Source organism: Excalfactoria chinensis, chromosome 1 (genome assembly GCF_039878825.1).
Source record: "Excalfactoria chinensis isolate bCotChi1 chromosome 1, bCotChi1.hap2, whole genome shotgun sequence".
Taxonomy (NCBI): domain Eukaryota; kingdom Metazoa; phylum Chordata; class Aves; order Galliformes; family Phasianidae; genus Excalfactoria; species Excalfactoria chinensis.
Window position 1 is genome coordinate 71,895,797 of NC_092825.1, and position 253,230 is coordinate 72,149,026.

The 253,230-nt window shown below is 42.0% G+C and overlaps 7 protein-coding genes and 1 long non-coding RNA gene across 20 annotated transcripts; 5 read left to right on the forward strand and 3 right to left on the reverse strand.

Annotated features, from left to right (window-relative positions):
• Positions 1-9,214: 9,214 nt before the first annotated feature.
• On the forward strand, positions 9,215-19,234 carry NECAP1 (NECAP endocytosis associated 1). The gene is made up of 8 exons (XM_072332254.1): positions 9,215-10,567; positions 12,953-13,053; positions 13,205-13,309; positions 13,688-13,769; positions 14,487-14,595; positions 14,679-14,865; positions 15,903-15,996; positions 17,104-19,234. Exons 1-8 carry the CDS (start codon positions 10,470-10,472, stop codon positions 17,150-17,152), a joined length of 825 nt encoding a protein of 274 aa, XP_072188355.1. The 5' UTR covers positions 9,215-10,469; the 3' UTR covers positions 17,153-19,234.
• A 20,270-nt stretch (positions 19,235-39,504) lies between these two features.
• ITFG2 (integrin alpha FG-GAP repeat containing 2) lies at positions 39,505-56,076 on the reverse strand. 5 transcript variants are annotated; one of them, XM_072337939.1, is made up of 13 exons: positions 55,906-56,076; positions 54,849-54,944; positions 54,352-54,393; positions 51,836-52,004; positions 51,378-51,517; positions 50,852-51,000; positions 49,430-49,524; positions 46,507-46,560; positions 45,883-45,974; positions 44,925-45,042; positions 44,134-44,307; positions 43,771-43,930; positions 39,505-39,615 (listed from the first exon to the last, which is right to left on the reverse strand). In XM_072337939.1, exons 1-13 carry the CDS (start codon positions 55,999-56,001, stop codon positions 39,597-39,599), a joined length of 1,404 nt encoding a protein of 467 aa, XP_072194040.1. In that variant the 5' UTR covers positions 56,002-56,076; the 3' UTR covers positions 39,505-39,596. The 5 variants fall into 5 exon arrangements, 4 of the variants coding, with proteins under 4 accessions (XP_072194040.1, XP_072194049.1, XP_072194032.1 ...); XM_072337948.1 differs by lacking the exon at positions 39,505-39,615 and adding an exon at positions 40,352-41,345; XM_072337931.1 differs by lacking the exon at positions 39,505-39,615 and having other exon boundaries at positions 43,183-43,930.
• A 4,166-nt stretch (positions 56,077-60,242) lies between these two features.
• On the reverse strand, positions 60,243-75,391 carry FKBP4 (FKBP prolyl isomerase 4). Its single transcript, XM_072327179.1, has 10 exons — positions 75,121-75,391; positions 73,063-73,207; positions 71,682-71,824; positions 67,478-67,598; positions 66,782-66,938; positions 65,425-65,515; positions 65,023-65,106; positions 64,450-64,635; positions 63,828-64,067; positions 60,243-62,819 (listed from the first exon to the last, which is right to left on the reverse strand). Exons 1-10 carry the CDS (start codon positions 75,202-75,204, stop codon positions 62,745-62,747), a joined length of 1,326 nt encoding a protein of 441 aa, XP_072183280.1. The 5' UTR covers positions 75,205-75,391; the 3' UTR covers positions 60,243-62,744.
• Positions 75,392-75,400: 9 nt separating this feature from the next.
• LOC140247464 (uncharacterized) lies at positions 75,401-84,491 on the forward strand. Of its 2 annotated transcripts, none has more exons than XR_011902668.1 (3): positions 75,401-75,458; positions 80,129-80,302; positions 80,507-84,491. It is a non-coding gene; the product is annotated as an uncharacterized lncRNA (long non-coding RNA). The 2 variants fall into 2 exon arrangements; XR_011902667.1 differs by lacking the exon at positions 75,401-75,458 and adding an exon at positions 78,649-80,016.
• An 18,100-nt stretch (positions 84,492-102,591) lies between these two features.
• Positions 102,592-112,361, reverse strand: FOXM1 (forkhead box M1). Of its 3 annotated transcripts, none has more exons than XM_072339355.1 (9): positions 112,207-112,361; positions 109,440-110,033; positions 108,204-108,352; positions 107,793-108,002; positions 107,271-107,399; positions 106,696-106,737; positions 105,710-105,785; positions 105,064-105,245; positions 102,592-104,141 (listed from the first exon to the last, which is right to left on the reverse strand). In XM_072339355.1, exons 2-9 carry the CDS (start codon positions 109,984-109,986, stop codon positions 103,086-103,088), a joined length of 2,391 nt encoding a protein of 796 aa, XP_072195456.1. In that variant the 5' UTR covers positions 109,987-110,033; positions 112,207-112,361; the 3' UTR covers positions 102,592-103,085. The 3 variants fall into 3 exon arrangements, with proteins under 3 accessions (XP_072195456.1, XP_072195434.1, XP_072195445.1); XM_072339333.1 differs by having other exon boundaries at positions 105,710-105,788; XM_072339344.1 differs by lacking the exon at positions 112,207-112,361 and adding an exon at positions 110,496-110,589 and having other exon boundaries at positions 105,710-105,788.
• A 2-nt stretch (positions 112,362-112,363) lies between these two features.
• RHNO1 (RAD9-HUS1-RAD1 interacting nuclear orphan 1) lies at positions 112,364-117,025 on the forward strand. Of its 4 annotated transcripts, XM_072339372.1 has the most exons (4): positions 112,364-112,397; positions 112,470-112,687; positions 113,680-113,945; positions 116,280-117,025. In XM_072339372.1, the coding sequence occupies exons 3-4, from the start codon at positions 113,778-113,780 to the stop codon at positions 116,919-116,921; spliced, it is 810 nt and encodes a 269-aa protein (XP_072195473.1). In that variant the 5' UTR covers positions 112,364-112,397; positions 112,470-112,687; positions 113,680-113,777; the 3' UTR covers positions 116,922-117,025. The 4 variants fall into 4 exon arrangements, with proteins under 4 accessions (XP_072195473.1, XP_072195469.1, XP_072195489.1 ...); XM_072339368.1 differs by lacking the exon at positions 112,364-112,397 and having other exon boundaries at positions 112,428-112,687; XM_072339388.1 differs by lacking the exon at positions 112,364-112,397 and having other exon boundaries at positions 112,428-112,687; positions 113,680-113,897.
• A 135-nt stretch (positions 117,026-117,160) lies between these two features.
• Positions 117,161-153,859, forward strand: TULP3 (TUB like protein 3). The gene is made up of 11 exons (XM_072328873.1): positions 117,161-117,515; positions 125,295-125,346; positions 140,561-140,723; positions 143,489-143,665; positions 146,294-146,427; positions 148,308-148,505; positions 149,003-149,115; positions 149,526-149,640; positions 150,909-151,007; positions 153,044-153,215; positions 153,719-153,859. Exons 1-11 carry the CDS (start codon positions 117,475-117,477, stop codon positions 153,850-153,852), a joined length of 1,398 nt encoding a protein of 465 aa, XP_072184974.1. The 5' UTR covers positions 117,161-117,474; the 3' UTR covers positions 153,853-153,859.
• TEAD4 (TEA domain transcription factor 4) lies at positions 153,849-232,536 on the forward strand. 3 transcript variants are annotated; one of them, XM_072328886.1, is made up of 13 exons: positions 153,849-153,909; positions 179,955-180,209; positions 202,757-202,821; positions 203,654-203,716; positions 207,267-207,401; positions 208,154-208,197; positions 210,073-210,128; positions 210,890-211,020; positions 212,223-212,396; positions 226,183-226,323; positions 227,786-227,938; positions 230,033-231,830; positions 232,403-232,536. In XM_072328886.1, the coding sequence occupies exons 1-12, from the start codon at positions 153,849-153,851 to the stop codon at positions 230,144-230,146; spliced, it is 1,392 nt and encodes a 463-aa protein (XP_072184987.1). In that variant the 3' UTR covers positions 230,147-231,830; positions 232,403-232,536. The 3 variants fall into 3 exon arrangements, with proteins under 3 accessions (XP_072184987.1, XP_072184995.1, XP_072185003.1); XM_072328902.1 differs by lacking the exon at positions 153,849-153,909 and adding an exon at positions 160,370-160,730; XM_072328894.1 differs by lacking the exon at positions 207,267-207,401.
• Positions 232,537-253,230: the final 20,694 nt, after the last annotated feature.

A 253,230-nucleotide genomic window follows, 5' to 3' on the forward strand; every position in this document is an offset into this window, starting at 1 on the left:
TGTGGGACATGGGAGCTGAAACCCATGCTGACTAGGCCTGATCCCCTGGCTGACCTTTAATTGGTCCATGATGGTTCCTGAGATTATCTGTTCCATAACCTTCCCAGACACCAAGGTGAGACTGATAGGCCTGTAGCTACCAGGATCATCTTTCCAGCCCTTTTTTAAGATGGGCATCACATTTTTGAAGATGGGCATCATGCTTGAGGCATTCTGGAGGTAAGTAGTTGTTTTTTTTTTTTGTTTGTTTGTTTGTTTGTTTTTTTCCCCCCTTATTTCTGTTGTGTTTGAGTGAATCCTTGCTTGCTGTGGTCTGGGACCTTGTTGCTCTGCTGTGCTTTGGAAATTGTTTGGAAAGCATTGTTGTGCTTTCCATCATATTACAATAGTTAATATATATAAGTAACATAGCATTTTAATGTTAATATTTCTATTATGACGGTAAGAAAAAAAGGAGAGGAATAAAACCATAGAACTAAGGGGATTTTAGATTTTAAAGCACCAGACTGGTTTGATGGTAGTGACTTGCGGAATCAAACTCTATAATCCAGAGATTGGTTATAAAGCAGGTATGTTTATTCCAGCACTGCGCAGCACCGGGTGCAAGGGGGATAGCTCCTCCAAACTTGCACACCGACTTGTAAAATCGTGACACAGATATAGGTACATTTAATGCATAGTCAATGATTTCTTGGACTTCTAATACATAGTCAATGATTTCTCGGACTTCTAATACATAGTCAATAGTTCTCGGAATTCTGATACATATTCAATAGCTCTTTAGCATACAGACCCCCTCTTGTCTTTAGCATGCAGACCCCCTCTTGTCTTATCAGGGGGAATGCAGCTCCTCTTCTGGTATTTACTCCTCCTTGCCTGATGTTGTCTGTGAGGTCTCACTCCTTATCTGCATCCTCCCTGCTCTCCTAGGCCCCTTGTTTCTTTTACTTGTTACCTTTAAGTTTCCTTTACTTATTTCTATAAACTACCTTTAACTATCCCCCTTTAAGCCCCCCTTTATTCGGAATTCTAGTAGAGCACCTGTTTTCCTGCTTCACTGTTCAGTAGTGGTTGTAATTCTTTGTGAGGTCTCAGTGCCTAGAGTGTTTTTACAAAGTTTTCCTCATTTTGTTCTTCATTCTTGATAGTAGGATGTGTGTATACAAATGTGTGTACTACCAGAAGTGATGACATAAATAAGGCATGACTGTGAGGCAAAGGATATTTTTTTCTCTTAACAGTCTAGTGAAGAACAGTAATCAGATTTTTGAGTTGAATATCTGACTGTAACCCTATACATTCTATTTGAAAAACGTGTTTTATGTCAAATGGAGTTGCAAATAAATAAAAAAATTGATGACTTTATTTATTGTAATCTTGAAACCTATTCTCACATTCCTTTATTGAAACAGGAAGCGTGGCTGCATATTTTTTGCAATTCACAGAGCTCTATTTAGTAATGTATCAAAATGCAGGAAGTTATTTACCATAGCTTGAGTTGGTACTGTACTGCAGCCTTCTGGTGTTCTGGTTTCAGCTCAAACAGTGTTAATAGCAGGCTGATAGTTTAGTTTTTCTTGAGTGATGGGCATGGATGTGGAGCTGGGCTGCTCTGCAGGGCACAGTTAGGATGGATCTTGCCAGGCCACATGCAGCCTGAGGGTGGCAGGTTGGATGTACCTGATTTATCATGTATTTTTAACAGCTCTGGCTAGAAAACTTGCAATCATTTTGAACAGTGAAGCAGGAAAACAGGTGCTCTACTAGAATTCTGAATAAAAGGGGGCTTAAAGAGGGATAGTCAGATATTCAACTCAAAAACCTGATTACTGTTCTTCACTAGACTGTTAAGAGAAAAAAATATCCTTTGCCTTTGCAAGTTTGCAGGAGCTATCCCCCTTGCACCCGGCGCTGCGCAATGCTGGAATAAACATACCTGCTTTATAACCAATCTCTGGATTATAGAGTTTGATTACGCAAGTCACTTTGGCACCCCAGATGGGACTCTCTCTGTTCGGCTGCAGGACCGGCTGAGAGAGGGGACACCTTTGGCGCACCCCTAGATTTCTCGGAAGGACTCCCTTCCCTCATCCGATCACTGCGGGATCAGACAAGGACCCTCTATCGGCGGATAAGGTATGTTTAATGGGTACAGGGGAATCCATAAGTTGTGAGGAGACGTCCTACGTGGGAGTTGTGAGCTGTCAAGCTCTCCCCTTCGGTAAAGGGCCCGGGTTGTTGGTTGTGTAATCACGATCAGAGGCCGTGTAGATCGTGGGTTCGAGTCCCACTGAAGCGGTCTCTGAGCCGTTTCAATTGTGGGTTTAAGTCCCACTGAAGCGGTCTGAGCTGTTCTAATTGTGGGTTTGGGTCCCACTAAGGCAGTTTCAGCTGTGGGTTCGAGTCCCACCGGGATTACCGTACGTGCACGAGGAGAGCTATTTTGCTCCCCCTTAAGGGGTTGGTTGGTTGGTTGGTTGGTGACAAAGTATAGTGGATACTCTGTCAACACTAACTTGGGTTTTCCTAGCTGTATTAGCAGGAATTGTTGTGTATTTGGCCATTATTAACATCTCTTATTAGCGCTTGTTACTGTACATTTGAACTAAGTGTTGAAATTTTGTACCTTGAACTGTGTAAAGACCGGTCTTGTGCAGTCTGTGTGAGTGTGGTGTGAGTGAGACGCAGCACAGCTGCGGGGCGAGTGCGAAGTCCCGACCCGCGGTTCCGTCCTCCCGCGAGGGAAACGGCCGGGGACGGACGAAGCAAAAGTTTCTTTCATGTTCTATATGTTGCTATGTGTTTGTCTTATTAATTGTTGGTAGCGTTGTGGCAACTGTTAGCGAAGCGCATACGAAGTCGGGCAGTGGAAAAGGCCCTCAAAGGCGAACCACAATTATTACCGCGACCCTGTTGCTTTTGTTGTAGAGAATACCGCAGTTTAAGGGTGATAAAGGTTCAGATTAGAGAAACAATAGGGTTGTGTTACCTCCGCTTTAACGTGTTGGCTTTACGAGATTTGTTTTGAACCATCGCGGGACTTCGTTGTGTGTGTACGAATCAATAGAAAACAGAGTAATGGGGGGGAACATAAGGGAAAGAGATACCTAAGAAAAAAAATCAGGAAAAAGGACAGGGAAAAGTTGTTTAAATATTGTGTACAGATATGGTCTAGAGAGCCACTACAGGGAAAATCAATATTTGGCCAAAATATGGATCTGATGAAGTTTGGTTTTGTCAGATCTTGAATTTATATGTATATATATAAGAACAAAACCCCTTTTCGAAGGAGGAATCAGAATATGCTGCCTATTGGATACAAGAAATCAGCCTGTAAAAAGAAAAAGGCCGGGACCAGGAAGGAGAGGAATTAGGAAAAAAACAAAACAAACAAACAAACAAAAAAAAAACTAATCAATGGGACCCTCTAGAGAATCTCCCCCCCATGTGTTGGAAATATCCTCAATAATTTTTGATCAGGACGGTATCTCTGATAAAAGCAGTTTTTATTCGCGGTTGCAATGGCGGGCGCCCTGATAGCAGAAGCGCACCTACGGACACGATGTTACAGTTTTTATACCTTGTCTCCCATATGTCTTCCCCTCCCCTTTCCCCTTTGGTTGGGTATTCCAGGTTACAATTTTACCCGAGGTTTGCATTTGTTAATTACATTCTGAAATTTGTTAATTCACATGCTATCTTGTGCCAGTCGGTCTCCATCCTGCTGTTTTGTTTCCAAGATGTCTCGGTACTCTTATCGCATTGATATGTTGATTCCCTTCAAAGCTTCTTCCATTCTGTCCCAGAGGCCTTTGTTAAACAAAGAGTCCGGGGAGGGGGGTTGATTCCAGTCCTTCCCGATATCTCTTCAGGCACATCCTTAGGTATGTCACGACTTGCATACTTTTGCAATGCGTACAACAATACATTAAAACATACATTGTTGCTAGTTTATACAGGTATATTGTTAATGATTTTAACTTCTCCTCTTTGGATCCTTTATTACTCAGGTCTTATTTGTCCAGCACCAAAAATCAGTAGTTCTGTTTCAGACAGCTGGACAGGCAGGAGCTGCAGTTTTGTACCTATGACTTCTACCTAATAACTACAAATTGCTTCACTTATATAATGAGATCTTGAAATAAAATATTCTTATCTTATTCTAAATGCAGAAACAACATTTGATTCCCACACATGTAACCCCAATGTAGCACAAAGGGAGACAGGCACTGCCCCAGTAAGAGAAAATGGTAAAGCACATAGGGTCATTTCACAGAAAAGGGGGGCATGCTGGGCTCTGAAGATAATTAAAACAATGTGAAAGGGACGCTAGCTGTACCAACACCTCAGTGTACCCCTTATGGGAGGTCCCACTGTGACAAGGACAAATATGCTATGTAAACTCCCACTCACTAGTGGAGAAATTAGAAATTTTAAGAAGGAAATGAAATCTTTAATTGAGATTAAAAAAAATAATAATAATAAAAAAAATGAGTTAAATAAAGGTAAGAGTAGCAGAACAATGAGATCAACTTCTAGGGCTTTCAAAATTTTGGTCCCACCAGGAGCCCCATGTAAATATAAAAGTGGGACCTGAGGGTGAAGAAGTTGTGTTTTTAGTTGATACAGGGGCAGCTCATTCATTGCTGGCCCATAAGGTAGGGCAGCTCATTCATTGCTGGCCCATAAGGTATCAGGACTCAAATTAACAAATGAGGCCTTAAAGATAACAGGGGTAGAGAAAACCTGGATGACAGTACCAATTTTTGAGAATACTGAATTAAAACTAGGGGATAAAGATGAAATTGGGAATCAAGAAAAACATGAAATAAGGCCATAAAAATAAGGGTGGAACAGCCCAAGGTATTGAACGCTATGGATTGCTAAGGGTGTTTGTGGAAACTGAAAAACTGTATTGTTTGTTCTGTGGGTTCTGAAGGGAATGGGACAAACTGCTTTGATGGTATAAGAAAGTGTAATTGTTAATAATACAGAAGTATAACTGAGGGTATGTGGAAATGTAACTGAGGGTACAAATAGTGGAATAGTGTGCAAAGGAAAAAGAGTTAAAGAGAAAGTGAGTTATCTGTGCCTGTATGAGAGCAACCCCCTGCACTGTCCCACCTCGCCGCAAGAACTCTTGGAGAGAGAGAGAGCCAGCCAGCCAGCCAGAGACTGCTGCTGTAAACCACAAAGGGGGAGGTGGAGGGGACAGGGCACTGGAAGTGAGAACAGCCTTCATGTGCAGAGGTCTGGGAAACCTGAAATTCCAATATTAGCACTGGACACCTCCGGAGAGAAGGAGATGAAACTGAAATAGGATGTTAGTAGTTTATGTAACGATGAGAATTTGGAAAGTGAGAAAGTTTGGGACAGACACAGGCTGAAGAAGGCAAGGACTGGCAAGGTATATGAAAACAAAACAAAACTGATTGACTAACAGATAGTGAGGGAACTGGGAACAAGAACAGTTGTTACTGTTGTGGTGCTAGAATAGGGCCATAGAACCCAGAAATCCCCTCAGGGAGAGGTGAAGGGAGTGGGGGCTTGAAGAGCCCAGGGAAAGCTCCACCCCTGGAAGGAAAGCAGTGTGCAAACTGCAAAGGGAAATTGCATCTAGGGAAGCAGGATAAAGAGGTTTATTTTCTGGTGGATATGGGTGCTTCTTACTACACATAGATGGTTTTGTAACAGTAGTAGAAGCTACTGCTTAACAAGAAAAGGTTTACATTTTTGGATTAATTAAATAAAAGTAGGAATACAGTAATTCTTGTACCTGCCAGGTTACTCTGGCAAGAAATTTAATAAAACTGAAGCTAAGGGTCCAACAATATTGACTGAATAAAAGCTGTAAGTCTGGCTTTAACACAAATGGGGAAAAACAATGTTGTACCCCCAGGAATCACAACAATCTCAAATATGATGCACTTAGGGGCTGGGCATTAGGGCCAAACATGAAGCCCTAAAATAGAAGTTAAAAGCAAGAGATTGCCCAGTCAGGGTAAAATGGTGCCCTATAAGGGTATGTAACTGTAGAAGGATAGTAGTCTGATAGCAAGTGCAATAGTTTGGTACAAGACTTGAGGGCAAGTAATAGAATTGTTGAATGGATACACTCAGTGAAGGCAAATCCATGCACCTTATAAACCCAGTTAAGGAATGAATAGGTGGAGTTTACCTTCTGGATTTGAAGCATGTCTCTTCTGCCTGGCTTGGCCAATATGGGGAGAAGAGACTCAGTTAACCAGAACAGTGTTACCTAGGGTTGTGAGAACAGCTTAATGATTTTTGTGAACTGGTCAACTCGTGAGCCTGAGACCTGGGATCCTCCATCCCAGGGTGGAACTTTACTGCAGCACATGTATGCCACAGCAACAAAAGAGAACTGTGCAATGGTCTGTGAGTCTGCTGAGTTTCTTCATTTACAGAAAGCACAAATAACTCAACAGCAAGTGACATATTTAGGAGATTACAGGTGGACTTTGAACCTTAAGGAATGCCAGGAAAGAAGCCATCTGCAAAAACCCTGAGCTGCAAATTTCCAAGGAAACAAGTAAGGGATGGCCAGGGTGCCTGAGGGCAGTGGCTGCACTGGTGCTCAATATTCAAGAAGCTTGTAAATCTACATTGGGCCAAAGGATCCCGATTTTAATATCTCATCCAGTGTTTACTGTATTGGAGGCAAAAGGGGGACACTGGCTCTCACCCCAAAGATTCCTGAAATACCAGGCCCATCCTGATAGAGCAGAATGTTGTAGAAATAATTGTGACTAATATTGTCAACCCAGTATCTTTCCTTAGCGGAACACCTGGAGAACCAGTATCTCCTGACTACTTTGAAACAACTGAAGCTGCACATTTCAGACGTTCAATCAGACCTAAAGGACAAAACCCTAGAAGATGTAGAAGTTCCTGGTTTACTGACAGATGCAGTTTTGTGAAACAAGGAGATGGGGAAGGAGACAAAGCTGCAGCCTGACTGGGAAAGACCATTCCAAGTACTTCTAATGACTGAAACAGCTGTGAGGACAGCCGAGAAAGGATGGACTCACTACACACTGGTAAAGGCATCTACTAGCCCTGAGGCGTGGGAACTGTTGCCACAGAAAAACCTTTAAAAGATAAGAATTAGAAGGAAATAATGAAAAGTTTTTTTATATATGCATATTTTTTATTATCATTTTAACTAACCTTTAACTTCTCCTCAAATAGGTGAATAAATTGTATATGTAAGTGGGAGAGTATTATAACCTATATAGAACTAATGCTCACAAAAAGTTTTCCAAGTTGTAACAAGGAGTTTCTACTGCTGTACCCATTCGTTATCCTGATAATTATCTGGAAAATGTAAAATTTGACAATGATGCAAGGGAGGGACCAACTGATAGTTTTGATGTGAATAAGGGACTCTTGTAGTGTATGGAAAGATGTATGGTGGACAACTGCCTATTGAGGCTGGACATATACACTCCTTGAAAATACCTAGAACATCCAGGATAGGGAAGAGCTTAAAAAGGGGTAGAAAATCTTCCTAAAAACCCTGCAGTTAGAACAGTTAAGGAGATAAAAGATCTTAGGCAAACATTGGAAATTGAAACAAGATATGGGGACATTAATGCCTGGGTAGAATGGATTAAGTGTACTGTCCAGAGTCTCAACCATAGCAATTGCTATGCTTGTGCGTCGGGACAGCCCATAGCTCAGGTGGTGCCCTTTCTGCTGGGGTGAACCAAGGACCCCAAGAGAATGCAATGCACGATTGCCCTGTACCAAGACAAAACTGCCTGGGAAACAGAGACTGCAGATCTCTCTCTTGTTCCTCCAATGCCTGATACAGATGTCAAGATCCCTCCTGCAATCTCTACAGCAGTAGGTAATCACACAGCTTGCCTCTCATGGCAGGGTGTGAAGGCTACCAGGCCTATGGGAAACTTTTCCTTATGCAGTGAGGTCTTGAATGTTATGGAGGACTCAGCAGGAAATTATACAAGATTGGGAATCTCAAGGGCAAATCTCTGGTGATACTGTGGGGGAAAGATTTTATGGTCTGACTTAACCATCTAACTGGGGAGGCACCTGTGCACTTGTTCAATTAGTTATACCATTCACCCTGGCATTTGAAAAAGAAATGTATATAGATTCAGTCAGGGTACCTAGAGGTGTCCCTGGTAAATTTAAGGCAAAAAAATCAAAATGCTGCAGGATTTGAGTCACTGTTTTGGTGGGTGACAATCAACAAGAACATAGAAATTATAAGGGAATCTAGATGCTACACACTGGAAAGGAATGATCTAGCAGGAGAGAAATTAAAGAAAAGGGGGGAATGAACAGTGAAGCAGGAAAACAGGTGCTCTACTAGAATTCCAAATAAAAGGGGGCTAAAAGGGGGATAGTTAAAGGTAGTTTATAGAAATAAGTAAAGGAAACTTAAAGGTAACAAGTAAAAGAAACAAGGGGCCTAGGAGAGCAGGGAGGATGCAGATAAGGAGTGAGACCTCACAGACAACATCAGGCAAGGAGGAGTAAATACCAGAAGAGGAGTTGCATTCCCCCTGATAAGACAAGAGGGGGTCTATATGCTAAAGAGCTATTGAATATGTATCAGTATTCCGAGAACTATTGACTATGTATTAGAAGTCCAAGAAGTCATTGACTATGCATTAAATGTACCTATATCTGTGTCACGATTTTGCAAGTCGGTGTGCAAGTTTGGAGGAGCTATCCCCCTTGCACCCGGTGCTGCGCAGCGCTGGAATAAACATACCTGCTTTATAACCAATCTCTGGATTATAGAGTTTGATTCCACAAGTCAATTTGAACTTTAGTTTGCCTTTTTATCCAAGATCTCCTAGTCCCACAACTACAGAGCGTATGATCAACCATTCTCACTTGCAGCTCATGCTTTAATGTAACACTGCAGAGAAGAAAAAGGAACCAGAACTATCTCTCAGATCCCCCTAAGTATTTGTGTGGGAATCAAATGTTGTTTCTGCATTTAGAATAAGATAAGAATATTTTATTTCAAGATCTCATTATATAAGTGAAGCAATTTGTAGTTATTAGGTAGAAGTCATAGGTACAAAACTGCAGCTCCTGCCTGTCCAGCTGTCTGAAACAGAACTACTGATTTTTGGTGCTGGACAAATAAGACCTGATAATAAAGAATCCAAAGAGGAGAAGTTAAAATCATTAACAATATACCTGTATAAACTAGCAACAATGTATGTTTTAATGTATTGTTGTACACATTGCAAAAGTATACAAGTCGTGACATACCTAAGGATGTACCTGAAGAGATATCGGGAAGGACTGGAATCACCCCCCCGCCTCTTTTTTTAACAAAGGCCTCTGGGACAGAATGGAAGAAGCTTTGAAGGGAATCAACATATCAATACGATAAGAGTACCGAGACATCTTGGAAACAAAAACAGCAGGATGGAGACCGACTGGCACAAGATAGCATGTGAATTAACAAATTTCAGAATGTAATTAACAAATGCAAACCTCGGGTAAAATTGTAACCTGGACTACCCAACCAAAGGGGAAAGGGGAGGGAAAGACATATGGAAGACAAGGTATAAAAACTGCAACCTCGTGTCCAAAGGTGCGCTTCTGCTATCAGGGCGCCCGCCATTGCAACCGCGAATAAAAACTGCTTTTATCAGAGATACCGTCCTGACCAAAAATTATTGAGGATATTTCCAACATTTGTATGAAAACCCAATTCTGCTTCAGCATGACCCAAACTATGGCTTTTCAGCGGTCAGCACGGCATCATCGTCTCCTGCTTGGTGTCACGCTGGACTGAAGCCTACCTGGCGGTCCTTCCCTGCAACTAAGGCGGACGGAAGGACGGAAAGCTGCTTCCCGACCTTCCTCGCAGGCTGGGGCTTTCCCCGGCTCCCTGTGCGGGAAGCCCGTCCGCTCCTCCTGACGCTACCGTGGCCCCAGGGCAACCTCTGCTTCTGCAGCACTTCAGTCCCGGAGCCAACAGATTGCTCCTGCGGCAGTCCACAGCCCTTTACCAGCACCCACCACCGCTCCAGAGCCCTCCCCTCCTCTTCCCCTCTCGACAAGACTGCCTTCTGCGCCAGTCCGTAACGTGTGCTAATCGGAAGGCACTCGGTTTCCGCAGAGCGCCCGCAACACTCGATCAGCCCGCACCAAACATGGCCACGCCAAACTCTGCGGGAAGGGTGGGGGGAGTGACGGCACTGCCAAGACCCAAGATGGCGCCGGCTCCTATTGCATTTCAGAACCCATTCCAAGATGGCCGCCTCCTGCGGAGCGTTTTGCTGCCAGGATCCAAGATGCCTTCCCCACGCCTTCGACGTGGCCTGATTCCATTCAGGCTTCACCAGCGCCCTCCAGACGGTGTTTGACCTCATCAAAGATGGCTGTTGGAAGAGCTCCCTTTTATTAGACTCTTATCCCTCAGTCCTCACTAGAGTCTGAGGTTCGTCTCTGAGATGGCGGCGGCTGAGCTGGAGTACGAGTCTGTCCTCTGCGTGAAGCCTGATGTCAATGTGTACCGCATCCCGCCGCGAACCTCGAACCGCGGATACAGGTCAGAGGGTCCCGTGGTGCCGGGGGCCGGGCCGGGCCTAGCTGTGCACGGATTCCGTACCTCCGTGTCGCTTCAAGGGTAGCTCCGTGACTGCCCTTGCCTGGTCTGGCTCAGCCTTTGCTGCCCACTCTTTGGGCTGGGGAGAGAACGAGGAGGCATTCTTGCGGAGGGCCAGTGATCACAACGAGGTGGCAGCGTCTGTGCTGCAGGGTGCTGCTGCAGGCAGTGCCGCGGCCGGAGTGGGAGGAAAGGTGGGTGGTCAGGATGGAGCCCGGTGCTTGGTGCCCCGCTGGAAGCAGGGTGCAGTAGCCGTCTTTGCTGTTCGCCTCCTAAGCGAGATCGTGCTGCAGAATCAGGGATATCGGATTTTATAATCTGGGACAGAGAACTGGGGAAGCCATAAACAGATCTGTGGAGTAAAAAGCTACTTTCATGTGTGAGCTTGGGGTTGTACCATAATTGCTGTCCTGGTAATAGATTTGCATCCTTCCCCACCCCCTCCTCTTGTTGTCTCTGCAAAGTTGGCACAGCTAATGCAGCATGTGGCTCTGGTGTTCATATAAGCGATCAGCTGGCGTGATCCCTTCTGAGTGAATAAGCAGGGAATTGAAAAGCAGGTTCTTGTCAGTGTTAGTGCCTGCTGAGCTGCTCTCTAGTTGCAAGCAGATCAGAAGTACTTTCTGAGGTCATAGCACCTCTAGTTCTGCTGACTTCAGCTACAGATGATGTACTGAATAATACTGATAAATTTTAATTGCATCGTGTGCCTTAGCCCAGGAGCATTCCCTCCTATACTGTAGAGGAATGGGAACAGTCTAGCAAATCGTATGCAGGACATGAGAACGTGTTAGTGATTTGCTGTGCTTTTTCTAAGGGGAGTGAACTTGAGCTCTCAGTTTGAACTGTTCCCTGAAACATGAGTTAGATATAGTAGAATCATGGAATCCTTAGAGTTAGAAAGGATCTTTAAAGGTGTAGTTCAGCTCCCTTGCAATGAACAGGGCATGCACAGCTAAATCAGGTTGCCTAGGGCCTGATCTAGCCTTGCCTTGAAAGTCTGCAGGCACAGGGCATCTACCACGTCTCTAGACAGCATGTTACAGTGCTTCACCAGTCTCGCTGTAAAATACTTTTTCCTTATGTCCAGCCTAAATCTACCCTCTTTGAGCTTGAAGCCATTTCCCCTTGTGCTGTTACCACAGACCCTGCTAAAGGGTCTATCCCCTTTCCTGTAGCTCCACTTTAGACATTGAAAGGCTGCTATCAGGTCACCTCTGAGCCTTCTCCAGGCCGAACAGCCCCAGCTCTCTCAGCCTGTCCTCATAGGAGAGGTATTCCATCCCTTGGATCGTTTTTGTTGCTCTCCTCTGGACGGACTCCAGCAGGTCTTTGCCTCTCTTATACTGAGGACTCCAAGTCTGGATGCAGTATTCCAGGTGAGGCTTTCCCAGTGCAGGGTAGAGGGGGCAGGATCACCTTTCTTGACCTGTTGGCCATACTTCTTTTGATGCAGCCCAGGATACGGTTGGCTTTCTGAGCTGTGAGACTACATTGCTGGCTAATGTCCAGCTTGCCATCCACCAGTACCCCCAGGTTGTTTTGGCAGGGCTGTGCTCAATCCTATCATCCCCAGCTTTATATTGGTAGTGAGAGCTGCTTCACCTCAGGTGCAGGGTTCTCCTGGGCCAACTGCTCAGGCCTATCTGGGTCCCTCCAGATGACATTCTGCCCCTCTGGATGGGATAATCAAGTGTTGAACTTTACCTTTTGGCTCTGGCAGTATCAGGGAGGAAGCCAGGAGTCCATCATGATTCTTAAGAAAATGTATTTCTGATTGTAAACTCTTGTAGGTTGGCCAGTTTTGTGTGTTTTGTTGTTTTCTCCTTCTCTTTCCACAGCAGTCTATTTGATGGGCTAATCAAGATGGGTGCATGTATGATATTTTACCTAATATATATAACCTAGAAGCCTCTAGATTCAGAGTTACTTGATATTATTTTACAACAATGGGGTTGAATGATTGATTGGCTTTTATTTATGCTAGGTCTTCCTAGAAAGTACTCATAAACTGTTTTTAGTCCCTTTCGGATTTACTGTTTTAAGTGAGTTTTTGGGCTTCAGTCTTTTTTCTTATGCAGGCTCATAAAGGTAGAGATGAGCTGATGTTCTCTGCTTGTTGTCTGTTTCCCATTATATGGAGGAAGGACAGACCAATCTGAGTTATGTTTGTAGACTGGCAGCAGTAGAGAGGCGCTGAGATCGTGTGTGTTGTTTGAATAGTGAAGGCAGCCTCATGTGTTGAAGGTTTGGGAACAGAAGCTTTAGCTGAGCTGGTTGGGCTGAAGGGCTGAGATGCAGTCAGTGAACAGCTGCTTTTCTTTCCAGGGCATCTGACTGGAAATTGGACCATCCAGATTGGACAGGGAGACTTCGTGTCACCTCCAAAGGCAAAACTGCATATGTAAAACTAGAGGATAAGGTTTCAGGTAAGTGGAGTAATGTGGCTTGTTGAAATTGTGACAGTGGTTACTAATTATGAGCCTGTGCTCCTAAGCCTGCCCGTAGCTGTGTATGACAGTCCTGGACATGCTTTAGAAAAATGTTTGCTTTCCTCAGTACTTAATTCTTTGTTTGTAGGGGAGCTCTTTGCCCAGGCTCCCATAGACCAATATCCTGGCATTGCGGTGGAGACTGTGACAGATTCCAGCCGTTATTTTGTGATTCGGATTCAGGATGGGACTGGTGAGTTGAGTAATGTATGCTAAGTGCCAGGGGTGGAGGACACTCAACCCAATGAAGCTGTGTATATGTGTGGTGGATTGAAAGAGTGATGGGAGTAATGAAGAGGTTGGGTCAAATGCCTGAAAGGATGGGAAGGAAAGGTTGATGCAGAAGGGTTCTCTGTGTTGCAGAGTCCAGGGACTGGGGAGGAGCATTTGGTTTCTGAGAGTACCACATGGCAGGAGTGCATCCTGTAGGCTAGGAACAGTGAAATTCTGTGAGATGCTGATTTCAGCAGTAGATCAATCGGAAGGAGGTAGCACGGAGCGGTTGTTGGAGTGAATGAACACAGGCCCATTCACAGGGCATCTCCAATGACTCCTTCTGTCTCCTTGCTAGGACGAAGTGCTTTTATAGGCATTGGTTTCACAGATCGTGGTGATGCCTTTGACTTCAATGTGTCTTTGCAGGATCACTTCAAGTGAGTTATGCTTTTCTGGAATGCTATTTTTTCCTCTGGCCCCTGGAATGTGTTGGGTGGTGGTGCTCATTCACTTAGCAGAGATTTCCTTGGGAAGGTCCTGAAGCCCTACTCTAGCACCATTAGGGATGCTTGAATGTATTGCCAACTGTCACGTGAGCTGGGAGTCCTTCAGGGTCTAATCTGGAAGCCATAGGTTTGTTTGGGTTTGAAGAGACTTTTAAAACCATCTAGCTCCAACCCCCTTGCTGTAGGCAGGAACACTTCCACTAGACCAGGTTGCTTAAAGCTCTATCCAAGCTGGCCTTGAACAGCTCCAGGGAGGGAGCATCCTGGGCACCTCTCTGGGCAGCCTGTTCCAGTGTCTCACTGCACTCACAGTGAGGAATGTCTTCCTAAATCTAATCTGAAGCTACCCTTTTTTCCCATCCTGTTGCTATATGACCTTCTTTCCTACATACCCTCCTCAGCTTTCCTGCTGCCCCCTGAATCTTATTCTTAAATCCTATGACATTACAGACAGTCTCTTGGGTTTGTTGTTTTTTGAGCTTTTTGCTGTACTGCACTGGGAGTAGTGGGGTATCTGGTTTGAAAAGGCAAGATAGTTATTTGTCAGGTTGTGGAAAAGAATCGCATTTTTTTTTTTTTTTTTTTTTTTTTTTAAATCTCTGCTCCTGTTTGCCACAGTCTCTTATCTTTTTCCTGTCTTCTTTTTAGATGGGTGAAGCAGGAAACTGAGATCTCCAAGGAGACCCTGGATGCTGACACACGTCCTAAATTGGATTTAGGGTTCAAGGAAGGGCAGACCATCAAACTGAGCATTGGGGTAAGGAGCTCAGTCAACCATGTCTCTTTTTCTGGATATTCCAGTAGATAACCTTTCTCACTTGTCCTCTCATTTTTATATAGAACATGACAACAAAGAAAGGAGGAGCAGCCAAGCCTCGTGTGTCTGGATCAGGGGGCCTAAGTCTGCTGCCACCCCCACCAGGAGGCAAAACTGCAGTCCCTTCAGTCCCTCCTGCTTCTTCCACATCAATTGCCAACCATGTCACACCACCACCCATACTGAAATCCAGTAACGCGAGCAGTGCAGGTAAATGTTAGCATAGAGCAAACAACCTATCAAATTTTAGTAGGCACAAAGAGAGAGAGCAGAGGCCTGTGTCAGGGAAGTGATGTTCAAGTTCATTGTAATACCAATAGAGCAGTTAAAAAAAACACCCGTGAAACAGGAGGCACCCTGAGGTCTTTTCCCTCTTTGACCTGAGGATCTCTGTGTTTGTTTAATAATGCTAGCCCCGCAAATAGCATTGTAGCTGTTCTCCTTGCAAAAGGAGAAAACAAATGAAGTGGCCAAAGTGACCTGGACAGGTAGATATGGAATTTAAGTACTTGGATTCTTATGAACTTGTATGTGCTTTAGGGGCACTGGCAGAGCTGTATGGAGTGTTCAGAAAAGGAGTGCTCAGTTGCTTGCTTTTTGTAGGGAAATAGATAGCCCATGGTTGTTGAAAAGTGCCGGAAAAGTACTTCCTGAAAGGCTTTAAATAGGGAAGGAGGTAGCTTTTAGTATGAAGACTGGAAGGTACAAAATATAGTGAGATTGGGCTTTAACAAAGAGATTGCTGTGTATTCTGGATGCTGAATTAAATGCATGACCACAATATAGCACTGTTTCTGAATTCACAGATCCATAAAGACCTGAGTGAGAAGAAACCACAAGGTTCTGAATAGGGCTGGGCTGCAGTGTGTGATTTGTACTGATAGCAACTGTTATGATTGCTGTGCTTGTATTGAGTCTAAACCTTAGGTCTCCTTGGAGGAGATAATATGTTGTAAACCTGCCAGTTAATATGCTAGATGGAGGCCTAGTGGTTCTTGAAGACAAAATAACCCTATAGCAGGAGCTGGAGCCTCAGTGCATCTTTGACAAAAGGGGCTGCTGTTAAAACAGACTAGGCCCTTAAAAATTCTCTCTTCTTCTGAAGAGCTGGAGTTCATTCAAAGATTCTGTACTGCTGCATCCAGTAGTTTGTATAACGTGACAGTTTAAATGCCTGCAGTTTGCTTTTGTTTCTTTTTTTCTACTACCTTGACAGATTTCAGATTTTTCCTTTTCTTCTCTCTTAGGTATTCTACTAGACTTAGATGCTCCTGCATATGCATCCAAGACACCAACGTCAACTGCCACAGACATCTGGGGAGACTTCAACACTGCATCCAGGTAAACTGTGATGAAGGGGACTGTGCACAAGAAGGGTGACATTCTAATATGTGCTGAAGGAGTAGTGAGTTAACAGGCTTCCTTAGGGGTACACGTTTGATCTTCCCTTTCTTCCCTTTCTTCCCTTTCTTCCCTTTCTTCCCTTTCTTCCCTTTCTTCCCTTTCTTCCCTTTCTTCCCTTTCTTCCCTTTCTTCCCTTTCTTCCCTTTCTTCCCTTTCTTCCCTTTCTTCCCTTTCTTCCCTTCCCTTCCCTTTCTTCCCTTCCCTTCCCTTTCTTCCCTTCCCTTCCCTTTCTTCCCTTCCCTTCCCTTTCTTCCCTTCCCTTCCCTTTCTTCCCTTCCCTTCCCTTTCTTCCCTTCCCTTCCCTTTCTTCCCTTCCCTTCCCTTTCTTCCCTTCCCTTCCCTTTCTTCCCTTCCCTTCCCTTTCTTCCCTTCCCTTCCCTTTCTTCCCTTCCCTTCCCTTTCTTCCCTTCCCTTCCCTTTCTTCCCTTCCCTTCCCTTTCTTCCCTTCCCTTCCCTTTCTTCCCTTCCCTTCCCTTTCTTCCCTTCCCTTCCCTTTCTTCCCTTCCCTTCCCTTTCTTCCCTTCCCTTCCCTTTCTTCCCTTCCCTTCCCTTTCTTCCCTTCCCTTCCCTTTCTTCCCTTCCCTTCCCTTTCTTCCCTTCCCTTCCCTTTCTTCCCTTCCCTTCCCTTTCTTCCCTTCCCTTCCCTTTCTTCCCTTCCCTTCCCTTTCTTCCCTTCCCTTCCCTTTCTTCCCTTCCCTTCCCTTTCTTCCCTTCCCTTCCCTTTCTTCCCTTCCCTTCCCTTTCTTCCCTTCCCTTCCCTTTCTTCCCTTCCCTTCCCTTTCTTCCCTTCCCTTCCCTTTCTTCCCTTCCCTTCCCTTTCTTCCCTTCCCTTCCCTTTCTTCCCTTCCCTTCCCTTTCTTCCCTTCCCTTCCCTTTCTTCCCTTCCCTTCCCTTTCTTCCCTTCCCTTCCCTTTCTTCCCTTCCCTTCCCTTTCTTCCCTTCCCTTCCCTTTCTTCCCTTCCCTTCCCTTTCTTCCCTTCCCTTCCCTTTCTTCCCTTCCCTTCCCTTTCTTCCCTTCCCTTCCCTTTCTTCCCTTTCTTCCAGTGGTGTTCCTAATCAGGCTCCTCAGCAGTCCAACTGGGTCCAGTTCTGAATGGTGAAAGCAGTGGAATGGAATAAACTGAGGACCAAGAACCTAGAGGCACAAATGGAGTCACAGGGGGCACAAACCTCTCCAGTCTACAATCAAAAACAAGTCAGGACAATTTTTTTTTTTTTTTTTAAACCAGATCTTTATTTCAGTCAGAACTTGCTGTTTTTGATTCCTGCAGTGAAACCCACTCAACCTGAAGAGAATATCCTGACTCCTCACAAGGTGAGCAAAGGGAAGAGAGCCTCATCTCTTTTACTCACTTGGCTGTTGCATGGTACATCCTAGTTCTTCTCTATTTTTCCATATAAGGAAAGCAAGAATCCTAAGGAAAGTGCACACAGGAGGAGTCTGGGTAGATGTCTCTGGGTTCTTTGTTCTTGATATTTTTTGGTTACAGACTGCTTTCTGCATCCTCTTTCAATAGTGACTTGAGTTTCTGCAGTGCTGAAGGCTGTGAATTTAAACGGAAGCTGTAAGCTATCATGTTTCTCCTGAGTCTTAACACAAAATGCAACTTATGTCTGTAGTGAGGAGTGAATCTTGCCACGCATGCAATGCACTTCCTTTCACTGGTGCATTTCTTGGTAGTACTAGATGTTCCTTTGCTCCTATGGGAAGAATTGTGCAAGTCCTCAGTAGACTTGCTGCCCCTGTGATTTAGCTGCAGCTGGACACCCCATCACTAGGCTCTGTGCTTACCTTGCAGATTCACTGGAGGAATTTCTCACTTTCTTTTCTTCCTTTTTCCCCACTTCCTTCAGGAAAATAAAACCTCATTGTCAGTGAGCTGTTTAAATGGAAATAGCTTTGGAGGAAAAAAAAAAAAAAAAGCCTGGTTTTGTAATTAGGTAGTTACTTGTGCTAGATGTCAATCTAGTTATCCCCACTACTCAGCATTTCATGTTCCTGTGACACTCTACTGAGCCCTGACCTTTATTTGTCAAGTGATACTTGTAACACTGAGAAGTTAACAGCAAGTATTACATATTCAGGCCACAGTAAGGACCATGGTGGGACAGGGTGTTAATTTCTGGTGAAGAGACAGTCACTCTCCTGTTTTCAGCTCTTGTCATTTGGGCAAGAAATGTGTGGTAGGCCCAGTCTTGAACTGTGACAGCTAAGTTAACCCACCTAAGTTCCTTGTGGATTTTCTTTTTAGGAAAGTTTCTGAAGGTCCTCTGTACACTATTTCATTTTCAGCAGCTGTGGATGTGATCTGGGGTGCAAGTCTTCTGGTAAATTTGGGAAAGCCTGCCGGCAGGCTAAAACCTCCCAAGCCCCTCCATGCTAACTGCCAAGCCAGAACACTAGCCAGGATGATGGCCACAATGACTAGAATGCTAGAACTTCAGTGCTTCACTAGAAGGCTTCTTCCCATTTTCAACAACAAACCAGCTCAACATCAACACTTCTGTAACTGGGATATGCAAGTAAATAGTACCCTTTGGAATTAAGATTTCCTGGTGAGGATGTTAAAAGAGAGAGTAGTTAGTTGTTTGCACTTGTAAAGCTCTGAGGACTGTATTATCCTTTTACTACACTGAGGGCATTTTGGGGACTATGTTTCACTGAGACCATCACTCTTGGAAGTAAAACTGTTTTTGAAAATAGCTCTGCACTTGTGGTAGTGGGGACAAGACTGCTCTTAGATGTATTTTAAGCACTCATTCAGTCCTGTTAACCTGGCTCTCTTGGTGTTCCCTTGTTTTTTCCTTCCTTTCACCCTCCCCCCACCTTCCAAGTCACTTCTGCAGTCTTAGTATACTTAAGCTCCTTGCCTGCTCAGAATCTGTGGGTAGCTATAATATGCTAGCTAAGCAATGGACTCCACTGGTTGGCTTTCCCCCCTTCTCATAGCATTGACAGGTCCTGTCATTTCAACTACATATCAGTTCTCTAAACCAAGGATGTTCATAGCATCAGTTAAATCTAATTAGGAGCCTCTTCCATGTTGTCTTAGTATTCTGGAGATAATGTATGATGTATTTGAAAAAATAAAAAAGCAAAAATTAAAGTATGTATATAAAACATAAAATGTATTGGTGAAATGATAATTAAACATGTAATGTTGGGGAAAAGAGTATCACGAGTGTAAGTTGTCAGACTGTTGTTTTGGAGGTACTGTGGAGAGAAGATGTTTGTCTCCAACAACACTTGCTTACTTGTTCTTCTGCAAGCACATTACTACCTGCAAACTGGGAAAGAGCAGCTCTAGAAATGGATCAAGTTCAGCCTCTGGGCAAAGAAGCATGAGCATGGAAGAACATAACCATGATCTGTGACTCTTCCAAGTGGTGGGGGTAGGGGGGTAATTTGGGTGGGGGTAGGGGAGGTGGAGGGTGAGGAAACAATGTGGGAAATAGTCTTGACTAAAGGGATATTTATATTTCTTGATAAGAGTGTGGATAAAACTAGCAAGTGAGAGAACTTCTGATTGTCTTGCCAACTAATATTTCAGACATTAGAGACTTTACATCCTGCAGGTGTTTGTCAGAATTGATTCTTGTGGTGCTTGTGAATGGGAAGCAATCTTTGCAGAAATGGGCTGAGAAGGCAAAGACAGACTGCTCTAAAAGGAGAGCAAGCTGGGAGTTTAGTCAGCAATGTGGGCAGGGGCAGTGGCTTCTCCAAAAAAGGAAAGTCCTGTGATACCTAAACAGGAAGGTAGAGCAGGTCAGGGTTAGGATTCAGAACAGCAGGGTACACTGCCTGGCATAGTCACGGCTATACCGCGGGTGAGGTAGGGATCAAGGGTGAAAGACTTAGATACAGCTTATGGGCAAAGGAGTAGGGTGTTAGTATGGTAACTGTTGAGTCATGGCCTGAACCACTGATTGAGCACCTGGGGAAAGGACCCAGCCAGCCCTGGGAGCACAGGTGAAGGCAATTCTCTTGTATGATTGGAAGGGGTGGAGCCTGACTCCACCTCTCTTAGATGTCATTTAAGGGCCCTCTCTCCCTTGTGGAGTCTTTCCTCTGAGCCAAGATCGTCAGAGATGGCTGAGCACCTTTCCTTTCCCTTTGTAATACCATCCCAGTTTGTGTGGCCATACCCAGTATTGCCTCCTTAGTGGGTACACTGAGTAGGGAGACAAAAACCTATCACTGTGTTCTAGACTTAACAAATGCATTCTTCAGTATTCTAGTTGCTGATGAATCACAAGGCCAGTTTGCATTTACATTGGGGAGGCAGGTGGTAGACCTTTCAGGTCCTGCCACAGGGGTATGTGCATTTGCCAACATATTGCCATAACTTAGTGGCATGTGACCTGGCAAACTGGAAAAAATCTAATAATGTTAGCTGGCATCATTATATTGATGATCTCCTGTTGATATCTGACTCTCTAGAGGCAGTAGGGCAGGTGGTGGATTCACTGACTGCTTATCTGCAAGAAGGAGGATGGACTACGAATCCTCAGAAGATTCAAGTTCTGGACCTGTCCATGAAATTCCTGGGGGTAGTTTGGTCAGGAAAAAACAAAGTACTACCCAGTGCTGTAATAGGTAAAGTTCAGGCATTTCCAGTACCTACAACACCAAAGCAGCTGCAGGAGATTTTAGGTATACTGGGATACTGGTGTTCCCTTATGCTTCATTTAGCACAGCTGCTGAGGTTGTTATACAGTCTCAAGAGAAAGGGGCAATTGTGGGACTGGGGGAGAACAGAGCAGGACATTTCCCAACAGGCAAAAATGGTTGTTAAACCCAGGCATTAGGTGTATTTAACCCTACCCTCTCAGCTGAATTGGATGTTCATGCCACTCAGGGTGGGTTTGGCTGGGGCCTGTGGCAATGCCAGAATTCTGTTCGGACCCCCATTGGGTTCTGGTCTCAGATCTGGCATGGAGCAGAAGAAAGATACAGTATGATTGAAAAACAGTTATTGGCTGCCTACTCCACATTACAGGTGGTAGAGCTGACAACCCAAACAGCTGAAATCATAGTTAAGAACACTGTACCAATCTAGGGGTGGGTGAAAGATCTGACCCTCCTTCCTAAGATGGGGGTGACCCAAGCACAAATAGTGGCACGATGGCCACTGATAGTCTGTTTTCATCACTACTGAAAGAAGAGCTTCAAAAGTTCTTAGGCCCAGTGACATATCACAGTGATGTGCCGAAAGAAGCATTGGTTGTTCAACCAGAGAAGAGTTCCATTCAGGAGGGGAAATATCTCATTCCTGAAGATGCCTGGTACGTGGGTGGGTTCAGCTAGGGCAATCTGAGCAAATGGAGAGCAGTAGCATACCATCCCTCAACTGAAACATTCTGATTTGATGAGGGCAATGGTCAAAGTAGCCCATGGGCAGAACTGCAAGCCATGTGGATGGTTATAACCATGGAACTCGGTGATGGTATCCTGAGCATCTGCACAGATAGTTGGGCTGTGTACTGGGGGCTTGCTCTTTAGTTTGCACAGTGGCCCATCCAGGAATGGACTATCCATGCCTGACCAATATGGGGTAGAGAGATGTGGTTAGACATATGGAATAGGATCCTACATGTCCACCACCTTTCTGGTCACCAACCCCAGGGAAATGATGAAGCCAACATGCTGGCCTGAGTTTGATGGATTGAGAATTTGTTATCTGAGAACATTGCTCTCTGGTTACATCAGAAGATGCAGCATGCAGGACAAAAGACAATGTGGGCAGCTGCTAAATAATGGGGGTTGCCCATACAATTATCTGATATCGCCCAGGCATGCCAAGACTGTGATGCTTGGTCCTGGATAAGACCAAGATTTTTGCCTGAAACAACAGCCCATCTTGCTAGAGGACATGATCCTCTTCAGTGATGGCAGGTTGACTACATTGGGCCCCTTGCAGTGGGGGAGTGAGCGCCTTTCCCTTTGTAATACCATCCCATCTGTGATAGTCCTCTGTATCCCATCTGCTGTTATACTTCTGTATTGCCCTTCCAGTCTATTAATCTTTTCAATTGTAACAGGTGTTGCTGAGGTGTCTCCAAACTGGACATACACATGCTGGATTTCATTCCAGGCTGCCAGTTCCTCAGAAGATGTCATAAGTGCAAGGTGCTGCATCTTTGCTGGAGCAATCTCAGACATGAGCATAGACAGGGAGAACTCATTTAGAGCAGCTCTGTGGAAAAAGACACAGGGCTTCTGGTGGATAAAAACCTTGATGCAAGTCAACAGTGTATGCTTGCAACCTGGAAGGCTATTTGTATGCTGGGCTAGATCAAAAGTGTGGCCAGCAGGATTGTCACCATCTGCCCTCATGAAGCTGTATTTAGAGTACTGCACCCACATTTGGGGCCCCCAGCACCAGAAAGATGGAAGTTGTTGGAGCATGTTCAGAGGAGGGCCATGAAGATGATCAGAGGGCTAAACTACTGTGAAAACAGGATGAGGGAGCTGGGCCTCTTCAGCCTGGATTAGAGAAGGCTCTAGGAAAGCCCCATTGCAGCCTTTCAGTATCTAAAGTGAGCCTATAAACAAGAGAGACTGGCATTTTACACAGATAGTGATAAGAGAAGGGGGAGCAATTTTAAATCTCTACTGTTCTAGTTCAGGGTGGATGTTAAGAAGTTTGTTGCTTGAAGGGTGGTAAGGTACTGAAACAGATTGCCTAGAGAAGTTGTGGCTGCCCCATCCCTGGAAGCGTTCAAGGCCAGGTTGGATAGAGCTTTGGGCAGCCTGATCTAGAGGACAGCAACTCTGCCTGTGGCAGGGTGGTCTTAATTGGATGGTCATTACAGTCCCTTCACATCCTATGCATTTATGGGTCCAGGAATGTATGCTTGGGGCCCTGACATTTTTCTAGCTGTAGCATGGTCAAGATTACTCACAGCCATTTGTTTTTGCACAGCTGCATCTGCTCAGTGTTTGCCAGACAACAGAATTCTGCGTCTGTGATTTTGAAATTATCACAGAAGTCTTGTGGCCTGGGTAGACATGAGAAGTCTTACCTTAATCCAGGTGTTTAAATGCCACCAGTGCTTACTGATTTATTTGTCAGACATCTAGCATTTCTGGTGGCCTAGAAGAATGTTCATTCTTTCTTTATGTTGGGTATTGGGTAGGTGGTGCCTGCATGCACCAGGAATGGAGTCAGGGAGGTCACGAGTATCTGACAGGGGCAGTCACCTGTACCACTATATAGGGTTTGTTGCAAGGCATTAAACTTCTACTTTCGGCGTTATGCACTGTGTGTGAGTCCCGTCTGTTCCCCGTGTGCTGAGGCATGGTACTTATACACGGCAGCCTTAACTTGTTGCTGGATTGGGAGGCGACACTTTAGATCTAGTAGTGAAGTTGTTATTGTTTTTTGGTGAATACGGTGGATTTACTGGATAGGTCCTGGCAGGCAGAAAATGAAGGGTCGTGTCATGTCTTGTGGTAAAGCTTGACTAACTTTCTAGTAGTTACTTGAAGCAAAAAAAGTTAACCAGTATAAGAGGGCATTTCTTTGGATTAAGAGAAGCTTCAGGTGAGGTTTATCTATGGGAGGTGCTGGGTTGTATTCTTTCTTGTGTGGTATGGAAGCACAGATAACTGGAAAACAATTCATGAGGAAGAGACCTTTGTCTTCTCTTGGTCTCTTCATGTCCTCATGCCTTTCCTCCATGTGGTAGAGTATGCTACAGTGCAACAGCTTTACATTTAATGTAAATCCTCTCTTCCCTTCTGAGTTCACCAGGAACAGTTTTTCCCTCCCCCCGGGGCTACAGGATAGAAAAGCTGCCTGTAACTATCTAGAGAAAAGAACGGTGAGGGAACGCCTTACAGCTTAGAATTATCAGGGTTGGAAAAGGCCTCAGGATATCCAGTCTAACCATCCACCTGCCACCACTATTTTTCTGCTAAACCATATCGCTTAGTATAACCTAAATGTTTCTTGAACACCTCCTTGGGCATCTTGTTCCAATGCCTGATAACCCTTTCACAGAAGAAATTTTTCCTGATATCCACCCTGAACCTCCCATGGTTCAACTTGAGACTCTTCTCTCTATTTCTATTACCAGTTGTAATGGAGAAGAGGCTGACACCCACCCTGCCACAGTCTCCTTTCAGGTAGCTGTAGAGAGCTATAAGGTTTCCATGAGCCTCCTCCAGACTGAATAATCCCAGTTCTTTCAGCCACTCCTCAGAAGACTTGTGCTCCAGACCCTGTACCAGCTCCACTGCCTTTCTCTGGACATACTCCAAGGCCTTCAGTGGCTGGGTGGATGGGGAGAGAGCAATGGATGTAGTCTACCTTGATTTCAGCAAGGCATTTGATACTGTCTCCCACAACATCCTTATAACAAAGCTGAGGAGGTGTGGGATAGATGAGTGGACAGCAACGTAAGTTGAGAACCAGCTGACTGGCAGAGTTCAGAGGGTTGTGATCGGTAGCACAGAGTCCAGTTGTAGGCCTGTATTCTACAAGCAGAAGCTCCTGGAGCCTTCTCTTTTCCAAGCTAAAACAAGCCCAACCTTTCCTCCTAGGAGAGGTGCTCCAGCCCTCTGATCATCCTAGTGGCCCTCCTCTGGACCTGCTCCAAGAGCTACACATCTTTCCTGTACTGGGGGCTCAGGCTTGGACACAGTACTCCAGATGGGGTCTCACAAGAGCTGAGGAGGACAATCAGCTCCCTCTTCCTGCTAGCCACCCTTTTTTTAATGCAACCCAGGATATAATTGGCCTTCCAGTCTGCAAGCGCACATTGCTAGATCATGTCCAGCTTCTCATGAGCCGACAGTGTGCCTGGGTGGCCAAGAAGGCCAATGGCATCCTGGCTTGCATCAAAAACAGTGTTACTAGCAGGAATATCATAGTATCATCATAGTATCATAGTATCGTGTGAGTTGGAAGGGACCTTAGAGATCATCGAGTCCAACCCCCGAGATTTGAGCATTCTGTGTAGCAGTGCGGCACTTCTACCACTTGCGCTACAGGGGGGATTCGAACCCGGGCCTCCGGTGTTGCAAGCGGCAGTTCTTCCACCGTGCGCCACTGGAGGTAATTATCTCCCTGTACTCAGCATTGGTGCAGCTGCACCTCGAGTACTGTGTTCAGTTTTGGGCCCCTCACAGCAAGAAAGACATTGAGGCTCTGGAACATGTTCAGAGGAGGGCTACAAAGCTGGTGACAGGTCTGGAGCACAGGCCTTATGAGGAGTGGCTGAGGGAACTGGGATTATTCAGCCTGGAGAAGTCTCCTCTTGACTCAGGGGAGACCTTATTGCCCTATTTAACTTCCTGAAGGGAGGTTGTAGTGAGCTGGGCGTCGGCCTCTTCTCTCGTGTAATCAGTGATAGAACTAGAGGGAATGGTTTCAAGCTGTGGGAGGGGAGATTCAGGCTGGACATTAGGAAGTATTACTTCTCGGAAAGGGTAGTCAGGCACTGGAATGCACTGCCCAGGGATGTGGTGGAATCACCAACTATGGGGGTATTCAAGAAACATTTGGATGTTGTGTTGAGGGATATGATTTAGCAGGGAGGTATTGGTAATGGTTGGACTAGATGATCTTCTAGGTCTTTTCCAACCTTGATAATTCTCTGATTCTGTGATTCATCCACCAATTCTGCATTCTGTGATTTAAAGATCCCACTCACAGCAGTAACTATTCCTACTACAGCCACACTATGTATATTGCAAGCACAAACTTTCAAGCTGTAATAGAATTTTCTTTCTGTGTATAGACTCTTGAAGAAATGGAGATAAATCCATTAGAAGAAACAAAAGAAAACAACACACAAACACGTATACCAAACAAAATCTGTGTGATCTTTATTGATGGGCAACAAAATCTGAACCTGAAGTGATCCATCCTCTTAAAACAGCATAGAACTGCTGAGCTCTAGAAGAGTACTAACATGTTTTAACGAATCGTAGAATCACCATGGTTGGAAATGACCTCTGAGATCATCCAGTCTAACCATCCACCTACCACCAATTTTCCCACTAAACCATATTCCTTAGTACCGCATCTAAACATTTCTTGAATACCTCCACAGTGACTTAAGGTCTAAACAATATATTGGGTACTTGTTATGTTATCTGAACAATAGATTCTAAGTCTAGAGACTGTTTTAGATCACTTTCAAGGTGAGCAGCAACAGAAAGAGGTGATAGTGCCTTTTACTAGGATAAGGAGCACACTTGTAAAGGCATTCATCAAGATTTAGTTTAGAACATGATAGAGAAGGAAGTGGCTCACCCTTTCCAAAGGCTTGTGGAGTTTTGGGAAGGGCACAGTCTCCAAATAGACATGTCACTTCCTTAGCTGCTTACCCTTAAATGAAGGTGAGGAGGTGTGGACCTGGTCCACCCCTTCTGGTCACTGAGGTGTACTGCTTGCACCTGTACTCCCTTGGTTAGCCACATCTTCTCACCTGGCACTCAATCATTGGTTCAGACTGTGAACTAGCAATTCCCATACACAAGGTAATAGCTTTGTTTGTGCTAATAGTCAAGCAAATCACATTGCAGGATGTAGTAGTTACTGAAAGTTAGCTTAATTTTCCAATGCTATTATCTATAGCTGTGTGTCCATATCCAGACTTTAGCCCCTGAACATTCACTGAAGTTGCCTCTGAGCACAGGAAGATCAATCAGCAGTCTGTGACTGCAGTACTTGAGTACAGAGCTACGTTTGTCCATTTGTGACTGAGGTCAACTGTTTGCATCACTTGTGTTTGGGGCAGGCTAACAAAATAATGTGCAATAGCCTGCCTTTTCCAAGCATTATAGAATGGCAGCAGTAATGCATGACATGGTGGAGGCAACTGGCTTTCCTAGGAGACAGGATATTTAATCTTTGAAGCAGTCTGAAGAGACATTCATTGAAGGAATTAGTTGTTTGTGTCTTGAGGCCTTTTTAATTGAGCCTTGTGCTTTCAGAATGTGAATGCTGTGTTCCCTGTTTCTCCTATCCTGTCTGCAAGCATGTCTGGATTGTTAGCATGTGCCACTAGGGAATGTGTGCTCAGTTTATCCCACGACAACATGATACCACCTGGTGCAGAACCCCCTCACTGCAGGGCTTCTGGTAATCCTTGGTCTTATCCATCTTCTCCAGGGACCAGCTGGGCTCCAGGCAGTTGGGATGGGTGGAATATTGGCAAGCAGCTAAGATTTGGCTAGCAGTGAAGAAGCTCTCTCTGCAAGGAAATCATGGCTGGTATCTGTTATCAAGAATATGGTGACTCCTGGGTTGGCTGCCTGTGGTGATTTCCACTGGGCAAGGGATGCTGATGTCTGAAGGAGGCACGCCAGGGGGTGCCCCATGGCATGTGGCTAGAGATTTGGCATGTTAGACTACATGTCTGGCCCAGAGTTAGGGGCTGATGTCATTAATATCTAAAGCTGTAGTCAATACTATGCATACATCTGCAAAGTATGTTTTGAAACCACTGCTGCATACTTTTTATATAGAGAGAAGAACAGGAAAACTCCTTAAATAATGTATTCCATACAGAGTTTGTATACATAGTGAACCTGCCCTAAGTAGCCTTATCTAACATCAGAAGCAGACCTGCTTCAAGCAAGGGTAGAACAAGATACCTCTCACCTGAATGCTTTCACAGTACAGTTTTTGCACAGGGGTATGCTTATGTGGGGCCTGTGATAGACCAGCTGAGTCAGATGAGATGTCTGATACAGAGGTTTGATAGGCTGTGGGGTGTGTGAGAACTGACAGCAGTCTTTCAGCTCAGAAAGGGAACCAGACATACCTGTTGTGCAAGGGCCAGCATAGTGTGCTGGAGTTCCTTCCTGGTCTTAAAATGCTAAACACACAAAAAAATGCAATTTGGATACAGAGTCTAAAAGACATGAGCCACAGTGCTGGCAAGCCAACTTGAGTCAGCAAAGAGAACTTTGCCCTCTGCATCCGCCCCAGCCAGGAGCACCAGGGCCTGCAGGGATTCAAAATAAGAAGGGAAAGGCTTATTTCCCAAGTCCATGCTGGCTTCCATGCTGGTGGCTTGCATGTGGAGTGCTGTCTACATGTCATCCTATCAATGTGCCAATGCTGGCTTCATTGCCCTAGCATGTAATAAATAGGTGACGCAGTCGCCTGGAGGGAAAGAAAAAGTGCCTTTCCCCATCTGACTGTGTTGCTATCTGTTTCATGAGGAGGCTCTTGTACATGGCTGAACCCTAAAGCTACATTGCTGAGCGCTTAGCATTAAAAATTCTCTAGTGTCTTTCAGTGATTGGATGTCATAGAATCATAGAATGGCCTGGGTTGAAAAGGACCATAATGATCACCAAGTTTCAACTCCCCTGCCATGGGCAGTGTCACCAACCACTAGCCCAGGCTACCCAGAGCCACATCCAGCTGGTCTTGAATGTCTCCAGGGACATGGCATCCACAACCTTCTCAGGCAACCTGTTCCAGTGCTTCACCATTCTCTGTGTGAAAAACTTCCTCCTGATATCTAACCTAAACCCTGTCTCAGTTTAAAATCATTCCCCCTTGTCCTATCGCTATCCACCCTTGTAAACAGCCATTCCTCCTCCTGCTTATGTGCTCCCGTCAAGTAATGAAAGGCCACAATGAGGTCTCCCTGGAGCCTTTTCTTCACTAATCTAAACAAGCCCAGTTTCCTCAACCTTTATTCACAGAAGAGGTGCTTCAGCCCTCTGATCATATTAGTGGCCTTACTCTATGCTTGTTCCAAGAGCACCATGTCTTTCTTGTGCTGGGGGCTCCAGGCCTGCATGCAGTATTTCAGATGGGGCCTCACAAGAGCTGAGTAGAGGGGGACAATCACCTCCCTTTCCCTGCTGGCCACTCCTTTCAATGAAGCCCAGGATATAGTTGCCCTTTCAGGCTGCAAGCACACACTGCTGGCTCATGTCCAGCTTCTCATCTACCAGGACCCCCAAGTCCTTCTCTGCTAGGCTGCTCTCAAAGGGTTCTTCACCCAGACTATATAAACAACTGGGATTGCTGTGGCCTGAATGCAGCACCTTGCACTTAGCCTTTCTGAATGTCATCGGGTTCATGTGGGCCCACTTCTCCAGCCTGTCCAGGTCCCTCTGAATGGCTTCCCTTCTATCCAGTGTATCAACTGCACTGCTCAGCTTGGTGTCATCTGCAAACTTGCTGAGGGTGTACTGTCCAGCTGGAGTGGCTACACACTCAGTTCAGTTTTCTCAAGTTGTTTCCACAGGGAATTTTTGTTTCCCCATTCTGACTGGGTGTGTAAGGCAGTTGGTACCAAAGCTGCTAATGTCCACAGTCTATTCTGCAGTCCCCATTGCTGGCCTGCGGGAACATCATAGCATGCAATGCAATGGGTAAAAGAAATAGAAGCTCCAAATGGCTTGCATGGCCTTCTTGGCTGTGAGATGCTGCTAAGGTACACGGAAAGTGTCAGCACATTTATAATCTTAGCAATAAATCTTACCTTGAGGATAAACGAAGAGTAATGAGGCCATGCAATGCCAAGGCAAACGCTGAAGGGCCAGTGAGATTTGTTATAGTGCCACCTGGTGGGACAATCTAACCAATGCAACCCTTCCTCAGATCCCCCACTCTGAGAATGGTTTACTGCATTCCTCAAATGTGGATGAAGAGCGTGTGAGGATAAGGAGGAAAATGAGTTAAAATCAGAGTGGCCCTAAGTTTATAACAGGGGTATGGCTGGCCTTACCTGATTGTCCCCCTTACTTGCTTGGTGACTGTGATGGTTTTCCATTTTTCTACTTTTCTTTTTGTACTACACACCCTTCCTTTCAAAACAGGGAGATGAAGAGCATTCCATTTCACAGGTCAGAGATGTAGCCAAAGTGAATTCAAGGCTGTTGAGCTCTGTGTAATCAGCACTAACAATCATAGAATCATAGAATTACTCAGGTTGGAAAAGACCTTGAAGATCATCAAGTCCAACCGCAGCCTAACCAGTAGCCTATCTCTTAAAAAACAACCATGAAACAACGCCACAACAACAAACCTCTGCTAAATCATATCCCTGAGTACCACATCCAAACGGCTCTTAAACACATCCAGGGATGGCGATTCAACCACCTCCTTGGGGAGCCCATTCCAGTACCTAACCACCCTTTCTGTAAAGAAGTTCTTTCTAATATCCAACCTAAACTTGCCCTGGTGCAACTTGAGGCCATTTCCCCTCGTCCTGTCACATGTCGCTAGTGAGAAGAGACCTGCCCCACTCTCACTGTAAGAACCTTTCAGGTACTGGAAGACGGCAATAAGGTCTCCCCTCAGCCTCCTCTTCCTCAGTCTAAACAGCCCCAGCTTCCTTAGCCTCTCCTCATAGGGCTGATTCTCCAAGCCCTTAACGAGCCTCGTTGCCTCGTTACTCGTTGATTAAGAGCTGTTTCTGTGGGAATGTATTACATGGCAACTGCTTGTTCATGCATACACAGTGTGCTCACTCTAAGAGACTAAACTTCACAGCCTTATTTCTGAAAGAGGCCACAGTTTTGAACCAGATCTGTAGCTGTGGAAAGCAACTGCAGTATCTGGATCTGGTCTCCAGCAGCTTCTGTCTTCAAGACTTGTTCGATCCAAAAGAGAAGCAGGGTGAAGCTGCAGTTTTTCCAGTAAAGGCATAACATAAAGCTGTAAAATAACACATGCGCTTGCAATATCTGTTGGCTTCAGTTGGATAGCTTGTTAATTTATTTCCCAATGGTAAATAAATGAACTATATCCTTTCTTTTCTGAAAAGATAATCTTGGATTAACAATCTATGGAAAGAAGCATGTTGAAATTTCTTGTCTGTTTAAATGTTCGCTGGATACTGCTCTTCATGCTTTTATTCCAAAACTACCTATTCCTGTTGGATTTCAGAAGCCTGTCATCACAAGCGATGCATTTTCCTTTCCAGTACTGACTGAGTTTGAGCTTCCTCAGCTCAGATAGCTTTGAGACATACTTCAGTTCTGCTAGAAACCCTCCCTAAAACTTGGAAGGAACTGGGGTGAGTGCGCTGAGGAATGCACGAATCCTTTTGTGGAAAAATGTCACTTGCTCACATCTTTTTTTCTTTTCCTTCACTGTGACCTGCATGGTACTATAGCTGTAGTGCTTTGGAGAGCTCCCAGGCTAGAATACCACTTCAGGTGATTCCAGTATCCATTTTATCCTAATGTATTTCCTCTGTCTCAGACCTGACTGGTGATGTGCTACTACCTGCTAATGTGGACTTCCAATTCTACCTTTGTTTTATTCCTCCCACTCAGTACTGAAGTCTCCCTTTGTCACTCTCAATTCTTCATTCCTGTATGCTTGAATCTCCTTTTCTCCGAGTTCTCATAGCTTCATAACCTATTTCTAGGTCTCCTAGTGCCTCATTACTGTAGTGTGTTTTACCTTCTGCACCACAGTAATGCTTCCATTTGCAAGGAATTGTACTGACAGGAAAAGGCAAACCCAGCTGATCAACCCATGGCTCTAAGGCTGGTGTCACAGATACAATTTTGAGTTTCTTAGTCATGGTTTGCTGACACCTTAATGGGATGCACCCTTCCCAGAAGGAGGAAATAATTTTTATTTGGAGGTTGGTAAAGCTTTTAACTAGATTTGCAGGGATTAAAACACTTGCCAGTGGTAAGTTTACCACTGGCATGCCAAAATCTGAGAGACTTTATCCTAGTAAATTCATTCAGTCTGGTCCATGGGGACATCTTATTTCAGCTTTTAAGTGATGGTCAGAAAGCCTTAGAGCAGAGTGGACTACGTTAGGTAAATTCTAGTAACAAAAACTTGAATCTCTCAACCATACAGAAAAGAAGATTGGAAGTTAATGTAGTTGTGATAGTACCAATGTAACTGGTTGTCCCAGTTGCAATGGCACATGAAAATCTTAGTGAGCTGCACTGTGGACAGAGGGAAAAACACATCCTAGCACTAAAAGGGAAGAAATTTAAAAATATTTTTATATGTGGTCTGGAAGGTCATTATTTAGTAATTCTAGAAGAGAATACAAAGCCCTTGAGGACACATAAGGGGAACAAAGACAAAATGCTGCACAGAAATATTTGGAGAAGGTCCATATGTATTACTGGTGTGACAGAAGTGAGATAGGATGAACTTGAGAAAAATGCTAAGAAAGACAAAAACTGTAAGGAAGGGATATTGTATAACAAAGAAGGGCAAGATTATAAGTAGCTCAGAGGATGAAGAATGAATGGGAAACCTGAGGATTCTTTTTTGGTTCTGCATAGATTTAGAGACACTGAAGAGCTTAAGTCCAGGGGACTAGAATGGGGAGACTGTGTTTCTCTAGGACAGATAAATCAGAAGTGATAGATTTTAAAAAGGAGCTAAAGATAATAGTGAAGAAGAGTAAAAAGTCATCAGAGAATCATACAGAATCACAGAATTGTAGGGGTTGGAAGGGACCTACAGAGATCATCTACTTAAGTCAACACTCAGATCTTGAATATATCCAGAGAAGGAGACTCTGGGAAGCCTATTCCAGTGCTGTGTCACTCTGACAGTGAAGGTCTTCCTTGTATTAATATGGAACTTCCTGTGTTCCAGTTTCTGCCCATTGCCCCCTATTCTATTGTTGCTTACCACCAAAAAGAGCCTGCCCCATCAACTTGACTCCCACCCTTTAGATATTTATAAAAAGTTACAAGATCCCCTCTTAGCCTTCTCTTCTCTAGACTGAAGAGTACCAGGTCTCTCAGCCTTTCTTTGTATGGGTGGTGCTCCAGGCCCTCAATCTTCTTCATTGATCTTCCCTGGAATCTTTCTAGGAGGTCCCTGTCTTTTCTGAACTGGGGAGCCCAGTACTCCAGGGATGGCCTCACCAGGACAAAGCAGAGGGGTAGGATAAACTCCTTCAACCTGCTGGACACGTTTTTTTTTTTAATGCAGCCCCAGATTCTATTGATCTTCCAGGCCAGCAGTGCACACTGCTGGCTCATGGCTAACCTGTTGTCCACCAGGATACCCAGGTCTTTCTTTGTAAAGCTTCTCTCCAGCAAGTCAGTCCCTAACATGTACTGATGCATGTGGTTATCCCTCCCAGGTGCAAGACTCTACACTTCATCTCAAACCTCATCAGCTTCCTCTCAGTCCATCTCTCTAGTCTGTCCAAGTCTTGCTGAATAGCAGTACAGCCTTCAGGTGTGTCAGCCAATCCTCACAGCTTTGTAGCATCTGCAAACTTGCTGAGGGTAGACACTATCCACTCATCAAGGTCACTGATGAAGATGTTCAACAATATCGGACCCAGCACCAGCCCATGGGAAATACTGCTAGTTAAAGTCCTCCAATCAGTCTCTTCGTCACTGAACACAACACTGAGCTCTAACAGTCATCAAGTATTCAAGCCACCTCACTGTGCATTCATCTATCCCATGCTTACTAAGCTTCATTACAAGAATGCCATGGGAGATAGTGTCTAATACCTTTCTGAAGTCAAGGCACACAGCATTCACTGCTCTCTCTCCATCTACCCATTTAGAACTCAATGATGACAGCACAGGTTGGTCAGTCAAGATTTCCACTTGACGAATCCATGTCAGCTACTCCTGATAACCATCTTCTCTTCCAAGTGCTTGGAGATGGTATCCAGAACAGGCTGCTCTGTCACCTTTCTAGGGGCAGAGATGAGGCCGACTGACCTGTAGTTGCCTAGATAATCTTTCTTGCCCTTTCTGAAGACTGGAGTGACAAGTAGGTCCTTGAAGAGGACAGTTAGCTCTCCTGATCCAAGGAAGCAATCCTGCTTGTTGATTTGCTGGTTACAAGATTCTGACCTCCACCATCTCAAGACTGCTGCATCCTGAGCTGCCCCCAGTCTTCACATCCCCAACCAGCCCTTCCTTCTTGATAAGAACAATGTTCAGCACCATACCTCTCCTTCTCAGCTCCTCCACCACCTACATCAGAAAGTTACAGTTGCAGGAACCTCCTAGATCATGTGTATTTACCCATCCAAAAAACACCAGGATGATTGAAGTCCCCCCCCCCCCCCCCCCCATAAGAATTAGTACATGGGATTGCAGAGTTACTTCCAGCTGTTAGTAGAAGAAAGCCTCATCAGCTTCATTCTGATCAGGTGGCCTGTAGTGCACACCCCAAATGGTGTCACCTGTATTAGCTTGCACCTTAATTCCTAATTACAAGCTCTGCACTTGCTCAACATTTATCCCCACATGGAGCTTGATACATTCTTGTAGCTCTCTCTTATAAACAGCAACTCCACCAACCTGCCTCTCTGGCTGACCTATAAAAGATGTCGTCATCCATGACAGCCAGCCGCCACATGAGTTGCCCACTGTATCTTTGTGGTCACAATGAGATCATGGCCTTGCACACTGAGCTCTAGTTCTTCACGCTTATTTCCTATGCTGTGTGCATTGGTATACAGGCACATAAGGAAAGCAGAGGGTGCAGACAACCCTAGAGGGATACAAGAAGATTTCCTTCCTAGCCTGTCTCTTGTGAAGAGCTTATAGCCATCCAATGCAGCATACATACCAGTTGTGAGAGTGATCTCACCTTTTTTCAGTGATGGCAACTAAGCTGTACTTTGCCTATTGCACAATGGCTTCCAGCTCCTCCTGTCTGTTGCCCATGCTGCGTGTATTACTACAGATGCACTTCAGCTGAGATGTTGGCCTTAACCCCAGCCCAAGCATCATTGTCCCAGGCTCATCATGTGCAAGCCTTATTCTATCTCTTCCCTTTCATAACTAGTCTAAAGCCCCTGCCAGCTTCTGAGCGAGCATCCATTTCCCACTTGAGGCAGGTAGTACCTGTCTGCAGCTGTCAGGTCAGGCGCCAAGTGAACTGCCCCACCGTTGAAAATGCCAAAATTCTCGTGGCAGCACCAGCCTCTTAGCTCTGTATTTATTGGATGGGTTTTCCTCAGCTTTTCAATATTGCTTTCTACCAGCAAGGAGATAGAGAAAAACATCTGTACTCATGCTCCACCCACTAACCACTCCAGTCCTCTGAAGTTCATTTTGATAGTCCTTGGGCCTCTCTCAGTGACCTCATTGCAGCCAGCCTGAACTATCAGTAGGGATAATAATCAGAGGGGTAAACCAGAGTAGGAAGTTGTACAGTTACAACTGTACAGTTAAAAAAAATCAATGGATGAACAGAAGTTATGCACTAGAAAGAGAATTAATGACAAATGCTCACCAATGTTTAGGCTCACTGTAAAGACAGATGGTCACCAGTGTTGAGGCTCACTGTAAAACTCCACACAGGAGCAATCTCCAGAAAGAGATCCTGCCTTAGTGGTGGTCAGCCCTTAAATGAGATCTAGGAGAGGCCAAGCTCCACCCCTTCCAGGAGCACAGCTGAACTACCTTCACCTGTGCTCCCACAGCTGACTCATTGCTTGCCTCAGATGGTTAATCAGAGGCTCAGGCTGTGAACAAGTTTCCCACACAGATATCTCCTAATAATGTCCCTGACCTGGGTCCTATTGGTAGGATCTGGCCAACATATGGGACCCTCTGTTCTTCTCAGAAGGGAGCTGCCTGTGACAATCATCCTTTTTTCCTTCTTGGTGGAGGCAGCCCTAAGGTGGAGTTGACCGCCTCACCCTAGACAGCCTCCTGGGTGGATCTTCCACCACATCCTCTCTGTATGATGGCTCAGAATCACTGAGAAAAAAGTAAAAATGTAAAGAAAAACAACAACAAGAACCACTTTCTAGAACAGTTCCCTTCCATTTCTGCTTTCCAAGCCAGGGTTCAGAGATTTAGTCTTGTAAAACTTGGCTGTGTTAGGCTTAGTGCCACAGGAGAACAGAGCCCACATAAAAAAATCACACTGTAGTCTATCCCAGAATTTTGTCTGGAGGAACACTGCCAATACCAAGGAGGTTTGGGAGCTGGCAGGAGAATGGGTCACAGGGAAAGAGAATCACTTACTGGAAGGTGTTTTTAAGTTGCAATAAGTACACAAGCCCAGACAAGCAGAAAGGTAAGGAGACAGCAAAATTCACTACGGAACTCCGAATTTGATAGGCACTGATGGCAAGTAACTGAATGGGAGACACAGGAAGGTGAGTCCAGCAGGTAGCTGTGGGGCTGAATAGGGAAAAAAAGGCAGTTAATTCTACTCTCTGTGGAAGAATGGAGCCTAGTTAATATGTTACAGATCTGTGGAAAACATTGCTAAAATGTAACCTCCGCCCAGAAATTGTGTTTTGTTTCCTCGCATTCCCATCGCTGTCCTTCTCTTCCCTCTCACCCTGTGTTCCCCACCTCAGTAAACCCGGGTACTTCCACGATATCTGTGTTTTCTCAATCATGCTCTTCATCTAACCTCCTCCTCCCTCCCCCCAGCACTTCCAGACCCTCCAACAGTGCTATTTCTATCTATGTATGAACCAAAAGACTGCGCACCAAGGTTGTTTAAAACATCGAAACCCAAAATACTTTTTCACAATTTCTAATTGCAGAGTAAGCAGCTGACACACATTTCTCACCTGGGAGACGGAAATTGGCTGTGGAGTTTATCACACATTTGGTTCCATTTCTGTTGGTAATCTCAATTCTTTGCTATCTAAATTACACAAACCAGTTGTGTTTATGTTAAAATAGGGGCTCTCGTATTCACTAGACTTCAACAGTTGTGCTTAAGAACCAATGGGAATATCCTGGACTGCATCAGAAGTTTGGTCAGCAGGGTGAGGGAGATGATCCTGCCTATCTTGCATTGGGCAAGCCTCACCTGAAGTACTGCGTCCAGCTGTGAAGTCCTCAGCACAGGAGAGACACAGACCTGTTGGAGAACATCCAGAGGAGGCCCACGAAAATGATCCAAGGGATGGAACACCTCTCCTGTGAGGACAAGCTGGGAGAACTGGGGCTGTTCAGCCTGGAGAAGAGAAGGCTTCAGGGAGGCTTGATAGCACATTTTCAGCATCTAAAGAGGGGCTGTAACCTCTTTAGCAGGGTCTGTTGTGATGCGACAAGGGGAAATGGTTTCTAACTTGAAGAGGGTAGATTTAGGTTGAATGTAAGGAAGAAGTCTTTTACAGTGAGGTTGGTGAGGCACCGGCACAGGTTGCCCAGAGATGTGGTGGATGCCTCTTCCCTGGAAACTTTCAATGCCTGGCTGGAAGGGGCTCTGTGCAACCTGATTGAGCTCTGTACGTCCTTGTTCATTGCAGGGGAGTTGCACTACATGACTTTTAAAGGTTATTTCCAACTCTAAGGATTCTGTGATTCTATGCTTCTGTGATTCTATTTTCAGATTTCTTACATCCATACAGTGTTCATATATTTTTCTTCCAGAGGGATGCCGAGCTCTGCCCTAGTCTGTACTCTGATGCCAGCCCCAAGAAATAGCTGGGACAGTGACGGACCACAACCAGGGTCCCAGGGGAAGGCCTGAGTCACTCCACATCATCTCTGAGGAACTGGGAAAGCCTGGAGTCCTTCAAAATTCCCTCATGGGAAGCAGTCACCATCTTGCCCTTCCCATACTTTGAGACCGTTGTCCTGTAGCTTTGCGGACATCAGTTGTTCAGTGAGTGGGATTCTTTTATTTGCTTGTTTGGCTTTCTTATTGTACAGTTCACCAGTTAATCTGAAGTAACGAGTATATCAAGATGGTAGAGAAAGAGGAAGCAACTGTTTTAACAAATTCTGTTATGCATCATCGAAGAAAGCAAGGAAACAAAGACGAGCAACTTCCCACTAACAGTTTATTTGAAGAAGGAGAGTGCCAGAGACTCCAGGAAGTCTGCTAGGAACACGCCTGGTAGAGGTGGCCTGCTTGGAAGTTGCCAGAAAACAAAAAGACCTTGCCAGCACAGGATGTGGTATAATTAAACATGCATTTTACAGTTTTCTTTTTAATTAGATATGCACAGAAATACACACGTTCACTGCAGCTTCAGTTTCCAAAGTTGTACTGTTCTACCTCTGTTAAGGCACCAAAAGCAAGCAGTACCAGGTGATGTTGTGAGGAAGAACAACAGGGGACAGTTGGTCCCCTGGACCAACTACCAGTTCAAATCACATAGGACCTAAGGAAGTTGGTGCACGGGATACTCATGCCTTAGTTTTCTGCCTTAAGCTGCCAGGTGACATCAAGGAAATCATTTCTCTCCCCTGTAGCTTCATTTTCCCATCTATGAAGCGAGGAGAGTGGAACTCCCCCATCATGCCAAGGCCTCTGAGGTGACACGTGCTGTATTTAAGGCTCCCTCGGTTCAAAAGTTAGGCTTAGCTCTTCAGCAAAATCATCAGCTGCTGAGTTCCAGTTCCTAGTCCCACCCTTTTCCCATCATTCGTGATTCACATGACTGACTGGAGGACAAAACCAATGGCAAGAGAAGCGACAACACCGGGGCAGACCCAAACCTTTCCCTGCTGCTGTCCTCAGCCAGTACTGGCACAGTTCTCTGTGGCTCCCGCGTGTGCTTCGTGTTTGGCTGCCCTGAAAGCAGATCCACGTCATGCAGACACAGCAGTTGAAAAGTTCTGGAGAAGTCGAATCCTTAACACAGATTCATTTCTCACGAGCCCCAGGGAGCTCGCAAGCTGATCAAGCTGAGACACAGGGATATCGGCTTTCCTAGATTCCTGCAGATGAACGCTGTTCTCGCTTCCCCACCCCGCCCAACCCTCCCCCCAGCCCATTTGCAAGTAACACACTTTACAGCAGGAGTCTGCAGCCCCCGGCTCTCTCTCCAAGAGTTCCGTTTGCGAGCCATGGTTGGGGCGGCGGTGCAGGGGTGTTCTCGTGCCGGCACCACCTGCATCGACTGGTGCAGCTCACAATCCCTATGCCCACACTCTTGGACAACTGTCTCTCTTCAGATTGCTAGCTAACCCTTGCTCTCCATACACGTTACAGACGTCTCCCATGATTTACTGGAGGCAATAAAAAGGAATGGAATGCCTTACGGTGTTCCAGGGAACTCACAGCCAGACCCGACAGAGCTGGGGTTGGAGGGGAGCTTCCCGAGAACCACCTCTGTGTGCGTGTTGAACAGAGAAGGCACCTCTGGTGCCTTGGTCCACAAGATCACAGCCACAACATCCCATCTTGATCGCCAAAAATTGTCATCCGAAATCCAGGACAAAAACTCTCTTAATTCCAATGCAGACTTAGAAAGCGACATTTATTCCTCACCACACGTACCAGGAGCCTTGACAAGCAAGTACACTCTCTCAGTTTCTACACTGAAACAGTTAAGACATACATACGAAGTACATTGGCATACACATTCATTCTCTTCCAGGGACTCAAACATACACGCTAATGTCCCTTTGCTCAGTGGTATCTCAGGTGGTCGAGTGCCCACCTCCTTCTTCCCCACTTTTCACCATCAGCATCATCACTGAGGCCTTTGGCTCACTTTCATCCACTTTGGAGAATTTCCATTGCTTATTAGGCCGCAGTGAGCCACTCTTAAAAACAGTGTGTGTGGAACCCGATGAAAATGTCCTGGCATGTTTTGAGGCAAAAGATAAAAGTATCCTGTTGTGACTCCAGTACATCTCATATGATGGAGACTCTCTATGCCAGACAGCAGGACCTAATGAAGGAACCAAAGGATGATGCTGAAGATTCATGGTCCCCAGATGGAAGCAGTTTGAAAAGACATTATATGCAGAAATGAACATTAAGGAATGCCTTATAAAGACAAAATTGTGAAGTTGAAAAAAAATCAACCTGTTGTCCCAACAAAATCTTAAAAGAAAAATTTAAAACTCAAAGAGACTCCATTATAAAAGCCAGTTACGTGACAGCAAATCTGACAGCAAAAAAATCCAAACCATTTACTGAAGATGAGTTTATTAAGCAATGTATGGAAAGCATGGCACACACTGTATGTCTGTATGGGAGATTGGTAATCACAGCCTGAACCTCTGATTAATCAGCTGAGGCAAGTATGGGGTCAGCTGTGGGAGCACAGGTGAGAGTGATGTAGCTGTGCTCCCGGGAGGGGTGGAGCTTGACTCCATCCCCTCTGAGACCTCATTTAAGGGCTGACTCCCACTGGAGCAGTATCTCTTGGAGATCGCTCACCAGGGAGGACTGCCCCAGCTGCTTCAGTCAAGGCACCACCATTGGTGAGTTTTTCCTTTACTTATTCACTTATATACCTTCTGTACATTTTGTTTCCATCTGTAGATTAAAAACCAATACAATGTCCAAAGCAGATTTTTCTAAAATCAGTTTGTCTTGCCAGACTACAGCCAAGTGAGTAGAAGAAAAAGGAAAACCCATCAAAACAAATACAGAGAGTAAAGTCACTAATTCCATTTTTAAAAAATTATTTATTTATTTATTTATTTGCTTTAGTCATGAAGTATTGATGCTACACATGTGAACCTACTTGCCATTTTTCTAATACATATTGATAATGTCACTGAAGAAATGGCTTCTTTGGTGTCTTTAAAAGACACAACTAGCTCTCTTCATTTGTATGAAACAGTAAACAATACATTTGAGGAATTTTCTTTGACCTTTGACAACATATGTGGTAAAGCTACTGATGTCACCCTAATGAAGGCTGAAAAAAAAAAAAAAAAAAAAAGGACATATGAGATTAAGAGAAAACAATGCAGTTACCACCACAAAATCATACTTGATGAAACACTGTTCGTTGGGAAAATTTATGTGAGAAATCTTTAAAAACTGATAATGTAATTCAGAAACATCATCAAAGCATCACCATGCAAGAAGAAACATTGAAGATTACCAAATAAGCCTATGTCTGTTGGACAAACATTGGGAGTTGGTACAATAATGAATTTGGGATTGTAAATACCATGTAATACATGTGAAAATATGACCTGTTCACGAATTATCAACTAGTAGAGTATTCTTGGAGAGTTATCACAATGCTACCCCAGTGCTACCAGTAAATAATACCTTGCTTATGGTAACAAAAACTGTGCTATGAAGTTTCTATGCATTGATTTCTTCAAATCACAGTGTAGTTAAAAGTTCTGGCATTCTTGTAAGGAAATACAGTGTCTACAGAAAGAGTTGCCTTGAGTATATAAGTGAGAGCCTGTCGTGAGTTGGTTAAGACATGGGCTCATGATAAGACACTAACATGCTCAGACTTTGCAGACAATCAGGAACTTGGGTCACAGCCAGTGACTGCTCACATATGAACAACATTCAGAATGAAACGGTTAAGCTGGACCACTTAAGAATGGGTTCAGATTTATGCTAACTTGAAGATGGTAACAAAAACTCATAGGACCAAACTTTTCAGGTATGTCCCGCATGCTCTTCCACCACTTTCAGTACCTGCAAAAGAATGATCACCATCACACCACCAGTGGGGTAGGCTAAAGCAGTAAGCCACGCAATGCAAAGACCAAACAATGTGTAAGAAAGTTGGTAGGGAAAAAGTAATAAATCCAGGTTCAGTGGATTGAAAGCAAGAGAGAATACAACACTCATACTTCTGCAAGAACCCTTCTCAATAAATAAATAAATAAATACATAAATAAAAAATCAAAAAGCTCAGTACTGTGGCAACATCTAGTAGAGACGAAGCAATGACAGTCACCAAAGCAAGAAAGCTTGTGTCAGGAAAGACACAGAAAAAATATACAACAAAAAACTCTTCTAACGATACATAAGAAAAGTCAAAGAAACAAAGATAAGCAACTCAAAGGAAAACAGAGGTAGAGAAGAGTAGGCAAGGCTGTAAAATGAATAACTCCAAAAGTCAAATATGATACACAGTGTCCATACCTTCTGACCTCTGTTTTCCACAAAGAAGTGTTCTTGGGCTTGCACAGCACAAAGCAATGTTATCCAACCACAGAAAAGGCCTAAGTGGCACAAGCTGCAACATTTACATGTTTTGTCATATTTTTATATGGTTCCAAGAAAAATGTCATTCACCTACATCAATGCTTTTCTGTTTTGACTTAATTAAATCCACATTTCAAAGTGGATCAATTTGAAGCATCTGCTTATCATTCAACCTGTATGTGCTTGTGTTGCGAAGAAAGATTCCCATTTGGCATAAACCACCAGCACTGAGTTGTTCTCTATTAATGAGCGTAGACAATCTTTCGCTGTTATGGGTCGGGAAGTTTTAATGTAGTAGCACCGCAATAGCCTGTAAGACCCAGCTAACAGATTAGCTCAACCAGTGACAAATGAAATGATCCAGGCAAATTGCTGCAGGAACCTCCGAGATCCCAACACGGGATCAAGAAGAGTGGAAACTGCTTGTCTCACCAAAGCCAAACAAGAAGTTCAGTGGGGCCATGGCAGGCACGAGTTGTGGTACTGCTCCATTTTCATCAAAGCACATACAGCAAGATCACCTACACAGCTGTACACATGACAGGTTGTGCAAACCACGAGTGAGAGAACTCAGACACTGGTGTTATTTGTAATTATTCTGTTTATGTCCCCAGTGTATGAAGCAGACACCACAGAATTTTGGATGTGTGAGGAGGAAATACAGCTGGGCCACAGAAGAGAGAAGGGTAGCTGCTACTGCTTCACCTGAAATTCTGAGAGAGAAAAGTGAGAATTCTCACTTGTTCTGGCAATCAGAACAGCAGCTCTAGGTTGCTGGAAACAGAAACCTGAAATTAAGAGGGAAGCCAATTTACTATGACCTAATTGATAGCCCGTACAGGACTCATCAGCATCAGGAAAGCACAATGGGAATGATGAGAGTCCCAGTCACACTAACTGCCAGCAGCCAAGGCTATGCTCTGTATGGTCATTGCCCAGTGGGACAAGTGGCTGTATATCTCAGCATCACAAAAGCTGATGGAACTCCCTGAAGTTACAGCACAGAGCTGAGCAGCCCAAAAAGAACTCCTTATTTATCCCACTATTATGTGGTTCCTTCACTGTCAGATCTCCATAGATGATAAATTCAAGTCCTGCTGCTCACAACTTCCACTGGTTTGAGCAACACTGGTACCTAAGAATTACTGTGTTGTCAGCGCTCCTACCTCATTACTCCAGATATATACAAGCACTTAGTATTACATGGGAGCATGCAAAAATGCTGAGTGGTCAGCAAAATGGAGAAATACTTCCACTGTAGGTAAAGAGTAGTCAGAGATTAAAGAATGCTGTTCTGAGAAGCAATAGGAATTCTCACTGTCACTAAGCAGGCTGTATCATTTTATTGCCTTGTGCTTCAATTTTCACAGCCATCAGATACAGAGGACTGGTGCTGTCCTCTATAGGCATTTCATAAATTTATAAATGCAAATTGGAAACAACAACAACAACAAAAAGCTGCAGTATTATGTACAAAGTTCTGTCCTCCCACACAAGAGCAACAGATTTTTTGACCCAATGGCAAGACACCCTTTTCCTCCACAGAAAATTCGTTCACCCTGTTAGGACAGCTCTTGGATATTTTGCAGAGCGTAGCACAGCAAGCTTTCAAAATACAGCCCTGAAGATCTTTAAACGTTATCATTTGCTAACACAAAATCACCAAATAAATAATGCCAGCTCTCATAGCTTTCAGGCTGCTGTAATGGTGAAGGGACTGCTCCATCCATTGTGAATGTCCAATAAAACATACAAATGGGAGAAGATACAGATGTAATACAGCACGTGAGCCTATTACACCCAGCCAAATTCAGCTGAGATAGAAGAGACAAGCTGACAACACTATCATGCAGGGTGAATGCTCAGTTCCAGTCAGAAGAGAGTTTCCAATGGGATGGAAGATGCCCACCTCTGTGAGTCTTGTAAAGGATTATGGATGACAGTGTGGTGGGCAGAGGAGTCTGTTCCAGCAGGATTCTGATACTTCAGGGGGCTGTTAGGCTGTAGTTTCTCAGGAAAATACAGTGTTTTGTAAATTAGATCTTGGATTGCAGAAACATCACTTTTTTCTACAGGAAAAAAAAAAAAAAAAAAAAAAAAAAAAAAAAGAAAGAAAAGAATGAAAAAAAATAAAAGAGAGAGAGACAATTGGCAGGGATTCTCAACAGGTTAAGTAGCCCTTCTCCTCAAAAAGTACCTGGAACTCCAGTTGTCCAGCACCAGATGCTTTTCCTCTCTTTTTTCTTGTACATCCCTCACCCTGTGCACTCACCCACACCCAGCTCCTCCAGGAGACTGCCAAATTCTGGGTCACTCTCCAGGATTTTTAACAGGTTAGTGGACTCCATCCTCTCCAGCTGTACATCCCAGTAGATGTAGATCTTCTGATTGAAGCTGACATAAACCAGGCAGGGGCTGTTACTTCCTCGTTTGCATGCATATAGGCCTACAAAGACCAGAAGTATGGAAAATCTGGCTACTTCTCAAAATACAGAGAAGGCAAATAGGTAACTTCTCAGGATGAGGTAACAAAGACATTAGCAGAGAGCAGTAAGCACCTTCAAGGGAAGGACGGAAATGGACTTCGCTATGCTAAGCTCCTCTGAGACAATTCAGTTGTTTCTAAACAGCTATTAACGTATGTAGCTTGTGGGTTTGCATGCCGCTTTTTACAAGTCTGAGAGAGTAAATAGCAAAGTCAAGGCTCAGGCTGGCTACACAGAAGTCTGTATCTCAAGTGAGAACAGCTAAGAAGATTGCAAATTAAAAAGCAATGGAGAAGAAAACACTGTAGGACTCTCAGATTGGACAGGAAAAAAAAAAAAAAAGGAAAAAAACTAAACTAAACCAATCACAGACATACCCCAGCATCACCCCCACTCATTCTGCTTTTCCCAGATTCCACCAGAGGGAAGACTAGCCGTACCTCTTCCTGCACAACATACACCTCAGGAAAATTATTGCCCACTGCAAGCAGACAAGAGATCATAGGTTCCCCAGAGGAGAGCAGTAGCTTTTATGCAGAAATGTTGTGAGAACTGGCTTTGCAGTCAAAATCTTCACCTGCACAGAATGCGCTGACATTCTCATCTGCTTGAAATCTGGCAACTGTGCGATTGTGGTCAATGATGTATGTCTGGCCATCCCATGCACAGGCAATTACCTCCTCATGCCCGTTGCCCTGCAGGAATTAGCACAAGACATCAACTACTCCCAGAGGCAGTCAATAATCTTTCTGCTTATTCAGAGGCACAGCACTACTAAATGATCAAGATGACATCTTCATTAACTTGGAAACCAACTCTTCCTTTTCTGTTGCAATCCTTATGTATCCCTATGAGCCTGTAAACAACTGGAGTATTGACAACTTGCAAAACTTTTCAATTTTGCAATGATCAGTCGGGATGGAAAAATTCATAGCAAGGTGCTGTGCTCACTACATCAAACAGGCAGACACAACTCAGCCTCTTGGAGGACGGCAGACTGACATGAGTGCAGAATGTTATTGGCTCAGTTAGAGCTCTCAGTGTATCATCCTGCAATAATCCCTGCATTTTTTCAGCCAAGTCATACTCTGTGGGAATACAAGAAAGACTACTCAGAACAGCAGCTGTGGAGCAAGATAAACAGCATGAGAAAGCAACACTGGGAACCAAGGACATCTCCAGAAGAAGAGAAAAGCAAAGTCAAGTAAGCTGTGTGACTGCCTCGTGCCAATGACCCTGACCGGAGGAAGAGCACATGACTAGGAACGGCTCTGATTGGATAAGTGCCTGCGTGCAGTTTAGGAGTGTTTGTGGAATGTTTTGCTGACATGTAAAGGTGGTGGGGAAGTTAAAATTTGTGAATGTATATAAGGGATGTTAGAACCTGTAATAAACAGTTTGGATCATCCACATCTGAATCCGTGCCTCAGACGCTGCAATACTGTCTCTGCCCTTCCTAAATTTATACACAGAAAAGCTATGTTGAACTTTTGTCTTCACTCCTTCACTCTCAGACCTACTCAAATAGTACTCACAGTAACATCCAGCTTCTCCAGCGCAAAGAGCTGGTGATCAACCTGCACTGACCAGAGCAGCTTGTCTGCCCCTTCCATGAGTTTCAGCGTCCCTGAAGAGGAAAAAAAAAAGACTGTCTTGAAGATATTAAAAGGGAACACAGTGTCTGCTAACACTGGGCCTTCTGCACTCCTTCAGAAATCATGGGCTGTACATGGAGGGGGAAGCATAGCACAAGTTGTTTAATTACTGGGTAAGCATGCAACTTAGGAGTAAGCAGATGCTAATTCTGGTTTCAAGATTTCAGTTTTGGGCCAAGCTTCAACAGTTCTATCCCCATAGGCCATGGTGCCACATGAGTAATACATGTTTGTAAAATGCTTTGAAATCCACAGATGAAAGGATTGTAACAGCAAAAAGGCAGACCCTAAGACATAAAAAAAAAAAACAAACAAAAAAAAAAAAACATATCAGCAGAAGGAGCTAAAGACAAATTCTTTTGCCTGCATCAGGAAACATTTCTGAAACCCAGTTCCCTCTTCTCTCAAAATCAAAAGCACTGTGCACTTGTTCCCTACTTTTAATTAAGAACAAGCCTTGGGCTTTCTCACAGGTCCTTCTCCCAGGACAGTTGTAGGACTTACCATCAAGCGTACATAGGGCAAAGAGACCTGAGCCATTAGCCACACTGGAGCAGCCTGTAAATGCAGAAGAGAATTACAGTTGAAACCTATTTATAAGCATTGTTCCTTCCCTCTCCTGAAAAAAAAAGATTCAAAATAACATGCGGACCCATATTACCTCCTTTTTTGCCCAGTCTTGAAACTTTGCATTACAGGTATCTGCAGTCTTGCAACCAATCCTACCTCATGCCAACTTTTATTTATAGGGCACTACTGTCAGTATAAACCCAATAATCCAATATATCCAGTTTGCATTGATATGGGCATGTCTGGCTCTGCTGATTGCTTCCAGGAGTTTGTTTATGCCATATCTACGTAGGCCTTCTGCAATTCTGGTTGCAGTTAACATCATCATACCCTCTCTAGGCTCCACAAATGCACAAATACAGGCATTATAATCATAAAGGGACAATGTGGATAATAGCCTAAGCTAAATGAATATTAGAACTGTACCCTCACTGTTTCCTTTAGGGATAGGAACGTGGCCTTCAGTTGTACCAGAAACAAGAGGAAAAAACAGATCCCACAAGAAGGACTACATTTCAGTCAAAGCAGCACAAAAGCATCTTCATGACAGGTCCTGAAAAGTCTGTTGAGACCATGATACCAATATTATAATTTCTACTAGATGAAAACTGCACAGAAACTGTGGTTCCCACTCAGCAAACACTGCTCAGATAATACAGAGCTCTTGCTTTCAGAGTAGACTGATTAGATATCTGCCTCAATGTTCATGCACCCAGGCCTAGCCTTATTAGTTCCTACAGCTGTGAACTTCCCACAACAGTTGCTATCCAAAGCCTGTGTATCACACAATTGTGCACAGGACTAACTGAACCCATAGACAAGACTTTCCTGATCACCACTTCAGTAAACTCTCTACCTGTCCACCAGTCAGAAGAGATATGCAAGATAAAAGTTTTGGAAGTGATATCACACTTGGTGGCGGAAGGCAGGATATGTACTCAACTACAGCTGCTTTTCATGTTTGCAGTGACAGGGTTGAAAGAGGCACAGTCTCCCTGAGGTCTGCAGCAACCCAGGAAACCTGGAAGTCAGTGACAAGCCAGCAGAGCTGAAAGTAGTTTTATGCTTTTTCCAGACAGCTTCCCCAGAATGACACTGTACTGAATGCCTACCTCTGCCACCCATGCATAGCTCCAGCCTACAACACAGACTACCCTATTTCTGAAGGGCCATTAATAGCAGTGTCATGGAGTTCTCTCTGGAGCTCACTTCGTGACAGGGGAACAAACCCCGAGGGGTGGGGGTAGGGGGGTGGGGATGGGGGAACAGGAACAAAAGTACCTCCCTTCTCTAACAGCACGCTGCGGCGCAGCGCTGCCCGGCCACGTGCGCTCCGGGAGAGGGGAAGGGAAGGGAGACCACGAATGGGTCTAGGAGGAAAAAAATGAAGAAAGAAAGGATGATCTGAGAACGAACGGCAGTTTAATAAACCCAGTAACACTAAACAACAACGAGAGAGTTTCAACAAGGAGAAAACCAAATCCAAATCTCACCGACGGGCTGCGAGAGGCGGGAAGTTCCGACCACGCTGTCTCCTCGCAGGGCGCCGGGCCAGAAAACCCGTCCCCTTCCCGATCTCCCCTCCGGTGCCGCTCCCCACATGCCCATTTAAGGCAGTCCACAGAAAAAAAAACTTGTTCCCTTAATTACCATTATCCTACATGATGTTTTGATATGGTATACCAACACCAACCAAATTACAAAACCATAACAAGCAGTTAGCCGGGTGGGTGCTATACTGCCTGTAGCTGACATTCATCTAGACTCACTCTGTTCTAAATGATCTGCTGTGCTCTCTACAAACTGGTCAGCATGACACACTTTAGCTGTCTCCCTGCTGCTGCTCCAGCATCAAGGGGCTTTTTACAAACTTCTCATCCCTTATTCTGCAGGTTTTGTATGCAGCAAAATAACTGATTTCATGTTCCAGTGATCATGGTACTTGCAGCAGCTGAGATGCTGAAAATATGACAAGCTCAGCAACTGGGTAGGAACTGTACTCTGTGGAGCAGGGAAGAGGGTGGGGGAGGGTTTGATCAGTTGTCCTCCCTCAGCTCTAATTACACGGGACAGCCTATTTCCTCCTTAGATTGCACTGCAAATGATAATACAAATGCAGATTAATTCCAGCAAGTTGCAGACAAGGAGCAAAAATGACCCTTTGAATCTTTGAATCTTCTTCATTGCATTATGGAGCACATGGACAAAGGAGTGTGATTGTATTCTCTGTATGTACCAAAACAGCACTCAGCATATTCAGCCAGTTGCATGGGGGGAAACACTGACAGCATGTAAGAAATGCCTGGATACAAAAGCAGTAGGTTAGGGCTGAGAAAAGCAGGCAGCTATAGATAACAGTTGAACAGTATAAATCGAAAGGAGACAAACAACAGCAATACAAATGAAAAATGGAAGCAGCCCTGGTGGGATTGAGATCCACAGGTAAAGGAAGGGCAGGATATAGCTGCTAGAGGAATCAAGCACTCAGATGCAAGTAATTAAGAAGGCAGAAGCTGCAGTCATGCAAAAGCAAGGATCTAGTATATCTGCAGGAGCAGGGCTTCATAGACAGTCTATTCAAGCTGGATAAAAGCAAGCAAGTGCAGGATGCAGGGAAACTTGTGCTGGGTGAAGAATAACCAATGGAAGATCCAAAGTCTGTGAAGAGTTCAAAAACAAATGTTTAGCTTTTCTTTGGAGGCAGACCAACAGGAGATGAGATTCTTCTGTTCTAGCATCTAACTCCCAAAGTTTTAATTTTCAGCCACTGGAAATCTGATTTCGTACTGGACTGACAGATTGAAAAAAAATCAGAGACAACTGTTGAGGCAGAGACCCCAAACTTCTAACCTCTCACCTCGGCCAATGCTACCAATCAGATGAGTGGAAACATTCTTGTTGTGAATCCGGCCAGATGTCTGGTGGAGAATAACATCTCGAACAGGGGTTTCTCTAGGGAGAAAAGAGGCAGGCATCAGGAAAAGTTAGGTGATCATGCCTGGTCCTGTGTCTCAGAACAATCTGAAGAGCAGAGTACTCCAGAACTCTCCGAGTCTAGAGATGGATAGAATCTATGCAGGCTAACCCTTTAATGAAATACTCAGGAACAGTATGCTATCCCCAAAGCAAAAAATGACAGATTGCTCTAAGCAGGGGGCATTTCAGTCATCAGTGTAAGGATTACTTGCTGACAAAAAGCAATGAAAGCAATGAAAAGAATCCACACCACCTCAGGAATGACTGAATTTGCTAATGATTAAAAAACAAGACCAAGTGATTTGTAGCATCAGAATACCAGAAATAACTCAAGTAGATCAATAAGACATCTAAAAAAAGAGATTGGTGATTTTTATTTTTTTTAATTATTTTTTAAAATATTTTCTGTCACACATGCCTGAACGCTATTCATTCAGGAAAACTGTCTGTCTATAGTTGAACAAGTGAGTCAGAGATCATGTGTGGGCCTGGGTTCTGGCCAGGCAGGTACTTATATTTCACTAAGGTCTCTAAGACATCAAGACTTGCCCAGCTTCTATCCTGTGGGTTTTCTGGGTCTGCCTTAACGTCCCATAGAGCAGCACAGGAGTGCCTGAATTTCCCACAGTGGTCCCAGTTGGGACAGGGAAAATAACTTCACTGCTCATCCAGATTTATCTGCTTATAATTTACAGCACTGGCTGCCAGGTTCCCATTAGGAAATCCCACTCTACCTGGCATAAACCAGTAGTGTCTTCCTGGGGCTTCAGATTAATTGACCTTGGCTCAGACTTATAGATGCCACCCTTCCCATCATTAGACAGCTCCCATGACTACTCTTCTTTATTGAGATCTAGGCCACTCACTCCTTGGCCAACCTGAGAAGAAGAGAAGGACACAACGAAAGCAGTATTCTTATCTAGGACAGAGACCTGAATTCATGGGCACTTGGGTGCCAGCAAGCTTAAGTCTTAAACTCCCAGCAGGTAGTTCATCGCAGGTACTGGCTTCACTAGGATGCCCCTGGTGGTGCACGGTGTTAGAACCGCCGCTTGCAACACTGGAGGGCCTGGGTTCGAATCCCCCCTGTGGCGCAAGTGGTAGAACTGCCGCTCTGCTACACAGAGGGCTCGAATCCCAGGAGTTGGACTCGATGATCTCTAAGGTCCCTTCCAACTCGCACGATACTATGATATGATACTATGACAGCATTCCTCCTCAGAAAGGCAGTGGTGGTGGTGCCCTCTTGTGTCAGGCATCTACAGTAGAATCTCCACATCTACTCCACACAGTCACTATTCACCTGCTTGGGGAAGAGCTGTCACTCCCCTCCACCGTGGGTTGCTGCTCAGAATCCCAAGTGCACAGCAATATGGCATAACCGCATCCTGGCTGGGACACCATCATCTCTGGTAAGCCATCAGGGCCTGGGTTCACAGAAAGGCTATCCACCTGTACTGACACAGGATAAACAGAGAGAGTTGAACTGAGAAGCTTACATAACCTAGAAGTTTCCACTGTGCAACTCTGTACCTAAATCTGACTACAGAAGATTTTCTCATAAAAGCTGAGCATGAACTCAACAAAGCCAGCTACAGTCAAAATATCCAAGCAAAAGGCATCTTCACCTAGCAAAAGCCAGTTAAGAACACCCTTAGTGGAAAACATTCTCTAGTCATGTGAGAGAAGCTAATTGTTTCCCAGAACATGCCAGCTTTTCTGCATGCACAAGGCAACAGCTGGGCAAATCTTCTTTCAAGCCATCAAAATAACAATTACTTTGTTGATATCAATCCACTGAGATTTCATGCCTCTTCCTGTACCCTTACCTGACCTTCCAGCAACCATTTCTTCAGCAGGATCAGCTGCCCACAGATGTGGTCTGAATTCTCAGATGAGTCCTCCCAGCGGAAGGCACGCACCACTCTGTCAGTGTAACCTACCACCAGCTCACATTTCCCATCTCCATCTGCAGGGAAACAAGGAGACAGAAGAGCTCTCTTAGGCCTTCATAACTGCAAAACCCCAACATCCAGAAACCACAGCACTGGTTTCCATTAAGCGGGATCCTTGAGGATCCCAATCCAATTACAAGAACTCACACTTAAGAAATTTTTTAAAAATTCTTGTTCCTCTCCTCAGGGACTGGACAATGTTTGTTAAAGCAAATATTTCAGCTAGGTAGTCATTTTCTTCTGTGTGCTCCATACACTTTCTCTCTCCCCATCACCACTTCATACCCCAGAATTTCCTCACCCTGAACTCCCATTCTTACTGTCCCACTCACCTATGTCACTGATTAGCATGACTTTAGTGTTGGCAGGAATATGTTGCTTGAACACTGGCTTCTGCTCTTCTGCTAACTCATGGTGGCCTGAAGTATCTGGGTGCTTTGAAGGGGAAGTCAAATCAAAAAGATGAAACCAACCTTCTGCACTCACTGCCACTGCAAGATTCTAAGAGAGAAAGAGAACAGCCAATTTTTTCTATTAGAAATTGTAGCAGGGTAAGGGAAGATCAATGACTGCTACAAGAGAACGTGAGACTATTTCTGGCCAGTTGTCACGGAGTTACCTCTAGATCTAGGTCCATGATGGAGAGCACAGGCCCAAAGAAAAAAAAAAAAAAAAAAAAAAAAGAGGAGGGGAAAAAGAAAAGTGTTAATCGTTTACGGCCAGTCTGGTCCAGCCCTGTGACTAATGAGGGAGGGCACATGTGGGTCAGTGCCTCGGGAGAGAGAAAAGGAGGGGGGAGGTAGTAGATGGGTCTAAAAAAACCAACCAACACAGAGACAGCAGTGATCTGAGAAGGAACATTAAATTTACTAAATCCAACAAAATCAAACAAAATGAGAGTGTCCAAAAGGTCTTATTCCACTGCCCCATGAAACTGAATGAGTACAAGTCTATGGTGCAGAATGTCACACATCCCAGAGAACTGAAGGCTCTGGCTGAGGTGGTTGCCTAGCCACCCTCCATCATATCTGGAAAGTCATGGATGTCAGGTGAGGTCTTGGATGACTGGAGGACTCCCATTTATAAGAAAGGGAGCAAGGAAGATTCAGGAAACTACAGGACGGTGAGTCTCACCTCTGTGCCTGGGAAGATCATGGAACAGACCCTCCTGGATGACATGCCTGATCACATGAGGAATGAACATGTGAGACAGCCAGCATGGCTTCACCAAGGGAAAGTCATGCCTAAGCAATCTGGTGGCCTTCTATGATGGAGTGACAGCACTGGCAGACAAAGGGAAGGCAACCGATGTCATTTACCCGGACTTGTGTGCTCCGGTGGCGCAGCGGTAGAATTCCCGTTTGCAACACCAGGGGGCCCGGGTTCGAATCCCCCCTGTGGAGCAGGGGGTAGAAGTGCCGCTCTGCTACACAGAGGGCTCGAATCCCGGGAGTTGGACTCGATGATCTCTAAGGTCCCTTCCAACTCGCACAATACTATGATACTATGATATGATACTTGAGCAAGGCCTTTGACATGGTCCCCCACCACATTCTTATCTCCAAATTGGAGGGATGTGAATCTGATGGCAGAATAGGTTGAAAGGCTGCAGACAGAGAGTGGTAATTAATGGTTCTATGTCCAGGTGGAGGCCGCTAACAAGCAGTGTCCCCCAGGAGTCTGTTTTGGGACCAGTGTTCTTAACAGCTTTATCAGTGACATCGACAATGGAATTGAGTGCACCCTCAGCAAGCTTGCTGATGACACCAAGCTGAGTGGTGCAGTTGACACAATGGAAGGAAGAGATGCCATTCAGAGGGACTGCAACAGACTCAAAAGGTGGGCCCGGGTGAATTTAATGAGGTTCAACATAGCAAAGTGCAACTTTGGTTTTGCACTTAGGTCGGAGGAATCCCAGGCATATATATAGACTGGAAGGAGAAGTCCTTGAGAAAGACCTGCAGGTCCTGGTGGATAAAAATCTGAACGTGAGCCAGCAATGTGCTCTTGCAGCTTGGAAAGCAAATGGTACCCTGGGCTCCATCAGAAAAGAGGAGAACAAGAGGGACAGGGAGGAGATTGTCCCCCTCTGCCCTTGTGAGGCTCCATCTGGAGTACTGCATCCAGGCCTGGAGCCCTCAATACAAGAAAGTCAGAGAACTGTTGGAGAAGGTCCAGAGGAGGGCCACAAAGATGATCAGAGGGCTGGAGCACCCCCCCTATGAAGACAGGGTGAGGAAGCTGGGCTTGTTCAGCCTGGAGAAAAGAAGGCTGTGGGGTGACCTCCTTCTCTCAAGCACAGTATTTTAGGCAGCGTGCCTAAAGTGAGAATTTTTGACTTCTTAGTCATTTGTTTAACTCTCAAAAATAGCAAGGCCCCAGAAGTCATCATATTAGATCTACTAGAATTTGTTTGGAAGTCAAGACTATTCTGTGGCTGTGTTGTTTAGATGACCTTAAACACATACAGTCAAGCAGCAGAAAAGCCATGACCTGCAGCAGGGCCCAGTACAGCTGGATAAAAGCCATCAAGGAAAGGGAGTAATAAATTATTTATCTTGAAGCCTCATGGCACTCAGACAGGAGGATTTGCTTATCATTACTGCTTCCTAAAGGCAAGACCTCTTTGCTCATAAGACTTGTACAGTGTTCACAGACAGATAAGATACAGGTTACATATAAGCATAAAAACAGTTTTAACAGTGTTAAAATTCTGTGCATGAGGGCAGATCCTGGAGAGAAAACACCTACCATCTGTTCTCCTCCACACTCTGGATGGACATGAGCTAAATCTCTGAAGCACTTCCCATTTGCCCTACAAAGATGGGAAGAGTCTGATTGTTCTCACCTTTCCTTTATTGCATACATCTCCCACACCAACACATGTAAGCTGCAAGAGAAAAGAAGATCTTAAGAGTCCATCTTTGGGAGAATGCAACCCAAAAAAGCACTTTTAGATAAACCACTGCCCTACCCCCTCCTCTCCTCACAGTCTCTTGAACTCAAACAGCCTTTTTAATGACAAAAAGAACAGCCCAGGACATAAACACATGAGCCACACAACTGTCCAGAGCTCTGGGGCAAAATTCACAGTGCACAGGAACAGGTTCAAGGTGGGAGAAGCCCCAGCATAATTACTGTGTTTGTTCAGTATTTTGTTCATAATTTTTAGTCCAAAGGGGTTGCTGTAAGCATGAGGGTCTTATATCACCAAATGAAAGGCATCAGGAGCAGCTCTAGATGCCATTCCTCTCTGGCTTTCATATTCCAAAGCAGTGATCGAGGACAATAACATGTACACACACTAGAAGGCCCAATCAGTTAAAAGCTTTGTCAAGAACTGACCATTCCTTGGCAGGATCGTACAGTCCAGGGTTTGCTGTCATCATTTTTGTATACATAGAGTTTTCCGTTGGTGTCTCCTACCACTAGCTCATTCAGCTGCACAAGAGAATTGGGTTAGCAAGTTGTTGTTCACAATTGCAGTAACACTGTACCCCCAGCACAGTGAAAATTACAGATTACATACCTGAACTGCGTAAGAATCAGCAAAACAACAAGAGTTAAAAGCTTGAAACAATAGAGAAGGTGTAGGAAAAAAAACTGAGCCCTCATTTACACAAGCAGACTAAAAGCTGACCTGGACTTTCTTGATTCATCTGAGGAAGATGTGGAGAAAGTAATTCTCCAGAAAAAAAAATCTGCAAGAACACAATACATTTATGCTAGATCTTCAAACTCCCTGACAAACTGGCTAAACAGCAGCTACTTCTTGAAGGATGACTGCTGAAGTCACCATCTCCTCCTGCCAATGAACCCATGTATGCCCTCTGCTGCACCGTTTCTACTTCAATTTCCTGCATAACTCCCTTTGCACATTACCCCATGTCACACTAGTTCATATGGCTACATTTTCCAGGATAGCAGGGTAGGGGCTATAGGAAGATCTGTCTGTTGAGACAGTCTTCATTTACGTGTTCAAGCTAGTCTCTTCCTAATTACAGCCAAATCAGACATTCCAAGAGCAACCATTTGTGGAGCTGACGCTAATAGTGCATCCATAGATGCACATCCATCCATCATATAGATCAAGAGATTTTATTCCATTAGTGATCCACTGCACTACAACAAATTGTTTCCCCACAGCTCTACGTTTCCGGTCGTGCAACGGTGGCAACCTCTCTTCCTGGGATCACAAGTTAACAACATCCAATGGTAACGCAAATGTTGCTTGGCTGTAATCTAGTGACGGTAACAAGCCATTTATTCTCTGCCCGCCCGTCAGCCCCGCGCCGCAGCCCCCAGTGTAGCTCGGCTCCCATGTGTGCCCGTCACGCAGCCCCACGCCGCCCGCCCGCTCGAGCCTGAAACAGATCCCGCCGCTACCGCGTCACGGCCGCACCGTGTCGTTGTCAGCGTCCCCCAGGCAGATAGCGTGCGGAAAGAGGCTGCCGCAGAACTCGAGTGCCACGCGCTGCACGTAGCTGACAGACCGCATTCCGCAGCCCTCGGCGGCACTTGCTGCCGCGCCGGCCTCTAGGCTGGGACGACGGGAAGATGGCGGCTGTGCGGGCTGAAGTGGGATGACACCAGAGTAGAGGAGGAGCTGAGGCGGTGGGAGGGGCGGGGCGGGACCGCGCTCTCCTCAAAATGCTGCGACGTTGTCAGGCGGGGTTCAGTGCCGCACGACTCAGCCCCCTTTTGGAGCGATAATGCTGTACCGTGTCACGCAGAACGGGTGTGTGACTCTTGACCGAGTTCAGCGGGAAAGTATGCCCTTGACTGCATGGAGTAGTTTTCTCTCGCTTATGTTGTAGGCGGAGTTACATCACTCATTTACATTTTTACTTATGATAGTAAACAGGGACAGTTTTGTTACCATACCTTAAAGCTACTGTAAGACGATGGTGTAGGATGGAAGACTTACACATTTTGAGAGACAGATAAGTGTAATTCACCAGTCAAAGCTGTAATTTTTATTTGAAGCGTTTTTCTAGAAGAATATACAAATTATGTGATGTTTACATGCATTGTTACTTGTTAGCATATCAATATTTATACTTACTGCCAGCAGCTAGACTCATCCTTAAAGGAACTTCTACTGGCTGAATACTGCATTGTTTGTGCATTTTGTAAACTTAAACTTCATCTGTGACTAAAAATTCTTCTTTTTACTTCAGTAAGTATACCTAGCAGGAAAAAAATCTCCCTCAATGTTCTACCATCTAAATTGCATTACTGAGATGGGAACCTGACTATTTCAGTTGCATTAGTGCAGGAACATCCAAACCCCCCGGGCCACGTGCAGCCCAGACCAACTTATCTCACACCAATGGCCCTTTGCTGTCATGTTGTCATGGCAGCAGCTCTGACCACATATTCTCCAGGACACAGGGAGCACACTGCAGTACTAACAAATAATATGGTATTGTGCTTAATTTGCAAGGAAAGTGAGTAAGTTTTGAAAGAGTACAATCTGAAAAGACATATGCAGAAACCTACTGCCAAATTTGATGCATAACAAGAAATGCTTTGTGAAGATGAAATAATTGAACTGGAAAAAGGTCTGTCACCTCAACAAAACACTTTTTAAAAAGTTGAAACTCAAATAGACGCTGTTTTAAAATCAGTTTGTCTCATCAGACTATAGCCAAATTAACTAAAGAAACAGGAAAAACTATTAGAAGAATTTTGGAGATTAAAGCTGCTAATTTCCAATTTTATGTTTTGGTGAAAGTACTGATGCTACAGATCACCATTTTCATTAGAGGTATTGATAATCATAGAATCATAGAATTACTCAGGTTGGAAAAGACCTTGAAAATCATCAAGTCCACAGCCTAACCACAGTACCCTAACTCTAACAACCCTCTGCTAAATCATATCGCTGAGCACCACATCCAAATGGCTCTTAAACACATCCAGGGACAGTGACTCAACCACCTCTCTGGGGAGCCTACTCCAGTGTTTAACTACCTTTTCTGTAAGGAAGTGTTTCCTAACATCCAACCTAAATTTACCTTGGCACAACTTGAGGTCATTTCCCCTTGTCCTGTCAACTGTCACCAGAGAGAAGAGACCTGCCCTGCTCTCACTGTAAGCACCCTTCAGACATCACTCTCTTCCAGTAAGGTCTCCCCTCAGCCTCCTTTTCCCCAGACTAAACAGTCCCAGCTCCCTCAACATCTCCTCATAGGGCTGATTTTCCAAGCTCTTCACAAGCCTCGTTGCCCTTCTCTGGACCTGCTCCAGTACCTCCATGTCCTTTTTGTACTGGGGTGCCCAAAACTGAACACAGTACTCCAGGTGAGGCCTCACCAATGCCAAGTACAGGGGCAGGATTGCTTCCCTAGTCCTGCTCAGCACACCATTCCTGATACAAGCCAGGATGCCATTGGCCTTCTTGGCCACCTGGGCACACTGCTGGCTCATATTCAGCTGACTGTCCATCAGCACACCAAGGTCCCTTTCCGTCTGGGAGCTTTCCAGCCACACCTCCCCAAGCCTGTAGAGTTGCCTGGGGTTGTTGTGACCAAAATGCAGGACCCGACACTTGGCCCTATTGAGACTCATACAGTTTGCCTTGGCCCATTGATCCAGTCTATCCAGGTCCCTCTGTAGTTCCCTTCTCCCCTCAGGCAGATCAACACTCCTTCCCAACTTGGTGTCATCTGCAAATTTACTGAGGGTGCACTCAATCCCCTCATCAAGATCATCAATGAAGACGTTAAACAGAAGTAGCCCCAGCCCTGAGCCCTGGGGGGCACCACTCGCGACCAGCCACCAACTGGATTCCAGTCCACTGACCACAACTCTTTGGGCCTGGCCATCCAGCCAGTGCTTCACTCAGCAGAGCGTACGCCCATCCATACCATGGGCATCCAGCTTCTCCACAAGGATGTTGTGGGGAACAGTGTCAAAGACCTTACTGAAGTCCAGGTACACCACATCAACAGCTTTACCTTCATCCACTAAGCAAGTAATCTTGACATAGAATGAAATCAGGTTTGTCAGACAGGATCTACCATTCATGAACTCATGCTGACTAGGCCTGATCCCCTGGCTGACCTTTAATTGGTCCATGATGATTCCCGAGATTACTCGTTCCAATACCTTCCTGGACACCAAGGTCAGACCAATAGGCCTGTAACTACTAGGATCATCTTTCTGAAGATTGGCGTCACATTAAACAGCCTCCAATCCACCAGGACATCACCGTTCAGCCAGGACTGCCAAAAAGTGATGGGGAGTGGTTTGGTAACCACATCTGCCAACTCCCTCAGCACTCTAGGGTGCAGTCAATACAGCCTCACAGACTTGTAAGCATCCAGCTTTCGAAGCAGGTCCAAAACTATCTCATCATGGAACAAGACAGTCATTAATACTGACGTGTTAATACTTGCTCATAATAAAAATAATATCATAGAATCATAGAATGGCTTGGGTTGGAAGGGACGATGGATGATCAAGTTCTGACCTCCTTGTCACAGGTAGGATTGCCAGATCAAGTACTAGATCAGATTGCATAGGGCCCAATCAAACCTGGCCTTAAACACTGCCAGGAAAAGGGCATCCACAACCTTTGGGCAGCCTGTTTCAGCACCTCACCACTCTTTCAGTAAAAAAAACAAAACTTCCTGACATATAATCTAATCTCCTTTCCTTTAGTTTTAAACCATTTCTCTCTTGTCCTATCGCTATCTACGTATGTAAACAGTTGATTTCCCTCAGCACACTGAAGAAATGGCTTCTTTGGTGCCACTGAAAGACATAACTAAGTCTCTTCTTTTGTATGAAGCAGTAGAAGAAAACATGACAGCAATTTTCTTTAACCTTTGTCAACATACCTGGTGCCTACAGATGGTGCCCCAATGGTTGCTGGGAAAAAAAGAGATACTTGCAAGATTAATAGATGATGTTATTACCTCTGTTAACTCATGTTTGATAATGTGTCACGGCATCAGGCATCAAGAAAATTTATGTGTAAAAGCTTTTAACAAAATAGATGCCACGCAAATCATCAAAGCTGTGAATTTCATAAAGCCCAAGAGACTGAATCATGACCAGTTCTAGATCCTTAAAAGTATGGATGCTGATTATGGGGTCATCATTTACTTTTCTGAGTGAAGGTGCCTAAGTCAAGGTAAAGTGCTAAAATACTTTACAGAATCAAAAGGAAAATTTGTTCCAGAATGTAGAGATTAAAAATGGCTCAGATTTAGCATTTTGGTGGATTTGACAGTTTATTTAAATGAGCTAAAAAAAGAGTCATACAATCACCAAGGCTGAAAAAGAACTCCAAGATCACCTAGTCCAACCATCCACCTTCCAATATTACTGCCCTGAAGCATCTCTCTAAATACTTGAACATCTCCAGAGATGGTGACTCCACAACCTTCCAGAACAGCCTGATCCAGTTCCTGACCACTCTTCTAGAGAATAAATTCTCCCTAATACCAAACTGAACCTTGCCCAGTGCATTTTCAGGCTGTTCCCTTTAGTCCTACCACTAACTATGTGGGAGAAGAGGCCTACTCCACCTCATCACAACCTACTTTTTTCAGGCTATTGTACGGGTTTCCCCAGGACCTCTTCTTCTCCAGACTAAACAATCTCAGTTCCCTCAGCTGCTCCTCTTAAGTCTTGTGTTGCATACCCCTCACCAGCCTCATCCTAATAACCACACTGCCATTTATGTTTTCTCCCAATCGCTGCAATCAGTTGGGAAGGTATCAGGTCTATATGTATTAACTGATAGCTTTATTTAATACTCAAATGAATTAGAAAGGGATACATACCTCTGCTTCCAATCAAAGCAAATATACTGTACATAATTTTCTATCTGATCCATTAAATCATGCATCTTCAAAGTGAAAAATCACCTGTGCTTTATTTCAGACGACAGTAATATAAGTTATGGCAAATAATCTCATGCATTTTGATACACTAAACACAGTTCTGTGAACAGTCAAAGATATGTAGCCATGCTTGTGTTTTGATAAAGAAATCTGAGAATAGGTTTCATGATTTGGAAAAAAAAATATTTAAAAAAAAATCACTTTTTCGAACATTTGCAACTTCATTTTCAGTCGACAAATGTATTACGTGCAAATTTTCACAAGGAATGTACAGAGTTGCAATCAGACATTCAACTGAAAAAAACTGTCTAGACTCTTTACCAGACTTTCATAAGCCCTCTCTTACCAAAGAAATCCCCTGCTTCACAGTCATGCCTTATTAATGTCATCACTTTTTGGCAGTATATACATTTATGAACAATTATTGTCAAGGACGAAACACAGGAAGAGTAATATTTCATCAAAAATCTTTGATTAACACCTGGAGAACTCACTAGGAATGGCAACCACTGCTACTGAACTAGCTTGATATGTTAGTCTCACAAAAACAAGGTCAAACATCCCACTAGCCTTATGCTTTTGCTGCTGGTTTTGTGTTTTAATAAAAATTCATTAAAAAATAGGACTTGTTACTTAAATATGTTGAACTCAATTAATATGCAACCCATGGCAATTCCTGTTGGCTCAATGCAGCCCAGGAAAATAAAAAGGCTGGACAATCTCATCAGTAGGATTTCTCCCCATGTGAGCCATATTAAGTGTTCCATTTAGAGGTATTTGTGCTCTAGTACAACATAGAAAAGTTGATAGTATTTAACCAAAACTTATGAAAAGTACCTGCAATAGCTGTTATGTTTAAGCACGTGAAACTGGTCCTGCAAAGTCAAGGAAAACAGCATTTCTTTTCATGTGATAACCTAACAAAGACTACATTACCTTTTCCTCTCCTACACCTTCCCAAGCTGAAGGGAAGGTTAGGGCACTGCTAATCTTGCAGAAAGCAGTGCAGGTCACAGACCCATAAGCTACCTCCAACCCAGCAGTTTCTGGACTTACCATTTTGGGTCTGGGGTCAGGACAGTATGTCATATAGGAATTAGCACTTTCATGATAGTTTAGACATACAGCTCCCTGGCCCTGGCTCTCTCTCCTCTGAAACAGATAAAACTGCATTCCTTCTGAAAAGCAAGCAATAAATTTGTCCCTGCTGCTATATCATTTCAAAAAAGGACAGGTGAGATGCTGTTTAACACTACAGAACAGCATGAAAAGCATGGTAAGTCTGAATATTCCATCTTGTACCTATAGAAAGAAAAATACAAACAAGTACTCCCCTTCCACATATACCATTCTCCAAGCCAACACAAGAAACACCACAGAAAAAAGGTAGGAGTTGTTTTCTTGTGAGGTAAGGATAATGAAGACACTGGAATCAGTCAGACGCTTGCATTTCATTAGGAATTATAAACATTTTTAACATGTTTTACTATTGGCATTTACTTTATCTTCAAAGAAGTCACTTTCAGGTATCAATCAGTATTCTTCTAGTCCAGTTCCATAACATGAAGGGGAAAGAGAAATATGAACAGATAATAATGCATAGGTTACAGACCTGTGTACAGTTTTAAGCAACATTTTCTTCATTTGCAAATAGCGTGTGCACTTTTTAAAATGGCAATGAATCAACATTATCGGAAAAACAGTAGATATTGTGGTTACAGTACTGCTATGTGGATAAGAAAACACTGAATGACTAAAAGACAACAGACTCCTAGTTCTTTGCAAATGCCAATAAAAAACACAAAAAGTTCAATTCCTTGAGCTTAATCGGAGCTTTATTACTTAAGCTGTGACTTCACAGTCTTCACCTTCAGCAATATGCCAAAAGGAAGCATACAAGGAAGGTTACAACACTTAATGGAGGGAGGGGGACAATGCCAAGGCAGCAGAACAATGAGCACAGATTTCTTCTGAAATCTCACATGAGAACTGTTGGAAAAGGTTAACTGCTTTTAAAAAAAAAAAAAAAAAAAAAAAAATGAAATAAAGGAATTTAGTCCCAGATTCTGTAAGCTGGAACAAGAGAAACATAAACACCAAGAGCAAAATGCAGATAAACCAAGCAGAGTAAATCCAGACAGAACCCAAACAGTAACAGAAGCTGTATGAATAAATAAAGTCCCTAGGATTAAATCAGATTTGTGCTGTCATTCAGCTTATTTCACAGACATACAAAGCTGCTCTCTTGACTGTGACATGGCGACTCAGCCTCTACTCCTCTGAAGCCACTGTCCAACCAGGTAGAAAAATAAAGGTCTAATTCACTGGAAATTCTTTCATTTACAAAACTAATGGAACATGGTTTGTTTATGCTTCTGTCAACTTACTTATCTTCAACTCCATTCTGCTCATCTTTCATTTCTGCATACTCAGTGTGGCTGGTTTGAATAGTAATGGGCTAAACAGAGACATATAAAACAAATATGTTCATTTACTATAAAAAAATTGCCAAAATTTGAAACAATACCAGAAATGTCATTTAATGCCTATCACTAGAACTGATTCTCAATATCATCTGACAACATAATGAAAAATAAATAAATAAATAAGATCTGGTATTAAAGTAGATGGCAAAAATCGGTGTTCTATTTTCTCAGTGTCTCTAGTGGTCTGCAGTGCATGAATCTACCTTCTGCAAAGAACAGGACCCCACTGTCTTTCTTAGGGGTAGTGACACGAATTTAGGTAGCGTTAACATGGTCCTTTTGCACTTTTCATGGCTACAGCTTGTTTCAGCAATCCATTCTTCCATTAGCAGCACATCTTGCTATGGGCCTCACCTAGATACACCAGACTCCCAGCAGTCGTGCTGTCTGGAAGGAACCTTCACAGCACAGCCAGATAATTAGCAATTCACAGAATCACAGGTCAGAATAGACCTCTGGAGATAACTTACTGCAGCTCCCAATTAAACCCTGAAATTTTACACATTAAGATGCAAAAATTTCTAGTTTGGTTGTTGCATCTTAATCCTGCTCAGATTCTTCATTAAAAACAAAATAACAATCAAGATACTGGAAAAGTATATATGACAGAGTCTAGAAGGACAGAGTATTTTTTTCCCAGGATCCAGTATGCAAGTTACTGCTTTTTTAATTCTTGAATGTTGTCTTTACACCTCATCACTACTTTTTATTAATACTGCTCTGTCGCAGAACCAGTTTAAATAACTAAAACGATTTTATGCAATATCCTTACTACTGACAGTTGTCTTGTTCAAACAAGATGATTTCATCATGTTGAGCACTGCCTATCCCCATTATTTCCCCCCCCCCCAAAAGCAACTAGCTACTTGAGTGCTCTCTGACTGTATGAAAAGTAAGCCAAATAATCAAAATTCTATTCCTTGTCTAACATGTGACATTAGACCATGTGATCTTCTGGAATAATGCTACTTGCTACTTACCTTTAAGTCTTTGTCAGCAAGCCTTTGGAACATATTAGCATACATCTTCTTCTCTTTTTCATGCTGCTCCCGGATTTTTTGCTGACAAGCTACTAGTTGCACTTTGGCAGCTTTGTTACTTGGATAGAGTTGTATCACCTTCTGGAAATCTCCTCGGGCCAGTTCAAAATCATTGACAGCCAAGTGGGCTTCTCCACGCCTGAAGAGGCCCTTTTCATTGCTGCTATCCAGTTCAAGTGCCTGCATTTAAAATAGAGAAAGAAAGAAACAAAAGCAGCATTTGAAAACAATACAGTGTTTGTTTGTTTGTTTTTTGTTTAGTTTGCTTTTTTTAAACTAATATGCAGTCAGAGCACCAGCAACTGCTAGAAAATTACCATTACTATTTTCACTGTTGTCAGGGCTTAGTAAAAAGTTGAATTAAATACAGAAAAAATAAGTAGAAAAAGATACAATAAGCCATATCCAACACCTTATGTTCATACTTATTTTATTTGCTATTGCCCAACCGCAAGCTGATCAAAATCTGAACATCACACAGCTGGATATTCCTCAAGTTGTTAAAGCAAGAGATAAACTGTCAGACTGCTTGAGCAGCTTAAGAATGAATAAACCCCTCTACCTTGTTGCAGTTCTCCAAAGCCTGAGAGTACTCTTTCAGCTTGAGATGGCACATAGCTAGATTAAGGTGGGCAGCAAGCCTCAAGCTCTTGGCTTTTGTATTCTCCTCATCAGAGAGTTCTGATTCATGCTCCAGCCATGACACAATCTTCTTATACTGTAATGCCGCTTGTTTGTATTTCCCCTCCTGTAAACAAGGCAGTTAAATTTTCATAAGCTCACCACAGTAACTTTTATTTAAACTTCCCCCTGCCCCTTCTGCTTACCTAGAACAATAGATCTGAAAAAAGAAAAAAAAATAAATCAGAGTAATCAGAAAACTTCCATCACTAAGAATACACTACAATCATATAGTGTATCACTACTGTAGGGGATAAGAAAATCTATTTGGACACTGCAACGCTAAGGCTATTTTTTTCCTCTTCTTTTCAGTCCATTTTCCCATAGTCCTCCCCATAAAATGACATGGAGAAAACCACAAACACCACTTTGGTCATTTCAAAGCTGTAGATCATTAGCATCAGTTCACACACAGACTAAGAAATTATATTATTTACCGGGTATTATCATTTACCTTGAAGTACTGAGTGCCTCTTTCCTTCACCATGCAGCTTTGTTCCAGTTTCTCTTCTGTATTCATTTCCCAAGATTCCTTAGCCTATCCAAACAGGAATAGTTCAAGACAATGACAGGGAAACCATACGGCTGTGCTATTTTCTCAGTAACAGCACACAAGAGACAGACTTGAAAGAGTAGTTTTGCACAGCTACTGGAAACAGTTAGAACAAGCGAGATACTTGATAGCAATAGAGAGGAGTCCAGTAAGGACAATTTCAATCAAGAGCTCCCTGAACATAATCACCACATACAGTAATGTCTTCCTTATTTCAGGTCAACATTTTAAGGATTCCACCGTCCTTGTTTAAGCTGCATCAGCAATTCCCACACCTCCCAGTTTGTTTGCTCTCATTCCCACCTTTTCAAAGCTCTTGAGTTTCACTTCATATTGTAATTCCGCATCTGGAGGGATCTGAAATTTCTCCTTTCCAGTACTTCCGAAACCATAGCTGTAAGGGCAGGAAAGGGAAAAATTATGAAACTGGATATTCACACAAACCTCTACACAGGAAGCTGCAGGCAAAAACACAAAAATCTGCCCATAAAGCATTATTACAAGACAAAGTCTTGAGGAACTGCAGATAATTTTCTGGAATTTGCATGCACAAGCCAAGAGAGGTAAAAAATCTGGGACTAATTTTACTAATTTCCACTTTTTTTTTTTTTTTTTTTTGCCTTTGTGTGTTTTTCAAGTATTACTTGTTTGGTCACTGCTGTTTCTATGAAGCAAAAGCAAGTTTAAAACAAACAAACAAACAAAAAACTTTGAGGTTGCATACATCTTGCTTTTTATTATTGCCCAAGACAGGCTATTTCCTTCACAGTATCTGTATTCTAACGAGTTCCAGAAAGCGACAGCAATACATAAAGATTAGGTGAACAGCTGTGCACAAGACACTGCTAATCCACTATTTAACAGTAAATGACTACACAAAGGTCCTGCCCTGAAACTCCAGTAAAAAACTGCATACTAATAATAAAAGTGCTGAACATAGGTCTACTTTTCCTTTGTTCTATCAAATTCAGTTCCAGCTTAAAAAACTGTAAAACAAATGCATTCAAGTTGGATGGAAACAATCATTGTGAACTCCACTGATTTTATATTTGTTCACACTGTAAGGGGAAAATTCTGCTTGCCTTTTAGGGCACTTAAAGTCCATTTCTATCTCTGAATTGGTGGTTTTTGGTCTCAGAATCCAGATATGTTGGACCCAAGATTTAGACAAAACACCAATTTATTCCCCACAGAAAACATGAATGCCTTCTTCCAAATTGCTTAAAAATTCAAGCAAACTCTTCCTAGTGGCAAGGGATTCCAGATACTCCACATTTCACCTGAACACTATCTTATCATGTAAGGCTACTAAGAAGGCTTACTTCTCTGTTATTCTAGGTGTCTGTATGTGCAGTGCTGTATATTAAGTGTACTTTCATTATGTAGGACCCACATGAATGTAAGTTAAAAACAGCAACAGTATTTGTTATAATATTCACTAGAATCAACACTGTAGAGATTTGCATCAGTTTCTTTTTCAATGCTAATATCAGTGGCTAAGTAATCTTAACTTCATATCTTCCATAAATCCAAGTTTTGGGTCTGATTATGTGTTTACAATAGCACTGAAAAGAGTTGAAAAATACTGCAAACAAACATCGTTCTCACTAGATGATTACAGTAAGCCCTCTTAAGTATCAGAAGATGACAAACAGCTTACTTGGGTTTGAGATAGAAAATGGATTCCTCAGATTTCTCCATTTTCTGGATTGCTTTTTCCAGACCATGAGGAAGATCATAGTTATCACCTTCTCCAATCTCAAAGCACAGCTCACGCCTATCAAAAACACGATCTCTGTATCGGCCTTCAAACTCAACTGGTAACAAAAAAGAGAACCCAGATACAAATCAGAAGGAGTCTATGTGTGGTAAGAGGTAGGCAGCACAGACAACACAAGAAATGTCAAAGCTTTCCCTTCTAATCCGTCTTTTCTCTTTTTAGGAGTTATATATGCATGTTAGCTACTGGCAACAAATTCCACTTCTGCAGCTTTAGTTAATAAATGTTTTTTCCTTCCAGCTGTTGCGCTGTGTGTCATTTTTTCCCCCCCTTCAACAACAAATGCCAGAACTACTTTCCCACTTGCTCCTCATCAAATGGACATACTTTATTAGACTCCTTTAACTTTTGTGTTAAGTACTTGATCAGATTTGGTATCTCAGAAGAACAGAGCTGCTGGTGAAAAATGTAACTTTCTCTAGAATAAAGAGAATGAAAGCTTAGTTTTAGTTATTATGTTATTTGCTAACACAAAGAGAAGGCAGGTATTCTCTTCCAGAACAAAGAAATTACAGGTAGGGAAAAACACACTTTCCATCACAGTAAAGCCATTTACTACATGTATATAATACATACTCTCTACCAGGGCACCCTCATTGGGCTTCGAGTAGCCTTCGCCTTTCTTACAGATTCTTCGGATGATGCCACCATCTTCATCATCAGTGAGGTCTTCCCCCTTAAACTCAAACAGCTCTATCTATGGAGGGAGGAAAAATCTTGCATTTACATCTATCACTTCAGTAACTCGCAGAATTCATACTTGAGTTCTTTGAAATCACAGCTGTTATGACAGCCACTGTCTTAATACCCTGTAAGATATTAGGCAGCCAAGACTACAAAGATGCCATATTTAGCAGATACAGATACTAAGTGGAAGCCTACTGAGCAGTTTCAGATTATTATTTAGGCTTCTTTTCCTTCAGCAACTTTGGTCTTCCAATACTACAAATAATATCCTTTAATTGAAAGGACTGAGAGACTGACTTCTGAGTAAAGTTTACATGAGTCACAATACTTAAGGACTACTACAGAACACACAAAAAAAGATTCTATTGGTTCATTAAACAGCATTTTTTTTTCTCCCCTCACAGAATCATAAAAAAATATCCTAAGAGCAAGTAGTAAGCCTGAGTTATAAGTAGTGAGAAGAGAAAATGAGCAGGAAAGTTAAATATTAAACATCTAATCCTTCTCTTAAATTCTGATCTCATCAAATCATCAAATTCAGATAAACTTTAAAGGGCTTGTAACTGAGCCCAAAATATTCCAAATCTTTTTTTCTAGCAATAAAACAAATTAAATAATATTGCTTTAGTTCAGATTTCAACTATTCCCCATTCCTTACCCTCCAACTCTTTTGTTAAAGGACAACAGATTCAAAACTTCTACGTCCTTCTTCCTTGCATGCCTGAAAGTAGCTACAGTTCTCATTTTCTCCTACATTCTCCCCTCTACTCGCGCTTATGTTTGTGTATTTTGGGATCATTTTGGAAAAATGAAGACAGGGAAGAAACTAAGATGACTAAATTATTTAATCATTCAGAAAGAAGTTTAAATAAAGTAATTGTAAAAATACAACAAAATCATGACCTGGTCCACCTTTTAGTCTTGAATTGCTGCTGTAAAGAACTACTTAAGCTATTTAAGTGCTAATGTTGGACTAGACTATCCAGTCTGAATATTCACATGGTCTTCCAAGACTTCAACTGAAATCACAATTTGACAAAATAGAAAAACGGCCTAGTCACAAAACAAAATTTTTGACAGCTACAAAATTATTAAAAAAGCTTTTGCCATCATATCTGTGAATGAAACAGTAATAAAAACTACACAGTGTAGTTAACACTGATTAGATCAGGCACATCCAACCCAATCCATCCACCCAATATGTGGCCCAGCACAGCCTGTGCTAAAGCCCAACCTTTGCCCCACACCATTATGGTAATGGCTCTTCCCCACTATGGCCCAACCCAGTCCCAGGCATGCAACAATTGCTCAGCAACAACAGAACATCAGTCAGTCTGCTATTAAGGTTGTCGCCACTGAATCAAGAACTAGAGAAAGGTACAGTGCAGTGCTAACTCTGCCACACATATTCTGTTGAACTGAAATGTGTGCCTGTTAGACGCGATGTTCTCTTGTGCTGCTTGGTGAATAAAGCAGAGTGATTACCAATAGTATTTCAATCTACCCAACATCCTCTCAAAATAGAACCGCTCCCCCCATAAAGAAAGAAAATTGGGGATGAAAGAAGAACACTTAAGACAGATGAGGAGAAATAACATGACACTATGGCTAATTTGTATGAAAATAATATCAGTTTCAAAGATTAGAATTTGAAAAGACATCATAAGCAAAAACACGCTGCCATGTAAACACAAAATAGCGGAAATGAAGAAAAGCCTGTAATCTCAACAAAAAATTCTGAAGTTTTAAGTTAGAACTCAAGTAGACTCTTTTATAAAAGCTTGTAACATGGTAGCAAATCCGACTGCAAAAAAGAATTTTATTTTTATTTTTTTTAAATTTTAAGCAACATATGGAAAGCACATCAAATATATGTTATTCTGACTAAAAAAATAAAAAAGAAATTTCTAAAATCAGTTTGTCTCACCAGATTATAAACAGGTAAACTGAAGAAACAGGAGAAACTCCCAAAACAAATTTGGAGAGTAAAGCTGCTAATTTCAAATCTTATGCTTTGGCAACAGATGAAAGTATGATGCTCCAGATACATCAGTACTTGCCATTTTTATTAGAGGTACTGAAAATGAATATAATATCACTAAAGAAATGGCTTCTCCGGTGCCTTTAAATGACACAACTACGTCTCTTTACTTGTATGAGACAGTCAAAATTACAATAAAGTGGTTTTATTTAAACGCTGTCATCATATCTGATGTAGCCAGCAGTGCACTGAAGACAAGCTGCTAGAAAAGAGGGACTTACAAAATTAATGGAAGACAATGCAATTGCCATCAGTAACTCACATTTGAGGAAATACTGTTGCATTCAACATCAACAAAATTTATGTGCATGTATTTATTATATAATGGAAATCAAAGTTTTCAATTTCATGAAGTTCAAGGCATTGAATCATCACAAATTCCAGGAGTTCTTTATATGTATGGATGCCGATTATGAGAACATCTATTACTTTTCTGAAGCCAGGTGGCTAAGTAAAGGTAGAACACTAAAAATGTATGATCTGAGAAAAGAAATCAAGTCCTTTGTGGAATAAAAATAAAAACGGCTCACAGATTTAGCATTTTCAGTGGATTTAATGACTCCAAACAATGAATTAAACACAAAGCCTCAAGGTGAAAATGATCACATCTGCTGTGTTTCAAACACAACAGTATTTGAAATGAAACTTTAAATTACAGCGAGTTCATGTTATGTCAAATAGTTTCATGCATTTTGATACGCTGGCTAAACACAGTCCTGTGAACAATGAAAAATATGCAGCTTTGCTTTTCATTTTGAAAAAGGAATTTGAGAATAGGTTTAAGTATTTAAAAAAGCACCCTATTATTGTTGTATTTGCAGCTCTGTTTTAAGTTCTTCTAAACACATTATCTGCAATCATATATTCAACTCAAGAGTCTGACTGTGTCTGTTTATGAGACTTTCGTAAGACTCGTCTTAACAGAGAAAAATATCCCTCATTTCACAACCATGTCTTATTCATGCCACTGCTTTTTTGGTAGTATGTACATTTGTGAACATTTATTGTCAAGGATGAAGCATGGAAAGAATAAAATTTCACCAAAAATCCTTGATAAGCACCTTGAGAATGCAAGCATTGCAACCACATCCATCAAAAGAGACTGATGCATCAGTTTCACAAAGACATGGTCACATATACCCCTAGTTTCATATTTTTATTGCTCTTTTCAAAAATATTTTATTTAAAAACACTAAAAAATAGACGTTTTGTAACTTATATTAACCATACTATATATGCAGCCCATAAATTTGCTCTTCACTCACTGCTGTTCAGGCAAGCCATAAATTTGCATACCTATGGTTTACAATAAAATATCTTATTTTTAAAAAAGTTCAAAGCCATCACTTCAGATTCATGAACTGAACTAAAGCTACACGAAATGCAAAAGGAATTGGGTATGCATTTGCGCAAGGATTACTTCTACTTGATATTTTGATAAGATATTTAACACCAAATACAATTCTAGTCTAATTTAGTTTATCTGACATAGATGCTCCAATGCTCCAAAATGTCCCACTGATGACAATACAGGCTTCTCCATTTCTTTTTGCATGCTCCCTCCCCAACTTATTCTACAGATGGATCACGAGGAATAAAAAAAGAAAAAAAGAAAAAAAAAAGAAAAAGAAAAAAAAAGAAGAAAAAAAGAAAAAAAAAAAAGAAAAATAGAAAAAGAGACCTCCAGATTTTGATGTGAAGATTAATAAGACTTACTAAATCTTTCAAGAACAGTTTTTGAGTCATAACACAAGCACATGTACAAAAAGAAATAAAGTGTTTTATTTGTAAGAGAACTTGAACACAATTCTGGTGTGGTGATGGCATTTGCAAAGAAACCATGCTAGCATGGGTTGGTTGTTTTTTGTTTTTGTTTGTTTATAAGAAAAAAATAAAAGTCTGTTTCAAACCAGAAAGAAAACGTAGGAAGTAGACTAAAGAAAGAAGCTTCTTGGACTAATTATCTTACATTCCTGTCTAAAAATAAATTATATCACATTATTTCCACTGTGTAATACCATGTTCTTTGTTTAGTGGCTGTATCTCACTTACCTCAAAAATCAGTGTAGCATTGGGAGGTATCTTTGGTGGGCTGCCAGCTAAGCCATAGGCATATTCTGGTTTACATGTAATCCGACAGATTTCACCAACCTTCATAGTTGCTACAGCAATGTCCCATGCTTTGATTACCTCACCTGTACAAAGCAAATTTTTATCATGATTGCTAGGTATACATGAGACAATCAGCTCAGTCAGTATATACAAGCTAAGATGAAATATTGACTTATGTTCATTCTGGGTTATATGCATCAGTTTTAACTGTAATCAAGTTACAAAGTTACTTGGGCACTCAAATACTCAAATTTTGTTTTGTTTTGTTTTGGTTTTTTTTTTCATTTTACAGTGATTATTCTTCTCCCCTTATTTCTTCACTCATACAGAACATAGGTAATCTAGACACAGATCATGCCTAAAGTACCTGACGAAATCTCAAGTGTGAGCAAGTAGCAATGCTCTTCAAAAAATAAGGTCTTAGGGTAAGAGATTGTCTGCTTCTATTTTGAAAATAGCCCACAATAGCCCAGTCTCTCTGTACTTTATCAGTTGGCAAAGGCCAACATAAGTGGTAACTGAAAGTTGCCTGGGTTTATAACAGAAAGGGGAAGGAAAGTAGAACAAGTATCCTTTCTAAAGCCAAAGTAACAAAAACCTCTCAACTCAAGTGCTCCTACTTGTGGTTCCTTTCAGTTCAATAAAGTTGCCTTGTACCATTTGGTAAAATTCCTATCATCCCAAATTTCAGGACTTTGTAGAGTTTATCTCCCAAATAAAAAGCCAGTAAGTAAAGAACTCCTAGTGATAACCACAGATTGAATAGTAAAATTTGCAGAAACTAGGATGTTTGGATTTTCATACTCAAAGAAAAGTCTGATAATGAAGAGACTTACTTCAACAGTTAGATCTGGGAGCTTAGTGAAAGAGAGAGCATATTTCCTCTTTCCTTCAGTTGCAGCTGATAGCTGCCCCTGTGCACTTTGTCCCAGTACTTACACATCCTTGCACCAGTACCTAGCTGCACTTAACTCTTCTTGAATTTGAGGCAACAAAATACAAAAGCAATACAAAAACAATCAACAAAATACATGCTGCAGCTATTTAACTGCCTTTATTGCTGAATCTCACAGTAAACTCCCACTGAGGTGAGTTTGCTTCCCCTGGAGCACTGTATCTGTGGTCCTGAGAATTCTGAGCCAGGTACACAGCATGCCCGCTCAGAAAGATCTCAAAGCACTTCTGAGTTTATCTGTTTATATAAATAAACCGGTAGCTCTGAAAACAGGTTAAAATAGTGATCTTAGTGAGTGAAAAAGTGTGCAAGAAAACTTCATCTCAATATTACTAAGATTGATCAAAAGCAAACATAAGGCATTACCTTTCCCAAGGTCAAATGAAAACTTATCTCTCCTGTCTAGACTGGAGTCAAATTTTGTGCCATCAAGAAGCCATCCTGTATAATGGACAGTCACTTTATCACCGATCATCGGAGACTCTGTACCAGTGCCTTCTCTCTTGACAACCTGAAAAAAAAACAGTAAGCAACTCTAAGATGATCAAAACTACATTTGCCTGTTGGACTTCAATTCTATTCACTTAAGGTGCGTGCCTTACCATCTCCAGTCAACAACAGATTTGCAGGTATACTTCAGTTATCTAGAAACATCATAACTAGTCTGTCTAATGATAAGCAGCATTTCAAATGCAGGGAAAACAAAGGTGGCTCTGCTGCCACCAGGTCAAATCCTCTGGATACTATTCTGATACAAAGCTACTGAACAATCAAAAGGACCTCTTCTGGAATCAGTGCTATGATAGTAGTACAAGATTGGTTTATGTTAGTTCAGTTAGACCTTTTCAATAGATGCAACCTGCTCCCCTGCAACCACTACTACTACTAAAGAAAACTCTGGAGTAATGCGGACTGGACATCATGATCTCCACAATGTTTTGCCTTATCAGCTCATAATCACATTTTTAACATTTTTTATAATGTTTATGCAACCTCAGTTATTTTACTAGTCTTCCCCTCCTCCTTTGTATTTTTATTATCACCTGCTTCTCCATCATCAAATAGTGGGTACTACATATGGTAGAGAGATACTTGATGCCTTTTACAATGTTCAAGTAGCCAAGGTACAAGAGACCCCCAGGCAGCTTCCTCAGCTGTCACATACAAGAGAACTCCATATCTGGGAACTTCAACCTGATACATACATTCAAGCTACATACAAAAGCTTAGAACTCTCACTAGAGTATGTCAGCAAGAAACATAAGCAACAGTATTGAGATCAAGCACCTCTTTTTCAATGTGGTCTGAACATCCTTCCTGGAAAGGCAGTACCACTATGACAAACATGGAACCTAAAGCCAGAAAGCTCAAAAGGTTAAAATCAAAATTTTGCCTTTTCTATACTGTCGCTTTACATCTTTCCTAATAATAAGCCTCAAATTTCAAGAAAGGCTTCTAGTAATTGGGAAAAAGTTTTTAAGAAAGACTAAAAAAAAACTTCCTAGAGATATAGAAATTGGATTTCTCCTGTGGAAAGAGAAAGTTAGTGCAACTCCCCCCATGCCATCCTTATCAACTGGAATACAAATACAAGAGAAAGAAGACATGCTACAGCATTTCCAGCACATAACAGGAGCGGACATCACCACCAGCCTCACATCCACCTCTAACCAACACTCTCACCGGCAACTCATAAATAATTCATTTTCTCTCAGAATCTGAACCAGCAAGTAGCCTTCCCAGCTCTTGTCATCAAGCACATCTATACCAGGTCCAAGTGTAAAATGTGCCATCTCAGGCTCCAAGACATGCTCGTATTAAGGCAGAGTGTCACCATTATCAGGCTGTGAGAAACAGTCAGTTCAGCCTACAGAGCTGCGCTGCTCAGTACCATCTACATAGATAAAAGAGATACATACACTTTTGCCAAGGAACCATCTTTAATTCCAGCGTCCGACCACGTGCTGGGGGCGGGACGGATCTGTTCCTCCCCCCCCCCCCCCCCCCCCAAACTAGAGAGCAGAGAGCTCAGCCTGGCTTTCCCATACCCACGCGGGACAGGGAGGGACACCTCGTCTTTACCCACACCTCTCCCTTGGGACTTCCTCACGAAAAGCGTGGGCTCCTTCTCATTCCCAGCTCCCACGGGGAGCCCCGTACACGGGCAGAGCCTGCGCAGGCCGAGACAGCCGCCTCCAGCGTTGCGGCTGATGCGTAACCATGAGGGCTGCACGAGCGTTCCGCGCGGTGAGCGGCCCGTCAACAACCCTACCCGAGGGGAAGGGGCCAGCCGGCGCGTCGGCGGCCCGGGGAAGGACGCCGAAGGAAGCGCCCATTCGTAGGCCGCTCCGGAGGGCCTCACTCCAGGCTGATACCCCACCGCCCCCCGAGCAGTAGACAGCGACAGCCGCAGCTACTCCGTACCTTGAGAACGCCTTCATCCTGCTTAGGGGTGATGTCCGTCCCCTCCAAGGGGGCCCCATCCACTTTCATCTCCTCTGCCGTCATCCCGTCTGTTGCGGCCACCGCTGCGCTAGGGAAGGGCTACCTAGTGGAGTCGGCACCAGCCGCCGCGCTGGGCTGGTACCTCGCTGCACCTCCGGCTCCAAACAGCGAGAGAACAAACACTGCACACGCCTCCTGCTTTACCTTCACCGCAGCGCGAGCCCGAGATCAGTGAGAAGGAGGAAGGGGAGGGGGAGAGGGAGGAGCCGAGAAGTTTCTAGAGAAGCGGCTGGGCTGTAGCAGAGCGTCCGCCTGTGGTAGGGGAGGATTCAAGTGCGCGTCGTGCCTTGGGGCGGGGAGACTGTCGCTGATTGAGGGTTGTGGAGGGTGGAGGAGTTTAGGAGAAGCGGTTGGGCTGCGCTGCGCTGAGGTAGTATTCGGCAGGTGGTGTGCTCGGTTTTTCCTGCATGATGGCAGTGCCAGGGTTTGCAGGGAGTAGTAGTTGCTGGACTTCAGGTTTTTCCTTTTTCTTCCAAGCATTGCTATGGTGTCCTGCTGCTAGTTGTGTTCCTAAGTGCATGGGTTTGGTGGTTTATCTTCCTGCGCGTGGTAGGTAGTTTATAGACAAAGTCGTACCGGTAGGCTTAGAAGCAGCATGTCAAGCGTGAGTAGCCTGCTCGTGGAGTGCGGATGTCTCTTGGCTTGCTGTTACAACCTGGGCCTTGATCTGCTGGGGTGCATAGAGAGAAGCATATAAGCTATTTCTGGCCCAGTAGGACTTAATACTGTAGGCAGCAAAAATATAGAGGCATTTAATGAGTTTTTGAGGTACTGTATGTGCATTCTGTGGTCAGCACTAATGCCTAAGTTCACTGCGCTCCCAAGTCATCCAGTTCATGGCTTCTCTTTTTTTATGTAGATGTTATATTATTCTGTCAAATTAAACTTTGCTGGTCATCTGCCTTTTGTTAGGTAATGAAATTGAAGGAAAAACAAGAAGAAGGTGTCCTTGCAAAATAAAGTTTGCAAAGAACAAATGAAGGATAGAAGAGCCCTGCAAAACATTATAAAGCTGAGAGGAAGAGTTTCAGTCACAAGGATCTAGTTAAATGTTCTTATCTTTCACATGTATGGCAGGAGATGCTGGCTTTGCACCTGTGTGTAAATCATGTTTGCTGGAAAAAACAAAGAGTGACAGACATTACAGGAGACAAAGACGGTTCTAGTTCGGCAGAAGAGCAAACTGAACTCAGATTACGAAGTACGTATAAACAAGCCAAGGGGTTGATAGGAGAATCGAGAAGAATGTGAATCCTGACTACCTCACCAAGGGGGAAATGGCTCACTAGTGTCAGGGGACAGAGGTAAAAAGGGGGTAAAAGGAGATAAAATTGTGTGCCCCAGTTCTTAGAAGACCCCATAGGGGTGTGCCCTGGTGTACTCTCCCTTTATTTGAATAAAGAAAGCTGAAGACTCTCCTCTCTCTTTTTAGAATAAAGATGATTGAGCAGGCTTATTGGAGCAGAAGCTTTCTTAACAAAATGCTTTCTGGGACAAGTGCTTTTTAAGCTGTATATTGTATATTTCATAAGCTGGCAATTAAGAAATTGGGTGTAGAAATGATGTCAAATTAGCTACAATTGCCAAACATGCTAGAGCTGTGCTTAAGAAAGTGATAAATAGTAAAAGGGAAAGCAAGCCTTCTGGTGGAGATTTCTAGGATGTGTTCTGTGCCTCATCTGTTTTCAGCCACTTCCCTCAATTGCACGGCAGACTCTTCCATAAGTAATATAAACCTAGTGCAATAGGCTGTGTCCCTTATTACCTTTCCCAGGGCTGCTGAAATCTTATCTAAAGTTTAATAGACAAAAGTTGAAAATGAGTTATATATGGAGTGCTTTATGGAAAAGGGGCACAGGTGACTTAAAAAAAAAAAAAAAAAAAAAAAAAAAAAAGCAGTGGGTGTTTTAAATTCTGTCAGTGGCATAACAACACTAGGTATGTAGGAATGGAAAGCAAGTCACAGGATAAACAAGAAGTCTGAATTTTCCCTTTTTTAAACCGTTTAAGATATGTTTATAGTACTACAGCTTCAAAGGAAAGGAAAAGAGCCTCAAAGCCATGATGGGCCTGTTTTCAAGAGGGTATACTGTAGAGACAATTCTGAAAACAAGATGGGTTACCCCATCTTTCTTACGAAAGAAAGATTTCAGAACGTGATGGGTTCAAGCAAGAGAGGTGAAAATGAAAACTTCGGCAATAGCTTTCAGCTTGTTACTAAAAGGCTAGTAAAATGAGTGTCTGCAATAGCAGAGAACAGCCTGGGCAGTAAAATGTCCCCCAAAAACTAATTGCAGGAAGGCTCTGAAAGAGCCTTGAAGGATACGAAGCCTGACTACTGCTTGCATGCAATTTGCTACATCCTTTGTTTAATATCAGTGTCAGATGCCATTTTGTCAGATTGTCCTGCTGCTGCCACTTTCTGCGTGGCAACAAAACATGATGGAATATTGGTGGGAAGGCTCAACACTTGCTCTACCACCAGCATCTCTGACCTAATGGTCAACATAGAAAAATTGCAGGCGTTACTTTTGGGGCAGCCTTCCTTTAAAGATTTTCCATATATATAAAGGTTTGAATATAAAAGAGGGAAAGAGAGTAACATAGCTCTGCCATAGATTTTCTTGAATTGCACTTCTTATGTTGTTGAAAGCAGTGGTGCTACCCTTGGCAGCCCACAGGAGGATACAAATATTCATCAGTCTAATGTTGTGCCATCAATTTGTATGCTACTGATGTGTATGCCATTAAGAATGTCAGCTGCTGCCTGCAGACAGGTTAAAACCTTTATATTTGCCTTTCTCAGCTACAGTGAGTTACCCCACAATCCTTGCTTTCCCTTGCTCAGCAGCATATAGCAATATGAGTCCTTTGTTGTCCTTTAAACCTAGAAGAGAGAAAGTTGTTTCTCATCATTTACCACATTGCAGCAGACTATAGGATATTGCTATGGCCCACATGCCTTAGAGACAAGCCTCTTTTATTTTCTTTTTCAAATGTAAAACTGTGGTATTAAACTCATCTCTTGCTTCAAAACCTAGCAACATTTAAAGAAAAATGAGCTGAGTTGAGCTGAGCAGTTGCACTACAGGCATGCATAATAAGATCCAACCCCTCCATTGCAGGACTGGAAATTGGCTCTGTATTTGCACTTGAGGTTTCTGAGGTGTACTTCCCCTAATTCACCGACAGATAAAAGCATTTCTCTAAAACTAGTCCCGGGGCTTTAATTTCACTAAGTTCACATTTTCTGCAAGTTATTTTATAGTAAGGTTATGGTTCCTTCTCCTGTGCTGAATGTAAGTACTCCATGTTATTTGGGAGTTTCATTTATGTCAGGCATATCCAAACCACGGGCTGCATGCAGCCTAGCACTGCTTGCAATGCGGCCCATCCATTGCTCTGTGCTATCTTGGCAGTGGCCAGTGCACACAGTTGCTCAAGTATCGGTGAGCTATTAATCACGAGTGAACTGAAACCAGTACAAGGAGAGGGAGCAGTGCAGTGCTAGCGCAAGTTATGACAAATAATTCTATGTATTTTGAAACACGGGCTAAACAGAGTGTCCTGCAAACAGCAAAAAAAAAAATAAAATATATATATATATATATACAGCTGTGCTTTCCATTGTGATGAAGAAATTTGAGAACAAATTTCAGGACTATGAAAGAATTATTTTTTTGTGTCTATTTGTGACTGTTTTCAGATGACATAAATACATTACCTACAATTTTTCACATGGAATGTATAGAATTGCAGTCAGCCATTCAACTAGAAACTCGGATAGTGTCACTTTACCCAACATTCATAAGCGCTATCTTAACAGAGAACAATGCTTGCTTCATAGTCATGCCTTATTCACGTCATCAATTTCTGGTAGTATGTATACTTGTGAACAACTGTTTTCAAGGATGAAGCACAGGGAAAAGGAAATTTCATCAAAAATCACTGAGGATCACTATGAGACCTCACAAAGAATTGCAACCACTGCCATTGATCCAGACTGATGTATTAGTTTCACAGAAGCTAACAAAGGTCAAATATCCAACTAGTTCTATGGTTTTGTTGTTCTTCTCATTATGCTATAATAAAAAAATACTAGAAATGTTTTGATGCTTATATACATTAACTACATTTTATATTTTATGGAGGCAGCACCAAAAGTAATGCATGCAATTTTATTATGTTGGCCCACAACATGAGAAGGAAATATTCCTGGTATGGCAGTAGAGAATGACCATCCCCATCAGTAATCTACCACATTTTTTTTTGCCATGCAAAGATGGCATCAGAGGAGCAGTTTGTCCAAATGACTTCTGACATGGAAGTGTGTGTGAAGCACAAATGTGTAATATGAATTCCTCCATGAAGAAAAATAGTGCACCCATTGACAACACATCATTTGACAACAAATCAACACATGCTGAACACTTAAGGAAACCAAAGAGAGGATGTGAGCACAGCGAGTCAGGGGGTAATGTGTTTCAACAGTGATGACAGCAACAAGATATGACCATGATTGGTTTAGTTTAGTTTTCTACCTTTTTTTTTTTTTTTTTTCTTGTCCAATCTGAGAGTCCTACAGTGTTTTCTTCTCCATTGCTTTTTAATTTGCAATCTTCTTAGCTGTTCTCACTTGAGATACAGACTTCTGTGTAGCCAGCCTGAGCCTTGACTTTGCTATTTACTCTCTCAGACTTGTAAAAAGCGGCATGCGAACCCACAAGCTACATACGTTAATAGCTGTTTAGAAACAACTGAATTGTCTCAGAGGAGCTTAGCATAGCGAAGTCCATTTCCGTTCTTCCCTTGAAGGTGCTTACTGCTCTCTGCTAATGTCTTTGTTACCTCATCCTGAGAAGTTACCTATTTGCCTTCTCTGTATTTTGAGAAGTAGCCAGATTTTCCATACTTCTGGTCTTTGTAGGCCTATATGCATGCAAACGAGGAAGTAACAGCCCCTGCCTGGTTTATGTCAGCTTCAATCAGAAGATCTACATCTACTGGGATGTACAGCTGGAGAGGATGGAGTCCACTAACCTGTTAAAAATCCTGGAGAGTGACCCAGAATTTGGCAGTCTCCTGGAGGAGCTGGGTGTGGGTGAGTGCACAGGGTGAGGGATGTACAAGAAAAAAGAGAGGAAAAGCGTCTGGTGCTGGACAACTGGAGTTCCAGGTACTTTTTGAGGAGAAGGGCTACTTAACCTGTTGAGAATCCCTGCCAATTGTCTCTCTCTCTTTTATTTTTTTTCATTCTTTTCTTTCTTTTTTTTTTTTTTTTTTTTTTTTTTTTTTTTTCCTGTAGAAAAAAGTGATGTTTCTGCAATCCAAGATCTAATTTACAAAACACTGTATTTTCCTGAGAAACTACAGCCTAACAGCCCCCTGAAGTATCAGAATCCTGCTGGAACAGACTCCTCTGCCCACCACACTGTCATCCATAATCCTTTACAAGACTCACAGAGGTGGGCATCTTCCATCCCATTGGAAACTCTCTTCTGACTGGAACTGAGCATTCACCCTGCATGATAGTGTTGTCAGCTTGTCTCTTCTATCTCAGCTGAATTTGGCTGGGTGTAATAGGCTCACGTGCTGTATTACATCTGTATCTTCTCCCATTTGTATGTTTTATTGGACATTCACAATGGATGGAGCAGTCCCTTCACCATTACAGCAGCCTGAAAGCTATGAGAGCTGGCATTATTTATTTGGTGATTTTGTGTTAGCAAATGATAACGTTTAAAGATCTTCAGGGCTGTATTTTGAAAGCTTGCTGTGCTACGCTCTGCAAAATATCCAAGAGCTGTCCTAACAGGGTGAACGAATTTTCTGTGGAGGAAAAGGGTGTCTTGCCATTGGGTCAAAAAATCTGTTGCTCTTGTGTGGGAGGACAGAACTTTGTACATAATACTGCAGCTTTTTGTTGTTGTTGTTGTTTCCAATTTGCATTTATAAATTTATGAAATGCCTATAGAGGACAGCACCAGTCCTCTGTATCTGATGGCTGTGAAAATTGAAGCACAAGGCAATAAAATGATACAGCCTGCTTAGTGACAGTGAGAATTCCTATTGCTTCTCAGAACAGCATTCTTTAATCTCTGACTACTCTTTACCTACAGTGGAAGTATTTCTCCATTTTGCTGACCACTCAGCATTTTTGCATGCTCCCATGTAATACTAAGTGCTTGTATATATCTGGAGTAATGAGGTAGGAGCGCTGACAACACAGTAATTCTTAGGTACCAGTGTTGCTCAAACCAGTGGAAGTTGTGAGCAGCAGGACTTGAATTTATCATCTATGGAGATCTGACAGTGAAGGAACCACATAATAGTGGGATAAATAAGGAGTTCTTTTTGGGCTGCTCAGCTCTGTGCTGTAACTTCAGGGAGTTCCATCAGCTTTTGTGATGCTGAGATATACAGCCACTTGTCCCACTGGGCAATGACCATACAGAGCATAGCCTTGGCTGCTGGCAGTTAGTGTGACTGGGACTCTCATCATTCCCATTGTGCTTTCCTGATGCTGATGAGTCCTGTACGGGCTATCAATTAGGTCATAGTAAATTGGCTTCCCTCTTAATTTCAGGTTTCTGTTTCCAGCAACCTAGAGCTGCTGTTCTGATTGCCAGAACAAGTGAGAATTCTCACTTTTCTCTCTCAGAATTTCAGGTGAAGCAGTAGCAGCTACCCTTCTCTCTTCTGTGGCCCAGCTGTATTTCCTCCTCACACATCCAAAATTCTGTGGTGTCTGCTTCATACACTGGGGACATAAACAGAATAATTACAAATAACACCAGTGTCTGAGTTCTCTCACTCGTGGTTTGCACAACCTGTCATGTGTACAGCTGTGTAGGTGATCTTGCTGTATGTGCTTTGATGAAAATGGAGCAGTACCACAACTCGTGCCTGCCATGGCCCCACTGAACTTCTTGTTTGGCTTTGGTGAGACAAGCAGTTTCCACTCTTCTTGATCCCGTGTTGGGATCTCGGAGGTTCCTGCAGCAATTTGCCTGGATCATTTCATTTGTCACTGGTTGAGCTAATCTGTTAGCTGGGTCTTACAGGCTATTGCGGTGCTACTACATTAAAACTTCCCGACCCATAACAGCGAAAGATTGTCTACGCTCATTAATAGAGAACAACTCAGTGCTGGTGGTTTATGCCAAATGGGAATCTTTCTTCGCAACACAAGCACATACAGGTTGAATGATAAGCAGATGCTTCAAATTGATCCACTTTGAAATGTGGATTTAATTAAGTCAAAACAGAAAAGCATTGATGTAGGTGAATGACATTTTTCTTGGAACCATATAAAAATATGACAAAACATGTAAATGTTGCAGCTTGTGCCACTTAGGCCTTTTCTGTGGTTGGATAACATTGCTTTGTGCTGTGCAAGCCCAAGAACACTTCTTTGTGGAAAACAGAGGTCAGAAGGTATGGACACTGTGTATCATATTTGACTTTTGGAGTTATTCATTTTACAGCCTTGCCTACTCTTCTCTACCTCTGTTTTCCTTTGAGTTGCTTATCTTTGTTTCTTTGACTTTTCTTATGTATCGTTAGAAGAGTTTTTTGTTGTATATTTTTTCTGTGTCTTTCCTGACACAAGCTTTCTTGCTTTGGTGACTGTCATTGCTTCGTCTCTACTAGATGTTGCCACAGTACTGAGCTTTTTGATTTTTTATTTATGTATTTATTTATTTATTTATTGAGAAGGGTTCTTGCAGAAGTATGAGTGTTGTATTCTCTCTTGCTTTCAATCCACTGAACCTGGATTTATTACTTTTTCCCTACCAACTTTCTTACACATTGTTTGGTCTTTGCATTGCGTGGCTTACTGCTTTAGCCTACCCCACTGGTGGTGTGATGGTGATCATTCTTTTGCAGGTACTGAAAGTGGTGGAAGAGCATGCGGGACATACCTGAAAAGTTTGGTCCTATGAGTTTTTGTTACCATCTTCAAGTTAGCATAAATCTGAACCCATTCTTAAGTGGTCCAGCTTAACCGTTTCATTCTGAATGTTGTTCATATGTGAGCAGTCACTGGCTGTGACCCAAGTTCCTGATTGTCTGCAAAGTCTGAGCATGTTAGTGTCTTATCATGAGCCCATGTCTTAACCAACTCATGACAGGCTCTCACTTATATACTCAAGGCAACTCTTTCTGTAGACACTGTATTTCCTTACAAGAATGCCAGAACTTTTAACTACACTGTGATTTGAAGAAATCAATGCATAGAAACTTCATAGCACAGTTTTTGTTACCATAAGCAAGGTATTATTTACTGGTAGCACTGGGGTAGCATTGTGATAACTCTCCAAGAATACTCTACTAGTTGATAATTCGTGAACAGGTCATATTTTCACATGTATTACATGGTATTTACAATCCCAAATTCATTATTGTACCAACTCCCAATGTTTGTCCAACAGACATAGGCTTATTTGGTAATCTTCAATGTTTCTTCTTGCATGGTGATGCTTTGATGATGTTTCTGAATTACATTATCAGTTTTTAAAGATTTCTCACATAAATTTTCCCAACGAACAGTGTTTCATCAAGTATGATTTTGTGGTGGTAACTGCATTGTTTTCTCTTAATCTCATATGTCCTTTTTTTTTTTTTTTTTTTTTTTTTTTCAGCCTTCATTAGGGTGACATCAGTAGCTTTACCACATATGTTGTCAAAGGTCAAAGAAAATTCCTCAAATGTATTGTTTACTGTTTCATACAAATGAAGAGAGCTAGTTGTGTCTTTTAAAGACACCAAAGAAGCCATTTCTTCAGTGACATTATCAATATGTATTAGAAAAATGGCAAGTAGGTTCACATGTGTAGCATCAATACTTCATGACTAAAGCAAATAAATAAATAAATAAATAATTTTTAAAAAATGGAATTAGTGACTTTACTCTCTGTATTTGTTTTGATGGGTTTTCCTTTTTCTTCTACTCACTTGGCTGTAGTCTGGCAAGACAAACTGATTTTAGAAAAATCTGCTTTGGACATACAGTGTGTGCCATGCTTTCCATACATTGCTTAATAAACTCATCTTCAGTAAATGGTTTGGATTTTTTTGCTGTCAGATTTGCTGTCACGTAACTGGCTTTTATAATGGAGTCTCTTTGAGTTTTAAATTTTTCTTTTAAGATTTTGTTGGGACAACAGGTTGATTTTTTTTCAACTTCACAATTTTGTCTTTATAAGGCATTCCTTAATGTTCATTTCTGCATATAATGTCTTTTCAAACTGCTTCCATCTGGGGACCATGAATCTTCAGCATCATCCTTTGGTTCCTTCATTAGGTCCTGCTGTCTGGCATAGAGAGTCTCCATCATATGAGATGTACTGGAGTCACAACAGGATACTTTTATCTTTTGCCTCAAAACATGCCAGGACATTTTCATCGGGTTCCACACACACTGTTTTTAAGAGTGGCTCACTGCGGCCTAATAAGCAATGGAAATTCTCCAAAGTGGATGAAAGTGAGCCAAAGGCCTCAGTGATGATGCTGATGGTGAAAAGTGGGGAAGAAGGAGGTGGGCACTCGACCACCTGAGATACCACTGAGCAAAGGGACATTAGCGTGTATGTTTGAGTCCCTGGAAGAGAATGAATGTGTATGCCAATGTACTTCGTATGTATGTCTTAACTGTTTCAGTGTAGAAACTGAGAGAGTGTACTTGCTTGTCAAGGCTCCTGGTACGTGTGGTGAGGAATAAATGTCGCTTTCTAAGTCTGCATTGGAATTAAGAGAGTTTTTGTCCTGGATTTCGGATGACAATTTTTGGCGATCAAGATGGGATGTTGTGGCTGTGATCTTGTGGACCAAGGCACCAGAGGTGCCTTCTCTGTTCAACACGCACACAGAGGTGGTTCTCGGGAAGCTCCCCTCCAACCCCAGCTCTGTCGGGTCTGGCTGTGAGTTCCCTGGAACACCGTAAGGCATTCCATTCCTTTTTATTGCCTCCAGTAAATCATGGGAGACGTCTGTAACGTGTATGGAGAGCAAGGGTTAGCTAGCAATCTGAAGAGAGACAGTTGTCCAAGAGTGTGGGCATAGGGATTGTGAGCTGCACCAGTCGATGCAGGTGGTGCCGGCACGAGAACACCCCTGCACCGCCGCCCCAACCATGGCTCGCAAACGGAACTCTTGGAGAGAGAGCCGGGGGCTGCAGACTCCTGCTGTAAAGTGTGTTACTTGCAAATGGGCTGGGGGGAGGGTTGGGCGGGGTGGGGAAGCGAGAACAGCGTTCATCTGCAGGAATCTAGGAAAGCCGATATCCCTGTGTCTCAGCTTGATCAGCTTGCGAGCTCCCTGGGGCTCGTGAGAAATGAATCTGTGTTAAGGATTCGACTTCTCCAGAACTTTTCAACTGCTGTGTCTGCATGACGTGGATCTGCTTTCAGGGCAGCCAAACACGAAGCACACGCGGGAGCCACAGAGAACTGTGCCAGTACTGGCTGAGGACAGCAGCAGGGAAAGGTTTGGGTCTGCCCCGGTGTTGTCGCTTCTCTTGCCATTGGTTTTGTCCTCCAGTCAGTCATGTGAATCACGAATGATGGGAAAAGGGTGGGACTAGGAACTGGAACTCAGCAGCTGATGATTTTGCTGAAGAGCTAAGCCTAACTTTTGAACCGAGGGAGCCTTAAATACAGCACGTGTCACCTCAGAGGCCTTGGCATGATGGGGGAGTTCCACTCTCCTCGCTTCATAGATGGGAAAATGAAGCTACAGGGGAGAGAAATGATTTCCTTGATGTCACCTGGCAGCTTAAGGCAGAAAACTAAGGCATGAGTATCCCGTGCACCAACTTCCTTAGGTCCTATGTGATTTGAACTGGTAGTTGGTCCAGGGGACCAACTGTCCCCTGTTGTTCTTCCTCACAACATCACCTGGTACTGCTTGCTTTTGGTGCCTTAACAGAGGTAGAACAGTACAACTTTGGAAACTGAAGCTGCAGTGAACGTGTGTATTTCTGTGCGTATCTAATTAAAAAGAAAACTGTAAAATGCATGTTTAATTATACCACATCCTGTGCTGGCAAGGTCTTTTTGTTTTCTGGCAACTTCCAAGCAGGCCACCTCTACCAGGCGTGTTCCTAGCAGACTTCCTGGAGTCTCTGGCACTCTCCTTCTTCAAATAAACTGTTAGTGGGAAGTTGCTCGTCTTTGTTTCCTTGCTTTCTTCGATGATGCATAACAGAATTTGTTAAAACAGTTGCTTCCTCTTTCTCTACCATCTTGATATACTCGTTACTTCAGATTAACTGGTGAACTGTACAATAAGAAAGCCAAACAAGCAAATAAAAGAATCCCACTCACTGAACAACTGATGTCCGCAAAGCTACAGGACAACGGTCTCAAAGTATGGGAAGGGCAAGATGGTGACTGCTTCCCATGAGGGAATCTTGAAGGACTCCAGGCTTTCCCAGTTCCTCAGAGATGATGTGGAGTGACTCAGGCCTTCCCCTGGGACCCTGGTTGTGGTCCGTCACTGTCCCAGCTATTTCTTGGGGCTGGCATCAGAGTACAGACTAGGGCAGAGCTCGGCATCCCTCTGGAAGAAAAATATATGAACACTGTATGGATGTAAGAAATCTGAAAATAGAATCACAGAAGCATAGAATCACAGAATCCTTAGAGTTGGAAATAACCTTTAAAAGTCATGTAGTGCAACTCCCCTGCAATGAACAAGGACGTACAGAGCTCAATCAGGTTGCACAGAGCCCCTTCCAGCCAGGCATTGAAAGTTTCCAGGGAAGAGGCATCCACCACATCTCTGGGCAACCTGTGCCGGTGCCTCACCAACCTCACTGTAAAAGACTTCTTCCTTACATTCAACCTAAATCTACCCTCTTCAAGTTAGAAACCATTTCCCCTTGTCGCATCACAACAGACCCTGCTAAAGAGGTTACAGCCCCTCTTTAGATGCTGAAAATGTGCTATCAAGCCTCCCTGAAGCCTTCTCTTCTCCAGGCTGAACAGCCCCAGTTCTCCCAGCTTGTCCTCACAGGAGAGGTGTTCCATCCCTTGGATCATTTTCGTGGGCCTCCTCTGGATGTTCTCCAACAGGTCTGTGTCTCTCCTGTGCTGAGGACTTCACAGCTGGACGCAGTACTTCAGGTGAGGCTTGCCCAATGCAAGATAGGCAGGATCATCTCCCTCACCCTGCTGACCAAACTTCTGATGCAGTCCAGGATATTCCCATTGGTTCTTAAGCACAACTGTTGAAGTCTAGTGAATACGAGAGCCCCTATTTTAACATAAACACAACTGGTTTGTGTAATTTAGATAGCAAAGAATTGAGATTACCAACAGAAATGGAACCAAATGTGTGATAAACTCCACAGCCAATTTCCGTCTCCCAGGTGAGAAATGTGTGTCAGCTGCTTACTCTGCAATTAGAAATTGTGAAAAAGTATTTTGGGTTTCGATGTTTTAAACAACCTTGGTGCGCAGTCTTTTGGTTCATACATAGATAGAAATAGCACTGTTGGAGGGTCTGGAAGTGCTGGGGGGAGGGAGGAGGAGGTTAGATGAAGAGCATGATTGAGAAAACACAGATATCGTGGAAGTACCCGGGTTTACTGAGGTGGGGAACACAGGGTGAGAGGGAAGAGAAGGACAGCGATGGGAATGCGAGGAAACAAAACACAATTTCTGGGCGGAGGTTACATTTTAGCAATGTTTTCCACAGATCTGTAACATATTAACTAGGCTCCATTCTTCCACAGAGAGTAGAATTAACTGCCTTTTTTTCCCTATTCAGCCCCACAGCTACCTGCTGGACTCACCTTCCTGTGTCTCCCATTCAGTTACTTGCCATCAGTGCCTATCAAATTCGGAGTTCCGTAGTGAATTTTGCTGTCTCCTTACCTTTCTGCTTGTCTGGGCTTGTGTACTTATTGCAACTTAAAAACACCTTCCAGTAAGTGATTCTCTTTCCCTGTGACCCATTCTCCTGCCAGCTCCCAAACCTCCTTGGTATTGGCAGTGTTCCTCCAGACAAAATTCTGGGATAGACTACAGTGTGATTTTTTTATGTGGGCTCTGTTCTCCTGTGGCACTAAGCCTAACACAGCCAAGTTTTACAAGACTAAATCTCTGAACCCTGGCTTGGAAAGCAGAAATGGAAGGGAACTGTTCTAGAAAGTGGTTCTTGTTGTTGTTTTTCTTTACATTTTTACTTTTTTCTCAGTGATTCTGAGCCATCATACAGAGAGGATGTGGTGGAAGATCCACCCAGGAGGCTGTCTAGGGTGAGGCGGTCAACTCCACCTTAGGGCTGCCTCCACCAAGAAGGAAAAAAGGATGATTGTCACAGGCAGCTCCCTTCTGAGAAGAACAGAGGGTCCCATATGTTGGCCAGATCCTACCAATAGGACCCAGGTCAGGGACATTATTAGGAGATATCTGTGTGGGAAACTTGTTCACAGCCTGAGCCTCTGATTAACCATCTGAGGCAAGCAATGAGTCAGCTGTGGGAGCACAGGTGAAGGTAGTTCAGCTGTGCTCCTGGGAGGGGTGGAGCTTGGCCTCTCCTAGATCTCATTTAAGGGCTGACCACCACTAAGGCAGGATCTCTTTCTGGAGATTGCTCCTGTGTGGAGTTTTACAGTGAGCCTCAACACTGGTGACCATCTGTCTTTACAGTGAGCCTAAACATTGGTGAGCATTTGTCATTAATTCTCTTTCTAGTGCATAACTTCTGTTCATCCATTGATTTTTTTTAACTGTACAGTTGTAACTGTACAACTTCCTACTCTGGTTTACCCCTCTGATTATTATCCCTACTGATAGTTCAGGCTGGCTGCAATGAGGTCACTGAGAGAGGCCCAAGGACTATCAAAATGGACTTCAGAGGACTGGAGTGGTTAGTGGGTGGAGCATGAGTACAGATGTTTTTCTCTATCTCCTTGCTGGTAGAAAGCAATACTGAAAAGCTGAGGAAAACCCATCCAATAAATATAGAGCTAAGAGGCTGGTGCTGCCACGAGAATTTTGGCATTTTCAACGGTGGGGCAGTTCACTTGGCGCCTGACCTGACAGCTGCAGACAGGTACTACCTGCCTCAAGTGGGAAATGGATGCTCGCTCAGAAGCTGGCAGGGGCTTTAGACTAGTTATGAAAGGGAAGAGATAGAATAAGGCTTGCACATGATGAGCCTGGGACAATGATGCTTGGGCTGGGGTTAAGGCCAACATCTCAGCTGAAGTGCATCTGTAGTAATACACGCAGCATGGGCAACAGACAGGAGGAGCTGGAAGCCATTGTGCAATAGGCAAAGTACAGCTTAGTTGCCATCACTGAAAAAAGGTGAGATCACTCTCACAACTGGTATGTATGCTGCATTGGATGGCTATAAGCTCTTCACAAGAGACAGGCTAGGAAGGAAATCTTCTTGTATCCCTCTAGGGTTGTCTGCACCCTCTGCTTTCCTTATGTGCCTGTATACCAATGCACACAGCATAGGAAATAAGCGTGAAGAACTAGAGCTCAGTGTGCAAGGCCATGATCTCATTGTGACCACAAAGATACAGTGGGCAACTCATGTGGCGGCTGGCTGTCATGGATGACGACATCTTTTATAGGTCAGCCAGAGAGGCAGGTTGGTGGAGTTGCTGTTTATAAGAGAGAGCTACAAGAATGTATCAAGCTCCATGTGGGGATAAATGTTGAGCAAGTGCAGAGCTTGTAATTAGGAATTAAGGTGCAAGCTAATACAGGTGACACCATTTGGGGTGTGCACTACAGGCCACCTGATCAGAATGAAGCTGATGAGGCTTTCTTCTACTAACAGCTGGAAGTAACTCTGCAATCCCATGTACTAATTCTTATGGGGGGGGGGGGGGGGGGGACTTCAATCATCCTGGTGTTTTTTGGATGGGTAAATACACATGATCTAGGAGGTTCCTGCAACTGTAACTTTCTGATGTAGGTGGTGGAGGAGCTGAGAAGGAGAGGTATGGTGCTGAACATTGTTCTTATCAAGAAGGAAGGGCTGGTTGGGGATGTGAAGACTGGGGGCAGCTCAGGATGCAGCAGTCTTGAGATGGTGGAGGTCAGAATCTTGTAACCAGCAAATCAACAAGCAGGATTGCTTCCCTGGATCAGGAGAGCTAACTGTCCTCTTCAAGGACCTACTTGTCACTCCAGTCTTCAGAAAGGGCAAGAAAGATTATCTAGGCAACTACAGGTCAGTCGGCCTCATCTCTGCCCCTAGAAAGGTGACAGAGCAGCCTGTTCTGGATACCATCTCCAAGCACTTGGAAGAGAAGATGGTTATCAGGAGTAGCTGACATGGATTCGTCAAGTGGAAATCTTGACTGACCAACCTGTGCTGTCATCTCTGAGACTAGAGATATGGACAGAGAGGACCTGGATGAGGTCTGAGAGGAAGTGTAGGGTCTTTCATCTGGGAGGGATAACCACATGTATCAGTGCTTGTTAGGGACTCACCTGTTGGAGAGAAACTTTACAAAGAAAGACCTGGGTGTCCTGGTGGACATCTATGAGCCAGCAGTGTGCCCTGTTGGCCAAGACAATGAACAGTAGGGTAGAGAATAGAGGATGCATGGCTTTTTGCTAGTGAACTTCCATCCTGGCTAGCCTGATAGGAGTGCTAGAACTGGGTTATCTGTGCTGATAATTAATCCAAAATTGTTTACATTTGTATGAGTGCTTGTAAAAGTACTGCTTTATCAGTGGTAGTCTGCATGGCTGGTCTTGTCTGTGTCTTCTTTTTGTGTGTGTCTCTCTGGAATGTATATTCAGCCTTACTACTGTCCAAGCCTGCAAATGAGAGCATGCATAGGACTGGGGTGGAGAAACTTCCTTGGTTTTTGAATGCATCCATCTGGACTTCAGTGGTCAGGAATGGAAAAGTCCTGGAGTCTGTAATATTTGACAGACACCAGGAACATTATTAACATCTTAATGGCTTCTGGATGCCTGCTTTCCCTGTAACCACTGGCTTAACAACAGCAACAACAACAACAACAAACAAACAAACAAAAAAAAGTAAAATAAAATAAATTGAAATAAATGTGTGGTTTGTTTATAACCACACAAGAAAGAGTACTCATGCAGGGAGATGTAAGGCACAGATGCAGTAAATTCTGCTCTTTGGAGGTAGTTATTTCCACATCCCAACAAAGTGGGTAGGTAATGCTGAGCTAAATTCAGCTGTGCTGGATTAATACAAAGTCTCGGTAAAGGGCAAGAACGGGTAGGGGCAAAATCTGGAAGGAAGTCTGTGCTGGAGTTTGGAAGGAACGACTAGGAATGACTAGATGACCCAAAAGCAAAGAAAAGGTAAAGAGTGAGGGAAGATGACTAGTACTCATCGAAGAATAGGAGACAGATAAAGGCAACAGAAAAGTGTTGGGGAAACTAATGGGGAGAAAGAACAGGGGGGAACAAAACTAACAAGAAGTTGTTTCCAGCACATGCAAAGCTTGATGTAAATGTAGAATACTCAGCTTTTTGTTCTGTTTTCTGGATGTGCTCTCGTGGCTTTAAACTGGACCCTTTATTGTATAGCTCACTCCTCCAAAGGGTCCTGCTTTGGGACCACATGAGAAACAGCACGGTGGAACTACCGTTATTCCACTGCACTCTCTATAGCCGTGCAGATGAGCACACAAACACTCTGAATAAGTTGTATCCTCTGTCAGTTTCTCTGGTGGCTTCATCCAGCCAAGATGGCCAGAGCCCATTCAGTTTGAGAACACTGGGCACCAGAGAACTAATCATACAGGCTGGATGATTTTAAGATCCATTTTAAACTGAAATGAGAATTTTCCACATCCTGAATTAAGACCAAAAGCCACCTGATTTCTTGCCACTTTCAACATGACTGTCTTTTCTGCACCCTTACTCAATTTGTCTTTGGATACATTTGAGAGTATTCATAGCACATAGTATCAAAAATCCCAAATGGAAAGGGTCTCTCAGACATAATCAGCTCAGCCAGCAATGGATGTGACTATCTCACCAACCTCCCACCACCCTATGGTTTTCCCAGGCATTCACTTGAGTGCCCTTGGCAGAGGGACCAGGGACACAGGAAAACTGGGGGAGAGGGGCTGGCACTCTCACCTACAACTAGCACTGAACACAGTGTTGTCTCCTGACCAAACTGCAGTTCCATATATTCTACTCAACCAACAATGTTGCAGATGGAAAGAGAGAGGTCTCCACAGTCAGCGGTAGTCACTGCTTACAGAATATGGGACACCGAAGGAGTTGCTGCTACAATTAAAGAAGAGGAGAAACAGGACTTCTCACAGACAGCTGGGGACAGGCCCACGAGAGGAGAATTCTTTTGTACAGCATGACTGGAGGCAGGTTCCAAATAAAAAACCATAATGCACTATCCAGTTGAGTTCCTCACCAATAAAGCGCACCATTAACCGAACAGCTTTACTATGTAGTATGCATAGGCAGAATGATGGACCTAGACTAAAATCTGCATACAGTGCTCCTCATAGTGTTGTGCCTTATAGTCCACCCTCTGCATCTTCTAAGGGGCTTATGCAACAATGCTAATAATCATCAGAAGGGACTGCAAATTAAGAGTGGAATTTCAGTATCTAGGCCTATGTCATACAGTTTTGTTTACTTATTTGTTCTTGGCCATCTTTCCTTTTTTAGTGTGCAAAGACTAACTCCAGCTGGTTTAAACAGCTCTTGGAGGGTGATTTGGCAGACACCATTAACTGTGACTTTCAATACCTAACCTTGGCACTACAATAAAACATAAAAACAGATGATTACTACAGGTTCAAAAATGACTTATTAACTCCTTCAACAGATTGATTTTCCTTAGCTGCACAGACAAAGATGTAGTTTTTAGGCAGAAGTCAGATGGCAGGAGGTTCATCCAAAGCAAAGATGGTCTCCCTGATGTTCTGTAAATCTCCACCATGCGGTTCCTTTTGAATTTGTTGTCTTCTTTAAATTGTGTTTGTTTGTATAGAAATTCATTATTAGTATTAGTATTAGTAACATTAGCAATATTCCAGTCAAGAGATACAAAACTAGTGAATATGTTCAGAAAATTTGCATGGACTACATTAGCAGGGTAGTAATTGATAAGACTGATGATGTCTGATTGAAATGATTGACAATTGATAAAAATTCTAATGTGTTTCTTCTTAGTAAAGGCCTTCATAGACTTTTTTCTCTTCTATTTTCTTCTGGTGTCACAGGGCACAGTATTCCCAGGCTAAATGTTTGTTCTCAGTTGGGCTCCAGCTTTCAGCAGAAGTCTGTGGGAGAAACAGACACACCCTGGACAAGCATCCCTAAGAAGTGCTTGAATTTAAGGCAGTTCCCAAGATAATCAGCTATTTCAAGGGATTCCTGAATTCAAGAAATAACCTAATCACGAGATGTCTGTTTTGTGTGGTGCTTGTGTTAAGACAGCTTTAAGGAAACGTGGTATGAGCACTACAGACACAATGCTCGCAGCTGATGTTGTTTAGCAGCAGGAGAAACTGAATGCCATGCACCAAAGTCACTGCTGCACGATCTTACTGGAATAATCCTCAGTGCACTGTCTATTTCATTTCATCCTCATCTTTTATTTAAAAGACAGAAGGAAATGTGGTTAGCATCTGTTTTCTGTCCTCTCTGCAAAGAGGTCCCTAGTTACCAGGCTAGAAGTGCTGAAGTAACAGCAGCTCTCATGTACAGTAGAGTTCTGAAAGTACAAGATTGGCAAATATATTAATATGGATGATGATCTGGGAAAAGAAAAAGGAAAAAGGAAAAAAAAAAAAAAGAAAGAAGGAAAAAAGGAGGAATTGGACTTAGTGAAGAAAGGTAATTGCCATCTGCAAAATATGTCTTCCATCTACTTATAGTGCTTAACCATACCTATCCTTAGTAGCCCAGTTCTTCAAGGCTCTATCTTGCACCCACCACTAAAAGAAAAAAAGTATATACCACATGGTTTCTGTCTTGGAAAGCTCATTTTCCTTCTGCTGTTAATAATATTTTGCCTGTAGTTCCTTCTTTTCCATTCACTACGGCACTCAATGCTATAAGCCATTCAGAACCAGCAGGAGACCTGCTGCATTATTATGCCCTTCTCACTGACTCAGCCACCTCAGCCATACTGTCATCTACATTCAACTCCAGGTTGTTCTTTGGCATGTGATATGGAAATTGCTAGTGAACTACAAAGTCATAGGTTGGAAGAACCCAGCTGCCCTGGTATCAGCTGGAAGATTCATGAAACAGAATCAAAGCACATAGAAACCAACGTTAAGAAGCAGTTCTTTGTACATTCCACATTTCCTGTGCCTCTTCCCTTCTAAGTGGTCATATTAGCCTCGTGTGTGGTCAGGAATGCAACCACACCTGCTTAGAGTATAACTTGCTAACAGTGTCCAGCTGCATCACTTCTCCATCATTAACAGACATGGATTCTACTGGGAAAAACGTTAACCATCTCTTTGGCTCACAGAAGCCAACTGTTCGTGGCCTAGCTACAGAAAACTCTTTAGAAAATGAAGGCCAAAACTATGGCCAGCAATTCCTAAGGAATCCATTACCTCTCATCCTATTGCTAGTTACCTGGGAAAAGAGTTTGACTGCCACCACACAAAAACCTCCTTTCAGGTAGTTGTAGAGAGTTGTAGAATGTTGACAAACATGAGGGCAAAAGGTCAGCGCGCTGGGACAAACAGCCACACACCAATATGGTTAAATATAGCTGTATCAATTTATTGCCCCAAAAGCCATACTTTTATAGCAGACAGATGAGGGTGTTCAAAAATCAATCACACTAATTGGAGGAAAGCTACTGCAATAACAACCCTAAAACCCCCCTTCAAAGCCGCGAGCCATTCATTCTTTTCCTAGAGGTGTCCTTGTTTCTCATGCTACTTATCCTGCTCTGCAGCTGCTGCTTTGTGAAGTCCTTCTCTTGCTCCATAGCTGCTGCTCTGTAAAATCCTTCTTGTTTTACAACAGTAGAGGGTCTTCTCTAGATTAAACAGCCCCAGTTTCCTCAGCCTCTCTTCCAAAGGCTTGTATTCCAGACCATTCACTGCTCGTGATGTCTTTCTTGTAGTGAAGGGCACAGAACTGAAGACAGTTCTTGAAGTGCAGACTTACCAGTGCCAAGTACAAAGGGACAATCACTACTCTAGTCCTAGTGGCTACACTATTTCTTACACAAGCCAGGATGTCATGGGCCCTCTTGGCTGCCTGGGCACACTGCTGGCTCATGTTCGGCTGGCTGTCAACACCTCCAGATCATTTTCCTCCATGTAGCTTTCCAGCCACTGTACCCCAAGCCTGTAGCAATGCATGGAGTTATTGTGATCAAAGCAAAATACCTGGCACTTGGTCTAGTTAAGGCTCATACAGTTGCCCTCAGCCCAAGCAGATAGACAGTTCCTCCCAACTTGGTGTCATCTGCAGCCTTTCTGAGGGTACACTCAATCCCCTCATATAGATCTTCAATAAAGATATTAAACAGGACTGACACCAATTCTGATGCCTGGGAACACCACTAGTGACCAGTTGCCAGCCAGGTTTAACTCTGTTCACCACCATTCTCTGGGTCCACCCATCCAGTGAACTTTTTAGAGTATATGTGTCCAAGCCATGGGCTGCCAGCTTCTCCAGGAGAAAGCTGTGGGGAGCAGGATCAAACACTTTGCTAAGCAGTCTAGGTAGATTATATACACTGAACATACGAGATCAATTTGGTCAAACAAGACCCGTCTTTCATGAGCCCATGCTTGCTAGACCTGATCTCCTGATAGTCTTGCACATGCTGCATGATTGCAGTCAAGATGATCTGTTCCATGACATTCTCAATATGAAGGTCAGGCCAACAGGCTTGCAGTTCCCTGGATCCTCCTTCTGACCTTTCTTGTAGATGAGTGTCACGTTAGCAAATCTTCAGTCTTTCTGGGACCTCCCTGATTGACCAGGACTGCTGATAAATCATGGAAAATGTCTTGGCAATCACTTCTGCAAGCTCCCTCAGTACCCTCAGGTGGATTCTACCTGGTCTCATGGACTTGTAATGACCCAGGCAAAGTAGCAGCATTCTAGGCCTTGGCATGATTTGAATGACAGCTGGGATTATCTCACAATCTTGTGACTCCAGCAATAAGGATTTTAATAAAGACAGCAAAATAATGAAAGCTAAGACTGATCTATGGGAAAAGGCATGAGTATCCAGACTTTTGGCCTACTTGGCTGCATTAAATGAATAGGAATTGTCTTGGGCTGCATATACATAGGTCACTCAAAAAGTAAAGCCTCCCACTTATTTCTGTGGAAACTACAACAGATACAAAAATCACAGTAATTCTGATAGAGCAAATTCTCAGCTACAAAACACGTCCTTTTTTTTTTTTTTTTTTTTTTTTTTTTTTTTTAGCATAGTCATCACCATTGGCTATGCATTTTCACCAGTGAGCGTGCTATGCTTGTCAAAATCTGAACCAACAGAGGTAACTCACTGTCACCACTGCTGAAATACACCAATGGGCACATTTTTTCCCACATAGAGGAAATCAGTGACACACCTTTGCTTTATATTCACTTTCATGTCAGATGCCATTTTGTCAGACCACTCCTCTGCTGCCATCTGTTGCATAGCAACAAAATGTAACAGAATACTGGTGGGAAGATTCAGCCTTTGCTGCCATCCCATCAGCATACGCCTCTGATATCATGGGCCAGCATAATAAAGCAGAGGGCAACCATCATACACTATATAACGTAGCTAATGTATATAAGTTACAAAACATTTTTATTTTTGATATTTTTATTGAAACAGGAAATAAAATAAAAATAACAATAAAAACATAAAGCTAGTGGGATTTTTGACCTTGTTTTTACAAATCTAAGACATCAGGCTCTTTTGATGGAAATGGTTTCAATTCTTAGTGAGTTTTCAAGGTGCTTGTGAAAGATTTTTGATGAAATTTTCTGTGTTTCATCCTTGACAATAGTTTTTCACAAATGTGCGTACTACCAAAAAGCGATGACATGAATAAGACATGACTGTGAAGCAAGGGATATTTTTCTCTAATAAAAGTCTGATAAAGAGACATGATCTGTTTTTGTGAGTTAAATAACTGACTGCAAATCTATTTATTTAATTTGATAAATCTGTTTATGTTGAATGGACTTGCAAATATACAAAAAAATCATTTTTTTTTTCAGCAGTCTTGAACTCTGTTATCAAATTTCTTAATCATAACAGGAAGTGTAGCTGCATATTTTTCTCTGTTCACAGGACTATTTAGGCAATGTATCAAAATGCATAAAATTATTTTCCATAACTTGAGTCAGCACAGCACTATGCCCTCCCCATGCCTTAGCCTAGACAGTGCCAATCACACACTGATATTTGGTTTGCAATGGGTGTGCACAGGGGGCTGGGCCACTTGGTGTGAGCCATCACTGTGATGGCTTAGGGCTGGGGACAGGCTGCATTGCAAGCTTGAACAGAAGTTTTGACCAGAGCAAAGCCATCCTAATTTCCACATGGCATGCTCCTCCAACCACATCTTTAACTGTTATCCTGCTGTCATGGCAATGGACTTATCTTCCAAGTGTTTGAGACAATTCTAGGCATATTACAGATACAGTGTTTTTTTGTTAGTTTGCTACACTGTGCCATGAACTGATAGCTTTCTATCCCATGATGTAGTTACCTGTATACTTCCACCTATGTGAGTTGCTATATAACAATATCCAACCCTTCTCACCGTATGACCTGCTCCTATACTAGGTGCAGTTATTGTGCCCCATTATAATGCTCTGTTGTTTACTAGTATATGTCTGGTCTGATGTCCTAGTATTTCTTCACCAGCTCCTGAGAGATAGGACTCTTTTTTTCCTCAAAATAATCTCAATGTTTTCTTCTGATAATCACAGAATCATAGAACATCCTAAATTGGAAGGGATCCGTAAGGTTCATAAATATCAGCTACTAGCTCCACACAGGAACACTGAAAAATCAGACTATACATCTGAGAGCACTGTCCAGACTCTTTCTCAACTCCAGCAGGCTATCAGTAGGGTAATGGGGAGGGAGGAAAGGAGGACACTACAGAGACAAGCAGTAAAAGAAGGGGGGCATCTCCTGACCTGTGAGCAGTTTTGTCTTTTCCTCTGAATGGGAAACAGAAAAGGAATAGTGGAAGTGTTCTGGGATATATGGTTCTTTCTCTCTTTTGAGAACCAGGTACCATCACTAATAGCCAAAAGGGCCATCCTTACCCTGGAGTGCATCAAGCACATCACTGCTCCTCTAGAGAGGACTGTCCCCCTTTGTGCAGGTATGGCCTCACCTTGAGCTCTGTGTTCAGTTGTGAGCACCACCATATAAGAAGGACATAAAACTATGGAGAGAATCCAAAGGAAAGCTATGAAGATGGAGAAGGGTCTAGAAAGCAAGATATGTGAGCAGTGGCTGAGGTCTCTTTGTTCAGCTTAGAGAAAAGACGACTGAAAGAAGTCCTCATGGCCTACAGCTTCCTCACAAGGGGAGTAGAGGGAAAGGTGCCAACTTCTTCTCTGGTGACAGTGACAGGAGCTGAGGGAACAGCATGGAATTATGCCAGGGAAGACTGGTTGGATACTGGTAAAATATTCTTCACCAAGAGTGTGACTGCGCACTGTAAAAAATCCCTGAGGCAGCAGACACAGAACAAAGCCTGTTCATGAAGTGTTTGGTCAGTACTCTCAGAGATACAGTTGTCTTGGTTTCAGATGAGATACACTTAATTTTCTTCACTACTGCCATGGTTTGGATTTATGAGAAAACTGCTGTTAACACACCTTTTCTTTAGTTGTTTTTGAGCAGTGTGCATACTAAGAACTTTTTAGCTTCTCATTACTATATTGCCAATCCCAATAGTTCAAATTCTTTTCACAGCTGATTTTGCATAAAACAAAGTCAAGTCAAGGAACCTGCACCAGAGATTAAAATGGCAAGACTGATGTTATCAGATCAACAAAGTAACATGTCTTCAACAATTGGCAAAAGGGAAATAAAAATGTTGTGGAGCACTGGGTTTTCAGAGAATGCATATTCCAAACTACAGTCTGATTGTAAGCCCTCTCTATCATGGGATCCTGAAGAACTAGGATTTTAGATGGGGCCCTGAGCAATGACAAGTTTTTGAACAATTAAACATGAAATAGTTCCTATAGTAGCCCTCTGGCCAGAGTAAGCAGGACAAGAGATGAGAAACATACTCTGTAGTCAGGTAGGAAGCACCAAAGGAGACTCAGTGTTCATTTCCTAGGTACTGGAGTCCAGATATGAAAGATCCAAGGACTACACTACTCTCCAACAGCAAAAGAGATACTGGCAGCATATGAAGGGGTTTGAGCTGCTACGGAAGTGTTTGGTGCTGAAGCATGGTTCTCCTTGGCACCTCAGCTGGATATGGTGCTGGGCTGGATATTCAAAGACAGGCAGGCCAGAGAGCAAACATTTCAGAACATCATAGGAGGAGGAGATGCATGCTGAAGTAGACCCACTGTACAGTGAAATACCAGAAAATGAGAAGCAATATGCCTTGTTCACTGGTGGGTCATGTCATACTGTAGAAACACATTGGAAATAAAAATCTGCTGTATGGAACCCCACAATGCATGTCTCAAGAAACTGCTGAAAGAGAAGGTGAATCAAGCCAGTGTTCAGAGGTGAAGGCCATTCAGATGGCCTTCCAGTGTTGCTGCCTGCATAGAAAGGAATAGAAAGCTTGGTTGTAAAAGCATGTCAAGCAGATGCTCATGTATCCAAGTTAGGCCACTGAAGAACATCAAAATACAAAGCAGGTGAACCAGGCTACCAAAACTGAAGTGGTTCAGAAAGATCTGGACTGGCAAGATAAGGGTGAATTATTTATAGCTTGGTAGATCCATCATACATCAGGCCACCTAGGAAAAGATGCAACATATAAATGGGCTCAAACACATACATGTTTGAGGGGAAGACTTTACTGTGGACACTACTGCACAGGTTATCCACAAATGTAAAATGTGCTTCAATCAAGGAAGCCAAGTAGATAAAGCCCCTCTGGTATGTAGAACAATGCTTCCATCATGCTTCCACAAATCTGATACAGTAAGCACCATGTGCTTACAGTGGTGGAAGTAACCACCAGGTGACTAGAAGCATATCCTACGCCCTGTGCCACTGTTCAGAACACTACCCTGGGACTTGAGAAGCAAGAATTATAGCTAAAGGCACCCAATTAAGAACTGACTTAGACAACTAGACTCCTTTATGAAAAAAAAGACTCATGGCACCTTGGCCAAAGAGCATGGCATTGACTGGGTATATCATATCTCCTATGTCATGGTTCTATGATTTTTTTGTTATCGATATTCCACATCATAACATCATGCAGTACACTGAGAGTTAAAGAGTAACGCCTCCTATTTATTTCCATGGAAAATACAACAGATACAAAGAGCCCAGCATGTGACAGAACTACCAAACAGTATTTTTCAGTGTAGCCACTACCATTAGCTATACAGCTTTGCCAGCCACAAACAAGAGTGCTGCACTTGTAAAAAATGTGCACCAGCTGAGGTGACCCGCTGCTGCTGTCACCGCTGAAACGCACCACCCTGCGCTTCACAGTGCTAACATGCACTACTTGTTATTTATAAACACTCAGTGATGAATGTCAACAGATGCAATTTCTTCTGCATGGAGGAATTCAGTTCTGCATCTTTGCTTCATATGCACTTGCACATCTGACGCCATTCTGCCAGACTGCCCCTAAGCTGCCATCTGTTGCACAGCAACAAAATGTAATGGAATATTAGTGGGAAGGTTCAGCCTCTACTGCCATACCACCAACATCTGCCTCGGACATCATAGGCCAACATAATAAGATAGAAGACATCATTTTAGGAGATGCCCTCATTTGTCTATTGCTATATAATACTGTATGTCATCACTACTGTGGTTGCTGTATCAATATTAATTCAATAAGTTACACAGATTAATGAAGAATGAATTGCGATGGAACTGAGCAAAGGTGGTGGTGATTAACCAGGGTATGCTGGCAAGCATGGGACCTGAAAGCATCAGACTCACATTATATGTATCCTGAACTCCAAAACAGAGGATTCAACTTAACACACTTTCCCTCAGCATCTCTATTGGAGCTTCTTGTGATACAGGCTTTTCACCCACTGCTGAAGTACATGCTTGGCCTCTCTGTTCCTTTTTGATTTCTTATACATTTTCATACTCTGTGACTGCTTAAAAAGGTTTCATTCTTACCCTCAGTACTTCAGGTAGGACAAAGACTCCAAGAAGTTATGTTGTCCGAGGTAAAAGAACATTTCAGGATAACTTATCGACATCAGGCAGTAAGAGACTCAGGGACTGTCATTGGCACAGTACCAAGAATGATCACTAAGATTGGAGGAAACTTCTGAGGCAAGGTGTTTCTATTGATGTCTTGTAAATACTGACACATGAATTGACGTTTGCCCAGATCATGGCTGTGGTTGCTTAGCCTGCTACTGAAACTATTTTATGAACAGCCCTTTCATGCAAAGCAGCACCTATGTATGGAGTATTTCTTAGAAATGCAGACTTGTACTAAACACATCATTGATACTCTCCCCTCCCACAGCAACCTGTCTCTTTTCCCAAAGCTAAGATCCAAGGCTAAAGCCCATGTCAAGGCAAGCAAAAACAGCATTTGCTCATACTGTGATCCATTCAAAGCACACTGCTAAAAGTGCCTGCAGTAAAGATGATACTCAGCTGCACTCCCACAAAAACTTTACTGAGATGCATGAGTCATCATTTGTCTGGAAGCAGAAGGATTAAATCTTTCCATGGCTGTTTCCTTTTCTGACATGAGTTCAAGACAACTGGGAAGAGTAGTCCTATTGCAATGGGAGAAACATACCTTTTGTTCCCAGAGGTCACTTGTCAGTGGAAATACCAGTATTCAATTTACAGGTTCTGTTTCACATTTTCAGCTGATGTCTGAAACGAAAGCTGCTTTAACCATTCTGTAGAATTCCATCTTACTGCAACTGTGACTATACCAAGTTGTCTACGCGCATTTTAATAGGACTACAGAACCAAGAGTTACAGGTCTTCCTCATTCCAGCTTGGGAAGGGAAGAAGAGCTGAGAAGGAAAGGTGAACCAAGATTTTATGCTGCAATCCAGTTAACAATTTCTTTTCTGTTTAGCTTGAGTAGTCACTCAATCATATATAGATGATTTTTCAGATTTCTGCTTTGACAGCTTTCAAGGCCAATGTGCTTTTGGATAAAAAGAAAATGGTGTTTGGGGATCTCATCTAGATGAATACAGGACAAGCAGAACATACAGACGCTAAGCTAAATCCTTTACCAACTCAAACATTCCCCTAGTAACTCTACAAGAATAAAGTTACTGTTACAATAAAGAGCTAGTAATTTAAGGAATGTAAGGGGCTTGACAAGTAAAAGTAAAAGAAAGTAAGGACAGAGAAGGAGGAAGTGCTCAGAGCCTTTCCTATTGAACATGATTGAGGAGTGTACCCATTTCCTCTAATGCCTTGATTAGCCAGAGCTGTTCAGGGCCTATCTAGATGCTTTCCTGATAACCCCTCTCCAGGGACTCTCCACTCTAGCACCAGATTAGAGGTTATACCTTAACACACATAAATAGTCCATTGCAGCTCAAAAAGGCAGCTCATAGCAGCCAACAGGCTTGTTTCCCAGCTTAGCAGGAATCAATATTCCCATGAATGAAGGAACTGTCTAAAAAGAGTGTCTGCTTTTGACTACATGAACAGATCTCAGAAAAGGAGGGTGCTTTCTTTTAAAATCCAAATAAGCCAAATACAGGCTTCTGTACAGTTTACTTCATTTCAGGTATAAGCTGAGACCAACTGATGTCTGTTCCTAAGTTTTCATCCTCAAGACCAGGAAAGCTGATATCTAAAAGGATTTTGCTCAAACTGTCATTCATGGTGTCCAAAATCAGGCCCTCCATGAATGATCGGTTTTCATTAAAACCAGAGGCTGGAAGTTCAAGGGGCAACTGCTTAGCAGATTTGTGAATAAAAGATGGAGAGCTTGTGAGGGGGCCATGCACTGTGTCGTTGGATTCTGTATTGAGCAGTTCCCAAGAGGACTCAGGGAGAGGATTTTTAAGGGGTGTGCTGTTAAAATCCAGCAAGTCCTGGTTCTCCTGGAAGGGTGTGAGTGGCAGCTGAAGGGTTCTCACTGGACTGAAATCCAGGTCATTACCTCTCTTGAATGACAATGCAGACTTCCAGGGATCAAGGCCCCCTAGTGGGGGGGTAGTAGTAGTAGTTGCTGGGACTTTGCAAGGAGTGGAAGAAACTGGCAATTTGCTGAACATCTCTTTGACTGGTGTTTTAAAAGGCCCCTCTTCACCCTGGAGGCATCTCAGCTGTGATACATCCTCTAGAGGCTGGTCTTCTTGCAGTAAGGGGAGGTCTGCTCCTGACTGTAAAGGATCAAATTCATTGCTCTCCTGAAAGATAAGGACAGGCTCTTCTGAGCAAGGCAGTGCTAGGCGCTGTTTCCTTCTGGATCTGCTCATTTCCCGCCTATCACATCTTTTTATAACTAGTGAGTCAGAAACACCCTTAGATGGTGACTTCAGCACAGTGAAACATTTCTTCTCTGTCACGGCTGAGACAGGGACAAACAAGTCTGGCTCTTCCTTTACAGTTACGGTTGAAGCAAAAGGGGACAGCCAGTCTCCCAACTGTGAGCCTTCCTCTTCCTTAATAGCAAGTGCCTCAGGGAAAGATAGTTCCTCACCAGGCTGAGAGTTGTTCTCCTTTAGAGAATGTGTTGGGGAAAAAAATCCTTCATCACACTGGCTCACCTCCTTGACCGCAGCCATGGGTAAAGAGGATGACTCTTCAAAAGTGAGAGACATCTACAAAATAAATAAATACACAGTCAGGAAACAAGAATCTTAACCACTCAAAATGCAAATGACAATGGAAGACAGAAAAGAAAGACTAGCAGACAAGCAGCTAAGGACAGAAGAACAAATAAAAGGAGGATCTTCATAAAGAGGTAGCAGTAACAACAGCTAGACATTGATCTGCCTTTCATATTGACACAGACAAGCCTACAGTTCATAATGGGCAAAATTTTAGCCAATTGGCAGGAAGTTACACCCTTCAGAGTGCTTCTGCTATGAGCAACTTCTAGGACAGATAGCTGAACATTTCTGTATTTGATTCTCCTTACACTATTTATGTAAGCAATAACAAAAAGAATGAGGTCATATTTCACAGGAACCAAGGAAAAATAAATGAATTAAAATATTATCAAAAGAAAAATACATGGGAAAAGAAATCATAGCAGGAGAGAATATAGATTAACAGATGCATAAAGGAAAACAGGATCAATGTTAGAAAGAATGGAACAAGATGAAGCCTAACAATGCCTAAGTGTCTGATATATATATATCTGAGCGCTTAAGGGGCGGAAGAAAGCCATTTCCCCTAGTTGTATTTCTTCTTAACTAAGCAGGAAAGAAACACGGTCTTGACTTTTCAATCCAGAACACTCACTCCTCTAGTGAATTAAAGTAACATACATACAGCAAATCAACTAGCAGGTACAGTCACACTAGAGACAGAAAAGGGAAAGCAAGAATTGTCACCTAGCCAGAAGCTCACAGGCTTGGAGGACCTAGTAAAGGTACATAAAGGAACCATGTGAAAAATAATCCAGTGAAGAAAATAGCTATGGAGAAAACAAATCATACAAAACATACAAAACACAAACACCCATTCCACCAGCTCCCTACAAAGAAGGGAAAAAACCAAAAGGAAACAACAAACAACCTTTGGAGCAATGCGCACACGTTTATTGCTCTGGAAGGTCTCTGAGCTGCTGTGGGATGCTCCCTGTGCTGCAGGTAGAGGAACTTTCAAAGAAGGCTGCAAGATGAGAGGCTGACTCATTGGAAACTGGATTGGAACAAGGTAGGAGTTGATGCGAGGAAGCAAAGGCTTCATCTTCCGTCCTGGAAGGGAAAAAGAATAGATTTGCTAGCCTTCTACTACCCTTCTTTCAGCACATATAGAGAACCAGACACCTAACAGGAAGTGCTTCTAAATTCTCCCAGGTAACCATTTCATCAATTACTGTCATTTGCCTTCTTTTCTAGTTTTGAGGATACAAATCCCAAGGCAGAAGTCCTGATGAAGAGCAAAATATAGCCTTTCATACAGATCCTAGACCTCAAACTGGGGCAAGCTCTGTTGTCACTCAGTTTGAACACCGAATTCCCTCCATCTTTCTATCACATCCTCTTTCAGGGACAGTGGCACTACTTTCAGCTCCAGAGCTGAGGGATGGGAGCAGATGTAGGAAACCCTGAAGCAGGCAAATCTGGATGACAATTACCATTTTTATTCCTATGGAAATCTGTGAAAGCACCTGAAATGGGAATGATTCTTTTCAGTCTAGCCTGAAGTAGACACTCACGTGCACTCTGGGGTTCAGTTTTGCTGCTACTGTTGCTTCCCATGTTCTTCTGGGGATCTGGAATGTGTTGCTTTTGCTGCTGTAAACATTGTGAAATAAGAAAAAGAGAGAAGAATAGAAGAACTCATCTTTGTTCTGCTGCCTTGTTCAGAACTGCAAATCACAAGCCTGTACTGAGCTAATACAGAAAAAGCAGCTGTTAGAGTCAGCATGAGTGCTAGGTGGTATCTCTGTAATACTTGCTGTTTTACAGCCATGCCAGCACAAGGCTATCTACTTAAAACCCACACAGAAACAGAAACAGTACAGCAGAATTACTCCAACCACAGACTGCTGTAGAGCTGACCTTGTTCGGGTGTCCTCAGTGCAGAAATGTGATTAGCATACATTTGTGTATTTTATCTCTATACAAACCATAGACCTGAAAATCAAGCAGAGGCACTGGAGGAGCCAGTGGTCTAAGCAGAAGGAATGAGGCCCAGGGCTGTAGTGGTGACAAACAGTGTCTTAATTCATTGAAAATCCATCATTGTTAAAACCGCTGAGTTCAAGAGGCAGCAAACAGGTTTATCCTTCTAAGATTCACAGTGCATCTGGTTTCCAAAAGTTAAAAAGAAGCACAGAGAGATCCCATTCTCCCGGATTCTGAGACTCAGAGCAGGTTGGGGCTGCCTCCACAGAGACAAAGACTGTACCGGAACCCTCTGTCTCAGCTCCCTCTGAAGTCTCAGAAAACTCAGTGCCCACTGCAGCCTTTTTTAGCAGTAGACTTCTAGTTGCTCAAAACTGTACAGCTCTTGCCAGCTGTAGAAAGGACATGTAACTTGAAGGTAATTAGCTTGACTCCTTTCCCCAAAAATGGGCGTGCACAGAGCTGTATGATCATGTGCAGCAGTGATCCTGTCCCCCTCCCCAAATCTCTTATCCTTTCTTTCAGTGACTAGCAAGAGGAGATTGGAAGCCCAAGGCCCAGGCCAAAGTCTTACTGATTCAGAGTGCTCAGACGATGTTGACCCCAAGTCCAGTGGCTAGTGGCAGCAAGGCAGTGAGAAGGAAAAAAATAAGAGGAAGTTACCATCAATAAAAAGGGACAAATCAATCTTGCATAATCTGAGCAAACCAGAGAACGAATCTGCCCGCCCACCGCACAAAACACAGAAGAGACTAAACACATCTTAAAAAAAATAAATCTGAAAGATCTCCTAAATTTCCAGCTGGGATACAACAATTCTATCCTGTAAGTGCCTAGTCAAACAAAAGAGGAAATGCTGGTCTAATTCAATGGAAAACTTTGCATTAGAAGTTTGCAGCAGTCCTATGGAAACAGGTCAAACATTTGGCATGATACCTGAAGAATGAATGCATCCCAAAGAAGCTCCAACAGCAAAAGCCACAGCACCCTTTTCTCTTTTCCTCCAAATACAGACAAACTGGATTTAGCATCTACTTAGAGGCTGATGCCAAAGAAGATTAACTTTCCTTCCAAATTAAGGTGCATTTGTTTAGTGTGGCATTTAGGGACTAGATAGGCTGTCCCATTTTCTTTGAATGAAGCATTCACCTTAAACACTTGGTCCAATGTTAGGCAACGGTTGGCATCAGGGTGAATAGTCCAGAATGAGATTTTACCATTAGCAGATGTCTCACGGACAAACATATCATGGAGGGACAGGTTATGCCGAATAGAGTTCTGTGGAAAAAGGAACAAGGAGGAAGTTGAAAAACAGCATTTTTATTATCAAACATGACTGTTCAGACAGAGAGATTCCATCGCAAAGCCCAAAGTGGACCTTCCTATTCACTGCAAGCCCAGCCAACTCTACTATTAAGTCTCTTATTCTCTTTACTCCTAAGATCCTCATTCTTAAGTGATTAAACATCCCACCATCTTGCTGAAATGGGATGAGAAGAAGAATAAAAAAAATTTACATATGGAATACTTGGAAGGAGAGGATATTTGGGTGGGGTTTTAAATTCATTTCTATCTTGCTCTATAGGCTGGAAACAACTTTTTATTTTCAACTGGAAGGCTTATGATAGTATCACCCTGTGGCCTGCTGGAACTTCAGGGCCTGCTTATTACCTTCCAACCTGGCTTAGCCACATGTTTAAAATATGGGAAATGATCCTCAATCCAGGTATAGATGTCTTTCAGAGTCATACGCCTCCTCTCAGTGCTGTTGATGGCAAACTGAATCATAGCCATGTAGGAGTATGGAGGTCGTTCTGACACTGAATCCTGCCATGAGGAAGAAGAAGAGGGAATGGCAACAGCAGCAGAATCTTCTTCAGTCTGAGAGACAGAAGAAACAATATATGAGTGCTTCAGTAGTTGACAAGGGCTGGATATTCCATGTACTGCTATTTAAACTGGTAAAGGGAGTTCTCAGATTATTTGGAGATCATCGTATCTAGTTCTCATAAGCCTTCAAATCCAGACTGATTGCATTCTCATCAAAAGTTTTAGCGTACACTGCTGTCCTTTCCTAATTACCTTGATTCTTTCCTGCAGAGGTATCTGGTTCTCCTTCTCCATTCCTTGTTTCACAGAACAGGGAGTTAGTCCATCAGTTCTCATCTTCCCCAGCCACTGGATGTTAGTGAGACTATTATCCAGCACAGAGCTCATTGTCTCACCACTGCCTGTTGGAAAAATAAGCCCAAAGCTCTGCTTATCTACAAGTAACCCTCTTCCTTCATCTCAAGTGCCAAAAGGAAAGTACTAACATAGATATCTCTGTGTCAGGGTAGGAACAAATGGTATTGCAAAGCTCAGCCTTCTTGTGTATTTACCTTGAATTACTGATTGAATGTATATCTGCCTAATTCCTGAAAAAAGCTGTAACATTAAAAATAGAACAAAAACTAAAACAAACAAATATATCACAATATTCAAACTAAATGATTGTTCTCAACTAACACAGGACAGTGTTGACTCCACTACTTTGAGAATTCAAGCATTTTTAGCTAAAGGATTAATTAAATAAACAAAAGTCAAGGAAAGTGGCATAAACTCCAACAGAAAGACTTAGCACACAACCCAAGTAGCAATCAAAAAGTCTCCATGGTTTCTGAACAGCAACAATAGAAAACTAATCTAATGTTATATTGTTTATGGTGGGGTTGTTCTTAGCTATACAGCTACTGGAGCTATCTATGGGTTCCTCTTAAACAGCATTAGCCTGTGGAGTAAGATTTACCACAGCCCAAATCTACATAGCTGTTTTTAATTCCAAATACAAACGAGATCTGAGAAGCAAGTCAAAGTAAAAATCAGTCCCATTTCTAACATTTGCCCATCAGCTTCAAGACAGCCAAGAAGGAAACAGTTGGTTATTAAAGGGTTTGAATCATTTTTCTTTCAAAGGCCTATGCCCCCTTTTGTCACTGACTGACTAAGGTACTTCATGCTGATACTCACTCCATTCATAATTCCTTTGCCTCATATTTTGTTATTCTAGACTAAAATTCCCTCCAACTAACCCCACTTCTTTTTATCCAGTACAGAAATTTTGCTTTTTTTCAAATGCCAGGACTGTTTCTTTCAAAGTATATCTACCAAGATCCCTCAGATTCCATTACATATGGAATTACATATGGAAGAGCACAGCGACTTTGTAATTAATTTAATGACTTCCATTGCTGCATACTGAGATCCAAGTACTATGCTTATTGTCCCAATTTGCATATCTTTAGATTTCAGAACAAGAAATGGGTAAGGGTCACTTACTGTTCTCCCGTTTCTGTGCAAAAGCAGAATCAGTTCCTGAATGCCAGAGCATTGATTCTCCTGCAAGATCAGGTGTCTGTGATGTATTCTTCTCCCTTACTTGACTATTTGCAGCCCTAGCCACTGTGCTAGGTTCCTCCACTGGGGGAAGGTGCTGTGATAGTACCAAACCTGCTGAATGAGAAGTTCTCCCACTGCTAATGAGAATGAACTTATTGGGCCCATTATTGCCACATTCTTTTCCTTTTGCTGTCAGGGCCTCTATGATGCTCTGAATATCCGCATTTGAAGGGATGGCCACCACTTGTGTGTTGGGCATGGTAGGATGGTTCATTATCTTTATTCCCTCTGGGAATTTCTGCAGGCCACAGTCTGTTTTGTCTTTGCATTGGCTGCCATTTTGGTACTCCTGTCTATGTTCCTGCTTAGGTGCCTTTTCATCGTGACCACTGTTCTCATCTCTTCCTGAAGTACTGGATACCTCCTTCTGTAGAAGGGTCAGTTTCCTTCTTTTGAGAATTAAGGGCCTGCAAGGGCTGGTCCTCATTATTTATCTGTACAGTCACTCTCCATTGAAAATGAGAGGAACAAGTCCTGCAAAACAAAAACACAATATAAGAGCACAGACAGTAGGAACAGATAAAAGAGGTCAACAAACGCACCACAGGTCTTTCACAGCACATATGTTCTCAGCAATCACCATGCTGCTAGAAAACAGAGAAAGAAAAACAAAAATGTTTATAACAAGATTGACTAGGCTACAGGAAAATATAGTTCACCTCTTTACCAACAGCTTGTGGAAGCAGGATTTGCAGAGTAAATATTTGCATCAGAAGTTGAGAGTCATTATGTATCTAATAACAAGGAAAGCATGTATATCTAAAGGATGAGAGGCCTGGGACTCTTCAGTCTAGAGAAGAGAAGGCTGAAAGGGGATCTCATAACTCCATAAATATCTAAAGTGAAAGAGTGAAATTGATGGGTGCAGACTCTTCAGTGACAAGCAACAATATAACAACAGACAACAGGCAGAAACTAGAACAGGAAATTTCATACTAATAGAAAGAAGGACTTGTTTACTGCCAGAGTGATGCAGCACTGGAATAGCCTTCTCAGAGGTGTTCTGGAGTCTCCTTCTCTGGAGATATTCAAGACCCATCTGGATGTCTACCTGTATAAGGAACCAGTACGAGGGAGATTGGACTTGATCTACAGAGGTTGCTTCTAACCCCTACAATTCCAAGAATCTGTGATAACATTTTGCTTTTCTTCACTACTATTCCTTAGCTCTGTATTTATCTACCACCTCTGATTTCTCAGGCCTAGCGAAATAGTTTCCTCATTCTAGTCCAGTTTATAAATATCCAAAGTATAGGAATCAAGTCAGTGGGGGCAAACTCTTATCAGCAGTAGAGCAAGGGGCAACAGACAGAAACTGGAATGTAGGAAGTTCCAGGCTAACACAATTTTTTTACTGCAAGAATGATGGCACATTGGAACAGGCTGCTCAGAGAGGCTGTGGAATCTCCTCTGGAGATACTCAAAACCCATCTGGGTGGTCCTCTGTGTGAGTCACTACAGGGTACCTGCTTTAGCAGGGAGGCTGGACTCAATGATCTCTAGATGCTCCCTCTAGCCTCTACAGTTCTATGGTATCTGCTTTACAGAGAGGGATGCTAAGACTTAGCTGTGAATTGACTTGACAAGCATCAGCCAGTAAGCTGGAGGGATGAGAAACCAGAATACAGAAATAGCAGTCTGCTGTAAGCAACAGAACACAACCTGACAAAAAAAATGGATTTAAGTGCTGGTATGAGATGTGTGAAACAGAAAATGCCCCAAACATTAAAAGCATACAATAGAAGCAGAAGTTAGGCACTTCAAAATAAATGTAAAGTAAGTGCTTTAGTCATTCCTTCTATAGATTTGTGTAGCACTAGATAGATTCATCATAGAGCAGTAAACAATTTAAATTTCAAATTTTTGGATAACAACTTAGATTATACAGTAGAAAGGAGTGGAGGACAAATCCAGATACTACTTCCAGGGTAAAAAGCTGAATACATCATTTGAGAATAACACTTATAAATATAATGTCATTTAAGAATTAGGTGTAGAGATTACTTCTTGCAACAAGCCACAGGAGAAAAGAAAAAGAAGTTACACTTGTTGGTTTTGTTCTGCCCATCTTCCCTAACGATAAACAAACAACAAAAATGGCATTTTGCATTGGTAGATTTGGCCAGCTTTACAGAAATAATGCTCACAGTAAGAATCACCTGGAAAGACACACAGTGGAAAATATCCATTAGATGAACTCCCTATGAGCAGGAAGCACTAGGGCCAGAGGCTGCACAGCAGCTGAAGGCCAGAAACTTCCTAAACAGGCCAAAAGCTGTTTGCAGCAACAGGAAACAATACACAACTCTATAAAGCTACAAGAACGAAGCAAAAAAAACAAAGCAAAACAACAACAACAACAACAAAAAGCAAAGCAAAACAAAAAAAAAACAAAACCCAAAACGCGATACTTAAGAATCAAGCAAGTACTCCCTTTAGCCTACGTCACCCGCTCTAAACCACAACCCTCACTTCCCGGACTGCCGGGTACTGCCAATCCCGCCCGCTCTCCCAGGGCCCCACCACTCGCAGAGCAGACTCGCAGAGCAAACTTCACTGGGCCACCCAGCTCCTCACGGGGAAAGCCCGAGCAACGGGGGAGCGCCGTACAAAAAGGAATGAACGCTGAGCTTTGGTCGCAACTCACCCCCTCCCCAGGCGAGCAGAAGACGCGCAAGAAAGAGCCAGCTTCAACACTTGCAGCTCGGTTCGGATCCACCCCCGCGATAGCGATCGTTTCCCTATTTGAATTTGGCGCTCAGCGGTTCTTCGTGTCACGTGGTGGTCCAGACCAGTGAAACGCAGCGGTGGGCGGGGCGAGGCCAGGCGGGCTGGTGGGTAGGTACTAAGTCGGGTAGGGCTCTGGCAGGTCACTTGTAAATTACTCTTAACCGTGTTTGCTTTATTTAGTAGGACGGGTTATTATCAGGTTTGATGGTGGTGCGTTATCCGCTTCGAGAGAAGTTAGCCGACCTGAGCCTGTGAGACTCCAACCTTACTGCCAGGTTTGACTCTTGGTGTGTTCATCTCATCGGTGTGCGCTACTGGGAGGAAAGCGTAGCTTCAACTGCCTTCACAGAGATCTCCAGAAAAGAGCATCTGGACTTCACTGGTTCGTGAATACTAAGGTTGTGTCTCTAAATCTTATGGCGTCTGTTAAGGGGGCTGTTCAATTGTTTTGATAATATGTACTAAGCAGTTAAGATATTATGTAGTTTTATATATTTAATAAGAAAACGTACTTCTTGCATAGTATTTTTGCACCTGTGTCAGTCTGCTTCTAAATGGATTTTTTTTTTTTTTTCCATTTTGAAATTCAGTTTTGAATATAGTTGGTTCTGTATTTCTGTATATTACTCGGGTCTCTTCAAATATGGATGACTTTCAAATTACTTCTAAAATATTTTTTATAAAACAAATTCTACTAGATTTGGTTTGTGAATTTAAAATATGCATTTTCATAAGGAAATAATCTCTTCCACAGCATTACACCTTGCTCAAAACACTAGATCAGAATTCCTTTTGCAGCTTAGACAATTTTGCTTTGTTTGTATTGAATAAAGGGCTAATCTTTTATGTTGTTAAAACTGTAAGAGTAGTTGAGCACAAACTGTGGGAACGATATGGGGTCATTAGTTAGAGGTAGAGTTTGGGGTGTAGAATAGTCATGGCATATTGTAATGAATTTCTAGAATGAATTGTAATAACCACTCCTTGTACCATGAATATGCATACATTCCCCTGATAAATGGGGAAGTTTACCTCCTTTTGGTGTGCAGGCTAGGAAGGAGTTAACCCCCTGCACCCAGCCAGCCAAGTAAAATGTACTTGCTCTACAACTACTTTGTGGTTATAAAGTTTGTTCTGCAAGTCAGTATGGCTGTTTACCACAGCATTTTTGGTTGTGCCTTCATGAAGCTCTGAAGCACTTAATTACTCATTCTACTATGTATATGCTAAATCTGCCTGGAATTTGATAAAAGATATAAAAACTACTGGTAGGTAACAGTCTATATGGAGATCTGTATGCATTGTTATTGTAGTAGTGTTTTGTTCAAAAACTTTATCTGAGATTTCCAAATAATTGTTCAAGTCCATTCCTTTTATTTATTTTCTACAGATTTGAGGGTGCTTGAGCATCTTCTCAAAGTGCTTTCCTCCTCCAATTGGTACTAGCAAGCATCATGAGGTTTCAAAGTGGTTTTATCATATTGTCTGATGCCTCCAAGAAAGAACTGTACCCGGAAGACTAGAAAGGCAGAGCTGGTATTCTTTGAGAGGCAATGGGAGGCACCCATCCATTGCTGTGAAACTCCACTGTCTGTGGCTGAAAATCCAGTATGTGTTTCTACAAAGCCTGTAGACCACAACACCTTTGCTGCCTGGGTTGGTATACGTTATCAATTTCTCTATGTCTTGCAAAAACAGGTTTTTAAGTTTCTCTCACATCTCAACAGAAAGTTTTGTGTCCTGATAATGAAAATCAACAGCATGGACCTGAATTCATTATACATGCCTAAAGCATAAATAAGTGCACATGGGTTTTTTCATGTTCAAATATTAAAAATAAAATCCTGAGTATCTGAAGGCATAAAACTATAGCGTATACAGACCGTAGTTTCTATTTGTCTTCTGAAAAATCTAATTCTAGTGAGGAAGAAGCTTGCTTTCTTTGGCAATTGAAGATCATGCACATAGTAAATTTTCTTTTGAGGAACTCTTTTCCTGCTCAAAATTGCTGAAATCTAAAAGTTACCTGTTTAAAAATGTGCTTTGTTTAAATATGACACTACTAAATTTAGGGAATAGAGGCCCTTGCTTCAGAACTACATATTTTAAATTGCCATCTTTTCCATTCTGTATATTTTAAGTAGCTTCTCTCTCATGAACTCCTTTTATAGTCAGAAGAATATTCCAGGGACTGGTTGCAGTATCTTAAGAGAGTCCGTATTTTAAATCTTACAATGTAAAGTTTTATGTTTGCGTTGCTGTTGTTATTTTATTTTAAATAAAGAAAATGGGAGCTGCAAAGCCAGACAATTCATGTATAACAATAGTTATCAACTAGGGGAGCACTGTTTGTTGCTTGGGCCGGTTGTTTATCAAGTAGGTTTGAAACTACACTTCTTGAGTCTACATGAAACATTCCTTTAGCCCTTGAGATAAAAGGGAACAGCTTATTTAGCAGTGTCTATAGCGATAGGACAAGGGGAAATGGCTTCAGACTAAAAGAGAGATTTAGACTGTATAATAAGGAATAAGGGTAGTGAAGCACTGGAACAGGTTATGCAGAGGTAGTAAATATTTTGTCCCTGAAGACATTCAAGGCCATGCTGTTTAGGGCCCTGAGCAACCTGATGTAGCATTAGATACCCTTCTTTGCTGCAGGGGAGTTGGAAGGGATACTTAAAAGTCATCAAGTCCAACTCAAATGATTCTGTGACTTTATTATTTTACCATGTAATTTTTATATATAGGTAAGTTAGTGCTATGGCTTCTGAAATGCTGCATGAAATAATTGCTGTGATGAAGTATGCTTTTTGTTTGGTAGAGCTTCAAATAACCATGTTGTCCTTTGTTCTAAATATCCAGCGATTTCTCTGAAGTCAATAGCACTGAAGCTGTTAGATGTTAGAAAATATTGGTAGGTTTACGACTCCCTGTAACTGTTCTCTACGGATGGATATCACTTGGTTTCACTGGCAACTGAGTTCCTACTCAGATTGGGTTTCCACTCTTTCAGATCCTCTTGACTGTTAGGTTCCTGGTAAAGCCTATGTGGTATGTTCTCTGAAAAGGAAGTCCAGGTCAATTGTTCACGTGTGTTAAGTTTGTGCCAGGATACAATTATTAGGAAACTTGAGCCATGATTGCCTAAAGAATGGCTTTGGTTCAAGCAGTTCAGGTGTACAGTAGACAGTCAGTACCTTAGCTTGCACTTAGTTTTTGAGGGACTGTGTAGAAACCTCAGAAGGCTAAAAGGAGTTTGTGGTTGTCATAATGATATCCAGGTTGGAATACTCTAGGTAAAAACAGTTGCAGGAAACAACCTGACTTTTGAGACCCCAGAAGATAAAGACTACCGTAAAAGAAGGATTTGCAAGTCTTGAGTAAGTGCCCGAAGTCTTTCAATGAAATACTGATTATTGAGCTTTGTCAATCTTATACAGAAAGCTGATTTTAGTAGAATTGACTTTGTGGTTATCTGTTAATCTTTGTGTTGTAGAGTAACTCTGTTTGAGGAAAGCATGTTTTGGGGGAATATTTTGAAGGCCTAATGAACATTATCTTCATATTATTCCCATTTGTAGCTATAGTTGCTCAGGAATACTTGGGCCATAGTATAGTTCATTTATTCTGCTATGCTAAGAAATAGGATCCAGCTCTGAAACGTTTTAAGTCAGCAGGTGTTGAAGGCATTAATGCCTTAAAACTTCTGATTTAAAGCCTTGTGTGCTGTTTTATTATTATTACATAAGATACCCAGGGATAGTTCACTGGTACCCCACTCACTTCTCAAAGTGATAGAACAAAACTGAAGTTCAGAGGTGTTTCTTGCTTACCAGCTTGGCTAACAACTAGTTTGCTTTGCTGCAGGCCAGCTTACCCATTTAACCAACACACTGAAGAAAGATGGGATGGGTGGGGGAGTAGAATAAGGTTGTTGTTCCTCTGAAGAAAAATACCATTTTTTTTTTTTTTCCCTTATTATTTCTTCAGGTGTGCCCACAATTTGAAACAACTAAGTCATTGGTTTTGAGAGTGTGTCAGAAGAAGCAGCGTGGTTCTCACAGGCCTCAGAATCAGGATGTCAGCTACGGCTTGCTTCATGCAGAGAGAGCTTGTCGAAGATCTGTGGTCTGCAAATTTCCTCCTTTAATTTTTGAGAATTCAGAAGAACATGCAGTCCACTCCACAGATGTGCTGAGTCATGCAGGAAAGAACACACAGCGTTCTTACAGCCAGTGCAAGAAAGGGATAGGATCGAAAGCCAACATCCATGTGAATGGTTCTGAGAACTATAGTGAAACACCATCATTACCTGTTTCTCAGCCTATAGAGCCAGAAATCTTCAGTCCACTAGATATGGGGGTGCCACAGTTGCCTTCTTTAAAGAACTGGACATGCAGCAGCGTTCTGCCACAAATCAGGAGTCATGCTGAGCTGGTGTCCAGTGTCAATCACTGTGAGAGTGAGCAATTGGCAACAACACTAGTTATGGATACTCCTGAGCATGAGTATGGAATAAAGGTGACCTGGAGACATCGGCCTCATCTCCTTAAGTACCTGAGAGACAGAGGGAAGCTGAGTACTGCTGACATATTGGTGAAGGCAGACCTTGAACTCAAGAAGTCAGGATGACTTTTGGTTTGGCAAAACAGTAATTTCGTACACAAGGACATGCTTAAATACAAAATGCTCTTTTCAAGGACTAGGAGGGGTAATAAATGAAGCCATACATTGTGCTAAGGCATGTTAGTTCTATTGGGAAGTGGTAGCAACGCGTAGGATGCACCTTATTCTCAGGGGCGAGTGGTGTGATTTTTCTTTTTTTTTTTTAGATTTTTTTTTTTTTTTTTTTTTTTTTTTTTAGTTTTTGACTGAGTTTCCTTGCAGGGGTTGAGGAGGAGGGCGGTAAGTGCAACGGGTCTTCCCACCCACGCGGCTCCTGCTATCCGAAGCCTAGCGCGCTCCGCCACCAGGACAACTGGCGGGAGGCGGGGCTCGGCGCTGACCTGACTGCCTCTTCTGCGCATGTGCGGCTCGAGTTCTTGTCAGTTGAGGGGCGCAGCGGCCTGCGGTGGGGCAGGGCACCGTGCCTTCGGCCAATGGCGCAGGGCTCGAGTTACGAGTTCCGTCGCCAAGGATAGCGTTGAGGTCGAAACGAGGTCCTGTAGTAAAGGCGGGGCTGAAGATGGAGGGTACGAGGAGTCGATGCACGATCGGTGGGGCCAGGTGAGTGGGGCCCATCGGGCAAGGCGGTTGCGAAGCGGTCTGCGGCGAGTCCCGTCTCACGCTGACCCTGCATCTCCGTGGGGTGGGCCTGTTTCGATAGGTGCGATGCGATGTCACATTTCCCTACTCAGTTCCAGCTCCTGGCAGGCGGGCACGACTTTGATTGAGGCAGCGTATCCGTGAGCGAAACGACTGTGAAGGTTTTTTTGTGTGTTACCTCGCGCTTCTAATCATAATAAAGCATTTGGAATGTGAAAACGGTAGCAGGCTCTTAGGCCACTGCGTGGGGGCGGGGGGAGGGGGGAGGAAGCACAACTGATGGGAACTTAACGTGCTTTTCCCATTACGTCAGTTAAGTTTGGAAGAGAGATTTTGGAAAGAGATTATGCCTGTGGGTTTGAATAGCTGAAACCCCAGATTACTGGAAATTAAATGTGGTGTACAGTAAAAGGTATTTTGATGATTAATGTGATTAATGATTTTGAAAATGTAGGAAAAAAACTGTTTTGTACCTGTGATGTTTGGATAGGTGATGTAAAAGCCAGTACAGAGAGAAACAAAGAAATGTGTAGCGTTTGAGTTATGATAAAGTCCACACAGAACAAAACCAGTATTTGTTGATGAAGTGGACTTGGTATTTTTTAATTGGAGAGTGAAGGAAGGCAGTAGAATTTGATGGCATCGTGTGATCTTTTGGGTCAGCTGAATACGCTGTGAAACACTCAAGTAAACATAAAGCAAGTTCTGTATATCACTTCTGGAATGAGTGAACAAAAAACTAATGACTGCATGCCTCAAAATTTTCTGGCATAAATATTAGATTTTAAATTTTGACAGAATTGAAGGTACAGGAAAAGATTCTGCTTTTCTGTTAACAATTGTGATAGTAAATTTCTTTCTGCTAGGGAACTTGTTTTGCATACTTTTATGGATGCTTCACAGAAATAGCCCAACAGTAATGCGAGTTCATCTGCTAGCTGCTTCCCAGTTTGTTAAACAATTTCCTTTCTTGGTTGCAATGATGAATGTAAGAATACTAAAATGCACAAACCTAAATAAATGTACATAGTTTCTAAGTAGATATTTAAGACCATTAAGTAGATTTTTAAAACCATTTGTAGAGTCTTAAGAAAGCTATATGTGAGCATCAGTTGGTTAGTATATATATATTTTTTTCTTTCTGAAATGAAACTTTCTTGCTATTCAGCGATATGTAATATATATTGAGACATAAATAATTTTATTTGATGGACAGGCAGGCGAGATTTTGGGTTAGGCCATTTCTAAATAGGCTCTAATACTGTGGTGTTGTGTTAACTTCTCTGCCAATGCTTTCATTTAAGATGGCTGTAATTACAGAATCACGGAATCACAGAATTGTAGGGGTTGGAAGGGACCTCTAGAGATCATAGAGTCCAACCCCCCTGCCAAAGCAGGCTCCCTACAACACGTCACACAGGTAGGCGTCCAGGCGGGTCTTGAATATCTCCAGAGAAGGAGACTCCACCACCTCCCTGGGCAGCCTGTTCCAGTGCTCTGCCACCCTCACTGTAAAGAAGTTCTTGCGCACATTCATGCGGAACTTCCTATGCTGAAGTTTCAGCCCATTTCCCCTAGTCCTGTCCCCACGCACTACTGAAAACAGACCAGCCTCGCCACTATAGCTCCCACACCTCAGGTATTTATAAACCTGGATCAGGTCCCCTCTCAGCCTTCTTTTCTCAAGGCTAAACAGACCCAGTTCCCTAAGTCTCTCCTCATAGGGGAGATGCTCCAGGCCCTTCACCATCTTTGTGGCCCTCCTCTGGACTCTTTCTAAGAGATCCCTGTCTTTTTTGTACTGGGGAGCCCAGAACTGGACACAGTATTCCAGATGAGGCCTCACCAGGGCAGAGTAGAGGGGGAGGATCACCTCCCTTGACCTGCTGGCCATGCTCTTTTTAATGCACCCCAGAATGCCATTGGCCTTTTTGGCTACAAGGGCACACTGCTGGCTCATGGCCAACCTGTCGTCCACCAGGACGCCCAGGTCCCTCTCAGCAGAGCTCCTCTCCAGCAGGTCTTACCCCAGCCTGTACTGGTGTATGCAATTATTTCTTCCTAGGTGCAAGACTCTACACTTGCTTTTGTTAAACCTCATCCGGTTTCTTACTGCCCAGCTCTCCAGCCTGTCCAGGTCTCTCTGAATGGCAGCACAGCCTTCAGGTGTGTCAGCCAATCCTCCCAGCTTCGTGTCATCATCAAACTTGCTGAGGGTGGTCACTATCCCCTCATCAAGGTCGTTGATGAAGATGTTGAACAAGACTGGACCCAGCACAGACCCCTGGGGGACACCGCTAGTCACAGGCCTCCAGCCAGACACCGCACCGCCAATGACAACCCTCTGCACTCTGCCAGTCAGCCAATTCTCGATCCACTTCACCGTCCACTCATCTATCCCATACTTCTTCAGCTTTGTTATAAGGATGTCATGGGGGACTGTATCGAAAGCCTTACTGAAATCAAGGTAGACTACATCTACTGCTCTCCACCCGTCCACCCAGTGAGTGACGTCTTCATAAAAGGCCACCAGGTTGGTCGAGAACGACCTCCCCTTGGTGAACCCATGCTGAGTACTCCTGATAACCTCCTTTTCTCCCAGTTGTCTGGAGATGGCATCCAGCACAAGCTGTTCCATCACCTTCCCTGGGACAGAGGTGAGGCTGACTGGCCTATAATTACCCGGGTCATCCTTCTTGCCCTTTTTGAAGACTGGGGTGACATTGGCCATCCTCCAGTCTTCAGGCACCTCCCCAGTTCTCCAAGACCTCTGAAAAATTACAGAGAGTGGCTTAGCAATAACCTCCGCCAGCTCTCTCAGCACCCGCGGGTGCACCCCATCAGGTCCCATGGATTTATGGACATTAATGTTTCCTAAGCACTCACGGACCACCTCTTCCCTGACTAAAGGGAAATCTCCCATTCCCCAGATTCTCTCATCAGCCACCAGGGTCTGGGATTCCTGGGGGAGAGCCCTTTCACTAAAGACAGAGGCAAAGAAGGCGTTCAGTATTTCCGCCTTGTCAGCATCCCCTGTTACCAGAACACCCCCCTCACTTAGTATGGGGCCCACATTCTCCCTAGCCTTCCTTTTGCTATTAACGTACTTAAAAAAGCCTTTTTTATTATCCTTTATCTCCTTAGCTAGATTCAGCTCCAGGTGGGCTTTAGCCTTCCTCGTCGCATCTCTGCAGTCCCTGACTACATTCTTATATTGTTCCCAAGTGGCCAGACCCTTTTTCCACGTATCGTGTACTTTCTTCTTTCTGCGGAGCTTGCACATGAGTTCCTTACTCATCCACGCAGGTCTCCTGGCACCTTTTCCCGACTTCTTAGTTACAGGGACACACCAATCCTGAGCCTGGAAGAGGAGCTGTTTGAATGCTATTCAGCTCTCACAGGTCCCCTTGCCTTTTAAATTAAAGTAGCTAGAGTTCCTTTTGAAGTCTGACATTCATCTAGATTTTTTTTTTTTAAGCACTAAGGCACATCATTATGTTTATAATGTTATTTCATTATTTTGATAAATGCTATGTGTTTCCTTTTCATTTGGGAAAGTCCGAAGTTAAAAATGTTGGATAAAGTTCACATGAATTCACCTTAAAAAGTTGTGTTTAAAATACTGAGAAGGGAGTTTGGCTCTTATCACAAAAATCGTATCATAGAATGGCTTAAGTTGGAAGGGACATTAAAGATTACTTAGTTCCAACCCTCTTGCCACACACAGAGATGCTGACACCTAGATCAGGTTGCCTAGGGTCCAGTCCAACCTGGACTTGAATGTCTCTGGGGTTGGGTTATCTACAACTTCTCTGGGCAACCTGTTCCAGTGCCTCATCATCCTCTGAGTAAAGAACTTCTGCATAGCAGCTAACCTAAATTTTCCCTTTTTTTAGTAAGCTTGGTCTATTGCTATCAGAACATATAAAAAGTTGTCTGTTGTTTTCCTCTCTTGTTAATAAGCTCATTTCAAGTACTAGAGGGCCATAATGCGATGTCCCCAGAGCCTTCTCTTTTCCAAGCTGAACAAGACCAAATTCTCAACCTTTCTTCATAGGAGAGAAAGGTTTTTACCACCTTTCTATCACCTGAAAGGAGGTCATAGCAAGATGGGAGTTGATCTCTTCTCCCAAGTAACTAGGACTAGAGGAAATCACAGAATCACAGAACTTCAGGGGCCGGGAGGGTCCTCTAGAGGTCATCAAGTCCAACCCCCCTGCAAAGCAGGCCCCCTACAACAGGCTACACAGTTGGCATCCAGGCAGGTCTTGAATATGTCCAGAGAAGGAGAATTCACAACCACAGAGGTCTTTTCCAACCTTAAATGATTCTGTGATTACCTACACAGGTAAATAATTTATTTATTTATTTATTTATTTATTTATTTATTTTTTAATATATATATTAATTTAGCTGCAGTTGATCAATATTAGACTGCATCATTGTTTACCTCATTATATCGGGCATGTGAACAGTTACCTCCAAAAAGATGAATTTCTGAAAGAGTTCCTTTAGGCCAAGTCAAATGTATTCCTACTCAACTGTTTGAACCTGAACAGGTCGTTACTTTTCACCTATACTTCATTTAGTGGTAGGATGGGTTTGAAGTGGGCTTGGGTTTGAAGAGACTTTAAAGTGATGTATTTCCAATCCCCTTGCCACGGGTGGGTTTTGCAGGATTCTCCTGAAAAGGCATGCTGAAGAAAGGGAAAGGCATAATTAGGTAAAGGGTGGAAAACAGGACCAGTCGAGGGTCTGATAGCAGCTTTCTGCCTAGTTATCTTGTTTGTCCTCTTGGTGCATAGTCTATGGCAGTTGTGTCACTGAGAGAACCAATAAACCTGACTGCCCCTCCCGATAATGGCCTGAACTAATGGCAAGAGCCTGACCCAGCAACTTCCAGCTGAATGTAGTGCCACTCTGTTATGTTGTTTCATGGCAAGGTGATGCAGCACCAAGAAAAAAAATATATGACAGCACTCACGGATACTGTTCCGTGGCTCTACGCTTAAGAGAAGTGTAACCAACTCCTGTAGGGCCCAGGGGAGGCCTTTCTTGCTCTTTCATGATGAAGGCTGCGCATAGCTTATGAGACTAACCCCATACAGCAGAGGCAGTGTGCACTGTAGCGATTAAGTAACAGTATCAGCAGAGCCCACATGCCAGCAGAGTAGGGACCAGTATCGAGTGGGATCCTCTCAGCTGGGCTGAGACCCCCCACACCATGCACATTGACATCTGGACTGAACATCAAACATCAGGTCATACATTCTCCCTAACAATATCTAGAAATCTCCCTTCTTGCCAGAGGAGAGTGGTTATGGCACTCTCAAAGAATTCAGTCGAATACTATGCCTTGGGAGAATTGTCAGACTCCATTACCTGGCAATTCATGTAGTGTAGTGTGTACTTTCAGAGTTTCTGTGAGTTACCTAGAGGTTTTGGGGAGAGCCAGAGGTACACATCACATTCTGTGTGCAACCTTCCCCTTTATTTATTGTATGTTGTGCCAAGACCATGTGTTAGTATACGTTTGGAATCGTTACCCATTGAGCATTTTCTAACTGCGACTGTAATTGTGGGCATTAAGGACATTGTGTTAAATAAATGTATAGTTATGTCATGGGGTTACCCCTAGATGTAAGTCCGTGACAGGGGGGCACAGGCCCCGAGAAAAGAAAAAGGAGAGACAAAAGAGTGAAGGGAAAAAAAAAGGAAGGGGTTTGCCGTGACCCGGCCAGTGTTGGTCACGCGCTCCGGGAGAGGAGAAAGGGCAGAGAGCGAACAGATAGTTTTAACCAAGAGAAAACACAATGGTAACGATCTGAGGAGGAACGGGAATTGACTAAATGTAACCAAATCAAACGAAAGGAGAGAGATGAGAGTACCCAAAGTACGAGTCAAACCACCACAGTGCGAGGGAGGTACGTGCTTTTCTCCGCGGCGAGCAGAGATGGCCAGAGGCAGCTAGCGGCTGGGGTCAGGTCCAGAGTCCCACCCTGCTTCCTCTTCTCTCCAAGTCCTCCGGGATGCCACCAGAACATGAACTCTTTAACTGCCACTGTTCTGTGTGATGTTCTGATGTGGAATACCAACAACAGAAATCATCAAACCACAAGAAGTTAATCACCTGATTTGTGGTCAGTGAAGTGTGTTAACTGGACTCTGTGCAACCCTGCTATTAGTAAGGCAGGGAACAGTGTGCAATAGCAAATCTTCATGACACTGCTGACCATGGTGCATGACAGGGTTCTAAACAACTTTTGCCTGTATCATGTAAGTATGGACAGCATAGTGTTGCAAAGATAGCTTTGGATTAAATTCACTATTATCTGTTATATTTACTATTCTCTGTTAGATCTTGCAGCTAACAAAATTCATTGTTAATGAATGAATCATAATAAATAATAATAATAATACATCATAATTTGTAGCAAAAGGTTTTTCTATAGCACAGGTATCTCAGTTTATTCTTCTTTAATTCTTCTGCACAATGGTACTATTTCTTTGTATTGGGGCATCTATTTAGCTGTGAAAATGACAAAACTTATGCATGTATTTCAGCCTTTGAGATTTTTGTTTTGTTTTGTTTTGTTCTCACTTTTTTCTTTTAATTTGATTTAATATAGTTCTGGGATAATTAACTTGAAAGTACCCAATAATTCCACAACAGAGACAACAGAGGTGTTTTTTTTTTTTTTTTTTTTTTTTTTTTTTTTTTTTTTTAAACTTAGTGGCAAGTAGGAAGAGAAGTTAAATTCATGGCATGTGTTTTGTGCCTCTCTCCTTGTGTCTTTTTCCAGTTTTCCTTTTTTGGGGTTACATTCAGCACTGTCTGCCAGCTTGTGACTTCACATCATTGGTTATTTCAGCACCTAGACAAGACATTGAGTTTTCTTGGTAAATTGAAATTTTGGCTAGTCCTGCATGCCATCAATAAAATACATTAGATTTGTCTGTTTCCTGTATTATGTAACTTCTTCATTCTATATTGTTCTTTTTCTTCAAATGGGGTCTGTAGCAAAGCTATGTAGGAAGAAAGCACACAGCTGTGATAGGCAGAGTATATATGTTCATGTCAATTAATTAACTTTCTAACTTTTAGAGTTGACAGCTCTGAAGTGCAGTTTTTGTAATAATTCATTCTCATCTAAAAGGAATGAGATGACTATGAATCACATCTTAGAACCAAGAAATGGAGTTGTTATGAAAATTAACTGTAAAATAAATAGGAAAATGTCTTATATCTACAGGAATTGAATAGTTATATATACTCACAGATATTAACATTAGTTCTAGGAAGTCTGGCAGAGGGAGAAAATACTGTCAGATTGACCCATGATGAAACTGAAAATTGTGAGTTAATTTGGAGCTGGCTTTTGTTTTGAAGGAAGAGAGACTATACTGAACTGCTTTGAACTTTATGTCTAGAGGTGTAAATTCTATGAAAGCCCACTTCAGTAGTGGCTCATGATCTGCCCATGAGTAATGAAAGCTTTTTGCTTGCAAAATGTTTTCAGAGAAATTTAGTTCAGTGACTGAATCACTGGTCCTGTTTGTGACAGAAAATGAAGTACGTTTCCTTCATAATGCCTTATAACTTGGTCTTCCCATGGGCTAGAAATAATGCTTCACAGTTGTTTTGAAGTGTTGATAACTATGTTGTAGTCTGTGGATGTCATGTTTTTTATAATGCAAACAAATTTCTAGTAATAATTTTTTGTCTCGTGCCTTTTCCAGCATCTTTGAGGATGAAGGCATGAAACTACGACAGCTGAAACTAGAGAATCAGGTAAGTGGTTGTGCATTAACTGGCAAAAATAAATGAAGGAAAACAAACATTAGCCATCTTATTTTAGAAAGGGAAGTTAAAGTGCTTGTTTTCTCTTTCTCTCCCTACTTCTCCATTCCCGTTTTTCCTCTTGATTGCCTGTCCTGTTTTCATTTACTTTGTAACTTGTTGCTCAGAACTACATAAGGTATACAGCAATCACGAATATTGGCCACATTGTTCAGTTTCTGTTGTGATATTCAAGGCTGCAGATGGATTCACAGAGCCACAGAGGCTTGAGAAGTGTGGAAGTGATTAAAAATGGTCTGAAGAATACAAGCAGAACTGATTGCTAATGTTTTTCATTCAAGTTCTGCTTGACTCTTGTTAGATGGCTTGTAGGTTTGATTTCTTTTATGCATTATTTTTTGCACATCTTACTCATTTCATTGTGTATATGGACACTTATTTAACACACTTCAGAACTGGGTAGTTACAAATATCCTTGGCTATATTTGTAAAAGCTACCTGTAAACTTTTCAATAACACTTGTAAAATAATGGAAAGTGTTAACTTTGTAAAGGAGAACATAGTGCCAAGTGGCATTTAATAATAATTCCCTTAAGAAGGATGATCTGACTACTTGGTGATGAACCCTAATGTCCATTTCAAGACTGTTGGATTTGGTTATGAGCCAGTAGCAACCAGCGGCTCTTATTGCTAGACACTATGGTCATTGTATGCCAGTTTGAGATACTGTCCTGGAGATGCATCACTGTTCCACCCAAACAAAGCTGCTGGGCTGGGTGGAATTCACAGAATCACAGTATTCCTTTGGAGCAACTGCCAGTTAAACAAAAGAGAGGTATATTCATAGAATTCATATACTTTTACAATTTGATTCAGTGTTCAGGGTTTTTTGAGGTGGTGTTTTTTTGTTTTGTTTTGTTTTGTTTTTTGTTTTTGTTTTGTTTTTGGTTTTTTTTTTCCTTTTTTTTTTTTTTTTTTTTTTTTTTAATTTGATTCAGATTGCAAGCATATGCAGAACTGACAGCTAGAAGCTTTCATTGAAATATATTGTAACACCCCAGTTCCACTGTAGCTTGTTGATATTTGGTGAGAAATACTAACAGTCTGTCATTTAGGACTGTATATTTAAGTTTGAATATTAACTGTGAAAGTCTGTGTCGTGGGTTACCCTAAAATCTACCTGCACCCATGACAGGGGGGCAGTCGGCCCGCAGGCCGCTGGCCCAGAAGGAAAAAAAACAGGGAAAAGGAATAAGGGAATAAGGGAATCCCTTATTCTACATCATTACATTATGCTTATTATACACACACACACACACACACACACTCACACACACACATATATAGTTGTGAGCAATCAGCAACCTTATTTTCTTAACAACTTATATCTATTTCATGCAAATCCTTAGGCTGAAAATAAAACTTTATAACTTAACACACTATTATTTACTAAGTCGAGGAAATGGCAAAACTGCCGGAAAAGGAATATGACAGCAGTGAAAGGGAAAAGCAGCGCTAGTGGGGCGTTCCCCACATCAAGGTGCACTCATCCTTTCCCAACCACCACAAATTCCCTTTTAATTATACTTCTTTCCACGTGTGCTCTACACATGCATGGCCAGTGCACGATATAGAGCCCAGATGGAAAAACTTACTTATAGGGTGCCTAGTTTAGGTATATGGAAAATGTTTTCTTAACATTAATCCATCTATCTTAAGTCCTGCACCATAATTGGACATTCGTCATATATCTTTAAGGCTCTACTTATATATACAAGAAATTATTGGCTGCACTCCCCCAGCATCAAATTCCCTTGTGGTACACATTGAACATTCCCATTTTTGTGCATCACCCACCAAGTGCATCCAGGTCCCTGGGCAAAAACGGTACCTCAGAGAGGTTTGCCCTTTCCAGACGCTGGAAGGACCCAAACTGCTTTTCCCAACACGCTCTTTACGTGTACTACAGGAACCATATCTCCCTCTATGGTACATAGGGAGCTGGATTGGTTGGGACCATCACAATTACCAGATCCTCGAGTGTTGACCAACCAGGTGGCTTCTGTTAAATGGTTTTCCCAATTTTTATATGTTCCGCTGCCCATTGCTTTCAACATAGTTTTTAACAATCCATTGAATCGTTCAATTTTACCAGACGCCGGTGCATGATAGGGAATATGGTAAATCCACTCAATGCCATGATTTTTGGCCCAAGTATTTACAAGGGAATTTTTGAAATGAGTTCCATTATCTGATTCAATTCTTTCCTGAGTGCCATGCCGCCACAGGACTTGCTTTTCCAATCCTAATATGGTGTTTCGGGCAGTAGCATGGGGTACTGCGTATGTTTCAAGCCACCCAGTGGTCGCCTCAACCATGGTGAGTACATACTGTTTACCATTTCAGGATCGTGGCAAGGTGATATAATCAACCTGCCATGCCTCCCCATATTTATACTTTTGCCATCGCCCTTCCCCCCAAAAAGGTTTCATCCTTTTGGCTTGTTTAATTATGGCACATTTTTCACAGTCATGAATGACCTGAGCAATAGCATCCATAGTTAAGTCCACCCCTTGGTCTCTGGCCCACTTATATGTTGCATCTCTTCCTTGATGACCTGAAGTCTCATGGGCCCACCAAGCTAGGAATAATTCACCTTTGTTCTGCCAGTCCAAGTCTATCTGAGCCACCTCAATCTTGGCAGCTCGATCAACCTGATGGTTATTTTGATGTTCTTCAGTGGCCTTACTTTTAGGCACATGCGCATCTACATGGCACACTTTTACAACAATATTCCTTATTTGGGCAGCAATGTCTTTCCACAGTTCAGCAGCCCAAATAGGTTTACCCTTTCGTTGCCAGTTGTCTTGTTCCCACTGCTGCAACCACCCCCATAAGGCATTTGCCACCATCAGTATAAAGATGAAGCATCGGCCACCTCTCCCGTTCAGCCACATCTAAGGCTAGCTGAACAGCCTTTACCTCTGCAAATTGGCTTGACTCTCCTTTACCTTCATTGGCCTCTGCAACTTGTCGTGTGGGACTCCATACAGCAGCTTTCAATCTGCGATGTTTCCCTACAATACGACACGATCTGTCTGTGAATAGGGCAAATTTCTTTTCATTTTCTGGTAGCTCATTGTATGGTGGGGCCTCTTTAGCACGTGACACCTCCTCTGCAGGTGATGTCACAAACTTTTTACCCTCAGGCCAGTCCATGATCACCTCTAGGATTCCAGGACGGCTTCCCCATCCGAGCTCGTTGTGTGATTAGTGAAATCCACTTACTCCAAGTGGCATCAGTAGCATGATGGGTGGAGGGAACCTGTCCTTTAAACATCCAATTTATTACTGGCAAGCGAGGTGCTAGAAGGAGCTGTACTTCGGTACCAACTACTTCAGAAGCAGCCCAAACTCCCTCATACACGGCTAAGATCTCCTTCTCAGTTGGAGTGTAGCGCTCTTCAGATCCCTTATAGGCTTGACTCCAAAATCCTAGGGGTTGACCTCGGGTCTCTCCTGAGGCTCTCTGCCACAAACTCCAAGTGGGACCTTTTTCTCCAGCAGCAGTGTAGAGGATGTTCTTTACATCCTGTCCCGTCCGTACTGGCCCCAAGGCCATGGCACAGGCTATCTCTTGCTTTATCTGCTCAAAAGCTTGCTGCTGTTCAGGACCCCATGAGAAATTATTCTTCCGTGTCACCTGATAGAGGGGGCTCACAATGTGGCTGTAGTTTGGAACATGCATTCTCCAAAAACCCACTACTCCCAAGAAAGATTGGGTCTCTGTCTTGTTGGTGGGTGGAGACATAGCAATGATTTTGTCAATCACATCTGCTGGGATGTGAAGACGCCCTTCTTGCCATTTTGTACCTAAGAATTGAATTTCTTGGGCAGGCCCCTTCACTTTGCTGCGCTTAATAGCAAAACCAGCTTGCAAAAGAATCTGGATTATTTGCTTTCCTTTCTTGAAAACTTCCGCTGCTGTATCACCCCACACGACAATATCATCAATATACTGCAAGTGCTCGGGAGCATTACCCTGCTCCAAAACAGTTTGGATCAACCCATGGCAAATGGTTGGGCTGTGTTTCCACCCCTGGGGTAGACGGTTCCAGGTGTATTGAACACCTCTCCAGGTAAAAGTAAACTGTGGCCTACATTCTGCAGCCAATGGGATGGAAAAGAAGGCATTAGCAATGTCAGTGGTGGCATACCACTTGGCTTCTTCTGACTCCAGTTCATACTGGAGTTCTAGCATGTCTGGTACAGCAGCACTCAATGGTGGTGTGACTTCATTCAGACCTCGGTAATCCACCGTCAGCCTCCATTCTCCACTGGCTTTACGCACTGGCCATATGGGACTGTTAAAAGGCGAGTGAGTTTTGCTAATCACTCCTTGATTTTCTAGTTGACGAATTAACTTGTGAATGGGAAGCGATGAGTCCCTATTGGTGCGGTACTGCCATCTGTGCACCACTTTGGTGGCAATTGGTACCTCTTGGTCTTTTACCTGGAGCAACCCCACAGCAGAAGGATCATCTGACAGATCAGGTAAAACTGACAGCTGCTTAACACCATTTGTGTTAACAGCAGCTATCCCAAAGGCCCATTGATACCCCTTGGGATCCTTAAAATATCCCATCCTGAGGTAATTGATACCCAATATACATGGAGCCTCTGGACCAGTCATAATAGGGTGTTTTTGCCAGTCTTTACCAGTGAGGCTTATTTCGGCCTCCAATATAGTCAATTCTTGGGAACCCCCAGTCACTCCATGGATATGTATTGATTGTGTCCCTTGGTGACTTGAGGGCATTAGGGTGCACTGTGCACCAGTGTCCACCAGGGCCTTATATTTCTGTGGTTGGGATGTGCCAGGCCGTCTAATCCACACAGTCCAGTATAGTCTATTGTCCCTTTCCCCCCCCAGCTGGGGGCAGGGCCTCTCTATTGGTTACCTCGGTGGCTTGCGGCAACTGGAGCCTTCCCCCTTCTGGAAGAGTTCGCCTTGATGACTGATTTGCGTTGTAATTCTTTCACTCGTGCCTGGAGTGCAGAAGTGGGTGAATTACTCCACTTCTTTATATCCTCCCCATGACTATGCAGGAAAAACAACAAGGCAAAACGTATGACCTTACTGTTGTCATTTGCTCCAACACGAAGACGTCTCTTTTTTATGGTTGAGATCTTCAATGATACAGGATGGGAGGATCTTGCTTTGTTTAGTTTTCCCGATAGGCCATCGTGGGAATCCTGGTCCCCATCATCTGGTACCACCATGGATCCATCAACATCGGGCATGGTAGTCAATATATCTATAATATCATTCTGTGTGTTTTCCACTTTATCTAACCTTTTAATTGTGTTTTCCATTTTATCTAACCTTTTAATTGTGTTTTCCACTTTATCTAACCCTTTAATTGTGTTTTCCACTTTATCTAACCTTTTAATTACAGCCGAGATGCAAACTTCTATAGTATTTATAAATAACTCAATTCCATGAATTTTATCAATCAGTTTATTCACAAGGGGTTCCCTTAGCCCTTTGCCATATAATATTGCAAGTGTACTGGCATGCTGTCTTGGTGCAGTCCTTGTAAATGCACGCCACATGAGTCGTGAAACATGGACTGTTTCGGGATCATGTAATTGGTGCGGGTCATCATAATTGAAGTCAGGGCTGTATAGCATTTCCACCACAGCACGTTCTCTCAAATGTCGAATACCAGTCTCTATATCAGTCCATTTTCTTTCCTCAGGTGTCAAGTCCTGTTTAATGGGAAATCTTTCTTTTACTGCTAACAGCATCCTCTTCCAGAGGGTGTAGGACTCATCTTGGCATGTGCCAATACCTCTATCCACACGTGAGTCCCTGGAAATGCTACCCAGTTGGCGAGCTTCATTGCCATCAAGCCACACACTGTTGGCCCCATTGTCCCAACATCGAAGTAACCAGGCGGCTCTAGATTCTTTTGGCTGGCGTGTATAGTCCTTTCTTAGATCCCGAATTTCACTCAGTTTTAAAGATCGATCAGTAAGAGTTGTGATTTTTTCCTCACCTTTTGCTCTTCCAGGAGTCCTTGGTGTTGATGGCGGCAACTGTGTTGATGAGGCCCCCCCATTTGAAGTTTTGGGGCCAAAAAATTCTTGCAAAGAAAATCTAGTTTTTGGCTCCTCCTCTCCTATTTCCTCTATTTCCTCCAGTTCACCCTCCCTTTCTTTTCTCTTTTCTAACTCCTTCCTCTGCTCTTCTGCCTCCTCCTGCTCTTCTATCACCCTCTGCTCTTCTACCTCCTTTGGTTCTTCTAACTGAGTTGAAACTCGTTTCGTTTTTTGTCCTCTTACAGGGGCAACCAACATTGAATCTGGTGCCCCCTGTGGTTGATCAGATTGGCTGATTTTAATGCCCTCCAATTTAGCTTGGAGTCCGTCTCTGAGGGCGTTCAGTTCAGATTCGAGGATGTCCCTCTTGGACTGGAGGGTATCATACATGGACTGGAGGGCACTTATGTCATTCCGGAGGGAGTTACGATCAAACAGGATGGTACCATACTCAGTCCAGAGTTTGTCGCGCTCGAACCGGAGGGTGTCTCTCTCAGATCAGAGGGTGTTACGCTCGAACTGGAGGGTGTTGTGCTCAGACTGGAGGGCGTCTTGCTCAGATTGAAGAGCGTTACACTTGGAATGGAGGGCGTTGTGCTCAGACTGGAGGGCGTCATACTCAGACCAGAGGGCGTCTTGCTCGGATCGGAGAGTATTACGCTCAGACTGGAGGGCGTTGTGTTCGAACTGGAGGGCGTTGTGCTCGAACCGGAGGGTGTTGTACTCGGACGGGAAAGTGTCGCATTCGGGCTGGAGGGCGTCGCGCTCAGACTGGAGAGTGTCGAGTTTGGACTGGAGAGTGTCGAGTTTGGACTGGAGAGTGTCGCGCTCAGACTGGAGAGTGTCAAGTTTGGACTGGAGAGTGTCACGCTCGGACTGGAGGGTGTCTCGCTCAGACTGGAGGGCGTCATGTTCGGACTGGAGAGTGTCATGCTCAGACTGGAGGGTGTCTCGCTCAGATTGGAGAGTGTCGAGTTTGGATTGCAGGGAGCCTTTCTCATTTCGGAGAGCCTCTCCCTCATACCAGTATGTGTCTCTTTGATGTAAGAGATTTCTTCCCCTGACTCTGAGACCCTCATTCTCACACCAGAGTGCCTCTTGTTGTCGTAGGAGGTCATTTCTCTCAGCTAGGAGACTCTCCTTCTCAGCCCAGAGGCTCTTCTGCTTGGCCTGGAAACTCTCTCGCTCCTTTCGTACTGTCTCCCTGAGACTCTTTTTCTCAGCCCTTAGACTCTCTTTCTCAGCTTCCCAAGTTTTTTCCCTCTCTGCCTTTTCAGCTCTGAGACTCTCTCTCTCAGTTTCCAAAACTTCTTCCCTCTCTGGAATGGTATTGAATAAGTCCCGATAAGCATTAGCCAGGCCCAAAATCATTTGTGCCTCCTGAGATCTGCCTGAGCCACAACATTCCTGTCTCAAATATGCAATCAAACTTTCGGGATTCTTCAAGTGTTCAGGAGTAAAGATCCATGACACTGAAGATGTCTTTCCCTTAAAAATCTCTCCAAAACCACTCCAAACTCCCTGCCATTCAGTATTCTCTGGTTCTGGGGAAGATTTCCTCAGAATGTAATAAATCCAGAAACCGATAAGCAAAATAATCAACAGCAGGTTCAGGGAGATTGACACGAGAAACTCAATTGACAGTGTGGTCAACTGGGCTTTCAAAAACTGCATAAAAGATTCAAAAAAGGAACGAGGAGCATGCTCGAAAACCACCATTTCTGTAATATTAGTTGCTCCTTCTGGAGCTGTATGCAGGTACCAAGTAAGCATTTCTAAAAATGTTTTCAATCGATTGTATATGCCTATGGCCCCATAGATAAAAGTGGCGAGCTTAATTATGGCCCAATAGGTTTGGATCATTACAAAGGAAGAACCAATAGCATGCAATCCTTTGTAAAATAATTTAATTAGAGGCCACATTTTTATTTATTTATCTATTTTCTTCAACAGCGGGGGGAAAAAAAAGTAGAGCTCAAGTTTACAAAATAGAGCTTAAGGTTTACAAAATATCCCGGAGTGTTGGCAGTCTGCCTGGATTTCAAAGTTTATAAAATATTCCAGGGTATTGGCGGTCCGCCCGGACTTTCAAGGTCAAGCTCCCAGGTGCAGAAACGTAAACTTAGATAGCTCCTTAATGAGAAAAAACTCTGTAAAAACTCTGCAGCTCTGTAAGAAGCTAAAAGAACAGCAGAAAAAAAAACAGCAGAAAAAAAAAAAACGGCAACTTGCCTGCATTCTCCACCAAAATTACTGTCGTGGGTTACCCTAAAATCTGCCTGCACCCATGACAGGGGGGCAGTCGGCCCGCAGGCCGCTGGTCCAGAAGGAAAAAAAACAGGGAAAAGGAAATAAATACAGCGGCAACGATCTAAGGAGGCACGCTTATTTACTAAATACTATATCGGAATACAGAATAACAAAATATAATACAATATAATTGGAATTAAGGCTAACGAATCAAGTAAAATAAGAGAGAGTGAGTCCTGAAACCGAGAGGCCTACTGTAACTCTAGGCGAAATGGCTGGAACGCTCCCACACGGCTCTCCCCCTGGCTGACAAGGTCCAAGAGAGTGAGTTCAGCACCGAAGTGAGATTATATAGAGTCTGTGTCATATGACTGACCGTGGTGTTCCCTGGGACATTCAGTCTTCTTTTGTGAGCAGCAGATTCGTCAAAATTATCTATGCTTAACATGATGTTATGATGTGGAATACTGATAGCAAAATTACAACATTGCAAAACCATGACAGTCTGCTTTTATCTTTTACACAAGTAGCACCATGCTTTGTGAAACAATAAAGGTCAATAGCAGATCACAGTCAGACATAATGGCCTCATTACTGTTTGTAGCAGATACCATGCTTAAGAAATTTCTCCTAAACATTTAGAGGAACTAAGATAAACATTACAGAATGTTTTGTGAAATACAACAGGATTGTGTTCAGCATCTTTGACCACATGGAGAATCTAGAGTAAGCCTTTGATGTATCAAGGGCATGTGTTGTATTAGACTTGGATGGTCACTTGAGATGTACGGAGACAGGCCCTCCCCTGCTCGGTCATGCATATGTAGATGGAGTCATGTATATGTAGAAGAGGTCATGCATATGTATAAGAGGTGTAAATGAAATAGGAAACCTATATAGGGGACTCACACAATCTAATAAACGCCATTTTACCACTCACCATATTGGTGTAAGGACCAGTGTGTAACTTGGCCAGGGGCCGTCAAAAGCACATTACTGAGGGACGTGACTCTTAAGGTTACCTGATTAAGGTAACAGGCATGTGTCTCTCCATCCATCTTTACGATGGATTTCGAACCCTATAATTTCACAGAATCACAGAATCACAGAATTATAGGGGTTGGAAGGGACCTCTAGAGATCATCGAGTCCAACCCCCCTGCCAAAGCAGGCTCCCTACACCACGTCGCACAGGTAGGCGTCCAGGCGGGTCTTGAATATCTCCAGAGAAGGAGACTCCACCACCTCCCTGGGCAGCCTGTTCCAGTGCTCCGTCAACCTCACTGTAAAGAAGTTCTTGCGCACATTCGTGCGGAACTTCCTATGCTGGAGTTTCAGCCCATTGCCCCTAGTCCTGTCCCCACGCACTACTGAAAAGAGACCAGCCTCGCCACTATAGCTCCCACACCTCAGGTATTTATAAACCTGGATCAAGTCCCCTCTCAGCCTTCTTTTCTCAAGGCTAAACAGACCCAGTTCCCTAAGTCTCTCCTCATAGGGGAGATGGTCCAGGCCCTTCACCATCTTTGTGGCCCTCCGCTGGACTCTTTCCAAGAGATCCCTGTCTTTTTTGTACTGGGGAGCCCAGAACTGGACACAGTATTCCAGATGAGGCCTCACCAGGGCAGAGTAGAGGGGGAGGATCACCTCCCTTGACCTGCTGGCTACGCTCTTTTTAATGCACCCCAGAATGCCATTGGCCTTTTTGGCTACAAGGGCACACTGCTGGCTCATGGCCAACCTGTCGTCCACCAGGACGCCCAGGTCCCTCTCAGCAGAGCTCCTCTCCAGCAGGTCTTCCCCCAACCTGTACTGGTGTATGCAATTATTTCTACCTAGATGCAAGACTCTACACTTGCTTGTGTTAAACCTCATCCAGTTTCTTACTGCCCAGCTCTCCAGCCTGTCCAGGTCTCTCTGAATGGCAGCACAGCCTTCAGGTGTGTCAGCCAATCCTCCCAGTTTCGTGTCATCAGCAAACTTGCTGAGGGTGGCCACTATCCCCTCATCAAGGTCGTTGATGAAGATGTTAAACAAGACTGGACCCAGCACAGACCCCTGGGGGACACCACTAGTCACAGGCCTCCAGCCAGACACTGCACCGCCAACGACAACCCTCTGCACTCTGCCAGTCAGCCAATTCTCGATCCACTTCACCGTCCACTCATCTATCCCATACTTCCTCAGCTTTGTTATAAGGATGTCATGGGGGACCGTATCAAAAGCCTTACTGAAATCAAGGTAGACTACATCTACTGCTCTCCCCCCGTCCACCCAGCTAGTGACGTCTTCATAAAAGGCCACCAGGTTGGTCGAGCACGACCTCCCCTTGGTGAACCCATGCTGAGTACTCCTGATAACCTCCTTTTCTCCCAGTTGTCTGGAGATGGCATCCAGCACAAGCTGTTCCATCACCTTCCCTGGGACAGTGGTGAGGCTGACTGGCCTATAATTACCCGGGTCATCCTTCTTGCCCTTTTTGAAGACTGGGGTGACATTGGCCATCCTCCAGTCTTCAGGCACCTCCCCAGTTCTCCAAGACCTCTGAAAAATTACAGAGAGCGGCTTAGCAATAACCTCCGCCAGCTCTCTCAGCACCCGCGGGTGCACCCCATCAGGTCCCATGGATTTATGGACATTAATGTTTCCTAAGCACTCACGGACCACCTCTTCCCTGACTAAAGGGAAATCTCCCATTCCCCAGATTCTCTCATCAACCACCGGGGACTGGGATTCCTGGGGGAGAGCCCTTTCACTAAAGACAGAGGCAAAGAAGGCGTTCAGTATTTCCGCCTTGTCAGCATCCCCCGTTACCAGAACACCCCCTCACTTAGTATGGGGCCCACATTCTCCCTAGCCTTCCTTTTGCTGTTAACATACTTAAAAAACCCTTTTTTATTATCCTTTATCTCCTTAGCTAGATTCAGCTCCAGGTGGGCTTTAGCCTTCCTGGTCGCATCTCGGCAGTCCCTGACTACATTCTTATATTGTTCCCAAGTGGCCAGACCCTTTTTCCACATATCGTGTACTTTCTTCTTTCTGCGGAGCTTGCACATGAGTTCCTTACTCATCCACGCAGGTCTCCTGGCACCTTTTCCTGACTTCTTAGTTACAGGGACGCACCGATCCTGAGCCTGGAAGAGGAGCCGTTTGAATGCTAGCCAGCTCTCACAGGCCCCCTTGCCTTCTAGCACCCTGGCCACGGGATGGCCCCAAGTAAGTCCCGGAGGAGATCAAAGTTGGCTCTCCTGAAGTCCAGGTAGCAATCCTACTTTTTGTTTTGTTTCCTCCGCTCAGGATCTCGAACTCCACCATCTCATGGTCGCTACAACCCAAGTTACCCCCGACTTTTACTTCCTTAATGAGTCCTTCCTTGTTGGTGAGAATAAGGTCCAGCAGCAGTTAAGTATTGTTTATAATCTGTGGATCATATCTGTCTGCCCCAAAGCTTTTGCCTATTGTACTTCCTTGAGAAGAGTGTGGATGGCTTCTCAGGCAGTGCTTAGTTCCTCGGCAATAGAACATATCTTTTGAGGTACCTGTAGCTCAACCTGTACTGCTGCTATCTCTCTGTGGATGGAGAAGGTAAAGACTGAAGGCTCATTTCTGAATGTATTTGCTATGATATTAGTCTTGACACTGAAGTTTTATTAATGCCATAATCACTAGCATTTGTCCCTGCTGTCTTATTGTGAACTAAAGAGGAGCTGAAAGAAAAGGAGCCTCAGAAATCCATGCCTTGTGGTCTACTAAGGTAGACTACATCAAGTAATAAATAGTATATTGTACCTTCAAGAAGAGTGATTGAAGCCTTGTTGTGTACCATCTTCTTGTTCATTACAGTAGTAGGAAGAATACTGGACTAGTCTGCTATGGTGTATTCATCTGATGCATCTGACTTCTTAGGTAGCTTGTTGGAAACTCACTAGAACTGGAGTGGAAGTTTTTTTATTATTTTTCGTTATGCTTTTCTATGGTCTATTCAATACGTGGAGTTTGCAAAATCCCGAATGAATCATGGTACTTGGTACCTGTTGTCACAGAGTTATCTAGATCAATCTGTGTCTGTGACAGGGGGGGCAGTAGGCCCGTGGGTCCCCCAGACCCGACAAAATGGGAAGGGAAAAGGGAAAGAGGTAGGGAGATGGAAGGAACTGGGCTCAAGGAAACAAATAGAGCAGTGGCAACAATCTAAGGACGAAAACTTATTTTACTATGATGTCAGAATGCAAGATAACACAATATAATACAATATAATTGAAATTGAAGCTAATAGATCAAGTGAAATAAGAGAGAGAGAGAGAGAGGTTTCTGAAGACTGAGAAGCCTATTTTGAAATTGGAGGCACCATGGCTTGGAAGCACACCCACACCCGCTTTGAGGCAGTAAGAGAGAGAAAGCCAGTGTCAAGTATTCCCTCTCTGCCGTGAGGTCCTCTGGGATGTGTAGTTCTTCTTTGCTCCACATGATGTTATGATGTTGAATACCAACAGAAAAAATTACAAAACCGTGACACCTGTTATTTATTTAATGAGTTAAATGTTCTTGTGTCATGTGACTTTTTGTAATTCTGTATGAAATTTTACTGTGACACAGGGCTGGAGAAAAAATTTGGTTAGTAGATGGAAGCGTGTTTTTTTTAAACTTGACCTTAGTGGAACAAGTCGAAGGACATGCTGCGCTGATGGTAAGACTACTGTGCCACCTTGTGTAAAGAGAAAGAGTTGCAACCAACCATCCCACTCCTGAGCTTGTAAATTTTCTTTTTAATAAACAAAGCTTTAGAGAGAAACCTAATCACTGTCAAGTTTCATCACTTTGGTTATCTTTAAGTTCTTGTGAAAAAGTTTGTCATATTCACTAGCAATGAAGTATATGTCTTAATATGCCTTAAAAAAATCTAATCTTGTAGAATATTCAGTAAAGTAACTTCAAAAATTATTATGTACTATACTGATCCCAGTTTCAAGTTCCAGTTCTAACTGTAGCTATGTACTTTCTTACTGTTTTTATGATGTGCTTATTCTTCACCTGTCCATTTGCTAGGTACAAAAGCCTCAGTAACATTTTTTTCTCAATTTTTTTTTTTTTTTAAAATATATTTGTGTTTTCCATTCTCCTTTTATGTCACCTATTAAAGATTTAGACAATATAGCAGAACTTTTTCACTTTGCATTGATTTATCCGAATGTATATATATTAAAGACTTCTTCTGGATGATCTGACTACTAGAGAAAAAATATTACTGAGTGTTTTGAAAGAATTTTAATTTACCTTACCTTCCTCTAGACTGATCTAATAATCTCTATACAGTTCTTTGTATTTTTTGCTGTTCAGGACAATCCTTGCAAATAATTCTGCAGTAAGTAATAATAGCTGTGCTGAAGTCTAGTTTTCAAAGTGTAATCATCTGAGTTTTTGCTTATTGAAGTATTTTGGAGAAAAGTACTTGAAAAGCATAAAGAAAAGACCAAGAACTGAATTGTGGTAGAACTTTTCAAGGAGAGTTTGCCTGTGAAACTGTTGTAAGCAGAGATAAAAAGCCTAACAGGAAACAAAAAATCCAATGAGATGGAAGAATTGTAACAGGAGAGGAAAGAATTTGCAAATAATTCGTGTCTCAAGTAAATTGAGTTATTGGTGCTGTTTATCTGATGGTCCTTGAAGACTAAGAAGAATTTGGTGAAGCAAGTTTATTTTTGTCCTCAAAAAAGCTTTCAGTTTTTTTTTTTTTCTTTCAGTTTTTTTTTTTTTTTTTTTTTTTTTCAGGTACCAAAGAAGCTGTTATGAATAATTTGCATCTGTGGCAAGTGGTCTGCACATCTTATATCATGCATCATCTATATTTTTAAGATTTAAGCATGGCTGTCTTTAAAATGATGCAGTGTCTTTAAAATGATGCAGTGCCTGTATTTGCTTTAAGTTTAGAAGATCTTTCTACTTACATGTAATAGGAATAATGAACATCACATGTGTATGTATGATGGAAAAATAATGTTTTGTTTTTAACACTAACACTTGAATTTCTTTCATTTCTGAATTAAATACATATATTTTGTAAGATCAGTTTTTGTATTACAAAATGAGTCTCACTTTAATGACTGATTTGTGTTTCTTTTATTCCTCTATCTCTTAAGATTGCTTTTTGTGAGCTGTCTCATCTGAGTTGTATCCTCTTGTGAGATTGTAGCCTTTATCACTAAGGCCATGTCCTTTGCAAGTCTTGGACTGCTTTTACTGCATCATGGCAGCATTTATAACTGCAGTGGCAGAGTGAGCCCTGATGAAGGATGTTTAGAACTGGTACACTAATTTGATTGTACAAACAACAAAAGAAAAAAAACAAAACAAAAACAAAAAAAACATTCTCTGCATGCATGGGAAGTTGTCCAAGCTGGTGAAATGTTTAGTAGTTCAATTGTAACCACATTGGAAGGAGTGGAGGGTTCTTGTGAGCTGATTGGTTTGCTCTGTCAGCTTAAGTATGGTGAATGGAGTAATAAGTTTGCAGTAGATGTTACGTGCTATAACATATACTTTAGAAAATGTTTCACAATGGATTCTAAGTGACTACTGAATGTAGCTGTTTATATTAAGGGTTACTACAATTTTGTCTGGAGAAAAGGAATTAAAAATTATGTGTTGATGGTATCAGGATAGATCCCCCATCAGAGGAGAACCAAAAGCAGTGTCTCACTCCAGACACTCTAACATCTGTGTCTAGGATTTCTGTGAGAGTAACAGGAGCGCTTTATTTAGGTTGATTGGAAATTGTCATCAGTGGCTGAGGTGCTGGCTCTCTGGCAAGTGTTGTGGTTATCTTATTTTATGCTTTTTCTTTTATTTCACAGAGAGCTCTTCTAGAGAAAAAGCAGAAGAAGAAACGTCTTGATCCCTTGATGGTACAGCCAAATCCCGAGGCAAGGCTGCACAGGCTGAAGCCCAAAGGGTGTGAGGAACAGACTCCTTTAGTAGAAACTCCTACCACATTCCATAGTGATGTTGTATTACATGGTAAGTACCTGATTTTAGCAGTGTTCTCCCAGCATGCCACTGCATGCATTTTATGTCTTAGATGGTTACCTGTGTTGCTGTGACAGTTGTCAAGCCATAAACAAGACTGATCACAAACCTTATGTACAGCTGTAGAACTACAGTATTATATGACAGAAATATTGAAGTGTATAAAACAAGCAAAAAATCTCGTCTTCAATTTTGGAACAGTGGAGAATCTTCATCTGCTTTTGAGTAATCTTTCCCTTTTGTTAGGTTAGAAAGAACTGTAGAAATTAGTTACTAACTTACGTATTGGTGGGGAGTTGCAAATCCAGAGTAAGAGAACTTCCTGAAGCAGTAGGATAAAGAAAAGAAGATAGTCCTGTGTTGACAGCCTTTACTGTTTTTCACAGTATCACCGTATGCTCTCTTTCAAGATTGGATATGACTAAGTCGTAAAATAAATAATCAAAACAGAAGGCTTGTGAATACCAGATTAGATTGTCTGTTTTTTATCTCTTCTATTTTTTTATTTTTTTCCTGTGGCCTTCTGAAAGACAACAGAAGCATGACAAGCAAGTTATAGGGGTCCAGAAAGGCACAAACATGACACGATATTAGGGAGCCAAAGCCTCCCCTCAGTGGTCTGAAGACATTATAGTAAAATGGCAGCCATTTTGTTGAGAATGAAAAATGCATTACTGAGAGCTTTAAGGACTTGTATGTCATAGAATGGAAGAAAAGAGTAACAATTAAACCCCTACATTGTAGCAGAAATGTCAGGAAGTAGTTTGTGAGAGCTAAGATCAAGCCTATCAAGAAAGTGATAGCAAATAGGCTTTGAGGTGCATACTAGTATGGAATGGTGTAGTGCCACTGTTAGGATTCTTTCACTATCTTAGGATGGTGAGGAAAGTGCTGATGTGGATGATAGCATTTATGTATTTAAAATTAAATGGGGGAAATCTGATAAAAAAAAACTTGAGAAGAATAAAAAATATAGTTAGGAAACTTCACTATTACCAAAATTGCAGGAAAGAAAAGAGGAATCTAACTACTTCACTAGCTTCCACAGTTCTAAAGCTTTTTTAATACATATAAATCATGTCAGAAGTCCAACTAGAAAAAGCAGTGCAGTTTCAAGATGAAAAACAGTAAAAAAATAAACAAACAAAATCAAAGCAGAACTGTGTACTACACAAACACATTTATAATATGTATGTTGCATGAAAGTAATGCCTCCTATTTATTTCCATGGAAGCTACAACAAATAGAAGAAGCACCATTAGTGCTATTTGATAGAGTGAATTCTAAGCTACAAAACATTATTTTTCAGCATACTCATTCCCATTAGCTATGCATTTTTACCTACAATGAGCAAGAGCCTGAATTCTATATTTGTAAAAATAATAAAATAAACATTTGCACCAGTGGAGGTAATCTACTGTTGCTGTCACCACTGCTGAAATTCACCACCTGTTGCCTCGCTGTGCTAGCATCCACTGTTCATCAACATTTCCGGACTGTTTATGGAGACTGAATGTCAACTGGTATTATTTTTCCATGTGGAGAAATTCAATTCCACACCATTGCTTTTCACATGCAGTTCCTTGATAGATACCATTTTGTCAGGCTGTCACACGGCAACATGTGCCATGACAATGGAATATTAGTGGGAAGGTTAATTCTCTACTGCCATAACACCAGCACTTACCTTTGATGCCATTTATCAATATAATAAAATAGGGGGTTGCACATTCAGAGCATCTCACATTTTGTTCCAGATCTTTACCAATTGCAAAGTGCAGCACATGCTGTGCTATATATTTAAACCTGGAAATGTCATTTCTTCTGGAACTGTGGAAGGCATCAAATTTACTATGTGTTTATCCTGTACCTTTGAATATTCTTAACAAATTGATTTGTGATGTTTACTGTAGGACACTCATTTAATGTCATTCCTTGTAAACAAAAAGTTTGAAGTTTGGAGCAGGAGGAAAATAGTTGTCCATAAATAAAGTAACACATAACAACTTGCACAACAAATACCACACATCTTAATTGCTCTAGCCATTGGGAAAAACAAAACATAAAAGCAATCACCATATTTATGAAAGGGGAAACTGATGTATGTAGTATTCAAAGTAATCAGAGGTCTGTATCACAGTAAGACTTAGCTTGACAAATGTTTAATTCACAGTATCACAGTATCACAGTATCGTGCAAGTTGGAAGGGACCTTAGAGATCATCGAGTCCAACTCCCGGGATTTGAGCCTTTCTGTGTAGCAGAGCAGCATTTCTACCACTTGTGCCACAGGGGGGATTTGAACCCCGGGCCTCCGGTGTTGCAAGCAGCACCTCATACACTGCACCACCGGGGGCACACATATTCATTAAGAATATGTCAATACTTTAAAGGAGTGTGTATGATCAATGAGTTGTATAGACTATAGAGAAGTTAGGCTGGTAAGACTATCACACTGAAAGAGATAATCAGAGATAAATGAAAAGTACTCACAAGAAAACTCCACAAGGAGCAATCTCCAGAGAGAGTGGCAGTCAGCCCTTAAATGGGGTCTAGGAAAGGTGGAGCCAGGCTCCACCCCTTCCAATTGCACAAGTGAATTGCCTTCACCTGTGCTCCTGTGTCTGACTCTGTGCTCACCTCAGGTGATCAATCAGAGGTTCAGGCCTTGATTCAACAGTTCCCGTACAGAGTACTTAAGCAAGAATATATCTGTAAAAATGAAACTTTTATGTTATGTTTCATTTTGGCTCGTAGGCATTGATGGACCAGATTCTTTCTTGAAATCGGAAGTGCAAGATTTAGGAACCAAACTCCAAACTTTCTCTGTTGGGTCTTCCATAACAGCAGTGAATGCAGATGAGAAAAACAATGGACGCACTCTAACAGAAACATTAGGCAATGCAGATCTGCAAGAAATCTTACAGAAAAGAGGTAAGTGTTGATAGTAGGCAGACACGCTTTTCAGGACTCCTCTGTTTATAGTTTTATTTTTCTTTTTCTTTTCCTATAGCATTAAATTAATTAGAAAATTAAGGTATAACAAAGCAAGTGTTTATAGGGCTTTCCTCTTACATGCAGAACTAGTAGGTAGTACAGAATACAGAAATGGAAATTTGCTGTTTCTTTTGTTATTAACTGGATGCAAATGTGCTGCGTAATTATCTGGCCTTTCCAAATAAGGTAGTGACAAAACTCTGCATTTCATGTTTTGCTAAAATTCAGGGTGTTTTAATTCCAGATATATCTGGATATGATACTTAAGTTATTTTTACAATAGTAGAACCCTCTAAAACCACTAATGTTATAATTTAACTGTTGAGAAGACTAATAAGAGATGTTCTTCCTGAGACAGAGGGTGTATCCCATAGAGTACTTTCTCAGGGGAGTGTTCATCTCTGTTACCGAGTGACTTATATGGCTGTCAGTACTATAGGAAGGCATTTTGTTGCATGCAGCCTAAACAAAATACTTAGTAGAATTTAATACAGTAAGCAGCTTGTTTTATTAGGAGTCTGTGTCCCAGAATGTTTCCAGTGTTCTTCATAAATTCGACTGTGTGGAGGAATAGTTTTATTCAGTTGTCACATCTGACAGCTGTTTATGTATAAATAGTGATATCACAGAATATTTAGGGAAAGAAGCAGGAGTGAATATCCAGAAACTTCAGCAGAAATTAGTGAAGGTAAAATGTAAACTGTGGATGATGAAACTGACTGGAGTATTAGGGTTAACAGCTTTCCTCTTTCTAAGCATGCTTTGAGAAGTTTGCAGACATTTTTAAGATGATTTCCTGTTTTATCTGAGACAAAGAATTTCTAGCAATGCTCCCTGTATTAAAACGCTGTTGTAAAATTGATTCACAGAAAATAATTTGGTTATAGCAGGCTAAGCTTGTTAATTTTCTATAGTGCATTATGTATTTTTCCATTCTGTAGCAAAATTAAAGAACAGAATCACAGAACCAAACAATGAAACTCCACGTAGAAACACCAAACAGTGATACATACAAATATGTTATTTGTCCACATCACCTCTATATAGCTGTGATTAAGATTAAATATATCTTGGGACAATCAGATCAATAGTAGTATTTGAGACTCAATTAATTATTGCTGCTGATGTACTGATTATATATAATAGGAGAGGCTATAACTAAAGATTTATCATAATGCATTTCAATAACACTAAGAGGAAATAATGAAGAACATTTCAACATCTTCATCAGTGACCTTGATGAGGGGATAGTGGCCACCCTCAGCAAGTTTGATGATGATATGAAGTTGGGAGGATTGGCTGACACACCTGAAGGCTGTGCTGCCATTCAGAGAGACCTGGACAGGCTGGAGAGCTGGGCAGTAAGAAACCGGATGAGGTTTAACAAAAGCAAGTGTAGAGTCTTGCATCTAAGGAGGAATAATTGCATGCACACAGGCTGGAGGATGACTTGCTGCAGAGGAGCTCTGCAGGGAGGAACCTGGGTGTCATGGTGTACAATAGGTTGGCCATGAGCCAACAGCGTGCCCTACTGGCCGAAAAGGCCAATGGCATCCTGGGATGCATTAAAAAGAGCGTGACCAGCAGGTGGAGGGAGGTGATCCTCCTCTTCTACTCTGCCCTGGTAAGGCCTCATCTGGAGTACCGTGTCCAGTTCTGGGCTCCCCAGTACAAAAAAGACAGGGATCTCTTGGAAAGAGTACAGCAGAGTGCCACAATGATGGTGAAGTGCCTGGAGCATCTCCTCTGTGAAGAAAGGCTAAGTGAACAGGGACTGTTTAGCCTTGAGGAAAGAAGACTGAGAGGGGACCTGATCCAGGTTTATAAATATCTGAGGTGTGTGGGGGAGCAAAGTGGCGAGTCCAGACTTTTCATCAGTGTGTGGAGACAGAACAAGGGGAAACAGCCAGAAACTGGAGCACAGGAAGTTCTACACAAATGTGTGCAAGAACTGCTTTACAGTGAGGATGACGGAGCACTGGAACAGGCTGCCCAGGGGGGTTGTGGAGTCTCCTTCTCTGGAGATACTCGAGACTCACCTGGCCAACTACCTGTGTGACTTGGTGTAGGGAACCTGCTTTGGAAGGGGGTTGGACTTGGTGATCTCTGGAGGTTCCTTCCAACCCCTGTGATTCTGTGAAGAATGTAAACTGTACAGAGTCCAACCTACAGGGTAGGTCTCACCTACCAATATAGAGTTGGGTTGCCTTTTTTGCTCTTTAACTACGGAGAGGTTGTTGGTTTTTTGCATATAAAAATAAGCAAAATTTAATTCAGTGATAGCACGTTCATTATATAATACATTGCTTGCTGAACTACGTATTAATGAAAGTTTTATCAGTCAAAAACTGACAGCTGTAAGATGTTTCTACTGCTATCAATATTATATGTATAATATAATCAGAATTACAAAGCTTAGAAAGTGATACAACACAAGAAGAAAATCAGCAATTTGAAAGAAGTATTAATAATAGTTACACAAAGGTTATATGTAAATTAGCAATGCCATAAACTCATGACACTTTCTAAAAGAGAGGTTATCTGCTTATTTCTGTGTTCTGACAGGAATTTCAGGCAGTTTGAATTTTGATGAGGAGGACATGGAAGAAGAAGAAGAATCAAGTAAGAGACCAGCATCTCAGTCACCACATCCTGAATCTGAGAGGCCTAGTTCTGCAACCACTGAGAAATCCTTTGCAGTAGGTGTTTTGTAATGAGTTTCTGATGAGAACTGGGCATATTATTGATTTTTTACTGCTAACCCCTTTAGCACTGTGTTAAAATACTGTATTTCCAGTTGTTGTTAATCTTTGAAGCCAGAGGAAGGACAATATTGTCAGATTATCTAACAGAAGAGCATCTAATTAAATAGAAAGACCTGGTAGTCATCAAAGGAACAATGATGGGTAGAGAAACCTAACTCAAGTAACCTAATCAGTGAACAGGGGAGTACTCTGAATCAGTGCTCCTGTGATGCGCAAAGAAGAAAGATTAGACCGTTGTCTCTGCTTCAAAATCTGCCAAGATGATTCAGAGAAACTCTGAAATGCCATACAAATTAAGATGATTTGCTGCCTTTATTATGGGTTTTATTGTAGGGATGCAAGGGGGAACAGAATGTTGGAGTGGAGTAGGGAAAATTCTGGGATTGTACAAAGCTTACTATGAGGTGCTTAGAGAGAGGAACACAAGGGAAGAGGATCAAGTTGAGTCAGGGGACAACAAGTGTAAGAAAACAAGGAGTAAATAGAAAGGATAAAAGGCTTCAGGGATCCTTGATCCTAGAAGTCCATGCTAATATTAATCTGACCCAATTGATTGTATTTGTGTATACTGTGTAGGCTGTGTGTATACTGTGCTACACTAGCCAGTGAGTAGTACAAGAAATATATTTGCTTTTATTTACTAATAAAAAAATGAGGTGTGGTTGACAGCTGCTGGAAATGACATGGAAATTCACTATGAGGGAATTTCAAGTGTCCAAGATGAAGGAGTACTCCAGGTTCTGCAGTCTACAAGGTTTCACAGAATCACACAACATTTTGAGCTGTAGAGGACCTATAGGGATCACAGATTCCATTCAGTGGCTCCCCACAGAACCACCCAAAGTTCATACCCTGTATCTGATTGTCCAAGTGGTCATTGGACAGAACTGAACTGTAGCAGCTTGGCACCTTGACCACTACCCTGGGAAGCCTGTTCCATGACCAAGCACCCTTTCAGAGAAGAATGTTTTCTGAACACCCGACTTGATCCTTCCCTGATGCAGTTCTGTGCCACTCACTCAGATTCCACAAATGGAAGTTTGGGAGGTGCTGGCCCATGTTTTCCTCTTCTCTTAAGGAAAGGACTGAGAAGCCCCCAACTCAGAGCAGTGGGCAGTGGGCTCCCTCCCTCTTTTTTGAGGGCCCAGGACTCTGGGTCAAGTGAGCCTTCCTCACTGCCCCACTGATGGGCATGATGGGGCCTGTCCTAGCCCCATGTCACAGCTGCACTCTTAGCACTGATGCCATGCCATGTCAGGCTAGCTTCCTCTGAAAAAATGACTTTAATATCTGATACCAGATTTCTGCTAGAATTCCAGTTCCTTTGGTGACTGTAGCTTGCATCCTTAATGTATGTGTTATTCCAAGGTTTCTCCAGCACTGTCATCTTACTACATTTCTGCTGCTTTTTTGAACCAGCATAAGCCTAGTGATCATTTCAGCCAGAGAACACACAGGCTGTCATACTGCAGCATCCATCCAGCATGTCATGCTGCCTTATTTACCACAGGGTTTGAAATTCTAGAAGCAGAGCAGCACTTTGTTTAGAATGTTTACAGTGTCTCAACCTGTTTTCCCATTCCTAGTAATTTGCTCTGGTTAATGGCTTTATTTTCTCTCCTTCCCTGGGAGAGCTAGAGTAAAAAATTTTCTATCCACTTTCTTCAAAGAAACACAAATGTTTTTTCATTCAACTTCCATTTCTCAAATACGTTCTTGGGGCATCCGTTTCAACAGATCTTCCTTTTTGTGGGGAATACCCATGACCCTACTGGTCCAATGTTGGTTTTCTAATATGATGGTTCTTCCTATAGGAAATAGGTGCTTCCTGTAGTCCATCCCCTCAGGCGGTTGCACATCTGGGAGAAGTAGAGAACTTGGAGGAATTTGCATTGCTCCCTGCACCCCGTGGTATTACAGTCAAGTGTCGAATCACTAGAGATAAGAAGGGAATGGACCGGGGCCTCTTCCCTACTTATTACATGCATCTGGAAAAGGATAACAACAGAAAGGTATTGGAAGCAGTGTACAGTGTCTTGGCTGTTGTATTCTTAGACATAATATTTTATTGTAATGAAGAACACTGCATAAATCAGCAAGGAACCTGAAGCTGAGGAGAAACAGCATGCAGATGAGGGCAACTTATATCTGGCCAAGGCACTAAGGAAGGTGTTCGCAAGTTTTGAAGCCAGAATACTAAGAAAGATGAAATTTAAAAGTTTTAAAATGTCAGGGTTAAAGAAAAGCAGGGAGACTGAGCTGTTCCAGGTGAAAAGAGGGGAAAACTGGAAAAAAAAATTGCCTTTCATCTAGGCTGTTGAGTAATGTAGTTGGAAGAGCAGGATTTCAGGTTATGTACTTGTGGGAGAGGTCAAAATTAGTGAGACAATAACAACAGTTCAGAACAAAAATCAGAATGGATATGGGAAATTGGGAGGTAACAGTCTGGATAGCAGTGCCTCTGCATTCTTTCAAAACTCCAGTCTTGATAAAAGTTTTGTATTTCCAGATGTTTCTTCTTGCAGGTAGAAAACGAAAAAAGAGTAAAACGTCCAATTATGTCATATCAGTTGACCCAACTGATTTATCCCGGGAAGGGGAAAGTTTCATTGGAAAACTCAGGTGAGAGTACTAGATAAAAACTACAGAAAAATGTACATTTTCTGCAGTTGGATAGATGGAATTTACATATTTGTTTAGTTGGAGTTGTGGATATAGTAATTTGCTCTCTATTCAGAGAGAATTAACTTACCACTCCTAGCTTACTGTATTCAACTAGGTTGTCAGTCTTTACTCAGTTACCATTCATAATGATGATTTGGAGGAGTTCTGGCTCAGTGCTTTTTGGGACAGGTAATGTACCCAATTTTACATGGGGCACTTTACTGAAACTCCTTACTGAGATCACTAGAGAAAGACTCAGGTGACTGGAGATGCCTGACTTTTCTGTCACGTGTACATGCTTTTGGAAGATGATAATAATTTTCTACTGATACCTGTCTATTTGTATGTCTTTCTATAACTGAAATTAGATCAAACCTCATGGGAACTAAATTTACAGTCTATGACCATGGAGTTAGTCCAATCAAGGCACAAGGTCAAGTGGAAAAGGCTCATACTCGACAAGAACTTGCAGCTATTTATTATGTAAGTAGTGCCTCTTCCCTTTTGCCCCCTTCTAGTTTGCAGTCTGATTACTAAGGAGGCAGGGCTCACAAAATGATGCTACCTGCAGCCTCCCTCACTAAACTTCGGAACTGATTTCCACCAGATAAGTTAAAGAGTAAAAGCCTCAAATACAGTTTCTTATGAGTTTGATTTATTTTTATTTTTATTTTTTTAAATCATTAATGTAAGAGGGAGGGAGACCCAAATTAATGTTCTAATGAGCTTGTTACTTGACCAAAAATTGTTATACTCCAGTCCTGAGGTTTAAGGAAAATTTGAGATACTTCACAAAATCCAAGTCAGTCAAGTAGAAGTTTTTGTCTTTTATCATGGGTACAGTAGAACAAATTTAAAGGTTATTAGCCTGAAGCATGATTTGAATTTTTTTTTTTTTGGCTATTTTCCCATAAGTGATACTTAGGGGAAAAAAATTGTCTTCATAATTCCAGTACTAACCTGTTCAGCAGATATTTCCTTTGTATACAGTATTTTTCATGTCCCTACCTAACTGTACAGAGCATGGTTTTAAAATGAGTACAGCAGATAATATAAAGTCAGCTTTTCATATATCAATATTTTTCATATATGTGAAGTTTATGAAGTTTATATGTGAATAAAATCAGTGTTCTTCTTCTCATATGCGTTCGTAGATTTTTTAAAATGAAGTAACAGGAATTGCAACTCAGAAGACCTTTATTCTTCATCTGTTAAAATGCACTAGCACATCAGGAGAAGCTGTATCACTTAATTCAGCGATTCCAAAAGATTCTGTCTTATAAAAGTGTCACTGACATAGATACAGAATGCTTTAGACCAGTGGATTTTGGTTGACGTTATTAACTAAGTTGTTTAAGAATACCGAGAATGACTTCTTTCTTTTGCTTTCTGTACTGACTCTACACGGAGCAGTATCATGCAGTACTCTGGAAAATCTGTTTGTTTTAAGATTGAAGCTTGAATGGATGATGACTACCTTGCCTCCTAGTTCTATTCTTAATCATTTATAAAAGAAAAAAAAAAAGAATGAGAGAAAGTAGTAAGTCTGCTCTTAAACACAAGTAACAGAACGAGAAGAAAATTGCCAGTCATTCTTCAGGAACGTACTTGTGATATCCAGCTAGCACAGTTATAGCCAGCAAATCTCTGAAAACAACATAAATGTGGATTCAAGTTCAGCTTTGCTGTCTTTCCTTCTGCATGATGGAGTATATCCATTCCTGAAAATAGTGTCTTTCCTTGTATTTCAGGAAACCAATGTGTTAGGATTCAAAGGTCCCAGAAAAATGTCTGTAATCATTCCAGGAATGAATATGAATCATAAGCGAATTCCAGTCCAGCCACAAAATGTGAGTTATGGAGTTTGGTCATAATTCAGACTGGAGGAAGAGGTGTTAAAACTTTCTGGTGGAGGTGTGGGTGTTATTGACAGTCATGCTTACTAGAGAATGGTTGGTATTGGCCATGGCTGATTCTATGGGGCAGCAACAGTGTTGCTCAAAAGTGGTGATTAATTTATTCTTGCCTTTTACCTCACTTCTAAGTTTCTGAATCCTGTTTGTATTCTTACTCATCTTTTGGGCAACCTAACTGTTCTTTATGGTATAGTTATTGCAGATGGCTACTCTGATTTGTTGCACGTACAGCCCCTTTTCATGAAAGACACTTATTGTTTTTTTCTCTTTTATACCTACTACTTTGTTAGCAGGCAAGCAGAGTGACTGTGGCCAAGACTGAAACATAAAGCTGTTAGAATTGTATTATCATAGAATTGTTTGAGTTCCAAGGGACACTTAAAGATCATCTAGAGTCCATCTCCCCAGTAATGAACAGGGACATCTACAGCTCAATCAGCTTGCTCAGAGCCTGGCCCAGCCTGACCTTCAATGTCTGCATGGCTGGGGCGTCTACCTCCTTTGGGCTATCTGTTCCAATGCTTCACTACCCTCACTTTTCCTTATATCCAGTCTAAATCTCCCCTCTTTTAGTTTGAGACATTTTCCCCTTATTCTGTCATAACAGACCCTGTTAAACAGTCCCATTCTTTCTTATGGCTTCCTTTTAGATACTGAAAGGGTGCTGTCAGGTCTCCCCAGAGCCTTCTCTAGGCTGAATAGCCCAAGTGCTTTCAGCCTGTCTTCATAGGGGAGGTATTATTCCTCTGAACACACTCCATCAGGCCCATGTCTCTCCTGTACTAAAGACTCCAGATCTGGATGTAGTACTCCTGATGAGGTCTCACCAGCTCAGAGAAAAGTGGCAGGATCACTTCCCTTGCTCTGCTGACCATGCTTCTTTGGGTGCAGCACAAGATGCATTTGGCTTTCTGAGCTGTGGAGGTACGTTGCTGGCTCATGTCTAGCTTGGCATCCACCAGTATACCCAAGTCTTTTTTGCTCCACCGTTTTGTCCCCCAGCTTGTATTGACAGTAGGAATTGCAGGTGCAAGGTTTTGAACTTTATGAAGTTCATCTGGGCCCACTTCTAGAACTTGTCTAGGTTCTTTTTGCACCTTAATCAGAACAAGTTTTATTAAGGAAAATAAAGAATTTTTTAGAATAATCTATTTTTTATCTGTGTACAATATTAAAATGTTCCAGTGTAGTTTTGTTAGCCAGAAAATATTGCTTTCTGATCACCTCCTTCCCATTAAATAACTTAAGCTTCTTGGATTCTTTTTCTTGTGAGTTTTAGCTTATATTATTTCAATTTGGATGTTATTTGTTGCATAGCTTTTAAAATAAAATCATGTCTCGTGTTTCACTACTGTTTTCAATTCCTTGTATTTTTTCTCAAACTTAATGTACTATTTTGCCTCCTTTTTGCATCTTTTAATTTTTATTTTTCTGCATGTTTTTCATATGTTGCACCCCTTATTAGAAAACATAGGGTGACACTTGTTAATGTTAAGTACTTACATTGTACATAACATCTCCTTCAGCCTTTGGACTTCACGCTGAAACACCACAGGGCACGTGCAATTAACACTTTGTAGTTAATTTTACATTATTTTCTTTCATTTCAAAGTTTGGAATATTGAAAATAGAAGTTGGTTTACCAATGAACTGGATCACAGAAACCACATAAATCTCAAAAAGGAGGTCCCTGCTAGCAGGATGGCAGTCATCTGTGATGTGTGAATTGCTGTCTTTTCTGTCCACTTGCATACCTTTTGTCTTGCTTTTTTCTTGTTTGGGTAGAAAGGAGTGCTTGGAAAGAATTTTTCTTGTTACTTGCAGGATACTTTGAGTAGGACTGAATTTAAGTGCCATCATTTCATTTAATAGGGAACAACACTGAAGTCACAGAATGCACATATGAGAGAGGCAGTGCTCAATAGCAGAGTCATTCTGAATCTGATAAAATGTTTCTTTCTTCTGAATAGGAAAATGAGAGTCTTCTGTCAAAATGGCAAACTAAAGATTTAGAGAACCTCATTGAGTTGCACAACAAGGCTCCAGTCTGGAATGATGATACTCAGTCCTATGTTTTGAATTTCCATGGGAGAGTCACTCAGGCCTCAGTGAAGAACTTCCAGATTGTCCACAACAATGACCGTAAGAGTTTGGTGGAGAGTGGAGGAGTGTCATTTAAACAGGGAAAACAGTATATTTCATGAGGTTTGGGAGGAATAGAGCACTCTTCCCAGAGAAGGGGACTGAGTGAAGGAAGTTAGCTCAGGATTACTGGAACTTCTGTCAAGGAAACTGTAGAAGGCCTGACTTTTTCTGGGGTGAGTGCAGAGAGGCTGCTCTCAATAGCTGCATGAAAAGGAGAAAGAGGAACTGCACGCATCTTGCAGGGGAAACAAGTTAACATGATACCTTCAATGCAATGAAATAGTGGCTTGAACCTTAGTTCTTAGGAGGAGGGTAATCTCTAGAATACCACAGTCACTACAGCCACAGATTTTAAAGTCAGTTTGGTGAGAAATGATGGATACACTAACTGTGTATATTTGGGAGTGACCGACACTTTCAAACTTCTGTTTGTTTATTTTCTTTGCCTACCCCTGAAATTGTTGGTCTCTGATTTATTTTTTTTTTTTTTTTCTCCCCAGCTGACTACATTGTGATGCAGTTCGGTCGTGTAGCAGAAGATGTTTTCACTCTGGACTATAATTATCCTCTCTGTGCTCTTCAGGCCTTTGCTATTGGACTGTCCAGCTTTGATAGTAAATTGGCCTGTGAATGAGAAACAGCAAACTTGAGTGGAACTCACTCCCATCTCTGTATCTTCTTAGAATTCCAGGTGAAGTAATGAAATTGGGGGTGGAAGGATACTGGAAGACAAATTTTTGTAGGCTTATTGGAAAATAAATAGCAGTCCTGAGGGCATTTTGGTATCTAACAGTGGACTGTCTTAGAAGGCTGTCTCTGTATGCTTTGTGGAAGAACAAGGAACATGAGTGATGTTTTTGTTGTCAGAATTATTTTTGCTTTCAGAATCTTTGCATCAGCTGCTGCTTGAGCAGGCTAAGGAATTTGTTTCACCCATTGCAGCTAGGATTAGAAAAATAATGGTTTAGTGTTCATGTACCTTGAATCTTCAGCAATGCCCCTGGAGATGATGCTGCTGATTTTTTTATTTTTATTTTTATTTTTTTTTTATTTTTGAGTTTCTGGTTAGATTAAGCAAGAAAAAAGGAGGGTAGTGTATATTCTGTCTTGCCCTGTGCAGTATTCTGCAGCCTGTTAACAGCAGTGAAAGAGAAAAGGGTTCAGATTAAGCCTATGTGCAACTCTAGTTAGTAGTCAATGAACACAGGACTGGACTGAGATACTGGCTCTAATGAAACATCTCTTACTTTGAGGAATGAATCTCTGTTAAAGCTGATAGTCTATTTTCCTTTCATTATCCTAATTGCTTCATGTCCCTTAATATACTTTTTAACAAATGAAGCATCACTCCCTTTTAATTTGGCAAAATTATATCCATTGGTGTATTTTTAACTATGTGAAATATAAGATTGGATAGATGATAGAACACGACTTTGGCCAAAAGTAGTATTGTACTGCTCCTGAAAAGCAGTGTTGGGATCTAGATCAGAAATACTTTTTAATTTGTACTTTATTTTTAAAAATTTTCTGTGTTTTTAGGAATGAGCAAGATGTAATTTATTTCTTTTTTGTTTGTTTGTTTGTTTAAGGTGAGATTATCTCAAGTTATGACACTTTGTAGTAGGTTTCATAAAAATAATTTTAATCTGCATGTAAGATACCTGAAGAGGAGATTACTGTTGTTTTCAAAGGCATCAGCAAGTTAAAAAAAAAAATAAAAAAATCATGGGGCTCTACAGTGTTTCTTTCCCATGTTCCTATTTAAATGCTGCATTGTACAATTTGGAATCTGTAGGTTTCAGCATGGGACATTTCTTGATTCATATGGCTTTGATTTATCAGTGAGTTGCTACATGCTGATATGCAAGCCTCATAGTGCTCACATCTGCTGTGTAATAAAGCAGAACAGCTAATAACTTGCCACTTCCATGGCTACGGTGTATATCCACAGTGAGCCTGGAAAACTGCATCTTCTATTAAGACAAGAAACAGCATTCTTCAGTTTTGCATGTTGCTTCTATCAGCAGATGAGCTCTGTTTCAGACTCCTAAGAAGCAGACACACTGCTTTTGGTCTCCAGTGTCTTTGCAGCGGTAGGTATAACCTGTTGAAAATAGAAGCAGGAAATGACTTCATAGGGTTTAATTTCCTTGGGAAAAAAAAAAAAATGAAAGAAAAAAAAAACAAAAAAAAAACAGTAATCATTTGTAAACTTTGTATTTAATTGTAAATTATGCACTCTGGCTGGGAGGACCAACTCTGCAAAATGCTGAAGGCCCAATCTCATATACCCATTCTGTATTAGCTGGAGGGCCATTGTATTCAAAGAGATCTCATCAGCTTATCAGTCAGCAAAGAGAACTGATATCATGAATATCCATTATGCCTTCATGTACTTCCTGCTCATCAGGCCAGGGAAAAGATCAGGCAGTGTTCTCAAGTTACGTTCTGCTGAATTCTTTGGCTCCTGGTTCTGCCTTCCTTTCCTTTTACTCATCGAGAAATACTAAAAAGTCTGTTTAGTAATATGATTTTTTGTATTTATTTATTTTATTATTATATTTTTTTTTTAATTGGGAAAATGTGAAAGAAATTGCACTGCATTAGTTTGGTGTGACTTGAAGATCTTGAAGGTTGAATGCTGATTTCCAATTCAAGATGATTTTGCTCTGTTCTAAAAAAATTCATGGTGGCATTGCTTGACAGTTATGCTAGTTAGCAGTGGATCTTCAAGCTTTTGTTGATGTCAGATCATCTTCACTGGGCCAAAGTCTCAGAGCCTTGATCAAGTTATGTGGGCAGATTAACTGCATCAGTGCTCATTTATCAGATACTGTTTTACATCAATTGTATTTATAATTTTTATATCTCAGTGCAAATAAATAATTTATATATTGGAAAACTCAATAATTCTAAGTGAGGTTTTTTGTTTTCTGTTTGGTGTGAATTTGTTGTCACTTGTGGTTGTTATTTGTTACTCCTGTATTAGTTACTTCCTCTGTTTCTTCCTGTCTTGTATCTTATCTCTCTTCTTTCCTACAACTTTTCCTTTGTTATTCCCAATTCTGTTCTTCTGTGATGTTTTCTTCATACACTTAGAAGCCTAGGAATAAATGTAAGGTTATTTTCTAATGCCCTTGATGCCTTTTTTCCTTTTCCCACAGCAGGGCTCCTGGTGTAATTCATGGCTCCCATTTGATTATTTATTTGAGCTGCTTACACTTCTTAGTTTCATGTTTTTAATTCTTAATTCAGTCTCAAGGTAGTGCTTTTGGGGTGGTTTGTTATACATTTTCCTACCCTTGATCTGCACCTGTTCTGCTACTGAAGTGCAAGACAGTATATTTCTGAATCAGAAGCTAAAATAGCACATGGTTAAGGGGAAAGTCAAATTGAAATGGTGATTTTTTTGTTACTATCAGCATATTGTCTGCTTTATACTTACTGTGCTGCTCTGCTTCCTGATATCTGTAAATCTCTTAGTTATCATTGAAATACATTTCCTATTCCTGTTAAAGAAGGCAAGAAAAACCTTTCCCCTGGTTTGCAAATTGAGAGCTGATTCCTCTAAGTCTTGTATCTCTTCAACTTCATAGTCTACAGAATTCTGGTCATAACATGTTTTGTGTGGAGTTGTTCTTTGCTGTAGACCACTTATTTGATCCCCAAAAGGGAAGAAGATTTAAAAGCAAACTAACTTCACCAAAATGATTAAGGTGAAAGTTACTATAATTGTAACCTATTCTGTAAATATTTAAACTACTAAATGCATACACATGTGAACATATTCTAGAGGATGGGAATTGGTGATCATTTCCTAATTAACAAAACCAGGATGATATCCACTCTAATTCTATCCCACTTATGTCACAATCTCAGGTCCCGTGCTTGCCAGCATACCCTGGTTAATCACCACCACCTTTGCTCAGTTCCATCGCAGTTCATTCTTTTGTTAATCTGTGTAACTTATCGAAGTAATATTGATACAGCAACCACAGTAGTGATGACATACAGTATTATATAGCAGTTGACAAATGAGAGCATCTCCTAAAATGATGCCTTCTATCTTATTATGTTGACCTGTGATGTCCGAGGCAGATGTTGGTGGTATGGCAGTAGAGGCTGAACCTTCCCACTAATATTCCATTACATTTTGTTGCTGTGCAACAGATGGCAGCTTAGGGGCAGTCTGGCAGAATGGCGTCAGATGTGCAAGTGCATATGAAGCAAAGAAGTGTAATTGAATTCCTCTGTGCAGAAGAAATTGCATCCGTTGACATTCATCGCTTCCTGAGTGTTTATAAATAACAAGTAGTGCATGTTAGCACTGTGAAGCGCAGGGTGGTGCGTTTCAGCAGTGGCAACAGCAGCGGGTCACCTCAGCTGGTGCACATTTTTTACAAGTGCAGCACTCTTGTTTGTGGCTGGCAAAGCTGTATAGCTAATGGTAGTGGCTGCACTGAAAAATACTGTTTGGTAGTTCTGTCACATGCTGGGCTCTTTGTATCTGTTGTATTTTCCATGGAAATAAATAGGAGGCGTTACTCTTTAACTCTCAGTGCACTGCATGATATTATGATGTGGAATACCGATAACAAAAAATCATAGAACCATGACATAGGAGATATGATATTCCCAGTCAATGCCATGCTCTTTGGCCAAGGTGCCATGAGTCTTTTTTTTCATAAAGGAGTCTAGTTGTCTAAGTCAGTTCTTAATTGGGTGCCTTTAGCTATAATTCTTGCTTCTCAAGTCCCAGGGTAGTGTTCTGAACAGTGGCACGGGGCGTAGGATATGCTTCTAGCCACCTGGTGGTTACTTCCACCACTGTAAGCACATGGTGCTTACTGTGCTTACTGTATCAGATTTGTGGAAGCATGATATCTGTCAGCTCACCCTGCATTTATATGTCAGCCATTGTTCTACATACCAGAGGGGCTTTATCCACTTGGCTTCCTTGATTGAATAGCATATTGCATTTGTGGATAACCTGTGCAGTAGTGTCCACAGTCAAGTCTTCTCAAATCTTTACATGTTTGAGCCCATTTATATGTTGCATCTTTTCCTAGGTGGCCTGAAGTATGATGGACCTACCAAGCTTTAAATAATTCACCCTTATCTTGCCAGTCCAGATCTTCCTGAACCACTTCAGTTTTGGTAGCCTGGTTCACTTGCTTTATATTTTGATGTTCTTCAGTGGCCTAACTTGGATACATGAGCATCTGCTTGACATGCTTTTACAACCAAGCTTTCTATTCCTTTCTATGCAGGCAGCAACACTGGAAGGCCATCTGGATGGCTTTCACCTCTGAACATTGGTTTGATTCACTATATTCACTTGATTCGCTGAATGTTTATCGCAGTGTTGTTAAAGTGTCCCTGCATCCACTACTCTCAGAGTAGTCTTTAACAGTGTATGCTTTTTTTCATAATGACTGGAGAATGAGATGCCTGCAGAGCAGCCCCAGTGAACAAGATGTGGGGCTCATGTGGAACATAATGATGAATTCTTCCTCAAAATGTGCTAAATAAAATTTAAGACATGAGATAACAGAGGCAGACAAGTAGGGACACATTAGGAAGGAGTTGAGCAGGCCAGTTAGTTTGTTAATGTTTTAGCTCAGTAGTCTTACAATTTTTTTTTTTTTTCTTTAGGTTTCATGATAAGCATAATGGATTTTGAAGTTGGGAGGGATACTTCTGTACAAGTATATGAAATAAACAATTGTTTTTAAGTTAATTCAATTAATTAAAACTATAGGGGAGATAAAAATAATCAGGCAAAGTGCTGCCATTGTAATAGTGCTTGAAAGAGAAATAGGTGAATTGTCTTGGCTTGTTTTTGACTATGATCCTGCTTTCTCAGGTGTTAATAATGGTCAGTTTCCAAATGTAAAAACAGGAGAGGAGAAAGAAGACTAGCATGGTGGAAGACTGATCCACTGATCAGAAATGACCATTGAGAAAAGAACATTTGTAAAAGACCAGGAAGAACCTGTGGGACTTAATGGTGCAGATGTGTTGTGTATTTGCTTCTGTGAAGAAGAGATGAGCAGTGTGGAGAGATGGTAAAACAGGTATTGAGGAAAACAACTCAGTGTCTCTCCTCTGGATTTCTGTGTGCACAATAGGCCAGTAAGGAGGTTTGAGGATTCAGAAATAGATGCGTTAGAAGGCTAGCTTAAGAGATGAAGTTGATTGATGGGATTGGAAAAGAGAAACTATGTAGTGAATGAGACCAGCTGTCAGATCTATTTCAAACCTGCCCCAAGGCAAGTGTGGCAGGCACAACAGGATAAGTGACTGCTACCAAGGTGGGACTGCCTATTTTGCCAGCTGTGCCAGTTAGGTGCGAATGTATGGAGTGATGGGTTGGTCATGGAATATGCTCTGCAGATGAAAGAAGACTGGGAAGGCAGAAAGGGAGAAGGGATGCATGGAGCCCCCACGGGAGTCATTTTAGAGTCAACTACCTATCAGGGTGAATTGATAAAAGCCATAGAGGACATCCCAACATCCCATTGCAGCTATGTGAATAGTTTCCTTTCTCAGATGCTCCCAAGACAGTTAAACTGTCACTAAACAAGCATTTCTGTGGTGCTGGGGCTGGCTTGTATTGTACCTGTGTAACTATGCGGGTTGAAAGCCACGTTCCCTAGGTAGTTCCGAAGATGCCTGTGAGTCAGGCCTGGCTGCAGGGGACTAGTTGCGGGTGTGTGCTGGGCTGGGATCACCGCGCTGAAGGGCTGAAGCGTGGCTTTCCCAAGAGCGCTTGGACCAGGCAGTCTAAGGGAGCTGCAACGGGGGCTGGCAGCTGTTTAGATCACCGCCCGGGCTGCGACTGAGCACTGTAGCCCCGGGGCTTCCGGCGCGGGCTTCTCGTCCGCGTACCCCCACGCCTGGGGAAACAACAGGCAGGCAGCAGCGTTTCCGCCGCTTGTCCATGGGTTGGGGCCGAGCCGTCCTGAACGGCGATTGCAACTTCTTTTCCCGACTCTCATCCCCGCACTGATTTCTGGAGGCGGCCATGTCCCCTCCGCTCCCGACAGCCCTGCAGCCAAGCCCTTTCGGCTCTCCTCCTGACTTCGCGGCCGCCTGGAGTTTCCTTCCTCTGCACCCGTCTGTGGGGCAGCTAGCGCCTGCGGGCTTTTTCTTCCGGCCATTGCCCCACGATTCCTCCTCTCCGCCCTGAGCACTAACGTCCCCGAGACGGAGAGAACCGACCCCTCTGGATTTTGTTCACAACTCCGCCTCGGCCTTTCTCTCGCCTCCCCCTTTCTTCCCCCGGCCAGTCCCCTCCCTAACCCTCTTCCATCTTCTACATTAGACTGGAGTCCCCTCCCTCAGTCGCGTTCATTTCATACCAACTCTCATTCCACGCGTTCCCCATTTACTCCTTTCAAACTCCAGGGAAAATAAAAACCCTCTGTTTTCCTCCCAAATTCGGTCCCGAACGCTGCCAACCCCCGCCGCGCCGTCTCGCCATCCCGCCCGCCTCTCCATGCTCTTCAGGTAAGTCGGCGGCACACGGCCGGGGGCCGCTTTGTGTGCTCCTGTTTAACTCCGGCCCGGCCCGACCAGGCTCGGCATTGTTCGTGCTGTCCCTGCCGTCTGCCTTCCTGGAGACCAAGGGAAGGGAGTCTGGAGAATACGTCCCGGAGCGGCCCCGAGGGGAACCACCTGGCAACTTCGTTTTTTTCCTTTCTCACTGGCTTGGTGGTAGCGATGCTGAGAAGCTGGTCCGCTTCCCTGTCCAAAGCTCTGATCTCACCCCTGCGGATTCAGGGGTGGGGATCGAGCAAGGGAGAGTGAGTAATCAACTTTATCTGCTCTTTCGGCAGAAAGTCCTGGAGCAGAAGCTAGTCCTCACTGCCTCAGTGTAACGGCAGCCGCTCTTGCCTTTCTAAGGTCAGGACATGTTATTTCCCTATCGTTTTCCCTCGGGGTAGTGGGGAGCGAGTGCCTGCCGGAAATAAAGGGTAAAAGAAAGGGTTCGAAGCTGGCAGTATACGACAGAGGAGATGTGTACGTACGAAGGAAGTGGTCAGAAAATTCTCAATGGAGGCTACTGGTTCCTTTCCCTGTTCCGTGCCGGCGCAGGACTTTGGGAACTCGGTAGTTTGGTGCATCAGCGGAGAACTGCTAACACTTCTCATGGAAAAAATAGGTTTCTGCATGTCTTATAGAGTTGATCTGTGGGGACAGTTAAGAGGAGGATCTGTACTTCTTGTAGTAAGAATATAAAATTCTGTTGTAAGCTACGAAAAGTGTTTGGAGAAAAAACAATTAATAATAAGGAAAAATATCAATTCAAATATTACATGTGGGTTGTTATAATGCAGTCATGAAAAGGTGAGGGAATTTTCCTAGATGAGTTAAACGGAAGTTAGAAGACTAGAATTTTGGTGGCATGCTTCTGGAAAGGATTTAAAAAAAAACAAACAACCCTTTTCCCCCTCCTCCCCTCCCCCCCCCCCCCCCCCCAACACACACACACACACAAAAGAAAAAAACAGTGATAGAACCAACCCTACTCCCCCAAGCAGTCCTTTATTTTGTGCAGAACTTTATTGTATTTTAGAATGGGGAAAGAGTGCAACTGTGCAGTTCAAGAAGGTATTTTAAGGACTAAGTGAACTAATTTTTGTTTTGTTTTGAATTTAACCTGAAGTTATACTCTTTTTACTTTCTAACCTTAAGAGCAGAGCTCTGTAGGTCCTCTACAAATAATTAACACAAAATAACTTTTTGAACACATGGAGGAAGGGTGGCAGGGAAGGTTTTTTTTTTCTTGTTTCCTATTACTTGGAACAGATCTGTTTCCCCTAGACTATATCCCGCTATCTGTGTCCAAACAGTAAAGTATTCACTTGTTTTCCCATCTGTCTGTGAAGATGGAAGACATTTTATCTTTCCTTCTCCAGGAGGTGGGCAGTATGATGGGGAAGGAATGAAGTGTGCAGAAGAAGGGGGAAAAGAGGTGTTTTTTTGTTTGTTTGTTTGTTTTTTCTAGGCTAGGGCCATGATAAATCTGCACTGCTGATACAACTGAAAACTTTTAGTCTTGATAGCTTTTTATCAGTGTGAAGAAGAAGTTGGGCTGTTTTGTAATGAATACAGAGGATTTTCTTTATTAAGGCTGTTGGATGCCAAGGGACTCTGGCACACGAGGGACTCTTAGTTCACAGACCAAAAGGCAGCCAGCCAATCAGTAGTTACCTTGCAGGGTTTTTCTAAATCCTGGTCTGAACTATTCAAACTAGAGCACGTGACAAACCTATCATCTCTAAACTGGAGTATCAGCTCATTGTTCTTGCCCCTTGGGTGATTCTGGGATGAATTAGTGTGCACGAGAATTACTGTTGATAATAGATGTTATAAATTTCTCTTCTCTCTTGTTTCCTGTTAGTGTTTTTTTTTTTGTTGTTGTTGTTTGTTTGTTTGTTTTAATAATTTTGCTGATAGTTTTAAACTACTTTAGGTTTTGGTATAAAAATAGTAATGACAGAGTCTGATGGGAAAGATTCCAAGGTGCAGAATATTGCTTGTGGTTTAAGATAAAATAATGGTTGCAGTTCACTCTTTTACTCAGATATTTGTTTCACAGAACTCAAATACATTATGAAGGTCACTGAAAAGTACAGTTTCTCCAGTTGATGCTTGAGATTTATCTCCAGAGTGACACTGTTCTCATTCACAACTTATCTTAATATTCCATGCTTTATTCAAACTGATTTTAGTTCTTGGTTCTATCACAACAGAATTATAGAGGTAGATCCACAAATACTGTAGGCCAGCACTGCTGAAGACCTGCCAGCACAGAGTCCATTTCTATGCTTGCCCTAAGTTCTTCCTTTGTGTGGAGTGATAGGGACACAGACCCAAATCAGAAGAAACACTGTTACAAGAAATTAGTTTTCAGCCAGATCTGTTCCCCAGACCAGTTGATGATATGTATGTTCATGTAAGTGGAGCTGGGTCTGGAGAAGGGGGTACAATGAAGTAGAAGAACAGAATCATTTCCTAGCAACATTGTAGTTTTGTTGCACTTTAAGTAGTTCTTTGGACCATGTTTATGGTTTATTACTGTGGTAGTCAAAGGATACTGGTCTTATCTAGCTGCATGTCTGTATCTTAAGAAAACAAAAACAAACAAAAATATATATGTGTATATATATACACACACATATATCTGTCGTTTATATATATATATATATCCTCACTCAAATTTGTCCTTTGTTTTTTTCCCTAAATGTCATGCAATGAATCTACTAGTAGTTTAGTTGAACAACTTTTCCATAGCCCAATATATTTTAAAATCAGTAGGGATTTCCTGAAATTCAAGCTAATTTTTGTTAGTCTAATGCATTACTTTTTGCCTTGGCATGTTACTGCAAAATTTTTGTTTTTCCCCTCTCTTTTTGCACTTGATACTTCTAAGTTATTGGGACCATCACCATTGGGACTATTTTTTTTTTTTTTTTAAATTATTATTATTTTATTTTTATTTTTTGTATTTTGCAACATCTATTATTCTAGGTCTGATGATTATTCTTTGCACTAGTCATTTTATTTAATTAGTCTGTGTTTCTTTTGTGAAATGATAGGTGATACTCCACGCATTGGATTTATCTTTCTCTGTTGCCTGAAGTGACAACTGAGCACAGGCAGACAAAAGTTATATTGGTCATTTTGTAGAAGAATGTGCTTTACAGACAAATCTCATTTGCTCAGCTTTCTCACTCATTCATGCTTCTGGCAGGGCCTTTTGTTTACTTGATTTATCTCTATGTGGTTTTTTGTTGTTGTTTTTTGTTTGTTCATTTGTTTTTTCTTTCCTCTTCTTGAAGTTGCTTCAGTTTCTTGGCATTACTTTTTCCAGGTAGTCTAATTTGTGTCCCAGCCTCCTTCTTCTTCCCCTCAACCAGTTCTCTTGTTTGAGTGGCCTTTACCCACTGGTGTTTGTAAACTTAATTCTATATCATCTGCAAGTTTAATTAACGTTTTGTTTGTTGAGTCTTAGATCATTAATTAGGATGTCAATGAAAGCTGGACTATCTAAGATCCCTGCAGCAACACAGTAGATGTCTACTGTGTCTGTTCATTCCATTGGTATATATCATTACACTTTTGAAACATTCATTTTCTAGTAATATGAGTAGTACTATTCAGCTATCCAACTTGAATTAAATTTTCAGCCATGATTTCCTTAGAGAGTAGCAAATGATTTTCTGAATCTAGACTTAAAACATTGTGCACTTCTATTCTTTTTATTCTTGAACTTAATGATAGTTCTGTCCTTGTTTGAAAAGCAATTGGGTTTATCAAGATTGAACACAGTGTTCATAAAGCCATGCTACTTACTGATTATGTTATGTGCTTTTCTCCCTCTGCCCCAGCTTCTCCAGTATGTCCATCAACAAGCTAAAAGCCCTACACCTTACTTTGTAGAGCCACGATCTAGGAAAGAGCCTTGTAAAAAGTTGGTTATTTGCCTGCATGGCAATTTAATTTGCTCATTACAAGATATGAGGCCTACATGATTAGATAAGTAATTGTTTTTTGTTGTTGGTGTAGTTTTTTTTTTGTTTGTTTTTTGTTTTTTGTTTTTTTTTAATTTTTCCCTCTGTCCCTTGATTCCTACTTTTTCTGGAGATAATGCAGTCCCTCTCCTTTGTTTTTAACACCATATCAATTACACATTTTCCTGCTAGGGAGGGGCAGGTTTTCCAGTTCCCAGTGCTACTGACTGAGTCACTGGCTCTGTTTTTCTGTTCCATTGTAGATTTATGATTACTATGTTCTACCTTTGTTAGAATATGATTGCTAAAAGGTGAATGTACTTGAGTGATAGTGGCTGGTTATGCAAACCTTTGAAGCATCTGCTTTGCTGCTGCCAAAGGCAAAGTAAATTAGCATAGTCCTCAATGCTTTCCTCAAAACAGGAGTAACCATTAATGATAGATGTCCAGACAAAGTCTAATCTCTGGTAACCATGACTGCTGTGCTTTAACTGAAGGAAAAAAAGTCAAGTGCACTGACTGTATGTATACTGAAAATGGAAAAGGAGGGAGGATTTGTTGGTGTTCATCTTACCCAGTCATGCTTCTTTATGGATAGGTCCTTGAAACCAACTACTGATACTGGCCTAGCAGGATTTAGAGCTTCTGTTGGTGAAAACTTTTTATCAGTTTAAGGGAAAAAAAAAAAAAAAAAAAAAAAAAAGAGGTGTTGAAGAGAGACTTGTACAAGAAGGGTTTCGTTACATATACTTACTGCTTTAATTTATCTTTTTAAAAGAAAAAATATTGTTTATTTTCTGTTCCTTTATTTATGAAAGATCTACAAGCAGAACAAAATAACGAATTTTCTTCAGAGTGATTCACTTACGTAGGTCTTTGTGCTATACGTTTTCCAGAAAGTAATAGGTATTTTGTTTTTAGTGTGATGGTGAGATTTTCAGAATGGTGGGCTTGGGAGAAGATATTCTTTGGCTTCCTGTTTCTTATCTTTTAATATTTAAGTGAAGAACAGTATTTAGTGAAAATGATAAGCATGATTTATTTCTCCCTCAAGTATGATTTCGTATGATGTCTCTCATTGCACTTGGTTAGGCTGTGAGTAAGTTGAATACTTTGAAACAGAGCACTCAGAGAGTTGCTGAACTAATGGAACCCAAAATAGCAACCCAGGGGAACAACACAAGACAATTTATTGAGTTTTCTAGGTACAACTAATCAACTTATTTGAGGCAAAATTAGGCAGTTTTCCAATAACAATTAGTAAGCCGCTATTTGAAGGCAAATTTAGGCAACAGCTACTACAGAAAAACAAGTAAAAGAAGATAGAAATGAAAGAGAAGAAGAGAGAGAGATTTAGAGAGATATAGTTCACCAATTCTGGATCCAGCGTTGTCTTGATCTGTAGGTGGTGAATCAACAAAGGGAAATGTTCGTGTTCATTGCCTTGTTGGTCCAAGACCACCCATGGGGTCACAATCCACTTGTGTGTTCAGGACTTTTCCAGTGAGTGTCTCTGTCACACACTCCCTCCTTGCTCTTCTGATGTTTATCAACCACGAGGAGCCATGAGAAGAAGTGAAGTTAAACAGTCTATCATTCCACCTTCACAAAGTGATGTTCCATAGATCTTACAGCTCCGTTTTTTTTTGTTTGTTTGTTTGTTTGTTTTTGTTTTTTGTTTTTTTTTATTCTCACAGAGTTGATAGTAAACTATACTTCTGTGTACTTTGGGAGACAGTTTTGATTTAAACAAGTTAGCTAATACTACTGAAAATTCCATGATAAGGCATGGGCACAATTACTGGACTTCCTTCTGGTTAATTCTACTTTAACTAGCTTGGTGCTTGTTGAGAGGACTAGTGGTGACTGCTTGCTACTAGGATAAGGGTAGCTAACCATCTTCACCCCACCATAATAATTTTTTTTTCTGGAAAGATTGAAACATGTCACTTAGGAAGCCAGAGAAAATGGGGGAGCTCTGAGGGAAAGTTCTCACATGGGCTATAACATAGACTACCCAGGAACTACATAGTTTCATTAAGCAGTCAGACCAATATAAGATGTGTCTCCGTAGTAGGGCAACCTGTCTGTGGCAATGTTGGCTCATTTTCTTTCCTGTCTTGAGCTGTAAATGGACCAGACACCAGTTTGCATGTAGCCTGCATGCAGGAGCTGTGCATGGGTTGCCTGTGGCTAAGGATCAATCCATAAGTTGGCCACCTATGGAGCACTGGGAGTATTACCAACCTTTGCATCTGCATGTGTGTTTTCACGTGTTTTCACGTGTTTTCACGTGTTTTCACGTGTTTTCACGTGTTTTCACGTGTTTTCACGTGTTTTCACGTGTTTTCACGTGTTTTGTTTTCGGTTGTGGCTTTTGTTCTTGTTTCATCTCTCCCCCCTTCCCCCCCCCCCCAGTTTTCCTTTCAGGGCATCAAGACTGTGTCTTATCACATCCTGTATGACTGCATTATCTAGGGTTACGCTAGTAGAAGTTCTCCTCTCTCCATGTTTTGATTTGTATCTCCGTGTTGGATGTTACATCCTCTCATTTCATTCAAAGCTCAGCTACTACAATAATTAAAAACATTGTTTCACTTTGTTCAGGAAGTCAGGTGCCTCTTGCATAGCAGCTCCTGCAGGTAATTTCAGTCTTTCAGTGTAGCAAGCAAATCAAGCTTGATTTTGTGCAAGGCATAAAAGCATTCTGCTGGAGTCCAGTGATATGTTGAATATGATCTAAGGCCAGTAGTTTTTGTTCCTTTGTAAACTAAACTTGCACAGTGGTAAGACAGAAATAGAAGCCTCACAAGGCAATCTGTAGATATAATGATTATATTACCTTGCACAATATACAGTTGTTCTTTTTTCCTTATCTGGCACTGCTGCCTGTTAAGAGCTTTTTGTTCACCTGCAGCATGTAACACCTACTTTAACTGGTTTTAGTCAGAGGATTCTAGTTGTAGCAATAGTGTTCTGGTTCAAGTAATATCCAGCATTGCTCCAGGACTGCAGAAGTCTCATAGCAAAAGCTAAGACTGTAGCTAGTCTCACCATTTGACTAAATTGTTAATAGAATGAGTGAATAAAAGACTTCTCTAAAAGCTCACTGAACTGTTCCTGCTTTCTCCCACTGATGCTGGATCTTCTTATGCAACTTCAAGTGGCACCAGCTCCGGGCTGTGTTAATGACTAGAGTGCTATTTCTTGGGCAGCCTGAGTAATTGGTTGCTGGGATGCTGCAGAAGTATTTTACCCTGCCAGCTAGTTAAGGACTATTTGGTCATGCTGCAGTTACATCTTCTTTCACTGCAGAGTTCCTTTAAGCATGTTAATGATCTCTGCTTGTTTGTCTGCAAACTTAATCACACCTCAGTTATTGCTGTATAATTGCTTTTCCACCTTTTCCTCTTACAGTGTTTTTCCTCTGCAGTCACTGAGTTTCACTCACTTGAAAATACTCATCTACTGACTGCAGTCATACTTTTTCAGAGGAAATAAACTGTTATTACAGTGTCCTATAGAATTTCTCTGGTAAGTTTCAGTACTATGTTCTGTAATACCCTACAAAATAGGAGGGCTGATCCTCCTATTTGGCCCACAGTGTCACAGGCAGATGTTGGGAGTATGGCAGCAGATGTTGAACCTTCCTGCCAGTATTCCATTACATTTTGTTGCTGTGCAATAGATGGCAGCAGAGGCACAATCTGACAAAATGGCATCTGAAATGGAAGTGCATGGGAGGCAAAGGTGTGGAATTAAATTCCTCCATGCATGAAAAAAAATCACACCATTAACATTTATTGGCACTTGCTGAATGTTGACAGAGTTTAAACAGGGGATGTGAGCTCTGTGAAGTGGATGGTGGTGCGTTTCAGCAGTGGTGACAGCAACAGAGGAGTACGTCTGCTGGTACAGGCTTTTACAAGTGCAGCATGCAGGCTTCTAGGCTGGCTGCAGTTTTTCATATCCTTAGAAAAGTATGATTTTGAGTTGAGCATCTGCCACAAAAACCTAAGAGGGAACTGTTACCAACAGTAAAGAGTGTAGAACTGATATCAGAAAGCAGATGCATTGGACTACGAAGTTTGTTTAAAAATATGCTCCTTGTCAATGAGACCTCACTGAAGGGCTCATGACAGCTGTCTAGCTATGCAAGATCTCTGAATCACCATGAGATGCCATGTGTGAAAGAGAAGAGAGATAGCACTGAAATCACCAGCTTAAGAACAATTAAACTGAAGGTGCTTTAGCTGAAAAATTTGTGCTTTCTCCATACTCTTGCTTTCCTCTGACTCCAAAGTCTGCCTCTGTATGTGATTTGTATTAAGAGACAGACCATGACATAAATAAGAACAGAGATCAAGAATAAACAGGAAACTGTGTTTGAACAGAGAGAAATGTAACAAAGAAGTAGATATGGTGGTGATGAGGTGGAGGTGCTATTGGGTGCTCATATCTTATTCTGGAGCTCACAAAAAAAGATAATTAATCATCTTAGTAAAATAAAGAATAAGAACAACTTTAGGATATGAGACAAGAAATATAAGAACCCAGTAGTGTAAGATTCATCATGATGAATTCTGTAGAGAACAGATGTCAAGTCTAGGACCTCCGGCAAGTTTGCTGAAATGAGGAAAGGTCAGAAGATGTACAAAACAATTGTCCTGGAGATTCAGAAGGGGAAGGAACTGGCTGATTGTGCCTATGAACTGAAATGTTTATTTAGTGATTTCAGAGTCAAATTCACACCAGAAAAAAGCTTTGTGATTACAAGCTTTTCCAAAAGCAGAAATTATAGATAAGAGGCTTATAAGTACTGAAATACTTACTGATATTAGAACACTCAGAAATATATATTTTGGAAAACACCATACTTTTAAGTTACCAACTTTTATGTTTTTTTTTTGTTTGTTTTTTTGTTTTTTGTTTTTTGTTTTTTTGTTGTTGTTTTTTTGTTGTTGTTTTTGTTTTTTTGATTGAATGGAAAACCGAAGCTACCTGAAAACTACGTGCTAACTAAAATATATATGTAATTTGTTAAAGCAAAGTGGTTGGTATTAAATATTATTCATCCCTTTCTTGTAATAGGTAATAGTTTCACCATCACTATCTTTCTGCAAAATGCTCTACTTCTGGTCAGATCACATTTCCAATGGAAAATGATTTAACTGATAGTTTTTCAGCTTTCATAGAATCATAGAATGACCCGGGTTGGAAGGGACCTCAAGGATCATGTAGTTCCAACTCCCCTGCCTAGAAGGGCCACCAAACATACACCTTTACTAGATCAGGTTGCCCAGGGCCCCATCCAACCTGGCCTTGAACACCTCCAAGGACGGGGCATCCACAACCTCCCTGGGCAGCCTGTTCCAGGGCCTAACCACTCTACTAGTAAAGAACTTCCCCATAACATCTAACCTAAATCTTCCTTCCTTCAACTTGGATCCATTTCCCCTAGTCCTGCTATTGTCTGCTCTTTCAAAGAGTTTACTCCCCTCTTGGGCGTAGGTTCCCTTCAGGTATTGAAAGGCTGCAATGAGGTCACCCCGAAGCCTTCTCTTCTCCAGGCTGAACAAGCCTAACTCCTTCAGCCTGTCCTCATAGGGGAGGTGCTCCAGGCCCCTGATCATCTTTGTGGCCCTCCTCTGGACCCTTTCCAACAGCTCTATGTCCTACTGAGGGCTCCACACTTGGACACAGTACTCCAGATGGAGCTTTCCATACCAATAAACCTATTTACCGTAGAGCTTGTCTCACATCTCCTCTTTGTCTTTGTTTAATAAGTCACTACCTTTCCCACCAGTGAATTCAGAGTTCACATCAACAGACCAGGAAACTGGAGGCCTGAAGTGTTCAACAGAAGAAGAGAGCTACAAACCAGACATCTTCAGAGTGTCTATTACCTCTGAGCTGAGTGGAACTGCACATAGAGCTTAGTACTTAAGCAGTGTTATTAGGAAAAACTCACAGGCTCTTTAAAACATTAGCATCCTACTGAACTAGAAATACAATTTTATAAGGATTTTAATAGTCTTTTCAATCTATGGAATGTCTTCTGAATTCATCACAAAGATGGCTGAGGGGTGTTAGTGCCATAGTGATTCTTGAGGTTTCACCTGGAGATAGCCAAATGTCCTGCTTGATAGCGTATTTTAATGCTTACTGACCTAGCTGTATCTTGAAATAAATAGGACTAACATTGTTGGTCAAGGAATGAAAAGCTAGAAAGTAACTTTAATATCTTTATAATTTCATCTGTCATTGCTTTTATATTCTGCGTCATTCTTGTGACCAATGTGAGATACCAATGCCAATATGATAGCAATGTGAGATAAGGATCATATATGCTGTCTCTTGCTTTGAGGGCTTTCTTGAATACGCAAGTGACATTTGCTGAGGTTAGTGCAACTCTTCTTTTGTACTGGGAGAAGACAGCCTTAGGGGTTGACAAAAAACTGAATGCAAAGTATATTTTTTCTATTACTTTATTCTAGATCTTGCATCAGAAAGGACCCAGAGTTTGCTCTGTCACTGGAGGTGCTTGGCACAGATATGAAGCCTTATAAAACACTGGATGATCAGGCAGCACCTCCTAGCATTTGAATGAAGAGCGAGAAAAAGGAGCTATGCTTCAGATATATTAATTGCCAGCATAAGAGTGCACTGTGATGAAATCATCTGCTAGATGTTAACCTGTGTCTATATGGGTCTTGAGGAGATGAAAGTAATTGAATTCAGAATGTTTACTTTTTATGTTTACAATAGTCATATATTCCCTAGGAGATGACTTCATCGACTTGTATGTATTGATAGGGATTTTGGCTTCAGAACAGATTGTAGCTTCCAGTGACTGTGGCATTGAAAGACTCAAAACTGCTGAGCCATATGAATCTTATCACTTGGTGCAGATCCTGCTGGCTGCTTCAGACCTACATCTCTAAATGCAGGTTGTACTACAAATACATTTACTTTATCAAACCTTAAGCTTCTTTTGAATTCCATTCATTTCTCAGTGTAACAGCTGAAGTTAAAACTAGCCTGTGCACTCTTTGTGGAGTTCTTGAAGGAGAACTGGCTGCTGTAGTTGCCAAGCCATTCTATCGTATTTGAAAAGTCATGGCTGTCAGATGAATTCCCCTGTGACTGGAAAATGGTTTACTCTCATTTTTAAGGATAAGAAAGAAGACTCAGGAAACTACGGACTGGTGAGCCTCATCTCTGTGCCTAAGAAGATCACAGAACAGATCCTCCTGGAAGTTATATTAAGGCACATGCAAAGCAAAGGGGATCTGAGACAGACAGTACAGCTTACCAAGGGCAGATAGTGCCGGACATGTTTGAGAAGTGGCCCTTGTGAACATAATGAGGTTCAACAAGGCCAAGAGCAAGGTGTTCCACTTGGGTTGGAGCAATTCCAGATATGCCTACAGGCTGGTAGAAGAACTCATTGAGAGGTGCCTTGCCGGGAAAGACTTAGGGGTTCTGAGAGCTTGACATGGGCAAGCAGCGTGCACTTATGGCCCAGAAGGCCAACGGTATCCTGGGCTGCATCATAAAAGTGGTGGTAAGCAGGATGAGGGAGATGATTGTCCCCTTCTACTCTGCCCTTGTGAGGCTCCATCAGGAGGACCACACCCAGGCTGTGGCCCCCTGGGACAAGAGAGATGTGGAGATGCTGAAATGGGTCCGTAGGATGGCCACAAAAGTGATCAGAGAGATGGATTACCTCTCCTATGAAAAAGGGCTGACAGAGCTGGGCTTCTTTAACCTGGAGAATAGTAGGCTTTGGGGAAACCTAATTGCAGCCTTCCTTAAAGGGAGCTTATAAGCAGGAGGGTAATGAACTTCTTAGACAGGTAGATAATGACAGGATGGGTGGGAACCATTTTTAAACAAAAGAGAAAGGATTTAGATTAGACATCAGGAGAACATTTTCACTGTGAGAGTGAATGGTGAGGCACCAGCACAGATCGTCCAGAGAAGTTGTGGATATCCCATCTCTGGAACTGTCCAATGTCAGGTTGGATGGGGCCTTGGGCAATTCATTCTAGTGCCTGATTTAGTGCCTGGCATCCCTGCATGTGGCAGGGAGGTTGGAACTAGATCATCTTTGAGATTCCTTCCAGCCCAAGCCATTCTACGATTCCATCATCCTTATCTTTCTGTCTCTCCTTGGGAGCCTCCAACCTCTGCTTCCCCATCATTAACCTGTAAATTCTGTTGTTTACTCTTCACTGTTCTGGCTTCAATAGTGCTTCTAAATTTAACATAACATTGTGTGCCCCCGGTGGCGCACGGTGTTAGAATTGCTGCTTGCAACACTGGAGGCCCGGGTTCGAATCCCCCCTGTGGCACAAGTGGTAGAAGTGCCGCTCTGCTACACTAGAGGGCTCGAATCCCGGGAGTTGGACTCGATGATCTCTAAGGTCCCTTCCAACTCGCACAATACTATGATACTATGATGATGATGATACTGAGCAACTAGTGTGGTATGGTGTCATGCTTTTGAAATTCATCAGGACTGCAACTGTGACAAACACATATGGCAAGTGAAACTAACAGCAGTGTAGGATTTCAAAAGCAGCATGTTGATTTTGAGATGAGGTGCAGACAAGTCTTAAAATGATATATTAACAATAGCAGAGTTAACTCTAATCAAATTCCTTTCCATCTGGTTGACCACATCCAGGCTGTGGCCACCTGGGACAAGAGAGATGTGGAGATACTGGAATGGGTCCATAGGATAGCTGCAAAGGTGATCAGAGTGCTGGTGCAGCTCTCACACAAAGAAAGGCTGAGGGAGCTGGAGAGGAAAGGCTTTGTGGAGACCTCACTGTGACCTTACAGTACTTAAAAAGGACTTGTAAACAGGAGGGATTCTAACTTTACATGGCCTGATAGTGATAGGACAAGGGGGAATGGTTTTAAACTAAAAGATGTGAGGTTTCTATTTGAATTTAGGAGGAATTTATTTACTTAGTAGATGGTGAGGCACTGGAACAGGATGGCTAGAGAAGTTGTGGAATGCCTAGTCCTTTGCCCTGGTTAACCTGATCTTTTGGATGGCAACCATGCCCCCAGCAAGAGGTTTGAAACTAGAGGTGATCTTACAACCCAAGACATTCTATTACAATTTTCATGTGCTCATTAATTTATTCTATTATTCTATAATTTTAATGTGCTTTAAATATGAAGAACATCAACAGGCACCAGTAAATAGGTGTGTTCAGAGAAACATCAAAAGAATAACAACTAAAACAGAGAGCTTTTATTTCTATGCTGAGTCACTCTTTGGAAACCTTACTTATCTCCTCTCATTTCCCAGCAATAGAATCTCTCGAATTAATCTTTGTTTGTTTGTTTGTTTGTTTGTTTTAACTAAACACCTGACAGTGAAAGATGTATTTCTGACTGATAATTGGTGATGGAACCAACTGTTACTGTTCATTTCAGGGCATCTTAAAGTCAGATTTCCTGATTAAGTGCCATTCACAGTGTGCTTCAAATGTCTGTCCTAGAGCTAGAGTCCAAATATAAATTCTCCCTACTGATCCATTCACCCTCACAGTTTTTTCTTCCTTCTCATGTTTATTAAAGCTTTGCAAATCTATAGCATTGGTCAAGAGAATTCAAGTTATGTAATGTAAGGATTGAAATCATAGAATCATAGAATTGCTCAGGTTGGAAAAGACCGTTAAGATCATTGAATCCAATCACAACCTAACCACACAACCCTAACTCTAACAACCCTCTGGTAAATCATGTCCCTGAGCACCACATCCAACGGTTTTTAAACACATACAGGGATGACGATTCAACTACCTCCATGGGGAGCCTATTTCAGTGCTTGACAACTCTTTCTTTAAAGATTTTCCAGCTATTCAACCTAAACTTCCCCTGGTGCAACTTAAGGCCATTTTCCCTTGTCCTGTTGCTTGTCCCCAGTGAGAAGAGACCAACCCCACCCTCTGTAAGCACCTTTCATATATTGGAAGAGAGCAATAAGATCTCCCCTCAGACTCCTTTTCCCCAGACTGAACAGCCCCAGTTCCTTCAGTTGATCCTTGTAGGCCATATTCTCAAAGCTGTTCACAAACCTTGTTGCTCCTCTTTGGACCAGCTCCAGCACCACCATGTCCTTTCTGTACTGAGGTGCCCAAAACTGAACACAGTACGAGTACTGTGAGGTGAGGCCTCACCAGTGCTGAGTACAGGGGCAGGTTTACTTCCCTAGTCCTGCTCACCACACCATTCCTGATACAAGCTAAGATGCCATTGGCCCTCTTGGCCACCTGGGCACACTGCTGCCTGAATATGAATTCGGCCAACTGTCCATCAGTACACCAAGGTCCCTTTCTGTCAGGCAGCTTTCCAGCCACTCTTCCCTATGCCTGTAGGGTTGCCTGGGGTTGATGTGACCAAAATGCAGGACCCAACACTTGGCCCAATTGATGCTCATAGAGTTTGCTTTGGCCCACTGATCCAGTCTATCCAGATCCCACTGTAGTGCCTTTCTCTCCTCTGACAGATCAGCACTCCCTCCCAGCTTGGTGTCATCTGCAAACTTACTGAGGGTGCACCCAATCCCTTCATCAGGATCATTAATAAATAGAAGTGGTCCCAGTACCAAGGCCTGGGGACACGAGTTGTGACTGGCTGCCAACTGGATTTAACTCCATTGCTAAAAATCTTTGGGCCCGTCCATCCAGCCAGTGTTTCATTCAGTGTAGCAAATGCCCATCCAGACTGTGGGCAGCCAGCTTCTCCACAAGTATGTTGTGGGGGACAGTGTCAAAGGCCTTATGGAAGTCTATTTAGACCATATCGACAGCCCTACCTTTATCCACTAAGTGGATCACCTTGTCATAGAGTGAAATCGGGTTTGTCAGTCAGGATCTACCATTCGTAAACCCATGCTGACTGGGCCTGATCCCCTAGTTGACCTTTAACTTGTCCACGATGGCTCCCAAGATTATCCATCCCATAAACTTCCCTGATACCAAGGTGAGACTGAAGGTTTCTAGCTACCAGGATCATCTTTCTGTCCCTTTTTGAAGATGGGTGTGACATTTGCCAGCCTCCTGTATGCTGAGACATTTCTGGTTAGTCAGGACTGCCAAAGGATGATGGAGAGTGGCTTGGCAACTACATCCACCAACTCACTCAGCACTCTGACAATCCATCTGGTCTCATGGACTTGTGAGCATCCAGTTTTCAGAGCAGGTCTAAAACCATCTCATCATGGATTATGTAGGACTTATTCTGTTCCCTATCCCTATTTACCATTGCAGGTGGCTGTGTTCCCAGTGAGTAACAAGCCTTAGTATTAAAGACTGAGGCAAAGAAGGCATTAAATACCTCAGCCTCATCCTTATCCTTGGTCACTAAGTTTCCCTTGGTGTCCAACAAAGGATGGAGATTTTCCCTAGCCCTGCTCTTGCTGTTGATGTATTTATAGAAATATTTATTGTTGTCCTTTACATTAGTGGCCCAAGTTCAGTTCTATCTGGGCTTTGTCTTTTCTAATTTTCTCCATGCACAGCTTCCCTATGTACCTGTAATCATCAGAAGTAGCTTGCCCTCTCTTCCAGAACGCATACACTTTCTTTTTGCTCTTGAGTTCCAGCCAAAGGTCTCTGTTCAGCCAGTCCAGTCTTCTTGCCTGTCAGCTTGTCTTCTGTGACTCGGGGGGATGGTCAGCTCCTGCACCTTTTAAATAACTTTGTTAAAGTATTCCCAGCCTTCCTGGGCTCCCACACCCTCCAAAACTACCTCCCAAGGGACCCTCTCCATGATCCTAGAGCGGTTAATCTGCCCTCTGTAAGTCCAACGTGGCAGTTCTGCTGACTCCCCTCTGTGGTTCAACAAGGATTGAGAAACCTAGAATCTTGTGATCACTATGTCCCAGACAGCCTCCAGCCTTTACATCCTCCACAAGACCTTCTCTGTTAACAAACAGCAGGTCCAGGAATGTGCTTCCCCTTGTTGGCTCCTTCACCAGCTGTGTCAGGAAGTTATCTCCCACACAATCTAGGAACCTCTGGGACTGTTCCTTATCTGCTGTATTATAAATCCAGCAGATGTCTGGGAAGTTGAAGTCCCCCACAAGAACAAGGGGTAGAGACCTTGAGACCTCACCCATCTTATAAAATGTCTTGTCCACCTCTTCATCCTGATAGCTGTATCGTCCTTCTCCTTCACTAAGATACAAAACTGTGAAATCCTACTAGCAAATCCCTTTCCTACAAGCACTGGCATGTTACATACAGGCTCTGTTCTAATGGCCCCAGTTATACTCCACCCCTTTATCAATGAACCTTTCCAACTCCCCTCCTAAGACCCCTCTCCACTGGTGGGATAAGCTACTCCTGTTGGTTGACAGCATGTCTGGCCCCATGCAAATAGAGCAGAGGTCAAAAAACCCCAAACCCTTCTGGGTACACCAGGCTTGGAGCCATGTATTAATCCATCAGCCCATTGTATTTAGTCCTTCATAATTTCCTGTAACTGGAAGGATAGAAGAGAACACAACTTGTGTTTCCAAACCCTTTACCTGTCACCCCAAGGCTCTGAAATCCTTTTTCATGGCCTTTAGGGAAGTTCTTCCTATATCATCTCTGCCTACGTGAAATAACAATAGTGGACAGTAATCTGAGGGCCAAACTAGGGAAGGAATTTTCTTCCTTATGTCTTTAACCCGGGCTCTTGGGAGGCGATAGACCTCCCTGTGTTGAGGGTCTGGTCTACATATTGGCCCTTCTGCTCCCTTCAGCAGAGAGTCACTAATGACAATGATGCATTGTTTTTTCTTTGCTGATGACGTTTTAATGCTAAATGAGGTCTGGTTAGACTTTGGTGACACTACCAACTGGTGAGAACCATCATCTCCACCATTGTCCAGTTGTCCCTGCAGAGCACTGTACCTGTTCCACAAGAGCAGCTGGGGAGGCAGGGGAATCTCTGAGCGGGCATGCCTGCACTGCCAAGCAGGGAACTTTTGCCACTGCCCCACACACCACAATTGTTCACCATTGCTGCTAGGGAGTGGAGAGAACAGGGGGCTCATGGCAGCAGGAGCATTATCTGCCTGCTGGTTCCCTTCTATCACCTGTTTGCAAAGTGGCAGGGTGATGTTCTTCATGTAGAGCCACAACTGGCTGTCAAGATCTCTGGGCTGAAAGGGTCTGGCACCACCAATCAATCTCACTCTCATATTTGTCAGTGATCAAGGTCTTTTTCCAGGGCCGATGGATGTATGGACAGTAGTAGGCTATATCAGTACCTCATATATTCCAAACATTCTAAGAGATAAGTCTTACAGCATCTTTTCTGAATTTCTGTGTGAACCATTTGTTGAAATGCTGCACCATGAAGTACAAAGTGTACAGTGTCTAGAAATTATTAAAATGCTCAGCATTCTCTTATAAATTTCCTGAGCATTTGAAATATAAAAATCTACTGCTGTCTAATGTCATTAAAAGATCACCAAGCCATCTGAGAGCTAGTGTTGTCAACTCTTTCTACAGCTTCACCTTTTGAAATGATAAAGTTCTCAAGATTTTAATACTTTTATTTAAAAACAAAATAAAACAAAAGTCAACTAGTCATTATTGTCTTTGAGAAGACTTTATGATCAATAAATTGAAAGAGGTAAGAAAACACTCTAAAAAGGAGTACATTGTGTAGCATATTTTTTATTTAATTTCAAGGAAGTTTCTGGAGACTTGAACCCTGACTTTTTGAACTTCTGAAGTTAAGCACATTGGTCTAATTTGTGGTTTATTCTAATAATAATTACATACATATATATTAAATCATCTAAAGCAAGGAATAACCACAATTTTCTAACTAGTTTTTGACATAGATCATGCTCAAATTTCTCCTCAGCCCTCTACATTATTGCTATGATGTTCCTCGGCTAGTCTGACTTGGTGCTTTCCTTACTCTTTGGTTCAGTCCAACTTTGATGATTCTGTTGCTCTTGATAAAAGAATTTTTGTGATTTTCTGTCTTTGTGGTTCAGACAATGAAACCATTAAAAAGTTAAACAACTTTGCAATTAAGGCAGGGGACTGAGCTTGTGTTCTTAGAATCCATTTGTCTTCTATATGATTGACTGGAGTCAATGTCAGTGCAGTGTCTGCATTGACTGAATTTGTGTTCTGGATAGAAGCAGCTCTGCTTAATGACTTCAGTCTTCATTGTAGGGTTTTATAAATAGACTATAGTTTTATAAAATGTATTGTAGTTCTCAAGAGTAGCTGCCTTCTTAGGTTCAATGCAATAACGGTTTCTGATCCTGCCTTTTGGCAGTCTTATACCTTAAAAATGGTTGGGAATGAAAGAACAGAGGAGCATACAGTACTGAAGGAACTTATCAAAGCTTGTTCTAAAGGTGAGCAACAGAAACACTGTAAGTAATTAGGACTCTTAAACTGAAGTCCAGTAGGTTATTTTTTTACTCTTGGTCCTTTGACTTCTGCCAGGATATAACTGCTGAGATCTGGGAGACGCTGCATTAAACTGCCTTGCTCCAGGAACTGCTTCTTAGAAATACAGCTCATCCTTGAGAAATGTCAGTGACTACTAACTTCAATACCACTGGATCCCACAACATCTAATTTATTAATCACTACTTCACTTTGTGTAGTCTTTCATATAGACTGAGTAACTGTATGTGTGCTTCAGTAAGCTAAATAACATTTTCAATGTTAATCACTGCAGAAGGAGATTAGGAGATAAAGGCACAGGCAAGAAGATTGTTTCTGAGGAGAATGGGGAAGTGACAGATAATTAGTGAACCAAATACCAAATATACCAGCAGATATTTGTGCGGTGGCGCACAGTGGTAGAAACACCGCTTGCAACGCTGGAGGCCCGGGTTCGAATCCCCCCTGTGGCGCAAGTGGTAGAAGTGCCGCTCTGCTACACAGAAGGCTCGAGTCCCAGGAGTTGGATTCGATGATCTCTAAGGTCCCTTCCAACTCGCACGATACTATGGTACTATGATATGATGATACTGGAGCAGGCTTTATAGAAGGATTTGTAGAAAGGGTTTCCATCTCCAACATAAGCATGACTGATTTACTGTTTAAGATAAACTTGAAGTAAAATCCTTCCTCACAGAGATGTTTTAGTTTATTTAGTGTCACCTCATTTTTCTAATAAGGAGAATTGTCAACTGACAGATGGGATATGTTTGTCATCACAGGTTCTGAGTCTGCCTCTCCACGTGGCACCTTGGAGCTTCTAGCTGGCACCATTACCTCCAACGAGTGGAACTCTCCTGCCTCCCCTGAGGGGAGCAACGATTCAGGGGGCAGTGAGGCCTTGGACAAACCAATTGACAATGATGCTGAGGGTGTATGGAGTCCAGACATTGAGCAGAGCTTCCAGGAAGCGCTAGCTATCTACCCACCATGTGGACGGCGGAAGATTATTTTATCAGATGAAGGCAAGATGTACGGTAAGGAGAAAGGACACATCACAGAATTTGTGACAGCTACCTTCTCTGCAAGCCACTTTTCCACATTCTGAATGCAGTCTTTCTTCTCAAGCTATCCCAGATTGATGTAGCTTGTCACTTCAAGTTGTATTTAGGAAAATCTATTAAGATTTTAATTAGTATGAGGTTCTATAGTCCTGTAAAAATTAGAAGGAATTTGCAGATCAGAATCCCCCCTCCTTTCCCCCCCAAAAACAAACAAACAAACAAACAAACAAACAAACAAACAGAAACTATAGATTGGATGCTTTTTTTCAGAGAAGAATCAGTAAGATAGGTTCCCAGAGCTGGGTATGCTGCTGAACTAAATTTTGGATAGGTATAACTGTTCCATGATGGGACTAAGTCTTTTGAGTTATCTCTTGCTGCTGTCTCCAAAATTCTTGCAGCTTGCAGCTGCAGCAGAAGTCCACTTCCTACGTGGTAGACATGATTTGGAATTCTTGACCCATTCCACAGTTAAAAATTCTTTCTTGATTATATCTGCAAACGGAGATCTGGGCTGGGACCTCTAGCTCAGAGTATTGGAAGGAGCCACCTGGTACTTCTGTGACTGCGTACTTCTGAGGCTGAGAATGCACCGTCTTTCAATAGAAATCCAACAATAAAACTGTTTTTTGATGCGCTAGCATGGATCTTATGGAAGAAAACCCTCCCCTAGCCCAGTCAGTGTTTTGTTTTGTTTTGTTTTCCACTTCTGAAACAGAATCTGTCTCTTTGAAGTCCCATTCATGGGAGGCCATGCCCTGCAGTTTCATATACAGCATTTAACAAGTCATTCTGCAGTTTGCTGTCCACCTGTCATTGTTCCCAGTTTGCTCTCACAGAGGGCATCAGTGGGGTCTTCTTTACACAGTCTTATCATTTTAATGGCTATATACATTATAATATTTGTAATTGTGCAATATATTTTGAGTAAGTCTAATCATCCTGAAGCTCCTTAAGTGTCAATATTCTGATGCAGATGTCAGTTTTTGATCTATGATGCCTCTAATACTGTTATGGATGTGCCATTGAACTGATCCAGCTAAAAATTTACACAGACAAAAAGGAAGAAAAAAAGAACACCAATTTGAATAGGCTTGCAGATTTGTTTCACTGCCCAGCTTGTGCCAGAATTTGGAGAAGGAATGGTGAAAGTGGGAATGAGAAGTTTAAGTGAGGATAGAACTGTTTCTTTCAGAAGAAATGCTTGCTTAAAATGTTGTTCGAAGTTAAATCATACTTGAGAAGTTTAAGTGAGGATAGGACTGTTTCTTTCAGAAGAAATGCTTGCTTAAAATGTTGTTCGAAGTTAAATCATACTTGACAGTCTACTTTGTGGTGCCTTATGGTAATGAAGCAGAAATAGAGACATGCTCCTTGCTGCTCTAAGTCTGCTAGTTTTCCTAATAGTTAGCTTTTAAAATTACCGGTGAAACAGTTGTGTTTTAAGACTGTCTTAATTTACTAATCAATCTATGCATAGTCTTTGAACTACAGATTTAGGGTTAATGTGTCAGAGCAGAGAGTGTAAGGTACTGGAAAATAAATGAGAAAGCAAAAGCAAAACTGAAGCAGAATGAACTGCAGAACTGTGAGAACTAGCTGGATTTTGATCTGACATTTTGTGGAAAGTCTCTGTTTAACTACACTTGAGAGCCTTAGAAAGTAATTAAGGTTATTTACCTTGCAGGGTAAAAAGTCTAGTCTTGGCTCTGGGAGAAGAAATGTACCAGATTTTCTCCAAGCCCTTTTCCACTGATTCAAACAGGACAGTGTCCCTGCTTGCCTTCAGTGCACCTGTTCCCACCACAGACAGTGAACTCCTGACAAAATCCTAGGCCTCCTTTGCTTACTAGTCTCTAGGATCCATGCCAAGGAAGTGGGGCCCTGTCTGGGATCTGTAGAAAGATATGACCAGACAGGGAGAATAAATATAGATCCTGATTACATCTTTACTGTTTATGAGTCAGGTCACAGAACAGGATATGCTGTATGTGGAGCAGGTCCTGCCTCCAAGGGAAGGTTGTTAGCTGTTCCATGGCTGATTTGCACGCAATTCATTGAAACAGAGGGGAAAAAATGTTACACAGAACCATATGTGCACCTTTTCCTTGACAAATGGGAACTATAGAATGATAGAGTAATAGAATATCTTGAGTTGAAGGGGAACTATAAAAATCACTGAATCCAACTGCTTGCTCCACACAGCCAAACCTTTTCATTGTTTCCCAGTAAGGAGTGGCTTATGTGATACTAATCTTGCGTGATGTTTCATTTCCCAGACTCTCTACTGTGTGCAATTCACATAGTTCTCACCTGTTGAGAGGCAACCTGCTATCATATGAAAATCAGTAGCTTTTACCAGTAAACATTTCAAACAAGTTAATATGCATCAAACCATTATGCAAAACTTGCACTTCTCAGTTTCAATCCATTTAAAATTACACCAAAATATGAGTTTCAGCCTGTACACAGGCCTTGTGCTCATGTTTCCTACCCTCTTCAGTGTTCATGTTCTTACAGCTCTTCAGCTGACAGCCTTTAGTGCTGTGTAGAGTGTATGGAGTAGACATCATTCCTACTTTTTCTGCAAGTCAGTGAAACTCTTGATGCTTTTGTTTTTTCTTTTCTCTTTCATCATCTTTTACCTCTTAGATATGTTATACTAATATAGGCAGCACACTGATTGAATAAACATATACTGGAGCAGTGCTCATAATGGAAGCCTTTGCTGTCTTTTCCAGTAGTCTAACACTTGAGAGGCATAGAAAGCTGTCTTGTCTGATATGAGATCCTAATGAGATCCTATCTTTCTCCTAACTATTGTAATGATATTGGTATCAGTAAACCCAGGACACCATTAACTTACCAATTTTGTGCTTTCTGGTACTATTAAGTTCCTGCAGGATAATTCTCATAGCACTGTTACCTACTAGTAACTAGTGTTACCTACCATCCTGCTTGTAAGCTTCCTTTACATACTGAAAGGCTGCAATGAAGTCTCCTTGGAGCCACTATGTCAAGGGCTTTGCACATGTCCAGGTAGATGACATCAGTTGCCCTTCCTTTGTCCACTGATGCTGTCACTTTATCATAAAGGACAGATTGGTGATGCACGATCTGCCCTTGGTGAAACCATACTGGCTGTCTTAGATCATCTCCTTGTCTTGCATAAGCCCTAACATCTCCTACAGAAAGATCTGTTCCATGATCTTCTCAGGCACAGAGGGTGAGGTTCACTGGCCTGTATTTGTCTGGGTCTCCCTTTTTCCAGTCACCTTGCCTGACAGCCACAATTTTTCAAATATGATGGAGAGCGTCTTGACAACCACATCAGCCAGCTCCCTCAGGACCTTGGGATACATATTGTGTGGCCCCATAGACTTGTACACATTCAGCCTCATGAGTGGTGTCAGACTTGCTCTGCCCTTACACTGGGAGAGATTTTGCTCCCCGAACCTCTACTTAGAATTTTAGGAATGAAAGAGGCATGGGAAGCCTAACTGGCAGTGATGACTGAGGTAAAGATCTCATCAAGTACCTCAGCCTTCTCCATGTCAGAAGAGGTCAGCTCTCCCTTTTCATTTATCTCCTTTGCCAGACTCTTCTGCCCAATGAATCTAAAGAATCTCTTCTTGTTATTTTTCTCATCCCTTGCCTGCCAAGTTTAATTTTGTCTGTGCCTTAGCTTTCCCTATCCTGTTACTGCACGTCTGGACAGCACTTCGGTATTCCTCCCAGGCCACTCATCCCTGCTTCTGCTGCTTATACTTTTTCTTTTTTTTTTTTTTCCCCTCAGTCTGACCTGCAGGTCCTTGTTTAACCATGCTGGTTTCTTGCCTCATCTGCCTGTTATCTTATTCTGGGTACAGGGGTTCCTGTAGTATTTGTACCAGATCATAGAATCATAGAATTACCCACGTTGGAAAAGACCTTGAAGATCATCAAGTCCAACCGCAGCCTAACCAGTAGCCTATCTCTGAAAACAAACAAACAAACAAAAAACCTCTGCTAAATCATATCCGTGAGTACCACAACCAAACGGCTCTTAAACACATCCAGGGATGGCGATTCAGCCACCTCCCTGGGGAGCCCATTCCAGTACCTAACCACCCTTTCTGTAAAGAAGTTCTTCCTAATATTCAACTTGAATTTGCCCTGGCGCAACTTGAGGCCATTTCCCCTCGTCATGTCACGTCACTAGTGAGAAGAGACCTGCCCCACTCTGACTGTAAGAACCTTTCAGGTACTGGAAGAGAGCAATAAGGTCTCCCCTCAGCCTCCTCTTCCTCAGACTAAACAGCCCCAGCTTCCTTAGCCTCTCCTCATAGGGCTGATTCTCCAAGCCCTTAACGAGCCTCGTTGCCCTTCTCTGGACCTGCTCCAGTACCTCCATATCCTTCTTGTGCTGAGGTGCCCAAAACTGGACACAGTACTCGAGGTGAGGCCTCACCAATGCTGAGTACAGGGGCAGGATGACTTCCTCAGTCCTGCTCACCACACCATTCTTGATACAAGCCAGGATACTATTGGCCCTCTTGGCCACCTGGGCACACTGCTGGCTCATATTCAGCCGACTGTCCATCTGCACACCAAGGTCCCTTTCCGTCTGGGAGCTTTCCAGCCACACTTCCCCAAGCCTGTAGGGTTGCCTGGGGTTGTTGTGACCAAAATGCAGGACCTGACACTTGGCCCTATTGAAACTCATTCCGTTAACCTTGGCCCATTGATCAAGTCTGTCTAGGTCCCTCTGTAGTGCCCTTCTCCCCTCAGGCAGATCAACACTCCCTCCCAGCTTGGTGTCGTCTGCGAACTTACTGAGGGTGCACTCAATCCCCTCATCCAGATCATCAATGAAGATGTTAAACAGAAGTGGCCCAAGCACCGAGCCCTGGGGGAACACCACTTGTGACCGGCCGCCAACTGGATTCCACTCCATTGACCACAACTCTCTGGGCCCAGCCATCCAATCAGTTCTTCACCCAGCAGAGCGTGTGCCCATCCAAACCACGGGCATCCAGCTTCTCTACCAGAATGTTATGGGGGACAGTGTCAAAGGCCTTACTGAAGTCCAGGTAGACCATGTCGACAGCCTTTCCTTCATCTACTTAGCGGGTCACCTTGTCATAGAATGAAATCAGGTTAGTCAGGCAAGATCTACCATTCATAAACCCATTCTGACTAGGCCTGATCCCTTGGCTGACCTTTAATTGGTCCATGATGATACCTGAGATTATCCTTCCATAACCTTCCTGGGCACTGAGGTGAGACTGATGGGCCTGTAGCTGCCAGGATCGTCTTTCCGGCCCTTTTTGAAGACGGGTGTCACATTCGCCAGCCTCCAATCCACCGGGACATCCCCAGTCAGCCAAGACTGCTGAAAAATTATGGACGACCACATCAGCCAACTCCCTCAACACTCTAGGGTGCAACCCATCCGGCCCCATGGACTTATAAACATCCAGCTTTTGAAGTAGGTCCAGAACCATCTCATTGCAGATCACGCAGGGCTTGTTTTGTTCCCCCTTCCCATCTACCAGTGTAGGGGGCTGCATTCCCAGGGAGTTACAAGCATAACTATTGAAGACCGAGGCAAAGAAGGTATTAAGTACCTCAGCCTTGTCCTGATCCTCAGTGACCAAGTTGCCCTCAGAATCCAACAAGGGATGGAGATTTTCCCTAGCCTTCCTCTTGCCGTTGATGTGTTTATAAAAACATTTACTATTCTCCTTAACCTTAGAAGCCAAGCTCAGTTCTAGCTGCGCCTTGGCCTTCCTAATTTTCTCCCTGCACAGCCTCACTACAAACCTGTAATCCTCATAAGTAGCTTGCCCATTCTTCCAGAGACCGTAAACTCTCTTTTTGTTCTTTAGATCAAGCCAAAGGTCTCTGGTCAGCCAGCCCGGCCTCCTCGCCCATCGGCTCATCTTTCGTGATTTTGGGACAGTCATCTCCTGCGCCTTTAGGACAATTTCCTTAAAGTATTCCCAGCCTTCCTGGGCTCCCACACTCTCCAAAGTTACCCCCCAGGGGACCCTATCAACCATAGTCCTAAGGAGGTTGAAGTCCACCCTCTGGAAGTCCAAGATGGCAGTTCTGCTGACTCCCCTCTGCAGTTCGACAAGGATCGATAAATCTAGCATTTCATGATCACTTTGTCCCAGACGGCCTCCAACTTTTACATCCCCCACCATCTCTGTTAACAAACAGCAGGTCCAGAATTTTGTTTCCCCTCGTCGGCTCCTTCACCAACTGTGTCAGGAAGTTATCTCCCACACACTCTAGGAACCTCCGAGACTGTTCCCTGTCTGCTGTATTGTAATCCCAGCAGATGTCTGGGAAGTTGAAATCCCCCACCAGTACGAGGGGGAGTGACCTCGAGACCTCCCCCAATTGCCCATAAAGCATCCCATACACCTCATCATCCTGGGTAGGTGGCCTGTAGCAAACTCCCACAATAACATCGATATTGTTGGCCTTGGCTTTTATTCTGATCCATAAGCTTTCAACCCTGTCATCACCGTTATTGATTTCCACGCATTCATTATCTTTTTTAACATAGAGAGCTACACCACCGCCTTTCCTAACTAGCCTATTTTTTTAAAAAAGTTGGTAGCCCTCAATCACTGCACTCCATGAGTGGGAGTCATTCCACCACGTTTCAGTGACAGCAACTATATCAAAACTTTCTGAACAAACAATGGCCTCCAGCTCCTCTTGTTTATTACCCATGCTGCATGCATTAGCATAAAGGCATCTGAGCTTGGCCTCCTTGCGATCAGCAGCAGCCCTAATAGCCTTGTCACTACTATTAGGCGTTTCCACAGCCACCAGCTTAACACCAGCCCTCATGTTTTTCCTACAAGGGGGCGAGTCACCCTCCTCCTTCACCAAGGGCCAAGACTTTGGGGGCTTAGAAGCACACCCCTCTCCTGCAAACACAGGGATGTTGCATGTAGTTTCCATTTTGGTGGCCCCAGCTACTGCCCCACCCCCCTTCATAACTAGTTTAAAGCCCTCTGGATGAACCTACCCAATTCATCACAGAGTTCAGAGTGGGAATTGGTATTTTGTGATATCTTCATTACTATTTGAAGAAATGGGAGGGAAAGCCTTGGTAGCTTTGTGTGATGTGCATAGAGATGCTTAAGAGACAGAATCTCCCATCAGTAGTTGGGATGGAGAAATGAAGATTAACTAGCAAAGTTAGATTTAGTTTAACAAAGCATCACTGAAATCTTGATAGATGAGGAGGTAGAGCATGTGACAACTGCTAGAGTTACTAGTTTAGCTATACAACGTCCCCTTCCAGTAAGGAAAAATCTGGCTTTGAGCACATTTTTGTAACATGCACTAGAATTGGTGATTATTTGTTATAATGATGTTCCAAAGGAGGCAGTAGTTCAGCACATGGTTTATGAACAGCTAATTCTGCATTGGGCAGTGTGGGGCAGACAGCTAGGGGCACTCACCTCTCATGCTAGTGTCCATCTGTTTGTTAGTTAAAGCCCTGACATGGCTGACAGAAAATATTTTAGGATGTCCAAAACTCAGAGGCTGACTAACAGGAGAAACATAATTAACCACTTTAATAGTTAAAACCTGGAGCAGGCGTTAATTTGGTATTATCGTATCTTCAGAGTGACCTTCAAAGGTCATTCTGAAGCTGAAAACTGCCTGGTTTTCCACCCCTGTTCTGAAGTGTCTAGGTAAATCTGTAGAATATTGTGTTTAGTTCAGAGGAATATTACCAGAAACATTTACTACCTGTTCTAGTTCATAAACACTTCTTCTTGAGTGGAGGAGTATTACAGCTATTACAAATAGAAAAGCCTTCAATATTTTTGATGCTTTCAAGATCACTTGAAAGTGGAGCACACTGAGGATATACGCAGTCAGTGCTGAACTGGTTGGCCCAGGTAACTGCAAAATTTAGTTTTGAGCTGTGATGTCCCTCAAAGAGCTACTTCTGCAGTTTCAGTCTTTTGTGACCTAATGAACAATAGAACAGCCCTTTATCCCACAGTTTTGATAACAAAATGGAATCTCCCATTCTAAACACAAGAAGGCAGACCAAACTTAGATTTGTGAACTAACAGACAGAATGTAGACTTCTATTTTTTATCTGTGGATAGGTGTGGTGTTTCTGGTGTTGCTTAATAACAAGTTTTAGTTTCACTCGGTCAGTTTTCTACTTTATGTGTGGTTTTAGTTCTTTATTGTTAATTAGGTGAACCTGATTTCTGGATGCTTTTGCAGCGGATCCATCTCTTTTCTAAGATGAGTTCAAGGTTAAATATTAAATTTTATGTCAATTTAGCTAGTGTTTTTTTTTTTTTTTTTTTTTTTTTTTTTTTTTTTTTTTTTTTTTTTCCGTGTGAACAAAAAAAGAATATTTTTCTGTAAGTTCCAAGCATTGCTTGAATATTGAAAAAATTACCACTTTTGAGATGCTTAATTAACAGCCAGGAAACTGTTTGCACTTGCAACTGGTAGAATGAAAAACACTGACTATGTCATCTTTATTTAACAATTGGTTAATTACAAATTCAGGTTGAATTCAAAACCTGGGAACAAAATCAGATACAGGAAAAAAAAATAAAAATCAAGTCCACTGCCTTGGGTTTATTTTCTTCCTGAAAACACAAACATGAAAATCTCTTCTTTCCAGCCTCTTGCAAAAACATTACCAGAAGGATCTCACAAACATGGATAGAGTTCTAAGAGCAATAAGTGTACTAGGTTTAACACTGAGCTCTGGGAGTTGGAGGGACTGATGTAGGAGGAAAGATTTAAGAAGCTAAATATACATAGCTTGGCTAAGTGATGACTGAATGGTAGAGGAGTAGAGGCGACATAATAACAGTCTAAAAATATTTAAAGGGTGTTAACATTTAAGAGAGAGGGATTTTATGTGGATCATATGAGCAGGACGCTAGAATTAACTGCAGAGAAAGAAGGAATATAGAATGAATATTAGAAGAAGCTTCTGCATATCTAGAGTTCAGTGTCTAGAGATCTTTGCCATAGGAATTACAATGGAGACGTGGTAACTTTTGAAATGTATCAGATAAAATTATAAGGAATGTATCTGTAAAATTAGTCCTAAGGAGTGGCCTGATGTGATTGTGTTTTTATAAATGAGATGGATTACAGATTGACTTTAATGTGATTTTATACAAGAAGCAGCTAAAAGAAGTGGTAGCAATATCATTCATATAGGATCTGGATAATGAGCACAGAAGAACTAGGACAGTGTATTTCTTTAAACAGTTGCTCATTGGCTGATCCATAACAAGTTCTATACTCTGTGCGTGACAAAGATCTGGGCAGCAAAACTGGGAAGACTGTGTGCAATTAATGCCCAAACAGATAGTCTTGCATCTTGGTCATTGCATAGTGAAACTCTGGGGCCTTGGTTAACCTGCTGCTGAAAGGTACACAGCAGCTGTTTCTCACTGTTGTCACCTTGAACTTCTGACCCATCCTCTGAGTACTCCTTCAAATTATTTGGATCTCAGTGCATGCTCATAGACACAGTCATGCTTTATTGCTAGCTTCTGGAAGAGGAAATTAGACTGTTTCCATTGAAACTCTTCCATCTGAAATGTCTTAAAAATCCCTCTTCTTTTCACTATAGTGTGATTTTCTCAGCTAACTGCAAATTCCTTTTTAGAAACTTAGGTTTTGTTTATGGACTGGAATGCCACTTGAGTTACCTCAGCAAAGAGATGTTTATACAATAGGTGTGACCAAAGTTGTTGATTTTGGTAGGCAGAGGCCTACTTCTATGCATGGTGTTTCAGGAAAACACATGTGGAAGTGTGTTATTTAGCACAAGAGTGCCTTAAACCTTAACTGGAGATTATGAGCCTCTCTACAAAATGAAGAGTACATAATCATCTTTAAATGTAGAATTACTAAAAAAAAAAAAAAAAAAGAGGCTGGGATGGACCCTCAAAGGTCATCTTATCTATTCCTGTGTGGAAAAGGGGAAGGAGAAAAAGTTCTGCTTAAGCTGTTTTGTGTCCAGCCTGATACTTTCATGGCTAAAATTGGAGGAAAATAATTTTAGTACATCAGCTTTCATCTAGAAGTTAGTTCAAACATTTCAACATTTGTAAATTTCCTTTTGGATCCATATGCTTTTCTAGGTATCCCTTGCAGCTTAAATAATTTTGTCAGCCTCCTGTTCCTGCTTTCCTATCACCTTCTGAATAATAGTTGCCCAGCTATCTGTCAGGCTAAACTGTTAAATGTCAGAAAACAGGTATTTAAATAAGGTACTACAGAACTGCTCCAGAGCTAGGCATAGAAGGAATGAGGGGAACAAAAGTCACAAGCCACAGTAAAAAAATGTTATGAGCTTGGCAGAATTCAGCTATTATCCAGACAAGTTCCTGGATAACAGCCAAACCTTCATTTCTGTGAAGCTTTCTGTAAGACTTTCTGTGAAGTTTTTCTGACCTCGTTCTCTTATAAATGGCAATAATCAATACTTCATATTCACCTCTTACAGAATGAGTTGAACTGAGCTGTGGGATATGGTGAGAGGGAGTTAGGTGAGAAGACAAATACTTTTTCAACAGTAGCCAGCCATTGAACGGAGTTCAGCTTCCCACAAAGCTATGATGACTTGGTGGTTTTAATTCATCTTCCACATACAAAATCCATATTCATTTCTTCTTGTAATACAAGAAGAGTTTCTGGGTACATTCGCTGTCCTTATCTGCTGCATACTTTCCAGTCAGTTGGGCAAAACTAGGTTCTGATATACAGGAAAGTGTAGCAGTCAGAACTTCATACAGGTAACAAGCCAGAACAGGCTAAGTGCTTGAGAACAAAGTTCTTTGTTGATCATACAGCAACTGGATGAACTAATCTCTAAGATCACTTTTTAGCTCTGATTTCTTGATAACTATATTTGGTTAGCCTGCCATGTGGACACATGAACAAGATTAGATTAGCACTTGGGCAGAAATCTGCAAGAAGTGGAGTACTGTTGGTGCCAACAGAGGCAGATGGGTAGAAAATGAGGAGGAAGAGAGATACGAAAGTTTTTGCTATCCTTTGAGGCATTACTGAAGTTGAGATTTGCTTTCACATACCCCTCAGCTATTGGCAGCTGTTGAAACAAGCAGAAAAGACATTCATTGACCTAAGGAGGAGTTAAGCAGATGTGTGAGTGTATAATGTAGAGCTTGGACTAATGAGCACTAGAGAATGTTATTAAATATAGGTTTCCAGGCTAGTGTCAGTGGCCATGTTTTTCTAACATGAGTAAAAAAATGTTTATGTGTATTTAACATTGTAATTCTCACGTGTCCTAAGAGACTACAAGCTGTTAGTTTGGCATGCTTTTCCACGTACAGTTCATACTGGCTTTTTTGTATGTTACCTGATACTCTCTGACATATGAAATATTCATATTATTAGATGCAGCTGCTTTGTTGTGACTGTGGAATGCATCTAAACAATTGTTCATTAGTCTTACTTGGGAAAGTATCAGAACTACTCTGCTGCTGCAACCTTTACTGTGTATATAAGGGTTATTGGATGGATTATCTGTGGCCTGAGGTGATAGTGTATGAGAACACAGCTGATGAGGGCACTGAATTTTAATGTACTTAATGTTGAGGGTTGATGCAGGGCTTTGTAGCCCGAGGCTTCCATTAGTGTAATGGTGAGGGATTGCTACACGAATACATTGCTACACCTTAGTAAAAGATCGTCTTTACAGGGAGTAATCCCATGTACCTTTGGGAAAGGAGATTCTCTGTCTTCAGAGAAATGATTCAAGGGCAGTAAGAACGCTGCTCATTCTCTTGCCAGTATAGGTGTGTTTTGGGGTTAGGTGGAATACAGTTTCAGTACAGTTTTTCCGGCTGCAAGACAGGTTTAAGTTTTGCCCTGATTCTTTCTCTGTTCTTTTTACTGTGTGGCCACAAAAGGAATTGGATAACCAATCCAATTAAAATAGACTGAAGGGAAAAGGAAAAACAAACAACAGAAAAAACAACAGCACCATAAACCCTTCAACCAACCAACCAACCAACCAACCAAAATCCCACAAAATCCAAATTGAGTGGCTTATTTTTTAATTTTGGTAATTAGTTTAGAGTGATATGTGGCTGCTTCCCCTGTCTCTGTTATTCCAGAAATTTGCTTAGTATGGCTGCACACAGGAGATGAAGAAAAATTTTAGGGAGCAGGAATCATCAGTTGGGGAGAAGGGAAGCTCTTCAAGTTTGTTGCTGTAACAAAACATCTGGTGACTTTTCATCTATCTCCACTGTTGTATACCAATATGAAGCTACAAAAAACCTGCAGGCTTTGTAATTATTATCCCGCATTTGTTGCACTTTGCATGGAGCACCTTAAACTGGCCATCAGGAAGCAGCAATTTCAGAATACAGATAGCCCTTCTTATGTTCCTAAGTAAGGATTTAATTTATACAGTGAATGAGAGAAATAAACATTTACACTTTTTAGCAAAAAAGGATCTTAACAGGATAGAGGGTTTCAGTGTTGAGACAAATTAGTAAATTTTAAAAAGCTGCATTTTATGACTGTAGATCAACCCAACTGCTTTTTCTCCTTATGTAAAGGGAAAAAAATTATTTTTTGACAACCTTAAGAAGTATACTTAAGTTCATAGTTGGGAAGTGTAGCATCTTCTTTCTCTATGCCCTATTATTGACTAGTATGTCCTATTATGAAAAGGTACTGTTCTAGTTTAACTAATACATTCTGTCCCAGCAAATAAAGCTTTAACATCTGCATCATTTCAGAGGAGGAAGGAGCTCAGCCCTTTCATGGTCAAATACTAAACACATATCTGTCAAGGCAGAGCTGAAGATGTGGTAGTGCTAATCACTTCATTATTGTGTTTGTATTAATCTGATTGTTTTGATAATTCCTCAAAATTTTATTCTATGGACTGCAGTGTGCTCAGGAAATTTTCTTATGGAAGGTAAAAATGGAGCAAATTTGAACATTGGATCAAAGTGATCAAACTCTCTTCTCATAATTGAATATAAAATTCTCTGATGTGTGTAATTGTGCTACAGGGGCTCAAATTTGACTGCTAAGCACTGTGGTTCTGCAGTGACAGGGGAGAGATGTCTTCATACAACTGGCTAGCGCACTGTAGTAAGATGCAGCATGATTTTCTATGATCTATTTCATGTAAAGTCCTAGTGTGATGATCATAATGATGTGTTCTTTCATTGCTTAGTAAATACATGTCTTGTTTCTGAATTCAATATAGAATTTAGGAAGTAAAATACAATTTGTTAAAAATGGAGGAAGGAATTTGATTAGAGTTAACTCTGCTATTGTTAATATATCATTTAAAGACTTGTCTGCACCTCATCACAGTATCATAGTATCATAGTATCATAGTATCGTGCGAGTTGGAAGGGACCTTCGAGTCCAACTCCCGGGATTCAAGCCCTCTGTGTAGCAGAGCGGCACTTCTACCACTTGTGCCACAGGGGGGATTTGAACCCCGGGCCTCCAGTGTTGCAAGCAGCAATTCTAATGCTGCACCACCGGGGCACACAAAAATCAACATGCTGCTTTTGAAATCCTACACTGCTGTTAGTTTCACTTGCCATATGTGTTTGTCACAGTTGCAGTCCTGATGAATTTCAAAAGCATGACACCATACCACACTAGTTGCTCAGTATGTTGAATTTAGAAGCACTATTGAAGCCAGAACAGTGAAGAGTAAACAACAGAATTTACAGGTTAATGATGGGGAAGCAGAGGTTGGAGGCTCCCAAGGAGAGACAGAAAGATAAGGATGATGGAATCGTAGAATGGCTTGGGCTGGAAGGAATCTCAAAGATGATCTAGTTCCAACCTCCCTGCCACATGCAGGGATGCCAGGCACTAAATCAGGCACTAGAATGAATTGCCCAAGGCCCCATCCAACCTGACATTGGACAGTTCCAGAGATGGGATATCCACAACTTCTCTGGACGATCTGTGCTGGTGCCTCACCATTCACTCTCACAGTGAAAATGTTCTCCTGATGTCTAATCTAAATCCTTTCTCTTTTGTTTAAAAATGGTTCCCACCCATCCTGTCATTATCTACCTGTCTAAGAAGTTCATTACCCTCCTGCTTATAAGCTCCCTTTAAGGAAGGCTGCAATTAGGTTTCCCCAAAGCCTACTATTCTCCAGGTTAAAGAAGCCCAGCTCTGTCAGCCCTTTTTCATAGGAGAGGTAATCCATCTCTCTGATCACTTTTGTGGCCATCCTACGGACCCATTTCAGCATCTCCACATCTCTCTTGTCCCAGGGGGCCACAGCCTGGGTGTGGTCCTCCTGATGGAGCCTCACAAGGGCAGAGTAGAAGGGGACAATCATCTCCCTCATCCTGCTTACCACCCCTTTTATGATGCAGCCCAGGATACCGTTGGCCTTCTGGGCCATAAGTGCACGCTGCTTGCCCATGTCAAGCTCTCAGAACCCCTAAGTCTTTCCCGGCAAGGCACCTCTCAATGAGTTCTTCTACCAGCCTGTAGGCATATCTGGAATTGCTCCAACCCAAGTGGAACACCTTGCTCTTGGCCTTGTTGAACCTCATTATGTTCACAAGGGCCACTTCTCAAACATGTCTAGGCTCCTCTTTTGGATGTCATCCCTTCCTTCTGTTTTATCAACTGCACCACTCAGCTTACTGTCATCAGCAAACTTGCTGAGGGTGCACTCAGTCCCACTGTTTGGTTCTGAGACGCACCCCTAAGAAACGTCACTCATGATCAGCTTTCACCTGTACACAAAGCCATTGATGACAAACCCTTGGCTGTGACCACCAGACCAATTCTCTGAATTGTTCACCACCCTTCAAGTCAGTGTTTCACAAGGATGTTGTGTGGGATCATATCAAAGGCATATAAAATGGAAATGATTATTGAAGTATTTTTATTGATTTTCTGGATAGTCTCAGTTTTGTTGGTTGAATTAATAGTAAATGTAGGAGCTGAAACCGTGAATGAGGGAAGGATTAAACCTTTTGAGGAGTCTGTGTGCTGAACATCACCAGTGTATTTTATACGTATTATGTGAAGACAAAGATCTGAAAGAGGGATGAGAAGGACATGTGGGAGACATAGAGGCCAAAGTCTAATACTTCATAGACAATTTAGAGAAAAAAAAGGAGATCTGAAGGTTGAAAACGAGCAAGCTGAGTAATAAAGAAAGATGTGACATTAATGACTGACAACAGTGAACAAGGATAGGAAGGGATGAAGCAAACCCAGAACTAAAAAGAAAACATCACATACTTCATTTTTTCTAACCTCAGAAAAACTGGGCTAGAAAATTGGAAAACTACGAGAAGTTACTGAACTTTGGTGACTTGTGATAGAGGTATGTAATAGATAACATTAAAACTTATGTTAAGGTTGATATCATTAAGAGCTAAGTGTTTGTGCATCTTGCTGAAAAGATGGTAAATAGCGATCAGAATAATTAAAATGTTGTTTTGGCACATGCAGTCCTGTTTGTGGAAGAGGTGATTCCAGGAAGGCATTTAGTGTAGGTAAATGAAGAAGCAGTGCCATGAGTGACAGCAAGTAAGTCTGTGCAAGGAATTACAAACTCACTGTACATGTTTATGCGAACAGTGTAATTGTTTTGTATGAAGGTATGGAGCCCTCAGTACAAGAAAGACGTGGAGCTGTTGGAAAGGGTCCAGAGGAGAGTGATGAAGATGATCAGGGGACTGGAGCACCTCCCCTATGAAGACAGGCTGGGGGAGCTGGGCTTGTTCAGCCTGGAGAAAAGAAGGCTGCGGGGTGACCTCATTGCAGCCTTTCAGTACCTGAAGGGAACCTATATCCATGAGGGGAGTAAACTCTTCTAAAGGGCTGATAATACCAGGACAAGGGGAAATGGATTTAAGTTGAAAGAGGGTAGATTTAGGTTGTATTTTAGGGGGAAGTTATTTACTAGTAGAGTGGTGAGGTCCTGGAACAGGCTGCCCAGGGAGGTTGTGGATGCCCCATCCTTGGAGGTGTTCAAGGCCAGGTTGGATGGGGCCCTGGGCAACCTGATCTAGTAATTGTGGAAGTTTGGTGGCCCTGCTAGGCAGGGGGGTTGGAACTTCATGATCCTTGAGGTCCCTTCCAACCCAGATCATTCTGTAATTCTGTGATTCTGTTTTGAGTGTCATTCTGAAGTAATCTAAAAGACTTGCTTTGTGTTTTGCTTTGTATGCATAGAAAAATGTTAATATTTGATGGGCAGCAGAAATGTACTTAAGTTCCCTCTTCTGATTAGATTTATTGGTCATATGGCACGTGATGCACAGTTCATTATTTATACCTTTACTTTCATCTGCAGTTAACAAGGTGCTTAGCCAGTTCAGGAGACCACTATGTAACAGAAACTATCATTAAGTGACAGACTGAAATGTTAATTGAGGTGGTTTCCTTGACCTTTCATGGGACATAACTGTGTAGTTGTTTTTGTAGGTTTTTGCTCTGCTTCACAGGTGCATGCAGTAGCTTTGAGAACAGACACATATATCTAACAAGAAGCAGGCATTTTCATTCAGATTCCCATTGAAAGGATTTTGCAGAAATCTCAAGTTCTTTGCTCTCATCCATTCCAGAAGAGCCTTTTGCTTCTTTTACCTGAATTTAACAACAAATCTTAAAGAGAGGCTTTATCTGCCTGTTGTACAAGCAGTAGTATACCATTACTAGCTGAAAGACAGCATGAAGCTTTGAGGTAAGTTTGGAAATGCTTTTTTATGGCTGTAGGAATTCTTTTGATTCTTTTTTTCCCCTTCAGAGGTAGACACTTCTTTCCTCATTCGCTGAGAAAGAAGGAAAATCATTCCTTGTAGTTGCTGAATTGAATGCACAGTTTTGCAATTCAGCGTGATGGGGTGTGAAAGCTAAATTAATGCCCTTGGAAATTTATCTGTTAGTAGTGAGAAGTAAAGAATATAAGGGAATGAGAGAGTTTCTCTCTTAAAATGCCATTCTTCCAAGAGGGAGGCTTCAGGGGAAGATAAAGAACTTTTGGATGCTGGGCTGCTGTTGATATGTTGACTCAAGCTTCATGAAACCCAACACATGTTTTTGACAGAGGAGGTACAAATGTTGGCAGATTTTGATGACCATGGCAGGCCTCAACTGAAGTTATTCTACAAGTACAACATATGATCAGAAAGGTTCTTTACATGGCGCCAAAATATGAACCATCCGAAGGTCTATGACAGTCTTTCTGTTCTGACCAAGTGAGGAATATTAGCCTTTGCTTAGCCCACAGAGTTGTGAAACAAAGTGCTTTCCATAGGCTGTGAGCCTTGAGACTTCCAGCAGTGCAGTCCTTGTTTACATCTAACTTCTGATAAAGGAAAGACACACATGTTTCTCCTGCACTTTTTGTTCATGGTAATTTAATGCATTCTTGCTGCAAAGATTACTAGGTTTGACAGTTTATATAACACTATCTTTAGTAACCCTTGTGATATTAATGTTTTTTTATGTGTGCCCTGGTGGCGCAGTGGTAGAATTGCTGCTTGCAACACCGGTGGCCCGGGGTTTGAATCCCCCCTGTGGCGCAGGGGGTAGAAGTGCTGCTTCACTACACAGGGGGCTCGAAACCCGGGAGTTGGACTCGATGATCTCTAAGGTCCCTTCCAACTCGCACGATACTGTGATACTGTGAGACTTGTTTTTTGCTACCAACGTATTTATTAGCTTAAAATACTCTTCCATTCTGTGTTTTTTCTTGGCTCTGAGGGGATGCAATTCTGGAAGAGGAAGTTTGTATGTTTATTTGACAGGTGTCAAATGGGAAGTGAATTCTAAATCTAGAACTCTAAATCCATATTTAAATACTCTCCCTAAAGAATTTCTACATCAGTGTGTAATTTGCACAACTCTGAACATTTTGCTAATGTTGTCAAAGACAAATAGTTAAACACACACTTGGGGAAGCAATTCTCACTTCTGCAGGCTCAACCTAAATTTATTGCCTTTCCTCTCCACTTCCTAGTCTCAGCTTCCACAGAGTAAGAAGAGCTTCTGAAATAATACCGTTATGAAAAGACAAAAACAGGCATGTCTGAGCTGTGTCTCAGCCCATGCCATTCCAGCAGCTGCCCCCACCTTGTGCCGTAATGATGTAAGCTCCGCTCTGCCAAGTGGCCTGGCCCAGTACCAGGCATGCTGCCATCACTCAGCAATAACCAAACAGTTCTGACTTAGGTTATGGCAAACAATTTAATGTATTTTGATACACTGGCTAAACACAGTCCCATGAACAATGAAAAATCTTCAGTTTTGTTTGTTTGTTTGTTTTTTGTTGTTTTGTTTTTGATAAAGGAATTTTAGAATATGTTGCAAGATCACTGAAAAAAATCATCGATTTATATTTACAACTCCATTTCCAGTTCACATAAATATATTACCTGCAGATTTTCAAATGGAATGTATAGAGTTGCAACCATACATTCAACTAAAAAATTGGATCATGTCTCTTTACCAGACTTTTCTAAGACCTCTCGTACCAGAGAGAAATATCCCTCGCTTTACAATCATACCTTATTCATATTATCCCAGTTTGGTATCACACACACACATATTTGTGAACAATTTTTGTCAAGGATGAGGTACAGAAAAAATCTAATTCCATAAAAAAGTCTCTCACAAACACCTTGAAAATTCTCTGTGAGTTGCAACCACTTCAGCTGAACCAGAAATCGATGAATTTCCTTCACAAAAATAAGGTCAGATATCTTTTCTGTTTTTGTTGTATTCTCCTTTTTAATGTTTTAATAAAATATTTAAAATAAAAAATAATTATTTTTTTAAAATAAGTTTTGTTACTTATATACTGTATCTATATATTTTACAATGGATGCTCTGAAAGTAATGCCTCCTATTTTATTACGTTGGCCTATGATGCCCAAGGCAGATGTTGATGGTATGGCTTTCCCAACAATATTCTGTTACATTTGGTTGCTGTGTGATAGCAAGCAGCAGAGTGACAGTCTGACAAAATGGAGTCATTAAATTCTTTCATGCAGGAAAAATGGTACCCACTGACATTCACTGATGCCTGCTGATAGAGACCAAGCAGTGAATGTGGTCACAATGAGGCAGTGGGTGGTACATTCAGCAGTGATGACAGTGACAGTAGATGACCTTTGCTGGTGCAGGTTTTGACAAGTGTGGCATGCAGTTACATCACTAAAGAAATGCATAGCAAATAGTGGTCACTATATTGTGAAAGAATATTTGTATCTGAAAATTTGTTCTATCAAATGGAGTTAATGTGCTCCTTGTATCTTCTGTATTTTGCATGAAAATAAATAGGAGACATTATATTCAGAGCAGCCCAAGATATTTCCTACTCATTCATCACAGCCCACGCAAGGTGGACATCCATTGATTAAGATCTGTGAATGCAAAATGCTTTTCTATCCCTTCCTGTGCTTTGGTTATGTTTCATGAACATGGCCTAACTGTAGTAAAGGATATTTACATTATTCTTTTTCTGAAACAGATGGTATTAGTAACTTGACTAGCCCTTGCCTGAAAGATTGAATGGTAAATCTCTAGCACAGAATTCTTCCTTACATTCATTTTTTGCAGGGTTGAATTAACAAGTCTTTATAATAAGAACTTTTGTGTGTGTGTGTATGGAATATTAAACTCAATAAAAATTACATCCCTTTTCACTGCTTGCCTTCTTAACATCTGTGATGTTCTAACATACATATTTGCATCATACATTTCTCATAGAAATGAAATATTTTTTAACAGTTATAGATAAACTTCACACAAGCAGTTGTTTGCTTCCCATTTTATTCCTGCTCCATTCATCAAACAGTTGCAGTCATATAGAATCTATCATAGCCTTGTAGTTCCCACTCCCAATTTTATTTGAGGTACGGTATCACTTGTGTGACCACCATAGATGTGTCACTTTGCAGAGCCTGCTCTTTCTGTCATGTTTCCTGCCTTGAACCAGCCTACAGTTCAGATCTATAGCTACTATTTTTGTTTCTACTTTTTATTCCTTGATCACACTCTTGCTTCAAAGAACACAAACAAATCAGATTATCTAATCAGATTTGATGCATGGAACCTGCATAGTCTGCCTCCTATCTCTGTGTCCACTCTCAGTTCTGTAGAATAGCTGTGATTAATCTTTCTACACCTGTTTACTTTTGAAGTTGTCAACAGCTCAGTCTTCTCTGTGTCTCTTCCAGATTTTTAAATTCTGGAACTCTGTCTTCTGCAGTTTCTTGCTCTCATTCCAAGCAATTTCAAGTTATTCCGAAACTTTGTTTCATTACACTTCTCTTTCATGTTGCTCTTAATACCATTTCCCTCATTTGACACTGACTACCTTTTCTTTGTCCCCTTCACTGTCCTCTCATTCCCTCACACTGAAAGTAAAGCTACTTGTTTCCTTGGCTCTGTAAGGCTTTCCCTGTGTCATCTCTTAAAACTGAGATGTAAAACCCTCTATCTTCAGCCTGCAATGACTACTTGTTCTCTATTCAGACATGGATTTTTTTCATTTCTTCCCAGCAGTGCTCACCTTCGGTTTTTAGTGTCTTCAAGGATGAAGACTTACACAGTCTCTCTGGACAACCTGCTCCAGTGTTACCAATTACTCTCACTGTAAAGCAGAATTTTTTTCATCTTATGTTCAGATAGAATTTTATGTGTTTCATTTTGTGCTCATTTTCTTGTCCTGTTACTGGGCAGAATTGAAAGGGGAGTGTGTCCCTCTTCTTTCCCTCCCATCAGGCATTTCTATTCAATGATAAAACTACCCCTAAGTCTTCTCTCAGTCTTGTGTAAAGATGTGTCAGTGCTTTAACCATTTTTTGTGAACCTTTGCTGAATCACTCTAGCATGTTTATGTCTTTCTTGTGCTGGACACAATACTCCAAATCATGTAAGAGGTGCTGAGAAAGGGGGAATAAGTGAATCACCTCCATTGACTTGCTGGCAATGCTCTTCCTAGCGTAGCCTTGGGTGCTGTTGTCCTTCTTAGCTTTAAGAGTACATTTCTACCTTACATTCATTTTGTTGTCAACCGTGACACCCAGGTCCTTTTCCTCAAAGCTGCTTTTCAGATCATCAGTCCCCAGCATATACTGATAAATGGATGGTTAAACGGGATGATCTTGTAAGTCTTTTCCAACTTTGGTGATTCTATGATTGTAAGAGAAACGGTTGATCACAGCCTGAACCTCTGATTAACCATCTGAGGCAAGCAATGAGTCAGCTGTGGGAGCACAGGTGAAGGTAATTCAGCTGTGCTCCTGAAATGGGTGGAGCTTGACTCCACCTCTCCCAGATCTCATTTAAGGACTGACCGCCACAAAAGCAGCATCTCTTTCTGGAGGTTGTTCTTTTGTGGAGATCTTCCAGTGATCCTTGGTATTGGTGAGTCCTTTTTCTTAGTTATCCTCTGGCTATTTTTTTCCAACCATATTTGTACTATGCCAACTGTATGTTATACTTGTATTATTTCAACTGTACAATACCATACTTGTATTATTTCCATTGTACAATGATTTTATGATGCAGGGATTAGCTTTCCTGTAGATGTAGAAATTCATATTTCTCATTGTTGAACTCCAAGATATTCCTGCTGACCCATATCTTCAATCTGCCAATAGCTGTCTGAATGTCAACCCAGCCATCTGTTTTATCAAACAGACTCACAAGTTTTCTATTGTCTGTGCTCTCTGAGCATGCATTCTGTCCTGTTGTCCAGATCGTTAATGATGATGTCAAACAATATCAGTCCCAGTACACCACTAGGTACTTTGCTGTAGTGGGACTTTACACCACTGTTAAAAATCTTCTGGACTCAGTTGTTCATCTCCTTATCTACTTACCTATGCTTTCTCAGCTTATCAATAAAGATATTATGGAAGATAGTGTCAAATGCTTTACTAAAGGTACACAATCTCTACAGCTCTCCAGTTGTCAACTAGCTGGTGATCTTGTTGGTAGAAACTATCAGGTTGGATAACAGTGATTTCCCATTTGTAAATCCATGTGAACTACTTACAAACACATTCTTTTCCTTCGTGTACCTGGAAATGGGTTCTACTATTAGATTACGCTTCCAGGTACTAATGTGTGACTGACTGGTCTGTTGTTTCCTGATTATTTCTTCTTGCCATTCTGAATGATTGAGGATGAGTGGCCTTCTATTATACTTTTGTTTCTAATTTTGATCTATGCCTACAGCTTCTACACGCTGTGGTAGTGAAAGTATTAAGCAGAATGTTTGATTCTGCTTTCTTATTGATAATTTTAAACTATATAGATGCAAGATGAGAGACAGAATTTGTAGGCCAAAGTTCAGCTCCTAAAACTTAGACTTCTACCACATGAATTATTCAGTACCTTTCTAAAATCACCATGCTTCCAATTTTCATAGATAGAAGTGATTAAAAAAAAAAAAAAGAAAAAAAAAAACACTCAAAATTGGTATTTGCATTCTTTCCCTGTTTCAGGCCGAAATGAGCTGATTGCCCGTTATATTAAGCTAAGAACAGGGAAAACGCGCACAAGGAAACAGGTAAGTGTAAAGTATTCTGTTTAAACTTTAGGTGCTTTGGACCACTACACATGCTGTGAGGACATAAAAGAAATTCCTTGCTATTCACTTGCTATTGGTTTTTAGCTTTCCTAGAAAGTATTTACTGTTTAATAGGAAATAGTAGGAAGTCAGATCAAGAATTTTATAATATGACTATTAAACTGTTAAACACTGTGGGCTTTTGTTTACTAATGAATATTTTAGCTAACATAAATGGCAGGGCTTTGTTCAGACCATACAGATGGCAATAGTGATCTTGAAAACATATGGCTGGGATAAAAAAAGATGTTTCTGTGATTTGGGAATGAAAGTACAGGTTATTCTAGACAAAGCCCTGACAAACCTGGTGTCCAGGTTTACTTTGTGTACTTTGGGTAGAGGACTGAAAGGGTTCCTTCCAACCTAATTTTTTCTATGATGTGTTTTGGCTCAGATTCTGAAGTTCTCAGAGTAAATATATTGTGGCCAATGTCCTATAACATTTTCCCAAGTGTAGGCCAAGGTGGAAAGACGTCAGAACTCTTAATCCTCAGGTTTATGGATGTGTTCTTCAGTTTCAGACGAGGTCTCAGGCTTTATTAAGCCATCTGAATGGTAAAAGGCCTTAATTGGCCTGTCTCTGTTGATCTTCCACCTCACAGTAATCACAGTTACTTTTAGAAAAGCATCTAATTACTGCCTCAACTCCTCACCATCCATCAACCTAAATAACTTCCTGTTACACAAAGTGCCTAAAGTAAACTTTACTTCTGCAGGCAACTACCAAATACTCCTCAGGATTGAAGACTGATTTTTTTGTCTTTCAATGCAGGTATCCAGTCACATCCAGGTCCTGGCAAGGCGGAAAGCCAGAGAGATTCAAGCCAAGCTTAAGGTATGATGGGTATCCTTTACTGTATCATGCACTCCCTGAGTCAACTGTTCTTTCATCCCCTGTCTTTGAAGATCTTTAAAAAAAAAAAAGTGTGTGGGGGGGTGAGGTTAGCCACTGAACTGCGGTAAACCTTGGGGGTAAAGGTACTTCCCAGGAAGTGCTGTGCAAACACTTGTATTGATTGAGCTCTGTGACGTCTGAGGCAATTCTATTTAAAGAATAAAGAAACAATGACTTTTGTTTTAATGTGTCTGATTTCTACCTCCGGTGGTTTATATTGCTGTCTTTCAAGTTTGAGTGTGTCTTTCACTTGGGAGCATGGGAAGAGTGTTCAACTGAGAAGCTGGAGTTTATGGCTACAGACCTTGGCCTGTAGTCATTCACTGGTGTTTTCTGTTCCTTAGCAAGTGTAATTTAACAGGTATTGGCGTACTAGTTCTACTAGAGGTTGTGACATGGAATTGTCCCTGGGTAAGAAGTGTCTGAGTTAGTATAATCATTGGAAGGAAGTTGAAATGCCACATAGCATCTTCTCCAGTGGAATGGTACCAGCTGAACAGATTTTGCACTTTGATTAATTCAGACCTTATTTGAAGAGTTCTGGGCTTATCTTCCTTCTTATGAGAAGGAAAATGGTTGACTTCTGTCTAGCTGCATAAGTAAATCTGTGTTTTCCTTTCTATAGTCCTTGTTATATATCATTGAAAGAGCCAAGGAAGGAAAGTGCATGCTGGCCTTCCTGATTTGATGTGACAGTGAGTGATCTGAAGAGAAACAATTTGCTTCCTTGGTTGTTTTTTTTTTTTTTTTTTTTTTTCTTCTCCATACTTCAGGTGACTATGAGTTTCCTGATATCTCAATCCAGTCATGACTGTTAAGTGGACAGCTGTTAGTACATGATTCATCTTCACTGTCTGGACAACTTCTTGCTGGGCCACACACAGTGTGGACTGTGAGTGACATTGGCACTTAGTCTTGACCAGTGCTGGAGTGTATGCATCTCTGGCATGAGCAGTGATCACTTCTAAAAGTTATGAATGTGCGCTACCCTCCTTCCACCACCAGTTCCAGGTCCATTTTATAAACTGGTGTTGTATCTATAATTTGCCTGTTGTGTTTCCAGGCATTCTGATAAAGCCACAAATTACAACTAATTCAGTGCTTCTAGGTAGTGCTGCCTAAGTTTTAAGCCTGTGGTTAAGTGGAGAGGCAAGTTAGAGTGAGCAGGAAAAAACTGCCCAGGGTCTTAAAAAGATTTACTGCTTGTATTTATAACCTTGATTCCATTATTTGCATGTCACAGCATGATTGAAAAGCCAATCAGATGAGTCTGCACTTAGCATTTAAGAGCTGGCAGGTTTTGTTCTCAGGGAATGGAGGTTTTTTGGTGAGCAGCTTGGAGACATTTATTCTCCTTTTACACTACCTCTGTACATACTGAGAGCTCTCCCAGCTGCGTGTAGTGAACTATTCACCAGTACTGGAGTGTTCATTTTTTGCCTGTTGAGGCAAGTCTGTAGCACTATTTCAACTCATTTATTTTTTTTGCTTCCCCTTATCATTTTCATAAAGCAAGGAAAAGGAATCACAATAGCTATTACCCTTCTTCCAGTTTCAGCTGATAGCTGAGTTTTCTTCTATCACTGATCATTTTTCATACTTACCATACTTATTCATATTTATATAATAGAAAACTGAGCAGCTGCATACTGACTTTTCAAGGCAATTAGTCTAATTTCTCCCACACAAATTGAGGTATCTTTTTAAAGTGTGCAGTGTGCCTACTGTAGATTGATGTGGGGAAGTAGGGTAAAAGATCAAAGAAAACTCTGAAAGAAATCTCTGTTCTCAGATGTCAGTAGTTTTCTATGTCCTGGGTGGCTAATAAATACTACACTAAGGAAAGAAACTTGTTTTTATTATTTATTCCAGTGCATCTTGAGAGGAATAAAAAAAGTGAACTGCAAATGTTTGGTTAAAAAAAAAAAAAAAGTTGCATCTTCTCAAGTGTATTGGAAACACAGATACAAATGAATACAGAACTGTTAGCTGAAAAAGAACACAAAAAATGTGCTGTTTTCCAGCATTTTGTCAGGCACTTAAACAAAGCAGAAAAACAAACCAGACTTAAATAGATTAAAAACTTTTTCCTTCTTAATTTTCTTGTTATTAATAATCTTTCTTTAACAAATCCACAGGTAATTTTAATCTTTCTTCCCCAGAAAACTCAGGTAGACAAATGACTTTTCCAGAGAAAAGACAAGGAGAGAAAAAGGTCCCTTTCAGCACACACAATTGGGAAACAGTCCTCATATGTCTGAAAAAAATTGTAGAAGAGAATCCTTAGCCTTAAAATGTTGCATGTAATCTCCAAAGTATCATTTAAGCTGCAGTGTGGGGAAAAAAAAAAAAATCTCTTAGCTGTAGAGAAACCTAGAAATTCTGTCAGTTATTAAAATGCTTCTCTTACATGCACTTGAGTGGTACTAATAGAAGTCACAGATACTGTATTTAAAAAAAAAAAAAAAAAGATACTTAAGTTATGCCCATTCCTACATATAATTTCATTTAAAAGTTATCATTCTTGAGCTTCTGTTTTCCTTCCTCAAAATGTTTTTGTATTACATCCACCAATATTCCTGTGATTTGGCCTTTACAAAACCTTACAGGGGAGGATAGAGTGGAGACCCAAGAGCAAGAAGTTAGCACAGTTCCTAAAATGAATGAGCTCGTGGCTTTGAGAGTTCCTGAAGAGAACAAGAACTTCTTTTAGCAGCTTCTCCAAGCCATGAATTCACCTCTGGCATTGCCATGTCATGTTATGATTTCACAGATAAAAGCAGAGTGTCTGAAGGATAAAGATTACTTGTATGGGACTGTAGGAAGAATATGTGGAAGTACTTATGGCTGTCCATTCATATCCTGGGTTTCTTTGTAGAAGGAACAAAGAATGCTCTTTGTTTTCAACATACATTCTTTGCTGCAACTCCACAGTCCTGCTAAAATACAAAACAGCATGTTCTTGCATATGTTCTTGTCCTGGGATTTCTTGTTTCCCCAGGGATAACTGTTGCCAGGGATGATCAGTTCTACCTGAGAATAAAAGTCCTGAACTGAGATAGTCTTTTTACAATGATTATACCAAACCCCTTTGGTATTGACAATGAGCTTGTTTTTAGAATTTTATTTTATTTTTTTGAGAATGGAAGGTCTTTCCATTTTCTATCCTTACCAGTAATTAAAACACTAGTGAATTAGAGTCCTAATTTCCATGAGAAAACATTTTAGCTGTGGGGCTTAAGGACCTGCAGACAGAAAAGAGAAATGCTTAACAGTCTCTAAAACAGTGATCCCAGCATTTTAGGAAGTAAGATTAGCCACATCTGAAGGTATAGTAATGTTTGCGAGTACTAAGCTTTGAAGAGTTCATAGGGTATTAATTGGTGAGTCTGCTGCTCAGGTTTTCAGAAATGCTCAGAATCCATTAGATCAGTCAACATACTTATCATTATAATTATTCTGTTTTTTCTCTTTTTACTCCTACCCATAGGATCAGACAGCTAAAGGTAAAGGTATGCAGAGTATGGCTACAATGTCATCAGCCCAGATAATCTCTGCAGCTGCCTTCCATAGTAAAATGGCCTTGCCAGGTCTCCCACGACCAGCCTATCCTTCTGTTTCTGGGGTGAGTGAACTAGTGTGTTAGAAGAGTTGGGCTGATGACACTTGAATCTTTGAAAGACCATCAAGACCTGCCAAAAGGTGTTTTCTTTGTACAGCAAATTGCTTGCTCACACTGATATATAACTGGAGTTTCATTGTATACTATTTAAAAAATGACACAAGTGAGAGAATAATCATATTCTCTGGATTTTTCAGCTGCCTGTTTTTTTTTTTTGTTTTTTTTTTTTTTTTTTTTTTTCCTTTTCTCAGTCCATGAAACCTTTTGGACCATCCAGACCCTTCATTAAACTCATAATTCCCTTGCTTATCCTGAGTGCTTAGATCACAAATGATGATGGCTCTTACACAAAACTTTTAACACAAAGGGCCTGTAAGCATCCCCTGTCCTTGGTGTTGAGCCTAGTGAGATTTGCTCAGCATTGATTTCTCCCAAAATACTTCTGAGGAGTTACGGAAAAAAGTGGGCCATTGAAGAAGGGGAGCATTTTTAAAGCTTTGGAGACAAATGTGCAAGAATGCATACATGCTATTTTACATTTAAAAACACTATTGTGTCATTTGCTTTTACATCACTACTATTAACTATTACTGCATAGAAAACACCCTCCAAGGATTAAACCAGGAAAGCAGAAAGAGGAGCTGCAGCTGTATCATATCTTTGAGCTTGTTGTTTCTTTCTTCAAAAAGGGGCAAGTCTGGCTTTTCTTTCTTTATCCTAAGAGTAATTACCTTTGCCTGTTTATTCTCTTGCAGTTTTGGCAAGGAGCTTTGCCAGGACAAGCTGGATCTTCACAAGAGTGAGTATTCCTTTGTCTGAGCAGATGCTTCCTCCATGATCCTTGAAGAACATTAGCTATTTTAAGATTTTTGAAATGGTAATGTAATCCATAGTCAGGGAATCTGCCTAAGAACAAGGATCTGAGACCTAAGGCCCATGATAAACTTAAGAGTCACAAGACAGTCTTAAACAAATAAAACCCTATGTCTTCATATGGTATCTTTAGTATGGATTGTACCCTTTTAACATTCCCCATGACTCATCAGGTAGCCTAATGTGGGTTAATTTATTGAGCTGCTGAATCTAGCAGCCTGAGACATGGCAACTGCATCTCCTTGCTCCTAGTTTCAACCAGTAAAGGAGTCTGAGCTTGTGTTCTTGGTGGGCACACAAACAAACATATGCATTGCACATACATGCAGATATACATTGGCCCCCACAAAAAAACACTGACTCATACAAATACAAACAACATCAGCAGCCTCATTCTGTATCTCTCTCTTGATGATCTGGGTGAAGGTGTGTTAAGGGGATATAGACACATACTGTGGATCTATCCAATATCTGGGTTTGTGCACTCTGACCAGTAGCTATCCTTGGATCCTTTGTCTCCCCTTTTGCTGTCAGCTCCACTCCTTGCTGGTGCAGATCCCTCACTTGCACACACAGATAAACACACGTGCATATGAACAAATACACACAGTGAATCTCTTTGGTAGCTGGGCTTGGATATACAGTCCACCCAGTACATGGTCCTGTATCTTGACTCTTTTCCAGTTTGCCACTCACAAAGATAAACACACACAAACTTGGTTTTCAGTTGCCCTTCAGACTTCAGTCTTTATGTCAGTTGGCCTGGATTTCTTTGTTCCACTGGGACATGGTACCTCATCCATGAAGACATATAGTTAGCCCCAAAGTCATCTGTTTGCTGGCTAGTCTAGCTTGATATTCAGTAGTGAGAATACTCTTAATTGCTATAGCTTCTGATGCTACAGAAACACGGCCCCTGTAACCCATAAGTTGGTTGTGTGAATGGCACTTAGACATCCACAGGCACTACAAAGTACAGAGGGGTGAGACCCTTACCCAGGAGAATAATTAGGAATATAATTTTATATGAAGACAGTACCAACTGTAATGGTAATGTGCAGGACATGGCTAGACAAATTTATATGCATCTTTTATCCCTATACTTGCCATAAAAGTCTCCAAAATAAATCTTTTGCAATCCCCAAATGCTCTTTCATTTTATCTCAATATGCCCCTATCTAGGCATTAGTCCCCTCAGTTTGAAAGGTAATTGATTTGTGAACACCAACTGACTTTTGAGTTGGATTTGTACTTAGCCATTGAGGCTGGTGACTCCCTGACAGCCCTGGTTTGATCAAGTCAGGGATTTTATTTTTATGACTCTATTATTGGAGTTCCCCATTTGCAGTGCAAAGAGAAGTGGGTTGGTGGTTTCTCCAGTAATGGCCCTGGATGTAGCTATGTCAGAATATTATTCAGGTCACTCTGCCTTCTGTTATTCCATTGTGCTACCTGAAGTGTGTGCAGACAAACTTTTTATCACATAATCTAGCAGGATATGTTTCTGTGAGGAAATTTTTAAGACAACTTAAGGACAAGTGGCTGTAAGGGTTATGCTTTTCACTCCAGCTATGTGTTCTTGCTCTTTTCTTGTTCAGTTGCTGCTGTTTGTAAGGCAGATCAGGAAACAGAAACTAATAAGCTGTCTTGTGGGGAAAAGTGGTTCATAAAATACTGGAAGCTGTTCTGGAAGAAATGAAAAGTGTTTGTTTTAATAATCTAATCTAAACAAATATTTGATCAAATGTATTTTCCTTTTCCTCTTTCCTTTTCTCCATCAACTATCTTTGCATACCTGTAGTGTGAAACCTTTTCCTCAACAACCCTATGCTCTACAGCCTTCGCTGCCATTACCAGGTAAGTAAGAAATACAGTTACTTCTTTCAAATTATGTGTTAACTTCAAAAATAACTAATGCTTTTGAAATAAAAGTTATTTTTAAAAGTATTTTTACCTACTGAAACATTTCAGTGGATCCAAAATTAATTTCATGTGGTTTCCCCTTATATTACATCCTTATATTGAGAGAGCTCAGTTTACTTTTTAAAAAAATGCAACATTTAGGCCTGATTTTTGTTGTTTTTTGAGGGGGTTTCTTTTCCTCCTGGATCAGCATGAAAAGCAAGTTCATATCTGTCTGTTGTTCTTCCACCATACTGCTTGCATTAGAACTCTGAATTTCATCATAACAATTGCCTTTCCTATTCCTCATTGAGTGGAATAATAGATCTATTTTTCTTCTCAGTTTCTTTATTTTGAGAAGTTAATTAATCATGTTAATGGTGATACTTAATTCTATGATACTAAGCCAACTTATTTCACTGCTAATTTAGGGCATATCCAGGTCCTCTTAAAGTCACATGTTTCTATGAAATTGAAACCAGGTAGATTATCTTCTACATCAGTTGGTACAACTCTGACAATTGCTGTCTTAGCAGTGTGTGTCTGAGAAGCCATTTCTAGCACAGGTGGAGTGAGGAACATATGAATGGTATTTTGCATGATGACTGAAGTTAGAAGAAAATGTTATCATTCAACTTTGACAACAGATTCTTTATTGGAGAGCTGTTACAAATTACCTGTTTCTAAATTTCAGTATATAAATCTTGTATGCTTAGGGTTTGACTCTCCCACTGGCCTCCCACCTTCATCAGCAGCAGCAGCTTGGCAAGGACGAAGGGTTGCTAGCTCCAAACTTTGGATGTTAGAGTTCTCTGCGTTCTTGGAACAACAGCAAGATCAAGACACGGTAAGATACCCTTTTGACTTCCACTCCTCATTTATCTTTGGTATTCAGGTAGCTCCTGCTCATTGTGAATATGTGCTATATGTGTATGACAATTCTTGCTTCTTGTCTCTACTTAGAAAGCCATCTTTGGGAAACAAAGAACCCAGTTAAAACAGATCCTTTTCTGAAAGGACAGAATTGCTTACAGCAGTATAGCCAGTTACATGCCATTTGCTTCTGGCCTCCCTTTCCAGGGTCATGAGACAGTAGTACAGCCCCCACAGGACTATTCTAGCTATCCTGTTCAGCCTAGGAGAATAGACCTAGAATCAAGTGATGGTTAGATGATGTGGAGCCACATAATCTCTCTTGTGTACTGAGAACTTAAATTTGGGGTCAGCAGGGACAAATTTGCATCAATATGTTTCTGTGGAACCATATATAAAATAGGAGTGATAAGACTTGCTTGTCTCACTAAAGCCTTGTTATAATTAAGAAATACATTGGTGATGTGCCAGTTATGCTTCCTTTCTCTGAAAGAGGAAAACTGTACTTCAAAAAGGACAGTTGCATTTGGCTGGCACCTTCCTGTGGTAATTTATCACAGGATATGGAGCTTTGATGTTTATTGGCTGAGTGACTTGTGACAGGTAGAATCCTGCATCTCAGGTAATTCCAGACTGTTTTTATGAGGCAATGGCTTAGGAGTGAATTTAGGGGGGAAAAAAGCTACAGTAATACTTCAGAAGAAGCAAGAAGCTGGGTGTATTCATAAGAAATTAAAAACAGTATTAACTGGTATTAGTAGAGATCTTTCAGCTGATGTTTCTGTTTTATTAGAAAGTGCTGTCAAATTTTAAGAAAATTCCTGTAGTCAGGTTTTTCTTGCTGTTTCCTTCTGGATTAAGGTGACAGAGCATCTACTGTTACAGTTCTGGAGTGATGTGTAGAGCAGAGGTACAGACCTTACCATATAATCATTCATATCATCTTCAGAACCCAGCCCTTCATGCACTGTTTATGCTCTCCGCATCAACTGATAAAAGAACTGCATACTTTCTGGGCTTGAAGATCTTTTGAAGTGGTCTTATGAGATTTTTGGATTTCTTTGTTGGGATGGACTCACCCAGTTTGCTAAAATGTCAGCTTTTCTTCCATGAAAAGCTGTATGTTCAGAATTTACTGAAAAATTTCCTAATCTCTTGTTTTTTGTGTTCTTGCAGTATAACAAACATCTGTTTGTGCACATCGGGCAGTCAAATCCCAGCTACAGTGATCGTTACCTTGAGGCAGTGGATATCCGACAGATATATGACAAGTTCCCTGAGAAAAAGGGAGGCCTGAAGGAGCTGTTTGAAAGGGGGCCAGCAAATGCCTTCTTCCTTGTCAAATTCTGGGTAAGGGAAGGACTCCTTGTAAGGTATCCGTTTGCTTTGATGTTCTTACTTAAAAAGCAGTGGCCTCACAACCTGTTAGATGACAGCTAGATGACCTCTCAAAAAATTCTCACTGAGCAGAAGACTAAATACAGTCACAACTCTCTTTGGGGTTCTTTCCTTAATTGCATGGGGTCTTAATTCTGTCTTGGAGTAAGATGTATATTTCATGATGTCATCTGTACAGCTCTCTTTGACTAGGTCTGGGGAGTTTATTCGGTAATGGTGACTGGCACACTTTGAATTGTTTAATTATATACAAGAGAAGAATTGACAGAAAATTCTTCTTTGTGCACTTGTGTTCAGTGTTTAGTAAATTCTAAGACAAAGGCAGTGGCAACATTTTTCTGACTCTTCTATCTCACTAGCTGCATTTTGTGCTATGAAAGTACCAGTGATGAACAGATGTGCATTGACTGCAGAGACAATGGTAGAGAGAGCAAAGATAAGAGAGATATATTATGAAATTGTATTATTTTGCTGATATTTTACTGAATTTATTTCTGGTAAGTTGGTAAAAGCTTTCTTAATTTAGCCAGGATAGAATTTTCGTGAATTAACTTAAATTTGCAAAAACTGTGCCTTTGTACTTCAGCATACAAACAAAATAGTTATGATCACGATCACAGGTATTACATGGTTAAAAATAATAAGACCTTGGGGCAGATACAAGATAGATAGCTGAAGGAACGTGTAATGGGATTTGGAGCTTTTCAACTTGAGCTTACAGTTTACAGCTTCAACTGCAGGTCAGGAATGAGAAGATGAGAAATGAGCTTCCATATCTTGTACTCTGTCCAAACTGACACTAGAAAGCCTCTTAACTGGTGCCTTCAGAAGAAAGAAGAATTAATCTGTGTGCATTGAGTTTATTACAAGTGAGATAAGTTTACAAGTGAAGTCACTGATTAAGAGGAAGCCACAAAGACTTGTATAATGTAAATTATTCAGTCTTTTATATGTTTCTCAGTGTAGGCAGTCGGTAATGAAAGCGTGACTTCTGCTGTGGTGTTCTGGATGAGAAAGCTGGGGAACTTCTATGATTCGTATTGTGTATGAAGTATGCATAGGTGTTACTTACATTATTCCTATTGTAAGATTTCAGCTAGGATCGTCAGGTCAGTATAACAGAACTAGTTTAAATAAACAAATATATAAAGTTTCCTTCAGAAAATATGTGGCAATTTCCTTTCCTTGAGGAAAACTCCAAAACTTTTTCTTGGCAAATTTATGATTCAACAAGCTTCAGATGTTGCGGTAGTGCAATCTTATATTTAAACAAAGCTTGTGAGTCATGCCTGTAATTCACTGTGGTACATTTGACTTATAAATCTCTGAGTTTGATGCAATAGAGCTGTGTAGTGAAACTCCAACAGGAGAGGCCAGATAATATAAAGCAGCAAAACCTGGAAATTCTACAAGATATTATACTGCTATTTCCAAATACAGACTTAAGTAGACTTGACCAAATGTTTTACAGATTTTGGTTAAGAGCTGTCACACTCTATCCCAGGCTGAAACAAACGCTTTTAACAGATCAGACCATGTGGTTTTAAAATGAAGAAGAAAACTGAAGTTCAGCTGAGATTTTTATATCACCCTGAATTTTTACATCTCTATATATGTCTAGGGTGTTTTGCTGTTTTATTGCTTGTTTGCCATGGACATCTGTACCAAGTAAACTGTCCAAAGATGTGTTGGATAAAATAACTGCTATACTACTGAATTTGTAGCATTGTTTTTTAGGGTGAAATTGTTATTCAAAATCAAAATGCCGATAATCTTCTTGTGTGAGTAGGTAAATACTGGAAGGTTTCTCTAAGACATGAAGATATGATATTTCAGAGGTTCTGAATTGGTGTTTGCATGTGGCAAAGACATTAAAAAAAAAAAAAAAAAAAGCATCAAGACATTGAGTAAGTTGCTTTAATATTTATATAGTTTTTGGCTTGAAGAACCCAAGTTAGGAAACTGCTTGTACTGCACTAAGCAGTGAATATTCCAGATAATCTGTTGTGCACTGGAAGTTTGGAAGTTTAACTCCAAACACCAAGTTTTTGTTGCTGTTGTTTTGTTTGTCTGTTTTTAACATTACAAAAAAGGTAGTGTGACTGAGAAAGAGTTTGTATTTATTCAGTGGTGCAGTAAATTGTTTATACAACAGCTAACACCTAAAGCTAAAAGTTGACTAATTTGAAATATAAACAGTATTTGTAATTCTGCCTTGATTTTGGCATTGGGAGCCTGATAAAATGAACTGGCTCTTGGACTTGGATTGTTATGTATGACATCCCCATGACATTTCTTCTTGTTCCAACTGCATTCTAGCACATGACAATGAATATGAGACATGAACCTTCAAACACATGGGCAGTGGCTGCTCTGCTCTTTTCCAATGTAATATTATCTTTGCCATTTGTTACTTGTTTCTCCCCATGAACTCCTCCTAAATGCATCGTTATTAATAGTTTGAGGAGGAGCAGCTTTCAGGGCATTGCATGTTACTAGAATGGTTTACTTGCACAGTAGAGCTTTCAGAAGTTGTGAAACTCTATCTAGAAGATATATGGAAAATGAAATAAACAAGTTAAAGACCAACAGTACTTTTACCAAAGCAGATATATGCAGGTGAATGTTATCAGTGGAGCTTCCAAGAAGACTTTTCTGCCAGTGATGAATACATGTAACAGCTTCTCATCAGTGATAGGCGAGGTGAATATATTAAATTAGTGAGTGGTTTCTTTCAATTAAATGAATTATACTGTTGTAGAAGGGGCTGGAGATGTGTACTGCACTTGGCTTCTCTCTTTTCCCAAGTAAATCTAGTCAGGTCATAGAGTGATAGAAACATATAATTGCTCAGGTTGGAAAAGACCTTTAAGATCCAGGCACAACCTAACCATACCACCCTAACAACCCTCAGCTAAATCATGTCCCTGAGCACCACATCCAAACGGTTTTTAAACACATACAGGGATGACGATTCAACCACCTCCTTGAGGAGTCTATTTCAGTGCTTGACAACCCTTTCTGTAAATAAGTTTTTCCTGCTGTCCAACCTAAACTTCCCCTGGTGCAACTTAAGGCCATTTTCCCTTGTCCTGTCACCTATCCCCAATAAGAAGAGACCAACCCCACCCTCTTTAAACACCTTTCATATATTGGTAGAGAGCAATAAGATCTCCCCTCAGACTCCTTTTCCCAAACTGAACAGCCCCAGTTCCTTCATTCATTCCTTGTAGCACACATACCACAAGGCCCTCACAAACCTTGTTGCCCCTCTTTGGACCTGCTTCAGCACCTTTCTGTACTGAGGTGCCCAAAACTGAACGCAGTACTCGAGGTAAGGCCTCACAAGTGCTGAGTACAGGGACAGGTTTACTTCCCTAGTCCTGCTCACCACACCATTCCTGATACAAGCTAAGATGCCATTGGACTTCTTGGCCACCTGGGCACACTGCCGGCTCATATTCAGCCAACTGTCCATCAGTACACCAAGGTCCCTTTCTATCAGGCAGCTTTCCAGCCACTCTTCCCTATGCCTGTAGGGTTGGATAGTGCCTGACCAATCCAGTGGCTTTCTACAATGGATTGACAGCACCAGTGGATAAAGACAGAGGAACTGAAATCATCTACCTGGACTTGAGCAAGGCTTTTTAACATGGTCCCACACCATTCTTATCTCTAAGTAGGAGAGACAGAGATTTGAAGGGTGGTGAACTATTCAGTAGATAAAGAATTAGTTGGTGGTCACAACCAAGGGGTTGTAGTCAATGGCTCTGTGTACAGGTGGTGGCAAGGTCTTTTAAGGATCTGTCTTGGAACTGTTGCTTTTCAACATCTGTATCAATGACCAAGACAGTGGGACTGAGTGCACCCTCAGCAAGTTTGCTGATGACAGTAAGCTGAGTGGTGCAGTTGATAAAACAGAAGGAAGGGATGACATCCAAAAGAGGAGCCTAGATATGTTTGAGAAGTGGCCCTTGTGAACATAATGAGGTTCAACAAGGCCAAGAGCAAGGTGTTCCACTTGGGTTGGAGCAATTCCAGATATGCCTACAGGCTGGTAGAAGAACTCATTGAGAGGTGCCTTGCCGGGAAAGACTTAGGGGTTCTGAGAGCTTGACATGGGCAAGCAGCGTGCACTTATGGCCCAGAAGGCCAACGGTATCCTGGGCTGCATCATAAAAGGGGTGGTAAGCAGGATGAGGGAGATGATTGTCCCCTTCTACTCTGCCCTTGTGAGGCTCCATCAGGAGGACCACACCCAGGCTGTGGCCCCCTGGGACAAGAGAGATGTGGAGATGCTGAAATGGGTCCGTAGGATGGCCACAAAAGTGATCAGAGAGATGGATTACCTCTCCTATGAAAAAGGGCTGACAGAGCTGGGCTTCTTTAACCTGGAGAATAGTAGGCTTTGGGGAAACCTAATTGCAGCCTTCCTTAAAGGGAGCTTATAAGCAGGAGGGTAATGAACTTCTTAGACAGGTAGATAATGACAGGATGGGTGGGAACCATTTTTAAACAAAAGAGAAAGGATTTAGATTAGACATCAGGAGAACATTTTCACTGTGAGAGTGAATGGTGAGGCACCAGCACAGATCGTCCAGAGAAGTTGTGGATATCCCATCTCTGGAACTGTCCAATGTCAGGTTGGATGGGGCCTTGGGCAATTCATTCTAGTGCCTGATTTAGTGCCTGGCATCCCTGCATGTGGCAGGGAGGTTGGAACTAGATCATCTTTGAGATTCCTTCCAGCCCAAGCCATTCTACGATTCCATCATCCTTATCTTTCTGTCTCTCCTTGGGAGCCTCCAACCTCTGCTTCCCCATCATTAACCTGTAAATTCTGTTGTTTACTCTTCACTGTTCTGGCTTCAATAGTGCTTCTAAATTCAACATACTGAGCAACTAGTGTGGTATGGTGTCATGCTTTTGAAATTCATCAGGACTGCAACTGTGACAAACACATATGGCAAGTGAAACTAACAGCAGTGTAGGATTTCAAAAGCAGCATGTTGATTTTGAGATGAGGTGCAGACAAGTCTTAAAATGATATATTAACAATAGCAGAGTTAACTCTAATCAAATTCCTTTCCATCTGGTTGACCACATCCAGGCTGTGGCCCCCTGGGACAAGAGAGATGTGGAGATACTGGAATGGGTCCATAGGATAGCTGCAAAGGTGATCAGAGTGCTGGTGCAGCTCTCACACAAAGAAAGGCTGAGGGAGCTGGAGAGGAAAGGCTTTGTGGAGACCTCACTGTGACCTTACAGTACTTAAAAAGGACTTGTAAACAGGAGGGATTCTAACTTTACATGGCCTGATAGTGATAGGACAAGGGGGAATGGTTTTAAACTAAAAGATGTGAGGTTTCTATTTGAATTTAGGAGGAATTTATTTACTTAGTAGATGGTGAGGCACTGGAACAGGATGGCTAGAGAAGTTGTGGAATGCCTAGTCCTTTGCCCTGGTTAACCTGATCTTTTGGATGGCAACCATGCCCCCAGCAAGAGGTTTGAAACTAGAGGTGATCTTACAACCCAAGACATTCTATTACAATTTTCATGTGCTCATTAATTTATTCTATTATTCTATAATTTTAATGTGCTTTAAATATGAAGAACATCAACAGGCACCAGTAAATAGGTGTGTTCAGAGAAACATCAAAAGAATAACAACTAAAACAGAGAGCTTTTATTTCTATGCTGAGTCACTCTTTGGAAACCTTACTTATCTCCTCTCATTTCCCAGCAATAGAATCTCTCGAATTAATCTTTGTTTGTTTGTTTGTTTGTTTGTTTTAACTAAACACCTGACAGTGAAAGATGTATTTCTGACTGATAATTGGTGATGGTACCAACTGTTACTGTTTATTTCAGGGCATCTTAAAGTCAGATTTCCTGATTAAGTGCCATTCACAGTGTGCTTCAAATGTCTGTCCTAGAGCTAGAGTCCAAATATAAATTCTCCCTACTGATCCATTCACCCTCACAGTTTTTTCTTCCTTCTCATGTTTATTAAAGCTCTGCAAATCTATAGCATTGGTCAAGAGAATTCAAGTTATGTAATGTAAGGATTGAAATCATAGAATCATAGAATTGCTCAGGTTGGAAAAGACCGTTAAGATCATTGAATCCAATCACAACCTAACCACACAACCCTAACTCTAACAACCCTCTGGTAAATCATGTCCCTGAGCACCACATCCAACGGTTTTTAAACACATACAGGGATGACGATTCAACTACCTCCATGGGGAGCCTATTTCAGTGCTTGACAACTCTTTCTTTAAAGATTTTCCAGCTATTCAACCTAAACTTCCCCTGGTGCAACTTAAGGCCATTTTCCCTTGTCCTGTTGCTTGTCCCCAGTGAGAAGAGACCAACCCCACCCTCTGTAAGCACCTTTCATATATTGGAAGAGAGCAATAAGATCTCCCCTCAGACTCCTTTTCCCCAGACTGAACAGCCCCAGTTCCTTCAGTTGATCCTTGTAGGCCATATTCTCAAAGCTGTTCACAAACCTTGTTGCTCCTCTTTGGACCAGCTCCAGCACCACCATGTCCTTTCTGTACTGAGGTGCCCAAAACTGAACACAGTACGAGTACTGTGAGGTGAGGCCTCACCAGTGCTGAGTACAGGGGCAGGTTTACTTCCCTAGTCCTGCTCACCACACCATTCCTGATACAAGCTAAGATGCCATTGGCCCTCTTGGCCACCTGGGCACACTGCTGCCTGAATATGAATTCGGCCAACTGTCCATCAGTACACCAAGGTCCCTTTCTGTCAGGCAGCTTTCCAGCCACTCTTCCCTATGCCTGTAGGGTTGCCTGGGGTTGATGTGACCAAAATGCAGGACCCAACACTTGGCCCAATTGATGCTCATAGAGTTTGCTTTGGCCCACTGATCCAGTCTATCCAGATCCCACTGTAGTGCCTTTCTCTCCTCTGACAGATCAGCACTCCCTCCCAGCTTGGTGTCATCTGCAAACTTACTGAGGGTGCACCCAATCCCTTCATCAGGATCATTAATAAATAGAAGTGGTCCCAGTACCAAGGCCTGGGGACACGAGTTGTGACTGGCTGCCAACTGGATTTAACTCCATTGCTAAAAATCTTTGGGCCCGTCCATCCAGCCAGTGTTTCATTCAGTGTAGCAAATGCCCATCCAGACTGTGGGCAGCCAGCTTCTCCACAAGTATGTTGTGGGGGACAGTGTCAAAGGCCTTATGGAAGTCTATTTAGACCATATCGACAGCCCTACCTTTATCCACTAAGTGGATCACCTTGTCATAGAGTGAAATCGGGTTTGTCAGTCAGGATCTACCATTCGTAAACCCATGCTGACTGGGCCTGATCCCCTAGTTGACCTTTAACTTGTCCACGATGGCTCCCAAGATTATCCATCCCATAAACTTCCCTGATACCAAGGTGAGACTGAAGGTTTCTAGCTACCAGGATCATCTTTCTGTCCCTTTTTGAAGATGGGTGTGACATTTGCCAGCCTCCTGTATGCTGAGACATTTCTGGTTAGTCAGGACTGCCAAAGGATGATGGAGAGTGGCTTGGCAACTACATCCACCAACTCACTCAGCACTCTGACAATCCATCTGGTCTCATGGACTTGTGAGCATCCAGTTTTCAGAGCAGGTCTAAAACCATCTCATCATGGATTATGTAGGACTTATTCTGTTCCCTATCCCTATTTACCATTGCAGGTGGCTGTGTTCCCAGTGAGTAACAAGCCTTAGTATTAAAGACTGAGGCAAAGAAGGCATTAAATACCTCAGCCTCATCCTTATCCTTGGTCACTAAGTTTCCCTTGGTGTCCAACAAAGGATGGAGATTTTCCCTAGCCCTGCTCTTGCTGTTGATGTATTTATAGAAATATTTATTGTTGTCCTTTACATTAGTGGCCCAAGTTCAGTTCTATCTGGGCTTTGTCTTTTCTAATTTTCTCCATGCACAGCTTCCCTATGTACCTGTAATCATCAGAAGTAGCTTGCCCTCTCTTCCAGAACGCATACACTTTCTTTTTGCTCTTGAGTTCCAGCCAAAGGTCTCTGTTCAGCCAGTCCAGTCTTCTTGCCTGTCAGCTTGTCTTCTGTGACTCGGGGGGATGGTCAGCTCCTGCACCTTTTAAATAACTTTGTTAAAGTATTCCCAGCCTTCCTGGGCTCCCACACCCTCCAAAACTACCTCCCAAGGGACCCTCTCCATGATCCTAGAGCGGTTAATCTGCCCTCTGTAAGTCCAACGTGGCAGTTCTGCTGACTCCCCTCTGTGGTTCAACAAGGATTGAGAAACCTAGCATCTTGTGATCACTATGTCCCAGACAGCCTCCAGCCTTTACATCCTCCACAAGACCTTCTCTGTTAACAAACAGCAGGTCCAGGAATGTGCTTCCCCTTGTTGGCTCCTTCACCAGCTGTGTCAGGAAGTTATCTCCCACACAATCTAGGAACCTCTGGGACTGTTCCTTATCTGCTGTATTATAAATCCAGCAGATGTCTGGGAAGTTGAAGTCCCCCACAAGAACAAGGGGTAGAGACCTTGAGACCTCACCCATCTTATAAAATGTCTTGTCCACCTCTTCATCCTGATAGCAGCAGTGCAAATTCCCTTGGTTGTCCTCTTTTGTCTACTGTGTGCCTTCATTCCTGATTTTTAGGATCTTTGCACTTTTTTTTTTAAACTGAGAATGGATCTGACAGTCCATTAATTTCACCGGCAGTGAACAGCTCAAACTCCTACCTAGCAATAGCGTATGTAAGGGATTTCTATGTCAGTGACACGTTTTTCACCAAAGTAATTTCCCAGAGTGTTCAGCAGTCAAGACATGGTTGGCTGCAGGAAGCAGGTTGAATTGCTGAGGTAATTGATACCGAGTATCTAAATGACACTGTCCTGGAAAGCTAGCTAAGTTGCATTTACTCTTACTGTTGGTGAGGCCTTTTATTATCTTCTAGCTCAGGAACTGCATCTTGCCCCATCTTAGTAGGAATGTCTCCAGTTTTGAACCGTTCTTAAAGATTTGTTTAGCACATGCTTTTCCATTGACAGCAGGGGACACGTTTGCAAAGCTATAGTTTCTCACAAAATTTACTATAGTTTGGACTCTTGCCCAGTCATTGTTTTTGAAAGCCTCAGATAAGCTGAAGATTGTGTCTCAAGGATCATATTTCCCTCTGTGAAGAGTTATAGAGAAATTTTGATTTACAGCCACATCCTAGCAGGAATGAGGCTTTTCTCAGTAATCAGTTGTGAAATTCACTTCCACTGACAATCAGAAAGAAAACTTAGTTTGGTTAGGACACTGCACAATGCTGAGTTTTCTGTAAGCATTTTTTTTTCTTGGGGTTGCAGATACTGAGTGATAAACTTCAGCTTCTCAGATCTTAGACAACCAAGATAATTTGTAAAAGAGAGAAAGTAGTACAACCCTTTTTCAGGGTTGCAGTGCCCCTTCCCTGAACAAATTTCCTCTATCTGAAAACCTTGTTCAGCACATATTCAAAAATTTTGCTTACTACTCGAGAAGGGAGGAAAATCTCAGGTGTTACCCCCCCAAACTGGCACATTAGCTATCTTATGTACAATCTGTAGATATCTGAAATCTGTTTCCACAGATATCTCAGTGACTGTAATTTCAGCATGTTTGGAACTCATCGGCAAGTTGAAGATACATATGTCATCTGTGCTCAGCTTGTACAGTAAGTTGAACGCACCCCAGACATGTCAGATTGCTGTTATGAGCTATCCAGAGTGTGCGCACACCTTCTGACATCGGTACAGAAAGCAAGAGCCCTGACTTTGTCCAATAAAGTTGTTTGGTCTACTTGGTAGCTTGTGAATCATGTTTAGCCTTTTTTACATATGTTGCTCCAAAAGTAATGCCTCTCATTTCTTTCCATGGAGACTTCAATATATAAAATTGCTATATCAAATAGTTTTATTATGCAAAGTCTCAAAACACTGTTTTTCATCATGTTTACCACCATTAGCTATGCACTTTTGTCAGCAATGAACAAGCATGCATGCCACATTCATAAAAATCTTCATGGTTGTTCAGAAAACAGCTTGTCTGTCATATTGCTATTGCCACTGCTGAAATGCACCTCCCACCTCCTCACTGTGCACAAACTTTTTTTTAGAGAAAGAAACAGCAAAGGTAAAGAGAAAAAGAATCTTTTTGCCAAAGGATCAATATGGTTTCCAGTCCTGATGGGGAAGTATTCACAAGATTCTAGGCACAGAGGCCGCAGAATTTTTAGATGTTTAGTTAAAAGCAGTAGCTCTTTTGGCAGTTAAATATTCCATTATGAGGAGCAAGATTTTGTCCTGGTGCAATTGTTGGAAGTGTAACTGCATCCATTAGAGATTTACTGGACTGTCCAGTTGATATTTAGAAATAAAATTGGCTATGGCTGATAACAGTGGCTTCTTTTTTCTCTGTTAAAGGAAGTAATCATATATCTCCATAGCAGGGAAGGCTAACAGATATTAAATTCCACTCCTGAGTTGCTGCAGTTCTTAGGTTTTGTATTCATACACATAATTAACATTTTCAGTTTACATAAACCATGTTGAAAGTAATTCAGAAGCAGATAATGTGTATGTTAAATCATCTCTTATACAAGGGCAGTAGCTTCCATGAGAGGATGGGAACCAGTGTCTGTGATCTGTAACTGTAAGGCCAATAGTATCTGTCTGGAGATGTTGCAGCTCTGTTCTGCTGCAAACATGCTGCTTCTATCCTTACCTGGAACTGCTGAAATTCCATGTATGGGTCCATTTGTTTTGTTTATTGTCTTCAAGAGAAATCTCTCAACAATATTGTGAAGGACTCCTAGTCTTGTTCTTCTTTAGAAAGGGGAAGGAATTACCTTTTTATTCAGAAAGCTTGTGTTTAGGGCAAATAAGTAATATAGTTGATATGGTTGACTGTCCTGTGCATTGCGATAACTCAGTAGCAAACTAAACCAGAATAAAGAGAGTGTTGCCACACTCTAATATATGCAAATTTGTTGTACAAATGAGGTAGCTGAATAAATACAGTGTGGATATTTGCATAGGAAGGTCTTCAGCATGAACTTAACAATTCAGTAGGCAATTTAAATTATGATCAAGCTTCAATGCCTATGCCTCATTTCACTTAACACCCTTTTACAAGGTAAAGCTAGTCTGGATTTACTCACATTTGCTGCTCAAGCTTAGACAAACCATGGAAGCATAACACTGTGTTACAATCTTTTTGTTGACCACTGACACTGTAAAAGGTTCCAGTCTTCCTCCAGTCATTGTTTCCACATACAAAATGGATTTGATGGATGGATCACTCTCTGGATAAGGAATTGGCTGGATGGTCACATTCAGAAAGTTACTGTTGTTACGGTGTCCACATGGAGACCAGTTATGAGTGGCATTCCTCAGGTGCTGGGACTGGTGAACCTGTGCCAACCTCATGAAGTTCAACAAGGTCAAGTGCACAATTCTGCATCGGGGTCAGGGCAATCCTGAGCACAGATACAGGTTGGGTGGAGAATGGCTTGAAAGCAGCTCTGAGGAGAAGGATTTGGGGGTTTCAGTTGAAGGGAGTTTCAACATGAGCTGGCAATGTGCATTGCAGCCCAGAAGATCAACCATATCCTGGGCTGCATCAAGAGAAGTGTGACCAGCAGGTTGAGGGTGGTGATTTTGTCCCTCTGCTCTGCTCTTGTGAGACCCCACCTGGAGTACTGCATCCAGTTCTGGGGCTCCCAATACAAGGACATCGAGCTGTTGATATGGGTCCAGAGGAGGGCCATGAAGATGATCAGAGGGCTTGAGCACCTCCCCTACAAGGACAGGCTAAGAGAGCTGGGGCTTTTCAGCTTAGAGGAGAAGGCTCTGGGGATCCTTTTAGTGACCTTCCAGTACCTGGAGGGAGCATACAGGAAAGCTGAGGAGGGATTATTTTGAAGAGCATGTAGTGACAGGAAAAGGGGAAATGGTTTTAAACTGGAAGACGGTAGGTTTAGACTAGATATTAGGAAGAAATTCTTTACTGTGAGGGTGGTGAGACACTGGTACAGGTTGCCAGAAAGGTTATGGATGCCCCCTCCCTGGAAGCCTTCAAGGCTAGACTGGGTGGGGCTTTGAGCAACCTGGTCTAGTAGGAGGTGCTCCTGCCTATAGCAAGGGGGTTGGAAATAGATGATCTCAAACATCCCTTCCAACCTAAAACACTTCATGATTATATGGATTCCTCAGTGAGTTTTGTAATACAGCTACATAAAAGTTTGTGCCAGTACAAGAGGAACAAGAGGGCACTGAGACTACTCTGTGCTGGTGGAAGGACCAGCCTGGTATTCATCAAAATACACCTCTGAGATAAAGTTTTCCAAGAGCTATCCTGCATATGGGTTGCCGTCAACACAGGCAGTCTTTGTGCCATCAACTTTTGTGTATGTGTTCTCACATCTTCTAGCCCTTATAGCCTTGTGGGGATCAAAATGGACTTTCTTGTCTTACTGAAAACTACCATATTGAAACACAACAAAATTTGAAAACTCTTTTGGCTGGGATTAGCTTTCTTATCTGGCCAGTCACAGAGTTGTACAGTTGCTAATGGTAGTGCAAGGGTAGCACTTGGCTACAGATGGGAGGAGAAGGCTGGATTGGCACTTTCTGTCAGCTGCACAGGTATAGATTGACTAGCATCCCTTGTGAAACTGCCACCTCAGAGAAGTACATTAACAGTAATTATTCATGGTAGGGAAGTTCACCATGAAAAATAGAGTAGGCTGAAATAGCCTATGGGAAACGGTAATTGCTTTCCTGCTGAAGTACTCTAGCACCTAGGCTCATAATGTACAGGGAAATTCTACTCTCTTAGTCTTGAAAGAGGAATGCAAGTTGCACATTCCTTTATGCCCTCTGCGTTTTTGGAGGGAAGTGAATATCACTTCTTTTCTTACATTTGAATCCCCCCTGGTGGAAACTTCAGAAAACCAGAATTTTAAGGAGCTAGTTCCCAGCTTTAGACTTCCATTTGCCAAACTTAGACACAGACATTTGAAACTGTGGCTGCTAATGAAGATGGGTTTATATGCAGGTGGAGCTAGTCTGGATCCATGAGGAATGTACATTCCTTATTTTGCACCTTATTTACTTACATTATTCATATCACTGTATAAACAATACCCGAGTCTCATGTGTGTGTGCACTCACATAGTCCTTCATCCTACTCTGTGTCTTTCCATGCATCTTCAGAGTAGAAAAGCTTTATTACAATTACTGCACCCTTGTTTTTCTTCCTAAGTTAGGCAGCCCAGTCTATCCTATCTGCTGCATTGCTTTGACTTCTTTACAGTGCCCTCTTATTTGCTCTCTGCATGCTTTGTGTGCCTTCATGTTGTCCTGGCACAGTCCAAGAGGTAAATATCAGCTGAAGCAAGAGGCTGTGTAATACATTCATAGGGTTCGGTTTCCCTAAAATACATGCAAATTCCCACCATCATTTTCTGAAGTGCAAACTAGTTTTCAGTGTGTACTCTCCAGATTTCTCCTTCTAGCTTGATGCACATTAATCTGTTTTGAACCTTTGGACACTTCTGGCTAAACAAGATTACTTTAGTTCATGGCAAAAAAAAAAAAAAAAAAAAAAAAAAAAGAAGCCACCACAACAGGTACTTTGTTAACCATCTTACCATCTTTTTTTTTTTTTTTTTTTTTTTTTTTTTTTTTTTTTTTTTTTAAACAGGCTGATTTGAACACCAATATTGAAGATGAATCCAGATCTTTCTATGGTGTTTCTAGCCAATATGAGAGCCCAGAAAATATGGTCATTACCTGTTCCACTAAAGTGTGTTCCTTTGGGAAGCAGGTGGTGGAGAAAGTGGAGGTAAGGAGTAGGCACCATTGCACAAGCTTCTCTCTGGTTGCTATTCTATTATTTCAAGTATTTGTATGCTGAATATTTCTAAAAATAAATATATCCCATACTTCTTGCCAGCGATATGGATGCCATAGATTATTGTTTCTGAGATCTGAAGTCATAAAATTGCTTCAGCCTCCAGCATTGCATTTTTCAAGACTTGATGGAGGATCTGATAATATTTGATGTTTATTCCTTAAATCTTAGTTTCTGAAGCTTTGGTGATTCTCTGGACTTTCTGGGGAGCAAAGAAATGATAGGAAATCTGGATTTACTTGGTCCAGAAAGGTGAAAATAGATCTTCCATAGACTATAGTCAGTTAACAGACTGTGACCATTTATAGACTATGCCGTCATGATTTTATGAGGCTTATTTTAGTTCTTGCATATTTGCAGTTCTAGCAACTGCATAATTATATGTATATCTGGTGTTGAAGAAATAATTTCTAATGCTGTGTTCTGCTGCTGAGAGCTCCTCTGACTTGCTTTGTCCTGTTGTTTTTATCAAGGAGCCTTTAGATGCAGAGAGAGCAGCTGAGTGCAGAACACCAGAAATTCTGTTGTCAGCAGTCAGTTCAAGCTACATTATTTCCCAAGAACCATCTCCAGTCATGTAATAGACATATCTGGAATCTGGTTATGTGTTTGCATATGATGGGACTATGTAGATCAAGAAAAACTATTGCAGTGCATGGGAAAGGGAGATCAAGCTGTTGTGGTGAAAGGAGAGAAAGGGCATTTAAGAACTGAGATACAAACCAACATCAGTTTCTGTTCAAAGGAAGATAAAATGTTTAGAAGCTAAGATATTAACAAAATGTTAACATGAATGTTAACAAAAAAATCTCTCTGTGTAATGTTGGCCAAACATTCTCCTAACAGGTAGCAAAGATGCTGTATTCTCTCTCAGAGGTGGCAGAGGGCTTTAGTCTTTCCCAGGCATGATGCATTACCAATACCACAAGGGCCCTCCTGGTCTTACTAAAGCAGTAGTTGTTGACTTTTTCAGGTTATTCACACTTAATTTTTATTTTATTTTTTTTTCTCCAGCAGAGATGCATACCACAGTATAGCTGACAATTTGTCTGCTCCTCTTAGTTTCCTTTCATAGTTCCTTGGCAGGTAGCAGGATTAGAAAGGATGTAGCAGTATGCAGTCATGCAGTCATTTCTTGGCTGCTCTTTGCTGCTCATAAGCTGGAAATTATGTTCTGAAGAGAAAAGAAAACAAGCTGAAAAAATTGTAGGGCCCAAGAAGACCGAGGTCTTCTCTTGGTGCAGAGAACTGCAGATAAATGATTAATCAGCTCGTTATTGTTAGTAAAATGACTTGAAAAAGTCATAATTTTTCTGTTCTGAGTTCTTTTATATGATTGTTACTGATGTGATAGCATTAATCTTGTAAGTCCCTTTTCTGTTTTAAACTGTAGACAGAGTATGCACACTATGAAAATGGACACTATTCCTATCGCATTCATCGTTCTCCTCTCTGTGAATACATGATAAACTTCATTCACAAACTCAAGCACCTTCCTGAGAAGTATATGATGAACAGTGTGCTGGAGAACTTTACTGTCTTACAGGTGGGACTTTGAACTGTTTTCCTTGGAAGCATGTAAGCCCCATGCAAGAGTTCTCTCTTGTGAGTCAAAGCAGATTTCCTTGTACAGTTCAGCATCAAATTTTACTTGCTTTTTTCACAAGTGCTGTATTGTACCTCAAGACGGGGACACTGAAGATCTTACCTCATGTAGAGAAGCAGGAGACCTTTAGTAAAAGAGAAAAAAAAAGAAAGATAAAGGGAGAGTTAAGGAGGCAAAGAGATATGGGAAGGAAAAGGATGCAGAGGTCATAGTGAAGAAAGTGCTCATTCCACTACTAGATGTATATGTTTGTTCTTTTTTGTGTGTTGGTCCATTACACAAGATTAAAAAAAAAAAAAACAAAACAAAAAAACAAACAAAAAAACCCCACAAACAAACAAACAAAAAACGAACACTGTTAAGCAGCCATAAAATTTTGCCACAGGGAGAGTTCTTCACCCACATCAGGTAGAATTAAAATGCATTGTTTCCTCAAAACTGTCCTGAATCAGAAAAGAATAAAAAGGGAAGTAAAGGAAGTGGCATGTTAAAGGAAGCCTTCATGAATCACTGCAACTCCTTGATAGGGCGGTACTCCAAGGCTACCATAACTGGATTGCATCAGATGCACCGTAAATTTGGGAAGAGGGCAAAGTTATCTTAAAAAGTGGATTCTCATAGTGGACTATGAGTTTTAACCTCTACAAGATGCATTGCAGATCTTTACCAAAAAGAACCTGAGGCTGGGTGAGCAGACGAGATTCTAGAGGCTGTATCATAGAAGGGAAACAGAGTGGTGTTCATTCAATTCTCTGAAGATATAGGACTTCAGCAACTTATTACTCTGTTCTGTGGCTTAGGAATCTCAGCTATAGTACAAGGATAATAATGTCCTTACACCTCACAGAGTATGGGGTAAAAAGGCTTTAATCTTTTATGTTTGTACTAAGCTCTTTAGCATGTTGAAGAAAAAATGAGTATAAAGTTTTTTGGTCACAAATACCTGCAGAAAAAAAGGGTTAGCTTAACTGCAAAACCAGTCATGAAGTAAGAAAAGAAAACAATAGGCCAAAATGAAGGAATGAAGTTATTTGTGAGTTTGAAAACAGCTCTTTTCCTTCTGTTTTTACAAGAATGGTTGGGCTCTGGTACAGAGCAAGCCTTCAGCTATGCTTTTCTTCTGCAGTTGAGTTGGTACAGCAACGGAAGAAAAAGCCTTTTCCAGCAGGAGACTACTGCTTGAAGCTTTAGCCATGGCACAATCCCAGATTAAAAAATGTGTAGAAATGTATGGTGACAGAGAGAGGGAAGCTAAGAACTCTGGGTACAGTATTTTGTTTGACTCTAAATGTTTTGTAGGCAGTACATGCTTCTAAAACCTGGACATTTTCCATCACCAAACTGCTGACACTGGGCCTGATACATGCTGCAGAGAAGCTTATAGTCCTGAGTGTCATTAAAAAAATAAATGGGAAAAGAGAAATAACTAGCTACTGTAAGAATGCATCAATATAACAGCCATCCTCCTGATACCTACGGTGGGTAGATGGGAGGTGTATAAGTTTCAAATATATCAGTCTCCAGATAAATGAGATACAATCTAATTCTCATTATCTGTGTTTACCTTTAATAAGCAGGATCAGGTGGTCAGAAAGAACTATTCATGATTGTGGTATACAGGAGCAGGAGTGGGTGCGTCACAGAAGGCAACCACTCTAAACACAACAAACAGAGCAAAAACATTTTTTTTTTTTTTTCCGAATTCCTTCTCTCTGCAGAAATCTCTAACATCAGGGGGCTGGGGAATAGCAGACCTGCATACTTGGTTGGTCACTGCTTGGTCACAACTTTCTTTTATCCTCAGTAGACCCTTCTTGTCTCCCTATCTCTTCATTGCATTGTAGTCCCAACATTGTAAAAGTGCTTTCCTTGGATGTGTGAGCATGTAGATTGGGGGATGTGGTGACTGAGCTATGTGTTGTTCCTGTGGAGAATTCTGTTCTTTTCTTACTGCTGATTTTTGCTCTATGTGTTAAAATGTGCAAGTAGTCAAATAGCAGATATGATGTCAGCTTCTTCTCCTTTTCTGTCTAGGTTGTGACAAACAGGGATACACAGGAGACCTTGCTGTGCATAGCATATGTTTTTGAGGTGTCAGCTAGTGACCATGGTGCCCAGCATCACATCTACCGGCTGGTGAAGGACTAGAAACTATCTGCCCTGAGTCATCCATGAGATGCATGTCTGAGGAAAAAGTCTGTGCTTGAAAATCCCTTGTCTCTTTTCACCAAATTGAAAAATAAACTGCAGATACTGTGTATTTTCAGAAAAGCACCTCCAATCTATTCTTTGATTCCCAGTGGCAAATATGTATGTATCTCCAGGTTTGTGCAAATGGTGGAAAGGCTTAGAGTCAAGGAAGCAGACAAATAACTGCTTAAGAGTTTCACTTGAACAGTGTTCTCTGGAATGTACTCCTCACGTTCTGCAACACAACCCTTACAGCACACATCAGGTGTGATTGTACACATAGTGGTATACATACATATACAGTAGCAGTGGTGGCAGCATTTACAAGCTGGACCACATATATAAAGCTTGGCTAGGTGTATGTTATGCCTGATCACAGTGTGTGCTTCCACAAACATTCATCTGGAGATCTGCACACACACAGACATGCCTACATTTCAATAGGCTGCACTGAAAGTAGTGCTTCCTACTTTTCCCATGGAAACTACAACATACATAGTAACTCTTCTTGACAGAGAACATTCTCAGCTATAAAAAACTATTCTTCAATGTAGTTGCCACCATTAGCAATGCATTTTTGTCAGCAATAAGCAAGAGCCTGCATGCCACACTTATAAAAATCTGCAACAGTGGAGGTGATTCTCATGCGCTGTCACCATTACTGAAATGCACCAGCCACCACCTCACTGTGCTAACATTCACTGTTTAGTGTCCGTAAATGTTCAGCATGCATCCACAAATGTCAATGGGTGCCATTTTTTTCCATGTGGAGGAATTAAATTCCATACCTTTCTCTTACATGCACTTCCATATCTGATGCCATTTTGTCAGTTTGTCCCTCTGCTGCCATCTGTTGCACGGCAACAAAATGGAATAACATCAGGAAGCACTGATGTTTACTACCGTACTCCCAACAACTGCTTCTGATGCTGTGGGCCAATGTAATAAAATATGAGGCATTATTTTCAGGTCAGCCCTCATATGTAGATACTTGTTCATCTAGACATGCATGGGAACATGTGTGTAGATATTGCACATATAAACTATACATCTGCCTGTCTAGCTGTCCACCTTAGCAGAGAGGCAGTTACAGGATCTTCAAGCCTTCCTCCTGTTAGAGGCTGAACATGGTCTCCATGGCCTTTAAAATGCATTTATGCTTAGAAAACTTGGTTTGTTAAATCACGTTGTCTTGCCTAGAAGGTTTTCTGCATGTGTTGGATCTGGCCTCTTAACTGACTAAAATAATTCCTGATTCTTTCACTTCTGTTTTCTGAATGCAGTTAATACAGCTCTGGGAGCTAGACTGCTCTTATGCACCAGTGAAATAATTGTCTCGAGATAACTTGTTACACCTGTTGGCTGCAGTCAGTGAGGTGCACAAGTATTGCCAAGAATGCCATTTGGACAGCAAATCACAAGTGATTCTCTTTCATTTCCAAGGCAATCAAACCCAATCCTTCTCCTTTTAGTTGTAAATAGAGATTGTTTACTCAGGATTTGCTGTGAGTTAACAGTCTTGGTCCCCACAGTGCTACTGATGGAGGGGAAGAGGTAGCCATTCACGTTACCTGAGGGAAGAAGTGGATGGAGTGATATTCTCTGGAAGTCACTGAACAGGCAGTTTATTGCCTATGGCCAGGTAAAGTCTATTAGTGCAGGCATGAAGAGGTGATGTTAGATTTCACAATGCAGCATAACACCTTAAGAAGACACCTCACACATTTGTTTCAAATGTTTCCATCATTGCATTTTTGGCATAGAGAAAAATAATTACTCATATTTCAGGCATCTGACATACTGTCTAAAATCAAAGGATTTATTGGAATTCCAGCAGGTAAGGAAGACTTCAGTCACACGCATATGAAATCTGACTTTTTTCAAGAATTTATGGGCTTTGGTGGTACTCCCCTCTACAGATCTCAGTGTGATGGTTAAAGGTCTTTGTGGACTGTGTAAAACTTATTCAGGCCTATAATGCTGCCTCTAGGTTTGTAATACTTAGTTTATGAACTAAGGTTGAATATAATCATTTCTGAGTCTGTGTTGAAGCCGGGTGAGTTCATTCTTCACAAGGAAGTCGTGTCCAAGCAACAATAAGAAACAAGCTACTAAAATTCAACTTAAAAATCAAGATAGATAAGTTACTCAACATTTTTTTTCTTTCTTTCTCTCTTTCTTTTTTTTTTTTTTTTTTTTTTTTTTTTATCTCAGTCTTCACTGGCAGTTGTCTCTTCTACACCTCCCAAGTCACAGAATCTCAAAGCAGCCACCCACCACAGAAGAAGACCAGATTTGAGACTATCTGAGGAAACTGAATGTGCTGAAGTCCACGGGATGTGATGAAATTCACATGATGAAGTTTGCTAAGCCACAGTCCATTGTATTTGAAAAGCACTGGTGAGGTGAAGTCCCCAGTGACTGGAAAAGGGGAAATATGACAATTGTTTTTTAAAAGGGTTAAAAAGGAAGACTCAGGAATTATCAACCAGTCAGCCTCACCTTGGTGCCTGGTAAAATCATGGAACAGATCCCCCTGAAGACTATGTGATGGTATACGCAAGACAGGGAGGTGACTGAATACAGCCAACATGGCTTCACCAGGGGTGAATCATGCCTGACTAACTTGGTGGTCTTGTATGAGAGAACAACAGCTCTGGAGGAAAAGGGAAGAGCAATGGACTTCACTTACCTTGACTTATGTACAGCTTTTGATACACACGCACCAGGACATCCTAGTCTCTAAATTGGAAAGACATGGATTTGATGGATGTCCTGTTCAGTAGATAAGGAATTGGTATGGCTGCGTCCGAAGAGTCACAGTCAATTGCTCGATGTCCAGGTCAAGTGGTGTCCCTCAAGTGTTTACAACTTTATCCATGATGTAGGCAGTGGGATCAAGTGCAAGTTTGTGGATAACAGCAAGCTGAGAGGTGCAGATGATATTTTTAAGAAAGGAATGCCATCCAGAATGACCTCGACAGGCTTGAGGAGTGAAATTCAACAAGGCTATATACAAGGTCTTGCACCTAGGTTGAGACAGACCCTGACACCAACACAGGCTTGGTGATGAACTGATTGAGTGCAGTCCTGCAGGAAATGACCTGGGGATACTGATGGATGAAAAACAGGGAACAATTGGATACGAGCTGGCAACGTGTGCTTGCAGTCCAGAAAGATAATCATATTCTAGGCTGCATCAAAAGAAATGTGGTAAGGAGGCTGAGAGAGGTGATTCTCCCCAGTATTCTACACTCAAGATATCTCTCACCTAGAGTACTAGATCTGGGGTCCCCAGTGCAAGAAAGACATAGACTGTCGGAGTCGATTCAGAAGAAGGTAACAAAGATGATCTGAGGGCTGGAGTGCCTCTCTTATGAAGACTGGCTGAGAAAGTTGTTGGGCTTTTTTATTTTTGTAGCCTAGAGAAGAAAAGGCTCCAGTAAGACATCATTGTGTCCTCCCAGTACATAAACAGAGTCTACAAAAAAGATGAGGAGAGACTCTACCAGGGAGTGCATTGATGGGACATGGGGCAGTGGTTTTAAACTGAAAGAAGGTAGATTTATGTTGGATATAAGCAATAATTTTATGATTGGTTGGATACTGGAAGAGGTTGCCCAGAGAAGTAGTAGATGTTCCATTACTGGAAATGTTCAGAGTTGGGGTGGGTGGGACTTTGAGCAACATTGATCTAGTGAAAGGCGTCCCTGCCCATGCCAGGGCAGGGAGTGGAACTCAATGATCCTTAAGCATCTGCTCCAGATTAAGCCATTCTATGATTCTAAGTTTATTATGGGAAAATAAATAAATAAATAAATAATAATAATATGGAATTCCTCTCACAACATTTTTATCTGAAGTATGTATTTTTGCTGGTTAAGCTACCAGCAGTTAGATGAAAAGCAAAGGACTAAAGGTTGTTAACAAAGATGGCAGATGACTGTTAGCTGAGAAGAGGGTGTGTACTGAAAAGATCAGTATAGATCTTTAAACACGTTTAACAGACTAATGAGTGACCTGGAGGAGAGAGAAAGCATCAGGATAATTTAATTTGCAGATAGTACTAAAGGACAACTTAGCTAACTGGGTATGTATTGGAGTAGTTTGAACAGGACTGAAACACTAAGCTTGAACTGGGAGAATAAAATTCTAAGAATAATTTGAAATATAAATTAAAATGTCCTTAAAAAAATTCTAGCCAACAAAAAACATGAGCCACATGGCATTTGAAAAGTGAAAGGTAGTCACACTGCTTGAAATTTTTGTGGAGTTCTAGAAACACAGAATCATAGAATTGTTTGAATTGGAAGGGACCCTTAAAGGTCATCTAGTGAAACCCCTCTGCAACAAACAAGGATATTCACAGCTAGATCAGGTTGCTCAGAGAGAGCCCTTTCCAGCCTGATCATGCATACCACAAGGGACAGGGCATTCACCACATCTGGCCTACCCGTTCTAGTGCTTTACCACCCTCATTGTAAAAAACTTTTTCCTTGTGTCCAGATAAATTATCTTCTCTCAGTCTGAAACCATTTCCTCCTGTCCTATCACAACAAACATGAGAGTCAGTTTGTTTATTATAGCCCTCATTTAGATACTGAAAGGGTGGTATCAAGTCCTTTTCACCAGGGCTGTGTTTTACCCTTTTGACCCCCACCTTGTATTGATAGTGGGTGTTGCTATGACACAGGTGCAAGACCTTGCACTTGGCTTTGTTGAACCTCATGAGGTTCTCTTGGGCCTACTGCTTAAGCCTGTCTAGGTTTCTCTGGATGGCATTCCTTTTGCATGTTGACCAGAGGATACAATTTGGTGTCATTAGGAAACTTGATGTAGATGAAGCAGTCCTACTGTCAGCATCATTGAGATAGGTATTAATGAGCATCACTTCCAGTACTGACCCCTGACAGACACCACTCACCACTAATCTCTGTCTGGACATGGATACTTCAGCCACCATTCTCAGTGCAAACAGTTCCCCACCCACTGAACAGTCCATTTGTCAAATCCATGTATTTCCAATTTGGAGAGAAAGATGTTATGAAGAACCATATCAAAAGCTTTAATGAAGCCCAGATAAATGATAACAGTGGCTCTTCCATAGACCCAGTTACACCATCACAAAGCCATAGAGCATGATCCCAAATTGCATAGAACAGAATTAACTGCCAAGGGTCAGATATACAAATATCAACTGCCAGTACCAGAACTGAACATGGGAGCCAGACGATAGTCTCAGTACTTCTCATTCACTCATATGAAGACATACACCAGAGAATGAATATTTCACTGTCTATAGGAGTTAGTAAAAAGTACCAATAGTACCTTGTGATGGAAGGCCCTGTGAAGGGTTTATTTGGCCTTGTGTGTGACTAGTCCTGAAGATTTTCATCTTAACAGAAGACAGTTGTGTAAAGCCCTGATGGGTGTGCTTCATATGCAGGCGCAACTTCTCAAGTAAGCACAGGCTGTACCAAGACCAGCCTTGCCGCTTATAAATCTACACCTATAAAACCACAGTTGGCTTGGACAATTGATTTTATGTGGAAGAGGAACAAATTGACTTTCTTCTTCATTAAGTTATTGCACACCAGTTTCTTTGTTGTAACTGCCCAAGAGCAGGTTTCTATCGACATGTAGGAGGTCCGTCATAGAATTTATCTTCATGACACTGTGAAAATGCTAACATGATACCCACTTCATCAAGCACTTTGCTGCTCATGGCCAGCATGTAATACAGAACCATGCAAGAGAACTTTTCCTCCTAAACTTGAAGACCTTGTACTTCCAAGACTCCGTTTCTAAGAACTGCGCAGGGCAGTATTGTAGTTTAACCCAACAGGTGACTAAGCACCACACAGACTTTCACCCACTCCCCCCCTTCCCAGGGCTATGGGGGAGAGAATAAAAAAAAAGTAGAACTCATGAGATGAAATAAATCTATTTACCAAGATATAAAAGGAAAATAGTCTCTCACTGTATATTTTTGTATACATATATATATATACACATATACATACACACACATATATGCATATATATAAAAAACAAATGATGCACAAGCAATTTCTCACCACCCCCTGACCAAAGCCCAGATAGGAGCAGCAGAAGAGTGCAAGATGAACTCCCATTCCCTTTAAAACCTCTTCCACTAAGTCAGCTGTCCTAATTCTGTTCCCTCCCAGCTCATTGAGCCCTTCACCACAAACGGCCTTAGTTTAGCAAGTGACTATAAACATCAGTGAGTTATTATTTTTTTTTCTTTCTTAGAGCCAAAATATAGCACCATATCTGACACTCTGAAGAAAACAATTCCATCCCAGCTGAAACTAGAACAGCTAGTGTTTTTAATGTTCTCTGTGGTAGTGCCAAAAGCACGTAGTAAAGGGCAGCAGCAATTTTAATATCTACAGAAATATATGAACTTTCTCTCTGTGCACAAATTCCCTGCTGTACCTCTACCCTCACGTTTGAAAGTACATTTGGATCTGAGAGACAAGATGACTCTGGAGCAGAGGCAAGCAAACTACACACATAGATTAGCTCAGAGGGCTATGAGTTGTATTCAACATACACTCATACACACAGGCATTCATTTTAGGTAATCCCCATAAGCAGCAAGCAGAAATTCCCTAAGCAAGTGAGCTATTACTTACTGACACTTGAGAGACGGCAAACCATTGAAAAAGAAAGAGAAGGAACATGCTGGTGGTGGATTCCAAAGGTAGTGTCAGCAGGGTATCCCCTGCTTCAAAGTATACTTTTCATTTCTCTCCTGTTGAAGACTCTCCCTGGAGTCTACAGGGTTTACTTTTCCACTTGCACACTATTGGGAGGATTGGCTGATACTCCTGAAGGCTGTGCTGCCATTCAGTGAGACCTGGACAGGCTGCAGAGCTGTGTGGTAAGAAATCAGATGAGGTTTAACAAAAGCAAACATAGAGCCTTGCACATACGAAGGAATAATTGCATGCACTAGTACAGGTTGGGGGATGACCTGCTGGAGAGGAGCTCTGCAGAGGGGGACTTGGGTGTCCTAGTGGATGACAGGTTGGCCATGAGCCAACAGTGTGCCCTCATGGCCAAAAAGGCCAGTGGAATTCTGGGGTGTGTTAAAAAGAACGTGGCCAGCAGGTCGAGGGAGGTGATCCTCCCCTTCTACTCTGCTCTGGTAAGGCCTCATCTGGAGTACTGTGTCCAGTTCTGGGCTCCCCAGTACAAAAAAGACAGGAATCTCTTGGAAAGAGTCCAGCAGAGGGTCACAAATGTGGTTGTCATGGGTTAACCTAAAATCTACCTGCACCCATGACACGGGGGCAGTCGGCCCGCAGGCCGCTGGCCCAGAAGGAAAAGAAAACAGGGAAAAAGAAAATAAATATAGCGGCAATGATCTAAGGAGGCACACTTATTTACTAAATACTATATCGGAATACAGAATAACACAATATAATACAATATAATTGGAATTAAGGCTAACGAATTAAAGTAAAATAAGAGAGAGTGAGTCCCAAAACTGAGAGGCCTACTGTAACTCTAGGCAAAACGGCTGGAACACTCCCACACGGCTCCTCCCTGGCTGGCAAGGTCCAAGAGAGCGAGTCCAGCACTGAAGTGAGATTATATAGAGTCCGTGTCATATGACTGACTGTGATGTTCTCTGGGACATTCAGTCTTCTTTTGTGAGCAGCACATTCGTCAAAATTATCCATGCTTTATCATGATGTTATGATGTGGAATACTGATAGCAAAATTACAAAATTGCAAAACCATGACAGTGGTGAAGAGCCTGGAGCATCTCCCCTATGAAGAAAGGCTAAGTGAACTGGATCTGTTTATGTTGTATAGGCGAAATGCGGGAATATCAAGCTGTTACGTGGCAGGCCCTTCCCAATTTCTGGAAGGATCAGTGACGTGTACAATGTAGTAGGCGTACATGAAAGGCATAGCTTATATAAGTGTGTGTTTGCTTCAATAAATTGCCATTTTGCATCACCTTGGTGTCACTTCGGTAATTGGCCTAGCTGTGAACTTCTAGGGAATTAGGATTGTAAAGTCATCAGCGGCCGTAAAGCCTTCAGTTTAGCCTTGAGAAAAGAAGACTGAGAGGGGACCTGACCCAGGTCTATAAATATCTGAGGTGTGGAAGGCAAAGTGGTGATGCCAGACTCTTTTCAGCAGTGTGTGGAGACAGGACAAGGGGAAACAGCCAAAAACCAGAGTGTAGGAAGTTCTGCATGGTTGCGCACAAGAACTTCTTTATGGTGAGGGTGACAGAGCACTGGAACAGGCTGCCCAGGGGGGCTGTGGTGTATCCTTCTCTGGAGATATTCAAGACCCACCTGGATGCCTACCTGTGCAGCCTGGTGTAGGGAACCTGCTTTGGCAGGGGGGTTGAGCTCAGTGATCCCTGGAGGTCCCTTCCAACCCCTATGATTCTGTGATTCTACAGAGTCTTCTAACCACTCTGCCCCAAGCCTGTAGCATTGCCTGAGGTTGTCGCGGCTTAAGTGCAGGACCCAGCACTTGGTCCTGTTGAACCTCATCCCATTGGCTTCGGCCCAGCTCTCCAGTCTGTCCAGATCCCTCCATAGGGCCTCAACATCTTCAGGTAGATCAGCACTTCCAGCCAACTCGGTGCCATCTGCAAAATTACTGAGGGTGCACTCAATGCCCTCATCCAGGTCATCAGTAAAAATATTGATGACAAGCCCCAGCTCCTACCCCTGGGGAACAACAACTTCAGACCACAAGAATGTACCTGTCCAAGCCATGGGCTTCCAGCTTCTGCAGAATACTGTGGAAGACAGTGTCAAAAGCTTCACTGAAGTCTAGGTAGACTACATCAACAGCCTTTCCCTCATCCACCAGATGGGCTACTAGACCACAGATGGAGATTGGGCTGGTCAAGCAAGACCTGCCCTTTGTGAAGCCATGCTGAGTAGGCCTGATCCCCTGGTTGGCCCACACTTGCCTCGTGATCTCCCTCAAGACAGTCTGCTCCATAACTTTCCCTGGCACCAAGACCAGGCTAATAGGCCTGTAGTTTCCCAGATCCTCCTTACAACCCTTCTTGTAGATGGGAGTCACACTGGCAAGCCTCCAGTCTTCTGGGACTTCACCAGTCAACAAGGAATGCTGATAGATGATGGAAAGCAGCTCAGCTATCACCTCTGCCAGCTTCTTCAGTACTCTTGGCTGAATTTCATCCAGCTCCATAGACTTGTGGCAATTTGTTGTATAGTTGGAATATAGTTGGAATAAAGCATATAGTTGTAATTTCAAAGTAAACAGCCAGAGGATATCTAAAGAAAAGACTCACCAGTGCTGAGGCTTCCAGTTGAGATGAATACTCACTAGTGCTGAGGCTCTCCACAAAATCTCCACAAAGGAGCAATCTCCAGAAAGGGTGGTCAGCCCTTAAATGGGATCTAGGAGAGGTGAAGTCAAGCTCCACCCCTTCCAGGAGCACAGTGGAATTGCCTTCACCTGCGTTCCCGCAGCTGACTCATCGCTTGCCTCAGGTGGTTAATCAGAGGTTCAGGCTGTGATCAACAGTTTCCCTTACATTCCACCCCTTCACAGCATGAACCACTGATTAGGTGAGCTTTTCTGTATTACAAAGATCTAACATATCGCAACGCTTATACATTTTCCTGACATGATGCATGCTGACATGATTCAAGCGATGATCGATGGAAGTTCGTGGTCTTCCATGGGCCTGGACTTGATTGGTGCACGTCCATCTGTGTTTCATCAGTCCCATGTGGATCATCATTAATGAGATTCCTTCCAATGGTCCTAGAAGCTCACAGACTCAGGGAGAGTAATACAGATGTTCCAAAGGCACTAGGAGGGGAAGGTCTGCCCTCTAGGGCAAGATACAGGCTGTATTCTTATCCTGGATCAATACTTCAGCTTGTACCAGGGTATGCCCTGGTCACTGATACCATACCCTTTGGCCATATATCTGTGGTTGCATAACTATATCTGGCACAAAAGGAGGCATCTTGATCTGCCATAGGGACATAACGGGCATCCCTTTGGCAGTAAAGATTGGAGTACTGACCACAATATCCATAGGCTATGTATCTATCACTGAGGGGTCCACTGAGTCTCCCATCTCTGACAGTCTCCCCCAAGCTGCAAGTAGGCCACACCACTTGGGTCCTACCTGCACCTTCTAGGGTCACTTTATCATCTTACGGATTCCTGGTTCTAAATTCTCAGGGGCAGGGAGCAGAAGGTTATTTTTGTTGCCAATGTGGGGTCTTAACTGATTATCGGTGCCCGTAATTTATATCCTAAGCAAGAAGGCCCATATTGTTTGTAGCATTTTCAGGGCACCTGGTCTGCCATCTTGAGGTCTTTCATTCATGTCCCGCAGGGTCTCATATAATCACTTTGTCCACCCCTGCAGGGACTGGTCTGTCTTCAGGGCATCCTTGAGAATACCATTATAACTTTCAATGAGGCCTGCCCCAGATGAATTATATGGCAGATGGAATCGCCATTCAGTGTTGTTTTCTTCTGCCCAGCACTGTATTGTTGTACCAGTAAAATGAGTCTCTTGGTTGCTCTCAATAACTTGAGGTGTCCTGTAGGCAGACATCAGTTTAGTAAGCGTCTTAACTGTGTATGCCTGATTACCTTTGGTACTGGAGAGGCCTGCAATAGCCCACTTACAGTATCAACACAGGTCATGGCATATCTCATCCCTCAGACCAAGGGAGGAGCCCCAGTGTAATCAACCTGCCATTTCTGGAAAGGACCATATCCTCTAGCAATGTGGGCTGTTGTTTCAAGCAACGATCTCTGTCTCATCTTCGAGCAAGCATCGCAAACTCAACATGCCTGGGTGATGTCAGATATTTGTATAGGCACCTCCCATGCTTTAGCGGCTGCCCACATTATCTTTTGTCCAGCATGCCATAGTTTCTGATGTAACCAATGAGCAATGTTCTCAGATCACGAACTCTCAATCCACTGAATTCGGGCGAATGTGTTGGCTTCATCATTTCCCAGTGACTGTAGGGGTTGGCAACCAAGACACAGTAGACACATACAGTCCTGCATTTAACTGCATTCCATATGTCTAACCACATGTCTTTACCCCAGATTGGTTGGGTGTGGACAGTTCATCCCTGGGTAGCCACTGTGCAATCCAAAGAGTGAGCCCCTGGTACACAGCCCAACTATTTGTACAAATGTTCAGTATACCATCACCAGGTTCCTTAGTTATATCCATCCACATGGCTCACAGTTCTGCCCATTGGCTGCTCTGACCATCCCACTCATCAAACCAGACTGTTTCAGTAGAGGGATGATATGCTATTGCTTTCCACTTGCTTGGGTTGCCCTTGCTGGATCCATCCATGTACCATGCATCTTCTGGAATCGGATATTTTCCTTCCTGAATGGGACTCTTCTCTGGTGGGGCAATGAGTGTTTCTCTTGGTGCATCACTATGGTATGTTACTGGTCTAGGATTTTCTGTAACTCTTCTTTCAACGGTGATGAAGACAGACTATTTCTATGGCTGAGATAGGCAACCCATCATGCCACTGTTAGTGCTTGGGCCACCCCTGTCTTAGGAAGGTGGGTCAGATCTCTTACCCACCCCTTGACTGGCAGAGTAGTTTTAACTAAGATTTCTGCTATTTGGGTTATTGACTCTACCGCTTGTAATGCCAAATAGGCAGCCAATAACTGTTTTTCAATCATGCTATACCTTTCCTCTGCTCCATGCCAAATCTGAGACCAGAATCCCATAGAGGTTCAAACAGAACTCTGGCATTGCCACAGGCCCCAGCCAAAACCATCCTGAATAACGTGAACCTCTAATTCAGCTGGGAGGGTAGGATCAAACATACCCAATGCCTGGGCTTGTTTAACTGCCATTTTCACCTGCTGGAAAGCATCCTGTTCTGTTTTTCCCCAATCCCATAATTACCCCTTTTTTTGTGAGCCTATATGGTGGTCTTAGCAGCTGCACTAAATGAAGTATAAAGGAGCGCCAGTACCCCAATATGCCCAATAATTCCTGCAGCTGCTTTGATGTCATAGGGACTGGAAACACCTGGACCTTATCTATTACAGCACTGGGTAATACTTCGGTTTTCTCGGACCGAATAGGCCCCAGGGATTTCACAGATAAGCCTGGACCTTGCACCTTCTGAGGATTTATAGCCCATCCTCTTTTCTACAGATAGGTGGTTAACAAATCTGCTGCTTGTCCCACTGTCTCTAATGAGTTGGATGCTAACAGGAGATCATCAATATAATGATACAAATTGATGTTATCTGTTTTTTCCCCATTTAGCCAGGTCACGTGCCACTAGATTATGACAGTACATTGACGAATGTACATACCCTTGCAGCAAGACCTGAAAGGTCCATTGCGTGCCTTCCCATGTGAATGCAAACTGATCTTGCAATTCCTCTGCAATCAGAATGCTGAAGAATGCATTTACCATATCTAGGACAGAATGGTATGTTTTGATTTCTCTACTTAATGTGTCCATTAAGGAGGCAATATTGTGTACAGCTGCATGAATAGGCAGTGTGACCTTATTTAGTTCTCTATAATCCACCATCATTCTCCATGTTCCATCCAACTTCTGCACTGGCCACATGGGGGAATTATACGAGCTATGTGCAGGTTTTATAATTCCCACTTTTTCCAATTCCTGCACTGTTCTTGATATCCCTTTTTGCACACCTGGGATTCTATATTGCTTTACATTAGTAATCTGGGGTGGTTTTGGCAGACATTTGTCTGCCCATTTGGGCTCACATTTCGCATGGCCTCTCAGTATTGTCTGCACTGCCCAGGTACTAATACACCTCTGTCAGAGCCTGAATTCTTCCACAGTCATGTGGAGGGCCAGACCCCATAGGATATCTGTGCCCAAAATGTATTTCTGGACCAGAGCAATAGATACCTTACATTCCCAAGGTGGGTGGCGCATGGTGTTAGAACCGCCGCTTGCAACACTGGAGGCCCGGGTTCAAATCCCCCCTGTGGTGCAAGTGGTAGAACTGCCACTCTGCTACACTAGAGGGCTCGAATCCCAGGAGTTGGACTTGATGATCTCTAAGGTCCTTTCCAACTTGTGTGATACTATGATAACCCCTAATTTCAACCAGGTCTGGGTGACTGGAATAGTCCATCCCCCAAAAAATCTAGTCATCACTCTATCACCATTCAATTTTGTTGGATCCCTGTAAATTGTAGATGTTTCTGCTCCTGTGTTGATTCGGGCCATAGCCCTCTGGACATTCTTTCAGGACCAATATACTGTCAGTTCTACATAGGGCCGATCCCAACTAGAGGCCCTATGGGGACTAACATCCCTTGTCACACCATGAACTGGGATAGGGTTAAGTCTTCTGCCTCTGGTGGCTCAGGCATTGTGGCTCAAGACACCTGAGGTGGCTTTTTCCTTCTATTAGGGACAATAAAGTCCTCTAAGTTACATGTTACTGTTTGTCTACATTGTAAAATTATTACCCTGGATCTCTTAGGGTAATTCTGGAATTTTTATTCATCCTTCAGCTGTTTCCATAGCTGAAGGAGAATGTGGTTGGTCTGACAATCAATTTTCACAAATTGAATGCCAGCCTGGAGGAGGTCACTGTACATTTGTTTTCAGGATACCTTTATGGGTCCTCATTGAAGGGCCCATGGAATCAGCTTTTTGGTTTTAATTATTGGCAAAACCTCAGCCTCTTCCAACACTTGGACAATACGTTTAGTCTGCAGGTGCTTGATTTCACCTAGATCGGCCACTAACTGGGCTGCCACCTCTGATGCCACTAGAGGATTCAATATTGATACCAGAGTACCATACATGTGGTAAGGGGCCTGTTGCAAAATTAGGTCCCTCGTTCCTGCATTTAACCATGTTTGGGCTCTAAAATGTGTTCTCATTAATTGCCTCCCTCACTCCTAACTCTCTGATATAATTCTGAAGATCCTCCATGGAAGACAATAACACCACCTTTAGTGGCATATCAGTTTTATTTGGCCAGACCATATGGCAGGCGGCCATTAACCAGTCCAGAATAGAATGATTTTCTTTTGGAAACTGGGTCCCTCCATATAATCCCTACTTGAGGGCAGGATAAACAGTTACAGTTGCCAGTTTAGATACCTCAGGCCCACTGACCATCACGCTTTTCACTCCTGAGTCCCATAAACACAGTAACCAGGTTGGTACACTTTCCCTGGGTTTTTGTCAGAATCGTCGTACCAGGCCCATTAATTCTGTGGCCGTGTATGGTGAAACCATCACATGAAAGTGAGTTTCAGCAGGAGGCCACTGATCAGGGGGTACCCCTGCCAGTCTATCCTGGACATTTTTGGTTTCTTGTGTAATAATAGGACAGAGTTGTAAAGGATCCATGCTAGGGGGTTCTTCCAAGTCTGCCTTAGTAATTTCATTCTCTGGTTTAACCAGATCTGTTGGTTCAGGTACCTGGTTATTATCTGTTGAAATATTACAAATTTGAAGTATTGGGGAATGTAATAATGGTCTTTTCCCCATCAGTATATTGAGTTCTTGTTTGAGTTTTTCAATCCAATCTTTTAATAATTGATTTTCACACTTTAAAGTGTCTGATCTAATTTCTGCCTGATTTAAAGCAGTTAATAGAGGCTGTGCTACCGTAGACACAGCTAATCATCTCTCCTTTGTGGTCAAGATGTCATTGTATAAGCCTTCAAAATATTCTGCTGGACAGAACAAGGAAACATCTCCCAAAACCCATAATGGACCCTGTTGTACAATTACAGTTACAATTTGGAAATAAGGAGAACCTATAAATCTGGGATCTGTCCTGGAAGCATTTTCCTTAAGTGGGTAGTGTTCTCCCCCTTGACCCATTTGTACACACACCACAGGAAAAACATTATGGTCAGATCTCCTGCCTAGCTTGCCAGTTGTATAGTTGGAATAATACAAGTGAATAGTTATAATTTCAAAGTAAATAGCCAGAGGGTACCTAAGAAAAGTCTCACCAGTGCTGAGGCTTCCAGTTGAGATGGATGCTCACCAGTGCTGAGTCTCACCACAAAATCTCCACAAAGGAGCAATCTCCAGAAAGAGATGCTACCTTAGTGGTGGTCAGCCCTTAAATGGGATTTAGGAGAGGTGAAGTCAAGCTTCACCCCTTCCAGGAGCATAGTGGAATTACCTTCACCTGTGCTCCTGCAGCTGACTCATCGCTTGCCTCAGGTGTTTAATCAGAGGTTCAGGCTGTGATCAACAGTCCCTTACATCTGTGGAGCTTATAGTAGTAGGACTCTGACTATATCCTCCTGAATAGTGGGGGGTTTTGTCTGCTCCCTAGCCAAGACTACCAGGTCAGAGAATGGAGTACCCTGAGGATAACCAGCCTGACTTTTAAACGCAGATGTAAATAAGGCATTCAGAACCTCTGCCTTTTCCTTATTCTCAGTGGTCACATTCCCAGCCTCCTCCAGTAAAGAATGGAAGTTCTCCTTGGTCCTCCTCTTAATGTTGATGTATTTGTAAAAGATTTTCTTGTTCCTTTTCATCCCAGTGGACAGGTTGAGTTCAAACTGGGCTTCTGCTTTTCTGATTTTCTCTCTGCACATCTTAACAACTTCTTTGTATTCTTTCTGAGCTGCATATCCCTTCTTCCACAGGAGGTAGATTCTCTTTTCCTTTTGGAGCCTCAAGAGTAGCTCCCTATTCATCCATGCTGGTCTTCTTCCCCACAAGGTCATTTAGCAGCTCCTGGGGACAGCCTGTTCCTGTGCCTTTAAGACTTTCTTCTTGAAGACTGACTAGCCGTTTTGGTCCCCTTTACTCTCTAAGACTGAATCCCAGGGAACTCCCCCTTCTGGTTTTCTGAACTATTCGAAGTCTGCCCTCTGGAAGTCCAGGGTAGCAGTTTTGTTGTTCTCCATCCTGGCTCTCCCAAGAACTGAGAACTCTACCATTTCATGGTCACTCTGTCCAAGACAGTCCCTGACCTCCACATCTCCCACCAGAACTCCTCTGTTTGTGAACAGCAGGTCTAACGGGCCAGCTCTTCTCGTTGGCTCTCTCACCAGATGCATCAGGAAGTTATCCTCCATATAATCCAGAAACATAGACTGCTTCTTCTGCGCCAGGTTGTATATTATCGGGGAAGTTAAAGCTCCCCATGAGGACAAGGGCTAGTGATTGCACAGCTTCTGCCAGCTGCTTGTAGAACACCTCATCTATCTCTTTATCCTGGTTTGGTGGTCTGTAACGGATACCCACCAGGATGTCTGCCTTGTCAGCCCTTCCGCTGATCTTTACCCATAGGGATTCAACCTTATCATCCCCAACCATAAACTCAGAAACATCAAAGCACTCTTTAGTCTGGAGAGCCATGCAGCCACACCTCCTTCCTTGCCAGTCCTTCCTGAAGAGTTTGTATCCATCCATTGCAGCACTCCAGTCATGGGAGTGGTCCCACCATGTTCCTGTAATGGCAACTAGGCCATACTATGCCACACTATGGCTTCCAACTCTTCTTCTTTGTTGCCAATGCTGCACGCATTGGTGTAGATGCACTTCAGCTGAGCCCCTCTCCTCACCCCTAATCCCATTACTGTTTCCCCAGGCTTATCTTTAGTGGGCCTGGTTCTATCTCCTACCCCCTTAATACCTAGTTTAATGTCCTCTCTACAAGTCCTGCCAGCTCCTAGGCAAGGATCCACTGAGGTCTGGGAAGGAGTGGGAATGATGTCTGAGAAGGACTGGATCCTCCCCTGGCTTGACCCTGCTTTCCTAACAGGTGCTCAATCACTGTTTCAAGACATAGCTTAGCATTTCCACTACACTACCTATGGCTGGTAACTAAAGTCAGTCAAGTTTGGATGAAGGCAAACCAAGCACTTTAAGCATCTAGAAAACAGTAGCTCAAATTATTTGCTGTTTTGTATATTACATGAGAAATTCATGCAATCCTGCTCTTGTCCATTGGATGTCATTTCTAACCACAGTGAGTGTGAAATTACCTGGAATTGAATTATTTACTTCTCTGCAACGCAACCAGCACCCACAGTCACCCATGGAAATATGAACAGCATCAACTGACTATAGCTCACTATCAGTACATGCACTTGCCTGTGCCAGCTCCATGCAGTTTCCTTCCTAATCTTTAGATGGAGTAGAAAACAAATCAAATAAACTTCATTAATGAAACAGTAACTGACCCTTGGGAAAAGTATTTTTTGCAGAAGTAGAAAACAAATATGTTTAGAAATTGAAGCCCCTAAATATAAAGGGCAGTGTTTAATTTCCAGCAGTGGAGCATTTATTGTGGTGTGTATTAGCACTCTTCTGCAAATGTAAGCTTGCATGCACCCACTGCAGTTTTGTACCAGCTGAGCTGTTGCCATGGAGAAGTCTCTAGCGGAGATGAGATCTAGAATTCTACTTAGTCTATCATGAATAAAACCAAGTTATTACAGTTATAATATTTTATCAAGGCAATGAAAACAAACCAACCTGCAAAAGAACATTTCTCATCTTAAGACAGGAAATTTACGGACACCCACATAGGTCTTTTTGCTCTAAGCAGCAATCTAGCAGCTAGGTGCTTCTGCCTCTTCTCTGGAATTGTTTCTTTCCACTCCTGCTCTTGGAACTTGGGGCTCCTTGGTGTCAGTAACTAGAATCAGAAGATACCTACCCTTCAAGCTCAGGGGAATAAAAGCCAAACAAAACAGCAGAAAATTAAACGCTTAGAGAGCTCACTTTTATTGAGGATAGCAGAAATAGATGAAGTATTGGAAACGCTGATCTTGGTGTCTTTTGCACTGATTATTTGACATTTTTGTCTGGCTGAGTTATTTAGCTCCAGGTTGAAGCTCCACTTTTAAGTTCTACGTGTCTTGCTTATTTAGGAAAAAATAACCTTTTCAGGACAGAATGTTTCTCTTCAAAGATTCAAGATGGCCATAAGTAAGAAACAACAAGGACAGATATCCTTGAGATGAGACACAAGTCCAGAACAGTAATCAATCAGAAGGGACTAGGTGTATTTATGTCCAATTATGGATAAAATGAGGACAAGGATACCACCCTAACTGACCACCAAAGATTACCTAAGATCCCCCATGGAAGTGCAGATTCAAATATAACACGTAGCCTTGTACTTTCAAAACTCCATGAGTATGTAATAGCTAGGTATGACTTATGCACGCAGAGAAAGCTTTGGACTATAAACAGAAGTTAATGTAAAGACTCTATGCCCTGGATTTGTGAACATTTCCACTTAGTAGCCTGCACAGAATAAATCAGTCTCTTCTCTAAGCTCTTGTCTTTTTGAATGTGTTTTGAGAGTCTTAAAATAGACAGCAATATGAACCAAAAGGCTTCTGTTCTCTTACAGACTGAGTGACAAATCTTCACAATAGTACTTAAAAAAATACAAAGACTGTATATTTCTGTCCCTAGTGCTCCCTTTCTGGAAATCTCACCAGAAGAAACCATCAGAACTAAGAGCCAGCAGCGGTTTTGCAGAAAATAAGGGAAAATAAACACCAAAAAGCAGCACATGTTAAAAAAGATCCAGTACAGTTTCGTGAGGAAAGTCTAAACTGAACTCCAATCAAAATAAATGAAGATACTGGATTGTCTTACAAATGTAGTTTCTTCTGAGACAGACATTAGAAAACATTAAATATGTAAGCAGTTACTGCAAAATCAGAGTAAGTCAGGAAAAACAGATCCCCCAGATCACTTTACAACCACAACACTGGGGCATTAGGTGATTAAATGACAAAACAGGAGTGTATGGGAAACTGGTAATCACATCCTGAACCTCTGATTAATCAGCTGAGGCAAGTATCAGTCAGCTGTGAGAGCACAGGTGAGAGTAATTTAGCTGTGCTCCCAGAAGGGCCACCCACTTCCTCTAGACCTCATTTAAGGGCTAACCACCACTAAGGCAGCATCCCTTGGAGATTGCTTACTGGTGGAGTTTGCCTCAGCATTTCCCAGTGAAGGCATCCATATTGGTGAGTTTTTCCCCTATAAGTAACCTTTTGAGTATCTGTTATTATCTTTGTATCATTCTATCTTACACAGGGGTTTAAGCATCCATGTTGAAAATCAGCTTAAATTTTCATTTAGCTGTGTCTCCTTTCTTTTCTGATCTACATGCTTTAGTTTATCAGCCTTCCACTATACAGCTTTAGCGGCTTGTGGAATCATGTCAAACTTAATTACTGTTTTTACTTATTGATAAGCCACAACAAACCATGGGTCTGAGCAACATAGAAACAGGCAGGACAGGCGCCCTTCCCTTAAACCTTACTTCAAAACCAAAATAAGCACTTCAGATAAGAAAAGTTCTTCTGAATGTTTTCATTTATTTGTGTGGAAACTTCCTAAGTGGACACTGATAACAAATAAAACATGTGAGAAGGTCTAGAGGAAGAAACAGGGATTTAATTAAGTCTCTTTGTTCTCCCGTTTCTAGATCCAGAATACTCTTGAGTACTAAATGCTTGCTTTGGCTTTTTGCATAATGGTTTCCCAGTGACTTTTTCTTACATATTTTCTGGTTCACTTTTTGTTAGTTCTTTGACTTCTTGAACTAGATAAAGGAGATTAAGAATTTGAGTGGTGATAGTGAAGAACAAGAACTGATTCACACTGGTAGGTATGCCCTCAAACTTGTGTTAAATATGTGGTGGAGACAAAAAAGAACATATCCAGAACTGCTAGAGAGTCATGCTGCTTCATCAGTTCTGCATCACTAGTCTGCATCAGTACTGAGGGAAGCATCTCCCCTCTTTTCAGTATTGTGGCAAGAATGTTTGCTAGTCAATGTTGTCAAAGCCCAGGTGCTGGGTTGCTAGGATGTGGGTATCAAGCTTAATAATTTGTGAAACACTTATATCAAATCCAGCATCTGTAAGTCCTCAGTAGGTCTTTAGATGAAGTTGCTGCAGGACAGAAAACCCTATGATTTTCCTGGTGGTCAGGAATGTCTCCACCACTGTCATCTTCCTCTGAGGACTGAGTGGGTGATTGTGTTCTTCTCAGTGAATTCAAAGACTAGATTATGGTTAGAGTATTGTGTAATGAATATTCAGAATTTAATGTGATTTGCAGAAGATCCAAGTAATTAAAAATTCTGAGATGATTAAAAATTCCAGTTAATAAGAAAGTACTAAATTTCTGTGTAACAGAACTCTACATGTGAATCCACGCCCAGTAGCTCTGTAGATGATGCCAAGCTGGCTGGAAGTGTTGATTTGCCTTGGTGGCAAGGCCCTAGAGAGGGATCTGGATGGTCTGGATAGCTGGACTGAAGCCAATGGGATGAGGTTCAACAGGACCAAATGCTGGGTCCTGCACTTTGACCACAGTGACCCCAGGCAGTGCTACAGGCTTGGGGAAGAGTGGCTGGAAGACTGTGTAGGCGAAATGGACCTGGGGGTATTCATTGATGCTCAGCTGAATGTGAGCCAGTAGTGTGCCCAGGTGGCCAAGAAGGCCAGTGGCATCCTGGCTTGCATAAGAAACCATGTTGCCAGCAGGAACAGGGAAGTAATTGTCCCCCTGTACTCAGCACTGGTGAGACTGCATCTCAAGTACTGTGTCCAGTTTTGGGCCCGTCAATGCAAGAAAGACGTTGAGACCCTAGAGTGTGTTCAAAGGAGGGCAACAAAACTGGTGAGAGGTCTGGAGCACAGGCCTTGTGAGGAGCAGTTAGAAGAGCTGGGACTGTTCAGTCTGGAGGAGGCTCAAGGGAGACCTTATTGCTCTCTATAACTACCTGAAGGGAGGTTGTAGTGAGTTGGGGGTCAGCCTCTTCTCTCCTGTAATTGGTGACAGGACTAGATGGAATGGCTTCAAGCTGCACCAGGGGTGGTTCAGGCTGGACATTAGGAAATACTACTTCTCTGAAAGAGTGGTCAGGCAGTAGAATGGGCTGCCCAGGGAGGTGGTGGAGTCGCTGACTGTGGAGGTGTCCAAGGAATGTTTGGACATTGTGTTGAGGGACATGGTTTCATGAGAACAATTGGTCATTGAGTGAATGGTTGGACTGGGTGATCCTGTGGGCCTTTTCAAAACTTGGTGATTCAACGATTCAATGTTCCTATGAATATTTATTAAAACAATTGTGTAACATTAAGCTATGCTGATTGCTAAAATTTTTTTTTTTTTATATTAAAGTTCTAATCATAGCAACAACCCACTGTCACCACTGCTGAAATACACTAGCCACTGCCTCACTGTGCTTACATCCACTGTTTGGTCCCTAAAAACATTCAGCAAGTGTCAGTGAATGTCAGTGGGTGTTTTTTTGTTTTTTGTTTTTTCCCATACAGAGGAATTCAATGACACACCTTTGCATCATATGCACTTCCATGTCAGACACTGTTTTGTCAGACTGTTCCTCTGGTGTCCTCTGCCACACAGAAACAAAAGGTAATGAAATATTGGTGGGAAGATTCAGCCTTTCCTGCCATAACATCAATATCTGTCTCTGGTGGGCCAACATAATAAAACAGGAGGCATTACTTTCAGAGCATCCCTCATAAAATATACAATACTGTTAATATATAAGCAACAAATATTTTTTTTTATTATTCTTAAAATCCTAAAAAGAAAGAGTAAAACTGTAAAGCTAGTGGGATATTTGACCTTGTTTTTGTGAAATCAAAGCATCATTCTGATTTGATGGCAGTGGTTCTTATTCTTAGTGAGGTCTCAAGGTATTCATCAGATTTTTGTATGAAATTTGACTCTTCCTGTGCTTCATCCTTGATAATAATTGTTTCAAATGTGTATACTGACAAAAAAATTATGACATGAATATCTGATTGCTACTTGAAATATTCAGTTTGAAAATTTGCCGGTTGTGTATTTATATCAACTGAAAAAGGTCTTGCAAATGAAAAATTATTTATTTATTTATTTATTTTCCTGGCACAGCTTCCTTCAAGCTGTGTGGTGATGCTGACATATCCAAGAGATGAGATGCAATTCAGAGAGACCTAGATGGGCTTGAGCAGTGGGCTCAGGAGAGTCTCATGTGATTCAACAAGGCAATTTCTTCTATCAGTATAAACGGGGAGATGAAAAGATTAAGCTTTTCATCCCCCTGCCAAAAAGGACCTGTGAGTTCTGGTGGATGGCAAGCTGGACATGAGCCAGCAATATGCATTTGCAACCCAGACAGTCAACTGTATCCTGGGCTGCAAGAAAAGAAATGTGGCCAGCAGTTCTAGTGATGTGCTCCTGCCCCTCTGTTCTGTGCTGATAAGGCCTTGCCTGGAATACTGTGTAGAGATGTGAATCTTCAGTAAAGGAGAGACATGGACCCGTTAAAGTGCATCCAGAGCCACAAAAATGACTTTGACTAGAACTATAAAAATACAGTACACTTGGATGTAATGCTGCTTGTGCTTATGTCAACAGGTAAAGAACATAGTATTGTGCTGTCTCTGCTAAGACAAAGAAAAGCAACCAAACTGTCAAACTTGTTCTCCATTGCCTATACTAATTTTTTGTACTCATTTTTGAGGAAATGGTTCTTTACCTCCATGATATTCTTATTTAAAACTGAGCACTATTCTTGAATGGAGAACCTTCAGTTCTAAGGTATGATAGAGGTTACTACATCACAACTACAGTACACAGGAGATGGAACTTTGTTTCTAGGTTCCAAAAAAGAGTCAAATGAAATTGTCTTCACAGGACTCTATCTCCTGCTGCATTGCAGGAGATATTTCCTTTCTTACTTGCTCTAAGATAAACATATAGCAACATTTGTGTACATTTGTACATAGACAAATAAAGAACAGAATACTGCTGCTCAAGCTCTCAACAGAAGTGAGATGCAAACTTAGCAGTTGTGTAGTCAGCATCATGATGGTCAGAATGCTCAGAGACGGCTGCATCAAGCAGTATGTAAGAATACACACACAGAACAGGTGGAAACTATAAGACAATATATTGATGTAAGTAAAGAATTGTTGCAACAACGAAGGGAACATGTGCAAATAGATCTGTAAA

Excerpts from the sequence above, each read along its gene's own strand:
- NECAP1 (XM_072332254.1), top strand. The coding sequence starts at position 10,470 with ATGGCGGCGGCTGAGCTGGAGTACGAGTCTGTCCTCTGCGTGAAGCCT. Across the intron at positions 13,770-14,486 it reads TCTTTGCAGGATCACTTCAA|ATGGGTGAAGCAGGAAACTG; the intron begins GTGAGTTATGCT and ends TCTTCTTTTTAG. Across the intron at positions 14,866-15,902 it reads CAGTAACGCGAGCAGTGCAG|GTATTCTACTAGACTTAGAT; the intron begins GTAAATGTTAGC and ends CTTCTCTCTTAG.
- ITFG2 (XM_072337931.1), bottom strand. The coding sequence starts at position 56,001 with ATGCGGTCTGTCAGCTACGTGCAGCGCGTGGCACTCGAGTTCTGCGGC. Across the intron at positions 54,945-55,905 it reads GGGACGCTGACAACGACACG|CTGAATGAGCTAGTGGTAGG; the intron begins GTGCGGCCGTGA and ends TCTCTTGTGCAG. Across the intron at positions 43,931-44,133 it reads CCTGGAGGAGCTGGGTGTGG|AAAAAAGTGATGTTTCTGCA; the intron begins GTGAGTGCACAG and ends TTTTTCCTGTAG.
- FKBP4 (XM_072327179.1), bottom strand. The coding sequence starts at position 75,204 with ATGACGGCAGAGGAGATGAAAGTGGATGGGGCCCCCTTGGAGGGGACG. Across the intron at positions 65,107-65,424 it reads AACTCAAGAGCTTTGAAAAG|GCTAAGGAATCTTGGGAAAT; the intron begins GTGGGAATGAGA and ends CTGTTTGGATAG. Across the intron at positions 62,820-63,827 it reads TTGCTGACAAAGACTTAAAG|CCCATTACTATTCAAACCAG; the intron begins GTAAGTAGCAAG and ends GTCTCTGTTTAG.
- FOXM1 (XM_072339333.1), bottom strand. The coding sequence starts at position 109,986 with ATGAGGACCAGCCCTTGCAGGCCCTTAATTCTCAAAAGAAGGAAACTG. Across the intron at positions 108,003-108,203 it reads CTCTGCAGGAAAGAATCAAG|ACTGAAGAAGATTCTGCTGC; the intron begins GTAATTAGGAAA and ends TCTGTCTCTCAG. Across the intron at positions 105,246-105,709 it reads AACTGAACCCCAGAGTGCAC|GACGGAAGATGAAGCCTTTG; the intron begins GTGAGTGTCTAC and ends TTTCCCTTCCAG.
- RHNO1 (XM_072339372.1), top strand. The coding sequence starts at position 113,778 with ATGCCTCCAAGAAAGAACTGTACCCGGAAGACTAGAAAGGCAGAGCTG. Across the intron at positions 113,946-116,279 it reads ACAACACCTTTGCTGCCTGG|GTGTGCCCACAATTTGAAAC; the intron begins GTTGGTATACGT and ends TTATTTCTTCAG.
- TULP3 (XM_072328873.1), top strand. The coding sequence starts at position 117,475 with ATGGAGGGTACGAGGAGTCGATGCACGATCGGTGGGGCCAG. Across the intron at positions 117,516-125,294 it reads TGCACGATCGGTGGGGCCAG|CATCTTTGAGGATGAAGGCA; the intron begins GTGAGTGGGGCC and ends TGCCTTTTCCAG. Across the intron at positions 140,724-143,488 it reads TAGTGATGTTGTATTACATG|GCATTGATGGACCAGATTCT; the intron begins GTAAGTACCTGA and ends TTTGGCTCGTAG.
- TEAD4 (XM_072328886.1), top strand. The coding sequence starts at position 153,849 with ATGAGAAACAGCAAACTTGAGTGGAACTCACTCCCATCTCTGTATCTT. Across the intron at positions 203,717-207,266 it reads AGATTCAAGCCAAGCTTAAG|GATCAGACAGCTAAAGGTAA; the intron begins GTATGATGGGTA and ends TCCTACCCATAG. Across the intron at positions 211,021-212,222 it reads AACAGCAAGATCAAGACACG|TATAACAAACATCTGTTTGT; the intron begins GTAAGATACCCT and ends GTGTTCTTGCAG.